Source organism: Globicephala melas, chromosome 2, assembly GCF_963455315.2.
Source record: "Globicephala melas chromosome 2, mGloMel1.2, whole genome shotgun sequence".
NCBI lineage: Eukaryota > Metazoa > Chordata > Mammalia > Artiodactyla > Delphinidae > Globicephala > Globicephala melas.
In genome coordinates, this window is record NC_083315.2 from 80486606 (window position 1) to 80712622 (window position 226017).

Sequence of the window (226017 nt, forward strand, 5' to 3'; positions counted from 1 at the left end):
AACTTTCTGAATTGCAGTCATAGATTGTGGCCTGGATGGAAATGGTTAAGATTCGCTTTATGGCCTAATATTTAGTCAGTTTTTCCATTTGTCCTTGAGAAGAATATGTATTTCCTAATTGTTGGATGCAGAATTAAAATCAAGTATGTTGACTACTTTGTCTTTTTCACATACCAATATGAGGAAGGTCTGTTGAACTCTCCTATGCTGATAGACCTATCAGTTGCTCCCTATAATTTTGTTGATTTATTTATTTTGAGGCTTTCTTACTAGAGGCATAAACATTAGATCTTCTGCATTCCTAATAAAGCTTTTTGGCCTTTTTTTTTTCCATTTCTTGTCCTCCTCCCCCCTCCCCCCCCCCTTGTTTTTTTCAATTGACTGATTTTCTTCTTCCATTTTACCCCCACTATTAGTTTGGAAGTTATATACTTTATTTTGTTATTAAATTGATTCCCCCTGAAATTTTATCAAGCCTCTTCAACTAAGCAAAGTGTAAAATTAATATCATAAATCTTTTTGTAAATGAGACAGAAACATAGAACACTTAAACTTTAAAAAACTGTTGTATATTTTTGTTCTGTCCTTTTTTAACCTCACATATTAAGACATTAAAATTAGGAAAGTGTGTCAATTATATTTCAATAAAGCTGGGGAAAAAATTAGAAAAGTGACTTGTTCAGTATACATACATACATACCAATTTCTTGTTTGCTTTTTCCTTCTTTATCTCAGACCTTTTGAGGGATGTATTTTCATTCTAGCTGGAATAAATGTTCAGAAATTCCTTTGAAGGATGTTCAGAAACATGCAATCACACCAAATTTTGTGTGCTTCTTTGCATTTTTTAACGTGACTGTAGGGATAAATTGCCTTTTTAAAAAAAAATTTCTATTGCAGCTTTTTATTTTAAATCACTGTGAAATGAAATTCTCACAACATAAGACCTCTTCAAACTCCAAAGTCAGGCATCTGGAGTAGACTCTCAGGTCACTTCTCCCTCTTAGCCCTGTGTACACCCCAGTCACCCCAAATCCTGCCAGGACCATCCTGGTGATCTCTTTTTATTTGTAATAGTTCTAGCAAAAGTTATACAACAGTTTATTCCTTTAATTTTAATTGGCAGTTTACATATATACATACTGCTATACATATTATCTCCTTTCTTTTAAATTACACAAATACTTTCTAGGAACTATTTCAGTAAATTGCTTATTTTACCTGATTTTGTCAGTTAATGTCCTGCTCTGGAGAATAGAAATCAATTTGGGTATTTCAGACAGAAAGGGATATGATTTAGGGGGTTAGGTTACAAATTATTTGAAAGGATAGAGTAGCAGAAAGGGGAAGATGATGTTTCCAGAGGTGAGGGATTACAAAAAAACCTTTGACACTGCAAGAGTGAGCACTATTCTGAGCCCAGCATCCTCTGCCCTATCTCATGTAGCTGCTACAATAGACCCTAATCATGAGCTTGATGCCCTTCTGCAGGAACACACAGGAGCTACTGCTGTCTGCACATTGTGTGGCATCACCAGGAATAAAATGGATTCTTTTTCCCATGCCTTTTAATTTGTTGTAGGTACCATTGGCAGAACCTTATAGGAATTCAGTCTGAGAAATGTGCTTTCAGGCTTATTCTAACTGTGGTGATTCAGAGGAGTGTTTAGAGAAGGGTGAGTGTGGGCTGAATGCCCATGGACACAGTCCACCACCTGACATGTTATTAATACTCCACAAGCAAACTGTACCTGCGTCAGATCATTGGTGAACATCCAGGCATTTGAACTTGCTTATCAATAAGCCCTAGAACTGTATACATTTGCAGAAGGTTTAAGAATGTTTCTGTATGATCCATTAAAAGTATTGTATGTGTCTTGATGGTACTGACTACATTTAAAAAATGTAGCTTAGGTCATATTTTCCACCCTTTTGGTGTTAAATGTAGCTGAAATCCTGAATCCAACTGCCAAGTTACACCTAGCAGGGACTTGCCATTGTGCTATGTATTTGGCCAGGAAGTCCAAGAATTGGTTTGTTTTTCTAGGACATATTACAGATTTATTGTAAATCTAAATAATATTTTCAGCTGTAGGTGCTGTTTTGCCCAAAATATTTTTTGATAGTAAACTGTTTCAATTTAATTAAACTGTTTCATTTAATTCAATATTATATGTAAATATATACATAAATGTGTTCCTTATTAAGAAAATAGGGGAGTACCAGATAAGATGGCATATTGTGCACAACTTTTTTCCCCTCGTATATAAAATGGAGAAATCTCCAGAAACGCTGGAAATTAGGGAAAGTTGCTACCCCATACTAGAAATTTTAAGGAATCTTTCTTAGATACAGAGAACTGATAATTCAAAGCAAAGAAGTAGAGTGCTCTCATTTCCCAAGCCTAAGAAAGCTGTATGGTTTTAGTGGAAATGTAGGACTCTGTTAACATCCTTTAATTTTAAGGTGCTGGGACTGAAAGGCTATAATTGGGTTGGAGTCCTTTTCAACCAGTGTCCAAATTTAACGTCAGCCAATTTAAAAAACAATTGTATAGTGGAACCCAAGAGGAGGTCCCTCCCAAGTCCACTTATAAATTAACCACTATGGATACCCTGGGGCTGTAGTAGCGAAGTGAAGCCTCTGTGGTGACCCAGCGCACTGTCTTATACTAAACTGGGAACCTTAAATTTATATTATTTCTCCAGCTTATCTGATTAATACAATGTAGTCATATCTTGTATAGGGGTTAGGTTCTAAAGTTAGTAAGGCAAAAAATCACATATAACTGAAATCACCCTTGAAAAACCCAGTGAAGTCATGATCACATTAGAGACTGCCCCGTCAATTCTCAGTAGGTCAAGTGGTAGTCACTTTTTTGTCTAGCGTTTGAACAGATGGCCGAGCTGGTTCTTCAGTTGATTGCCAGCTGAGGTAGTTGACTCCTGTTACAGGGGCCGAGTTTTTAAACACTGGAATGATAAACAGCATGTTGATACACTTACACTCTGAAAGAGACATACTCTGGGATTGAGACTCTCCTGGGAATGCAGGGTTGCGTCATAAACCTCACACTTAAGCTACCCTTTTTGAATGGAATGACTGGCAGAATCACCGATACTATTTAGAGTCTCTATCTCTGGCTGGGCACACATAGTTGAGTTTTTTGTACATCGAGTGAATGATGCAGCCACTGTAAAAAGAATGAAAATCAAAATATGTAGACGCATGAAACTGCAGCATAAGAAGAGAGTAGAACACTTGAAGCAGAAGGAAGCATACACATAAAAGAAGCCCCATAGAAAGGGTATATTTGACAGCAGCAGCAGCTTTTTTCTCAAAATCCTCTAAGACTAAAAATGAGAAAAGGTAACAACACATGAGGAAGCTTTTGAAGATGGAAAAAAATATTGACAATCTATAGGGTGAATAAAGTTGATTATAAAACATGTATGAAAATACTTTTGAGGAAGATATATGCAAAAATTATATGAAGTTTCTTGAGTTCCTAGATTAATAAATGATTACTTGCTGCTGTGTAAGAACAGTAGGCTTGACATTTATGGATAACATTTCTGCTTTTTGACTATTCATAAATAACCTGGAAGAATCAAGATATGCAGAGGTGTGTAATTTTGCTGAGCTGGTGTGCAGAAGTGAGTCCATTAGCTAAAAAGTATGCCTTGCCATTGCCCAGCCTCCCCTATCAAGGCAGCTCTATTTTTCTTGATTCATTCTTTCTTCTGCACTACTTGCCATGAAGTGGTAAACACTGCTTCCCTATAAAATATTACTCTTGGGGACTTCCCCGCAGTCCAGTGGTTAAGACTCCCCGCTTCCACTGCAGGGGGCACAGGTTCCATCCCTGGTTGGGGAACTAAGATCCCACGTGCCGTGTGGCACAGCCTATATATATATATATATAATATAAATATATTTTATATATATATTATATATATATATATGGAAGAAAGTAAGCTATATCAAGACTGTGTTCAAAGTGAATAGGCTTAAGATATTGATAGTCCTTGGTCAGAAAACATATTTTTGATGCATTAAAGATGGGATCTTTGGCATGAAAACTGTTTTCCATTAAATATGGGTAGAAATTAGGCAATAAAATATACAGATGTAAAGATTGGCAGAGATGATGTTTCTCTCCTTTAAAAATAACAAGGTCTTCTGCATTATTCAAGGAAAATATGATGGTAAGTAAGCTGCTGTTAATTTCTATTAAAGATTCTCAGAGCTTTCAATTAAATATGATTTTGAATAAACAGGAGGTCAAAAAGCTCTTTTTTATTTTAACAGTATTAAGATGGTTCTCTAAATATGGGCAAAGAGCTGATGAGTTCCATAGAAGGTGACTAACTATAAATGTATTATACATGACTGGAAAGTAATGGCAAGCAAGACTTCAGAGCTGAGCTATCTTGATATTTTTATCCAGTGTGTGGGGTGTTATACATGCATCACAGCTATAATAGAGCTGTCACATGGATCATTTGAAAAACAAGACAGAGATGTTTTAAAAGCCTCTGTGCTTGATTTCTTAGTCTGTTGCTGCATTATTTGGTATTTGACAACTAAAACCAGAATCCAGATATTTAAAAGGTGGAATTATCTAAAATAACTGAATTGTGATAGACAAGTAATTTATTTAAAATTATTTCAGGAAATGGAAGACAAAGTGACTAGTCCAGAGAAAGCTGAAGAAGCAAAATTAAAAGCAAGGTATCCTCATCTGGGACAAAAGCCTGGAGGTTCAGATTTTTTAAGGAAACGATTGCAGAAAGGGGTAAGTTCTCATGTGTAAATCTTCATATGTTTTAAGTCCTGTGAACTCATTGTGCCGAAAGAGATTGTGAAATGGGTGTCTGTGTATATAGCTCTTTACCACCAGATGTGTGTGCATTGATAAGTATATATGTTGGCTATAGTTATATGTGGATTATTTTCTCAAATAAACCAAATTGCAAGGGAATTTTTTTTCAGCTTTATTGAGTTATAACTGATGTAAAATATTATGTAACTTTAAGGTGTACAGTGTGATGATTTGATACATGTACATATTGCTAAATGCTTACCATAATAAGGTTAGCTAACACATCTTTTACCTCACATAATTACCATTTTCTTCTTGTTATGGTGAGAACGTTAAAGCCTGACTCTCATAGCAACTTCCAAATATACAGTCCAATATTGTTAACTGCAGTTAACACCATGTTGTCCATTTATTAGATCCCTGGAACTTACTTATCTTAGAATTGAAAGTTTGTACCCATTCACCAGCATCTCCCCATTTCCCCCACCACTCAGCCCCTGGCAACCACTGTTCTACTCTGTTTTCTATGAGTTTGATGATTTTAGATTCCACATATAAGTGATGTCATACACTAATTGTCTTTCTACCAAAAGAATATTTTAACATTAATTTTAGTTTAACAGATTACTTTTAAAAGTGACAAAATATAGAATGGTGTTTTTATACAGCATGAAAGAATGACATTCACAGCTTTGAAATAATAGAATGACAAAGAAGGATTATACCAAAACATAAAAATAAAATCCTTGATCCATGAAAAGTAATATGGTGGGGAAATTATTATAAAAATGTTAGTTAATATTTGTAATACATAAAATGGTTTTTCAAATACACAAGGAAAACATTAAGGTGCCCTAGATAAAGGATTTTAGCAGAGGAAATATTGTTATGAAACACAAAAAAATGTTTATCCAGGATAGAAATCAATGGAGTATGAATTAGAACAATTATTTCTTTGTAGCTTTAACTATAATAAAAAGCAGCATCATTATTCAACAGCAGAGATATAGTAAATAAATTGTGATAAGTCAACAAAGTAGAACATTATGTGGTCATTTGAAAAGCAAAGACCATAATATACAGGATAAATAGAAAAAAGCAGCATTGAGAAACATGTTATGCATTCTGTGTAAAATGTATCTGTACCAAGTCTCATTTTGAAATCATTCTATCAGATGTGGTTTTAGTATGGAATTATGTAATTTTCTTTGATTATTATTATTTGGATTTGGGATTTGACTGTTAGTGTTTAGGAAACTTTTTTTCCTTTGCTAATCTTCAGTATAACTTATGCTAACAGCCTTTCCTCCAACATTTGGGCTGTTGACTTCGTCATTTTTCTAGCTTCAACGATTTATGACTTTAAGTATCTTCAAGTTAGAATTTATATACATTGTATCTTGGCGTTGGTGTTATAGATGTAAATAGTTGTCAATAAGAAAATGCCACTTGAATCAAGAAATTTATATAGAATTTGAGATGGGAGCTCTTGAATGATTCTGTATTTTACCAAAATGTCAGTGAATAAGCACTTTTATATTAGGGAAATGAAATGTTATATTCAACTATATAATTTCTTACTATGTTAAAAGAGTTTTTTTTAAAAAAAATGTCTGGATCACAGGGTTTTAGTTTTCCTCTGTCGTAATAGCAAACTGACAAGTTATCTTAGTATCTTTAAACAGTTTCTTGTTCATTTGAGAGGGTTGGTTAGATATCATGTATTTTAGGTCCCTTTCTGTTTTATTGTACTTGTTAATGTTATTTATTCGGATACCTATTTTTAGGCTTTTAACAATATGACGTGTGAGGGATATCAAGCAGCAGTCTGGCCCATGTTTTTTCGTATTTGTGGAGTTTGTGAAGTCCCAAGAAAACTGAGGGTCCAGTTTTAAGAAACATGACCTTAAAATTAAGTATTGTCACTTTGGTGATCCATTAGTGTCAATGCAATTATAAATATGGATGTAAGTGTGGCCCTTAAATTGAAGTGGGAAAAGGCTCTTATAAGAGTGTCATCTAGATGGTACAGAATATGTTAATTTTTAAAATTTTCACTTATACAAAATTTAAAAATTGTTAAAGACAAGTAATATTGCCTTCTTGAACTGTATCTTTTCCAATATGAGAAACATTGATCTAGTTCATTCCTCTACCTAGAGCAGTTATAATTATTAAGCATTGAGTTTAGTTTTTCTCTCACCACACTAAATAAATTTAATTCCTTTTCCTCAAGCAAAGTAGCCTAATCTACAGATAAGTGTGATCCCCTTGTGATGAACCTTTGTTTACTATAAAATAGGTAACATTAGAAACAGACTTTATTACGTTGGGGAAACTCTGCCTAAAATTTGCACTATGTGTTAAAGTTCTCATTTTGTGCTTTTGACTCTAAGAAATTTGGCAGTCTACTTTCTCTTTTAGAGGCTACTAAACTTCAGAAGTAGCTCTCTAATATAATATAGTACATCAGAAGTTCTGAGGTTTTTTTTTTCACTACACTTATTTTAAAACATGCAGAAATGAAGCTGCAGCAAGTCTTAGAAAGGCCTGGTCCAAGTTTCCTACTCTATGTGTAGTGACACATGAAAAGCAATTTCTAACTTTAGACTCTGGCCTAAGGCCAGATGCTTATAAAAGAATAGTCACTGGAGGGAGGCAGCCAGTGAGACCTTTTTTTTCAGGCCATTCAGCAATCTTAAACTAAGCTGTGAGTTCCTAGCTCCTTGATTTACCACTTGAGTTACCCCTGAAGTCTCAAAGAGAATATTTATATTTCCTCCCCTTCATCGTTTGTCCAAGCCCTCATCTCGTATCTGGATTCTTGTCTATGCTATAGGCAAAGGTTAGGTTCCCCTCCTTTGAGTAACCATAGCACCTCATGTATTTAAAACTGTAACAGTGGATTTACTTGACTGTTGTCCATCTTTATATCTCTCTTCATGATTCACACAGTGCCTCATGTAGTATTGCAGGCACTCACTAAAGGTAGGCTAAACATGATAGGTGAAAGTCGTAACCCAGGCAAATTCATCTGTTTTTACCTCGGAACAGACTAACTCATTAGGTTATCTATATTAAGGTTGATCTTTAGCTCCACAATTTATATTTCAGTGATAAATGGTGGGGTTGTTACCGCATCCATCTCCAACTAATAAGAGCAATTGTTGTACTTAGTGTCTTAGGTGAAAAATGGTGGTATAGGATAGGGTTGTGTATTTTAAGTGATAATTAATTTCTAATGAGTTCATTTCTTTTATTACCCTAAGCATTTATATTTTAACCTTAATTTTTATGTTAGTGAACTGCTGTAATTCAAATAAATGGTTTAAATCCTTACAGAACAGTTCATCTTAGATGACAGAGTACCAGCAACTATAAATAATAGTTTTAATAATTGTAAGCTTGATTGGAGGTGGGTGACATCCCAAATGCAAGTTGGTGGATTGTGTGTTTTTATTTTCAAAATCATTTAAACAAGAAATTCATGCTGGTTTTTCCATTAGTAAGTGAAAGGCTTGTGTCCCACTCTTTAAGTCCAGGGCTATTAGCTCCCAGATAGATTGATATGGAAGTTGATGTCAATATTGAGGGTTCCATACTGGCACTAGAATGATATATGTAAGCCTGAAGAAAGGGTTCTTGCCTGACTTCTCAGCTGTTGACTTGTGATAGAACTCACTGTAGAGTCATAGCTATTTCGTGTAGTTGATGTTTTTGTTTAAAAACTTTTAGGTTTATTTTATTTTGACAGTACAGGGTCACATCTATATCTTAAACCAGTGTAATTGCATATGAAAGCTTTTTAAACTCTAGTCTGAATTTTTTTTTTCTTGTAGCAAAAATATTTTGATTCTGGGGATTACAACATGGCTAAAGCAAAAATGAAGAACAAGCAACTTCCTACTGCAGCTCCGGATAAGACAGACGTCACTGGTGACCACATTCCCACTCCACAGGACCTTCCTCAACGGAAACCATCTCTTGTTGCTAGCAAGCTGGCTGGCTGATTAAAAGAGCTGAACTGCATGAATCTTCTAATTCCCATTATTTCTCCTTAATATGTTACTTCTCCACTTTTTATTTCCTTTCACTCACTAAGTCGTTTGAGAGTTATGGCTTTGCAGGTAGTGGTAGTGTGTGTGTAAGGGAATATACATGTGTAGAGTTTTGATTAGTTTAACAGTGCACTGATGAAAAGAACATGTTAGAGCAATGTAAAGTAATCTACTTGAAAATAATTGTATATATTACCTAACTCCTAGTGTAGGACTGGTTCCAACAAGTAACAAGCAAGTTTTACAATTTTAATGTTTTGGCTTTCTTTAATTCATCTTAATTATAGCTTTGTATGTTACTCTTATTTAATGTAACCTTTATTGTATTGATTTCTTCTGTATTTTCCTTTTGAATTTTGTAAAACAGAAGTTTAAGACCACAAGTTAGAAGAAAGGTCACATATTTCAAACATAAATAGATGGGGCTTCAAAAGATTTGTATCCTGTGCTTGAACTTGAATGGCCTTAAATCTGTTTCAGCTTTAACAATAGAATTTTACTTGGGCAATATTTGCCCATTCTGGTGTAACTTATGTGACTCTAGTGCTTAACAGCTGCTGTTGAAGAGTATTCTTATTCAGTTCTGTAGTGTTAGAATACCTTTTGTTGTTGAAGATGTGAATGAAGTGTGCATGTGCATCGACTGTTGAATTCACTTTTGTGCCATTTTTGTAAATACAGTAGTTTTGCACAACCTCTCACAACTGTCTGTATTAATTTCACATATTAAAGAGTAGATGATGTGCCAACCAGAAGCACAAGAGTTCCTACACAAAACCCTGTGTGTCATTAGAGCTTTTGCATAGTAAGAGTAGTTTACAGTCTTGGGGTTATAGAATACCAAACTGAAATCTTTGCTCAGTCTGCCATAGACTTAAGCTTTTTCATTTGTTCCTCATATCCATGACATTCAGTGGCCTTGTGCAAATATGATATGTTGCTTAGGCATATCTTTTGTCCTATGCAGAACATTTCATTTTGACTTTTATGAAAATTACAATTCATGTAATTTATATAAACTTTTTTAATGTAGAAACTTTTTACTTCCATAGTCAATTTTGGGGACACTAGAATAAAATACTTTGCCTCCTGTGGCCCCTCCCTTCTTTTTTTCTTGCTTCTTTGACTCAAATTGTGTTGGGCTGTGCCGTTCAGTCTCTTCAGAAACATAGGTGTCTATATCTTTACTCTTGAAATTTGCTCTATTGAATGCTGTATATTCTAACACAATAATGATATTTTCCTTATAATATTTCTCAGTTGTTAATTAACCACTCTTAATCCTGTATTGTTAAGAATTGACAATTGTTTAAATAAAAGGAAATTTATAATGAAACAAATATTTGAGAAGATTGGCCCAGGAACCTAGTCAGGATGAGCTGAACTTTAAGTAATATAATGAGCTAGGTGAATTAGGCTTGTGACAATTAGAGGAATTTACATGATAGGTGGAACATATTCATAATAAATACTTAGATATTTTGTTTCTATAGATGTCACTTTAATAAAATACAATACTTATGGTTTATCTAGTTAGTAAGAACTTTAATTAACAGACTTAACTGGGACAAATTTGCTGGTCTTTTAGGAGCTCTTCCCATGATGCTGAGGATATGTAGCCTGAGATGACAGTATGTTTTTCTTCATCTTTGACTTGTGCAGGGCCTTCCCCTCTTTTGGATCCAGGCATCTTTTCTGGATCTTGGCTCCATTTGTATACCTGCTTTCCTATGACCGCAAATCACCATAGATGGTGCCTTGAGCATAGTACCTGCACTTAAAGGCTGCCTAGCTCTCTGAGGAAAACTTGCTGATTATCTTCGTGCTTCACCCACCCCAAAAGGCAGAAAACAACAAAATCGATAATGTGTTAATTTGTTATTATAAGGATTAGTTATATATAAATAGATTTCTAACAGGAGTATGTAGGTTATTCCAAAGTATGTATAATCATTGTAGGATTATTTAAGAATTACAAAATAGCCCAAAGTAGAATATCTAGTGGTTTTGTTTTGTTTTTATGACTATTTGCAAGCTATCACCATTAAATTCACACACACACATCAGAGATTAATCTCAAAGATCAGACCATGTTACTGATTATGGTAGGACTCCTGCTATGGTTTGTGACAAGTGATGTAATCTCTGCCTGAGTTTTCATTTGTAAAATACAATGCTAATATTAACCTACCTCAAAACTTGTTGAGGATCTGTGAAATACTGAGTAAGTGCCCAAAATAAAACATTGTTGATTGTCTTTTTATTAAAAGTAAATTTCCTCATTAAACCAACCTGCCTTCTGTAAAGTCACAGTAATAGAAATCTCAGGATTTTCCATCAGAAAAGACCTGTCATTTAGGACTTGTAGGTATAATTGCTTAGCCTCCATTATTGGTGCTTGGGATAGAGGTTTTACATTTTTCTGTTTTTGTTCTGCTTCAAAGCTCAGTTAATTGAAGACATATTTGCAGGCTGTTTCACCATTGCTTGAATGAAGATTTTTGACCAAGGTGGGCTTAATCAAACATTTCTGTGATTTCAGAATTGTGGTTTGAGAAATGGCCAGTTTTAATCATTGTCCTTATTATAAATGAATGTTGGAGTAAACAAGTTGGAGATAAATACTTCATGAAAACTAGCTAATGTCTGAACTCAGTTATCTGTTTTATGTCCAGTAGCTCCTATTTGATAATACAGTTCTGAGAAACATTTCATTTTTAAAGGCTACATCTGACTAAAACAATTATTGGCATGTTGGGATAGTAAGGACTGTTGGATTGTTTTGAGGAACTGAAAGGAGCATTTTTGCAGTCTATTTACAAGTTATTCAATATTCCTTTGCTGCTCACCTAAAAATAAGTCTTAACTATTCATCAAGCCCTCTACTTGTTGTTACTTCACTTGGAATTTGTTGCTGTTTTTACTTAATGTAACAAAACTATACCTCTGAATGTTTATTGATACTTTTTACTAAATCAGACATATATTCTTTCTCAATCCAAATTAGTGAAGTTTTATCAGTGCTGAAATATGATCTCTACTTGAATTGTGCTCTAAACTTGGTGTTTGGTGATCCAGGGGCAAGTATTCAATAGGAAGAGCATGTCTGAATGGCAACTTAAGCAGTTTCTGTGGTGGCCTTTTTACATTCCCCAACATTCAGACACATTTCTTCCATTTTTCATTTGCCTTTTTCACCTCATTTTACTTCACTTCTCCCCCCTCCCATCCCTGCTTATTTCTTAAGCCGCCTGATGGCATCTGTTAAATGGTATTTAGGACTGATGAATGATCAATCCTTTAATACCCTTCTCAATATAACACAATTAAGGACCCATTTAAAATTTTCTAAAACACTGTCCTCATCTGGATAATGACAAGTTTGAGCCACCGTCCCAACTCTGCAATTCAGCATGCACTGCCAGTCTTCCCCCATATCCCTTCTCCCCCTGACATCACACCACACCTTGTAAAATTGGGATCAAAGAAGTCTCATTCTGGGATTGTTAATCTAAGGATAAAAACACTGATTTTAATACTGTTTTACTAGTTTCTGCCTTTTAAAGCAGGTAGGCCTATAGGTTTTATTCTGGAAATCACTGATGGTCACGACAGCCATTAATTATGTTTGTATTTTGTTATTTATCAACTAAACAGCATTTGAAAGAAAAATCTAATTTCTTTAATATACCCTCAGATCTGTTACTGCATCTTTTATTTGTGATGCAGTAGGACACTTGCCTGTATTAAAAGGGCCAAGAGTAAATGCCTTTTTTGTTGAACATGTCTATAGAGTTGGCAGTTAATGCTGAAATTTGTTAAATAGCCCTTCCAAAATTATACTTGTGAAATACACAAAAATAAATTGATCTACTTAATTTCTATTGATTCGATTTGCAGTTTTTGTCTCATTTAAGTGTTATATTGTTTTTCGGTGTATTTTCTGAAGTTGATCCCTTTAGATTTCAGCTACTACAATATGCAGAAAGAATTTGACTATTGTAGTCTTAAATTTTGTTTTAATTTACAGTGTTTGTTTATGAGGTCTTAGCAGCCTAACTTACATTTGTAAAGGCTTTGTAATTTAGGTAACATGAAATGCTTGCAGATTGTGAGTCTTTTCCATCTCAGGTATAAAACACTCTAGTACAATACTGTCAGAAATAGAAAGATTGGATGAGACATTCTGAGAAATTTTATATACATACAGTTGACCCTTGAACAATATGGGGGGTTAGGGGTGCCAACCCTGGGCGCAGTTGAAATTTTGTGTATAACTTACAGTCTGCCCCCCTTATCCGTGGTTCTGCATCCACGGATTCGGCCAGTCACAGATCGTGTAATATTGTAGTGTGTATTTAGTGAAAAATTCCACCTCTAAGTGGTCCCGCACAATTCAAACCCGTGTTGTTTAAGGGTCAACTGTATGTGTGTGTGTGCATTTAGATAGATGGATAGATAAAACTTAATGCAAGGTGGAAGTATTACATTCCTTAAGAGAAATAGGAATAATAAAGTTCCAGGAAGTCTAGAGGAATGCATTATTAAATTTAGGGGATAAATGGGATGAGTGGTAAATTAGGGAAATTTTAGAGGTAGTTTTGAGAGATGGGTTGCTGTAGGCATTGGTGGAGGGAAAGGGAGAAAGAAGCATTTTAGGTGGAGGGCTGTTATTTTCAAATAGGCAAGGAGTTGGGAAAATGTGGCTCTGTATAAGGAAGTTTGGTTGCAGATCAGGGCATGCGAAGGAACTTGATTTTGCTGCATAACACTGTCCTTTCCTCCAGCCTTCAACTCAGTAAATACACCTCTGTACACTTGCCCACTTGAGTACTTGAGCCAACGTTAGAAGTTATCCTTTATTCCTCAGAGGCTGTGACCAACACCCACCAAAATACACTGAATTTGTCCATTTCTCTTCCCTGCTGGCACCATACCCAAAGCCACTATTTCTTAACCTGGACAACTGCTATAGTTCTAACACGTAACTTTCTTTCTTTTTCGTTTTTTTGCGGTACGCGGGCCTCTCACTGTTGCGGCCTCTCCCGTTGTGGAGCACAGGCTCCGGACGCACAGGCTCAGCGGCCATGGCTCACGGGCCCAGCCGCTCCGCGGCATGTGGGATCTTCCCGGACCGGGGCATGAACCCGTGTCCCCTGCATCGGCAGGCGGACTCTCGACCACTGCACCACCAGGGAAGCCCTAACACATAACTTTCTACTCCTGCTCCCTTGTGCGTGCTGCAGTCCCACCCATTCCCACTGCCCCATCCCATTTCCATTCTGAAATCATACATCCAAGATCCTTTTGCCCCTGTTGAACATGTTTCTTTTCCATTAAACACTTCCCCTGTTTCATAGTTCGGCTAGCTCTTTTTCATTCTGAAGTCGGATCAAATTTAACTTCCTTAGATGAAGTCTGATTCGTTATTGCATCCCTAGCACCTAGAAACAGCTTATACATACTACATGCTTGTTGAATGAATAAAGTGAAATGGAATATTGGGTTGGAAATTAAGTGAGAAACCAGATTAAGGTTATGGATGCAGAGAGATGATGATTCTCCATTCAGTCACGTCTAACCTTTCCTTCGTTGCAGTAGGCCTTTATACTCTGTTTCTCTGCATGAGGAGAAATGTCAAGGAGCTTTGCTCTCATAAACCTCACATCACTGAAATTGGTGCGCCTGATTTTCCATGGCAAGGATGTATTAAATGCTCACTGCTTCTCTACTCTTGCTTGTGATCACAACCTTGCAAACATTCTGCATCTGGTTTCTGAGGCTCTTTATTGCCCCATTACCAATAACTTGGGCTGGTTAGTGTCTTGTAGACTCTCACTTTCCTGCAACTATACAAGCTAACATTCCTAATGACTTTGTCTATAGATGTAAGGTGCCAGTTGCTTGAGTTACTGCAAAAATGATCACTATAGGGCAGCCATATTTTTAGGATAAAGATCAGAAGCAGACACACCAGTGCGCAGCTTTCTGTCACACCACACTTAACAAGTTACAGAACACAAACCTTTCACTTCTTCAGTAGAATATCCTGGGTATATTCTGTTACAGTATTGCCAGCTGTTTGCAGTATATTCACATTCCTATGGGAGATTGGTTCTACAGAAGCAAAGGGAGGAAAAACTTCAATAAGAGGATGGTCGTCTACAGAGTAGAGTGCAGCAGAATGAAGAGTGGCACCTGAGAAAAGGCCACTGGAAGTTGGTATCACTGATCATTTGGAGAGAGCAGTTTCAGTAGAGGTGTGCATGGGCCTGGGACAGAGGGACAGAAAAAGAACAATAAGTGATTAAAGGTGAGTTAGTGGAGAGGATGTGATTTTTTGAGAATTTCTGGGGTACATAAAAGAAGATACAGTCTTTGGCTTTGCTTTTAAATGTAGGAAAGATTTGATTTTGGTTACAGATAGGCAAAACAAAAGCATGGGAGAAAAACCAAAGATATAGAAGAGGCAAGAGGGCAAGAGCTGGGGTTGAGAGCATGCGTGAGGAGATTAGCCTTGGCATGTCTTCTAAACAGAGGATGGATGACTAGAGTGCAGGTGGGGGAAAGAGATACTAGAGGAGAGTGGTCACTGAATGACCTTAGTCTTACTTGTAAGAGGGGGGTTGAGGTCATTTTCCTGGAGGGTATGAAGAGAAGAGGGTAGAGCTTTGAAACCCAGGGACTCTTTATAGCTTTGTAAAAGCATGTATGTACTTAACAGATCCAGAAAGGATCTAGAAATTTAAAAGTGGTTTCGTTGGGATCATTGTTTGAATTCACAACGTTTTTTAAAATTTAAATTTTTTTAAGGAGAACTGAATGGAGCAAATGCCTTCTGTGGGGCATCAGTCGTTGGGGTAAAAATGTGGAAAAGAATGGTAGAACCAAAACCTGGTTCTAAATTAAATTATTAGATTTCTTTTCCTGCTCCTCTTCACTTTTTTAAAAGGTAGAAGTATACTTGTAATGATTCTAAAGTCAAGTAGTACAGAAGGACATGGTGAAAAGCTAAGAATCACAAAATATGCCTCTACCAGCAAGTTTAGCTCCTCTACCACTGGAGACATTCAAGCTGTTTTGTGTTTCTTCTGGTAGTTGCCTCCATGCCTCTCAATAGTATGTTTATACCACTGTTGCTTAATTTCTTAATTTTAAACATAAATTAATAGTTTTCAAGACTGATAAATGAGGATTAAGCTTATATTTCCCACCTCCCTTCCCTCCCACCCTCTTTCTAGGATCATATCACTACTTTTGATTCCTCTATAGGCTTCCTTTACAATGTCTAATATATTTTCACCATTATTTCTTATCCCATTGGCTGTCAACAGTATTTCTTGTCTCTCTAGTGTGTAATATGACAATATGAACACCACTGTCCTTCCTTTTGACTCTCCTCCCTTCTCTTGGCCTTTGTCATCTGTGTTCTTACCTTATTAAGGTTGATAACACTTGCATTCTATTTTATAATCATTATCAATAGTCCTCTTAGCTTTATAGGTTGATATAGTTCACTGCAGATCACAGTGTATACTATGATTTCATTTTTTAAATCGCTTTTTGTTTTTCTTGGTGTTTCTGATTATTTTTTCCCTTCATCCTTTTGGCCTCTATCATAACCACAATTATTTTAATGTCTCCCATCACATGAAGTATTCTATAGAGTCATCCTTTTACTCCAGAAAACTCCCCTGTAGGCAGGTCTCCTTGCTTCAGTCCGACCTTGTTGATTTCTTATCCTAATGCATAGTCGTCACCTTGGGACTCAGCTGCTCCTCCTGAACTGAATCCATTATTTTCTAGATTGCATATGGCAACCATTGCCTTTTGCCAGTGTCTTATGTCATATTCCCCAGAAGTGGGAACTTCCCTAGAAGTGGAAGTTCTTTATTTTTTAAAAATTTCATGGATAGTTTTATGTGTCATGAACATCTTTCTCCAGTCTGTGGCTTGCTTTGTCTTAGTTCGTGATATCTATTGATACATTCCTAGTTATATTTTAGAACTTAATTCAAACATACCTTTGTGAAAACTGAATATTAATTGTTAATATTATTAATTAACAATTAATAATTGTTAATTATTCCATTTTCTGAGACACAATAACCATTTCCATATAACACTGTTTTAGCACTTAATCACAATACATTCTAATTGAGTTCATTTATCCTTTCTTACAGGAAAATTATCTTATTTTGCTCCAGCACTTAGCCTAGTGCCTGGCCGTTTTAAGTGCCCAATAAATATTTTCTGAAAGAAACTATACCCTTGAGATATAGCCATTCCCATTCACCACATTCATCCCATATACCACTCTATAATGGTCAGGGTTCTTAATCACAAATTCATAACTGGCTCATTTAGGCGAAAATGGATTCACTGAAAGATATCAGGTCACTTACAAAATTGTTAGAAAGGCTGGAGAAACAGTCTTGATGTAAATCTAGGAACAACCCCAGAAACGTGCTACAGCAATGGCCTGATGTGGATGCTGCTGCTGCTACCGCTGCTGCTGCTACCACTCCTGCCACCAACCACTGAAAGCCAGGAGCCCGACTTTGATGTGACCACTGTTGTCCTACAAACTTGGCTACCTCTGCTACTACCTTCATTGGCAAATGGAAGTTCTGGGCAGAGCCTGTTTCTCCATGTTTCTCACTTCTGTAACCTAAGTCTTGTGCAGATGAATCTGATCTTTGTGGCTTAGGTCATATGACTGCATCCAAGCTGCAAAAGAGGAGGGAATTTGCAACTATCAGGAGGCAGGACTAGTGTAGAAAATTCCCCCAAATAGAGAAAAGATGACAGACAGGCACAAATATGATAGAAACCATTATACCTTCCCGTGTGCTTCTGCAATACAGCATTGCAATGTTGTCTACTTGAGGGTGCAAGAACTTCATGGAGCTTATGATTTCCTTACTCATTTTGATTTGACATGCCTGGAAGCATTAAAAGAGGATCTTAAACTATACAGCGGTATTATACCCAAGTAAGTCAATAAATTGACACAGTGCTAATCTTTGAACTATTCATCATTTCTGGCTGACCCATCAAAATGCTCTTTTAGAAGTCACTCAGTTTTTATTCAGCTTCCATTGGATCCTGCAACATGGCACAACCAGGCAGTCAAAGGCAGGGAGTGAATATGTGAGGAGAGATAGGACTGAGAATTTGATTAATAATATCTTAAAATTGTAGAGCACTGTCGAGTTTCCAGTACACTTTCTCATTTATCTGATTTGAACCCCTCAACAATACACATATAAGTTGTCTGGTTTTTGCTTGTTTTAAAAAAAAAAAAAGGCTCAGGTTTCTCACACTGGTAGAGTTTACAGGTGAGCTAGGGGACAAGGCAAGAAATCTATGTGGTAATAGATACAGAGTTGGAGACATCAGTATGAACTCTTGTTTGATTTAATATAGAGAGCTACATCAGAAATATTTTTAGATATGTGTACATACACAGGTTAGTGTACACATAATTGCTTGCTCTGTGGCGGAGAGGGCCTAGAAGCAATGATACCCCAGTAGCAACAAGGCCCAGATCATAGCTTCTAATATTGTTCTCCAATGAAATGAACCAGGACTCCCTGGAGAAATGGCTGATTCTAGGACTGTGGCAAGGAATAGACAAGATAGAATCTTGTAGTGCTAAAAAGAAAGTGCTTAAAAAATAAAAAAACAAAACACACAAAATGATGGGGCAGTATGTCAAACGGACACAGGTATCAACTGAAATCTCCCAATGGCCAAAGCTTGAACAATTTGAGCAGCAAAATAAAGCAGTATTAGATTATAATGCAGGGACTTCCCTAGTGGTCCAGTGGTTAAGAATCGCCTTCCAATGCAGGGGACATGAGTTCGATCCCCAGTTGGGAAACTAGGATCCCACATGCTGCATGGTGCAGCCCCCCCAAAAAAGTCAATTATAATGCAAAGTGTAAAATAAATATCCATGAGTCTATACTGATATAAATGAATGAATGAATAAGTGGGGGAGATGAGACAAATTGCCCACATAGAAGAATTCCTGGTTTATGGAGGTACTCTCCTCAAGGAGTTGGAGAACAACTCTCCACTCCTTAAGTGTGGGCTGCATATGGTGACTGTGTTCAAGTGTATGGAAAGGGGCCCGAATTAGTTTGCTAGGGCTGCCGTGACAAAATACCATAGACTGGGTGGCTTAAACAACAGAAATTTATTTTCTCACAATTCTGGAGGCTAGAAGTCCAAAACCAAGGTGTCATCTATTTTGGTTTCTTCTGAGGTCTCTCTCCTTGGCTGACAGTTGGCTAACTTCTCCCTGTGTCCTCACACAGTCTTCCCCTTGTATACATGTCTGTATCCTAATCTGTTTTCCTAAGGAAACCAGTCATATTGAATTAAGGTCCAATTGACCTCATTTTAACTTAACTACCTCTTTAAAGACACTATCTTAAAATACAGTTATGTTCTGAGTTATTGGGGGTTAGAACTTCAACATACGAATTTTGAGGGGACACAATTTAGCCTACGACAGGGGAAAAGAATTGCTTTACAGTGAAAAAAACTTGACACTTCCTGAGCCAGATGATCAAGGTCGATATCAATCATGATGTTACGTCAACGGTGTTGTCATGTTGATACTATGACCCTTGATATAATGTGGTGAAAATAGCATTTTACCTCTGTGGTCTTCCTCACAAAAACCTATAACCCCAGTCTAATCAAGACAAATCCCAACTGAGGGACATTCTACAAAATACATGACTGGTACTACTCAAAATTCATGAAAAATATCCTTGTCATCAAAAACTAGGAAAGGGAGAAACTGTCAGCCAAGAAGATCTGAATGAGACATAATGACTAAATGTAATGTGGCATCCTGGAGGGATCCTGGAACAAAAAAGGACATGAGGTAAAAACTAAAGAAAACTAAGGAAACCTGAATAAACATAGGTTTTAGTTAATGATACTCTATCAACATCAGTTCAGTAATTGTAACAAACCTACCATACGAATGTAAGAAGCCAATAAGGCAAACTGATTTCTGGGTGTTTTAATCTGTTCAGGCTGCTGTAAAAAAATACCATAAACTACCGGGTGGCTTATAAACAATAGAAATGTATTTCTTACAGTTGTGGAGGCTAGGAAGCCCAAGATTAAGGTGCCAACACATTCAGTGTCTGGTGAGAGCTGACTTCCTCATACATGACTGTTTTCTCATTGTATCGTTACATGGCAGAGGGGTGTGAGATCTTTGGGGGGTCTCTTTTATAAAAGGCACTAATCTCATTCATGAGGGCTCCACCCTCATGACTTAATCACCTCCCAAAGGCCCCACCTCCTACTATCATTCCCTTAGGGTTAGGGTTTCAACGTATGAATTTGGGGGTGGCGGCATAAACATTCAGGCCATTGCACAGGGTATATGGAAACTCTGTAATATCTTTGCAGTTTTTCTATAAATCTAAAACTGTCTAAAACAAAATTTATTAAAAGACAAAACAGGGAGTTCCCTGGTGGCCTAAGTTAGGATTCCAGGTTTTCACTGCTGTGGCCCAGATTCAATCCCTGGTCGGGGAACTGAGATCCAACAAGCCCTGTGGTGTGGCCAAAAGAAAAAAAAAACAAAAAGCAAGGCTCATATTGGCTAAGAGGCTTGCCCCAGGTTAGCACTGGGACTAGCATCTAGGTCATTTGATACTAAGTCATTTTCACTACCGAGGGGCTTCCACCACTACCTCACGGAAGGGAGCTGTGTGTCAGTGGTTGCGGGAGGTACGGGATGAGAGTAGCTAATAAGTACTTACAATCCAGTAATTCTGGAAGATCGAGGCAGTATAAAGCACATGAGTGCTATGGATTCGAGCAGAAAGTATTTCACGATCTAGAACAAACAATCAACTGATAGAAGGAGCTAGGTGCAGAGGCTGCTCCAATAGCAGGTGGTCAGCACACAAGCTAGAAAACTGGGAACAAAGGGCCAGAGATGAGAGATATTTTAGGAAACCCAAGATTAGAATCTAGAATTAGAGTAATAGGTACTGGGAATAAAAATAATTACACCGTTTGAATTAAGTACTGTCCTTTTTATCCTCCTTGCCTGGGGAGACATAAAGTGTGGCTAGGCCTAAGCTCCCAAGTGAGAGGGAGTGAGGATAACTGGCTGGAGCTAGGGAATTGAAGGGGTGGGGATCCGGGAGTACCTGTCTGCCTTCCAAATTTCAAGTATTTTAGGTCAGTCTTCCTCTCTTCTTCACTCTGCTTTTTCTGCTTCAGAGCCTAGGTCCCTCTGGCTGTTCCTTTATATATCTTGCAATGATAAATGACCCCTCCTCAACTCCATATCATCATTTGGATCTCCTGATGAGCTATTTGGGGTTCCCACCCAAATGTCGCCTATGCCCATGGCTAGTCCTCCGAAACGTTAAATATTGGGATACGCAAATGCCAATGAATGTACTATAACCAGTAACACAGTACTTTGCCTCTGGCCTCTAGAATTACGCCAGTCTTACAGAATTAGAATTACTACTTTATATGACCATGCAGCATGGACTGCCCCTTCTCCTACCCTTGCAGCCCCTCCTTGCAGTGAGCTCCCCCAGGCCAAGGACCATATTTCATTCATCTCCATCTTTACTCTCTTCAGTGCTACCACGTGATAGACCCTCAATAGATTTTTTCTTCAATTTGAATAAAGCAATGACCACCCTACTAAAAATTGCTTTTTAGTTTTTCTCTCTCTTCCCTATTTAGTTTTTCTCCATTGTACATTGTTATGTGTTGAATTGTGTCCCCCTAAAACATGTTGAAGTCCTAACCTCCACTACCTGTGAATGAGACTTTATTTGGAAATAGGGTCTGTGTAGATGATCAAGTTAAGATCAAGGCACTAGGGTGGACCCTAATCCAATATGACTGTGTCCTTAGAAAAAGGGGAAATTTGGACACAGAAGCACACATGCACACAGGGAGAACACCACGTGAAGATGAAGACAGAGATTGGGGTGATGCAGCCGAAGCCAAGGAACGCCAAAGATTGCTAGCAAACCTTTAGGATGTAGGAGAGAGGCATGGAGCAGATTCCCCCTTCCAGCTCCCAAAAGGAACTAACCCTCCCAACACCTTGTTCTGGGACTTCTAGCCTCCAGATCACCTAGTACATTACTGTCTAAAACACCCAGGTCATGGTACTTTATTGTGGCCCTAGCAAATTAATACACTTATCACCTTCACCTTCTAACTTTATAATTGTCTATCTTCCAGACTAAAATGTAAGCTTCGTGGGGTCAGGGATTTTATCTGTTTTGTTTACTCTCGAATCCTCAACATGTAGAAGAGTTTCTGGTACAATGTAGCTCTCAATATTTGTTGGAAAAAGTAATATCCATGAACACTTTAGAGGAAAGGGATTGTTCACAATAACTTGGACACTGTTTTTATTTGGAAAACAACCTACATGAAAATATTCCCACTTATAAAGCAATAATTGAAAACATTATCAATTTAAAATAATATACAATATACTCTGGCTACTTTTTCAGAGGGGGAAATCTTAAACCCTCAGAAGTTGGTCCTATTGCTGGTTTCCCCAGTTTACCAATGACAGAGTGCTTGGGACTGTGAATATACATGGTTAAGGTAGGGAGGTCAGCCATCAGGGCTTCCTAGTTGTTTCTTCCAGCTTTTTTTTTTTTGCTGTACGCGGGCCTCTCACTGCTGTGGCCTCTCCTGTTGCACAGCACAGGCTCCGGACGCGCAGGCACAGCGGCCATGGCTCACGGGCCCAGCCGCTCTGCGGCATGTGGGATCCTCCCCGACCAGGGCACGAACCCACGTCCCCTGCATCGGCAAGCGGACTCCCAACCACTGCGCCACCAGGGAAGCCCTCTTCCAGCTTTTAAGTCTGCTCTTCTGAAGGAGATAACGTAAGGTCCAGGGCAGAAAACCCTTCTCCCTTTCCTCATCCTTATTACCTTCCTCCTACCATGGGCCAAATATTTGAGTGGTTGAATGCATGTGTTCAGGTATTAGAAGAGAATAATTCTAGTGTCTTTTCTTCCCTCTGTCACTAGGGAAAACAAAACAAAACAAACCAAAAAACTTCGCTGACACCTGTAACACAACACCGTTTTAATTTTTTAGTTTTTTCTCAGTTTAGGGGAAGAAAATGTTTTCCTCCACCCTCCTAGGGTCCCTGGTTGGGCCTAAAAATTAAACTGACAAAAATAGATTAATGCAAGAAAAGCATACTAATTCATATTGTTTTACATGATACAGGAGCCTTCATAAGGAAATGAAGACCCAAATAAATGGCAAAACTTATTAGCTTTTATATTGGGTTGAACAAAGAGAAGCAATTGTGGACAAGTGACTTAACAATGTGGGGAGGCTAAAGGAAGATAAGAACTATTTTAACAAGGTCTGTTTGTTTAGAATTCTCTTGGTCTTAACTTCTCCCCTTGATGATAAGAACAGTACTTTCCTTCTGATATTAGGGAGGACATCTTTCATATAGGAATTTCATCTTCTGCTTTTAAGAAAAAGAAGGAAGGTCATTATTTTTCTTGTATTTGATGTTTTGCAAGTGCCCCCAACTCAAGATAGTCAATATACCAAAGCAGCGTCCCCTGGGGTGATACACCCTGCACCGCTTCATCGGCATACTCAGCATTTCTCAACAGTCCTAGGAGGTAGGTACTAGCTGGAGGGTGAGAAAACAGAGTGGTTACCACCTTACACAAGGCACAAAGAAACTCTTAAATCTCAATCCAGTGCCTTTTCTGGTGTACTGCTGATAGCTGCACAGGTTTTCTCTTTTAAAGAAAGGGTGGTATCCAAAAAGATGAAAGAGATTTACTTTCAGAATTGGAAGGTACAGAGCATTATGCAGGACTCTGTAGCTATTACCTCTGGCATGTCTGAGGAGACTGTGGGCAGTGAGCAAGGGGAGGAGAGGCCTGAGTTCCAGGGAGTGAGGACTGGCCTCAAATGTCCCCCTCATCAATGATCTTCCTTCAAATATACACGCAGGATACACACACTACCAAGGGGGCCAGCCTTGAGAGATAGTTTTGATAAAAACCATCCCAGAGTCCCATGACTGGCACTGGGCACCACTTAGAGTTCAAAGAAATAAGGAAAGATGAGCACACTAAAGAGGCTGGGATGAAAAAATGGAGATTAGCTAAACTGGAATGAAAGCGTGGGTGGGGAAGAGGTAGAGGGTGAAGACGGCATCAGGGTGGGGTGGAAAGATCACATTCTTGGGCTTGAAGTGCAAGGATAACAGCGATTAGATAGAGAAAGAGGGCTGGGGCAGAAGGTGAGTGGCACCGTTACGAAGGCGCAGGCCTAGGATAGAAGGAGGCTCTAGGGCCGCCCCCTGGGGGCATCTTGTTACCAGGTGCACTTAAATTTCTGTAGCTTAAAACAGGCCCCTACGCTCTGGCTTCACGAAACGACCCTACGGCAGATGCCGAGGTGTTCAGGGTGACCTTGGTGATTCTTTCAGATTATCCGTCCTCGCTCACTCCCAGACGTGTACTGCTAATAAGGCTCTTCTGGAATTCTAGGTTATTCCATGGCCTTCCAAGAAGCTTCTCCCCCTATCCTTTCCCTACCAATGTTTGGAAGCACAGGAAAAGCAGCCTGCAGACTCCCATTTACCTGGACACCCTGAGTGACACCGCTATCGCTGCCCCTCTCGGAGGCTGGGCTATTCTGCACGGTCCAGGGCTCGCTTGGGGCCTGGGGCATCCCGGGGGCGGTGTGCGGCCAGTGGGTGTCCTGGGGCGGGCTTCTGGGTCTCGGCAGCGCGGGAGGAGGCAGCGGCGACGCTGGCTGACAGGCTGATGATGCCCGGTGCCCGCAGCCGATGGGAGGCAGCGTGAGCCCAAGAGAACCCGGAGCAGCCGCGGTGGCAGCGCTGGAGCACAGCCTCCTCCCGCTCCCACAATGCACAGGGCGAGGGCGGCGGCGGCGGCGGCGGCGGCGGCGGCGGCGGCGGCAGCAGCAGCATCACCGGCTGTAGGGTTGGCAGCGGCGGCGACCCCGAGGACCCCGGGCACGCCGAGCGCGCGACACAGCTCGCGGCGAGCCCGGGAGTGATGGCGAGGCCCCCACTGGCCGCCCGCGGCTGAGACGCCCCACCCAACCCCACCCCGCCCCGCCCGGAGCGGCCCGCCCTGCCTGGCCCTGCCCTGCTCCCTGCCGGCTGCAGCCCCGGCGTTTCCTAGTCGGCGCGGGCAGCCGCCCAGAAGAGGTGCGGCCTCCGCACAGGCGGGGGGCGTCGGCGCCGCGGGGCCCGCCATGGCCGCGTCGGAGCTCTACACAAAGGTAAGGCGCCCCATGAGCCGCGCCTTGGGGAGGGGGCCGCGCGGCCCGGCGCCGCCAGCTGTCAGGCCGGGGAGGGGCCGGGGCGTGGGGACCCAGTCCGGCCCCTCCGGCACCACCCCCTTTCCGAGCATTTTGAAATCCTCTGCCTTGCCCGCCGGTCGCCCGCAGAGGCACCTTCCTTGTTCGGGCGTTGATGGTTAAGGCGGCGGAGGGAGGCCTGCCTCGGGGTGCCTCTGTGGCCCCTGCCACCCTTCTTGGCCTGGGAGCAGTGCGGGTTTCTAAGTGGAAAGCGGGTCTGTGTGGCTTTAGTAGGGCGAGCCTGGGGAAGGATTGCTCAGCCCTCCGTCTTGCTTTAGGAAAAATCCTGGCTGGTGGGAGATCCTAGATCTGACAGATTAGATGGTCGGTCCCTCCCCTGGGGACACGCGCTTAAAATAACGTCTGGTGTTGGTATGCGGTGCCACTTCTACCGCCACCCAACCTTTCTGTGAGGTATGGAATCTTGCAAAAGGTCGCCAGTCGATTTTCACCTTTAGGTGCCCGGTTTCAGATTGCTACCCTGGGGTGGAGAGCCCCTGGGGAAGATGCAGACGAATAAATGCGAGCTGATTCACTGGGGTGGTCGGCACTCATTTGTCGCTGGGAGTTTGCAATCTGCATGTAATCCCTTAGAGCCTTGTTAGGCTCCATGTCTTCACCATCCTCTGGGGTGAGCCTTTTCCTTCTGGGTTTTGTTTAAGGGAAGTGGCAGCCTTTCCTTCTTATACTGACAGCAGTATTCTCTGGGGCTGGTAATCTCTGAATGGCATATTTTGGAGAACTGTCCCTTCAAGACAGTGTGTGGTGCCCTTTGTGACTGTGTGTAGTCATGGCATTTTATACTATCACTCCTGTGTAGGTAGATGTTTTGCTAGCTATTAATTACCTCTAATTCCAGTTAACAGAATTAACCTTAACTTTTTGAGTTTGCATCTGAGGCCAAGTCTACATTTATGGTCTCAGAATCACTGCTTCCAAATATGACCCAAGTAAGCCCAGGGCTCAAGTTGCAGCATGTTATAGAAGGAAGAGGTCTGGACCCGCCATCAAGAGAACTGGATTCTAGCCCTTGATTCTAGCCGGGGCCTTTTCACTTACTGTGTGACCTTGGGCAAATCACTTAACCTCTCTGTGCTTTAGTTTCCTCATCTGTAAATGGAGTTAATTATACCTGCCCTACATCTCTTACAAGGTTGTTGTTGTGAGGATCAAACAATAATACATGGGAATGCTTTTCGTAACCTGTGAATTTCTCTACAAATATGAGGTATATTTCTTCAACCATGAAATGAGTTTGCATGAAACATTTCCTGGGACCTCTCTCTTTCCAGCTTCAGATTTGAGGACTGCACAATGAAACTTCTCTCTAAACCTGGTAATTCTTTAGGCATTGTAGATACCTAATGTATGATTGAATGCAATTGGAAATTGATCCAAAGTTACTTTATAAACAAACATTTATATAAAGCTAACTATGTGCCAGGTACAGTTTTAAGTGCTTTACAAATATTAACTCATTTAATCCTCATAATAAACATATGAGGTGGGTACTAAGAAATATCAGAGTCATTTTCACAAGAAGAGATATGGTCTGTAAATATTCCTTAGTTACTTTGTATAGACCCCATTCTTCACTGCCTGAGGAGTCCATCCTTCAGCTGCCTGACTAATTGTAGGCTGCTTAACTAGACACTGGTTGGATAATACGTTGCTCTTGGGTTTTGGGTCTGCTTTTTTCTCCCAAAATAATTGGCAAGAAAAAATTTAAAAGATCCTGTGATTTTTAAAATTGTAAGGTTTGGGGTGGGCTTTGGTCATAATCACAATCTGTTTTAAAATTCACCTTCTAGTCATTGTAAAGACAAACTGGTTTAGACATCAGTAGGGAAGTTGAGCTTAAGTTGCCTTCTCCTAAATGCATTTATACCTAAGGATAATCTGGTTACTTGGTTTGTTTGTTGGCTCATTCTTTTTGTGAATGGACCTTAGCTTAATGGCGGACAAAAATATTTATTGAGCACCTCCTGGGTGCCAGGTACTCTGCTTAATGTTGAGAGGTTCTAATATAAACAAGACACAGTCCTTTCCCTCGAAGGGTTTACAGCCTGCTTCTTATATTCTTGGCCCACTTTGAATCTTCAAGGGCATAAATAACCTGCTGTTACCTCAGCAGCAGGCAGACAGCTGGTATGGTATTTATTTGTAGAAGTTAGGGAAGAGGTTGGGACATGAGAAGGTTGGAATGATTCTAGAGATAAAAGCTTGGGTAGTGATTTTTAGAGGACGAGGGAAATCATTAGAGGTAATATAAATGGATATTAAACACAAGGATTAGACTTTCCTGGTGGTGCAGTGGTTAAGAATCCGCCTACCAATGTAAGGGACACAGGTTTGAGCCCTGGTCTAGGAAGATCCCACATGGTGGAGCAACTAAGCCCGTGTGCCACAACTACTGAGCCCACGTGCCACAACTACTGAGCCCACGTGCCACAACTACTGAGCCCACGTGCCACAACTACTGAACCCGTGTGCCACAACTACTGAAGCCCGTGCACCTAGAGCCCGTGTTCCGCAACAAGAGAAGCCACCGCAATGAGAAGCCCACGCACTGCAATGAAGAGTAGTCCCCGCTCACCACAACTAGAGAAAGCCCGCATGCAGCAACGAAGACTCAGCGCAGCCAAAAATAAAATAAATAAATAAAATTAAAAAAAATTGTATATAAACACAAGGATTTTCCCCTTGCAGAGGATTATAGGGAAGGAAGTTCTGGGGGTAGACTACAAGGAAAGATATAATAGTGACATGCCATGATTATGGTATTCAACATAGTGGTTAAATTTGAAAAGTGCCCTTTTCAAAATGTCATTCAGAGCTTAAAGGCAGATTTTGATGTGTGATAGAAATCAGCTCCTATTACAGTGAAAGACAAAAGACCATTCAGTTTATTCTTTTTAGCTAAAATGATAATGGTTTTGTCACAGCAGTTTAGCAGGGCTTCTCTTTTGTAAATTTTTCAAGCAGTATAAACATTTTAAAGGCAATAGCTGGGTTACTAGGATATAACATTTCTGGAAACTAACATTTTGGTTAAAACATGTTTGTTGATTGTTAAAATAACAGCTTTATTGAGGTATAATTCACATAATGTACAATTCACCAATTTAAAATGTACAATTCAAAGGTTTTTAGTATAATCACAGAGTTGTGTGTTGATTTATTTTTAGATCCACCTGACTCGTTCCTGAAAGAATTGAAGGTGGTTGTGACATCTTATTGTTTCTGGTTTTGAAAATATTTGCTGGTCTTGACTTTCCGGTGGGTGTCTGAATGATGATATCACTTGTAGCTACTTTCAGCACCTTCAAAGGATTCAGCATTTGTGGAGCAGGGTTTATTAATTAGACCTGGATGGATCACCAATAGCAATAAAATGGCATCCTAGTCATCCTCACATGAAGTTCCCAGACACCATGGGTACCACATAAATGCTGTAGAATGGCCAAGATTACCTGAAGTTTAATTAGGAGTCCCATAGTATGTCAGGATGCTGAATTTTCTAACAGTACAGAAACAGTCTAAAACCCTCACTCCAGAAGCCAAGTACACTTTCCTTAGATGAAACAACTATTAGGCCAGTAGATTGTATATCTGTAATCTTCCTTTCCCACCATATTTCCTCATACCTACTGAAGCTGCATGGACTAGATTTTTTCTGAGATAGTCCCAATTTTATATTCTATGCCATTGTCCCTTTAAATCATCAATCCTGGAAATTCTAATATTTTGGTGTTGAAATTGCATTTCTTAGACTGCTTCCAGCCTCTTAAAGCAGAACAGAAATCTCTGATCATGTTCCCTGATTTGGGCTTTGGCAAGTACATTCACTTTTCTTAAATCTCCTGTCATGCTCCTTCTATCTGTATTTCTTCCTGATGTCCTTTGGCCTGTTAATGGCTCTGCTATTTTCCTAGTCCCTCATGCTGGAAACCTCTGTAGCTTTTTCTTTGTCTCATATTCTACTTCTTCTTTACCAATTCTGATTTTACTTGACATCCAGCTGACAGTTCTCTGTCTTAATGACCTGTACACATTTCTATCTTATTATAGTTATCTGTATATATGTAAGCCACTCCCACAATACTGTAAGCCCCCTGAGATGCTGGTCAGGGTTTGTTTACCTCCTGTAGAGCCTATCACAATGTCTTCCACATAGTAGGTGTTCATTAAATATTTGTTGGATGGATTAAAAAATATTTAAACAGGAGAGAAACAGAAAATAATGGTTTGGGATGATTAGTCCACTTGTAGGAATGAAGCAGGGTGTAATGGAGTGGTTAAACAAGTAAGCACATTTTCAGGCATGATGAACAGGGTGAGTAATAGAGAAGAGAGCTGGGAGCCAGGGAGACCAAGGAAAATGTTGTAGGAAACAAAATGGAAAGTGATGGAAGTCTGGTAGATTGAAGTGCAGGCAGAAAGTGTGAGAGACAGGTCTCTGTGATGGAGTAGATACAGGAAGAGAAGGAGAGGGAATAGTGTAAGTTAACACCAGTGGCTCTAGCTTTGGAAACTGGAAGTTAATTCTCATTATATCATGAATTTTTGCTGACTCTGGAATTTGTAAGTGGCTCAGAAATACTTCTTTAGACTGTTTGAGCAAAGCAGAATGGTTGTGATCTCCTCTTGAAATTTGTTACTGTTTCTTGAAGTGTGACAGTTCGGTGTATTGCCCAGTGGCTAAAAGATTACAAAAAAGTTATAATTTTAATGAGAGTTGCTACTGCCACATAAACAGGTTAATTCTTCCTGGTGCTTTTAGCTTTTTGAAGTAAGGGGATACTGGAGGAAGGTCTGAATGGGGTTCCGGGGATTTAACTTAAACCTCCAAAAGGTTGAGGTGGAGTGGGGGGGATAACTTTCCTATAGGAGACTGTGGGAGAGGAGGGTAATTTAGCTTTTGTGTTCTTCACTTTATCATGACTTTTGCCTCCATCAGGAGAATCTAGGGGCACATGGCCCACTAGAGGATGGATTGGATTTATCTGTCTCCACTTTAGGTAATTCCTAATGAACTATGAGGTATTATCAGAAGTATAAACTCCTGGCTGATCTATGGAATGAGGTCTGGCCCTAGGTGAAATATTGTGTGGGCGACACCACTCCACCCCACCAGGCGTGTCCTGTCCTACAGTAGTTTTCGCAGACTTTCTCCATTTGTCTACCTGGGGAGGTTGTCCTCTCCCTTCCCTCTGGCTCCTGCCTCTGTATCTCTCTAATCAACTTTATTGAGGTATAATTTACATTTAATAAAATTCACTCATTTTGGGACTTCCCTGGTGGTCCAGTGGTTAAGACTCCATGCTCCCAATGCAGGGGGCCTGGGTTCGATCCCTGGTCAGGGAACTAGATCCCGTGTACCACAACCAAAATCCCATATGCCACAACTAAGACCTGGCGCAGCCAAATAAATAAATATTTTTAAAAATCACTAATTTTAAGTGCACAGTTTAATGAATTTTGATAAATATATTCTGTCATGTAATCACCATCACAAACAAGATATAGAACATTTCTATCACCCTCAAAAGTTCGTTGGTGCTTAGCTCCTTCTCTTCCCCAGCTTATTCAGAGAGTTTACTGGAGTTGGCTTGCCCGCTGGGGCAGAGGAAAGAGTTGTTTGTTTTCAAAAGTGTATGTTATGATTCCACCTTAGCTCAACGAATATTGATAACTGAATATAGAGACTTGACCTTGGGTGTGACTCCCATGGAGTTTCACTGACAGTGGGAAGTGAGAATAGTTGGAAAGGAGTTTAAGTGATTTATTTAATCTTTTCTTCACATACTTACCACCTTACCTTTACTAATGGTGTCTGCTTTTGATGCCTTGTTTCCTTAGGTCCTTAGTGTGCTAAAATGCCCTTTAGTCAATTCTGCCCTTTAACAGTTCTCCTGCCTCATCTACCTTGGTAGTAATGTCCATCTGGGTTCGTGCTGATAGAGATTTTAAAACTTTGCAGAAACTTATCCCCGGCTTCTTCATGCCTCAGACAGTCTCCACTTCGCTTCAAAGCCCTTCTCAGTTGAAAGTCTCCTTAACCAGCTGCCATTTGCCTTAAACATCTCCATGTACCACAGAGGCTTTTTGCCAATTATAGAACTTAAGGATGATATAATTATGCTTTAGTTTCAAAATAATGGCTGCAAACTTGGTTGAAATCAAGGAAAAAGTGCGTTATCCACTCCTAAGTGTTCATGGAAATCGTCTATCTACCTCCTTTGGCCCGATGTCATGCCGTGTTCAAAAATGTGAGCACAGGGACTTCCCTGGCGGTCCAGTGATTATGATTAAGACTCTGCCCTTCCACTGCAGGGAGCGGGGGTTCGATCCCTGGTCGGGGAACTAAGATCCCACATGCCACACGGCATGGCCAAAAAGTTAAAAAAAAAAAAAGTGAGCACAGTGCTGGACTGGAGGGAGATGGGACATAAAAAAAAGACAAGTTTTGTCTCTCTTTAGTCACTCACACAAAAACATGCATTGTCCTGGCCAGGAATCCTGTGTATGTGGTTGGAGTTTCCTCTTTTTTTTTTTTTGTATATTTATTTTTGTCTGCTTTGGGTCTTCGTTGCGGCACGTGGGCTTTCTCTAGTTGCGACTAGTGGGGGCTACTCTTCGTTGTGGTGCGTGGGCTTCTCACTCTGGTGGCTTTTCTTGTTGTGGAGCACGGGCTCTAGCCACACGGGTAGTAGTTGTGGCACATGAGCTCAGTAGTTGTGGCACATGGGCTCAGTAGTTGTGGCTCGCGGGCTCTAGAGTGCAGGCTCAGTAGTTGTGGCGCATGGGCTTAGTTGCTCCACGGCATGTGGGATCTTCCCGGACCAGGGCTTGAACCCGTGTCCCCTGCATTGGCAGGCAGATTCTTAACCACTGCGCCACCAGAGAAGTCCTGGGTTTCCTCTTGATAAATACATTCTGAAGGAATTTCAGAATGGGAGAAATAAAATGATCAGGGCAGTGAAGAGGCTAGACAGATTAAAAGGACAGACCCTTCAGAAAGATGAAGGTGAAGTGGGAACATGGCGAAGTATTTATTTAACACCAAGATTAGAAGTTTATAACATCAAATCCCAGTTTAGTAAGGATACTTGTTAGTTCTTTAAATAAATAAATATGTCATTTAAAATGAATTTCTACTCTAGCCGTTGTTTTACACATATGAAACTCATTATCTCAAGTTATGATATCAGCTAAGATGTGGTAGATAAACAGAAAGGGTCTGGCTAACTCATGGATCATAGTTCTGATACACCGACTTTCCGAACCTCTCTTTGACAGTGTTAAACAATTTACCAGCCAGAGCTGTTTTAGTTGGAAGTGATGGAAACCCAACTCAAAGCCAAAAAGCATTTTATTTGCTTAGATGCCCTGAAAGTCCAGGCATGGCTAGATTCAAGACTCTGACATGGTACCTCTGGGGCTCTCTGTCACTGGCTTTCGTGTCAGACTGCTATTTAATATTGCTTTCATCCTCAGGACAGCTCTTTTCAGGGTCAGTGGCACCTGCAGACCACATGGTCTAGCTCTGGGCCTGGAGGAAGAGAGCCTGGTAGAGGAATTCTGGTTGTCCTTGCTTGTGGTTGTGTGCCGAGTAGGTGGTGGGAGGGAGACCGTGAGCAGTCCAGTCTTGCTCATCTCAGAGGCCAGAGGGAGGATGGGGCATCCTGACTGATAGTCCTACTCAGACCTGGTAGGGTGGCTGAAAGCTGTTCCCCATCAGAAGGAATAGTGCTAGAGAGACAGAACAAAACAGCTACCCTCAAACAATGTCCACTATGAATCAGTCACCAAAAGTGACAAAGTGACTGAGTTCTGCCTCTCCTTTGCTGATTTTTGAGAAGATGAATAGGAGGGTTTTGACTAGGAGGACATTGGATATCTTTCCCCTAGAGAATCAATTTTAATTAAAAAAAAAAAAGGCCATGGAGAATCAAGTGCAAATGTTGATAAAAGCATATGAGGGGCAGATAAATTAGGAGTATGGGATTAACAGATACACACTACTATATATAAAATAGATAAGCAGCAAGGATTTATTGCATAGCATGGGAATTATATTTATAACAACCTATAATGGAAAATAATCTGGAAAAAAAATAGAACTGAATCACTTTGCTGTACACCTGAAACTAGCACAATATTGTAAATCAACTGTACTTCAACTAAAACAAAAAAAGCATATCAGAGATAGATGATTTAAAAAGTATTTTTTATTCAGTCTTATTTAGGGGGCTCTGAACCCTATGTAACCTTTCCTTCTGATCTCTTTCTGCCATATTTCCTCAGCATTTTATTTTCCTTTATTTTCTTCACATCCTTGTATGCAAACATTATTCTCTTACCCCATTTTCACCCAAGGATAAGTTGCAAAATTTCTTATTTCCCCCTTTTGACTGTTCAGATCATCCATTATTCATCTACAGTGTTCTAATCTTTTTTTTTGCTCTCTTCCTTTCCACCATGTCATCTACTTCTTGATCCTGTACTACTGACTGTAGTTCATGTACCCACTCCTAATGCTCTCTTGTGCTTTGTTATAACCAAATTTCTTATGGAGTGAATTATTTAGTAATTTAGACTGAGGAGGGTACTTCATTTCCTCAAAGCTTTGTATTCTTGCTTTGTTACCATTCCCTGAATCTGACATCACCAAATAGAAGTAATTTTGTGTGAGTTTACATAAATCATTTTCTGTGTATGTGAGTGTGTATGTGTTTCAAACAAACACTTTTGTGTTAGACTGGTTTTGACTAGTTAGACTAGACTAGTTAGAACTTAGTTTTTCATCTTATCATACTGGAGTGATTACAATAGATAATCAGCTATTCCCTTAAGGATATGAGCTCACTTTAAAACATTTTTATAGCAGTACTTAAAAAACGTTTAAACAGATTTGGTCTCTCTATGCTCAAGCTGAAAAAAATCTTCTAGTTCGATAAGCATCATGCTCAGTTTGGGAGCAGAACTGCTAGAGATATTTTCCATAAAATTAGGAAAAGTATATCTTAATAATAAGAAATTTGGGTCAAAACCTGGACTAAACTTTCATCAATTCAGAATGTGTATTTGTTAAATCTTATTTTAGAAATGGAAAGTTAAACCCACTAGAGTTAATATTGTATTTTAACCCAATCTTCCTGCTTATGCTCATTTTCTTCATTCTAACCAAGATTTCTCAACCTCTGCACTATTCTTTTTTTCTGGGGGCTTGTCCTGCATGTTGTAGGATATTTAGCCTCATCTCTAACCTTTATCTGCTAGATCCAGTAGCATCCCCCACCCCGAGTTGTGACAGCCAATCTGTATTGTCTACAGACTGCCAAATGTTCCCTGGGGAGCAGTCCCCCTTCCCCCTGCCCCTGCTTGAGAACCACTGCCCTAGACCTTAAGACTTAGATTAGGGTAAGAAAAAGTGGGAAAGAGTTAAAAATAAAAATGGAGATTAATTGGAAAAACTTTTTAAAAATTGCCTTTTCAGGGAACTTCCCTGGTGGCGCAGTGGTTAAGGGTCAACCTGACAATGCAGGGGAGAGGGGTTCGATCCCTGGTCCAGGAAGTTCCCACATGCTGCGGAGCGACTGGGCCCGTTTGCCACAACTACTGAGCCCGCGCTGTAGAGCCCATGCTCCACAACAAGAGAGGCCACCACAGTGAGAAGCCCGTGCACCGCAACGAAGGGTAGCCCTGCTCGCCCCAACTAGAGAAAGCCCACGCACAGCAACGAAGACCCAACGCAGCCAAAAAATTTAAAAAAAAATTTTTTTTTAAATTGCCTTTTCAGTAATATCTCTTCTGCTTATAGGAATGATATATTGTAGACAATTTGGAGAATACAGAAACATAAAAAGGGGGCTTCCCTTGTGGCACAGTGGTTAAGAATCGGCCTGCCAATGCAGGGGACACAGGTTTGAGCCCTGGTCCGGGAAGATCCCACATGCCGCAGGGCAACTAAGCCTGTGTGCCACAACTACTGAGCCTGCGCTCTAGAGCCCGTGAGCCACAACTACTGAGCCCACATGCTGCAACTACTAAGCCCACGCACCTAGAGCCTGTGCTCCACAAGAGAAGCCACCGCAATGAGAAGCCTGCATACCACAACAAAGAGTAGCCCCCACTCGCCACAACTAGAGAAAGCCTGCATGCAACAACAAAGACCCAACACAGCTGAAAATAAATAAATAAAATTAAAAAAATAAAAAAGAAACATGTAAAGGAAGAAAATTAAAAAAAACCTGCCATCCAGAGATGATTATTTTCAACAATTAATTTACTTCAAGTCTTTTATCTATATTCATAATGTTAATTTTTATGATTTTTAAGCTTAATATGTATTGTGATAATTTTTATGTTATAGAATATTCTTTTTTTTTAAATGAAAAAAATTTTTTTAGGCTGCGCCATGAAGCATGTGGGATTGTAGTTCCCTACCAAGGATTGAACCTGCGCCCCCTGCATTAGGAGTGCGGAGTCTTAACCACTGACCACCAAGGAAGTCCTATAAAATATTCACTGAAAATGTTTTTAGTGGCTGCATAATATTCCATCATCTGGGTGTACCATAATTTATTTACTGTTGGGCATTTTCACTGTAATAAGAAATGTACTATGATGAGCATTTATTGTACATAAATCTTTGCTTGGATTAGTCAGCTTTAGTCAATTATAGAGTCCACATTTCCCTGGCAAGGGTTCGCATTTACAATTATGCAAGGTAGGGTATTCACATTTATTTCATTTTAAAAATAGCACTTTTTATGTACATTGCTTCAGGGCTAGGATGACCAGATGTCCCACTTCTGTGAGATGCTTCCTGCCATCCAGTACCTTTATTCTGCTTTGAAAAATCCTCTAAGAGTAGAACTATATACGTTTATTTCAAAAACTTAACCTTTTGGAAATCTAAACTATTTCCTTTTTCTGACAGTTTTCCTTATTGTTGCTCTTATTCACTGTTTCTCCTTGATCTTGGGTGAATCTGGGCCAGAAAGTATAATTGAATTAGAAAGATTTTAATTTTATTTTTTTAATCATCATCATTATTTGGTTATGTTTATTTTTTAAATTTATTTATTTACTTTTACAGATCTTTATTGGAGTATAATTGCTTCACAATACTGTGTTAGTTTCTGTTGTACAGCAAAGTGAATCAGCCATATGCATACATATATCCCCATATCACCTCCCTCTTGAACCTCCCTCCTGCCCTTCCTATCCCACCCCTCTAGGTCATCGCAAAGCACCAAGCTGATCTCCCTGTGCTATGCTGCTGCTTCCCACTAGCTAACTGTTTTACATTTGGTAGTGTATGTATGTCGCTGCTACTCTCACTTTACCCCAGCTTCCCCTTGCCCACCCCATGTCCTCAAGTCCATTCTCTATGTCTACGTCTTTATTCCTGTGCTGCCACTAGGTTCATCAGTACCATTTTTTTTTTTTTTTAGATTCCATATATATGCGTTAGCATACGGTATTTGTGTTTCTGACTTACTTCACTCTGTATGACAGACTCTAGGTCCATCCATCTCACTACAGATAATTCAGTTTTGTTTCCTTTTATGACTGAGTAATATTCCATTGTATATATGTGCCACATCTTCTTTATCCATTCATCTGTTGATGGACACTTAGGTTGCTTCCATGTCCTGGCAATTGTGAATAGAGCTGCAATGAACATTGTGGTACATGTCTCTCTCTTTTTTTTTTTGCGGTGCGCGGGCCTCTCACTGTTGTGGCCTTTCCCGTTGCGGAGCACAGGCTCCAGATGCTCAGGCTCAGCGGCCATGGCTTACGGGCCTAGCTGCTCCGCAGCATGTGGGATCTTCCCGGACTGGGACACGAACCCGTGTCCCCTGCATCGGCAGGCGGACTCTCAACCACTGCGCGACCAGGGAAACCCCCATGTCTGTTTTTGAATTATGGTTTTCTCAGGGTATATGCCCAGTAGTGGGATTGCTGGGTCATATGGTAGTTCTATTTTTAGATTTTTAAGGAACCTCAATAGTGTTCTCCCTAGTGGTTATATCAATTTACATTCCCACCAACAGTGCAGGAGGGTTCCCTTTCACCACACCCTTTCCAGCATTTATTGTTTCTAGATATTTTGCTAATGGCCATTCTGACCAGTGTGAGGTAATACCTCATTGTAGTTTTGATTTGCATTTCTGTAGTAATTAGTGATGTTAAGCATCTTTTCATGTGCATCTTGGCCATCTGTATGTCTTCCTTGGTGAAATGTCTATTTAGGTCTTCCATGCATTTTTTTTTTTTTTTTTTTTTTTTGCGGTACGCGGGCCTCTCACTGTTGTGGCCTCTCTTATTGCAGAGCACAGGCTCTGGACGTCCAGGCTCAGCGGCCATGGCTCACGGGCCTAGCCGCTCCGTGGCATGTGGCATCTTCCCGGACCGGGGCACGAACCCGTGTCCCCTGCATCGGCAGGCGGACTCTCAACCACTGCGCCACCAGGGAAGCCCTTCCACGCATTTTTAAATTGGATTGTTTGTTTTTTTGATATTGAGCTTCATGAGCTGTTTGTATATTTTGGAGATTAATCTTCTGTCCGTTGTTTCATTTGCAAATATTTTTCCCATTCTGAGGGTTGTCTTTTCATCTATTTATGGTTTCCTTTGCTGTGCAAAAGCTCTTAAGTTTCATTAGGTCCCATTTATTTATTTTATTTTTAAATTTTCATTACTTTAGGAGGTGGGTCAAAAAAGATCTTGCTGTGGTTTATGTCATAGAATGCTTTTCCTATGTTTTCCTCTAAGAGTTTCATAATGTCTGGTCTTACATTTAGGTCTTTAATCCATTTGGAGTTTATTTTTGTGTATGGTGTTAGGTAGTGTTCAAATTTCATTCTTTTATTTGTAGCTGTCCAGTTTTCCTAGCACCACTTATTGAAGAGGCTGTCTTTTCTCCTTTGTATGTTCTTGCTTCCTTTGTTGTAAATTAGGTGCCCATACGTGCGTGGGTTTATCTCTGGGCTTTCTATCCTGTACCATTGATCTATATTTCTGTTTTTGTGCCAGTACCTTACTGTCTTGATTACTGTAGCTTTGTAGTATAGTTTGAAGTCAGGGAGCCTGATTCTTTCAGCTTCATTTTTCTTTCTCAAGATTGCTTTGGCTATTCGGGGTCTTCTGTGTTTCCATATGAATTGTAAAATTTTTTGTCCTAATTCTGTGAAATATGCCATTGATAGTTTGATAGGGATTGCATTGAATCTGTAGATTGCTTTGGGTAGTATAGTCATTTTGACAATATTGATTCTTCCAATCCAAGAAATGATATATCTTTCCATCTCTTTATGTCATCTTTGATTTCTTTCATCAGTGTTTTATAGTTTTCTGAGTACAAGTCTTTTGCCTCCTTAGGTAGGTTTATTCCTAGGTATTTTATTCTTTTTGTTGCAATGATAAATGAGATTGTTTCCTTAATTTCTCTTTCTGATTTTTCGTTGTTAGTGTATAGGAATGCCAGAGGTTTTTGTGCATTAATTTTGTATCCTGCAACCTTACCAAATTCATTGATTAGTTCTAGTAGTTTTCTGGTGGATTTTCTATGTATAGTTTCATGGCATCTGCAAACAGTGACAGTTTTACTTCTTCTTTTCCAATTTGGATTCCTTTTATTTCTTTTTCTTCTCTGATTGATGTGGTTAGGACTTCCAAAACTATGTTGAATAGGAGTGGCGAGAGTGGACATCCTTGTCTTGTTCCTGATCTTAGTGGAAATGCTTTCAGTTTTTCACCATTGAGTATGATGTTTGCTGTGGGTTTGTCATATATGACCTTTATTATATTGAGGTAGGTTCTCTCTATGTCCATTTTCTGGAGAGTTTTTATCATAAATGGGTGTTGAATTTTGTCAGGAACTTTTTCTGCATCTATTGAGATGATCATATGGTTTTTATTCCTTACTTTGTTAACGTGGTTTATCACATTGATTGATTTGCATATATTGAGGAATCCTTGCATCCCTGGGATAAATCCCACTTGATCATGGTGTATGATCCTTTTAATGTGCCATTGGATTCTGTTTGCTAGTATTTTGTTCAGGATTTTTGCACCTATGTTCATCAGTGATATTGGTCTATAATTTTCTTTTTTTGTGATATCTTTTTGTGGTTTTGATATCAGGGTGATGGTGGCTGCGTAGAATGAATTTGGGAGTGTTCCTCCCTCTGCAATTTTTTGGAAGAGTTTGAGAAGGATCGGAGTTAGCTCTTCTCTAAATGTTTGGTAGAATTCATCTGTGAAGCCATCTGGTCCTGGACTTTTGTTTGTTGGAAGATTTCTAATTACAGTTTCAATTTCATTACTGTGATAGGTCTGTTTATATTTTCTAATTCTTCCTGGTTCGGTCTTGGAAAATTGTACCTTTCCAAGAATTTATCCATTTCATCGTGGTTGTCTGTTTTATCGGCATATAGTTGTTTGTAGTAGTCTCTTATAATCCTTTGTATTTCTGCAGTGTCAGTTGTGATTTCACCTTTTACATATCTAATTTTATTGATTTGCATCCTCTCCCTTTTTTTCTTGATGAGTCTGGCTAAGGGTTTGTCAAATTTGTTTATCTTCTCAAAGATCCAGCTTTTAGTTTTATTATCTGTGCTATTGTTTTCTTCATTTCTAGTTCATTTATTTCTGCTCTGATTTTTATGATTTCTTTCCTTCTACTGACTTAGGGTTTTCTTTGTTCTTATTTCTCAAGTTTGCTTTAGGAGTAGGGTTAGATTGTTTATTTGAGATTTTTCTTGTTTCTTGAGGTGAGATTGAATTGCTATAAACTTCCCTCTTAGAACTGCTTTTGCTGTCTGTCATCGGTTTTGGGTTGTCATGTTTTCATTGTCATTTGTTTCTATGAATATTTTAAATTTCTTCTTTGATTTCTTCAGTGATCTCTTGGTTTTTTAGTAGTGCACTGTTTAGCCTCCATGTATTTGTGTGTTTTTCAGGTTTTTTTGCCTGTAATTTATATCCAGTCTCATAGCATTGTGGTCAGAAAAGACTCTTGATACAATTTCAATTTTCTTAAATTTTCCAAAGCTTGATTTGTGACCCAAGGTATGATCTATCCTGGAGAATTTTCAATGTGCACTTGAGAAGAAAGTGTATTCTGCCACTTTCAGGTGGAATGTTCTATAAATATCAATTAAATGTGTCTGGTTTATTGTGTCATTTAAAGCTTGTGTTTCCATATTTATTTTCTGTTTGGATGATCTGTCCAATGGATAAAAGTCTATTTTATCTGATACAAGTATTGCTACTCCAGCTTTTGATTTCCATTTGCCTGGAATATCTTTTTCCATCCCTTCACTTTCAGTCTGTATGTGTCCCTAGGTTTGAAGTGGGTCTCTTGTAGACAGCATATATATGGGTCTTATTTTTGTATCCATTCAGCCAGTTTGTGTCTTTTGGTTGGGACATTTAATCCATTTACATTCAAGGTTATTATTGATATGTATGTTCCTATTAACATTTTCTTAATTGTTTTGGGATTGTTTTTGTGGGTCTTTTTCTTCTCTTGTGTTTCCCTCCTAGAGGAGTTTGTTTAGCGTTTGTTGTAAAGCTGATTTTGTAGTGGCTGAATTCTCTTAGCTTTTGCTTGTCTGAAAAGCTTTTGATTTCTCCATCAAATCTGTATGAGAGGGCTTCCCTGGTGGCGTAGTGGTTGAGAGTCCGCCTGCCGATGCAGGGGACACGGGTTCATGCCCCAGTCCGGGAAGATCCCACATGCCACGGAGCGGCTGGGCCCGTGAGCCATGGCCACTGAGCCTGCGCATCCGGAGCCTGTGCTCCGCAGTGGAAGAGGCCACAACAGTGCGAGGCCTGTGTACCGCAAAAAAAAAAAAAAAAAAAAAAAAAATCTGTATGCGATTCTTGCTCGGTAGAGTAATCTAGATTCTTGCTCGGTAGAGAAATCTTGGTTGTAGATTTTTCTCTTTCATCACTTCAAGTGTATCCTGCTACTCCCTTGTGGCCTGCAGAGTTTCTGCAAAAATCAACTGATAACCTTACTGGGATTCCTTTGTATGTTATTTTTTGTTTTTCCCTTTCTGCTTTTAATATTTTTTCTTTGAATTTAATTTTTGTTAATTTGATTAATATGTGTCTCAGTGTGTTTCTCCTAGGGTATATCCTGTGTCTCAGTGTGTTTCTCCTAGGGTATATCCTGTATAGGGACTCTCTGCTTCCTGCACTTGGGTGACTTTCCTTTCCCATGTTAGGGAAGTTTTCCACTATAATCTATTCAAATATTTTCTCAGACTCTTTCTTTTTCTCTTCTGCTTCTGGAACACTAAAGTGCGTTTAGTGTTGTCCCAGAGGTCTCTGATATTGTCTTCATTCTTTTCATTCTTTTTTCTTTACTCTGCTCCTTGGCAGTTATTTCCACCATTTTGTCTTCCAGCTCACTTTGTTCTTCTGCCTCAGTTATTCTGTTACTCAGTTATTCTGTTATTTGTTTGTTCTTTAGTTCTTCTAGATCTTTGTTAAACATTTCTTGTATTTTCTTAATCCGTGCCTCCATTCTACTTCTGAGATTCTGGATCATCTTTACTATCATTACTCTGAATTCTTTTTCAGGTAGCTTGCCTATTTCCTCTTCATTTATTTGGCCTTGTAGGAAGGATTTTACCTTGCTTCTTCATCTGTGACATATTTTTTTACTGTCTCTTTTTTTTTTTTTTTTTTTAATGCGTGGGATTGTGTTCCTGTCTTACTGGTTCTTTGGCCTGAGGCTACCAGCACTGGAGTTTGTAGGCTGTTGAGTAGAGCTGGGTCTTGGTGCTGAGATGCTGACCTCTGGGAGACCTCAGTCCAATAAATATTCCCTGCAGTCTGAGGTTCTCTGTTAGTCCAGTGGTTTGGACTTGGAGCTCCCACCACAGAAGCTTCAGCCCAACCCTCAGCTCATGAACCAAGATCCCACAAGTTGCACAGGGTGGCAAAAAAAAAAAGAATGACAACAAAGTAAAAAATAAAATTAGACTAGGAAACTAACAGATATGTTAGAAAGAATATAAAAGTAAAAATACAGATGAAACAACAACTGGAAGGTAAAACAGAACCACAATAGTAAAAAAGAGGAGGAGAGGAAAAAAAAAAGGTGGAAAAGGCCTTGTCTGTGGAGGTTGGGGCCTAAGCAGGGGTGGGGTTTGTGCAGTGGGCGGGGCATATGCTTAGGACCCACAGGGCTGGAAAAGGCCCTGGGAGGGGTGGGGGGTGGGGCTTAGGCTCAAGGAACAGAAGGGGCCCAGGTGTGCCTCTGCCTCTGGTCTCAGAGGCCAAGGGACCCCACCTGGGAGTACAGCCCTCTCCTGCTCCTCCCGTCCTGGAGGCCCCCTCCTTTCTGCCTCTCCTTTTCTCCCCTGGCCTCCCTCCTACGCCCCCAGGACCAACGCGGCCTGGAGGGGCCTCTGAGTGCATAGGACCTGGCCTGAGAGCTTGGCAGACTTACCCGGCTAATTGCGCAGGGGAAATGCTCCCTGATCTGAGCCCCTGAGGGACCCTCCAGGCGTGGGAACCCCTCCCCACTCTCAGCCACCCTCAGGGGTGCTGGTCCTGTCCAGCCTCCACTTCTCCTCCCTCCTCAGTCCCCCCACGTCCTACCAGTTTGCTTGGGGGTTCCTCTTGTCTCCTTGGGTGTTGAGGTCCCCCACCAGCGTCCGGCAGGCACCCTAGTTGTGGGGAGACACATACTCTGTGTCTTCCCACACCGCCATCTTGACTGCCCTAAAAAGATTTTTAAAAAGAGAAAAAAATCTGTGAAGCTAGTCTTTTTTTTTTTTTTAAAGCATTAGTATTTTTATTTTATTTTATTTTATTTTGGCTGTCTGCGTTGGGTCTTCGTTGTAGTGCGTGGGCTTCCCCTTGCAGTGGCTTCTCTTTGTTGCGGAGCACCGGCTCTAGATGCACGGGCTTCAGTAGTTGTGGCACATGAGCTCAGTGGTTGTGGCTTGCGGGCTCTAGAGCGCAGGCTCAGTAGTTGTGGTGCATGGGCTTAGTTGCTGTGCAGCATGTGGGATCTTTCTGGACCAGGAGGGTCAAACCCAGTGAAACCAGGGATCGAACCCATGATCCCTGGGTTCGACCCCATTGGCAGGTGGATTCTTAACCATAGCACCTCCAGGGAAGTCCCTAAAACTACTGGCTTAAGCATATAAACAATATAATTTTAACTTGAAAATTACCTGAAAATATGTTATTTCATTATAGACAACATACCCTTCTAATTAGAACAAACTACCATTTGTCTGGAGTGGTCAGAGGATGAGTTTTCCTTCAGTGGGCAGTCAAGAAGCTGAGGGACCTTCAGTATCAACTACCTGCTTTAAAGCAATTAAGATGGAACAAAACACACCGGTGCTAAAGACAGTGGCATAGAATGGAATGTTCATAGCTCCCAGAAGGTGTTTTGAGGTTTGTGAGGCCTGCAGGCATTGCTGTGCACAGCAGCCCTCCTTAAGGCCTGGTAGCCAGAAATGTGGTTAAATGTTGACTGTGTGGAAGTTTAGGTATTGAAGACGTAGGAAACTGAGTCGAAGCCTTAGCATCCTTGGTAGTTCTTTGCTTTTCTTCCTCCACTAAAACCTAAGATTTTTTACCTTATTTAGTTTTCATTTGCTTTCTTCTAAAAGCTGTGACTAGCATAAATGCATGATTCCATGGCAGTATAATTAACAAATAATAATGGCTAATATTTACTGAGGCCTTACTGTAGACCAGATACTGTTCAGAGGACTTTGTTACAATTGTTCCTTCCGGAACAGAGAGGCTTCCACCTCTCACAGTACCCGAAAATCAGGCAGTGCATTATAGCTGTCAAGGCATGAACTCTACACTTGAATTCTGGTTCGAATCCTGGCTTCGCTATTCACTTTCTCTGTGACCTTAACAAAGCCATTTACTCTCTCTATGCCTCAATTTCCTCATTTTTATAATGGGGATAATAATATCTACCTCATGTGGTTTTAATAATGACTGAATTGTTTAATATATAAAATATACATGATACTACACACTTATAAACATTAGCTGTTAGTATTGTTGCTGTTCAGTTATGGCTATCATTCTCCATTCTGTCCGGCTGCTATAAACTTAGCTACCTCTTATTGCCTCTTAGAGATTGGTGCTCCTAGGCTGTGTCCTTGACCTACACTTTCTCCCACTGTGGCCTGATCTGCTCCTGATGAGTCAGGACCAACCCTGTGCTGATGATTTCCAAATCTGTTTCTGACCTACTTGCTCTCCTTACAAACTGAGATCCTTACAGACAACTGCCTATGGACACCTTTACAAGCACCTCAAACCTAGTGTAATTAAAATTGAAATTGTCATTTACTCCCTCTTCATGCTACTTAATTTCTCTGTGCTACTTAATTTCTCTGTCTTAGTTTTCTCATCTATATGATGGGATAACAGTAATACCTACTTCATAGGGTTGTTTTGAGGATTAAATGAGATAGTTCATGCAAAGCACTTATAAGAATGCCTGGTACAGGGACTTCCCTAGTGGTCCATGGTTAAGATTCTGAGCTCCCAATGCAGAGGGCCCAGGTTTGATCCCTGGTCAGGGAATTAGATCCCACATGCCACAACTAAAAGATCCCACACGCGGCAATGAAGATTCTGTCTGCTGCAGCTAAGACCTGGTCTAGCCAAATAAATAAATAAACAAATAAATAAATAAATATTTTTTTTAAAAAAAGAATGCCTGGTACATATTTAAGAAATGTTCACCATTCTGATTGTTGTTTTTATTTGCTTTCCTTGTCTGGTGAATAGCATCAACATCTAAAGCATTAACCCAAACCAAAACTTAGAAATTTTCTTGATTTACTTCCCCTCCCGCATTCCCACCCCTGTACCCTAACTGATCAGTTTCCATTTCCTGGTATTATTTTCACTCTATTTGGACCCTTATTAATTCTTTCCTGGCTCCCCAAACAGCTTTCTAAGCAATTTTTGGTCTTACCTCCTGTGATCTGTTTTTCGTTCTGCTACCAGAGTGATCTTTATGTAATGCACATATTTGATCATGTCACCCTCTGGCTTGAAATTCCTCAGTGATTCCCCATTGAATTTTGTCTTGAGAATAAATTTATTAATGTAGTGCTTCCTAAACTTTGGTGTCCATCTGAATCACCTGGGAATCTTGTTAAAGTGGAGATTCTGATGGGGATCTGTGATGGAGCCCCAAGACTGTATTTCTAGCAACTTCCCGGTGATGCCAGTGCTGCTGGATTGGGGGCCATGCCTCGAGCAGTGGGGCTGCAATGCATAGGGCTCTTCCTGACCTACCTTCACCTTGGACCTGCCTCATCTCTTGTGTTTCCCTCCAGGCATTCAGGTCTTCACTTTAAGTCAAGAGCTCTCCAGGGTGCCTTTTTGCCACATTGCAGCATTCCCCTTGCCTGGTTTTCTCGACTCCTGTTCGTGAATTAGTTCCCCCAGACCCATTCTGCCTAAGATACCCCTGTGTCCTGACACTTACTACACTGCATTGCAGTTGTTTATCTCCTTGTGCTTCTCTGAGCCCCTTAAGGACAGGGGAAATATCTTGTTTGTTTTGTTTTAATAACTTTATTTTAGATGTATATTTAACATACAATACAATTCATGCATTTAAAGCATGTAATTTAATGGTTCTCATCTGTTTTTTTTTAAGAAGATGTTGGGGGTAGGAGTTTATTAATTAATTTATTTATTTTTGCTGTGTTGGGTTTTCGTTTCTGTGTGAGGGCTTTCTCTATTTGTGACAAGCTGGGGGCCACTCTTCATCGCAGTGCGCGGGCCTCTCACTATCACGGCCTCTCTTGTTGTGGAGCACAGGCTCCAGACGTGCAGGCTCAGTAGTTGTGGCTCACAGGCCTAGTTGCTCCGCGGCATGTGGGATCCTCCCAGACCAGGGCTCGAACCCGTGTCCCCTGCATTGGCAGGCAGATTCTCAACCACTGCGCCACTAGGGAAGCCCCTCTCATCTGTTTTTTGAACCAACATCTAGACCAGGGTTTGGTCTAGTAACAAGTCCATGATTGAATGAATGCATTAATTAAAAGACATAAAGTACCATTGGTAAGTTTTCTCTAAATTTTCCTCTCCATATCTATATTTTTGGGATTTAACGTTTCGGCATTCACATCATCTTATTTATTCATCAATAACTCTTCATGAGCTTCCTCCTCCCACCCCTCTTTTTGGCACCAGAGATGGGAACCACTTCATTCTTCCCTTGGTCAGTTTTGAGGCATTATTATAGATCACTGTCCTGGGTTCTCCAGTGCTTCCAGTTCTCTTTTTCAGCTCATGCTGTAACAAGCAGTACTGACTGAAAGCACAGATCTTTTTTTTTTATTTTAAACATCTTTATTGCAGTATAATTGCTTTACAATGTTGCGTTAGTTTCTGCTCTATGACAAAGTGAATCAGCTATATGTGTACATATATCCGCCATCCCTTCCCTCTTGCGTCTCCCTCCCACCCTCCCTATCCCACCCCTCTAGGTGGTCACAAAGCACCGAGCTGATCTCCCTGTGCTATGCGGCTGCTTCCCACTAGCTAGCTATTTTACATTTGGTGGTGTATGTATGTCAGTGCCACTCTATCACTTCGTCCCAGCTTACCCTTCTCCCTTCCCAGGTCCTCAAGTCCATTCTCTACGTCTGTGTCTTTTTTTTTTGGCAGTACGCGGGCCTCTCACTGTTGTGGCCTCTCCCGTTGTGGAGCACAGGCTCCGGACACACAGGCTCAGTGGCCATGGCTCACGGGCCCAGCTGCTCCGCAGCATGTGGGATCTTCCCAGACCGGGACACGAACCATGTCCCCTGCATTGGCAGGCAGACTCTCAACCACTGCGCCACCAGGGAAGCCCATGACTCTCTGAATTACGGTTTTCTCAGGGTATATGCCCAGTAGTGGGATTGCTGGGTCATATGGTAGTTCTAGTTTTAGGTTTTTAAGGAACCTCCATACTGTTCTCCACAGTGGCTGTATCAATTTACATTTCCACCAACAGTGCAAGAGGGTTCCCTTTTCTCCACACCCTCTCCAGCATTTATTGTTGTAGATTTTTTGATGATGGCCATTCTGACTGGTGTGAGGTGATACCTCATTGTAGTTTTGATTTGCATTTCTCTAATGATTAGTGATGTTGATCATCCTTTCATGTGTTTGTTGGCAATCTGTATGTCTTCTTTGGAGAAATGTCTATTTAGATCTTCTGCCTATTTTTGGATTTGGTTTTTTTGTTTGTTTTTGATATTGAGCTGCATGAGCTGTTTGTATATTTTGGAGGTTAATCCTTTGTCAGTTGCTTCGTTTGCAAATATTTTCTCCCATTCTGAGGGTTGTCTTTTCAACTTGTTTATGGTTTCCTTTGCTGTGCAAAAGCTTTTAAGTTTCATTAGGTCCCATTTGTTTATTATTGTTTTTATTTCCATTTGTCTAGGAGGTGGGTCAAAAAGGATCTTGCTGTGATTTATGTCATAGAGTGTTTTTCCTATGTTTTCCTCTAAGAGTTTTATAGTGTGTAGCCTTACATTTAGGTCTTTAATCCATTGTGAGTTTATTTTTGTGTATGGTGTTAGGGAGTGTTCTAATTTCATTCTTTTACATGTAGCTGTCCAGTTTTCCCAGCACCACTTATTGAAGAGACTGTCTTTTCTCCATTGTATATCTTTGCCTCCTTTGTCATGGATTAGTTGACCATAGGTTCGTGGGTTTATCTCTGGGCAAAGCACAGATCTTAACATGCTGCTCTCCAGCTCAAAACCCCTGGCTAGTCTCCACCCCCCCTCCCCCGCCACCTCCAAGCGTCTACTATAGAATTAATTTATTCCTTAGCCTGACATTCAAGACTTGTGATCTCTCTAACTGTAATCTCTTGACTTGATCTTTTGCAGCACTGGGAGTTCTCAGACTTTACTATATGTAGCAATCAACTGGAATACTTTTTAAAATGTAAATTCCTGGGTCTTTCCTCCAGAAATTTAGCCAGTGGTTTTGAGAGTCCCACGAATCTGTTTTTAACCAGTGCGCCATAAGGGATTCTGATACAGGTGGTCTGTGGAAGCCCACTCTCAGACGCTGAAGCAGCCTTGCTGCTGTAGACTGTGTTCCAGTGTTGCTTGACTCTGGACTTTGTTCACCATGCTTCCCTCTTGCCACCTAGGAAACGCTCAATAAGAGTTAATGGAATTGAACTATTTGTTGAGTGGTGGTGGTGAGTCTTTTTAAAATTGTAAGATGACATTACTGTAGACATATTTTCAGCCACTTTTTTTTTCCTGGCTGTCCTTAATGTGTTACTTTTAATAGAATATGTGAGAAGACCTGGCACATGGTAGTGACCCAGTAAATCTTTTTGCTATTTTTAAAGGCAACTGGAAAAACTGCCTCTCTTATATTAAAACTTAATTGAGAGTCTTCTATGGTGAAAGATATTCCATTACCTTTACTAATAATAGGTGTGAAATAGTATAAGAAATGACTTGCAAAATTACTTTGGGAGCTTTTTTTTTTTTTAAATAAAGTTTTTAAAAAGCGGTAAAAATAGGGACTTCCCTGGTGGTTCAGTGGTTAAGACTCTGTGCTTCCATGCGGGGGGCCCTGGTTCAATCACGGGCCGGGGAAATAAGATACCACAGGCCACACCGTGCTGCAAAAAAAAAAAAAAAAGTAAAAATAATGTTCAGTGCAGAACCTTTGGAAATTCAGAAATACAAAAGGAAAAAATTGCATGTACTACCTCTATCCTTAGCTACTTTTAATATTTGATGTAAGTCTGCTCATTTTCCTGTGTATATTTTCTTTAGCAAAATGATTTATTTTGTGCATAGTAGTTTGTAGCAAGATTTTTTCTCTAAGGAGTATATGTGAACATTTTCCTGTACCAATACATACTCTTCTACACTGTGTTTTTAATGCTTCAGAGTATTATATTGCATGAATTAGTCATATGTTATTCATCCAATCCCCTATGATAAGTACGTCCAACTTTTTGACAATTTAACTGAAGACAACCAAAAGCCTTTGTGTGTTCCTTTGAAAAGAAACGAATTGTAGTTGTTAATGAATCTGACTATAATTACAAAACATCGCATTTTTCTATGATAACAATATTGGTACAGAAACTTGGTGATTATCATATCAATATTAAGAAGATTAATCTAGTTAGAGCTTAGAAGGACTAAAAAGAATACAGGGCTATCAAAGCACTCAGGAATAAGTCCTTAAATGTAACTTCATATTTGGTCTCAGAGTGTGTCAGCCACAACAGCTGTCTAGAAGGAAATTCTCCAGACTAGAGTTAGATAGATCAAGATTATTAATCAGAGTGCCAAGGCAATCAAGCTGTAGGTTAGCTCCAACCTGAGAGGACCCTGGATCCCTTCCTTCTCTAGTATTTTGGAAACCATACAGTAGGATAAGTTGTATTATAATGAACACATTTACATACCTGCCTATTCTTGTTAGTCGAGGAGACTATCTCTGACTGGTAAAAGCTATTTGGGATTTGTCAAGCTTCTGCATCCATATTTAATGGCAGGATAGCCTGGTTGCTCAGAAACTGCTGGCTTTAGAAATGAAAAAGTTGACTTAGGCTAGAGGGGAAAGAAATATAGCAGAGGCAGTTATTTAAAAAAAAAAACACATTTACTAAGTAACTTGGGAAATAATCCATGAGACCTGAGATCTTGAAAACCCTGAAAAGGAGTCTTTTTGTTAATGTATTTCAAATAGGCCCCCCTGGTTTACAAATACTGTAAATACATGTTTCTTACAATGAGCTTCCAACTGAAATATGTCTGGGAAACTGGCCAGGGGTTCTTAGGGTCTGGTTCTTCAAAAGATGTTCGGTCCCCTGGGGGCAGAGGTGGCACCTCTTTGGGTCCAAGAGTTTTCTGAGTCTGTGTCAGGAACAGCGCCTTATACTCAGGAAAATTGGAATAATTTGCGGACCGTGCAAAGTTGCCTCCTCGGTCATTGCCTGCTGGAGTCCTCAAGGTCCAGTTTGTCTCTTGGAGCCACGGCTCCCACTACGGTGTGTTTAACAAGGATCCGGACAAAATGTGTAGCGTGCAGTTTAACTGTTTAGAGTAAGGATTGGGCTGTCTCATTTGAGTTTGTGAAAATCTACGTGGTGGGGTCATTTAAAAGAACGCTAGTACCAATTTAACAAATCTGTAAGAGTCAGTTGTAATCTATGCCATTTTGTACATTAAACCTAGATTCTTAACATAATGTTTTTCTTAAGGTTAAACATCTCCTATATTCTTATTTGGGTTGCGTATCTGTTGGTTATTTTTCAGGATTTTCTAAGGTAACTATCATAGACTGGTGAAATTTAATAAGTCTGAATGAGTAGAGGCCAAATTAATTATTGTAACATATATATGGGTAAAATAGTGTCACTACACATGATTCCAGCTTACAAACTGCTCCTCTTGGGCAGCAGTTAAGGTTTTATAAGAAAGTATATAGGTTGAGTTTATTCAGAATGTGGTCAATACATAGACACAGAGTCTCAGCCAGAGCGCCAGAACTACCTCTGTGCATGCTTTCCACTTTAATTCCATAAGTAGCCAGTTGTCCTTTGGTTTTCATTCTTCACTGTCATAGCATAGTAACATCAGATGCAGCTGGAGCTTAAAGAAGAGGGGTCATGTTAATTAATTCCAGTGAAACAAAAACTGCCTCAAATAATTAATGGAATACAGTCTCATTAAAAGACCTTAGAGCTTTTTTTTATCTGCTCTTCCCCCCCTCCACTCCCCAAGGACTAGAGAAGGAGAATGGCACAGATTGTTCACCTGAGACCATTTTAAGCTATTGATGCATCATCTTACAGTCCTCATTTGGTGGTTCTGATTTCAACATGAATCATTCAGGCCATGTAGTAATTTTCTCTTATTTTCTGTTGAGGCTCTCTTTTTGCCTTCAGTGACAGTTTTCAAGAGAGCAGTTCATGAACTTAGGCTTTGTCAGAATCTAAAAATGGCCTCTATTTTATTGTCTTATTTATATCTGTCATATTTTAGTTTAAATACAGCTGACCTAGCAAGCAAACATTTGTGTGTACAAGTAGGGTGGCAAATACCAGGTCAGGTTGCCTGCTGGGTTATTGGAGGGAAGAAGAGGCTATGTGTGTTCCCATCATTGTTTCTATCAGCTGATCTTGCTATTATAAGGTTCTTTCTTTTTTTTTCTTCCAAATAGTTAAGGAAAGAGGGATTATTGGTCTGAGAAAGCCAGAGTTAGGGAAAACCAGGTTGAGAGATAAGTAGGACGATCTTTTCCCATGCGATTGATTATCTTGGTTTTCCAACCCAACATCTTATAATCAGTAGAAGCTTCCATCCTGTGACCTATCCTTTGAGGACACTGCCTTTGAGCAAACTAGAAAGTTTAATCCACTTCTAATTTTAATAGTAGGTAAAAAGAGAATAAGAGGAAATTAACATATAACATGTGGTTTGCAGGGTTTTTTTAACAGATAAAAAGATCTAGATTTTGTTGTGTTGTTGAAAACATGTTCAAGATTTTATGTGTGTTCCAGAGCTTCATTTTTGGTAGTGTAATAACAAAGATGTAAAGAAAAATACATACATACATACATACCATAGAAATGTAAAAAAAAGCTGAGGAAAGGATGGTTTGAGACTGAGAGATTTGGGTATGCTTGCCCAAATATGTGTTACCATGTATGTGCGGGGCAAGCATTATTATGTCTGGGAAGGGAAACAGCCCAATAACTCAGGGAACCAATGACTCATCTACAAGTAATATTGGCCATTGTGCTATAGAGGTAGCACACTCAAGAGTAGATGAAACGGAGGAGGGGTCAGACAAACAGGGCTAATAGAGATATATAGTTATGTTTCTACTTTTGTTTGTACGTTGTGTTGTGATATCTTTTCTTTTTGGTTGGTGGTTTTGTCAGGTTAGTTGTAGTTTTTATCTAAGCTTTCTCAAACTAGCTACAAAAGGTTTGGATTATTTGACTCTACGTTTTGGAAAGATGTGATGTGATTGAAACAGCTTTGCCACTTTAGGATTTGTGTGAATCAGATACATTATGAAAAGGAAGTAGAGAAAAGGCTATTTAAATATATAAACAAGAGTTAAGCTTTATGAATCTGAATGAATTAAATAACAAATACATAAAGTGAACGGGAAATACTGAGAACAAATAGTATTTGTTCAGTAACGTGACATGGTTAAAAGTATGGTGTCCAGTGTTATGTTGAGCTTCTTCCTGTGTGACTCTAGGCAAATAGTAAATGTACCCACTTACAGGGCAGCTTGGAGGTTTTATATATAAGTATATATGTAAAGCACTTAGCTCAGTACTTGGCACATCATAATGGAGCCCGTTAATATTAATTCTTCAGCTGGTATTATTGGCTTGTGTATTTCAAGTGATTTGTTAGAATTCATTTTGTTAAAAGAGAAATCATAGCCCTAGGTAGTTCTCTACTTATCGTACTTTTAAAGCTTCTAGAAGGTTTCAGGACCTAAGTTATATACATGAATACAATTCTCCCTTCATTCTAGATAGGACTTGGCTAGAAATACTCTTTCAGTTATAATCCATCTACAATTCAGCATTGTCAGCACCATCTGACATAGCTGTAGCTTTCATACCAGGCCCTTCTTAATGTCTCCTTCATCAGCATTCTCAACCTTTTTTTCCTGCTAGAAAGAGGAACTTATTCTAAACCAGGGCTCTTAAAGGTCCAGTTGTAATTAGCCAGCATAACCAGCACTTTATGAATCATATAGACATGTGTCATAAACTACTGGTTAAATCTCAAGAGCTAGTCCCAACCCTGTTTCTCTTGCCAGTATAAAGGTTTGAAAGACAGATACTCCTTTTTCTAACTCTCGTTGTAGTTAGAGCTAGCTGTGTGATTCAGCTTTGGTTAATGTGATATAATCAGAAATCTTCTGGAGGGCCTCTACGGGGGTGGGGAGGTGGGGATTGCTTTTCAGATAAAAGGAACAGAAGCAAGAGAACAGTTTGGTTGCATATCTTCTTTCTTCCATTCATAAGTGTGGAATATGATGTATGGACTTGTGGCAGCAAAATTGCAATCATGAGATAACAAGCCTGAGAATGGAAAGTTAACAAGCGGAGGTGGCAACAGCAGAAATATGGAGTCTGGGTTCTTAGAGATATTACTGAGCTGTCAGAACAACCCTGAGGTAACCTTCTCTGGACTCTTCATACATTATTAAAGTCTATTTAGTCAGACTTTTCTGTTCCTTGTAGTTGAAAGCATTCCTAACTTAAACAAGATGTAGCAGCTTTAATGTGAATAAATTAATATAAATTTGGGAGATTTTTTCAATTTGTACAAATACAAATTTGTACAAACTTATGCATAAATAACATGGGAATATGACAGAATCCAAGAGGCGAAATGTGAATTCTCATCAAGCTTTTGACATTGCACAATATCAGCAGTAATGTCATATAAACTAGTCTTAGTCATAATTTATAGGTTCTCTGGCTACCTTGTGAGTCCTTTCCCACATTACCTATGGCTTTTTAAAGTCTTGCTTTCTTCAGGCTTAGCCACCTGAACATGACAGGGGCAAGGACTGAAGTTTCAATAATAAGGGAAAAGCTGGATATGAGAGAAAATGAGTGGGTGGAAGACATCAGTTAAAAGATGAATGTGTAAAGACCATACCAGTCTTCCAGCCAGGGTTGTCTCTAGGCTGTCCTGTAGTTCCATGTTCTTGAATTCCAGTGGGGGAAGAGGAGAACAAGATATTAAAAAGGCAAAGAAGGGCTTCCCTGGTGGCGCGGTGGTTGAGTCCGCCTGCCGATGCAGGGGACATGGGTTCGTGCCCCGGTCCGGGAAGATCCCACATGCCGCGGAGCGGCTGGGCCCATGAGCCATGGCCGCTGAGCCTGCGCATCCGGAGCCTGTGCTCCACAAGGGGAGAGGCCACAACAGTGAGAGGCCCAAGTACCAAAAAAAAAAAAAAAAAAAAAAATCAAAAACAAAAAGGCAAAGAAGCAGCAGCAGCCGCAGCAGCCGGTGAAGGCCTAGAAGAATTCCTGGCAAGCATTAAAAGCTCCTTCAACTCTGGGGTTCATTTCACTTGGTCTCTCAACTCTTATATGAAGTTTATGGTGAAGCCATACCAAACATACGCTTAGCTCAATGCTTGAAATTTTAGATTATCCGGTGGTGTTAAGATGTTTGGTAAGTCTGTCCGTTTGGTATGAAAATTTAAAGTAGAGGTAGGCAAGGAAGGGAATACAGGTGAGAAAATAAAGAGAACTCTTGTGGAGAAAAGTAGTTAGAAAATTAAGAAAATTTGACCATATCATAGATGAACATGGTAGTAACATTTTCCACTGAGGAATTGCTCTTACTTAAATTTTGTCATTTGCTGAGACTTCCAAGGGAATGCCTCTTATGAGCATCTTTTTAAAAGTTAATCATAAAGGAAGACTAATTTTTTGTGTAACTAAAGAAATAAACCAAAATATTTTTTTACCAATGGCACAAAGAATCATACTTTATTTTTTTTAATTTAAAAATAAAAATAATTAATTAATTGATTTTTGGCTGCGTTGGGTCTTCGTTGCTGTGTGCGGGCTTTCTCTAGTTGGGGTGAGTGGGGGCTACTCTTCATTGTGGTGTGCGGGCTTCTCATTGCCGTGGCTTCTCTTGTTGTGGAGCTCAGGCTCTAGGTGCGTGGGCTTCAGTAGTTGTGGCATGTGGGCTCAGTGGTTGTGGCTCACGGGCTCTAGAGCGCAGGCTCAGTGGTTGTGGCGCTTAGTTGCTCCGCTGCATGTGGGATCTTCCCAGACCAGGGCTCGAACCCACATCCCCCGCATTGGCAGGCGGATTCTTAACCACTGCACCATGAGGGAAGTCCGAGAATTATAATTTAAATGGAGGCTGGCACATGCAAACTCCTATTCATGTTCATTTGTTGATCATCAAGCTTGACAGTCTCTCTTTTCTCTCACTATACGTTTGGCATGACTGGCCTTACTGATCACACATTTCTGTAGATGCAGCCTTGTTGCTGGTACAGAGTGAGAAGGCATTTGTAAAAGCACTGTAGGCAGATATGGAGGGGCTGCAACAGCAGTAGTATTAGATTTAGATCTTATGTATAAGTGATATAGTGTAATCACAGGCTCCACTTTCCATTTCCTCCTCACTCTGTTGTTAATAGACTCTGAAGTGCTTTTCATCTTATTAGAGTCTGTTTATCTTGTGAATTTTTTAAAATTCAATTTTAGCTTATGTATATAGATATTTTCATGACTGCTATTAAAAAAGATAATTAACGTTTTGTATTGATATGGATAGGTGTCCAGGATATATTGTTAAGTCAAAAAAAAGTGTAGAAGTATATATGTGTGCACATATGTGTGCGTGTGTATGCCTACGTTCTGGAAGAATTTATACTAGACTGTTGAGATTATTGAAAGCAGTTATTTCTAGAGGTGTGATTATGGGAGACCTTCACTTTCTAATTTATCTATATCTATAATATTTGGATTTTTGTAATCAGCATACTTTCTTGTAATCAGAAAAAAACAAGTCTTTTCTTTCTTTAAGTAGTATAAACAAAGATGTTTCAGGGCTTCCTTGGTGGCGCAGTGGTTGAGAGTCCGCCTGCCGATGCAGGGGACGTGGGTTTGTGACCCGGTCCGGGAAGATCCCACATGCCGCGGAGCGGCTAGGCCCGTTAGCCATGGCCGCTGAGCCTGCGCATCCGGAGCCTGTGCTCCGCAATGGGAGAGGCCACAACAGTGAGAGGCCCGCGTACCGCCAAAAACAAAAGAAAATGCTTTTTGTTTGGAAACCAAGAATGGTACTGCTCAGTGATGATCACATGTTTTCTTCATATAAGACAGGAAAAATGTATGAGCCTTTATTCCTGGTTTGGGCTGGTCCTCCCTGCCTCATTTGTCTCCATCTATTACAGGTTGAGCTATCATATCGTGGGGTGTTAGAGCAAGGGGCCAGGCAGCGAAGCTTGTTATGCTGGTAGTTCATCCTTTGGCTTTTAGTTGTTCTTTCCAACCTTATATAAGACAAGCAAAAACATGGTTTTGTTATATTTTTGTTACAAATAATTTATTATTAAAATCAGATTATTTTAAGCTTCAGAGGAAAAAGTATATACTTTTACTCATATTTCTCCCTACCTCCTGTATGCCCAGCTAAGTAAACCAAAATTTAATGGGGTCTATGGAGGCTGTATAGCAGTGAGTCAGAATGCTCAGTGTGTCTAGTGTTTGGAACTTCTTGCCAAGGTTGTAGATGCTCTGAGTCTAATGTTTTCCTGAGTACAGTATTGTGTAAGTTGCATGTTTCAGTGCTAAAGAACACATTTTTAAAATGGAAGCATTCTCCAGTCTTTGTTAATGGGCTTTGGAGAAGAGTGGCTACATATTTATTTTACGGTTCAGCAATTAATGACGCAAAGTATAATAAATCTGATTTGCAAAACACTATAAATTGTTTAAGATCATTTGTCGGTCACTTAATCTGTGGGAACAGTCAAATCACTCTCAAACTGTTGGCTTTGAGATATAGTTTGCCTTGGACAAGAGGCTGCTCTTTCTGTCCCTTTCTTCCAGAGCATGTTAAATGACTCTCGAGTGCCAAGGTTCACAGCCTATTCACACATGGCCTGGGACAACCTCTCTCCCTTCGAACCGTGGTAGCAGCCCAAGGGTTCTACAAGCATCAGTTCTTATCCCCACATGCCCATAGCCCTGTTGATGGTTCTGAGTTTTCTCCTATGATTAAAAACAAACAAAATAGCTTTCCATTGATGGAAAAATCTAAAACATGTACTAAAGTAGAAAAAACAGTACAATAAGTTCCCATGTACCCATCCTCCATCTTTAACAATATCAACTCATGGCCAGTCTTCTACCCCCACCCACTTCTGCTCTTCCATATTACTATTATTATTTTTGGGGGGGTACACGGGCCTCTCACTGTTGTGGCCTCTCCCTTTGCGGAGCATAGGCTCCGGACGCGCAGGCTCAGCGGCCATGGCTCACGGGCCTTTCCCAGACCGGGGCACGAACCTGTGTCCCCTGCATCGGCAGGTGGACTTTCAACCACTGCGCCATCAGGGAAGCCCTCTTCCATATTATTTTGAAGCAAATCCCAGATGTACTGTCATTTTATTCCAAATATTTCAGTATGTGCAGAAAAGAATTACCATATTAGGCCTGACTGTTGTTCTTTGAAAGGCTTGCTTACAGGTTTGGCCCTTGGCTAGCAACTGGGAACTTGGATTTTGGGAGGGTTCTCACTGTCTTAACTGATAGTGGTGCACTGTGCTTAAGCTTTGTGTACAAATAATATCGTTTATGCTGAACACCTGCTTTCCTTCTGGGAAACTGGAATCTTGGAACGTGCTAGACAGAGTGGGCCTCTGTAACCAGCCCCCAATAAAACCTTGGGTACCAAGTCTCTAATGAGCTTCTCTTGTAGACCCTATTGTCACAACTTGTTCCTGGGAGAAATACAGCGCATCCTGTGTGACTCCACTGGGAGAAAACTCTTGGAAGCTCTCACCTGGTTTCCTGTAGACATCACCCCATGTACCTTTTCCTTTTGCTGATTTTGCTTGGTATCCTTTTGTTGTAATAAATCTTAGCTATGAGTATGGTATAGACTGAGTCCTGTGAACCGTCCTAGGATATCACTGAACCTGGGAGCGGTCTTGGGGATCCCTGACACAGCATCTCTAACACAAGCACTTAAAAAAAAATATATATATATACACACACACACACACACACATACACACACACACACAAACATACATACAATCTCCATAATATCATTATTATTCAAAAAAATTAATAAAATTTTTTTAATGTCATCAAATGTGAAATCGGTATTTGCCTTTCCAGTTGTATCATAAATTGAATCAAGGTTCTGGTACTACAACTGGTTGATATTTCTTTAAGTCTCTCTTAATCTATATGTTCCCTCTCCTTCTCTTTTCTTTTCTTTTTCTTTCTTTCTTTTTTTTTTATTTCCTTGAAATTTATTTGTTGAAGAAACTGGGTCATTTGTCCTATAGAATATCCTACAGTCTGGTTTTTGCTGATTATATTGCCATAGTGTAGTTTAACATGTTCCTCTGTAAATTGCTAGTTGAACCTAGAGGCTTTTTGTATGAGTTTTTGAAAGCCCAGTGCCTTCATATGTCTTGAGGCTATGCATTAATTTCTATCTGATTAATGTTTGCCAAACACTTTGAGGTACTTGGATAAAAGGGGTTCTAACAGTAAATAGCTTTGTTTTCATTAGCATGAGACTACATCTTCTGACACTTGGAGCCTGAGTCATTGCACTTTAGAGAATCCAATAGAAAGTACATGGCTTAGTGTTCACTATCTGTCTTAAGGTACTACCCCTGGCAGAGTTCCCTGAGCTAAAGCTGGCTTTAGTGATTTAGGGTTGGTACAGTGCCATGGGGACCAGATATTATGATGTAAGTGGAAATGTAGTTTTTCCTTAAAATCTATCTTACTGGTTTTGAAGACCCTAAAACTTAAGATAGAAAACATCAGAAACCTACTAAAATCTGTAAACCCATTAAATTAATTTGCTATGCAACAGATCCCTTCAGTATCTCAGTAACTAAGTTCTAATTAATGTTACTAAGTTCCTCTTATTTCAACTCTATAGGAATAGTCTGACAACAAAGATCCAATGTAGGTATCACAGGTCATCTTTGGTGATGTGCTTTTTTGAAATGACTATGTATTTGGGCATTTAATAAACATTTAAAATACAGGTGTACACTTTAATTTTTAAAATTTTTAATAAAATAAAGATTTCCATCTTAACCATTTGTAGGTATACAGTTCAACAGTATTATGTACATTCATATTGTGTAACTAATCTTTGGAACACTTTTCATCTTGCAAAACTAGAACTCTGTACATATTAAACAACAGCTCCCCATTCCCTCCTCCTTCCAGCCCCATGGCAGCCACTCTTCTACTTTCTGTCTATGAATTTGGCTACTCTGGGTATCTCATATAAGGGGAATTACAGTATTTGTCTTTTTTGTGACTGGCTTATTTCATTTAGTATAATGTCCTCAAGGTTCATCCTTGTTGTAGCGTGTGTCAGGATTTCCTTCCCTTCCAGAGCTGAATAATATTTCGCTAAATGTATATATAGTAGTCCCCCCTTATCTGTAATTTCATTTTCAGCTTCAGTTGCCTGTGGTCAACCACAGTGCAAAAATATTAAATGGAAAATTCCTGATATTAGATTTGGCAGAGATTTCTTGGATATGAAAAGTCTTCATAAGTTTTAAATTGTGCACTGTTCTGAATAATGTGATAAAATCTTGCACCATCCTCCTCCTTCCTGCCCAGGACATGAATCATATTTGATGTCCTTTGTCCAGCATATCCCGCCTGTTAGTTACTTAGTAGCCCTCTTGGTTCAGATCAACTGTCCTGGTATCACAGTGCTTGTGTTTAAGTCACCCTTATTTTACTTGATAATGGCCCAAAGCACAAGAATAGTGATGCTGGCAATTCAGATATTCCCTTACTGTGCCTAAATTATAAGTTACTTTATCATAAGTATGTATGTATAGGAAAAAAATAGTGTGTATAAGAGTTTGGTACTATTCAGAGTTTCAGGCATCCTCTGGGGGTCTTGGAATGTATCCCCCACAGATAAGGGGGAACTACTCTACTACATTTTGTTTACCCATTCATCTGTTGATGGATACTTGGATTGGTTTTACGTTTTGGATGTTATGTATAATGCTGCTGTGAGTATGGGTGTACATATATCTCTAAACCTGCTTTCAATTCTTTTTGGGTATATACCAAGAGGTGGAATTGCTGGATTGGATGTCAATTCTCTATTGTTTTTTTTAAGAACTGCCATCTTGTTTTCCACAGCAGCTGTACCATTTTACATTCCCAACATCAATTTCTTCACATCCTCTTTAACAGTTGTTATTTTCTGGGTTTTGTTGAGAGGTTAGGCAAGTATCTCATTGTGGTTTTCATTTGCATCTCCCTAATGATTAATGTTGCTGGCCATTTGTATACCTTTTTTGGAGAAAAATCCTTTGCCCATTTTTAATCAGATTGGTTGTTTTTGTTGTTGTTGAATTGTAGGAGTTCCTTATATATTCTGGATATTAGCCCCTTATCAGATACATGATTTGCAAATATTTTCTCCCATTCTCTGGGTTGCCTTTCACTCTTGGCCACACCTCACAGCATGCGGGATCTTAGTTCCCAGACTAGGGATCAAACCCATGCCCCCTGCAATGGAAGCGTGGAGTCTTAACCACTGGACCACCAGGGAAGTCCCTGCCTTTTCACTCTTGATTGTGTACTTTGATGCACAGATCTTTAATTTTAATGTAGTCCGATTTATCTGTTCTTTTTCTTTTGCTGCCTGTGATTTTGGTGTCAGAGCCAAGAAATCATTGACAAATCTAGTGTCAGGAAGATTTTCCCCTATGCTTTCTTCCAAAAGTTTTATAGTTGTAGCTTTTACATTTAGTTCTTTGATCCATTTTGAGTTAATTTTTATACGTGGTGTAAGGTTAAAGTCTAACTTCATTCTCTGCAGTTACGCTTTTACACTTTGGTTTAATAATGCATGAGCACACCATCTCAAAGGTTGGGGGAGGGCTCTCAAGTCAGTTGCACTGTTGACAACTGCTTGCTGTGGGAAACTTGGGTCAGTGCCTCTCCCCAGGGGCAGTTGTTACCGATCTATCTCATTTTTCCCCAAAGAAAATTTTTTCTAAGTTTTAATAAGGTAAGAGAAATTGTTAAATAAATATTACTAATTATAAGTAGTAATTAATTTATGACTTTTAGCTTAGATTCTTAAACTTTTTGTTATGAAAAGTTTTTGAACATACACAATGTAAAGAGAATAGTAAAACAAACCCCTAAGCACACAGCATCCTCAGATCTTAGCATTTTGCACATATTGCTTCTTCTCTTCCCTCTCCAAACATTTTTTCTTTCTGGAGGAGTATTTTAAGGCAAACCCTAGTCATTTTATCATTTCGCTCATATTTATATGTTTAATGTAAACATACAGATTTCAAATCAAATATGTATTATGTCAGAGTATGCTTTTTCTATGTGCTTTATAGTAGAATATTTGTATAATCAATTTGTATTGTTTTAAAACCTAGGACTCGGACCAGCAGCATAATTTTAATATTTGAAATTGCTTCACAGTTTTATAATTTTGCATATTGCTTTTTGGCATTTCTTGGATCATATCTACGACTAGTATGCTACCTAAGCCTCGGGGACCCAAACCTCAGTTGTAACATTGCTCTTTTAGGAAAATATGAACTGCTTTACAGCTCTCCATGGTAGAATGTGGTTTCCGAGAACTCATTATTTACAGTTATCAGCTACGTATATTTATAAACTGCTATATGAGAGTGCACAGGAAAGATTACAAAAATATGCTTCTCTTTTTTTACTTTCTCCCTTGATGTTTTGAGTCCTAGTAGATATCATGTAACAAGTCCAGTCACCTGATCCATTATTCTTTCAACCCCTTACTTTTTTTTAAACTGGAGAATTTAGTAAAGTGGGGGATTTTTTGCTCTAGAAGAAGGGCTACTTGGAAGTTAAGAATTCAGAAACACATGACCATTGAATTGAGAGATATTCAAAGGCCTCATCCAAGGTTAAGAAGTTTTCTTCTTAGTTTTCTTATTGCCTGATTATCCAGTGCTACTGGAACCCAAAGATGGACTCCAGATAGGTCATCTCATCAGGCTGTTTGGTAATTGGGAGGTTGGGAGCGAAGTGGATCAGAGGTGTTGAGAGCTCTTGCTGTACAAGTTAATTTCTTTAATCAGAGAGGAATAAACACCTTATACAGGGTCTGGAAACCCAAGAATGATGGTGAAGAGTAATGCAAAATTGAAACCAAGAAAAGCCATAGTGTAAAACCCATTTTAGCACACTGGCCCATACATGGCTCAGATAGATAGTTTTGTGTCGTATAATCTATTTCTCCTCTCTGAGAGCCCCTGCATTTTTAATATCGAGGTAAAAACTATCACAGAGTCTTCTGAATAGATATTTAAGAAGTATTCATACTAACACAAATACTAATTCATTACTTTCTTAAGAAAGCCCACATTCCCCATGCTGACATTTCAAACTCTGAATATCTGCTTCACCCACGTGCCTAAAGGGCTATTTGTGGGGAATCTTCCACAGAGCCTTGATTGTAAGCATCTGATGACTCCAGGGAGCATGATGGTGGTTAGGTGTGCACACTTGGCTTTTGGAATCGGCCCCCACTCCTCTTAGCCTTTCAGTGAATGACAAGGAGAAAGTATAATTCTGTTTCATTTCTTTTTTTTTTTCTCCTGTTTTAGAAGAATTTCACCTAAGTTGCTCTTTGAAAAAATAGCAAAAACCTTTTTTTTTTTCCAGCTGGAAAAGCCTCTCATAATTTATTAATGGAGCCAATCTCTTTAAAAAAATGAAGAAAATAATAAAACTGCTAATATAAAAGGATGACCTCTCTGAGATGGTGACATTTGAGCTGAGGTTTGAATAAGAAAGCTCCTAACAGCACAGTGTAATACAGAGAGAGGTAAAGTTGGGACTAGACAATCTTGGGTCAAATCCTGGCTCCACCATTTAACTAGACATGCCATCTTAGTTACCTTACCTCACCCAACTTCAGTTCAGCGTAAAAGATTTGCTGTAATGTTTTCACAAGGACAACATGCAGAGCAGACAAATAGGTTTTATTGTTGTTATAGGAATGACTTAAGAAATTTGATGATTTAGCATTACCATAATGGTAAAAAAAAAAGCAGGGGGGTAGTTTAAAAATCTTTATTCTTCTCCATTAAAGTTGTGGGGCTTTTTCTACCAAAAGTGTTTTTTTGTTGTTGTTTTAAAAATAGTCCATCCACTTCACTTCCTAGCTGTAGTGTGTAAAATTGTTTGTATAGTAGAAATATGTACAGTTAGTATCCATGGAGGATGTTACTTAATAAATCTAAAAAAAAAGTGTAAAGATTATGCTAATTTATGTTTTTATTTCATTTCAGTAACATTGATCAGTACAACCCAGGGTAAGAATTTCCAAAAATAGACCTTGTTTTGTGAGAATTCAGTATCTCATGATCTAATCAGAGGTTTCATGGAGAGATCAACTGACTTCTTTTAAACAGGCTACTTAACTCATGTGATGGATAACTTGACGTCTCCAGGAGTCCCCTTTATTCCAGGAGTATTTGTGAATGTGCTCTACTTTGTTCAAATCTAATATCCAAAACATTTTTTGACAATGAAATGATTCATCATCTGACAATCGTTTTTCACATGACAAACTCTTATATTTTATTCTCTTTTAAAGATTAGTGCACTATCATGTACAGATCATTAGTAGAGGCAGAGTAATTTAAAGTATTAGGAACTTCTGTGTCCACTGAAGACCTATTAGAAACGAGGATAATTTTTAGTGACAGGTACTTAGGTATGAAAGATCTGTAATTATTCAACTCAGTCTCTTTGCTTATTATGATCACTCAAAAGAATAGTTTATTCAATTTAAAAAAGACAATATTAAATCAGAAAATATTGGGGAGAATAAGAAAATACCTGCAATTTTTGATTCTGTCTACAAAATTGTTTTATTAATTTAGGAACATAAAAATGCACTCTGTATTCTATGTCATCTCATATAATGATCACTTTGAAATATTTACATCTGCAAAAGCCTGTGAAAACTGAAACAATGGTTAGGGTTAAAGTTCATCTCCTGCCCCTTTTTTTTCTGGTAACAAAAAGAATTAGAAGGGTACAGTGTTTTACCCCTAAATATCTACCTCCTTCCTCCCTGGCTGTTGGAACAGGTTTACATTATTATTTTTTTAAAAGGGGCGTGTGTGTTTGTGCACATGTGTTCTTTTGTAGCTACCCAAATACCCAGGGCCTCTTGTGTTACACTTCTTTGCATCTAACTCAGCTATACTTTTGAGAAAAATGTAATGTGTGAAAGCAAGGCACAGGTATAAAATATAAAATGTTCAACTTTCTACAGTTGTCACAGAATAGTTTTGATTCTGCTTGTATAGTTATTTGTTCGTTTAGTGAATGAATCTAATCAATTTATTTTTCCTTAAAATGGAGCTTCAAAGACTAGCTACCTTCTACCTGACACACTTATTCGTGTGTCAGAGCTCAAAATTCCTGTGTATACTAACAAATCTTTGAGGAGGAATAAAGAAAGTGTCTCTCTAGTGCCGACTGATTTCTTAGGGAGACTTCCGGAGCTCTGGTTCCTCTGGATGCTTCCCGATTGGGAGAGGGCTGCTTGTAATTACTTTAGGAAGGAATTAGTACCACCAGAAGCAAGGCTTTTGGTCAGAACTACTCACTTCTATAGTGTGACATTAGCCATACAGACCTGACTGTTTTTCCAAATTACTATAACGATAAAAGTTGAAGAACCACAGTTAGGGCTATGATAAGGGTGTGGACACTGCCATAAACTAAGGAAAAGTTCATCTGGTTTAGGAATGGAACTTCACATCCTTGCCATTGCGTCTTTTAAGGTCATTTGCTCGATTAAAATGCCTTCAGAACCTAGGATACTGGAGAGTGGGGGCAGATGTTTTTCTAAATTATGGGATTGGAATGGGTGGGGAAGGAGTGCTGAGTGCTAGGAATGGATTTTTCAGAAATGTCTAGGTGTGTCTTGACTGCTAAAGGCCTCACACACAAACTTTTTTATTGCTAAGTCTCTACTACCACCCAGGTGTCACTTTTTCCATCTTCTATGCCTGAGACTTCTGCCAGAGCATTGCCATCATCAGTGTATCATAAATGAATTCACAGTGCTTGCCATACCCACAGTTCCTTCTAAGGGCAACTGTCCTCACCCTCTAGGACTCCTGCTGAGGAAACACATGACCCAGCCTCTCCGGCCAAGCTGACTAAACCAGGGGAGGACCTGACCCAAGGATAGCTCATTCATAGGCCAACTAGGGTCATATGATGTTGCCTAGTCTCAAAAGTTCAGTCTAAATAGAGGCAGTAGGATTTAACTGAGCCCTTCAGATGCTCTGTTTTGGAAATCGCAACTGAAGAGGAGAATAAAAAAGATAAACTAGACAAGAGTGATGTAGACACATGGGCAATAATGACCCCATTAACAGTGGTACATCAGAAAGGCCAACAAATCCCTACCACTGAGCTTCCTGAGTCTGCCTTGGAATCAACACTATGTGTCAGTTTTGGCCTCTGTGAGACTCAGCCCTTCTTTAGTTCCTTATCCTTTTGTTTCCCCTGTATTCTTAATACTGTATGCTCTTCCTGTTCTTCACTTGAATGAGCTTAAGTGAGTCTCAGATTCTCGTAATCATCTGACCCCAATTATAGGCCCTTAGATACCCGGAGGAATAAAAACAGGTAGGTGGTCCAAGCGTGTCAGGGGTCAGAGTCACAATTCAGGGCCAGGGATTAGGAGCCTGGGCCTTATGCTCCCAGCCTTGAGCTGCTTCAACTTCTATACTAATGGACTGTGTCATGTTTTTGTTTTTTGTTTTTTTAAATTTTAAATTTATTTAATTTTGGCTGCATTGGGTCTTCGTTCATGCGCGCGGGCTTTCTCTAGTTGTGGAGAGCCGGGTCTGCTCTTCATTGCAGTGTGTGGGCTTCTCATTGCGGTGGCTTCTTTTGTTGTGCAGTACAGGCACTAGGCGCGTGGGCTTCAGTAGTTGTGGCTCGCGGTCTCTAGAGCACAGCCTCAGTAGTTGTGGTGCACAGGCTTAGTTGCCCCGTGGCATGTGGGATCTTCCTGGACCAGGGCTTGAACCCATGTCCCCAGCATTGGCAGGCGGATTCTTAACCACTCAGCCACCAGGGAAGTCCTGTCATGTTTTTTTAAAAAACAGATTTTACATTTTAGAGCAGTTTTAGATTCACAGCAAAATTGAGCAGAAAGTAGAGAGCTCTCATATACCCCTCCCCACACACATGCACAGCCCCCTTTTTAAGTAAAAAACAAAAATAAAAAAAGATATACTGTGAACAGAAAGTCAGTGTTAGAGATATCAAAAGGTTAAATTTCACCTTGTTGAGTTGTTTTTTTCCTCTATTTTATTTTTATTTTTTATTTTATTTTTTGGCCACGCCATGCAGCATGTGGGATCTTAGTTCCCTGACCAGGGATCAAACCTGCATCACCTGCATTGGGAGCACGGAGTCTTAACCACTGGACCACCAGGGAAGTCCTGTTGAGTTGTATTTGATGTAAGTGTGATGAAAGAGTTTTAGAACTTATGACCAGTAGTTATGGTGTCTTCTGCCCCTTAACCTCATTGCTTCTGTTTTCTTATACTTATAGAAAATCTGTTCTGGCCCAGAGTTCCTATTGTTTTCGATATGGAATTGTTAGAGTATAGGTTGTGTTAACTTCCTTTTCTCCCAGCTCTGGGTATTCTCTTGCCTCTTCAACAGCAGCAAAGGCCTGAAGCCCACTCAAAAAACCACCAGCAGGGCTTCCCTGGTGGCACAGTGGTTGAGAGTCCACCTGCCGATGCGGGGGACACGGGTTCGTGCCCCGGTCCGGGAAGATCCCACATGCCGCGGAGCGGCTGGTCCTGTGAGCCATGGCTGCTGGGCCTGCGCATCCGGATCCTGTGCTCCGCAACGGGAAAGGCCACAGCAGTGAGAGGCCCGCGTACCGCAAAAACGAAAACAAAAACAAAAAAAAACAACCATCAGGAATAATATGAGTTCTGTTCCTTCCTAGTTCAGGGTTTCCTCCATGTGATGCCATGAGGAAGGACGGGTAGAGTTACAGACACTTGATTTATTTATGTGGGCTGTGTCTAGGCCAGTGGGAGAAAAAAGACATGGTTGCCATATCCAAGAAGGTTTCAAGCTCACAGATCCTGAGCATCCCCCTCTTATCCTTCTCCATATGATCTCAGCCCATATCTTCTGTACAGACACCACCCCAGCTCTTCCCTCTCTTGTGGTCATAAGAATATCACAACTATGCAGCCACTTTCTCTTTATTATGCCTGCAGCTCCAAGTATCATGCTGAGTGAGCCATATTCTTGCTGACTGCCTCATTTTCTTATAATTCTACTGATGCATTATATTCTGTTTCTACTAACAAAATGAATATACAGAATTTGCCCAACATGCATAACTATATAATCATACCTTTTTTTGTTGTTTGTGTTTGTTTTTGTTTTTGTTTTTTTTGCGGTACGCGGGCCTCTCACTGTTGTGGCCTCTCCCGTTGCGGAGCACAGGCTGCGGACGCGCAGGCTCAGTGGCCATGGCTCACGGGCCCAGCTGCTCCGCGGCATGTGGGATCTTCCCGGACCGGGGCACGAACCCGTGTCCCCTGCATCGGCAGGCAGACTTTCAACCACTGCGCCACCAGGGAAGCCCCCCTCCCCTTTTTTTTTTTTTTTTTTTGATGAAAGCTCTAGCCAATTCTTTCATCAACAGGTATTTATTGAACACCTATTATGTGCCAGGCGTGAGCTCTGGGTATCTCTCCGGTGTCCTCTCATTTCTTGTTATAATGATTCTAAACTGCTCATTATTCCTCACACGTATTTCATTCTGCTTCACATCTTCATGCCTTTACTCATGTTGTCTCTGTCTGGAACACGCTTCCCCCATTTGCCTAGATAATTCCTTTTTGTCCTACTACCCCCTATTCAGGTGTCCCCTCCTTCAGGAAGCCTCTGTGTGCTCCATTCCTTTGCCCAAGATGAGTGAGGTTTGCCTCCACTGGGCTCCTGTGTTGTCACCTTGTGCATACCTCCACCACCACCCTTACCACATCAGTGTGACCATGTCTGTGTCCATCTCATCAGCAGACACTTGAGGGGAAGGCCAATATCTTACTCATCTTTGTTTCCACAGTTCTTGGAACAGTGCATGGAATAGAATATACACATAATAAACATTTGTGGAACCAAACAGAAAATCTTGTAGAATCGCCAGGTAATCCGTGGTTGCATTCAACATTATTTTTTATTGCTAGAGACCATTTCCCCAAATCTCCAGCAAGGATAACCCTAGCATCCATTGCAACAATATGCGATCATGAATTGTAGGCACACCAGCTTTTTTTTTTTGTTACAGGTGAATTTATTTATTTATTTACTTACTTTTCAATTGGGGTATAGTTGTTTTACAATGTTTTGTGAGTTTCTACTGTACAGCGAAGTGAAGTAGAGTTCCCTGTGCTATACAGCAGGTTCTCATTAGTTATCTATTTTATACATATTAGTGTATATATGTTAATCCCAATCTCCCAATTCATCCCACCCCCCCTTTCCCCCCTTGGTGTCCATACATTTGTTCTCTACATCTATGTCTCTATTTCTGCCTTGCAAACTGGTTCATCTGTACCATTTTTCAAGATAAATGTTCTTAAATCTAGTGCTGGTCTCGACCTCTGAAGCCAGTCAGTGGGCATGATTATGAAGATTCTTAATTCAATGAGTGTGTACAGTGTGGTCCATAGCACAAATGCCATGGCTCTTGCAGACCCTCCAGTACTCCCAAGTGGATAGGTATAAGGCAACCCAAGCATAAGCCTAGCTACCAGTGCAGATGCTATATCCCAGGACCTAGATCTGTGCCTCGTACAAAGTCGGTACTCAGTAAATACTTGTTGAGTAAACAAATACTGTTGGATAAATGGATTTAGTTATATGTGAAGGAAGCTATGATTTGTCACTTTGTAGCTGTGTAGATTTTCATTGTGCTGGAGGGTTGAAGTTAAGGGGAGATGATATGAAGGAAAAAGTTTTCTTGTGGGACTTCTTATACAACAGTCTCCAATAACTGTTTACTAGGGAAAAAGTGTAGGAAACCAGTTGTGCAATAATGAAAGAATTTTAGTTGAGTCTTGATTTTGCTTTCCTCTTGCCATCTGTGCTGCTGTACAATTTCTTACAGATCTGTTAACTCTGACTCAGAGAGGAAGTTGATGGGAGAGAGGCAGAGGGAGCCAGAAAGAGCCTTAGGACTTGGGCTCAAGGCTTCCTGGGTCTGGTGCTGGGCCTGGGTTGAGCCAGCTTTGCGGTCTAGGTATATTGCCCTTGGAACTTTACATTTCCTTGTGAATGAGATGTTTGGGCCAAAGGAGCTTTAACCTCTCTTCTGGTTCTGAAATTTCACACTCTCTATGGGGTTTGAAAGAGGGGATTTCCTAAATTCTGCAGGTGTTTCCTGGGTAGGTTAAAAGCTGAATATAAATAGATCAAATTATAGATGATATAGTGGAGGTTCCTTGAGTTTTAGGTAAAGACTCTGTAGTTGTTTAACAATTAAATTTCCATGGTGATTAGTATTTAGTTCTTATTTCTTCTCACAGGAAAAGTAAAATAAACATGCTGTAGAAAATTAAAGGAACCAATTTCTTTTCCTGTCATAATCCCAATTAATTATTAGAGCCAACACTGTGATTGATATGAAAAGATAGACCTCGTTTATGTAAATGACAAATTTGAACAAAGTGGGTAACCTTTTTTTAAAGACATTTTTTTTTTTTAGAGCAGGTTAGGGTTCATAGCAAAATTGAGTGGGAGGTACAGAAATTTCTCATATACCCCCTACCCTCACACATGCACAGCCTCCCCCATTATCAGCGTCTCCCACTAAGGTGGTACATTTGTTATAGTTGAAGAACCTACACTGATACTTTATAATAACCCAAAGTTCACAGTTTACACTGTGGTTCGTTCTCAGTGTTGTACATACTTTGGATTTAGATAAGTAAATAATGACATATAGCTATCATTATGGTATCATTACAGAGTTTGGGTTTTTTTGGTTGGTTGGTTGGTTGTTTTTTTCTTAAACTGCCCTAAATATCTTCTATGCTCTGCCTGTTCATCTCTCCCCACCCCCATCCCTGGCAACCACAGATCTTTTTATCGTGTGTACCTGGAGTTTTGCCTTTTCCAGAATGTCATCTAGTTGGAATCATACAGTATGTAGTCTTTTCAGATTCCTCATGCCTTTTCATGGTTTGATAGCTCATTTCTTTTTAGTGCTGAATAATATTCCATTATCTAGAGATATACCAGTTTATTTACCCATTCACCTACTGAAGGACATCTTGGTTGCTTTCAAGTTTTGGCAATTATGAATAAAGCTGCTATAAACATCTTTGTGTAGGTTTTTATGTGGACATAAGTTTTCAGCTCCTTTGGGTAAATACCACAGAGTGCAATTGCTGGATCATATGGTAAGAGTATATTTAGTTTTGTAAGAAACCACTAGGCTTTCTTCTAAAGTTGCACTACCATTTTGATTCCCATCAGCAGTGAATGAGAGTTCCTGTTGCTCCATATCCTTGCTAACATTTGGTGTTGTCAGTGTTCCAAATTTTGGACATTCTAATAGGTGTGTAGTGATAGCTCATTGATATCTTTTTTTTTTTTTTTTTTTGCGGTTTGCGGGCCTCTCACTGTTGTGGTCTCTCCCATTGTGGAGCACAGGCTCCAGACGCGCAGGCTCAGCGGCCATGGCTCACGGGCCCAGCCACTCTGCGGCATGTGGGATCTTCCCGGACCGGGGCACAAACCCGTGTCCCCTGCATCGGCAGGCGGACTCTCAACCACTGCACCACCAGGGAAGCCCAGGGGCTACTCTTCGTTGCAGTTCCCAGGTTTCTCATTGTGGTGGCTTTTCTTGTTGTGGAGCACCAGCTCTGGACGTGTGGGCTCAGTAGTTGTGGCTCGCAGGCTCTAGAGCACAGGCTCAGTAGTTGTGGCACACGGACTTAGTTGCTCCACGGCATGTGGGATCTTCCTGGACCAGGGCTCAAACCCATGTCCCCTACATTGGCAGGCGGATTCTTAACCACTGCACCACCAGGGAAGTCCCCAGTGCCATTTATTGACAAGACTATTTTTGCTCCATTATACTGTCTTTGTTCCTTTGTCAAAGGTCAGTTGACTACATTTATGTGGATCTATTTCTGGCCTCTCTATTCTGTTCCATTGATCCATTTGTCTTTTCTTTCACCAATACCCCACTCTTTTTTATTACTATAGCTTTATAGTAATTCTTAAGTCAGATAATGTCAGTCCTCCAACTTTGTTCTTCTTCAGTATTGTGTTGGCTCTTCTGGGTCTTTTGCCTCTCCCTGTAAACTTTAGAATCACTTTGTAGATATCCATAAAATAACTTGCTGGGCTTTTGATTGGGATTTCACTGAATCTATAAGTCAAGTTGGGAAGAGCTGACATCTTGACAATATTGAGTCTTCCTAATCATGAACATGGAATATCTTTCTACTTATTTAGTTCTTCTTTGATTTCATTAATCAGAGTTTTGTGGTTTTCCTCATGTAAGTCTTGTGCATATATTGTTAGGCTTATACATAAGTATTTCATTTTTGGAGGATTCCAGTGTAAATGGTACTTCCAGTGTAAGTGAATTTCAAATTCTACTTGTTCATAGCTGGCGGTAACTTTTTATATGGTGTGTTTAATATATTATCCATAATCATACATTCATACACACATACTGTTCATTCATGTGCCAGGCACTGTTTTGGGTGGTAGACGTGCAACAGTGAGTAAAAATAGACAGGATGGAGCTTAGTGGGAGGAGAGAGACAAATAACTGTGCTAAGCACCCAAAAGGGGAGGTTTCACATTGCTGTGAAGACACACAGAGCAACAGGAGGTAATCAGTCAGGGGAGCTTCTCAGAAAGAGTGTAGGCCAAGCTGAGGTTTGAAAGAAGCCAAGCTGTTAATGAGGGGAGGGGAGGAGAGTTCCAAGCAGAGGGCATAGATTGTGAGAAGTCTCATGGTAGGGAGAGTCTGGCACTTTTGAGAAACTGAAAAAGACCAGTGGAGTTGGAGCACAAAAAAGTGAGGGGAGGTGTGGTCAGAGAGAAAGCTTGAGAGGAGGGCAGGGACCTGTGACTTTGTGGAACAAAGCTGGGCAGGGGTGTGGGGATTGGGATAGAGGAGATAGCATATGGTTAGAACAGTCACTTTCAGAGACCTCTTTACGTAAGCTTCACTTCTATCACACGTGCAAACAGGTGGCTTTTTTTTCACAGCTCTCTCCTACAAAGAAACATTTTCTTAAATCTCTTTAGGAGGACACACATAGACTAATGGAGAGGAACAAAGCCACACTGAGATGGAGTCCAAGGCACGGCCAGCCCCACTGCCCAGCTGTGGTCTCCCTTCCCCAGAGAGGTCTCACAGAGGGTGTCACTCATTCATGATTGGGCAGAAGGATGAATGTTCTAATGACAGACTTTAAGCATTGTTCACAAGAGTGTAAACCATAAATGAAAACCTGTTGACTGTCAAGCTACCATATTATATGGATATATGAATATATATAAAACAAAAATAGAATCATAAAATTATGCTGTTTTGCATCTTACCGTTTCCAATCAACAGTAGCTTTCCATGTCAGTACATATAGACCTACCTTATTATTATTGTTTTTTTTAATATTCCATTATATAGATATACCATAAATTTTTAACTATATATTACTATAGTTATATTAACCTTTATATTAATGTAGATATATATTAACCATTTTGATTTCTAAGTTTTCACTTTTGCAAACAATGCTACAGAACATTTTTGGAAATAATTATTTGTATTTTCTAGTATTTCGTGGGAAAATCTCCTAAAGATGTTATGAGTCAAGGATGTGCATATTTTTAAAACTTTTGGTTTTATTATAAAACTAATACTTATCAAGAAATGTACAATATAGAAATACATAAAATACAAAGTCAGAAGTCTGCCTGCATCCCAGTTTGGTATGCATCCCTGAAGTATACATTTTACATTGTAAAAGAAATTACCAAATTGCTGTCTAAAAAGGTTGTGCCTGCTTATCCTATCACCAATATGTGAAAATGCTTAATTGTCCACTTTCTTCCCCACACGTTATTATCAACTCTTTAAATCTTTTCAAATCCAGTACCCATTATTTTAAATTGTGCATTTGCATTTCTTTAACTATTAGTGAATTGGACATCTTATGTTTAATTTTTTTTAATGATGCTTCTGAGAGTTGCCTGTTTTCTTTTGCCTATTTTGCTACAGGGTTATTTGTCTTTTTCTTATTAATTTGTAAGAGCTCTTTATATGATAAGGGAATTAGTTTGCTACAAAATTTTTGGGGAGCCAATTTGTATTTTGACTTTGTTTATGATGTATTTTGCCACCCACAAGTTTTAAATTTTTCTTAAACATCTTTTGAGCCAGCCTTTTTTTTCCAAATATAAAGCCTAGGGCAACTTTTTCCACTGCTTTCTCCAGCTAAAATTCAGCTAAAAGGACATTTCTTTTAAAAAAGAGGGGCGGATGGGATAGGGAAATGGCCTGGAGCCCAGGGTTAGTGCTTTCATTCAGAAGCAGGCTAGCAGGGTTCTTTTCCTTAGGTGATTCAACCAGCCTGCAAGGTGTCTTGCTCATTTGCTCTCTCAGAGCTATAGCTCATTTAAGTGTCCCTCCCCTTGCCCCTGCCACTGAACTTACTCCCAAGGCTCTTGCTTCCAGGGTAAGAATTTTTCCTCTAGCTCCCAGCATTCATGAAATAATACAAACTGGACCACCCTCCCAGCCCCTGCTTTTAGGCAAAGATGACTCCCAATCCCTCCATTGCAGACCCCATTTGCCTAATATGAATGACATTTTGGAAGCATTGTGTATATTAGATAAACTTCGTTTACATTTAAAATGTGAGTGACAGTAGTATACACACAACTTGGGGGAAGAACAACTAATAACAAGCAGAAGTGGTACAAGATATGCTTTTGACTGTGATTAAGGAACTGCTGATTAGAACTAGGCTATTAGAAACATCTGGTCACTCATTACCCTGCTTACAGGCCTTTGATGAATCCCTATCTTCTGCAGTATAAAGGCCAAACTGCTTAACATGTGATGTGAGGTCTTTCACATCCTGGTCCTGACCTATTTTTTCAGCCATATAGACAGTATGCTAACCACTTTTATCCACACATATTTATTGATTACTTGCCAGGCATTGTTCTAGGTTCTAGAATTAGTGGTGGTCCCTGCTTTTACAGGGCTTTCAGACTAGTTGGGGAGACAGATAATCAAGTAAACAAATCAATTTATAGGGTGGCCAGGGAGGACCTTTCTGCAAAGGAGACATCTAAAGTGAGACCTGAAGAGTAAGGAGCCAGCTGTAAGAAGAGTTGGGGGTTGAGTGGAGGATGCTCTCAGCAGAGGGCACAGTAACAGCCTTGAAGTCAGAAAGAGTTGGGGTGTTCTAGGAACAAGAGAAGGCTGGCACAGTCAGCTCAGAGGAAGGGAGAAGACCCCAATGAGGTGATGTTAAACCCAAGGGCAGGGACCAGACTGCACAGTACATTGTAGACTCTAGTGAAGGAATTTAGGTTAAGCCAAATGAGGTGCTTAAATCTGGGGTTGGGGTGGAATAGGGATGGTGACGATATAATGTAAAGGTCTTTAAATTTTAGCTCATTTTTCTGCTGACAACTTTTGATGTGAGTATTATTAGTAACTAGTTTTATATGGTGAGGTCACTGAGGAAGGAAGTTGGGTAATTTGCTCCAAGTCTTCCAACCCAGTTGAAGTATTGAGCCACTGGATCTGTCTGACTCCAAAGCCGGTGTGCTTAACCTTGACTCTAAATTCTCTATTGTCTAATTGCTTTATTTTGTAAGTGAGAAAATTGAAATTCAGAGAGATTAAAAATAAGCAAGAATAAGGCACTGTTCAAAAAAATTGGACTCTTCAATCTGAAAGGATAAAGAATGAACTTTTTATCTGGTGAAATCTCAGAAAGCTGTGAAACACAAGAAGAGGGCAACGTGGACTTATTCACTGTATACATAAGAACTCGGGGGCATCCTCTGAAGCCTCAAAGAAGTAATTAGGTCAAATAAAAGGAAGTACTTTTTATACTGTGGGTAGTAAATAGAGGAAGCTGATTATCCCAGATACAGATTGAAAATGAAATAAATTTAGAGTAGCTTTTATGAAGGCTGTAGAGTGAGATAGCAAAGCAGAATCTGTTTTGTATGAAGCATGCTAAAATAACTTATGAAATTGTCCGTAATAGAAGTTTAAATAACTAAGAAAATTAGGAAAAATGAGTGAGGGAAAACTAATTCTATGTATAATAATAAAAAAGGAAAGCAATTTTAGGTGTGATAATTTTGCAATATTTAAAAATTTTAGTTTTTTATGTATTAAGAAGAAGTACATAGACTCATAAAATTTTTGTAAGAGTGAGAAGCCACCATAAAGGGATAGAAAGAAGTAATGTCTTCCTCAGTCATCACAGACAGAATAAAATTTTTATTTCCAGAGAAATCCATTTTGATCAGCTAGAAGGGTGTGGTCACATCAGTGCCAGGACCCCAGCTTGACGTCTGAGGAAAAAGCTGAGGCCTCAGTTCTTTTACAGCCTCTGCTTCTTGTGCTGCATTTGTCTTTTAAAATATTCTCTCAGCATATGCAGTTGGAGTAACTCTTGCTTAAGAACCAATGTCCTTTATTTCATAAACTAGGAGATTTTTACATCCTAAAATAGAGCAGCAGTTGAATTTGAGCTTTCTCATATCCCCATTGTCCAGTCAATTTCTGTCAGTCCTGTTGAGAACCCCCAGCCCTTGTGAGTTCAGTGCTACTGATGCTGATTCGGATGCTCTTGTCAGTTCAGTACTGCTCTTTAGCGCCTTAAGGCTGTCACAGTTGAGGGAAGAAGAGTGTACTCTTGGTCTCTAGAAGTTTGGGAATTGCTGAGTTAGAGTTTCATAACCTCAATATCTAATGATTTCTGCTTCTTGGTTTTCTAGTAATTGTCTCACCATGATCAAGGTGCAAGCATGGCCAGCAGCTGGCCTGAGTCCAGCAGCACTTCTTCTGTGGTTCTCTTCCCTTAGGGTATCTCTGCGGGCACCTGCCTCCTTGGTGCTCATCACACACCTAGTTGAACTTTCAATATATCAAACGAACACCGCAACCTTGTATTATTAGCCTAGCCTGTTGTATATGCAATTAAAAATATTAATGCTACAAAGTAGAAACTGTGAGTTTTGTTCAAACAGTCTTTAAGGGAATTCTGTTGATCAAAAGTCTACCCAAGCTAAGGACAGAGAGATAGTTAGCACATAAGATATAAATATGAATATCTTTTACTAACACAGAGGCTCTTCATGTTCTGTTCCTTATCTTTAAAGTAACTTCCTGTTGGGAAATGGTATTTCATTTGGGCAAGCCAGCCTTTTGTATTTTTAAGTGTGAGTGACTCATGCTTGCACTGGTAGCTAATGAAATTATTTTCAGTTCTATGGCTTCTGCCATGACTGGCTTTGTGTTTTAGTGTACCATTTCTCACATTTCAAATCTGTGGAAGTTCTGTGACTCCTAAAGACTCGTCTATTCAGTTATTCATTCATTCAACTGACATCTCCTGGCATCTACTTTGCTAAGCATTGGGCCAGGTATGAGTATGATGCCAATGGGTATATCATAGATCCTGTCCTCAAGGAGGTCACAATCTAGTTAAAAAGACAGGCCTGTGGGAAGATAATTACAGTGGAATGTGAAAAGTGCATAGAGATAAAACCCAGAAATTATGGAAGGTCCAAGCAGGAGCCCCTACCTTAACTTAATGGTCAAGGAAGGCTTTCTAGAGGTCAGAACACTTAAACTGGGTTTTGTTAAGTGGGTTGTTTTATTTTTAAAATTCTGCCTTGGGACTTCCCTGGTGACGCAGTGGTTAAGAATCTGCCTACGAATGCAGGGGACACGGGTTCCATCCCTGGTTCGGGAAGATCTCACATGACGTGGAGCAGATAAGCCTATGCTCCACAACTACTGAGCCTGCACTCTAGAGCCCGCGAGTCACAACTACTGAGCCCGTGTGTCACAACTTCTGAAGCCCGCGTTCTTAGAGCCCATGCTTCACAACAAGAGAAGCCACTGCATTGAGAAGCCCGCGCACCACAGCTAAGAGTAGCCCCCGCTTGCCGCAACTAGAGAAAGCCCGCATGCAGCAACAAGACCCAACGCAGCCAAAAATAAATAAATTAAAAATTTTTTAAAAATTAAATAAAATTCTGCCTCATTCAAGAAAGGGTATAAATTTTTTTTAGACAAATTTGAAAAAGTGGCAGAAAAAGGGGAAAAATGCAGAGATATAGAGTCAGAGATGTGGGTAAGAACAATGTGTACAATAATAACCTGTCATATTTATTGAATTCTAACATTTACAATGGTTTTCACATTAGGAATGTATCATTATTGATGGTGTCTTAGATGTGATGAAACAGGCAATTCATTTATTCAGTACGTACTTATCAGACACCTGTTATAGATAAGACAATATGTTTAGCTCTGGGCATCAGTTTTGAGCAAAATAGACCCAGTCCCTGTCTTCGTGGTCTTTATAGTGAAGAAAAAGTACAGGATTATGTGAGAAAGCATTAGCAACAGGGCTTAATTTAGATGGAGAGGTCAGGGAGGGTCTTTTCAAATAACAGATACTTAAGCTGAGAATGTGAAAGATTAAGTAGGAATCAGTCACATAACCAGTGAAGCTAAGGGTTCCAGGCCAAGAGAAAGCATGAGAGAAGGTCTTGAGGCTTGAGGTAGCATGAATTGTTTAAGCAGTTGAAGGAAAACCAGTGCAGATGGCCCTTGGTGGGGTGAAGAAAGGGGATAGAGTAGGGACTGTCATGAGATGAGGCTGGTTCTCCAAAACCTTCTGGAGGAGGTGCCAAATAATACAAGGCTCTAGAGGTTATGTGAATGTTTTATCTCAAGTCATTAAGGATTTTAATAGTTATGTGAATGTTTTATCCCAATTTATTTAAAATGATTTTTCAAAGTAATTTAATATTTTATTTATTTGTTTTTGGCTGTGTTGGGTCTTTGTTACTGCGTGTGGGCTTTCTCTTGTTGCTGTGAACGGGGGCTGCTCTTCGTTGTGGTGCGCAGGCTTCTCAATGCAGTGGCTTCTCTTGTTGCAGAGCACAAGCTCTAGGCATGTGGGCTTCAGTAGTAGTTGCAGCACGCAGGCTCAGTAGTTGTGGCTTGCAGGCTCTAGAGCGCAGGCTCAGTAGTTGTGGCGCATGGGCTTAGTTGCTCCATGGCATGTGGGATCTTCCCGGACCAGGTCCCCTGCATTGGCAGGCAGAATTTTAGCCACTGTGCCACCAGGGAAGTCCCAAGATGAGACAGTCTTAAGTCTTACCTGATGACATGGACCAGTGTAATAGCAGTTTGCATTACAACACAAAGGGGAACAATTTTGGAGTGGGAGAGGGCAGTTTCTTCTTTCTGAGATCTACTGTTTTTACTAGGGAGAAGGGAGGTGGAAGGGAAAGAATGTTTGGCTTCTAGTGTAGACATAGATTTGGATCCCAGCTCTACTACCTTTTTTGTGTGTGTGTGTGGTACGTGGGCCTCTCACTGTTGTGGCCTCTCCCGTTGCGGAGCACAGGCTCTGGACGCGCAGGCTCAGCGGCCATGGCTCACGGGCCCAGCCGCTCCGCGGCATGTGGGATCTTCCCGGACCGGGGCACGAACCCGTGTCCCCTGCATCGGCAGGCGGACTGTCAACCACTGCGCCACCAGGGAAGCCCACCAGTTCTAGTACTTTTAAGGTCTAAGCCTTGGCACAGGCATACCTTGGAGATATTGTGGGTTCAGTTCTGGACCACCACAATAAAGTGAATATCGCAATAAAGTGAGTCACAATAATTTTTTGGTTTCCCAGTGCATAATAAAAGTTATGTTTACACTATACTGTAGTCTATTAAGTATGCAATAGCATTATGTCTAAAAAAACAATGTACAATACCTAATTAAAAATTACTTTATTGCTAAAAAATGCTAACCATCATCTAAACCTTCAGTGGGTCATAATCTTTTTGCTGGTTGAGGGTCTTGCCTCGATGTTGATGGCTGCTTGCTGATCAGGGTAATGGTTATTGAAGGTTGGAATGGCTGTGGCAATTTCATAAGACAACAGTGAAATCTGCCACATCGATTGACTCTTCCTTTCGTGAACTATATCTCTGTATCATGCAGTACTGGTTTATAGTGCTTTACCCACAGAACTTCTTTCAAAATTGGAGTCAATCCTCTCAAACCCTGCTGCTTTATCAACTAAGTTTAAATCTTTTGTTGTAATTTCAGCCATCTTCACCAGGAGTAGATTTCTCTCTCAAAAAAAATACTTTCTTTGCTTCTCCACAGGAAGCAAGTCCTCATCCATTAAAGTTATATCATGAGGTTGCCCTAATTCAGTCACAACTTCAGGCTCCACTTCTAATGCTAGTTCTCTTGCCATTTCTACCACATCTGTAATTACTTCCTCCACTGAAGTCTTGAACTCCTCAAAGACATCCATGAGGGCTGGAATCAACTTCTTTTAAACTCCTGTTAATGTTGGTATTTGACCTATTCTCATGAATCACAAATGTCCTTAATGGCATCTAGAATGGTGACTCCTTTCCCTAATGGTTCAATTACTTTGCCCAGTTCCATTAGAGGAATCACTGTCTATGGCAATGAAAAAGTATTTCTTAAAGAATAAAAAAAGTATTTCTTGGGACTTTCCTGGTGACTCAGTGGTTAAGAATCTGCCTGCCAATGCAGGGGACATGGGTTCGAGCCCCGGTCCAGGAAGATCCCACATGCCATGGAGCAACTAAGCCCGTGTGCCACAAATACTGAGCCTGCGCGCTAGAGCCCGCAAGCCACAACTGCTGAGCCCACGTGCCACAACTACTGAAGCCTGTGCACCTAGAGCCCATGCCCCACAATAAGAGAAGCCACCACAATGAGGTACCCGTGCACCACAACAAAGAGTGGCCCCTGCTTGACACAAGTAGACAAAGCCTGCATGCAGCAACAAAGACCCAACACAGCCAAAAATAAATAAATAAATAAATTTCTTTTTTTAAAAAAAGTATTTCTTGGGCTTCCCTGGTGGCGCAGTGGTTGAGAGTCCGCCTGCCGATGCAGGGGCCATGGGTTCGTGCCCCGGTCCGGGAGGATCCCACATGCCGCGGAGCGGCTGGGCCCGTGAGCCATGGCCGCTGAGCCTGTGCTTCCGGAGCCTGTGCTCCGCAACGGGAGAGGCCACAACAGTGAGAGGCCCGCATACCGCAAAAAAAAAAAAAAAAAAAGTATTTCTTAAAGAATAAGACTTGAAAGTCAAAATGACTCCTCATCTGTGAGCTGCAGAATGAATGTTGTGTTAATAGTTATGAAAACAATATTAATCTTGTTTTACATCCCCATCAGAGGTCTTGGATAGGCAGGTGCCTTGTCAATGAGCAGTAATATTTTGAAAGGAATCTTTTTTTTTCCTGAGCAATTGGTCTCAAGAGTCAGCTTAAAATATTCAGTAAACCATGTTGTCAACAGGTGTGCTGTCATCCAAGCTTTGTTCCATTTATAGAGCATAGGCAGAGTAGTTCTAGCATAATTCTTAAGGACCCTAGGTTTTGGGGAATGGTAAGTGAGCACTGGCTTCAGATTCAAATCACCATCTCCACTGGCCTCTAACAAGAGAGTCAGCCTGTCCTTTGAAGCTTTGAAGCCAAGCGTTGACTTTTCTTTAGCTATGAAAGTCCTAGATGGCATCTTCTTCCAAAATAAGGCTGTTTTGTCTACACTGAAAATCTGTTGTTTAGTGTAGCCACCTTCATTATCTTAGCTAGATCTTCAGGATAACTTGCTGCAGCTTCTACATCAGCCCTTGCTGCTTCACCTTGCACTCATGTGATGGAGACGGCTTCTTTCCTTCAACCTCATGAACCAACCTCTGCTAGCTTCACATTTTTCTTCAGCTTCCTCACCTCTCTCAGGCTTCATGTAATTGAAGAGAGTTAGAGCCTTGCTCTGGATTTGGCTTTGGCTTAAGGGAATGTGTCTGGTTTGATCTGCCTTCCAGACACTAAAACTTTCTCCATATCAGCAGTAAGGCTGTTCCTCTTTCTTATCATTTGCGTGTTCATTGGAGTAGCACTTTTAATTTCCTTCAAGAACTTTTTCTTTGCATTCACAACTTGGCCAACTATTTGGTGTAAGTGCTTTCAGCCTATCTCAGCTTTTGATGCACCATCCTCACTAAGCTTAATCATTTCTAGCTTTTGACTTAAAGTGAGAGGCCTGCAACTCTTCCTTTCACTTGAATGCTTAGAGGCCATTATAAGGTTATTAATTGGCCTAATACCAATATTGTTGTGTCTGAGAGAATAGGGAGGCCCAAGGAGAGGAAGAGACAGGCAAAGAGCCAGTAGTTGGTGGAGCAGTCAGAACACACACAACGTTATCATTTAGGTTCGTCATCTTATGTGGGTGCGGTTCACGGCACCACAAAACAATTACAATAGTAACATCAAAGATCACAGATCACCATAACAAATATAACAATAATGAAAAAGTTTCAAATATTGTGAGAATTATCAAAATGTGACACAGAGATGAAGTCAGCAAATCCTGTTGGAAAATGGCACCAGTAGACTTGCCTGAAACAGGGTTGCCACAAACCTTCAATTTGTAAAAAAGCCATATCTGCAAAGTACAATAAAGCAGAGCACAATAAAATGAGGTATGCTTGTATCTGTTAAAAAGCCGCAGTAGGGGCACAGGACACTTTTGCTCTTTACTTCCAGCCCTACTCAGAATGCACCTTGTGTTCACTGCAGCCAATCTTTTCTCCTTCCGCCATTTTAGTGTGACCCTCTTTCCCTGCTCTAACCCCTTGGCCTACCTTTCTTCCCATCTGTTCTCCCCTTTGCTGCTCCAGGAGATGGCTGGTAGAAGTGGTGGTCACAACACCTCTTTGCCTTCTAAGTAAAGAATTTGTAGTGGGATTGGAAGTGGGGCTCTCTGTTCTGGAAGTGAGGTATAGCTTCCACTCTAAATACATGAATTATGAAGGGATGGAGGTTTGCGGTGGCGGGGAGGAAAGGGTGTTTCATTACTTCTGTACTCCTCTCATGTCTGGCTCTTTTTCCTTCTGTCACACCAAGATTTCCTGTATAACTCAACTCTCCAATGTCACTTTCATCTTTCTCTACTTCTGGAAATTATAGACCCTTTTAGAAGATTCTGGGAGCCTCTAGCCAATACTTCTTTTAATCTACCCTCTTCGAGTATAATGTCTAAGGCCAGGAACATTCATATAACAAAAGTTTATTAAGAAATTATTAGGCAGGCCCTGTGTTAAGTGCTGAAGAGACAGAGATGAATAAGATGCACCCCTCCTCTCAAGGAACCTACAGTCTACCGAGTGAGATAGGCAAGCAAAGTCATCATTTAGTGGGATAAGGATTCTAGAGGAAGATTGTATGAGGTAATGAGGACATTGAGAACAGAGTGCCAAATGATGATGATAAGTCAGGAAAGTCTTCTTAGAGAAGGAGGTACTTTAACACAGATGTGAAGAATGAATAGGAGTCTGCTATCTGAAAGGGGGAGGGGTTGTGTTTCAGAAGGAGGAAATAGGCAAAGCAAATGTAAGGCAGCAGGGCTTATTCAGGATACTGCAAACACATAGATTGGCATGACTGGACAATGGCAGTAGTGATTGAAAATGGAGAGAAAATGAAATGTTTAAGAATATATCCCCCTGAGGAGTAATGTTCTATTTCTGAACCTAAGTGGTGGGTATATGGGAGTTCATTATATCACTCTTTCATTCAACAGATATTTTTGTGTGTGTGTGTGTGTGTGTGTGTGTGTGTAATTTCTGAAAGCCCATTATGTGCTTTAGCATAGTAGGAATAGAAAATTCCATAGAATTTTCTACCTCAAAAACATGCCTTAAAGGTTATGTGAATTACTTAGTAACCATATGGAGTGTCAGTGTTAATGTCAGTGTTCAGAGGAAGGGGTGTTGATGATTTGGGATTTTTCTTCTGCTTCAGTTCATAGCCTAGAGGGACACATAGTTTTTATTATAGGCTTGTTTGAATTGTCACATAAAGCATTCATTTTTTGTGAACATTCACAATGGGGTATCAAAAATGAACCAAGCAGATTCCATGTTGCCAAGCTGCTTATGATTTAATAGGGGAGCTAGGAAAGATGTGCACATGTGCTGTATGAAAAGCAAATTATGTGTGTGGGAGTTTGGGGAAGGAGAGAGAATCACATGGGTCAGAGTTTTGGGGATTCAGGGACTGGTCATTTACTGTTAGTGCTGTCAGTCTTGTTCCCAAAGTGTCTGAGGCATCAGAAACAATTACTCTTGGTGCCCACACTTTAGGGTTCCTTGACTGACAAAATGCAAGTTAGCAAAACTTCCAGTGAATCATCTGCATTAATCAAGGACCTCTTGAGTGTTGTCCTTGTGGTAGGATACAGTAAGAAAAATGCCTGCTACCTCCTTACGCACACAGGATGGGTGTAACCCCTGAGAAGCCATGTTAGGCTGAACCAGTGTTGTTTGGTTCCCCTCTCTGCACATACCAGCGCAGGCATGTCCCCTGAACCCACCTTTCCAGTGCTTTCCCATTAGACTCGGTCAGAATTACCTCATCATAAATTGTATTGTAGAAGAACAGATGGTTTTTATTTTCCTTGAAAGCTACTATGCAACTTAAATCTGTGCTGGCATTCTTTTCTCAGATTTTGACTGTTTCCATAAGATTTAGCCCATCTCCATTTTTGCCCTTACTCTCCTTTCTAATTAGGGGTACCTTTGAATTGTCATAAATCTTTGATGTGTGTTTATATTTTAGTGTATCTAGTTTAAGGCTTTTTCTCTCTTCTTCATCTCCTACAGTTTTTGTAGCTTTAGTCACAGTACTTCAGATCCCAAATCCTTGTTTATCCTTCTCCTACAGTTCCTACATCAGTGTTTACCCTTTCTTTGCCTACTACTCCATGAATCTCTTCCCTGAGTCTCTGACTCCTACCCCATCTCAGCTGTGCTTTGTGGCTTCAGGAAAAATCCTGAGGTGGGTCTGTGATGTTTGCCTTTGCTACCTCTCATCCCCATTCTCCTGACTTTGTTTCCTTCCCTTGTCCTACCTCTGTCTTACATAAAATCAAGACAAATGCCCCACGAACTGTGGGCAAGGAGCTGAGCCAACCTCTAGGGGGCTCAAAGATGGCTTAAGGAGCATGCAGCCTAGTGTAGGAGGTGGACAGATCCATAAATAACTAAAATAAGGTCTGAGGAATCATAAGTGAGATATTTGAGGGACTCACAAGGTAACGAGGGGTAAAACTAGAGCAGCATGAGTAAAAAAGGGAATGGGGAACATTGCAGGAAAGTCACACCCTCTATTAGCTAGTGGAGACAGCTGGTGACAGAGCTGTTATGTGACACTGGACCCTCCCTTGTCTTGCTGGGAGCTCTGTCGCGGCTGGTTCACTTTGGCTTGGGTTATCTGTCGCTAACTGCTTCTGTTTCACCAGGTACCTGAGCAGACTCAGTGGGTAGGTGTGTCCAGCCCTATTTCTAATTCCTCCTTGACTCTTGCTGCCACATCCCATTTCTAGATTTCTCATGGGATCTTGGGACCTTGCCTTCTTGTCTTCCTTCCCAGTCTTCACACTGGATGTGGCTGAACAAGCTTAGTCCTCTTCCTCAGGGCTGCCGTGTGTATTTTCACTGGGGGTCTAAGGGGAGAGTGGAAAGTAGGGTTGGAGGTGATAGAGGCAATAGGAAGGGGCATTGTCAAGTTGAGCTTGCTCTCTATCTCAACATCTAAGTTATATATACCTTCCAGACTGACCCAGTTCTGGTATAGTTGTTTCTGCAGAGCTACCGATCTCATTGGCTAAGATGGAAAAGAATCATAAAAAGACAGTGGTAATAATAGACTGACTTCTGACCTGTTTCTCTTTGGATACCTTCCCCAGAGATAGAGATAGGATAAAGGGGAAGTTGGTTGTCAGAGTGATGTTTGCTATTTAAATATCTTGTCTCTGGTGAGTGTAAGGGCCTTAGCCTCTGTCTACTATCTGTAAGTGTTGTTAACACCTAGCTCTTGGAAATCTAACCTTTGGCAAAGTACCTACTCATTACTGTTTCCAAAATACTTGTGGAAATCTGAGCTGGAGCTTGCTGTTGACAAAACACAAAGGTGCTTCTTTCCAGATTTAGTTGAAAATCTCCTCATGTTTAGCGCAGGTCAAGAATGCTTGATTTGCTGGTTTAAAATTTTTTTTTCTTTTTGTCTTCTAGTTTGCCAGGGTTTGGATACCTGATCCCGAGGAAGTTTGGAAGTCAGCAGAGTTGCTCAAAGATTATAAGCCAGGAGATAAAGTCCTCCTGCTTCACCTTGAGGATGGAAAGGTAAAAATTTTGCTTTTATTTGTTGTTATTGGCATAAAGTGAAGGAAATTCAAAAGTGTAAATTTGCTGTGACATACTTAACTTCACTTGGAAGTTAAATTTTGAATCAATACAATATTTTCACTTACTTAATTGATAAAAATAGCAAAATGGCAAACTCAATTTTCTATCCCAATGGCTTAGTGAAAATAGCAGGTACTTTTAAAAATCCATTATTTTGATTTATGAATTTATTATGACCTGGCTTAGATTCACATCTAATCCTCCCAAAGATATTCCTGTTTATCTGTATTTTGTTTAGGATACTATTAAAATTATTCACATTAACTAAGAAAGCAACATTTAAGGAGCCAGTTTGAGATATGATATTTGCTGGAACTAGGTATTAGAAAAATATTTACTTAGAAGCTGTTATATAAAATACTTTGCTAGTGGCCAGAAAAACTTAAAACCAGTTGTATCTCTTTCCCATCTGCATTCACTGCATGAGTGGAGTCTTAGTTCTACCCTTTTTAATCTCTCCACTGCATTTAACAGGGCATGTCACACTTTTTTCTTAAAAACCTTTGTGACGTTAATTTCCTCTAAACAAGTTATAATCTAGCCAGGAAAATACAGGATATAAAAAGTAGTTCAACACAGCAATATTAAGATGTCAAAAGATAAGCTTATGATTAACTGCCAAGTGAATAATGCTGTCCTGACTGTTAATATATATTGAGCACTTACTATGTACAGGCATAGTTCTAAGTGCTCTTTATATGCTGTAACTCACTTAATCCTCATAACAGTCCTGTGAGGTTGGGCTATTATCTTTACCACTTTATGGATGAAGAACCTGAGGCTCAGAGAGTTTGGGACTTGCTCTGGGTTATACACGCATTAAGGGATGAAGCTGGGACTTAAAGCCAGGAGATTGCCTTTCTGGTCTGTGCTCATTACCACTCTGCTGTACTGTAAAGACAGTGAGGATTTTAGGATCCCAACAGAGGGAAGCATCACTGTGGGCTGCTTCAAGGAAGGCTTCAAAGAGAAGGAAGAATTTTGACTAGATAGAATTTGGATTAACAAAGAGAAGGGAGTAGACTTTGTGAGGATTGGAATATATTTTGGAGATAGTGAATATCACAAGTTGACTGGAGCCGAGATTTAGAAAGGTGTGTGTACTAATTCAAGGCTTGTGTGTTAAGGTACCTGCTATAGACCATGTTAAGAGGTGGCAAAAGATATGCTCTCTGACATTAATGTCAGGTAGGAAAAGTACATATACTTATGAATAGTGTGACACATGATATAATAAATATAAACAAGAAACAAAAATAGAACAGAGTGGGTCGTGGCCAGAGGGACTGGTGAAGGTTAAGGGTCAGAGAGGCATTGTCTAAAGAATGAGTAGACAAGGAGGAGTGCATTTCAGGGATCTAGAAAAGCATGGACAAAGGCAGGGAGGCTTGTACAGTGATGTGTGTTTGGGGAACTGCGCAAGTTCCATGTTGTTAGGATGTGAAGTGAGGGTACAGGACTGGCAAGAGGATGGAGGTGGGAACCAGATCACAGAGGGCCTGGTGTTCATGCTGAAACTCTTGGACTTCAACTGGTGTGCTATAGGGAGTGATTGTAGTGTTTTTAAACAGAAGAAGGGTGCCAGGTTTGTGTTTTAGAAAGGACTCACTGTTGGCAGCATGGAGGATGAATTTTAGGAGAGCAAAACAGAGACAAGGAGTTTATTCAGAAAGAAGGCAGGGAAGAATTGAGGGCCTTGACTGCTAACTAAGGAATTAATTTACTCAACATTCATTGATCATCCACTCTGTGAGGCACGACGTTAGGTACCTTAGGCTATATTTTCTTCTTCTTTTTTGGCTGTGCATGTGGGATCTTAGTTCCCCAACCAGGGATTGAACCCGTGCCCCCTGCAGTGGAAGGGCAGAGTCTTAACCACTGGACCACCAGGGGAGTCCCTGTATTTTCTTATGTTAATTGTCACAGCAATCCTGTGGGTTCACAGGTGGTATTATAACCATTTTCCAAATAAGGAAGCCAAGACATTAAGCAGTCTACCTGAGATCACACAGCCAGAAGTGGCTTTTTTGTATGGCAGGAGCCAATGCAAGGACCAGTCTGCTTTGGAAAAGTTTTATTATTATACCCTAATAAACAGGCAGAGAGAGGTCGAGGGGCAGATTGTAAAAATTTCCTCCCCATTTTGCAGTCATTCCAACCTGATTTGAACATTTGACCTCTATATATCTCTTTAGTATTAACAAAAGTATTAACAAAAGTCTTTTTACAAAATCAGCTTGTCCCTCTCTGCAGTTATATTGCCATTTTTTTTCCTTTTCATGTGTCGTGTGTTGTTTGTCCTTAATACGTAGTTGAGTAACAATCTCCATGCTTGGCTTTGCCATAAAGCCATATTCCCTTGGCTTTAAAGTGAGTAGTACTTCTTAATTTGGGGGCCCAAGCACCTCATTAAAAGTTGAATAAAAACCATGGACTGTGTTTTTTAAAAAATACACATATATGTGTATATTTACACATATGTTCATACACACAAAGTGTTAACACCTAATTTTAGGGGATTCTTGGACCTCTCAGGGTTCAGGAGTTCCCAAGTACTTAGCACATACCAGGCACTGTCTCACTTAATTTTTACCACACGCCTATGAGCTATTTCCATTATGCCCATTTTACAAATGAAAGATTTAGGTTAAATAATATACCCAAGACCACAAAAGGAGTAAGTACCAGTTTTAGGATTTGAACCTGGGTTGATCTGGCTCTAGAGCCAAGCTCTTACCACTCTCTTATGCTGTCTGTCATTTATAATAGGTGAAGAGGATAAATAAAAAGCTTATTTAACTAAAGATTAAAAACTCTGGTCTAGTAACTAGGTAAAAAAAATTCTAGGCTTTGATTTTTCAAAGTGTATTATCAAAAATTGTTAATATGAGTTAATACATCTAGTGAAAACAAAGACTCTCCTTATTTTTTTTGCCATTTCCACCAGTTTCTGTGGTTTTGGAAGGTGCCAGGAAAAGAATGCATTTAATAGCTGAGAAGCAAATCAGGAATAGGAAATAAGCAAAATGTATGTGCCTGTTTTGGGTTTATTGTCATTATTTATCCAGATGCTATACTTGTGCATTTTCAGGATTTGGAATATCGTCTAGATCCAAAGACGAAGGAGCTGCCTCACTTAAGAAACCCTGACATACTTGTGGGTGAAAATGACCTCACAGCCCTCAGCTATCTTCACGAGCCTGCTGTACTCCACAATCTCAGAGTCCGCTTTATTGATTCCAAACTTATTTATACATATTGTGGTGAGTGTGCGTTGCTGTCTGAGTGAACTGTGAATTCTTTTCTCTAATGGATAGGGCCATGGAAATATTGTGCATGGGGACAATTCTTATTTTCTCCCATGTCCCCAGCTCTTCTTTCTCTACTGACTTCTTATCCTTCTTTCACTAATCATTCTCTGCTGAGACCCAGGTCTGGGATTTCCATTCATTTCCTTCTAAGTCTCTGCTTGGTGTACCCAACTCAGCACTCAGCATTTCTTCATTACGCTCCTGTTTTGGAAAAGAACAGGTATATTTTCTTCTTAAAAGAATTTATACCTTTTATATCCTTGATATTTGCTCTTTTTCTTCCCTACCTATTAACTGAATATTTCTTTTTCTCAATTTTCATTTTTCTTCAACTTATTTTTTTCTTGCACATTTGCTACCTTCTCAGTGAAGCCTTTCCTGTCCGCCCTATCTTTTCTTCTCCTAGTTATCTATCTTCCTTCTCTGTTTAATTTTCCCCCCTTTTCCTTACTACTGTCTAACCTATGATATGTATTTTTCTTACTTATTTTATTGTCTGAATTTCCCTCTAGAATATAAGGTTCATAAGGGCAAAATTTTTTCCTTTTGTTAAAAAATTTTTTATTGAAATATAATTGATGTACAATGTTATATAACTTACAGGTGTACAGTACAGTGATACACTTTTTGTTTTGTTTTGCTTTTTTTTGGCTGCGTTGGGTCTTTGTTGCTGACATGGGCTTTCTCCAGTTGTGGCGAACAGGGGCTACTCTTTGTTGTGGTGTGCGGGCTTCTCATTGTGGTGGCTTCTCTTCTTGCAGAACACAGACTCGAGGCACAAGGGCTTCAGTAGTTGTGGCCCATGGGCTCAGTTGTTGTGGCTTATAGGCTGTAGAGCACAGGCTCAGTAGTTGTGGCCCATAGGCTTAGTTGCTCCACGGCATGTGGGATCTTTCCGGACCAGGGATGGAACCCGTGTCCCCGGCATTTGCAGGTGGATTCTTAACCACTGCGCCACCAGGGAAGTCCCCACAATTTTTAAAGGTTATACTCCATTTAGATTTGTCTTTTTGTTTGTTTACTGTTATAAATATAGCACTTAGTAATGACTTGAAAGCTAGCTGTAGTCAAATATTTGTTGAATGAATGACTTTAAGTTAATATATACTTGTTGTAAAATTTAAGGAAATACCAAAAAAAGTATAAAAAATGAAAAAGAATTACATGTAATTACCACTGAAAAATAACCAGTATTATGTTGTCTTATATCCTGTGTGTATATGTGAGAGAGTATAAATAGATATAAAATTGGAATCAGTCTATATATAGTTTTGTGTCATGTTTTCCTATGACACAATATTTTTTATAAACATGATTTGTGGTGGTAGCTCAATAGTCTGTTACATGGATATAATAATACGTATTAAACCACTCTCCCTTTTTAAAAAAACTTTTATTGAAGTATAGTTGATTCACAATATTGTGTTTAGTTTTTGCTATACAGTGAAGTGACTCAGTTGTACATATATATATATTTTTTTCATCCTTTTGCATTAAGGTTTATCACAGGATATTAAATATAGTTCCCTGTGCCGTACATAAACCACTCTCCCTTTATTATATACTTTGTTTCCACTTTTCACTGTTATGAATAACATTATGATAAACATCTTTATTTCAAAAAAAAAACCTTTATGTGAATCTATGATTATTTCATTTGGATAAATTTCTAGAAGTGGAATTTTTGGTTTAAATATTACAAAAATATTTAAAGTCCTTTCAACATTGCCACCGTTTTTATTATTTTAAATCACCTAGTCTAGTTCATAAATGGTGTTTTAGTTAGGACTAGGTATAATGGGTTCAGAGGCAAAGGCTATGATATATTTTGACCCTTAACAATTTGTTAGTTCAGTATTAACTGAAATTGAGTTAGTATTAACTATGATTCTCACTTTACCAAGTTTGATATGCCCCTGAGGATATTACTGACTTCTTCTTTTGCTTTTTTTTTACCTTTCTCCCAGGTATAGTCCTAGTAGCTATAAATCCTTATGAGCAGCTGCCTATTTATGGAGAAGATATTATCAATGCATACAGCGGTCAGAACATGGGCGATATGGATCCACATATCTTTGCAGTAGCTGAAGAAGCTTACAAGCAAATGGCCAGGTTGGTGGAAGCGCTATTTATTATTTCATGACTTTTATTAGATGTGATAATTTCTTCTTTGCTGAGTCACAGATATTTTAAAATACAGTGAATAACGACTAGTAAATTATTCATTAAACAGCGTTGATTGATTTGTCTCAGATGGCCTGCATTTTTTTTTTTTGGCCGTGCCGTGCGGCATGTGGGATCTTAGTTCCCTGACCAGGGATCTAACCCACACCCCTTGCAGTGGAGGTGCGGAGTCTTAACCACTGGACTGCCAGGGAAGTCCCTGGCCTGCATTATTATTAAAGTAACCTAACATTTGTAAAAGGACATATAGTTTATAAAAACTGCCTTTGGAATCTCATTGTAATTCTGTGACCATGCAAGGATAGATGTTATGTTTTACAGATGAGTGGATCAAGGTTTGTAGGTATTCAGTGACTTGCCCAATGTCATTCAGCTAGTGAGTGGCAGACCAGAACTAAAAGGCCTAAGTGCTGAAAGAAATCTGTCTGTATCTGGTAGAATTAAATCTCAAGGAAAGTGTGAATTTTAAGGTTAGCAGATGCTGGGGCGTCAGGGATCCTGAACAGCATCAGGGAAATGTCTTTGATGTTAATCGGGGAACCCTACTATTTTGAGAGTGGAGAATGGGAGAAAAAAAGCTATTTTCAAGACTAGATTATACTCTTGATGATATAATGCAATGCAAAACTGTGCATGCATAGAAATATAGTCTGACAAGTGAGAAATGGTATCCTAGTGTTGTTTTTTTTTCTTTTGCGGTACGCGGGCCTCTCACTGTTGTGGCCTCTCCCGTTGTGGAGCACAGGCTCCGGACACGCAGGCTCAGCGGCCATGGCTCACGGGCCCAGCCGCTCCGTGGCATGTGGGATCTTCCCGGACCGGGGCACGAACCCGTGTCCCCTGCATCAGCAGGTGGACTCTCAACCACTGCGCCACCAGAGAAGCCCCTAGTGTTGTTTTAATTTACCTTTCTCTAAGTAGGAAAGACTTTGCACTTTTTTACACACATACGCACATACCTATTTGTATATTTAATATATATTTTAAAAGCCATGAGTTCACACTGATACCTCCAAATCTAGTTCAACACCACAATTTTTATTCTTGATTTCTTTTTCCTTCTTTTAACTTTTTTTTTGACCTTGAAAACCCTGGCTCTCATTATCCGTAGTTTATTTACTTGTTTGCTCAATCCTGGAATACTCTTTGTATCAGAAATGCTAACCCATATCCCTGTGAAAAGCAAATTTACCACTCAAGTACATTTGTGTCTAATTCATTTTGTCTTTAGCCTTGTGTAATATAAAGTGCCAGTTTCCAAAGTTACTTAGGTTGGTTCCTTTCTTCCCCACCACTTTATGAATTTATTCAGCCACTCTCCCATATATGATCACTTAGATTGTTTTCAACATTTTGCAATTGCAAACAGTGCTACAATAAATAACCTTGTGCATATACATTTTTGTATTTGTATTTATTTATTGCTCTTCCGAATTGATTTTAATGAAGCTATGGCAGCAAAATATACAATGTGACCTAGATACACAGTGGAGCAAAGGCCTAGATAATGAGATGGTTTTGTCCACATCTTGGGGAAAAAGGTGATATGTATGTCTTTATGAATAAAGTATCTAGGAATAAACTTGCCTCACATTCTTGCCAGTCTTTTCTCATGCTGAAACTCACTGCTCTCTGATAACTAAATCACAATATTATATTCCTTAAAACATCAGGGTTTTTTTTTTTCTTTTTGTTTCCTTAAAACCAAGTAATATTGATTGCTTTGATTTGGTATTTTTTTCCTCCCTTGTTAATGGTAGAGCAAATAAATTTGATCGATTAAGTTTCATTTATGAGTTTTCTTGAAATAAATTAGAGAGTTATAGTCATAACCTTAGTGTAATGGAAAAGATATCTATACTAGTCACAGCTCCATCAGTAAATAACAATATAAGCTTAAATCTTCTGGTCTCCCAGGGCCTCAGTTTTATCACCTATAAAATAGAACACTTGCACTAGATGGTCTAGCTTTACATTTAAGGCATTCTGTTGTACACACTTGTTACCTTTCAGTTTCATGGGCACTGATGCATAAGTCTTTTACTCTTTCTAGTGGAGGGCAGGCTATGATAAGGAGCTTGTAGTAAAGCAGAAGGAGGATAGTATAGACTTTTCCTCTGGAAACTAAGAGATGTGGAGTATAACAACCCAACTCTACTCTAAACTTGGATAAGCCATCTGACCTCTCTGTGTTATTGTTTCCCCCAATGAAGAAAAGATAATATTTATCATGCTTACTTCAGAGGTGAAAATTACATTAGATGATAAACATAAAAAGCACTTTGAGAAACACTGTTTAAATATAAGCTGTTACTGTCATCACGGTCTTCATCATCATGGAGTCTCATGGCTGCATTCTCTTTCTGTTCATTTTAGCCTCTCATCGGGTTTTATTCTTCCTGACTCTCTTGCTAGGCTTTTCCTTAGAGTGGCCCCTCCTTGCATTTGTTTAGGTAGACTCTGAATGCTTCACACTTCTAAGGTCCATTGGCCAAGTGGATGCTGGCTGTTATAGATTATAAAATCTCTCCTGTTGCCAATTGTGACTCACCTGCCATGTGGTACCAAGTATTCCTACTTAGGCAAGTAGACATGCTACCTGATAAGGAATTTTATGTATGATATATAAAGGTGAATTAACTTCTATTAGTTAGCAGCTACCATGTTTAGAGGTATACTGTGTGCCAAGCATGATGTCAGGCATGTTACCTCTAATCTTCATTACATCCCTGGGAGCAGACATCATCACCTCTGCTTTACAAATGAGGAGACTGAGGAAAGTAACTTTCAGACTATCATGCTAATAAATAGTATCTGGGAGCTGAGATATGAATCAAGCTCTGAGGCTACAGAGCCTTTCTTCTTTGTTGTTTAATTTTCTTACTTCCAACCGTATGACCCTATTCTAACACAGTATTATCACAATATTAATCTATTCCCTCAGATTAACTAACGTTGCATACTTTTATTTCTGTACCTTTTATTCAGCCTAGAATATCCTTCTCCATGCTCTGTTATCTGCCTGGTTTCTATTTATTCTTCATGATCCCACTCAATTTTTACTTTGAGACCACCTCAGTTCCTGATAAATGATTCCTCTTCAGAATTCTTTACTATATGAATTTGGGACTTACTGAGAACTATCTACCCAGTAAGTTTGTAGTAGGAATAAAGTACAGTAAGTATATGAGTCTATAAAAGTTACAAACAAATAAAATTGGCTATTTCTGAGAGAAAGACAAATACCATATGATGTCACTTATATGTGGAATCTAAAATACGACACAAATGAACTTACCTATGAAACAGGAACAGAATCATAGAGAACAGACTGGTGGTTGCCAAGGGGGAGGGGGCTGGGGGAGGGAGTGAGTGGGAGGTTGAGGTTAGCAGCTGTAAGCTTTTACATATCGGATAGATAAAAAACAGGGTCCTACTGTATAGCACAGGGCACTATATTCAATACCCTATGATAAACCATAATGGAAAAGAATATTAAAAAATATGTATAACTAGAAACAATTGGCTATTTTTGTTATGGAATCTTTATATTAATTTCATAGGCTCTATACTGATGGAACAGAAAATCAGATTGACATGAGAAGATCTGATAGTCATGTGACAGACTTCTCAGCAGGAATTTGGTGTATCTCCAATGCTTATTTTCATTTCCTGAATAATCTCTCTACCTCTCTAGCACAGCTTTCATCAGTGTGCCAGCACAGTCTTATGGTAAATATTTATACTTAAAAACTGATACTGCACATTGTCTTGTGAACTCATTGTCTAGTATCCACTTTAGAGTGTAAATCTTTTCTTCTTGGGATTTTGATCAAGAGCAGAAATCTTGGAAAAACAGAGCTGAGCAGCTTGAGGTTTGACAAGTGATAAAAATGTAGAAAAACTTAGCACCTCTCTAACAAGAGAAATAAGGATTAGAGTCTCAAGTGAAAGCCACATCACAGTAAATACACAATGTTGGAAGAAAGCATTATATTACACTAACTTAATAATTTTCCTTTTTAACAAGGGATCAGATAAAGGAGAAGCAATTAGATTGAGTGCCTGCAAGAAAATAAAACTCTAGATTTTGTTTCATGAGAACATGTTCACTTATAAGCTAAAAATTAGACCTAGGTGCTTGTACACTTAACCAAGGTACATGGCAACACCCAGTGGATGGTTATGAGAGAGTCAACATTGAGGTGTGTGGATATAGTAAAGTGGGTCCTGCACGAGTCAGGTCTGAGGCTGGCATTACTTAGTTTCCTCATTAACAACCTGGATGTGAATGGAAAGTATGCTCATTAAGTTTGCAGAGGACAAGATGATGGTCTTGGAAAATATGAGCACCATAACCTAGAGAGATTACATTTTTAAAGGGTAAAGTTCAGAAGGAAAATGTATAAAATAATATAACTGATATGAAATGAATCTTACTAGATATAATCTAAGGAAAGGCTGGACAAACCAAATACATATATAGATAGAAGGAATATAGACTCAAGTGTAACATCTCTCTCTTTCATCAACCCAGAGTGGATAGTCTATCCTTGAATAATTTATTTCCTGGGGTTTCAGGTACCTCTCCATAGTTTAATTCCTATTGCCTTTTCCCCATACAACCTAGTTTTCTCCTAATTATTGTATAAGAGTCAATTCAGGCATCACCTTCTCTAGAAAGCATTTCCTGACAGCTCTTCCTCACATCTTCCACTAGTTCTATACCCCTTCTCCATGCTTTCATAATATCCTGGATAGACCTCTTTTCTTGTAATTACTCCACTGTATTTAAACTGTACTTTTCAGTCTCTCTCAATAAGCTATGACCCTAGAGTCTTTTATCTTCATAAAGTGTTTGGCACATTGTGGCTACTCATTACATATTTGTTGCATAAATGAATGAAGCAGTATATTTACATAGTGGCTTTTTGTTCGCATTATAGCCTCTGGAAGCAACATTGACTGAAACAGGCCACAAGAGTTCACCTCTGCTTTGGGGCACCCAGTACGCAGGCTATTTAGGATCATTGCGGGGGCCCTTGAGAGGACTGGCCAAGCCAGAAATCATAAATTTTCAGTTCCTGCATCCTTAGGATGCTCCAGATTGATCTGTCCTTGAGGAAGAGTGGTGAATCTCTGTTCCTTAACTTGGTTTTATCAGGTCCTTGAAGTGATATCTACATCCCAAAAGTAAAAGAAGGTTCTTATAAGGACAAGAAACCTGAAGAATTGTGAATAGTGGCTGACCAGCTAATCAAACTTTCGAAGAATAATGAATTATTATTTACATAGATGTAACAATCTAAAGCTTACAGCTCAAATAAATAGAGTAGGGTAGACTCTGATATTCACGTTAAAACCAAAAAATTTTTTATCCCTGGTGTTTTTGTCTATTTTCTCCGCATCTCTATTATACTTTTCTTGTTTTTCCCTTTGCACGTCTTTATTATGTATTACCCTTCTCCCTTCTGTGTCTCTAGTCGGCTCCCCACTTCTACCTGTCTCTGCTCTTGTCTCTTTTTGGCATTTCTTCCTGTGGCCACATATAACTGAAAAACGTTTTAAAGACTACTGTACTTACTTTATAAAGATTTCTGTTTCCTGTTCTTAATTTAAAAGCAGGGGGATGGAATTTACATTTTTTCTCTTTGTAGCCCTTTATTGATTTTGGCCATCTCAGATTCAGGGGTCCTATGGAGAAGAAATGTTTGCCCATTTCAAGTCCAGCCCTTCAAGCCCATCTGAGCATCTGTAAGCGTGTCCTATTCCAATTGTACTTGAGTTTACCTGGCTTAGACTGCAGACTATGGCCCATCCAACATCTGAAAAATCAACGCCGGAGTTAGTTTAACTTTTAAGTTATAGTACTTTAGAATTGAGAAAGACTTTAGATGCTATTTAATCTTAAAAATGAGGGAAACTGTGACCCAGAGAGGGCATGCAATTGCTCAGAGTCATGAAATTGGGAAATGACAGATTGAAGACCAGAGCCCAACTCAGAGAAATTTATGTAATGGAAAAGTTGTACTTATTTATATATTGGAATGCTCTACTAGGCTTCAAGAAGAAGGGAAGCCTCTGCCAAAGTCAGGGAAATGTAATAAATAATTAAGTCCCTTAAAAATTGTTGGTCATATGGATCCAGGATCGTAAATCCTGGAAGAGAAAATGTATCTGGTATGTGCTTGACATCAATGTGTATATGTGTGTATTTGTACAAATCTGTGTGATTCATTTGAATAATCCTCAACCTTATCTCCTTTAACAGTTCTCTTCTTCCCCATGGTATAGGAAAGGGCTACTACATAATGAATGCTTCAGTTTTTTTGACGTAACATTTTGTCATAAAGACTTGAAATGGTATTTCAAAGGCAGTATAGTTTAGGATAGCAGTTCCCACTAATAATTCCTTTTTGTCAGACTAGCGGAAGCCTCTTCACCTTGTTTATTATTGGAAGAAATGCTGGGAGAATTTTGTCAAGGTAGCTATCACACAGGGTGTAGTGACAGAACTGATCATGCAGGAATTAGGAAGAGATCATTTTTCTAGTTATATTTTGGAAGGGAATCCAAAGAATGATGATACTGTCCTTGATTAATGTATCAAAGACATCAATTCTGAGAACATTAAAATATTCTAAATGATGGAAAAAAAAGGGACATTGGCCCCACAATGAGAACTGTTTGGGTTTTTTTGTTTTTGTTTTTGAGTGATTTATCTTGAAATCAGGCATGTATGAACAGAGGCAGTGGGAATATCCAGTTGAGTCTAGAAGTTCAAATAAAAAGGGAATGAGATAGTATGAGGTTCAAGGATGTTTTATAAAAATGAGGGTTACATGCAAGCCTTTACTATGAGTATTAAACATTCCTTGTGTCACCTAGGTCCTCCTGATTTTCCCCACAGTATGGGAGTCAGAGTATCTGAACAGGCTGCTTACAGGTGCTGGTAGTGTGATGTGAATGTACTTAATCAGGCCTGAGTTGGGTACTCCTATTGTATTTTTCAGTTTGTAAAATAATACAGTGACCACACTTTCTCAACGAAAAAACAACCTTTACCGTAGAAAAATCTTTCTACTTTGGAAACTTATTGCAGGTACTTTTGATTCTATCACTTTGATGTCTCTTAAACCCATCTGCCTCTCTCGGTCATGGCCACCACAGTCTTTGTTCAGACTTTCATATCTTTTCATCTGGACCTCTGCCACCCATATCCACATTGCTGCCAGAGCGTTTTTACTAATTAGATTGTTTATTTTCTGTTTAAAACCCTGCAGTAACACTCGGTGACCTTTAGGTAAACTTCAGATTCCTTAACATCTCATTTAAGATCTTTATGATCCATTTCTCGTTAACCTCTGCAACCTTATCTGTCATTACTTCATGTTCTAGTCAAATTAAATTATCTGATGTTTCCTAATTTCTCATGCATCTGAGCCTTCATTTATGTTATCTCCTTTCCCTGGAATGTTTCCTTCCTAACTTACTTTTCCCTTGCTTGCTTTCTCTTACTCATCTTTCTAGACTTTGCTGAGGTGTCATCTCCAGGATGCCTTCCCTGATCACCTCTTCCTTCTCTCAGTACCCCATCCCATGTATTATAATCTTTAATTATTAGTTTGTCTTTCCTCTTAGACCCTCAACCACTTGAGGATGCAGATCATGGCTTTTTAAACTTGTATCCCTAGTATTTAGCACAATGTTTGCCACGTAGTAGGTGTTTGCTAAATGTTTGTTGGATAAATAAATTTCTTTTAAAAGATAAAAAGATCGTCTTCTATAGTGAAATAACCTCATAATCTTGTGGCCTAAAAACCTTTGAACTCATCTTGTCTCTCCATAAATTAAGGGCAAAAATGTTACTACCGGGCTTCCCTGGTGGCGCAGTAGTTGAGAGTCTGCCTGCCGATGCAGGGGACACGGGTTCGTGCCCCGGTCTGGGAGGATCCCACATGCCGCGGAGCGGCTGGGCCCGTGAGCCATGGCCGCTGAGCCTGTGCGAACGGAGCGTGTGCAACGCGAGAGGCCACAACAGTGAAAGGGGCCCGCATACCACAAAAAAAAAAAAAAAAAGTTACTACCTTTATGTACTTGTTCAGTTAATTTGATGGATTGAAGCTGACTGCTGGTTTCATCTCAGGAAGTGGAAGTTTCCTGCTTCTTTCGCAGTTGAAATCGTAGCCAAAGCAGATTTATTCCTAGGCTAGGTTGGTTATTAAAGTTTTATTTACTTATAATCAATACACATTTACTGAGCGCTTGTGATGTGTCAGACTCTGGACTAGTTGCTGGATATTAACGATACGGTAACATAGGTCCTTATCCTCAAGGAAATGATAGTCTTATGAGCAAGTTCTTCACCTAGAGTTTTGAGTCATTGTATGAATGAATTAAAGATGTAATAGTAGATAGTCTTTGTTTTTTTAATTAATTAATTAATTTGTTTAGCTGCATTGGGTCTTCATTGCTGCATGCAGGCTTTCTCTAGTTGCAGCGAGCGGGGCTACTCTTTGATGCGCGGGCTTCTCATTGCAGTGGCTTCTTTTGTTGCAAAGCACGGGCTCTAGGCACTTGGGCTTCAGTAGTTGTGGTGCATGGGCTTCGCTGCTCCGTGGCATGTGGGATCTTCCCGGACCAGGGCTTGAACCCGTGCTCCCTGCATTGGCAGGTGGATTCTTAACCACTGCGCCACCAGGGAAGTCCAGTTGGTAGTCTTTGAGTTCTAACATATTTGAATGAATCAGCCAACAAATGAACCATTTCTTCTCTGGTAATGAGGGTACTTTAGTAAGAGCTGGAGTTTGTGGGAGACACTACGGACAGTTAGCTAGTAGATAATTTTTTTTCCAATTAAGTAGTATTTTCTTCTAAATTTGTTTGCTGTAACTCCTGTCTCTTCTAAAGGTGGTTGACAACAGTACTCTAATAGACGAAAATAATTCTCTAGGAATAAAGTGTGTTTCAGATATGTACACACAAAAAATTCAGAGACTATTACAGATTCATCCTTAGATGTGATGCTCGCTAATTTAATGCCTGATATTTCTTCTCCCTCTCTGTTCATTGTTAATTTATAAGTAGTTGTTTTTATTAGGAAATGTCATTCTTAGGTTCCTTCCCACATTTTTGCATGTGTGAACGAGCAGGAACTCTCCATGGCTCATTGATGAGAATACAGAGAAAATCATGTTAATCACATTCAAAAGTGAGCAGCACTGTCAGTTACTCTTCTTTGTTTTACAGAGATGAACGAAATCAGTCCATCATCGTAAGTGGAGAGTCTGGGGCAGGAAAAACAGTTTCAGCTAAGTATGCCATGCGATACTTTGCAACTGTAAGTGGTTCCGCCAGTGAAGCCAATGTTGAGGAAAAGGTGTTGGCATCCAACCCCATCATGGAGGTAAGGCCATGGCGTTCTTACTATATTCTCTCATTAAGAAACAGGCTCAAAAAATTGATTGATACAGCACATGTCAGAAAGTCTAGGATCTCTCAACCGGTAATAGTAGGAAAATACTTTTCTGGATGTTAGTGAGAGATCTAGGAAAAGTAAAAATTCAGTAAGGTAGACATTTTGAGTAAAGTCTACTATAGAGGAAGCTACTTTATTCCATAAACCTGCATTTTGAACCTACCATTGGATCGTTGCCTCCAAGTAGCTGGCAATGGCACTTCATTTCCTAAAGTTTCTTTTCTCTCAGTTAATTGACTTGTATCTATTGCTCCTTATCCTGGAAGTATAAATTACTCCTTTTCCCACAATCCTGAGCTTATTTAAGCTCTTTCTAAAATACAGGATTCACTATGCTCAAGCATGAATGAGTTTCATTATTCCTCTGCCCGCATTTCATTTTCTGTACTTAGTCCAACCTGTTTAGCTATAAGTTTTTACATTTTTCCAGATATGAACTATAAACTTAAATCATAGTCTTGAAAGCATTTTCTGCTTGTTTCTGTCAAGCATATCACACAGCTTTAGTTTAGAAAAAGAAATTCAATAATATAAATTCTTGGAAAAGGAAGATCTATGAAAGGATATCCTTTCAAAAGTGGACTATGTATACAAAGTAGACATGCTCATGCCAAAGAAAACAGACCTTTTGTGTGAGAATTTGAGTATTTTAGGATTTGTAATTAGAGAATTATTTGTGTATTAGTATGATTTTAGGCAAGTTACATTTTTGTAAGTATTGCCATTAAATGGAGAAAATAAGTCTCAATAAATGGAGAGAAATTACTTTGGACATGCAGAAACAAACCTTTCTTAATAAAAACCCAAGTCAGCATTCTTTATTCCTGTTTTTTTCCTTTGTCAAGCCTTACATGTCACCCAAACACAGATGGCGTTTAGGACTGGCTTGGTGCACCTGTTGTGCAAGTGGTTTTCGCACTGATCAGTCCAGAGGTAATTGTGCCTGGTGTGCAGTGCTGTGTGTGACACTTCAGAATAGTATGCTGTGACCCCTTGCCCACAGGGCTGCCCTCTAGTGCAGCATGACTTCTGTTCTTGGGATTAAGAAAATAAGAGATGCTGGGGTAGTTAAGAGCCTCCTGGGCTGGGTGACCTATGGAAAGAGAACTGGAAATGTTTTCTGAAATAACACAGACAGGAGAAAACAGATGCTTATGCCAAAAGAGAGTAGTAAAGATTTTAAGCAAATATTAAGATTTTGAAAGAATTTAAGCTACAGATATAGAGGTGAATCCCACTTGTGTTAATATTGCGAAAATATAATCTGTATAGCCAGTTTCTGATTTCGGTTCAGAAAACAACAGGGCTTGGCTTTCTACGATTATTTTGACTGTTTTTGATCATAGCAACAAATTCTTGGTATTTGGCAGTAGTTTAGGCCATTCTTAGTCCCTAATGTTAGAAGATCCCAGAGTCTTGATTATGAACGCATCAGGAAATCCCATTTCTCCTAGGCCTAGACCATATAATAACATAACTCTGGAATACGTCAAGTTGAATGAACTATTTTATGACCTTGCTATAGTCTCGTTCAAAAACTAGCTATACTGTTTTTTCTACAACGCAGATTTGAGTTGTGTTAGTAGGAGTGATATTAAAAATTTGGAATGACTACAGATACTACTTTTTAATATGCAGTTATAAGGAATTTACCCTGTTTGCTAGGATGAACAAAAAAAGATAAAGACAGCAGTTATACTTTTTAAAAAAATTTAAGAAAAAAAAATTTTTTAAAGACAGTAGTTATACTTAGCTACTTCACGCTATATTACTTAGTTTCTCTGCAGGAATTTGGATTTAGAAAGTTTGTTAAAGAGAGAACTAATTTTCAACAGCTACAAATGAGGGCATCCCAACTTGAAAGATTAAAATGGAATGTAGGGCTGAAGAATGGTGAAAAAGGGTTTCCAGTTACAGGAAGAAAATATAGGTAAAATATTGAATATGTGGCCTAGAAAATTTGTAGCTTTTAAACCTGCCTCAAGATTATGTCTCTGGAGGCATGGACATACATACACTACCAAACGTAAGGTAGATAGCTAGTGGGAAGCAGCCGCATAGCACAGGGAGATCAGCTCGGTGCTTTGTGACCACCTAGAGGGGTGGGATAGGGAGGGTGGGAGGGAGGGAGACGCAAGAGGGAAGAGATATGGGAACATATGTATATGTATAACAGATTCACTTTGATATAAAGCAGAAACTAGCACACCATTGTAAAGCAATTATACTCCAATAAAGATGTAAAAAAAAAAAGATTATATCTCTATATCAGAGCCCTTTACTGTGATGTCAAGAAAGGAATGTCTGGGTCTCCAGTGATCATGAGCATCCCACACCTTGAACATCACAGCCCAGTGGCTTATGGGATTTGCACATTATCCTTTAGAAAGCAAGCTCCTCATCCTCGTCATAGGCTCCTTTTGCAAAATACGAATAATGTACAGTGAAATAAATGATTCTCTTTTACTCAATTTTATGACATTTTCCTTTTCATCCTTTTTTCCTAGAAATTTTCATCCTAAGATGGGGACAGGGAAGATGTTGGGGGCACACTGGGTCTTTTTTTTTTTTTAATTTTAATTAATTAATTTATTTTTGGCTGCGTTGGGTCTTTGTTGCTGTGCGCGGGCTTTCTCTAGTTGCAGTGAGTGGGGGCTACTCTTCGTTGCGGTGCACGGGCTTCTCATTGCGTTGGCTTCTCTCGTTGCAGGGCACGGGTTCTAGGCACACGGGCTTCAGTAGTTGTGGCTCGTGGGCTCAGTAGTTTTGGCTCGCGGGCTCTAGAGCGCAGGCTTAGTAGTTGTGGCGCACGGGCTTAGTTGCTCCGCGGCACGTGGGATCTTCCCAGACCAGGGATCAAACCCATGTCCCCTGCATTGGCAGGCGGATTCTTAACCTCTGCACCACCAGGGAAGGCCCCACACTGGGTCTTAATAGTTCTACTTCCTCTTGTATAACTGTAGTTGAAGATTTTCATCTCCATTTAGTAAAGAAGAATAATTCACTCACCATTTCTCTGAAATCAGTAGTAAAATCAAGACCACAAAACTTCTTTCCTTTAACAGTTTCTTGCTGATTGAAATGCAAATAGCATTAGGGAGGCTGTTATAAATATAGTACTTATAAGGCAGAGGGCGCAATTGGGGGAATGAACAAAATAAATGAATAAACATCATTTATATACAGAACCTTCTTTCCATATTGGGTTAAAGGCTTAGAATCATAGAGTTTTATTTTTGAAAGGGACCCTAGAGCTCATCTATTCCAGTCAGTTTACGCCTGGGTTCACTAATGCTCCTTAGAGGATTAAATGATGGCAAGTTAGTGGTAGGCCCTGGTGTGATACCCAGATCTTCAGACTTCTATTTCATTTACTCCTTCTACCATTCTTTGCTATATGTTTATATACCTTGTACTCAAAGACAAAAGGGTCTGTTTCAACTCTGGCCTACTCACTTCTTCTTCTCACAGAGTCTAGTATTATCTTGGCAGGTTGGCCACTCTGATCCCCACTGTAAGTAGATTGGGGCAGGGGGATGACATATGGAGGTTGGGATAAGAGTCTGGGAGGGAGGAGAAGCTGTGGACCACCCTCCCCTAACTTGCTTAGTTGCTGGGGGAAAGTGCTTAGGACAGTGCCTGGTAAACACTCAGTAATTATTACTGCTGCTGCCACTGCTACTACATGTAACCCTTCATCTGCTCTTTGACAGAGTATGTTGTGCTGAAAGAAAATTTCACGTTTATTTTCTAAACAAAATAAAAATAATGGGAATATATGGAGACTTTTTGTTGTGCTTTTTGTAATATCAAGTTTTGCTGGGAAAATAGCTTCCAACTATTCTTTCAATCTATAATGTTAATCTGAAAGTTAGCAGTGTTCTGATTGCCAAAACAGAATAGGGTAATACATGTCTTATATTTCAGAGAGTGAAAATACGTTTTCTTTGATTGATCAGAGAATCTAATGTGTTGACTTTTATGGCTCTGTTACTACTGTTTTCATCACTTGTGTTTGTATTGCTTTTTTTTTTTTTTTGTATTGCTTTCTTAATGCTCCAGAGCATTTTCATATCTTTCTCTCTGCTGTGGTTTCAATATACTGATCCTAATAGTCACAGGCTTTGCGCAGTGAAAGATACTAATTGTATGAAATTATCTTATTAAGCATTTAATTTATGCAGTATGTTAACACTTGCTTTTCTAACTACAGCATGTTTTTTGCTTTGCTTTGAAAGAAAAATTTATAGATGCATGTTACCTAAATCAGAAAGCAGTGCATATTCAATTTATATTTTTAGGATTATATGAAAAATTTAGCAGAAAGTTACATTCTCTGCATTCTTTAGCAGATGTCTTGCAAGTTAGATACAACTATCAAAATCCAAAGCCAAATTTTACTGTCTCTGGTTTCTGAAAATGGCTTTGAATTAAGTGGGTAATTACTAACACTCCACTAATAAGCAGTCCAGCTGGGCCTACTGGCTAAAGAGACCCTGAACACCGAAGCAATATTTCCAGGAAAATATTAATTTGTCTTAACCAGCTTATTTACATAAAACAGACTAAGTTTTTCAAGAAACCAAACCCTGTTATTTAACTAAGAGGGCATGTGCCTAGGCACATGGTCCCATCCATTCTTTTCCTTTGTTGACATGAATGAGTATGTTCCATACCACAAATGGTGGATGAAGACCTCCCAGGCACTGGGCTCGAGTCTGCTATTTCTGAAAATAATTTGTGCGAGAATAACAAGGCCGATACGGACTATTAGTGTATACCTGTGTGGTTGTGCAGTGAGCAAAGCATACAGTTGTGCCTGCAGGGGCAAAACTGGTTCTGTTTTTAAAAGAATCAATTTTAAAGGGTTGTGTTCTTTCTCTCCCTGAACAAATCTGTAAATGTCAGGGCATGAATTGCACTTCTAAAACCTTATTGTTTTCCCTTTGTCTCTTAGTCAATCGGAAATGCTAAGACAACCAGGAATGATAATAGCAGCCGTTTTGGGAAGTACATTGAGATTGGTTTTGATAAGAGACATCGAATCATTGGTGCCAATATGAGAACTTACCTTTTAGAGAAATCCAGAGTGGTGTTCCAGGTAAGCCGGGCAGGTATACATATAGATTGCCATAAAATTCCAGAGCTCGTGTTTGTTGGTGTGCATTTTATTCCCAGATGTTCTTGAGCATGTTATGACAATATTACTGCAATATTACTGCAAACCACACTTGGACTGGAACATGTAAAACAGTGCCTATCAGAGGGTACCCCTTAGACTAATAGTCTTTGGGACTGGGCACTGATTTAGGTTTAATGGTTTTGACTGTTTCCTCCAAATGCTTGTAGGAAAAGCTTAGTTAAGAAGAGGCGCTATCAGTTTAGTCTCGTCTGTCACATTTCCCAGTTGATAGGGAAGACATTGGTCTATGCTTCAGTGAGTTACAGTTTAAACTCAGTTCAAGAAAAAAATAATTATCCTTGTCTTTCTTCCTTCCTTCTTCTCTCAGAATGTGATACTGTTTAGATAGAATAATGAGGGTTAAAAGAGCTTCACAACTCAGTTGTGAACTACTGTCAGAGAACACACTCAAGTGTATGGATCAGTGCCAGACTTGCATTTGCACATATGCACTTACTCCTTTTTGGGGGGCGGGGATCTCAGTTCCCCAACGAGGACTAAACCCAGGCCACGGCAGTGAAAGCCCAGAATCCTCACCAGGGAACTTACTCCTTTTTTATTTGTAAATGGGAAGTACTACACATTACAGCACTGGCAGGTGTGCATTTACATGTTTATAGGTATACTCGGAATGTGGACTTATCATTGGAAAACTCCCCATATAGGACTCCTGGTGACCCACTGCATGCTGAGATGGGGTTCCTGTAGTCCCTTAACTAGATGCTCACCATATTGAGGTTCAAATAGCCCTGGCACCGCCATGTAGCAGAGTCTACAATTTCCATTGCACAAGTGTCTTAAGGCTTTGAAACTGTCTGGGACATACTGAGAGTCATGAGTTTGGGCAGCCTAGAGCTACCCTGGCTTTGACTTTGGGGGTGTGGCTGATTTGTGGCTACCTAAATGTAATACCTGATTTGTATAGCGAAGGAATAGTCACCCTCCTCCATTGTTCTAATATCTAGATACATGCAGAGCTGTGTTACTGTGCTCACATGTATACTTGAATAGGTCCAAAAAAAAAATGTTTAGTAGCCAGAGGAAACAGTGGGGGAAATATATGTAGATCTAAGAGAAGATTGAGTCTAAATAGTACAGATTTGATTGATAGGTAGACGATTAAAGGGAAAATGAGTATGGTGACCAGAGGCTAGTAGTGCTTAAGATAGAATGTTAAGGCCTAATCCTTATTGTCTTGCCTAGAAACATTGAAGCAATTCTAGCTGTTCCCCAACCCACAGGGCTATATAATATTGTGGGTGTTTGGTTATATCAAAGTGAGTCAAACAGTCAGAAAGCGCATACTTGATATTGTCCTTCGTGTACAAAGATGACCAAAGCACTTCTGCAGATCCCCCTGATTTTCTAGTTGTCTGTGTACTGAAACCCCTGACCTCTTGCCTATTCATGCTTGTGGTCATTGGTATATTGTTAATTTGTTTAGTGTATTCTGTGCACTAAACACAGAAAACTAAGTTTTCTTTACCAGACACCAGCCCCTGTTGGGCATCAAACCTGACCTTGGCCTTACTTGCTCTATTCTTCAGTTAACTGAATACACTGCAGAATTCAAGGATATGACAATAGAGTATAATAATATTGTATAAACAATATGATTACAAACTGTATTTTTAAAGTATATATGTGGAAAAAGACTGTCAGAAAATAGTAAGAAATGATCTTAGCATTGTACATGATTTATTTTCTATTTAAAAAATTTTTAATTTATTTTTAAATATATAAACTGAAATGATATGGATGATGTAGTGCATTTGTGGATTTCTTACAAACAGCTACAGTAGATATGGCAAAAATAGGATTTTTTTTTTTCTAGTCAAAAGTCTTAGGAAGACCATGAATCTAAGAAAATACTGTGAGAAAATATTGAGTGTTGCAGGGAAAAAAATAAAAAGGTTTTAGCTTCCCCCAGAGGCACTGATCTCTTATGACAGTGCCATAGAGCAGCAAGCTGTTCACTAGTTCAAAAAGCATTACTATCAGGTATATTATTTTGAATGTGACCAACAGATACACACTCACACAGATGCACATAGCTAATAAATCACAAGGTTTAATAATCATAGATATGTATTAGGAAATTTGGGAGAGGACAGTTTATTTCATCAAATGAGATAATTAAATTTTTATTTTTATGATTGAATTTTCTGGGTTTTAGATTAAAATGCTGTAATTGAAAACTCTTCTTTTTTCAAAGGCAGAAGAGGAGAGAAACTATCATATCTTCTATCAGCTTTGTGCCTCAGCAAAGTTACCTGAATTTAAAATGCTGCGATTAGGTATGAATATGGCACTAGATTTATTGTCCTGGTATTGTCTTATGTTAATTTCTGGGTTCACAAATTTACTTCTTAAAAAGGAAATTATCTCATACTGAAATATTTATGGATGAAATGATAAGAGGCCTACAGTTGGCTTCAAGATAACTCATGGGATGAGGAAGTGGTGAGTGGCTGTATAAATGGAACAAGATTGGCCTTGAGTTGATACTTGTTTAAGATGAGTGATGAGTACACAAGGGCTCATTATACTAGTTTCTGTACTTTTGTATATGTTTGAATTTTGCCTTGATTAAAAGGAAAAAAAATGTAAAGGAGTTTACGTGGTGGAAATCTATGAGGTTCCATAGGTGGAACTCTATGAAGAAGGGAGTAAAGTGTTTGAAGAAATTATCCTAGCCTGTAGATTGGAATAAAACCTTTAGGAAAGGACTATTCATTTCACAAATTCTACAAACATTTCACTCCATTATTTAATTTTGAGTCTTGTATTAAAATATAACTAAAAACACAGGAAGTCGAATTTCAGACTCTATACACTTAATTGTGCTATCACTGCCTCTAATTCAGAGTGGACATAAGGGTAGAAGTCAAGGCCTTTTCATAGACTGCACATCTTTCAAAAAATTTTCCTTAATTGCAGGAGACGCAAATAACTTTCATTACACGAAGCAAGGTGGCAGTCCTGTGATTGAAGGAGTAGATGATGCCAAGGAGATGGCACAAACCAGGCAGGCCTGCACTTTGCTAGGTATGTAATTTTATTCTTGAATTTTTAGAAGCAATAGCTTTTTGACTCGAGCAACCTTTGATTGGAATATTGGCTTAGCTTCATATTAAGTAGTGAGAATTGTTGAGAAATTTAACGTTCATTTTTGGTGTTTTGTTTTTAATTTATTTTTAGATTCTTTATAAAACACAGTTGGACAGCAAATAAGTAAAGTGTTCTTTTGGAGGTGATGGGGACTGTACTGAAATTAGGTTATGGTGATGGTTGCACAACTCTGTAAATTTACTAAAAACCATTGAATTGCATATTTAAAATGGATAAATTTTATGGTATGCAAATTATTCCTCAGTAAAGCTATTTAAAACATACATTCGGGGGCTTCCCTGGTGGCGCAGTGGTTAAGAATCCGCCTGTCAATGCTGGGGACACAGGTTCGAGCCTTGGGCTGGAAAGATCCCACATGCCACGGAGCAACTAAGCCCATGCGCCACAACTACTGAGCCCGCGTGCTGCAACTACTGAAGCCCACACACCTAGAGCCCGTGCTCCGCAACAAGAGAAGCCACCACAATGAGAAGCCCGCACACCGCAACGAAGAGTAGCCCCCGCTCGCCACAACTAGAGAAAGCCCATGCGCAGCAACAAAGACCCAGTGCAGCCAAAAATAAAATAAATAAAATAAATTTATTAAAAAAACATACATTGAGGGCATCAGGGGATGTGAGACTGTTTACTTAAATTTTTACAAAATCTGAAAGCTAGAGCCAAATGAAGTGGGTTTCTATACAGAAATTCATGTTTTATAGGATTTTTTTGTGTTTGTTTTTTCGATTTGGGTGTCTTTTGTGGCCTGGAAATGTGGTTGAGCTGGCTTGGTGACAAAATACTGTATTACATGTAGTTTATTCTGTTTCTGAAATAGCTCATGTCACTGTCTTGTTTCTGGATTAAAAAAAATATTGGATCTATATATAAATAAATTGACCTTTAGAAATGTACTTATATAACTTTTAGTGTTGAATTATTTATTTAAAAGCTTCAGAATATGAATAATTCTAAAGTCATATATTGGTACTTTGAGGAGTAACCTGAGGTGAGTTAATTTAATTTAAAAGCATTGCTAATCAGAGTATGGTCCAGGACCACTATGGAGCTTGCAGAAATTTAGAATCTCAGACCCTGTCTCAGACCTACTAAACCAGACTCTGCATTTTAACCAGATCCATTGGTGATTCATATGCGTATTATAGTTTGAGAAACACTGCTTTACTTCCGGGGCTAACTCTGTTTGTAAATAGAAAATTGCAAATTTGAAAAAGCCATAATTCAGGAGATGGCAGAAACATTCCTTGTAAGATGAACTGTCAGTTACTCTGTATATAGTTACATATTTGGAAATCATTTTACTATTTTTACTCGAATATAATTTATATGTAATATTCTGGAAAAACCTTACCTTACTGAAAAATGAAGCCCAAGCTGGTAAAATACCAAGGGCTGTCCGGCTTTCTCATCCTGCCTGATCCTTCAGGTCCTGCTCTAATGCTGTGTTTAGATACTCGCTCATCAGGCTGGGGTGCAACACCAGCCTGAGCACTTCTAATCTTGGGGTCTCCTTGACTTACAGTTGGTCTGTAGTTAGAAGAAGTAATTAAATAATCTGACTTAAAACAGCCTTATTGGGCTACAACTTGCATTTGGAGTAAAGATAAATAGAAAAGGTAATAATGTTAATGAGATACTTAAATTCAGTGTGTGACAATGATGGTGATAGTTTATTTAGCACCTACCATGTGTCACATAGTGTGTTAAGTTTACTATGTGCATTTTCTTATTTAATGTTTACACACTCCCTTTGAGATAGTCCCTATTGTCCCTGTATCTCAAATGAGAAAACAGAAGGATAGAAGGGTGAAGTTACCTGCCAATGTGAGATGGCAGGTCAGGAGCAGAGCCAGGCCTCAAGCTGAGGTCTGTCTCATTCCACAGCCCATGCTCTCAACCATAATGCTAAAGCGCATTATGTGTTAATGTCAACAAAGATGAAAGTGTTGTTAACTATGACACATTATAATGTGTACAACATCTGGCATTATTCAAGGGTTAAAGATGGGCTTAAAATTGTGTGCTATAATTGTTTAGTTCCTGTTCTGAAATTGATCACTTGTTCATTTACTCTGCTGTTTCAGGAATTAGTGAATCTTATCAGATGGGAATTTTCCGAATACTTGCTGGCATCCTTCACTTAGGCAATGTTGGATTTATGTCTCGAGATTCAGACAGCTGCACAATCCCTGTAAGTTCAGAGCAAGCTTCCTGTGATGACAGTTGATTTATATTTTAGTTTTGTTGATTCTTTATGGAAACAATGTGTTTGAAGTCTCTCTATTAACTAACATTAGTAACTATCAGAGAGGTAATTATTAGACAGATACACTATGCAAAGTAGAATCTTGAATTGTAAACAAAGAAAAGTGGATTCAGATCCCTGGTGCGCAGTGATTGGGGTGGGGGGCGCGGAGGGAGGGGAGGAGAGAACTTGGATATATGTCTGAGCCATATAAACAGCAGTGGGAAATATTAGATGTAAAAGTTGGATTGGTGAGACTAGAGAGAAGGGCTCATTTGGCCCATGGCTCACATAGCAGAATTGGTAAGTTCATTTGTCTCCTCAGCTGTGGAAATGTAATATGGTTTAAAAGTTACTGAAGAAACTGTTAAAAGTGGTTACTCCTGGGAAGAAGAATTAGATGGCTGGGGAGATAGGGCGTCTTCACTATGATTTATATATTCTTCCGCACATAGTGATAACTACACACTGAGAATTAAAATTCAGTTCATTTGTTTAAACTGTAACAAAACCTGACAGTCTCAGATTGTTCTCATTGGGCATTTGTGATTTGTGGTATTTTCTGATCACCACCATCAAAGATCACACACATACAGACACTCACATTTACACACACGTACATATACAGTATATATTTATTAGGTATTTTTACCTTTATTAAAATGGAGGCAGTTTTAATATAATTCTTTTTCCATCCTGCTTCCTCAAGGAGTATAATAGGAAACAATTTTGAGATTTATGTTTCACTCCTAGGACACCCAAGTTGATATTTGCAAATCTACATGTAGATTAATTCATGTGACTTAAATTTGCGTAAATTAGACTTTAGTTTTGAAATACGTGTTTCAGTGTCTCTGCCTGGGTTCAATCTGAACTTTACTATTTACTCTCTATGTTTTGGGATGCTTAGCTTTTCTGAACCTCAGTTTGCTCATCTGTAAAATGAAAGAGACTTTCTTTTCTAGCAGTTTTGGACTGGTTGCTCTGATTGAGCTTCATGCTGGATAAATTATATTTTAAAATATTTTTAATAAATACATAAGAACTTCTCAGAGGCCATAAGCTGAGTGAAAACAGGAACTCGGGGAATGAAGCAGAACTCTGAAACTAAGACTCACTTGGAGGGCGTTTGCTGAACCCAGTGACGTTGAGCTTCGGTTTTCATAACCAAATGGGGTGCAGAAGACAAAAAAAACAAAGCCTAGGACTTGTATAAACAGGGGAACAGGAAGGAAAACTTCTGGCTAAAGCTGAGACCCTAAATGAGGAATTTGCTCACCACACTCTCCGAGAGTACAAAGAAAAAGCAAGTCTCAAAGCTAAGTGGAGGGGGAAAACATAGTTCCCTAAAAATTTATAACAATAAACTGACCCTCACACATACTTCCCAGTCTGATTTCATAGTTCCTGGATGGTCCTCAAAAGCCACATACACAAAACTTAGTTTAAATTGGGCCTGGATTGGTAGTGCCCTGGATGCCTGACAGAAGCAAATGCAAATCCACCTTCAATCCAGGACTCAACAGAGTCCCAGAAGAAAAGTTACAAGAAATATTGGCTCACAGTCAAAAATCTCAAATCCCATGATAAAACAAAATAGAGCTAGGTGAAACAACAGAGAGCAGCGTCAAACCTACTAATAATGCTGAAAGAAATTAACAGCATATTTGACACAACTGAGTAGGGAAGTGATGAGCTGGAAGACAGAAGTAAAGAAATGGTGCAAAATGCAACATGGGCCCCAAGCTGGAACCCTTAACAATAGTTAAAAGAGATGAAGGATGGAGTAATAAAATCTAATTTTAATATAATGAGAATTCCTAAGGGAGAGAAAGAAGAGAATGAGGCAGACATAATGTTTGAAGAGGTAGTTACTAACAAATTTCAGAACTTGTGAAAATGACACTACACCACAGATTTGGAAAGGCCAAAAAATCCCAGTTAGGATAAATAAAAAGAAATCCACACCTAGGCACACTGTAATGCTACCACAGGCGAAGAGAAAAATCTTAAAACAGGAGAGAAATAAGACATACTGCTCTTGAAGTAGCAATTAAACTGATAGCTCACTTCCCAACTGTAGTAATAGGAGCCAGAAAACAGTATCATCAGTGTTCTAGAGTAAATAACTACTAACTTAGAACTGTATATCCAGTAAAGATACCTTTCTACAATGAGGAAAAAAACAGAGGTGTTTTCAGACAAATAGAAACTTGTGAGAATTTGTCACCAATAGGCCCTCACTAAAGGAAATATTAAAAGACATAGTTTAGGCAGAAGGAAAGGGATCCAGATACAAGATCTAAAATTCCAGAAGAAATGGTGAATCAGTAAACTAGTAAAGGGCTTCCCTGGTGGCGCAGTGGTTGGGAATCTGCCTGCCAATGCAGGGGACACAGGTTTGAGCCCTGGTCCGGGAAGATCCCACATGCCACGGAGCAGCTAGGCCCATGAGCCACAACTACTGAAGCCCGTGCACCTAGAGCCCATGCTTTGCAACAGGAGAGGCCACCACAATGAGAGGCCCACGCACTGTGGCAGGGAGTGGCCTCGGCTCGCCACAACTGGAAAGGGCCCACACATAGCAGCGAAGACCCAATGCAGCCATAAATAAATAAAATGTTTTTAAAAATAAATAAACTAGTAAAGTATGGGCAAATGTAGATAAAATTTGATTAATTAAAAGAATAATAATAATGACTAGTGTATTGGGCCACAAAATACTTATTCATTACAGAGGGAAAGGTAGTGGAGAAACCTGGCAGATACTCCCTTAACCAAGCAACCAGTCAGCATCACATGAGTTCTGATGCAGCACCCTGAGGAGGGTGCCACATCACTTCTCTAGCATTCCGGCCAAAAAGGCATGGCCCAAATCCGAGGCAACATAATACAGACCCAAACTGAGAGACATACTATTCTTCTAAAATGTCAAGTTCTCAAAAGACAAAGAAAAAGAGTGAAGAGCTATTCAAATTAAAGGTGATTAATGAAACAAGATGACTAAATTCAATGTATAAACCTAGATTGGATCCTGGACCACAGAAATGTGGCCCCCCCCCCAAGCCCGCCCTCACAGGACATTATTAGGTCAATCAGCAAAATTTGAATTAGATCTGCAGGCTAGGTAATAGGGTTGTATCATTGCTAATTTCCTGATTTTACTCACTATACTATAGTTTTATAAGATAATGTCTTTGGATTTTAGGAAATGAACAGTGAAATATTTAGAACCAAAAGGGCATCATGTTTGTAACATGCTCTCAAAAGGTTCTGAAAAAATAACATGTATGTATATGTACGTGAAAGAGTGAGAAAGAGAATGATGCAAGCAAACTCGGTAAAATATTAATATTTAGGGAATCTGGGTGAAGGGAATTCTTAGTACTCTTCTTGCAACTTTTCTGTTAGTCTGAAATTAGTTCAAAATAAAAAGTTTAAAAAAAATAAAGTGAATCACCAGCCCCTCCTTCCCCCCAAAAAGATGGAACTAAAGTATTGGATAACAAAGCTTATAGATTAGGATGGAGTGTTTGGAGTTTGTGTTAGTTAAGTACACTAAGTTAACTAATGTAACTTAATGCTTCTATCATAAAAATAGAAACAGAAGGTAAACCTTTCGAACTAGTAGAGAGAAAAATTAACTGAAAAAAATAATCCAAACATAGCAAGAGAGGTAGAGAAAAGTTTAGAAAAGGTGGGACAAGTAAAGGCACAAAAGAAGGTAGAAATAATTACAAATGAACCAATGTTTCAGCTAATATGGATTGTCAGACTGGTTTTAGAATTCAGGTATGTACTTTTGAAAGACGCATTCCTAAAACATAAAGGTACAGATAGTTCGAAAGTAAAAGGTTTAGAAAACACACACCATAATAGCTAGAAAAAAACTGGCAGACCTGTATTGATACTGGACAAAAAAGACTTTGAGGCCAAAAGCAATACTGGAGATAGAGTCACTATGTATTTTTATTTTGAATTTTATTTATTTATTTATACAGCAGGTTCTTATTAGTCATCCATTTTATACATATCAGTGTATACATGTCAATCCCAATCTCCCAATTCATCACACACACACACACACACACACACACACACACACACACACCTGCCACTTTGCCCCCTTGGTGTCCATACATTTGTTCTCTGCATCTGTGTCTCAATTTCTGCCTTGCATACTGGTTCATCTGTACCATTTATCTAGGTTCCACATATATACGTTAATATATGACATTTGTTTTTCTCTTTCTGACTTACTTCACTCTGTATGACAGTCTCTAGATCCATCCACGTCTCTACAAATGACCCAATTTCGTTCTTTTTTATGGCTGAGTAATATTCCATTGTATATATGTACCACATCTTCTTTATCCATTCATCTGTCGATGGGCATTTAGGTTGCTTCCATGTCCTGGCTATTGTAAATAGTGCTGCAATGAACATTGGGGTACATGTGCCTTTTTGAATTATGGTTTTCTCAGGGTGTATGCCCAGTAGTGGGATTGCTGGGTCATATGGTAATTCTATTTTTAGTTTTTTAAGGAACCTCCATACTGTTCTCCATTGTAGCTGTATCAATTTACATTCCCACCAACAGTACAAGAGGGTTCCCTTTTCTCAACACCCTCTCCAGCATTTGTTTTTTGTAGATTTTCTGATGATGCCCATTCTAACTGGTGTGAGGTGATACCTCATTGTAGATTTGATTTGCATTTGTCTAATAATTAGTGATGTTGAGCAGCTTTTCATGTGCTTCTTGGCCATCTGTTTGTCTTCTTTGGAGAAATGTCTATTTAGGTCTTCTGCCCACTTTTGAATTGGGTTGTTTATTTTTTTAATATTGAGCTGTGTGAGCTCTTTATATATTTTGGAGATTAATCCTTTCTCCGTTGATTTGTTTGCAAATATTTTCTTCCATTCTGAGGGTTGTCTTTTGGTCTTGTTTGTAGTTTCCTTTGCTGTGCAAAAACTTTTAAGTTTCATTAGGTCCCATTTGTTTATTTTTGTTTTTATTTCCATTACTCTAGGAAGTGGACCAGAAAAGATCTTGCTGTGATTTATGTCAAAGAGTGTTCTTCCTATGTTTTCCTCTAAGAGTTTATAGTGTCAGGTCTTACATTTAGGTCTCTAATCCATTTTGAGTTTATTTTTGTGTATGGGATCAGGGAGTGTTCTACATGTAGCTGTCCAGTTCTCCCAGCACCACTTATTGAAGAGGCTGTCTTTTCTCCATTGTATATCCTTGCCTCCTTTGTCATAGATTAGTTGACCATAGATGCGTGGGTTTGTCTCTGGGCTTTCTATCCTGTTCCATTGATCTATATTTCTGTTTTTGTGCCAGTACTATATTATCTTGATTACTGTAGCTTTGTAGTATAGTCTGAAGTCTGGGAGCCTTATTCCTCCAGCTCTGTTTTTTTCCCTCAAGACTGCTTTGGCTATTCGGGGTCTTTTGTGTCTCCATACAAATTTTAAGATTTTTTGTTCTAGTTCTGTAAAAAATGCCATTGGTAATTTGATGGGGATTACACTGAATCTGTAGATCGCTTTGGGTAGTATAGTCATTTTCACAGTGTTGATTCTTCCAATCCAAGAACACGGTATATCTCTCCATCTGTTGGTATCATCTTCAATTTCTTTCATCAGTGTCGTATAATTTTCTGCATACAGGTCTTTTGCCTCCCTGGGTAGGTTTATTCCTAGGTATTCTATTCTTTTTGTTAAAAATGGGAGTGTTTCCTTAATTTCTCTTTCAGATTTTTCATCATTAGTATATAGGAATGCAAGAGATTTCTGTGCATTAATTTTGTATCCTGCAACTTTACCAAATTCATTGATTAGCTCTAGTAGTTTTCTGGTGGCATCTTTTTCTCTACCTATAGTATCATGTCATCTGCAATCAGTGACAGTGTTACTTCTTCTTTTCCAATTTGTATTCCTTTTATTCATTTCTCTTCTCTGATTGCTGTGGCTAGGACTTCCAAAGCTATGTTGAATAATAGTGGTGAGAGTGGACATCCTTGTCTTGTTCCTGATCTGAGAGGAAATGCTGTCAGTTTTTCACCATAGAGAATGATGTTTGCTGTGTGTTTGTTCTATATGGCCTTTATTATGTTGAGGTAGGTTCCCTCTATACCTACTTTCTGGAGAGTTTTTATCATAAATGGGTGTTGAATTTTGTCAAAAGCTTTTTCTGCATCTGTTGAGATGATCATGTTTTTAGTTTTCAATTTGTTAATATGGTGTATCACATTGATTGATTTCTGTACATTGAAAAATCCTTGCATCCCTGGGATAAATCCCACTTGATCATGGTGTATGATCCTTTTAATGTGTTGTTGGGTTCTGTTTGCTAGTATTTTGTTGAGGATTTTTGCATCTATATTCATCAGTGATATTGGTCTGTAATTTCCTTTTTTTTATAGTATCTTTGTCTGCTTTTGGTGTCAGGGTGATGGTGGTCTCATAGAATGAGTTTGGGAGTGTTCCTTCCTCTGCAATTTTTTGGAAGAGTTTGAAAAGGATGAGTTTTAGCTCTTCTCTAAATGTTTGATAGAATACACCTGTGAAGCCATCTGGTCCTGGACTTTGTTGGAAGATTTTTAATCATAGTTTCCATTTCATTACTTGTGATTGGTCTGTTCATATTTTCTGTTTCTTCCTGGTTCAGTCTTGGGAAGTTATACCTTTCTAAGAATTTTTCCATTTCTTCCAGGTTGTCCATTTTATTGGCATAGAGTTGCTTGTAGTAGTCTCTTAGGATGCTTTGTATCTCTGTGGTGTCTGTTGTAACTTCTCCTTTTTCATTTCTAATTTTAATGATTTGAGTCCTCTCCCTCTTTTTCTTGATGAGTCTGGCTAATGGTTTATCAATTTGGTTTATCTTCTCAAAGAACCAGCTTTTAGTTTTACTGATCTTTGCTATTGTTTTCTTTGTTTCTATTTCATTTATTTCTGCTCTGATATTTATGATTTCTTTCCTTCTAATAACTTTGGGTTTTGTTTGTTCTTCTTGCTCCAGTTCCTTTAGGTGTAAGGTTAGATTGTTTATTTGAGATGTTCGTTGTTTCTTGAGGTAGGATTGTATTGCTATAAACTTCCCTCTTAGAACTGCTTTTGCTGCATCCCATAGGTTTTGGATCGTCATGTTTTCATTGTTGCTTGTCTCTAGGTAGTTTTTGATTTCCTCTTTGATTTCTTCAGTGATCTCTTAGTTATTTAGTAAAGTATTGTTTAGCCTCCACGTGTTTGTGTTTTTGATGTTTTTTTCCCGGTAATTGATTTCTAATCTCATAGCGTTGTGGCCAGAAAAGATGCTTGATATGATTTCAGTTTTCTTAAATTTACTTAGGCTTGACTTGTGACCCAAGATGTGATCAATCCTGGAGAATATTCTGTGCACACTTGAGAAGAAAGTGTAATCTGCTGGTTTTGGATGGAATGTCCTATAAATAACAATTAAATCTATCTGGTCTATTGTGTCATTTAAAGCTTCTGTTTCCTTATTAATTTTTGGTCGGGATGATCTGTCCATTGGTGTAAGTGAGGTGTTAAAGTCCCCCACTATTATTGTGTTACTGTCAGTTTCCTCTTTTATAGCTGTTAGCAGTTGCCTTATGTATTGAGGTGCTCCTACGTTGGGTGCATATATATTTATAATTGTTATATCTTCTTCTCGGATTGATCCCTTGATCATTATGTAGTGTCCTTCCTTGTCTCTTGTAACATTCTTTATTTTAAAGTCTGTTTTATCTGATATGAGTGTTGCTACTCCAGCTTTCTTTTGATTTCTGTTTGCATGGAATATCTTTTTCCATCCCCTAACTTTCAGTCTGTATGTGTCCCTAGGTCTGAAGTGGGTCTCTTGTAGACAGCATATATATGGGTCTTGTTTTTGTATTCATTCAGCAAGCCTCTGTCGTTTGGTTGGAGCATTTAATCCATTCACTTTTAAGGTAATTATCGATATGTATGTTCCTATTACCATTTTCTTAATTGTTTTGGGTTTGTTTTTGTAGGTCCTTTTCTTCTCTTGTGTTTCCCACTTAGAGAAGTTCCTTTAGCATTTGTTGTAGAGGTGGTTTTGTGGTTGCTGAATTCTCTTACCTTTTGTTTGTCTGTAAAGCTTTTGATTTCTCCATCGAATCTGAATGAGATCCTTGCCAGGTAGAGTCATCTTGGTTGTAGTTTCTTCCGTTTCATCACTTTAAATATGTCATGCCACTCCCTTCTGGCTTGTAGAGTTTCTGCTGAGTTTCTGAACTCCTTATGGGAGTTCCCTTGTATGTTATTTGTCGTTTTTCCCTTGCTGCTTTCAATAATTTTTCTTTGTCTTTAATTTTTGCCAATTTGATTACTATGTGTCTAGGCGTGTTTCTCCTTGGGTTTATCCTGTATGGGACTCTCTGTGCTTCCTGGACTTGGGTGGCTATTTCCTTTCCCATGTTAGGGAAGTTTTCGACTATAATCTCTTCAGATATTTTCTCGGGTTCTTGCTCTCTCTCTTCCCCTTTTGGGACCCCTATAATGCGAATGTTGTTGCATTTAATGTTGTCCCAGAGGTCTCTTAGGCTGTCTTTATTTCTTTTCATTCTTTTTTCTTGATTCTGTTCTGCAACAGTGAATTCCACCATTCTGTCTTCCAGGTCACTTATCTGTTCTTCTGCCTCAGTTATTCTGCTATTGATTCCTTCTAATGTAGTTTTCAATTCAGTTATTGTATTGTTCATCTCTGTTTGTTTGTTCTTTAATTCTTCTAGGTCTTTGTTAAACATTTCTTGCATCTTCTCGATCTTTGCCTCCAATTCTTTTTCCGAGGTCCTGGATCATCTTCACTATCATTATTTTTTTATATATTTTTTAACGTCTTTGTTAGAGTATAATTGCTTTACAATGGTGTGTCAGTTTCTGCTTTATAACAAAGCGAATCAGTTATACATATACATATGTCCCCATATATCTTCCCTCTTGCATCTGCCTCCCTCCCACCCTCGCTATCCCACACTTCTAGGTGGTCACAGAGCACCGAGCTGATCTCCCTATGCTATGCGGCTGCTTCCCACTAGCTATCTATTTTACATTTGGTAGTGTATATATGTCCATGGCACTCTCTCACTTTGTCACAGCTTACCCTTCCCCCTCCCCGTATCCTCAAGTCCATTCTCTAGTAGCTCTGCATCTTTATTCCCGTCTTGCTCCTAGGTTCTTCTGACCATTTTCTTATTTTTTTTTTTTAGATTCCATGTGTATGTGTTGGCATACGATATTTGTTTTTCTCTTTCTGACTTACTTCACTCTGTATGACAGTCTCTAGGTCCATCCCCCTCACTACAAATAACTCAGTTTCGTTCCTTTTTATGGCTGAGTAATATTCCATTTTGTATATATGCCACATCCCCACATAGCCTAGGGAGATCAGCTCGATGCTTTGTGACCACCTAGAGGGGTGGAATAGGGAGAGTGGGAGGGAGGGAGACGCAAGAGGGAAGAGATTTGGGCACATATGTATATGTATAATTGATTCACTTTGTTATAAAGCAGAAACTGACACACCATTGTAAAGCAATTATACTCCAATAAAGATGTTAAAAAAAGAAAGACAAATCCATCATAGTGGGATATTACTGACCTCTCTAAATTATTGATAGGTAAAGAAGTCCAAAAATTAGTTAAGTTATAGAAAATTTGAACAAAACAGTTAACAACGTTGATCTAATAGAATGTTTAGAGAGTGCTGATCCGCTTCTAAATGGTGTCACACCATTCATGTATATAAATGAATGAAATAAGCTGCTTATTTAAGGGAGTTGATCCATGTTGTTGGTAATGGTGGTGATTTGTATCTGAAGTGATTACTTGGGAGGAGGGGAGATGAAAGAAGGAAGGGACTGCTTCAGTGGGAAGGGTCAGGGGATGAGGCTGTCAGGAGACCCAGGTTCTAATGGCAATTCTGACATAAACTTGTTGTGTGATATTTTTTTAAAAAATATTTATTTATTTATTTGGCTGTGCCGGATCTTAGTTGTGGCATGCGGGATCTGTACTTGCGGCATGCGAACTCTTAGTTGCCGCATGTGGGGTCTAGTTCCCTGACAAGGGATCAAACCTGAGCCTCCTGCATTGGGAGCATGGAGCCTTAGCCACTGGACCAGCAGGGAAATCCGTGGTTGTGTGATTTTCAACAAACTATTCTCTTGGATGTTATTTCCTCATTTGTAAATTAGAGATAAGAGTGTTCACCCTACCTATTCCCCAGGAATGTTATCAGATGCAGTTGAAACGTGTGAGTGAAGATGTTGAAAAATATAATGCACTAACATGGGTTAAATTAAACAAGTATTTATTGAATGCCTACTCATGCAAAGCCTGTGGAAGACAGCTGTAGGGGATACAGGGATCCCTGTAGGTGATACAGGGGATGCTTAGATTAGAGATTCTAGTCTAAGAAGTCACACAAATAACCATCAGGTTAACTGTTTATAACCCTTCAGTACCCCCCCATGGGCCCCCATTGCTCTTAGTGGAAAGACCAGCCATAGTATAGCCTCTGGCTTCATCTCATATATTTTCTCCCTCACTCAGCTTCAATTCCTCACATCTCTGGTTTCCCTCCCACCACACGACTTCTATACCAGATGTCCCCTCAGCTTGGAGGACCCTTTCACCGAGTTAACACCTTCTCATCCTTCAGATCTCAACTCCGTTTCTCAAGGCCCTGTCTCCTGCCTCCCTCAATAGGGCATTCTCCTTTCACATGGCATCTTAGTATAGTGGCCTCCTTTGTAGTAATTTTAATTTTAGGGAGCAATCATTTAGTTAACACCTATTTCCCCTGGTGACTCTAAGTTCTAGGAGGACAGGGTACATGTCTGTTTTTGTTTGCTGGCATATAATAGATGCTCAGTAAACATTTGTAGACAAGCTGACTCATTTTCTGACTGACTGACTGACTGACTGACTGAATGTGCCTGAAGAGAGATCCAAACAAGTACTCCCAGGAAACAAAGGAAGAGGTAATTTTTAAAATGAGCCCTAGAAGAGATTACAAAATGCTGCCTAGATGCTGGTTTGATGGATGATTGTGATTATCATTGATCAGCTTCAGGTGATCTTGGTGTTTGTTATAACAAAGAAATTGTGGGGTTTTAATTGTTCCCTCTTTGTTAGTATTTTTTAGTAAATTTTTGCTTAATTGATCTGGTCCTAGGAAATAACCCATTCTCTTTTGGCAGCCCAGGCATGAACCTCTCAGCATCTTCTGTGACCTCATGGCTGTGGACTTTGAGGAGATGTGTCACTGGCTCTGCCATCGGAAGCTGGCTACTGCCGCGGAGACATACATCAAGCCCATCTCCAAGCTGCAGGCCACGAATGCCCGCGATGCGCTGGCCAAGCACATCTATGCCAAGCTCTTTAACTGGATTGTAGATCACGTCAATCAGGTTCTCCATTCTGCTGTCAAACAGCACTCTTTTATCGGCGTGCTGGACATTTATGGGTAAGTGTGTTTGGCTTAGTGGTCTGAGCGTTTCTTTCTAGAGACTGTCTAGTAACTCTAAGTGGGTATTTGATTATGTTTCCTACTGGTGAGGAGAAGGGAAAATTAGAAGAGAATTTTTAAAAGTCTAATTTCATTTGCTAGTTTGCCTTCTCTGGGTACCTTTCTTTAATGTTAAAACCCTTCCTGTACATTTGCGCTGTACGATGCCTTTTTCATTATCTGGTTCAGTTTTTCAAAAGAGTGTATGAAATTTCTATTCCCCGTTCCTTTCTATGTGTATATAGACACTGTGCATCTGTGACCTGACAAGAGCAATGGCTTTATCGTAATTCTGATCGTTCCCTACTTGAGGATGAATATGCCGTCCAAAGCATATACTGTTAGACACGTCCATAGGCTGCAGCCTTTAAAAAATCTCTCTGCCACCTGGCTGATGCTTATCTGCTGGGTACATATTTCATGTTACTGAGTTAAAAACCCTTATTTATCTTCACTGATGTGGAAAGAAAGTTTCACAATGTTGAGGAATTTCCTATTTCTTTCTTTCTGATTTGCACATTTTGAATATTTTTTAAAGTTATTTCTTCCTTTTTCTCCTCTTCCCATATTATTTTTGGTTTTACAGATTTGAAACATTTGAGATAAATAGTTTTGAACAGTTCTGCATAAATTATGCAAATGAAAAACTACAGCAGCAATTCAATATGGTAAGAATTTTCTTGCTTGAATAATATTCTACCAAAAATTATTCTCTCGAATTCCTAGTATGTGTTTAAAGTTTGGTTCCAGAAATGAAGTTGTGAATTACAATTATTATCTATGGTTTAAAACAGCTAAACTGCTGAGGAATTTAGGATTAGTAAATGCTGCAACCTTGGAAAGATGTTTATGGTCCAGATTGGATTCAAGGTCATCCTTGGATTGCTGTCTGAGAATAGTGAAAACTTGGTCCAAATAAATTGAGAGAGGGAAGCCGAAAGTGTGTTAAGTAGCAATATAGGGGGTGTAAAACTTTGATCCCAGGGATATCCTTCAGTTGGTCGTTCCTGAGGCTAACTATATGTGGAGTTATGACTGTCTTAACTCTTACTTGCTGTATTAGCAAGAGGTCAGAACAAGAAAGCCAGGACATATTCTCTTTTCTATATATATATATATATCAATAAATCAATAGATAATGTTTCAAATGAATAAATAAAAAAATAGCTGGTAAGCATATTCTTTAGAGGTAAATATCAGAAGAAATAGCTGAGGGAGTTAAAAATGGTCACTTCCAGGGAGTGAGACTGGGGTGGGGGAGGGATAGGACAAAGGATTGTTGCTCATCATCATAAAACCTTTAAACTATTTCATTTTCAAAAAATATTGCATGTACTTTGAAAAAAACTTGGACCACCTTTATTTAGCAAATTGAGCTACTTAGTACAGTGAAATAATGTACAGGTGATCTTAAAATCTTAGGCTTATGACTGTTTCTACAAGAATATGACTGGTGTATTTTGCATCTCTGCATAAGGAACATTAATAAAAACCTATCAGAGACTAAATTGAGCTTTATTTTTTCTCAAGGTTTTCCTGAGTTTCTTAATATTTTAATCAGTGGCACAACCTTCTGTTCTTTCCCAGTATATTTTGGCACAAGGTGACTAGAAGAAAAGGAACCAGTGCCAGCCTTATTAAGGACTGGCTAATTTGTTTATTTCTCAAGGACCTCATATCTCTGCATGTGTGTTTCTGACTCTCTCCTTTCTCTTTCCCTCTTTCTGTCTCTATCCATGTGTTTCTCCTCTCTTTCTCTCTCTCTCACACACACACACACACTTACACACACACACACACACACACACACACACACACACACACTGCATCCTAGCCTCTCTCTGCACAACTGCTCCACTCCCTCTTATCAGATGGCATATATTTTTCTTCTGTTCTGTATATATTTTGTCAAGGTTTCTGCTTCCTCACTCACCTCACACTTCCTGTGAACCAAGCAGTGGTTGGAATGCTCCCATCCTCTTAACTTGTTTAACTCTCATTCATCTTGACTTCTTTCAGCATCAGCTTCCACTGTTAATTGCCTGTTTCCTAGTTTTTATACCCGAGAAACAGAATTTGATTAACCCAGTTCATTCGTTCATCAGAGATCTCTGGCACTTGACTAGCTGTGACTAGGAGCATGGGGTCTCACAGGAAAGAATTTGGTGCTTAGGGCTGCTCCCTCAGCAGGGGCTGTGGGTAGGGCAGTGGGCAGGAGAAACGTGGTGATTGGCAGGTTTAGTGCTTGGAGGCATTACCTTATCCACCAAGGAGCTCTTGCCATATTGAACCTCATGCCCACCTGTCATTTTGGCAATTGAGAATCGAAAATTTTTGAGGCGCCAGGGATTTTGCCAAACTAAACGTAGAGACTTGTATGAGAAACAGGCTCTAAAGTTTGGAGCAGTGTTTTTGTTGTCAATGTGGAAACTGCACTGCATGTAAATTAATGAATTTAAAAAAAGATAGGGCTCATTGTTTTGGAAATTATTGGTACCATCAGACAGGGCATCTTGCTGACACATGGTGCCCTATTTGCCTTCTCATTAATCAACAGAAGAAATTTGCTTTCTAATTAACATGACATAAATATTCATATGGATGACAGGTTTGGTTGTCGTTGTTTTTTTTAACTAAAGCTTTTGCAGCTGGTTAGACTATAAATGCTGTAAATGAGCCAAGAGCAGTATTATAATAAGTGTAGAATAAAGTGGAAAAGTTCCAGATGCGTGAGGAGAGTAAAGCATCAGAAATCTTGGTAACCCCTAAGTTTCATGGGGTTTGGAGTTCTAGGAAATATATGTTGTCTGGTAATAGCCACAGAGGGCTTATCTTCCTAGAAAAGTTGCAAGATGTGTGAGATGAACCAAGGTGACAAAGGAGACAAGAAAGAAACCAGAACCCTCCAAGAACAAATGAGTAGAGGTCATTAGCATCTGTGGAGACTAGAATTTATGGGTTGTCTTCATTGGCTGTGCAGCTTGAAGCAGGAGCTGCAGCAGTGGTTGGTTTGCCCTTCCCTCCTGGACCAACTTAACTACCTTTCACTGAAGAACCCAGATCACACAGCCCTTCCTCAAGGAAGCCTTCCCTCGCCACCCTGTATCCAAACTGGATAAGGACTCCTGCTCTCATAGCTCGCCATTATTTTCCTCTGGAACATTATTACAGTTTGTAATTATATTTCTTGTGAATACTTGATTTCTGTTTCTCCCACTAGTCTTCAAAGTCCATGAGGGCAGAGCCCATGTCTATTTTGCTAATGGTATGCAGTGACTGGCCTAGGATAGGCAGTCAATACATATTTCTGCTAAATGCTTCAGCCATTGCTTCTCAATGGAGATGAGAAGCATTTAGCAGAAATAGCAATGGATTCATAGTGGTTGCAGCTGCTTGCAGATTTGGGTGTAGAAGCCAGAAAAGTGAGCCGTAGATTCCCTGACTGTGGAGGATAATCAAGGCAGACAGAAAAGACCAACTGTTAATCTAATTCTGAGACACATGAACTTCAACACCACAGTCCCTTAAGAGAATTACTTTGTTATGCTGTAAGCATCACCCAGAATGCTTCAGTAGTCTGGAGGGCATCCTCTCTGCATAGTTGTTCAAGGCCAGCTAAGGCATTTCTGTGCCCATGTGGTCAGCAACACTGTGTAATAATTTAAGGGACCAAAAAGTATATAGTGCAGTTTGGAATGTATATCAAAAAATCAAAAAGACTGCCATATTTATCAGCTATTTAAGTATTCACATACTTAGATTTTCTTGTTTGCCGAAAATCCTATATTGCGGAGGCTTTGCTGTCTGTGGTTTATATTTGCTTTCTCATTTTGTTCTCTGCATGTAAATCATGCTTCTCCAAGATGGTTGCTAGAAGCCATTGACTATCTCAAATTATGTTGGTGTCCTTTTATAAATGTTTCTTGACTAACATTATTTATGACAATGATGCAGTAATGCCAGCTTTTTCTTTTTCATTTCAGCATGTCTTCAAATTAGAACAAGAGGAATATATGAAAGAACAAATTCCATGGACACTCATAGATTTTTATGATAATCAGCCTTGCATTAATCTTATAGAATCTAAACTGGGCATTCTAGATTTGCTGGATGAGGAATGCAGGGTAAGTATGATCTTCTGATGTACTTAGTATATGAAAATTGATACATCAAGGTCAACTGGTAAATGGGTTTAAGCAGAGATTCACTAGTACACCATGAGGTGCCATGGTGGCAACAAGTGGAGGTCACCCTAACTTGCATTCTGAAGGGTCACTAGACCCAAAGAGTTCAAAATACGTTTGAAACCAGGAGAATCTCCCTTCTCATTGGCATTAGATATAACTACTACCAATTTTAGCCACTTTTGTTATTGATATGCTTATATTTGGTACTTTCTGTTCAGTGGTATGGTATAGTTAAAGAAATGCAAGAAATTGTACAAAAGGCATTTTGAATAACAGTTCTAAATATCCATAATTTTAAAATTGACTAGTTGTTCTTTAGTACTGATATATATGGTGGAGAGGGAGTTTTAGCTTTAATATTTGAAGATGCAGCATGTGGAAAGTATATCAGATCCCCAGCTTTACTGCTAACTGAGTTATCCTAGACAAATAACCTATCCTCTCTCTTAGTTGCTCTTTAATTTATATGCCATAAATTACCACTTAACGTAGGTTGATCCTCCTAAGCATCCAGATTTCCTGCAACATTAAGAACGCACAGACAAATACTGTATCTTTTCATGTATATGTAGAATCTAAAAAATAAAACAAACAAGTGAATGTAACAAAACAAAAAGAGCCTCACAGATACTAGAGAACAAACTAGTGGTTACCATTGTGAAGATGGTTAGGGGGAAGGGCAAGATAGGTGAAGGCGGGATTAAGAGGAACAAACTACTAGCTATAAGATAAATAAGATATACAAGGATGTTATGTACAGCACAGGGAATATAGCCAATATTTTATAATAACTTCACATGGAGTATAATCTATAAAAATATTGAATCACTATATTGTACTGAAACTAATATAATATTATATGTCAACTGTACTTCAGTAAACAAAAAGAATGCATGTAAAGGTGCTCAACCTTGCTTGAAATTAAATAAAGTGTAAATCAAAACAAAAATGGGATACTGCTTTTTACCTATCAAATGAGTTTAAATTTGATAATACCAAGTTGATATTTTTTTAACGACTTTTTTTTTTTTGCGGTATGCGGGCCTCTCACTGTTGTGGCCTCTCCCGTTGCGGAGCACAGGCTCCGGAAGCGCAGGCTCAGCGGCCATGGCTCATGGGCCCAGCTGCTCCGTGGCATGTGGGATCCTCCCGGACCGGGGCACAAACCCGTGTTCCCTGCATCGGCAGGTGGACTCTCAAGCACTGTGCCACCAGGGAAGCCCCTTAATGATGTTTTTGATGTGGACCATTTTTAAAGTCTTTATTGAATTTGTTACAGTATTGCTTCTGTTTTATGTTTTGATTTTTTGGCCACAAGGCATGTGGGATCTTAGCTCCCCAGCCAGGGATCAAACCCGCACCCCCTACGTTAGAAGGCAAAGTCTCAACCACTGGACCCCCAGGGAAGTCCACCAGATTGACATTTATTGCATATATACTCTTGATGAAGGGCATGAGTTAGTACAGCATATTTTTGAGGAAATTTGACAATATTTGTGAAGATTTTAAATACACATACCTTTTGACCCAGCCGTGGAACTGCTGAGAATTTACCGTATGAATATGCTTACAAAAGTATTCAAGCTTTTTGTGTAAAAGGAGCCATTGTGGCAGTTTTCATAATAACAAAAAATCAGTATCAACCTAGTGGCCATAAATACAAGAATGCTATTGTTAAGAAGAAAAAAAATGCAAGGAGTTTATAGAATAATCCTATTTGTGTCCATGCCTTTAAAGACAGAAAGATAAAGAAATTGGTGGAAATGGTGAGAGGAGACTATTCTCTATTTTATACCTTTCTGAATTATATAAATGGCCCACTGTGTGCAAATGTTATTTTTATTTAACAAATTTTTAAAAATACATGATAGTCATGATATTTCATCTTTCATCTGTGAGGCTTTTGTTGCTTTAAAAGCATATCGAATATTTATTTGATGACCTCTGGTATAGGCAGGTTGAGTTGCTGAAGGTCTGAGTCATAGCTTTTCATTAGTCATTGGTTTGGGGCCTCTAAGAGAGAAATGTGGAAGGAATGAGTTCCTAAACTGGATGTAAAAGTTGTTAGGAAAGCCAAAACATGGTCTCTTGGTTGATGCATCAGAAGCGTCTCATAACAATTTTCACCTTGTTTTCTCTCTTTTTTTTCCCCTGAATGTAGATGCCTAAAGGCACAGATGACACTTGGGCCCAAAAATTGTACAACACACATTTGAACAAATGTGCGCTCTTTGAGAAGCCCCGTCTATCAAACAAAGCTTTCATCATCCAGCATTTTGCTGACAAAGTAAGGAAGTTTTATTATCTTTTCTTTTTGAATACTTAAGCTCAAAGAGGAAAAAAAATCAATAGTCAATAGATAGCATTTTTTTCTTTGCTGAGCTTGCATTCGTTAGCTCCGTTTAGGAAAAGTAAGCTTAAGTGTTGGCTTATTGGTTTTCTCTTTCTTTAACCTAAATGGGATTATATTAAGAAATAAATACATGTTTACAGTCCTCTATCTATAATTCTGAAATCCAAGAAACTCTGAAATCCATGTCTTTTCATAATTCATTTAGTGGCTAAGCCTGATTTTTGACCTGAACTAACATGAGGTTATTTATAGTCTTTATTTATCCCAGTTAGGCTGGATATTTATATATTTCAATGTAGAAATGTTAATATGTTTGATTACAGATTGCTGCCTCAGATTCTGCTAAAAGATTCTGGGTTCTGAAACCCAACGGTTTCAGAATAGAAACTGTGGGCGTGTGTCACCCTCTGTGATTGATTCAGTGGGTCCCTACTAATGAGGCATGCAGACTTGCTGCTTCACAGGTTCTGTAGTCTACTCAGAAAATCTGGAGCTATGACACTAGTTTATATTTCCAGGAGGTTGTGGGGTGGCCTTCTGGTAAGCTCCCCATGGTCCCCTTTAGGAACCCTTTAGGAGGGTTTTCCGAGTCTGTCCTGCTCCTAGCTGGAGACCTTGGAATGGCTTCAGGGCCGCCTAACGGTTTTGTGGTACAGGCTGGGGACTCTGAGTGGTAGATGGCTGATGTCTTCTAGAAGCAGGGAGAGTCCATTCTCATGTAGTTCTACTTACCGGATCATATAGCGTTTACCCAGCCTCCATCTACATCCATCGTCGCCACTTCAACTTTCTGCCAGACAGCCATTTGTTCCTTCTGACCCTCTCTCCAGCTTTTATCTCTTCCCTCCCAGAGGAGACTTACCCCTGCGGGACGGTGAGCTAGGTTTGAAGGAAATACAGTGGGTCAGCCTTGGAGGAGCTCTCTTTGGCCTGCATGAGAGAAGAGAACAGCTTCTTATGAGTCTGCTTACCCATGAACTGGGATGATCTTAGATCACAGTTAATCAGCACTGCCACTCTTCCCTAGGAAAAACAATATTTGGGGAGTTTTACTCTAGAGTTAACATGCTTCTTACTAAGAATGGTACTAGTTTCTTAGAATAAAACTAATGATAACACTTCACTGAGAGCCCATCACATAGCCTGAGCCTAATAAATATTTTTGTTGTTGATGACAATCATATCTATTCAAAAGTTTATTAGCTAAGGAGATTTTCCCATGTGTTTTCAGGTGGAATACCAGTGTGAAGGCTTTCTGGAAAAGAATAAAGACACTGTTTTTGAAGAACAAATTAAAGTTCTTAAATCAAGCAAGGTAACCATGTATAGGCTTTCTCCAATCAGGATATATTCATTAAAATGTTTCTTATTTAAGCATTAGCTTTTTAACAGTAATAATAATTGTTCTAACAAAATCAGCTTTACTGTTAGTTTTCTATTTATCAATACATGTGTCAGGTCCTGTTTTTTAAATGCCTTACAAGTGTTAACCCACCTAATCCTATGATGAGGTGATATTATCATTACTCCCATTTTACAGATGAGGGAACTGAGGCAGGGAAACTTCATAGCTAGTAAGTTTTCAAGCCAAATTATTGATAAAACCCAGGCTATTGAGCTCAGAGTCTGCACTCTTAACCACTATGCGGTGGTGTTTTATGTGAAATTTTTGCCTCCACGGCAGTTATAGGCTCTCTTGTGCCTTTGTGAGAGACCATGAGAGAAAACATTTTGTTGTTGTTGTTGTTTTTGGCTGTGTCATTTTGAAGGGATACGCTAGAGACATGGCCTTAAGCATTCCATCCAAATAAAGATTGACCTCTGGATCATTGAGTGCAATTTTCAGGTATGGTCCAAAACACTTTGAAATTATTCTTCTTAGGTATAGATACCAGAAACACTGCTTTCTAGTGGGAGCAGAATATTCCAGATTGCAAAGAACTATGATGGCTCTCTGAGGTTGATCCCAACCTCCACCCTTTGACTCTCTTCAGGAAAGTATGGGGAGGGGAGCACGGCTCACTTTCATCCTGTAGGGAGCAAACCAGAAAGCTGGTTACTTACATTTAATAAAGTAAATATTCAAATATTCAGTGAAAGACTAACAATATTCATGTGAATTCTTCTGGATTTCTGACCAGCACTTTTTGTTTTTCTGGTTTATTCTAACAAAATCGTTTTAACTTCAATGGAATGTTATATGAACCTTTTTTTTTTTTTTTTGCAGTACGCGGGCCTCTCACTGTCGTGGCCTCTCCGTTGCGGAGCACAGGCTCCGGACGCACAGGCTCAGCGGCCATGGCTCACGGGCCCAGCCGCTCCACGGCAAGTGGGATCTTCCCGGATCGGGGCACGAACCCGCGTCCCCTGCATTGGCAGGCAGGCTCTCAACCACTGTGCCACCAGGGAAGCCCCTATATGAACATTTTGACTCTTGTTTTTGGAATAAAAACTTTTACTTTCAATTATTTTGATAATAGAAAGTTGATGTAAGGACCAAATTCCAGTTTTAACCCTCAGAAAAGAATGAGTCTATAGTCTTAAATGTCTGTAGAAAAAATCATTTTTTCATTTATCCTCTTAAGCCCTGGACATTAACGCTTTATACCTTATAAGAATGATGTATAAGAGAAAATTCTCTCACAGTGCCAATCCCTGATTCAGTTAAAGATTATAAATCATTTTAGTTTATGAATACTGATGAAAACCCTGGAATTCTAGTGTTACTACTCTAAATAATTTAGCTGACACAGAACATTCACAGGTTCTCATTCCCCAGGCACCCATAACCTTTTGTGTCTTTTTTCTGACCTAACTTCTGACTGGCTCGTGGCTCCTTAATTTCCACAAAGTAGCTATGCATTCTGAGGAATCATTTGGAGTGACTGCCAGTCTATATAGCACTGTTGCAGTTGGGTGGAGGTGGTGTGAGGTTTACATAGCTTAAAGGCCTACACTGCTCCCAGTCAGCAGAAACCCAACCCAAGGGTATGAACTTTATGTTTTAATTTTTCTGCACCTGATAGGAAGCAAGTGTAACCTAGTGTTGATTTGTCCTCTTGGAAGTACTAATTTTAGAAGATCAGTATTTGTGTTATGTGTTTTCAACAGAATTATTTTTGTGGTAATACAGTGTGGGGTTCTGTTTGTGTGTATGTGTTTTGTCTTTTTTTTTTCTTTCTTTCATTTTGCAGCTTCTAGCCACTTTAAAAGGAATTAAGGTATAAAAAAACTTAACAGAAGGTGTCTTAATTTATGTTTTCCCACCATAAAGAAATCTGTTGCTACATCAAATAACAAGAAGCACATAAGTAAATTGCAGCTTGATGAAATACTACTAAATTGCAGCTCTACTAAATGTCATTAAAAAGAGTTATATCCCCTACTTTCCATGTTGCTAATTGATGAAGGGAAGCACAGTTCATCTACTGAGTTTATGCCTCAAATCTCTCATCTGTAAAATAGAATCATGATAGTATCAACTTTCAGAGGTTGTTATGAAGATTAAATAGGTTGTATTAAGCTCTTAGAGCAGTGCTTCATGTGTAAAAAGCTCTTAGTGAATAATGTTGTTGTTGTTGTTACTGAGATGATTTCCCACATCTTTATGAAGCAGTTACTTGGATTCTTCTGTCTTCTTTAACACTCTTTCCTAGACATATAAGTTCAGTCTGAAGCAATTCAGAGCCCTGTCTTAAGCATAGACAGATCAAAGAAACAAGATGGAATGTCCAGGCATATCTACCTACTTACATATTTGACTTTCTGTTTATCTGCCTTTCTCTCTTCAAATGAAGTTGGCCTCCTCAGTCAGTGGGGAATGGCTAAATTTTTCAATGAATGATTTAAGAAAATTGGGGATTTAGCAAGGTAAACAGGTAAATGAGATAGGCAGAGGAGTTAGGTAATAACCCCTTAACCAAATATTTAGATGATATCATATCATAAAGTGGTAAGTGCTATAAAGAAAGTAAAACAGGGCTTCCCTGGTGCCGCAGTGGTTGAGAGTCCGCCTGCCGATGCAGGGGACACGGGTTCGTGCCCCGGTCTGGGAAGATCCCACATGCCGCGGAGCGGCTGGGCCCGTGAGCCATGGCCGCTGGGCCTGCGCGTCCGGAACCTATGCACTGCAACGGGAGAGGCCACAGTGGTGAGAGGCCTGTGTGCCGCAAAAAAAAGAAAGTAAAACAGGGTACCAAGCTAGAGAGTGACTAAGCTTGGGCAGAGGTGAGGTGCTCCACTAGCCACAGTGGTCAGGAAAGGCCTCTCTGAGGATGTGACATTTGGGCTGTACCCTGAATAATAGGAGACAACTGTGTCAGTGGAAGAGCAAGTGCTGAGAGGAGTGCTGAGACTGTATAAGATGGTTGTGTTTGAGGTCCATAAAGAAGGCCAGTATGACTGGAGCATGGTAGCTGAGTAGGATGGGTAGACAGGGGCCACTTTCTGGAGGGAAGTGTGGTAAAGAGTATAGATTTTATTCCTGTTCCTGTGGAAAGTCTGAACAGTTTTCATATGGGGAATGATATGCTACTGTGTGGAGATATGGTGGGAGGGCTGGGGATAGGGGCGTAGTAATCTAGGGGACAGATAGTGGACTGAGATACTGAAATTATAGCAGTGGAAATGGCTTATGATTTGTGGGTAGAGTTGACTGGTCTTGTTGATGGTTTGAGTATGGAGAGTGAGAGAAGGAGAGAAATTGAAGATGACTTCTATGTTTTGGGCCTGAGTTGCTGGATGGATAATGGTGCCACTTACTGAGGTGAAGACTTGTAAAAGATCAGGCTTCAAGAGAAAGAATCAAGAGTTCTGTCTTGGACTCATGGATATGGAGAACAGACTTATGGCTGCCAAGGGGGAGGGGGTTGGGGGAAGGATGGAGTGGGAGGTTGGGGTTAGCAGCTGTAAGCTACTATACATAGAATGGATAGACAGTGGGGTCTCGCTCTGTATAGCACAGGGAACTATATTCAGTATCCTTTGATAAACCATAATGGAAAAGAATATGAAAAAAAAGAATGTATATATATGTATAACTGAGTTGCTTTGCCGTTCAGTGGAAATTAGCATGACATTGTGGGTCAGCTATGCTTCAATTAAAAAAAAAAAGAGTTTTATCTTGGACATGTTTTGCCTGAGATGGCAATTAGATAGTCAAGTGGACATGTCATATAGGAAGTTGTAAATGAAAGTCAGCAGGTCAAAGGCAAAGTCAGAGTCAGTGATATAAATTTGGTAGTCTTTAGAACTAGATGGCATTTAAAGCAATAGGACTGGATAAGATTGCTTAGGGAGAACAAGTAGGTGAAAAATAGTAGAGAGTAAGGCATTCCAACTCCTAGAGACTGGCCTGAGGAAGAACCAGGAAAGAAGTCTGAGAAAAATGGCCCACAAGGAAGCAGAAATACTGCCTAAAGAAGAAATTGTAGAGTAGTTTCTAATATGACAATGTGAAATGTTCTCTTTTTTTTTTTTAATGAAAACTCAATGTAGAGAATTTTAAATTTATAACTTGTATGAAGAGGAAGACATATATATGCATCTATATGTGTGTATGTGTTCTGAACTCTCAACACTGAGTAGTTTTCTGGTAGATATTGTAGAACTTCAGTTAAATTCTAACACTAGTGGTGAATATGATATTTCAACCCAGCTCTATTAACTATTTCACACAGAAGAGAGAAAAACAAAGTTTAGGTAGGCAGCGCTAATGTAGAGCTAGCAATTTACTTGGAAATGACAGAAGTGTGTCAGATAGATCCTAGAGTCCTTGGCCTATTATCGAATAGCCTTACATCTTAACTCTGTGCTGAGTTTTCAAATCAAATCTATTAGGAACTCTTATTTTTCCCCTTTGTGATACAAGATAATGGTAAAACGTTCCCCTACCCCCACCCCCTGCCCTGCTTTGTAGCTAACCAAGCTATATGTTTCCGTAAAGCAAGGGATACATTCATTTGTGCAGCAAGCAACCATTATTGGTATGTCATGTATAACAATTTGTTATATACATCATGAATTATATCCTAAATTACCCTTATAATTGATAGATACATTATACCAAATGAAATTAATTTTGTTTTTAAATGAAAGAACTCTCTTAAGAAAATTATTGCTTCTGGAGATATTCTGAGTTTATTAGATAAATAATTGGCTATTGCAGTTACACTGACTTATAAGAAGGATTTATTTTATTTATGTGGACTGTTTCACTATTGTAAAGATATGTACATATATCAAAATGTTACTGTCGATTAGTTTGAAGTCTCTTTTGTTCCTTAAAATGTATTCCAACCACATTAAATTATACTATCCACCCATTTATTAACGACCAGAGCTTTTAATAGACTTTCATTTCCTTAACCTGGTAGAACACAAAATTGATTGCAGGAATTATGCAGTCATGCAAAGCTTACAGGATACGGGCAGGGTTTCCTTTTACTTTTTTTCCCAATAATGCACATTACTTTCTAAAAATTACTGTTAATTCATGATTTTTTAAAATCTTATTAAATTGTAGAACTAGTTCGTGACACCCTTCCTGATGAGACTTTCAGTGATAGTTTTTAGTTGGTACCCACCATTTGAGTTATTGGGTAGACAGATGAAGCATGATGATAAAACATTTGGTGGAACTGATGTAATAAGACTTTCAATTAGTAGGTTGCTCATAAAATAATTATCGTTTAAAACCAGTAAAATGGTTAGAGCGGCCATTTCCTGTGGATTAAGATTTTAAGTCTCAGTGGAGTAGTTTTGATTTTGTTTTCCCCCAAATAAGGTTGTAGAATTACTGCATTTTTTCCATCTATATTTTTGTAGCATTGATGTCACCTCCCTCTCACATTTTTGGCTCCTAACACAGATACTGATTATTTCTGGAATGTGACTCTGAAAGGGGTTACTTAAGGAAGGGAATCACTATGGATTGCAAATCATCATAGTGTTTCTGTGAAGATTTCCAATTGAGTTTGGGTTTAGATTTCCTTTCACCTAAAAGGTGATTTCCTTTTACTGTTTTTGACTCAGTTTAAGATGCTACCAGAATTATTTCAAGATGACGAGAAGGCCATCAGTCCAAGTTCAGCCACCTCTTCAGGGCGCACGCTCCTTACCCGCACTCCTGCAAAGCCCACCAAAGGCAGACCAGGCCAGGCGGCCAAAGAGCACAAGAAAACGGTGGGGCACCAGGTGAGTTCAGGGAGCCGCTGCTGCAGTGCTACTTCCCCTCTGGCTCAGCTGGAGCCTCAGGTCTTCCTTTGTCAGCCTCCCAGGTGGGGTCCTCAGGTGAGGAGAGGCTGGAGCTTTCACTGTGAGAACACAGAACACTGTCCACTCATACTTCTCCCCTCCTAACATAGACCCGTAACTCTGCTTAAGCGTTTCCCAAAATAATTTTCTCTACATTTTAATTCTTCCAGTACATATCCTCCCTCACAAACCACTGCTGCCTCTGTTTTGTTCTCTGGCTGTTTCCTCTCTGGATTTGTACAGCTCCTTCAGCCCAGGAACCGTGCCCTCTGCTTTCTTTGATGTTTTATGCACCAGGGGACTGGGAAACATGACACACGTGCTTAGTGCCTGAACTAGGGCTGGGGGCTTTGGGCAGGAGGCTGAGTGCTAGTCAGCTTGTTTTCCTGAGCAGATAGGAAGCAGGGCCTGGCACAGGTCCACAGCCCCCAGGTCCCATGTCCCTAAAGGTAACCCCACCCTGGCTGTACTCTTCCATCCTCTGCCCCTCCCCATTTCCTATACTCTTTTAAGTCATCTGCTACTTTTTTCAGTATCATACAGCAAAATTCCTACTGTACATGATTAAATGACCTTAATATCTTTAAAGCAAGCATATTTTTAGTCAAAGTTTTAAGTGTACAACAGAAAGCTACAGAAATCTATATTAAAAGGGTGGGTGGAAGAATGAACTCTAATGTAATGATGATAATGATGTGTGATAATGATGTGTCTAAGTAGGTTCATCAACTGTAACACATGTACCGCTGTGGTGGAGAATGTAGATAATGGAGGAGGCCATGCCTCTGCCAGGGTAGGGGGTATGGGGGACATCTCTGTACCTTCTGTATGATTTTGCTGTGAACCTCAAACTGCTCTAAGAAAATAAAGTCTGTTTTAAAGAGGCGGGGGCAGTGGTGGTGGTGGGAGGAGCGAGAATATCTGTTTAGCAGAGTGATCATGTAAATGGTAGGGTTTAAGCAAATTTGAACCAAAAGCCCTAGCAGCTCCACTGTTGAGGGCTGGTCAGGTTCACAGGTGGCAAAGTCATCTCCACTAGTGTCATTTGAAGAAAATTTTCAGTTGTTTTATGTCATCTTTGACAAAACCTTGATGCCCCTTTCTGCTCTTTTTCATGCAGTTCCGAAACTCCCTTCACCTGCTTATGGAGACCCTGAATGCCACTACCCCTCACTACGTGCGCTGTATTAAGCCTAACGACTTCAAGTTCCCATTCACGTAAGTATTTCTCAACTGCTGAATTTAAAGTATCCATATCTCATAAGGATTGCCAACCCAGCAGCAGAGAAAAAATACTTAGGTAAACCTTCATGTCTTGTAGAGGGAAACAACGAGTTAATAGAACTTTTTCCGTTTTTGTTCCCTTTTAAGAACGTGAAAACAGGGAATTCCCTGGTGGTCCAGTGGTTAGGACTCCACGCTTCCACTGCCAGGGACCCGGGTTCCATCCTTGGTCAGATCAGGGAACTAAGAGCCCACAAAGCCTCACGACGTGGCCAAAAAAAAAAAATGTGAGAACAAATTAGTAGTTGGCCTTCTGATGATTTTAAAAGTTGAGATCAACCACACATTTCTAGTACTATTTTCTATTTGTAATTTACTTCATTTCAAGATCTTTTTGGTTAACTTGGACTTTAGTTAAAACCAGAGCTGGGTGAGATAAGGTTGCTTTGGCAAAGGCTCACAATCATCCCTGCTACTTTTCAACTGTTGAAACTATCAGAGAATGTCTACTTTTACCAAACATCTTGTCCTGTGTCAAGTACCATTTGCGAGAGGAAGTTTTTTCCAAAACGGAAATATTTCTCTAATTTTGAAAGTAATGCATGCACATTATAAAAACAATTTTCAGGAAATATAAAGTGGTGTAAAAATAAATGAAAGAGCATTTCATTATACCCAGAGAGATAAAAAGTATTAACTGGCATAGATCCTTCTTGATATTCCTTCCCTGCTGTGTGTGTGTGTGTGTGTGTGTGTGTGTGTGTGTGTGTGTGTGTGTGAGAGAGAGAGAGAGAGAGAGAGAGAGATTAATAAAATGGAAGGGATCATGCTGTAATTGTTGTTTTGTATCTGCTTTCAACTTATGGGTGTTTTCTGTGTTAGTAAATACAAATCCACATCATCATTTTAATGGCTACATCATATCCCATTATATACACATAACACCATTCTTTTAAATTATTCCCTATTGATGGCCGTTTGGGTTATTCCTATGGCTATGATAAACATCTTTTGCCAAACATTTTTATATATTTGCCTGATTATCTCCTTAGAATAATGTATTTCTAGAAGTGGAATTTGTGGGTCAGAGATTAGGCACACTTACCAAAGGCTGTAATAACTCCCACTCCGCAGTGTGTGCATGCTCCTTTACCTACACCCATGCCAGTCTTGCCCTTGGAGAGTCGGCCTTAGACTGCAGGGCACTTCTCAAAGACTGTTGTATTCTTCTCATTGCCAAGAAGCCCTTTCTGGAGGAAGTGAGAAGCTGGAAGAAGCTGCCACGCCCTGGGTGACTTTCCTGGACAGCCCTAGGGGCCATTGCCTTCTGTCAGCCAACCGCATCTCCCATCACCAATAAAACACTTGAGAAGATAGTGCAGCAGAAGCCTCGGATAGGTTACTCAGGGCTTAACTGGGGAGTAAGAGGAATCATCATTCCGTAAGAAGCAGGCCTTGCTACTTCTTCTTTTAGTGTCAGTTTAACATTAAGGTGCCGTTAATCTAGAGTGAAATACACATAAGATATAATATAAAATATTTTTCACTGACATGGACACTATTAATGCTTAGTATGTACACACTGAGTTGAATAGCTTTTAGAACACCAATAATTTTTTAAAAATACCTGAATGGGGCATATTTAATTTGTTCTTCTTGTTAGAGAAATCTCCAGGGCTGGCCAGTCTTTATTCCAGGGGAGCTCTGCATGGTGAACTAAAGAGTTATGAGAACAGCTAGTCAGGCCAAGGCATGTAATGAGCATGGCACAGTGCAGAGGAGCTTGGGCTTTTAAAATATGTTTAATGGAATTTCTTATAAGTTTGTGGTATGTATTTTTACTGCTAATGGTCTCTTCCCCTCTCTTACATGGAGTTTTCCATTCTGATCACTGTTCCAACTTTTGAATTTTTTTTCTAATTTATCCATTTGGCTCTTTACAAAAGAATTCAGTCTCTGGACTGAGGAAAGTAGTTTGTGGCTAGAGCCACGCTTCTTTGTGTATTAATGATTTCCATTTTTACACATAGGTTTGATGAGAAGAGGGCAGTACAGCAGCTGAGAGCGTGCGGTGTCCTGGAAACCATCCGAATCAGCGCAGCAGGTTTCCCCTCTCGGTGGGCTTGACATTTTTCAAATATAAGGGATCCTAAAGGGGGAGGTTCCTGCTTCTTTAAATAAGCTGACATGAGTTTCTTTTTATAGGTGGACTTACCAAGAATTTTTCAGCCGCTACCGTGTCCTAATGAAGCAAAAAGATGTGCTAAGTGAGAGAAAACAAACATGCAAGAATGTTTTAGAGAAACTGATAAAGGTAAGAAAGATTTTTCACTTACCTTTATCGGAACAGATGTTTGCCAAAGGCCTTGTGATTGTAACCTGTGAATGTCCTAGGAATATCCATATACTACTAATCCGGGTTATTCAGGGGTGGAAAGGTGGAGAGGCACACTGTCTTGGAGGTCAAGGCTCCCTATCTTTACGATGGAAGGACTAGTAAAGATGATGGTCCAGTATCAAGATACAGGATGGTGAGGCCTGGACCCAGACTTGAGACACATTCTTTTTATTTATTTATTTATTTTGCGGTACGCGGGCCTCTCACTGTTGGGGCCTCTCCCGTTGCGGAGCACAGGCTCTGGACGCGCAGGCTCAGTGACCATGGCTCACGGGCCCAGCCGCTCCACGGCATGTGGGGTCTTCCCGGACCGGAACACAAACCTGTGTCCCCTGCATCGGCAGGCGGACTCTCAACCACTGCGCCACCAGGGAAGCCCCCAAGTACTAAATTTTTATTGAAAATTACTTATGACAGACACCAGGCCAGATGCTGTGTGATTAAGAAAAATAAGTCTTGTCCTCAGGTGACATAGTGTGTCTTGGAAATTAATGCATTTTAAAGATAAGTATAATATACCTTAGTGTCTGTCAAATGCTGAGTGAGTGAGACAAGAAATCAACGGAAGACAAAGCCACATCTGCTGTGGGAAGGAGGAACTATTTCATGGAAGACATGTATTTTGAGTCAGGCCCTGAAGAGTGGGTAAGATTGTATAAAGTGGAAGGAGACTATCCTAATAGGAAGCAAGGAGCAGAAAAGCATAGTTTTCTCAAAAAGCAGTTAGAGTCGGATTTTTGTTTTTGCTTTTGCAGTAAAAAAAAATGGTGCATGGGACAGTAGGGAATTGGTTAGGAAATGTGGGTTGGTGTTTGAAGAGACTTGCATACCAAGCTAAGGCGTTCACAGACTTTAGAATGCACCAGAGTCACCTTCAGGGCTTGTTAAACTTCAGAGTGCTGGGCCCCACCCCTAGAACATCTGATTTGGTAGGTCTGGGACGTGTCCAATAATGTGCATTTCTAACAAGTTCCCAGGTGATGCCGATGCTGGTTTGAGGACTACATTTTGATAACCACTGATGTAGGTTGTAGAGAATTTAAGACTCATGAGATGCTGTTTAAAGAATATTTTCACTTATTTGACACTAGGTTGGATGGATTACCTCACTTTGAAGTAATTAGTCATAATTATTAGCTATTAACTAGATGTAATATCTCTTCTTTGGTGATAATAACTTTATTTTTCTTGAAAGCACTTAGGCCACTTTCCTGGTAATGTGTAAAAGAATTTGATACATTTTGAATCTGGCCTAAGTCCTTTCTAGGGAATGGAGAGCAGAAAGTAGGGAAAGTCTCCTCCCCCAGACTGCTCCCCCCTGCGCTTGGGGCCACAAGGTAAAGGAGTGTAGGCTTGGGGGCGAGGGAGAGAGAGCTGAGATGAAATGGGGCAGGGAGAAGGAGACAGGGAGAGGGAACCACTTTCTAGCTCTTCCAGCTAGCCTCCTTTGCAAACTTTATTGATTTAAACTGAAACAGTTTTAGATATATGTGGAGATTTCTGATTTTCTGTTTTCATGTACAAGATAGGAAATATTTGCTTACAGTGAAAAGTGATTTTTCTCTGTTTTCACTTAGAATTTCAGATCACAGTATTGATTATTATAAATAAATTCTACTCTTCTTTTGATATAAGATGGTTAATAACTTGCATGCTTCTAGATAAGCTGGATCGGAATATAATAGACCAAAAATAGCATGCATATATATCTGTGTTTACTGCTCAGCTTTGTTTATACTCAGAAGTCAATGAGCATTATAAATGATTACATGTTTGTAAGAGGAGTTTTGAAATCTGTAGGAAGATTTACTGTTGATAAAACCAAGAGATAACTGTTGAGAAACTTAACTCTTAACATGAATATGCAAGATTTTTTATCTTTTAGTTTTTATTTTGTGTGCATTACTTCCTGCCTTTTTCTTCATATTGGTGTTTTTGTCCCTTCAGCTTTCTCATGGAACACACAGCCCGATGTAATTCTTACAGCCTGGGTCAGTCAGAGGGAGTGTCAGCATCTCCATTTCCTTGAGATATTTAAAATACAGACAAGCAAATAGTAGCTGCCTATAACCCACAACCAAGTTTTGGGCCTCAGATAATAATTCCAGGTAGAATAATTCTGGAAAATAACTCTTAACCTGCAGTTTTCCTTAAAGTCCCTTCTATTTGCTCCACTTGCATAGGATCAAAAAGCTGGCTCCATTAGTTAATTGTGATGTAGCCCAAGTTTTAGCTAATAGTTTTATCCCTTTACTGATTCTGCTTTTAGACATATATTTTCTCTTTAAAATTCATTTATCTAGTCATCATTTCTACTTCTGAGTATACAGTTTCTTCCAAAAATAGGACAAGGACAAATACCAGTTTGGGAAGACAAAGATCTTTTTCCGTGCCGGTCAAGTGGCCTATCTGGAAAAATTGAGGGCAGACAAATTGAGGGCTGCCTGCATCCGGATCCAGAAGACGATCCGAGGGTGGCTGCTGCGGAAGAAGTTCCTGCGCATGCGCAAGGCTGCCATCACTGTGCAGAGATACGTGCGAGGCCACCAGGCCCGATGGTAGGTCTCTTGGCAGCATGTCCACTCTGGCTCATGGGCAGCGAAGATTGGTGGGCTCATCTGATTGATTGTCCAAACTAGGACAGTTTTGAGTGGTCACCCTACCTGAGAAGACAGCACCTTACCTCTTCTTAGGTCCAAGGAATTAACTCATAAGACAGTTAGATAGAATACAATTTCACTCACCTTTGTGAATGATTCAGATTGAACCTCAAAAAAATAATTACAAATTACTGCCTACTCATGTCCTCAGTATTTATTTTTTATACATTTATATGGGCTTGAAGAAATCATCTGTAAATTAGAACAGTCACGAATATAACTAGTTAATAATGACTCTGTTTAGGAGTTTGGGGGAGCAGTTAGCTGAGAAGGTGTAGAAGAGAGTTAGTTACACTTACGTGTGATTACATATTAGGATAATTTTAATTTAGAGATATCAAAAGACATGAATTAATGGTTAAGAACTTGTGCCCAAATGGATAGATTAAGGAAAAACATCGTGCATTAGCAATGGATAGAGCTAAGAAGGCTGGGTGATAAGTAAGCACAGGATTACTGTGTAAGCTCTTCTGCTATGTAAAGGGGACATAGCCTGGGGTAATGAGCACAGTCCTAGAAGGAATAAGCCTTTATGACCTTCGCTTTCTGTATTGTAAAATCAAGTAATATGGGACATCCCACTTTTCAGGGTTAGGTAAGTCTCAAATGAGATAATGGATGCACAGATATTTGGGGGATCATCAAATAACTATACAAATATAAGAAATATAAATGTTGATTTAACGTGTATGTTATTAGAATAATACAATGGAGGTGCTACTTATTCTGCCAAAGGTACTGGTGCTTTCAGCCTCTACAAAATGTATTCATGGGTTTTTCTGATTACTGACTACGCACCACTCTTTCTCTGGCCAGTTATGCTAAGTTCCTGCGCAGAACCAAGGCAGCAACCATCATTCAGAAGTACTGGCGCATGTATGTAATCCGCCGGAGGTACAAGATCTGGCGGACTGCCACGATCGTCCTTCAGTCTTACCTTCGAGGCTACTTGGCCAGAAATAGGTATCGCAAGGTGAGGCCTTGTTTTCAACTTTGTTCATTCCATTAATGTTAATCAAATTCCACGTCTGTACAAAGTGCCACAGGGGCTCCTATGGATGTAGGAGTCATATGGAGACAACCAACAATTGAAATACATTTTTAAATATTAAATAAGCCACATATATTTATTAACATGATGTTGAAAAAGAAAATTTACTTTTTTCTTCCCCTGTCTGTAATTTGAAAAAAAAGTGAGTATATTAGTTTCCTGTGGCTGCTGTCATAAATTACCACCAACTTGGTAGCTTAAAACAACAGAAGTTTATTTTCTCACAGTTCTGGAGGCAAAAACTGTGAAATTAAGGTGTCAGCAGGGCTGCTCTCCCTCCAGAAGCTATGGGGGAGAACCCATTCCCTGCCTCTTCTAGTGCTGGTGGCCACCAGTATTCCTAATAATTGTGGCCATATCACTCCAGTCTCTGATTCCATCTTCACATCATCTTCTCTCTGTGTCTAACTTCACTTCTTTTGTCTGTCTCTTATGAGAACACTTGTGATGGATTTAGGGCCCACCCAGATAATCCAGGATAATCTCTCCATCTAGAGATCCTTATCTTAATCATATCTGCAAAGGCCCTTTTCCCAAATAAGGTAATATTTACAGATTCTTAGTATTGGGGGCCTTTATTCAGCTGACTATGGTGAGCTTTGAATAGGTAAAAATATTGGATAGACCAAAAAGTTCGTTCGGGTTTTTCTGTAACATCTTACAGAAAACCCAAACGAATTTTTTTTTTTTTTTTTTTTTTTTTTTGCGGTATGTGGACCTCTCACTGCTGTGGCCTCTCCCGTTGTGGAGCGCAGGCTCCGGATGCGCAGGCTCAGCGGCCATGGCCCACGGGCCCAGCTGCTCCACGGCATGTGGGATCCTCCCGGACCGGGGCACGAACCCGCGTCCCCCGCATCGGCAGGCGGACTCCCAAGTACTGCGCCACCAGGGAAGCCCCGAACGAACTTTTTGGCTGACCCAATATATGGCAGATGAACAGATTAAGAATGAAACAACCTTGGAACAATTTACCATGGTTAAAATGAAATCAAATATAACATCGATGTGGTCAAAGTTGTATTGACTGGAGTATTATGCTCTAGAAATTTTTGACAAATAATCTTTATGTCTAGCAATAATCATCATGGCTATAGATAGTGGATCACCAGATTAGTCTTAGTCCTCACCTCTAACAATATATGATCTAGTCGATGAAAGTTTTTCCTCTTTCATTTTGGCAAGGTTTTGAGTCTGTTCTTTAGAATATAGCCCTAATAAGCCAAAAGTACAGTCTGGATCTTGGAGCTCTCTGGGCATCACTGTTAGTAGAGTGATTGAAGGACATTTCTCTAATCACAGGCAGTGATTATGTGGGCGTGCCCTAGGCCCTATTCATGTATTTATTTTATTTTCTTATTTTGAATTAATTTTATATAACAAAGAAAAATGGAACGCTAATGAGGTTTGAATGAGCATATTTAATAGCTGTGTTTTGAAGAAAATTTGAAGACTTAGCTACTCCAGGTCTTTCTGCCCACGCCTGGTTTATAGTCAGATGTTCTTTCTCTTCAAGCATGAGCTTTCAAGGGAGGGAAAAGCCTTATTAAACTTGACCTTTTAGATATACCAAACCAGTTACCCTCCTGTTTTCCTCACTACTCTCCTCAGGAACATCTGAACTGGCGTGTGAGGCCTTTGGTTTAGCAGTAGCAGTCTCTAGCTAGCTTAGCTCCCAGTGTGACTGGACATAGTAGGGGAGGCAGGTTAGAGACAGGCTCGTGTGTAGGCCAGTAGTACCCCCTTAGTGATCCTTCTAGCTGTGATTCCAATCCAAGCTTCCCCCAAGCTTTGGGGGTCTTAAAGTGAGAGCAAGTGTTATTTAATGTCTCTGACTCACCGATGGAAATGAGATTGAGAATGGAAGCTCTAATTATATACTGTTTCCATTTGACTGAAATTAGAGAAATGGACCAGTATCTGAAGTTACATGGGGAGAAGGAAATGGAACAGGAATATTGGCATTAATACCTTTGCCACTGTGTGCTGCTTGAGTTTTAAAGTCTGAAAGCCTTCATTTTGCCATCACTGAGTCTTATCCAGTTTGTCACTAGTCATCCAGATAAGATAGGTGGCTCCCTTGGGATTGTGTTGTTGAGTGAGAGCTCAGGATGCCCTGCCTCACTGCGGCATGATGCACGGTGACTGCACTTAGTGGGAACTGAAGGCTGCCTTAGCATTAGGAAGACATCCCAAAGGGACAGCCTTGAGTTGGCTGAAGATACTATGAAGGTCTCCTAAACACCTATGTTTATTTTGTATTTGTTGGCTTTAAACACAACGACTTATTTCTTAATTGTATCCTCTAGCATGGCATATGTTTTTCATGGTTTTTCTCAGCTACATAACCTAAAAATAGGAACTGTTCTTTTAATGATCTTACTAAACTGCTACCTATCTGAATAGATTGTTTCAGAGATTTTTTACATTTAAAAAGTTTCATAAAAGATACATTGTTTCCATTTATAATAATCACTAATAAGTACTTAATCAAGTGCATACATTTAAACATTTATATCACACAAGACTTATTTTGTAATATCGTAGACTTGAAAGGACATCAAAGTTTTGCTAGTTTGCTAGTTCAACCGTTCTTAAAATTTAAGAACTTCTTCCCCATCATTCCTGGAAACTGTTTACACAATCTCTGCTTGATGGTCATTAGTGACAAGAAATTCATCTCATAAGGCAATCTTATTTTTTAAATTTTATTTTTATTATTATTATTTTTTTTGGCTACATTGGGTCTTCATTGCTGCCTGAGGGCTTTCTCTAGTTGCAGCGAGCGGGAGCTACTCTTCGTTGTGGTGCACGGGCTCTAGGCAAGTGGGCTGCAGTAGTTGTGGGACGTGGGCTCAGTACTTGCAGCGCGTGGGCTTCAGGGCACACAGGCTTCAGTAGTTGTGGCCTGAGGGCTCTAGAGCACAGGCTCAGTAGTTGTGGCACACAGGCTTAGATGCTCCGTGGCGTGTGGGATCTTCCCAGAGCAGAAATCAAACCCGTGTCCCCCTCATTGGCAGGCGGATTCTTAGCCACTGTGCCACCAGGGAAATGCAAGGCAATCTTATTGTTATAAGTTGTTTATAAGTTTAGGGCAATATCTTTTTTTTTTAAGAAAATACAATATAAAATTAAGATTTGTTTACTTCACTTTATCTTCTTTTTAGCTTTCCTTTTAAAGTTCTCTCCCTACTACCTTTGAATCCCATAAATGGATTTGTGCTGCATTTATAATAGCAATGGGAAATCCTCACTAGAATGGTATTCCTCAAATATGGCAAACAAGAGTGTCATTTTTTTGTTGCTGGGGAAAAAAAAATCAATAAATCAGTAATAAACTTTGCAGTACCCCAAGTGTCGTCTTCTACAGCCTGCTTACTGGCCATACCCCATGTCCTCAAGCAGAGACCTAATGCACAGTGACATGGTATCAGCAGTAAGGGTAGTGGGTAAATCTCTTATTTTACTAGCACGTAGTTCACAGGGTACCAAGTTCTGCTTATTTTCTAAAGGATCACCTGTTGCTTATAGAAATCATATAGCAATAAGAAACCTAATTCATTTTTTCTTTCTTTGTAGACTAGTTTTCTATTTAGTAATCTGGTACCTTTTATTTAGACAGCTTCTATCTGTATACTCCATTTATCATCATACATATACATGTAATCATACATATGACATGTGGATATAATACATATTTTTATATATGTCTCTCAAATTTCCTCTTTTTTTATAAAATGAGTTGAGTTTTTTAAAAATTTACCTTTATTTTATTTATTTATTTTTGGCTGTGTTGGGTCTTCGTTGCTGCATGCAGGCTTTCTCTAGTTGCGGCGAGTGGGGGCTACTCTTTGTTGCGGTCCGCAGACTTCTCATTGCAGTGGCTTCTCTCGTTGCAGAGCACGGGCTCTAGGCGCGCGTGCTTCAGTATTTGTGGCTCACAGGCTTAGTTGCTCTGCAGCATGTGGTATCTTCCCAGACCAGGGATCAAACCTGTGTCCCCCACATTGGCAGGCAGATTCTTATCCACTGCGCCACCAGGGAAGCCCTCAAATTGCCTTTTAAAGACTACATTTCAATCACCTTTTAAAATAATTTTGTGCTTCCATATATTTGTGATAAATACAATCCACATAATACATTGTTGCTTCAACTTTTATGTCTTTCCCTTTAGGTAATGTGTGGGTTCTCAGCCTGACATCCATAGGTTGATAGAGTTGAGTATTGAGTCTAGTCCAGGGTCTGACGTTACTTGCACTTACCCTCTTCTGCAGATACTCCGTGAGCACAAAGCAGTCATCATTCAGAAGTGGGTCCGGGGCTGGCTGGCTCGCACCTACTACAAGAGGAGTACGCACGCCATCATCTACCTTCAGTGCTGCTTCCGGCGGATGATGGCCAAGCGCGAGCTGAAGAAGCTCAAGATCGAGGCCCGCTCCGTGGAGCGCTATAAGAAGCTCCACATTGGCATGGAGAACAAGATCATGCAGCTGCAGCGCAAAGTTGACGAACAGGTGTGTTTTAAACAGGAGTCCTGAAAGTGCAGCATGCCTAACAAAATCCACTGGGGTCATCTTCAGCATTGTCCCCTCTTGACTTTACCTTTCAGTCTTCGCAAAAAAAGTAAAATAATAATGGCATTAATGAATGTGGAAATAGTGACAAGCTCATAGGTAAGATTATAATTGTAAGGACCAAGGCAGGAAATTATTTTCGAGAACACAGACAGGTTTACTAGCACTCCAAACAGTTAGGACCGAGAGTCATATTGTACTTTATATTTTACAAAGCTCTTTCATCATTATCATTCATTTGTGTATAGTGTATTGTTCCTTTTACAGATGAGTTGTTTAGCATTGAGGTGGCAAAAGAAGCAGGAAAATGTCCATGCTTCTGAGAAATCTGCAGTCTGTTTGCAGAGATAAAAGTTTGATTTCTTAGAGATAGTTACCAAGTAATATTTTAGCACATGCAAATGATATAAAGGTAGTTAGTAATACATAAATACTAAGGATGACAAAGACAAACAGAAAAGAGAATGAAATAGGATTCATCAGAAAGGTTTTCTGAGTGGGAAGAGGAGTTTCCAGATGGTAAACAAAGGGATTTGTAAGAAACTTGTGATTTTTGAGGCCATTTTATCATTCTTATGCATCACTAGCTGGCACGTGGCTTTCAGTAGCACACTGATTTGTTTTCAAAAGCAAGTATAGATTTTCCTATTCCTGGATTAAGAATCAAGAAAGAGAATTTACTGTGGGAACTCACCTTGTGACTATGAGAAAATCACATCTATGTTGCTCATCATGTAAAACAGAAATAATTGTGCCCATTCTCTCTTTGTATCACTAAGAGGGTGCTGATGGTGTTATTTTAAATATTGTCATTAGTAATTTTGGTTAGATACTATATCAGCACTATGATGATATAGCATGAATACGATGAATAGGCATGGTTTTCTCACTAAATGCATTTGTGGTGTGTATATTTACTTTTTGTCACTTACGTGTGTGTTTAAAGAACAAAGACTACAAATGCCTCATGGAGAAACTGACCAATCTGGAAGGAATATACAACTCTGAGACCGAGAAACTACGAAGTGACTTAGAACGTCTTCAACTAAGTGAGGAAGAAGCTAAGATTGCTACTGGACGTGTCCTCAGTCTGCAGGAAGAAATTGCCAAGCTCCGGAAAGACCTGGAACAAACTCAGTGTGAGAAAAAATCCATTGAAGAGTGTGCTGATAGATACAAACAGGAAACTGAGCAGGTAGGAGCTAATGTTCATATCCCCGTCTACTCCTTCCACAAAGGAGTTGTGCTGTCATCTTGACCCAGCCCTTGTGGCTCAATATTGGTTTCAATCGAAGGTAAACAGACATTTCAGTTGGTTTACTGTTCATTATTAGTGTTTCCCCCAAGCAGCTGTTCCATATGCTGGATGAGTACCTATAGGTCTTTTAGTAAAACCTTTTACTCTCCTAAGAACAGAGGCAAAGCAGTGTTATAAGAAGAGAAGTGATGGCCAAGAACCTACTATACACCCTTTTTCTTTGAATGAATAGACCTGTGTGGAGTGTAGACTCTTTTTTCTTCAGCAGGTTAAAGGTGATTAAGAAGTAAATCACAATGAACTGTCAGTAGCTGATAGTAGGGATCTTTATGGAAACCTGCATTAAGACTGTTTTGAGAAGTCCAACAGGAAAAAATCCAGATGTCTGCACACTGATCGTAGCCAAGAGCTGCTATGCAGATAGAACAACAATGAAAATGCTTACAGATTGACCAGTGCTTCCACACTACAAATTTGTATTAACTTATATCAAAACTTTATTAAATACAGAAAACACTAAGGTTCTCAAGCAGTAATGAGATGTATTGGTTAAACAAAGTAAAGATACCTCAACATAAGGCTTACTGGAAAAAAGTAATAGGTTTTCAGAGATTCCACTAGTATTACCATCTTTAAATGAAAACAGAGTTGACTGATGGCTGTAACTATGGCAAGAATCCCAATATGCTTTTTCCTTACTGACTTCTGAACCTTAACAGCAGCTTATACAGTAAGAACCTCGAAGGAGCTTAGACACAATTCAGGTAGGATAGTGTAGCTAATAAAGTTGCAATCCTTCCATGGTATTCAGGGTCCTGATAAAATAATCCCTTCTATATCTATAGCAGATCTGGGCTCTGATCTGGAAACAGCAGTGCTATTAATATGTTACTTTGACATAGCAAGCTTGTTCTCTCAGAATTCAAATATGTATCCAATGGGATACTGTTGAGGTTTAAGATCTCTCTTTCTTGTGCTCTCTCTCTCTTTTTTCCCCCATTTCCTGAGTCCCTGGAAGCTTTCCAAATTCCTCCGAAACTACAGAGAATTAAGCTTGGTAGGAGTATTCTCGTTTCCTTTTCAAAGTCAAGTTCATACCTTTCTCGTCTGATAGAATAGTATACCTGAACATATTCAGATTTCTCCTTTCGTTTTATTATCTGCTGCCTTCACAAGGATAGCTGTAGGCACTACCATTAATTCTTTTAGATGGAGTGTGATAATGAGGAAGAATGAAAAAATTTCCCTGTGAGAGCTAGCTTTGTGGTCTGGAAAGCTACATTGCCAGTTAGCCTGACCAAGGAGCCTAGAAGGTCCAGCAGAACTGTGGTTCTTAACCAGGAGTGTATTTCAGAATATGCTGGAGAGTTTTTAAAAAGATACCTGCCCAAGCTCTGGGAGTGTGGACCAGGCACATGTATTTTGAAAAAGCACCACAGGTGATTGGTTGCATACTCTGACAAAGAGCAGCCTCTCTCAAGAGCACATAGAGAACTCAACCTTTCTACTGAGAGCAGACGTTAAGACCTTATCAGCACAGAGGGAAGACACTGGACCATCAGAAGGAACACCTTCTGGCCTGACTTGTGCAGTGGCACAGTGCTGTAATCTCAGTTCCCTGTTCTTCAGGGATCCTTAGTCAGAGAGCCCGCTTTCTCTGTCTCTGAACTCCTAAACTTTCTCTTTATTAGTAAAGCTGTTGCTTTAAGAGTGCCTTGAACTTATGCTTAGAGAAAGGAATTCAAATTTCACTTATAACAAGCACACATTCTATTCCAAAGGTGAACTGTATAAATTATGAACTTAGCAAAGTTTCCTTTGGTTTTGATTTTTGCTTCCTGAGAATCCTTATCCAACCAGGAAATAGAAAGTTAAAGGTCAATATTTTTTTATTGTGATAAAATATGCTTATATGTAACATAAAATTTACCATTTTAATCGTTTTAAGTGTACAGTTCTGTGGCATTAAGTGTATTCACAGTGTTGTAAGGTCAATGCTTAAATGTGGAATAAAAGTTTACAGCCTTGCAAAACTCTTGAAAGGAGATGAAAATGAAATTCTCTTTCTCAAGACAGAGAGCAGGGAGCTTTGGAAGGTCTTCAGTGAATTTCCAAAACCAAAATGACTTTCATATTTTTCTTAACCTCTGTAATCTCTCTGCTTGAATCATGGGTACACATAAACGTTGCATTAGTTTGTTGGTGTGAAAAGGCATTATCATTGCTTCAAGCGCAAATGCTTACTAGGTGCCAGGCAATTGCTAAATGCTCAAGGTACAAAGTAAAACAATAACAGCAAGTCATTTTTGTCCTCCAAGAATTTCTAGTCAATCAGGGAAGTAAAAGTAAATCATTTATAAGGGCTATAAAGAGGCATATTCAGGGTCCTGTAGTACCCCAAAGGAGAGACATATAATTGGAGGGAGTTTCTGGGAAAGCTTTCTGGAGGGTAATGCTAGAAACAAGTTTGAAGGATGACCAGATATAACTCGGCAAAGAAGTGAGGCAGTGAGATGTGGAAGTAAGGAGTGCCTGCCGGTGACTGCTGTATGTATGGTCTTTGTATTCAGTATCCGGCTGCCTCTGTCTGTGGCAGCCATCTCAGTTTATTGTTTCATTTTATAGTTGGTATCAAATCTGAAGGAAGAAAATACTCTGCTGAAGCAGGAAAAAGAGGCCCTCAATCACCTTATCGTGGAGCAGGCTAAGGAGATGACAGGTAAGCCTCATGTGGGCCCAGCCTACTGCACTCCAACCAACCTCAGACCAAAGGTTTATAAGTTACAACTTTGCTTAGACTGTCATCAGTAAATTTGCAGAGTTCTGGAGGCAGGCACTCTAAATATTTGGTTGAATTAGTTGGTGAACCTGTAAATCTGGTCTCCCTATGTACAAATATCAATTAGTATTAGTCAGTATCATGTGACTTTTAAAAAAATTGTTCTATATGTATGATTTATGGCTTATAGGAGTCCTGTTGTTTTAGGACCAATTCTTGAGCTAATATGTATATGTATATGAGTATATGCATCTGTATATATTATTTATTTTGCTAAACCAATGGGTATTATTTTCCTAAGATCAACCACTTTTTGCCACCTTAAGAAAAAAAGACACTAGATATGGACATTTATTTCATTTGCTGTTTGTAAGATAAATTAAAATGGTGATAATTTACAAGGAATCCACATGTACATAAACATGAGCTAAGAAAATATATATCTAAACTACAATAATTGGTGATAGAAATAGAAAGGAAGAGATTTGATTAGAGTGAAAATATATTATATGAAAAGAATCGTATATCATATATCATCATTTTTGATGTGGTGTTCAAAAAAGGAGTAAAAATTTTCTAAAGTTTCTGAAAATTTTCTAAAGTTTTGAGATGAGTTATCAAAACAATAATGTGTTATTAGTAATGAGGAAATTGAGGGGAACAATCTCTGTTTATGAAGCAAATTAACGAGGTCAGTTGTTTGAGTATTAAAATTTGGATGTCAGCTGGGGCCTCCAGATAGAGATGATGTGAAAGCAAATTGAGATGAAAGAGAGAGCCTTCTGTGGTTTTCCCCATACTGCCCCATTCCTCCCCATTAAAGGGAATACTATATAGAAAAGAGAAGAAAATCTGGAATTAAGCCTTATAGGATAACCATAAATAAGGGATAAGGTGAAGAAAAGGAGCCAGAAAAGAAAATTAAGAGGGAAGGAGAAAAGTCATTGAAAACATGGAAAAAAGGAGGCTAGGATGCAGAATGCAGTGGAAAAATCCAGAATGATGAGAATTCTTGAAGGAAAATAGAAAATGTTATTTGATACTGAAAGATAAGAACAAAGACAATAACAGTGGATTTGCCTAAGGAAAATTTGTTGATAGCCTTGGGCAGCTTCCACAAACTTGTGAGAATAAAAAGCAATTTACAGAACGTTATAGAGAGAAGAAGTTCTTTCATTCATTTATTTACAAATTATTAAAGCCCTAGGGTAGGGAAACACTGTATTGGACACCAGGGAGGCAGTTGTAACAAGACATTTGGCAGCCCTTGCCCTCATGGAGCTGACAGAGAAAGAAATGGTGATGCAATAGAAGCAGGCAGGGCAGATTAAGATATAGCCACAAAATATGAGGGTAAAGTGGGCCATAATGGTAGGAAGCTTAATGTTTATAAATGTGACTGGGTCAGCTCATTGAGATAAAACATGCAGCTGAGATTTAAGGCTTTTTTACTGCGCTTGATTTGCAATCAAGGGCTAATCTCCGACCTCCAGATGATGTCCTATCTAAGTGCCAGCCCCTGGCAACAGAGAGAGTAGAGTGAGATGAGTAAATGGAAAGGTCAGGTCCCCCAGCAGCACATAGGAGTGGTAACAACAGAGGACCAGGTGTGGGGATCTTACCTGATTAGAGTCGAGAGAGTAATAGGACAACAAGGGAGCTCACAGCGTTGGGAAATTGTAAGACAGAACCTGGGGACTGAGATGAATGGAGACACTCTGTAGAGCAGTACAGCTGGGTTCGCTGAGAAGTCGCCGTTCCCCCAGAGGCTTGAGGAATGTCTCTGACTTTTGGGACAAAAGAATTTTATGAATAGCCTGAAACAGAATAATAAAAAAATGTATACTCTAGTTACTAGATGATGGCTAGTGGAAGTTTATGAAGGATGTGCTGTAACCAATGAATGAACTAGTTCTGTTCATGGAACAATGCAATAGATGACGGTTGTTGTTATTAATAAATTATTCTTTGGTCATGGTATTTTCTCTTTCCCTACCTCCACTAAGATACTCTTCATAGATCATAGTGGTGCTAAAAGTAGAACCCCTCCCAAAGAAACTGGAAGTCAGTGTCCATCTTTGTATTCTTGCATTCTGTGGAGCCATCTTTGGTATGCTTTTCCCTCTCCTTTCTTTCAGAGACGATGGAAAAGAAGTTAATAGAAGAAACAAAACAACTGGAACTCGATCTTAATGATGAAAGGCTGAGATATCAGAACCTTCTGAATGAGTTCAGTCGCTTGGAAGAACGATATGATGACCTCAAGGAAGAGATGACTTTGATGATTGTGAGTCAAATACTTTTGATTTTTTTTATATATAAAAATTTGAGGGCTTCCCTGGTGGTGCAGTGGTTGAGAGTCCGCCTGCCGATGCAGGGGACACAGGTTCGTGCCCCGGTCCGGGAAGATCCCACATACTGCGGAGCGGCTAAGCCCGTGAGCCATGGCCGCTGAGCCTGTGCTCCACAACGGGAGAGGCCACAACAGTGAGAGGCCCATGTACCGCAAAAAAAAAAAAAAAAAAAAAAAAATTGAAACATATGCAAAACTAGATAGAAAAGTAGAATGAACCCCCCTGTACTCCATGTACCCATCACTCAATCCAAAATGGTCAACACGTTTCTATCCCCCATTCTACCCTCCATCCCACTCCATCCAGTGGATTGGATTGTTTTAAAGCACATCCCAGAAATCATATCACTTTTTTCATAAATATTTTGTAAAGTCAAACACTTTGAAGACTGGATTATAAGATAGTATAAAGTCAGTGTAGGTGGACTTTGTTTTATGTGTTGAATGACTTAAAATAAAATTTGCTTATAAAGCAAATATTTATATAATCAAGTATTATATAGTTTTTGTAGTTTCAAAGATATAGTCCTAGAAAAAGAAAATTCAGCCTCTATTTGTAATAAATTGTCTTATCTATTTCAAGGACTCTTCTGCATCTGCCAAAGTACATTTTGAACTTTTAATAGTTCTGCGCACCCTCCCTGTTCTACTTATCCTGCTATCAGGAAACAAAGAGTTCCCTAGCAATCTTGTTCCTACAGCTATCGGCCTTAAATGTAACCTAATGGCACAGATGGCCAGAAATGCTCTGAAATATCTGTTATAAAACACAAGGTAATTTGGAGGGGAGTGGCCAAGACGGCAGAGTAGGAAGACCCTGAGCTCACCTCCTCCCACAGGCACGCCAAGATTATAACTATTTACAGAGCAGCTGTATATATGAATGACCTGAAGACTAGCAGAAACTATTTTATGAAACTAAAGATATAAAAGGGAACCTCAACAAGATGGGTAGGAGGTGTGGAGACACGTATAGTCAAGACCCACACCCCATATAAATGACCCACAAACAGGAAGATAAACACAATTGCAGAGGTTCTCCCCAAGGCACAAGGGGTCTGAGCCCCACATCGGGCTCCCCAGCCTGGGGTTCCTGTACCAGGAAGACAAGTCCCCAGGCATCTGGACTTGAAGGCAGTGGGGCTTGTGTACAAGAGAGCCACAGGGCTGTGGGAAACAGAGACTCCACTCTTAAAGGGCATATACAGAATCTCACATGTCCAAGACCCAGTGCAGAAGCAATAATTTGAAAGGAGCCTGGTTCAGACCCACTTGCTAACCTTGGAGAACCTTCCAGAGGGCATGAGGCCACTGGAGCTCACCCTGGGGACATAGATATTGGCTGCAGGCATTTTGGGGAGCTCCAACCATGAGGACACTGCTGCAGACAAGTTTCATTTTGGAGTCCTCCCTCTAGCCTCTTAGGGCCAGAGGTTTACCTGCTCACAAGTGAGCTGGCACCAGCCCCATGAGCCCCCCATCCAGCCACCCTGGTCACTGACCCATCCATCAGTAACCTGGGACCAGCCTTGAGACACCCCCCAGGCTATGCAGCCTCTGCCACACCAGCACCCAAAGCCACCACCAGCCGGCTGGCAGTTTTTGCACTAGGTAGGACCTGGAAGCCAAGCAGGCCGAGGGCCATCCCAATGTACCAGTGCATCCAAGCAGTGATCCCCACCACAGCAGAAGGGCCCATGCAGCCCACATAGGGGCACCCACAGAGCATATAGATCTTGTGACTAAAAGGATGGGCTGCTGGGTCCCATAGGATGTCTCCTTCATAAGGCCACTTCTCCAAGACTGGGAATCCTAAACAACCTACCTAATGCACAGAAATAAACACAAACAGTAAGCAACACGAGTAGATAGAGGAATATATTCCAAACAAAGGAACAAGACAAAACCCCAGAAGAAGACCTAAACAAAGTGGCGATAAGCAATCTACCCAATAAAGAGTTCAAGGTAGTGATCATAAAGGTGTTCAGTGCACTCGGGAAAAGAACGAATGAACATGGTGATAAGTTTAACAAAGAGAAAATATAAAGAAGAACCAAACAGAATTAAGGAATACAATAACTGAAATTTAAAAATACACTAGAAGGAATCAACAGTAGGTTAGATGATACAGAGGAATGGATTGGTGAACGGCAAGACAGAGTAGTAGAAATCAACAATTCAGAACAGCTAAGAGAAAAAAGAATTTTAAAAAAATGAGGATAGTTTGAGAGGGGCCTCTGGGACAACATCAAGCATAATAACATTCTCATAGGGGTCCCAGAAGGGGAAGAGAGAGAAAGGGGCAGAGAAGTTATCTGAAGAAATAATAGCTGAAAACTTCGCTAACCTGGGAAAGAAAACAGACATCCAGGTTCAGGAAGCACAGAGAGTCCCAAACAAGGTCAACCCAAAGAGGTCAACACCAAGACACATTATAATTTAAATGGTAAAAATTAAAGATAAAGAGAGAATCTTAAAAGCAGCAAGAGAAAAGCAACTAATTACATAGAAAGAATTTCCATGAGACCGTAAGCTGACTTTTCAGCAGAAACTTTGCAGAACAGAAGGGAGTGGCATGATATATTCAAAGTGATAAAAGGAAAAAACCTATAACCAAGAATACGCTACCCAGCAAAGCTATCATTCCAATTTGAAGGGAAGATAAAAAGATAAAACAAGCAAAAGCTAAAGAATTCAGGACCACTAAACCTTTTAACAAGAAATGTTAAAAGGACTTCTCTAGGCAGGAGAGAAAAGGCCACAACTAGAAAGGGAAACTCTCACTGATACAGGTAAACATACAGTTTTGGTAGTAGATCAATCACATATAAATCTAGTAGGAGGGCTGAAAGACAAAAAAGTAGTAAAATAACCTATATCCACAGTATGTAGTTAAGGGATACACAAAACAAAAAGATGTAAAATATGATGACAGAAACACTAGTCGTGGGGAGGGGACTGAGAATGCATGGTTGTTAAAATGCATTTGAACTTGAGATCATCATATTTAAATAATTAAATATATTTGTATATGTATATATGTGTGATTGAACCTCATTTATTGTTGTTTTTATGAACTTCATTGTAACCACAAACATATTATAGATACACACACACACACACACACACAAAAAGAAAGTAATCCAAATATAACACTAAAGAAAGTCATCAAATCACAAGGGAAGAAAGCAAAAGAAGAAAGGAACAAAAAAGAACTACAACAACCAGAAAACAACTAACAAAATGGCAGTAAGTACATACCTATCAATACTTTCAATGTAAATGGACTAAGTGCTCTAATCAAAAGACATAGAGTGGCAGAATGGATAATAGAAACAAGACAAATACACACACACACACACACACACACACACACCTGTGAGAGACTTCAGTTCTAAAGACACACAGACTGAGAGTGAGGGGATGGAAAAATGTATTCCATGGAAATGGAAACACAGCTGGGGTAGCAATAGTCAGACAAAATAGACTTTAAGACAAACACTATAACAAGAGACAAAAAAGGACATTACATAATGACAAAGGGATCAATCCAACAAGAAAATATAACAGTTGTAAACATATGTTCACCCAACATAGGAGCACCTGAATACATACAGCAAATATTAACAAACATAAAGGAAGAGATTGACAGTGACACAATAATAGTAGGGGACTTTAACACCCCACTTATATCAAAGGACAGATCATCCAGAAGATTGAAATCATATCAAGCATCTTTTTCCACCACAATGCCGTGAGACTAGAAATCAACTACAAGAAAAAAAACTGAAAAAGCAAACACATGGAGGCTAAGCAAACCACTACTAAACAGCAAATAGGTCACTGAAGAAACCAAAGAAGAAATTTTTAAAATAGCCGGAGACAAATGAAAGTGGAAACAAAATGATTAAAATCTATGGACTGCAGCAAAAACAGTTCTAAGAGGGAAGTTTAATGGCGATACATGCTACCTCAGGTAACAAGAAAAATCTCAAATAAACAATCTAACCTTACACCTAAAGGAACTAGAAAAAGTACAAACAAAGCTCAACATTAGTAGAAGGAGGAAAAAAAAGATCAGAGTGGAAATGAAAGAGACTAAAAATCAGTTTAAAAGATGAACAAAACTAAGAGCTGGTCTTTTGAAAAAAATAAGAAAAATTGATAAACTTTTAGCCACACTCATCAAGACAAAAAGAGAGAACCCAAATAAATAAAATCAGAAATGAAAGAGGAGCGGTTACAGGCAACACCACAGAAATACACAGTATCATAAGAGATTACTACAAACAATTACATGGCAATAAAATGAACAACCTCGAAGAAATGGACAAATTCCTGGAAACATACAATATCCCAATACTGAATCAGGAAGAAATAGAAAATATGAACAGATCAAATATCGGAAATGAAATTGAATCAGCAGTCAAAAACTCCCAACAAAAAACATTTAAAGAAGAGTTAACACCTATGCTTCTCAAACTATTCCAAAAAATTGAAGAGGGGGCAGTTTCCCAACTCATTCTGTGAGGCCAACATCACACTGATACCAAAACCAGACAAAGATATCACACACACAAAAGAAGAAAATTACACTAATGAACATAGAACATACAGGTTGGGCGGGGCTGAGGGGCTTTCAACTGCCCCTGGGGGCTGGCTTCCTTGTGGTTGCACAGATGGGTCTGCTCTCTATACGCCTGAATGTTGGAAGGAAAGAGGCAAAAAGCCCTTTGTGGCTTCTGGCTCTTTTCCTGCACCTGGGAAGGAGTAAAGGAAATTGGACAGATCCCAAAGCTCTTGGAGGCCTTTCTGAAGCTCTCAGGATTTGTAACCCTAGAAAATCCAGGCCACTGAACATTTCCATGTCTTCTGCTGGGGGCACCCTAGGAGTGAGGGGCCCAAACCCAGCCTTTTTATCTCTTCTTCCTTCAAGTCATTCTCTAACCCCTTTTCCTACAGAAAGGAAGGGACTACAATTGCTTTTCTGTTCCCCACAAGCTTTCTGAACACTAGTTCATAGGTACCACATGCCATAGAAGTGTCACCTGGACTCCCTGAATTAATAACCCAAGGATCTTCCCAGGATTCTTCGAGCAGCTTCCTTGCCTCTTCTGCACATTCATCCTTCCCACTGCTGACTCCAGAGATTCAGCTTCAGGCATAAAACTAACAGAAATTGTAGTCGCCTAAGTGGAAACCCCCCTCCCCTGACTTTTTTTTTTTCTTTTTACCATTTATGCCCAAATACGGTGCAGTAAAATGATTATGCTATCATTAAATATATCCTATGAACTTTTTGGTAGGTTTTATTTGATTGCAACATGGAAGTCAGTTACAGTCCTTAGATGCTGAGGCATCATACCTATGCTTCACCCAGTGCGACTAGCCACTCACAACTTTAAAAAGCGGACTCTGCCAGTAATCACAGATGATTCTTGTTCGAGTATTTGGTTTTGTGACTGTGCTTGTCATGCCCTCCTGGTGCATCTTTCTCATTCTTTGAGGAGCTCCGAAGGTGACCCTTTTGTAAGAGTTTGTTAATACAACATGGAACAGATCGTTTGGGCATGAGAACATTAAGTCAGCGAGTGAGGATTAGAACTGAGTTAAGGTGGATGCTGTCTTAACTATGCCTAGTTCAATTATTTAATTATGTTGTGTTAACTATAACTGCTTATTTGTCTTGCAGAATGTGCCTAAGCCTGGACACAAGAGAACAGACTCCACCCACAGCAGCAATGAGTCTGAATACACCTTTAGCTCTGAAATTGCAGAAACTGAAGACATTCCATCAAGGACAGAGGTACATTTTAGACACCTATCAGTAAAAGTAAGATGTGCCCATGCTGTTACTAACAGAGAACATTTTCTTTGCAGGGAGGACCCCATTTGTCCATAAACGTAACATTTGTTTTATGCTGTTTATTCTTCATAAGTGACTTTAAAGGTGCTTAATTAGCTGTGTACATACATACTTATTGCATATATTTTTTGGTCAATAAACATTTTAATTTTCATTTTTAATGTAATTTTGAGGATCAGATTTTTCCCTTCTGTAATTCCCTTTTACACCTTAACATGTTCTATGTGCAAAAAACATAGCCTAAAAAAAAAAAATAGCCTATCATGAATTTATTTCAGACTGAGGTAAATTATTTGAAAGGTAAGCCCTCTGTCCTAGAATATTATAAATACCAATGCCCAAGAGTTTAGCAAAATTGCTGCCTGTTGGATGATAGTTTGTACCAATGTAATTCTCTCCCACAAAAATGCATGAAAAACAGCTTATAAATCTGCCTTAGTGTTTTGTGTTACATGGTTTGAAATCAAAATGACATGTTACTGTAATTCCAAGAGTACAGTGACTTTAAGTTAGATCGTTCCCAAACCAATTCTCAGATCTTCTTCAAATATGACATTAGTTTCTGTAATGGGTAATTCAGGCACAACTCTTCTATTTTTGTATCATATTCTGCGAGAATGGCCAAGTCAGAAATAGACTGCTTCTGGCAGAACAGCTGAAAAAAATTGAATAATTCTTTCCTTTCTTGTCTTAGTTCCACTTGGGATGAAAAGTTTCTCCATCTCATTCTGTTCCTTTTAAAGAAAAGTGTCATATAATTGGACTCATACATAGGAGAGGGCTAAGTTGCTGGCCCAAGGTCACAGCTTGTAAGTGGCAGAGCCAGTATTCTAACTGAGGCCTGTCTATTCAGAGCTCCACACTCTACCTCCTTGCACTCAGGGGTTCTACACTGCGGTTCTCCAGTCCCATTTCTGTCTACAGATAACGTTAGGCTGGGGACATTGATACAGCAGTATGGCCTGTATATAGCAGGACAGAGGTTGTTCAAGTTATCTGTTGTTGTGCAACAAACCATCCCTGACTTTAGTGGTTTCAAACTACAGCAATTCATTATTGCTCACAGTTCTTTGGGGGGTTTTTTGTTTTGTTTTGTTTTTTCTTGAATTTTATTTATTTTTTATACAGCAGGTTCTTATTAGTTATCCATTTTATACATATTAGTGTATATATGTCAATCCCAATCTCCCAATTCATCCCCCGCTCCCCCGCACCGCGCTTTCCCCCCTTGGTCTTCGTGTCCATATGTTTGTTCTCTACATCTGTGTCTCTATTTCTGCCTTGCAAACTGGTTCATCAGTACCATTTTTCTAGATTCCACGTATATACATTAATATACAGTATTTGTTTTTCTCTTTCTGACTTACTTCACTCTGTATGACAGTCTCTAGGTCCATCCACATCTCTATAAATGACCCGATTGCATTCCTTTTTATGGCTGAGTAATATTCCATTGTGTATATGTACCATTCGTCTTCTTTATCCGTTTGTCTGTAGATGGGCATTTAGGTTGATTCCATGACCTGGCTATTGTAAATAGTGCTGCAATGAACATTGGGGTGCATGTGTCTTTTTGAATTATGGTTTTCTCTGGGTATATACCCAGTAGTGGGCATTACATTTTTAAACTCAAAACTCTTATATGCTTTACCTAATTTTTACTAATAACAGTTTTTGTCAGGGTCTCTATTCTTTTCAGGTTTTCTCCAGATTCTTACAGATTTGAGGGGAGGGGTAACCTTTTCATTTCTATTCTCACTTGTTTTCTGTCAAGTCTTTTCTCAAGTTAAGAGATAGATTAGAGTGGGATTTGGTACGTTTTTCATCTTTTTTGAAAAATGAAGTGTGAATTGTGCTCTAGAAATCACCTACAGATCTTGGATTATTGTAGTGTCTGTCATGTGCACTGACCACCAACAGTAGGTCATACACTGGAAGTCTTCTCTCAATAATGAGGAAGGCTGTTGACAAGTAGTCATGCTTGTTTCTTGTGACTAAGTGCATGCATCTGAGATGTGGCTGGCTTTGGTTAGGGCTGTCTTTACCATGGGACAGACTACAGTAACTCTCCTCCTTGGGACTGAGTCCATAACCTTAGCCTCAATCTCTCTGTGTTTCAGTTTCCTCATCTGTGAAGTGACAATGCTATTATTATCTTACTTTATAGTGATATTTTGAAGATTAAATGAGTTAATTTTTATAAAACACTTGTAGCAGTGTTGATACATAGTAAGTGTTCAATAAACAGAGGTTTTTGCTCTAATAAACAGGCTTCCAGTGACCACCCTACAATTCTGACTGTGTGTGGCCAGGATCAGAAAGATGGAAATCTACACTAGTAATAGAAAAAGAGAGATTGATTATCAGAAGGGAAATTGTGCAGGACATAACTTTGTACTTCGAATTACTTATGACTTGCAGGTTTGCATTTCTTCCTGCAACTACCTCTGTAATGGCCAGGTTTACAAATTGCCCCTTTCAAACTAAAGGAAAACTTTCAACTCCTATGTGTAATATTCCCAAGTAGCTCTTTTAGAATCCAGTGCAAGGAAAATAATGGGATCACTCTTGTTTATGAATTGATTTTTTAAAAATTAAAACAAATAAATTGTTTTGAAACAGAATTCTGACCTTAGTCATGTAATAATAGCAAAATTTAATGTAAAAATAGAAGATTAATGTCTCTCTAGTCACAAATCAGAAACTTGTGATTGTTTGTTCACAAGACACAATGACACCTCCATTGCTGTTTCTCTCTGAAGAACTCACCTGCCAGCTCCACTTGCCTTGCAGCCCTCCCACACTTCCAGCATCTTCGTGGTTTGGGGTTATTTTTTTGGAACCATTGCTTCTCCACGCTCTGTAATGCCCCTTTCTTAGTAGCCATTAACTAATTATCTCAGTTCTGCTATTGCTGTCGAGCTTTCTCATACCTGTCAAATCCAGGGAAAGCGTCACCATAACTTTCTCAGCTATTGTCAGCAGTAATTCCAGAATGACTGCCAGGCCTGTCGTGGTAATTTTGTGAACAAATTCTGTTATCTTCCTGATTTTCCTCTAATGAGAGACTGTTGCTATTTTTTAGATTAGTTTTAAAGCTTCACTTTCTTGGAAAAGCCCTAGATGACAAAGTCCTAACAAAGGAAAGAAAGCAAAACAAAACCCCAGACACTTCCCTGAGCCAGATGGCCCAAACTTCCTTCTTGCTTACGTGGTATATCTCTTTGATTATACGTGTCATTAGGGATAAGAATGGGCACCATTTGGAGCTCTCTTAATTACTTATCATTATGCCTCAGTTTTTGCAGTTGTCAAATGTTCCTATCTATAGGTACAATGATGAAATATTATATTCATTCATAGAATGAAGGTTTCTATCATAGTGTGAAAAAAGGCTTAAATAGTTAAAAGTTTTCAGGGATACACCATTAATAGAGGAACAAACATTAAAATACATAAGATAGAATGTTTACATTATAAATAAGCTAAAATATAAGTATTTGTGGGATGTATAGAAATGAATTTTTTTGTTGTTGTTGTTTGTTTTTTGTGGGGTTTTTTTTGTGGTACGCGGGCCTCTCACTATTGCGGCCTCTCCTGTTGCGGAGCACAGACTCCGGACGCGCAGGCTCAGCGGCCATGGCTCACGGGCCCAGCCGCTCCGCGGCATGTGGGATCCTCCCAGACCGGGGCATGAACCCACGTCCCCTGCATCGGCAGGTGGACTCTCAACCACTGCGCCACCAGGGAAGCCCCAGAAATGAATTTTTGTATGAATGAAATTCTGTAGTAATTTCATGCTCAGGGAAGATGCTACCTCTGTTCTACTAAGTTGGGACAGACTTTATGGTGAAGGTCATATACCTAAACTTTTTGTTACGCTGAGCAGTGCAAAAGTGGATAGATGGACTTCCCTGGTGGCGCAGTGATTAAGAATACGCCTGCCGATGCAGGGGACACAGGTTTGAGCCCTGGTCTGGGAAGATCCCACATGCCACTGAGCCCGTACGCCACAACTACTGAGCCTGCGCTCTAGAGCCCGAGAGCCACAACTGCTGAGCCCGTGTGCCACAACTACTGAAGCCTGTGCACCTAGAGCCTGTGCTCCACAAGAAGAGAAGCCAGCACAATGAGAAGCCCGTGCACCACAACAAAGAGTAGCCCCTGCTTGCTGCAACTAGAGAAAGCCCTCACGCAGCAACGAAGACCCAACACAGTCAAAAATAAATAAATATATAAATTTATTTTTTTTTTAAAGTGGACAGAAAGAAAAAGACCAGGTCTAACTAGTTTGTAGATAAATGACCCTGACAGCCTATAAATGCCCCACTTCTTAGTTTAGTTGATTCTTCTTAGGTGTCTTTTTAGAACTGGAATAATACTGAACTTAGCACTACCAAGAATTCACAAAAAATCAAAGATTGCTCATGAATATAAAAATTATTCAACCTCATCAAAAAACAAAGAAATATAAATTAAAACAATAATGAAAAACCACTGTTGGTCTACCAGCTGAGCCAATTTTTTTTAATAACAGTCATTGCTGTTCCAGGCAAGTTGGTGGCTGCTGATGGAAGTATAAACAGGCTCAACCAATTTAATAGACTTAAAAACATTAATGTTTAGATATTTATGTACTAGGTTGTTTATTTTAGTATATTTCAATAGCAAACAATTAGAAATAACCCCAGTGGTCACCAGTAAGGTAATAGCTAAGCAAATGATGGTACACATGTCAATACAGCCATTAAAAATTGTGCTTTCAAGTATCATATTATAAATTTGGAAAACGATTATAGTACAATGCTAAGTTTTAAAGACAGTACAAAATTATAATGAAAGTATTATTCCAGTTCTTTAAATTTATTTAAAAAAAAAGACTGGACAAAAATTGTGCGTTTTCTCTGGATACGAGATTATGCTTACAGTTCTCTTCTTTGTACTTTTCTTATTTCCTAAACTTATTTTGCTTTTATATGAGGAAAAAACATTTTTTTAAAAATTGACAATTGGAAATACAAGATTTGCTGATCAGTTAAGAATTATACTTCCATCATTTAATTAAATAAGTTGTTGTTACCATTCTCTTTCTCTCCAACAAAAAGAGGATCTTTATCCTCTCAAAATCTAATGATACAATTGTTTCTCTTCTTACCTCATTAAAAATTCAAACCCAAAGTAAAGAAAGTAAAACAATTATGGAGCCTCCAGAATTTCTATGATGGTGGATAGGGGTTAATTATTTCCTTTTGCTTAGCTTTAGTTAGTGTATCTTTATTTATCCTACTAGTTCTCCCTGTGACTCTGTTTTAGAACCAATTGACATGATTTTAAATGCTACTAGGTTATCTTTCAGTTTATTAGGGGCTGTATATATTTTGGTTTTTTAGTTTTCTCTCTGACCTCAATATATTTATGCTAGCATCTCACCTTTTCAAAAATCATTTTTCCTAATTACAAAAGTAGTACATGCTCATTGTAAACAATTCAAATATAGAAATGTGTGAAGTAGAAAATGAAACTTTCCCACAGTACCTCCCATTCTCTAAGATAACCTCGATGGCCTTCTAGTTATTTATATGCCATGTGCTAGGTATACTTAAAAGTCACATGTATTGGGTTTTGGGTTTTTTTAAGAAAAATGAGATACTATCCTGCAACTTGTTCATTTCACTTAATACTTTTATCTAGAACATATTTATTTACTCATGTAGATCTACTTCATTATTTTTAACAGCTATAAAATACTTCATAGTTTGTCTATACCATAATTTATTTAAGCAACTCTCCTGTTGACCAACATTTGAGTTCTTTTTAGTTTTTTGCAGTTACAAAAAATATTACAGTGAACATCTTTCCCCATATATTTTTGTGTACTTGTGTATTTGTGCAGGATTAATTCTTAAACATATATTGCTATGTTTGTCCTATGTTAAAGAATATACAGACTTAAATTTTAATAAATACAGCTAACTTGCCCTTCCAAAGGGCCTACTTATAACTTCCACCAATATCTTATAAGACACTGTTACTAACACATGGCCTTATTAATCTTATTACTCTTTGCCAATATGATAGGGGGAAAGTGGTACCGTGCTGTTGTTTAATTCACATTTCTCCATTTATTAGCTGGTTGGATGTGTTAGTTGTATATTCTTTGGCCATTTATATTTCTCCTATAAGTTTGCCTGTTTCTCTGTTGAGCTGTTCATCATTTTCTCATTGGCTTGTACATCTTCCGAACCATCTTGACCATCTTCTGATTTCTGGGGTTTAGGAGCCAAGCGAGAAGAAGGTGCCTCTGGACATGTCATTGTTTCTCAAGCTCCAGAAGCGGGTCACAGAGCTGGAGCAGGAGAAGCAGGTGATGCAGGATGAGCTGGACCGCAAGGAGGAGCAGGTGCTCCGAAGTAAGGCAAAGGTGCGCAGTGCTCTCCCACCCTAGGTCCATGGCAAACTGAGTTCTGCAGTCTCTTCTTTAATGGCAACTCAGCCCAGAAGTACTTTAACTTTAACCAAGTAGGTTTTGGTTCAAGTAGTGAGGGCTTAACTCTCCTCACTCTTTTCTGCTGAGCTAGGAAATATTCTAAGAGTAAAAATGTGACAATCAAAATATAACTACTTACTTATAAAGTTTTTAACTTTGTGTGTTTCCCTAGGAAGAAGAAAGACCACAAATTAGAGGTGCAGAACTGGAATATGAGTCACTCAAGGTAATGGGAAGTTTCAGCCCAAGACTTTGAATATCTTGTGGCGAGAGACCTGCTCGGAGCTTCTGTCTCTCAGAGAACATCCTTAAGGGTACCTGAGGCCCTAGCTTAAGGCTTATTCAGGCATTAGTTGTAGCCCTGTGTCATTCCCTTTTTAAAATTCTCTTTCATATAAGCTAGAGTTCAGTCTAAGCAGAAGCAGGAGCAGTAGCTGCCATTTGAGGCTGTAGAAGGTAGGAAAGGACATGGACCCAGGTGACAGACTGCCTGGGTTCAAATGCTAGATCTGCCACTGTATGACTGTGTGCAAATTCTCCTTTCTGTGCCTTGGTTTTCTCATCTATAAAGCGGGAATAATGATAATATGTATCTTATAGGACTGTCATGAGGATTATATGAGGTAATTCATGTAAACTGCTTAGAATAGTACCTGGCACATCATAAGGACCCAACAAATGTTGGCTGCTGTCATTATCTTCATCATTTTAAAATACAAGCACTTTACACATCAGCCTTAATTTTTAACAACCATCCTGCAAGTAAGCATTTTAATTCCCATTTTATAGATGAAGCAACTGACACTAAGAAGTATAAGTAACTTCCCTAAGATGACCCCACTAGAAACCGACAGGAATGGAATTTGAACATTGGTATCTCTAGCTCCAAACCCCATGCTCTAACCATCAGACCCCACTGAAACTATGTGTTTGTAGAGAAGGACAGTTCCCAAGTATTAGCTCAGTGTTTCTCGAAATGTGGTCCCTGGGCCATCTGCATCAACATGACCTGGTAATTTGATGGAAATGCAAATTTATGGGCCTCACACCAAACCTATTGAATCAGAAACCGTGGGGGTGGCACCAAGCCATCCATCCTCCGGGTGATTCTGATGCACATTAAAGTTTGGGAAACATGGCATCAGAGCTTAGGTGTCGAAGTAAAGACATTCATACGTTTTCAGAAATAGCAGTACGAATCTGATTACCAGTTGGTAGGAGACTGGGGATAGGAAGGAGCATTCATTTTCACGTTTGAATGGACTAATTCATGAAAGAAGGTGTTATACATTCTTAAACTAGGGGAAAAAAAGGACTTTAATTAGTCTTACTATAACATGTTGAAAGGTCTAATATGGTGCTATAAACCTAAGATTGCTTCTCTGGAAGAAATGGTAAAATATTTTATCTTTGTGTGGAAGTGTCTCACTTCCACTATCATAAAGCCTTAATGTCATGTGCTAAATAAATCAGCATGGTGCTTTTAAATGCCCGTCTGCTTCACTATTTCCCAACCAGTATCCTGTGACATTTGTATTTTAGGGTCAATAAATAGAGTTTAGCGGCAGATCTCTATTCTGGGTTCCACTGCCGTTGGTTGAGCAGAGCCTACAAAGGGCAGCACTAACTGGTGATGGGAGGATGGCTGGTAGTATGTGAAAGTATGGAGATGGTAAAGGATGTGTATGTCCATCTAGATGACTGAAGGAAGAGGTCGCCCATCCTCTCCTCCTGCTTCTCAAGGCTTCCGCCAGCAGCTTCACAAGCATGTCACACAGGAAAGAAGTTTCAAAAATATATTGTTTGTTGTTATTGAAACACTATAGAGAATTTTATTAGTTTAAATACTATGTAATTTTTAAATTAGAAGTTAAAAGCCTAAAATTTCAGTGGTCTTTCCCCTCTCCTTTACAAAAGAAATAAGAGGGTATTACTCAACACTTCAGGGATCTGCTCTCTGAACAATTCATTGGAAATAACCTGACCATTTGGACCTTCATATTTGTGCTTGTATTTACCCATAAAGAAAACCTGTGCTTCTTAGTACTGAGATAAACTCACCCCTTAGGACTCAGCCTTCTCTTCAGGCCTGTGACCACACCCTGGGCGGCCTGGAATAAATTTGATTCTGGAATTTAGGTTGATGAAGCAAACTACCATTTACCTTGCTCAATTCCACTTGACGCTGACTTTCTTAATTTTAAGAGCTGAGTTCCCAGTAGAACCAGGGGAGCCATTCACTATGGAGCTCTGGCGATCTTTTCCAGCAGAATTCTTCTACTATCTTAGAGAAGGATGAGTATTGCAATGTAAAGTTGAGGATGACAGTGATGAACTTCTTTGTCTATTCATACAGCGTCAAGAACTAGAATCAGAAAACAAAAAACTGAAAAATGAGCTGAATGAGTTACGCAAGGCCCTTAGTGAGAAAAGTGCCCCCGAGGTGACCGCTCCAGGTGCACCAGCCTACCGTGTCCTCATGGAGCAGCTGACCTCTGTGAGTGAGGAGCTCGATGTCCGCAAGGAGGAAGTCCTCATCTTGAGGTCTCAACTGGTGAGCCAGAAAGAGGCCATCCAACCCAAGGTAAGCATGAGCAAGTGGCTCAGGTGGGTGTTTGGGGACTGGCCTCTTTCTTCATACCCTTTCCCTCCAACTTATTTATTTATTTATTTATCTTTGCGGTACGCGGGCCTCTGACTGCTGTGGCCTCTCCCGTTGCGGATCACAGGCTCCGGATGCACGGGCTCAGCGGCCATGGCCCACAGGCCCAGCTGCCCCACGGCATGCGGGATCCTCCCGGACCGGGGCACAAACCCGTGTCCCCTGCATCAGCAGGCAGACTCTCAACCACTGTGCCACCAGGGAAGCCCTCTCTCCAATTTATAACAAAGCAAACATTTAAGAGCATTTTTAGTCTAATTGAGGATATCATCATTTTGGGGGGAAAATCTCAATGTTGTTTTAAAACTGTTGCAAATACCAGTTGGAGTGAACAAGAAGCAAATGATATCTCAAATGCTCTTCAAAGTTTCACCGCTCACTCATGAGCAAAGGGCTTTTAAAATTAATCGTTTTTTAGTAATCTGGTCATGATAAATTTTGATCAAAAATACAATTCTATTAAATACAAAAATCCATAAGTTGTCTTGCTGTGGGAAGGCATTAAGTACAATTTTAAATTATTTGTTGAAAATAGCCTGTTTAAAGATAGGAAAGATAACACATGAAAAGGTTAGAAATGAGATCAGTGAGTAGAAGTGACATGGAGATGATTTCTGCTCACTTCAAGAAGTTCTGTTTAATGGTGGGAGTTGTCCCAGCTAGGAGGGGCTGTGTTTAGTGATTCCACAGAAGGGACCCAGGCTGAAGCATATAGATGGCCCTTTGAACGCCTTCCCTGACCTCGGATAACTTGAGATCCAACTGCCATGTGTTGGTGAGAAATGGACCTTTTAGTCGTTTGACATCGGGGGGAATCTGAATAATCATCTTAAAACCTGGTTTTTGTCCCTGCCCATGTTCATGAAGCAAAGTGTTACCAAGAATTAGGCAATCAAGTATCCCAGCTGCATGACCTGCCACATAAAAAATGACTATAAGACAGAGAATGAAAAAAAAAAAAAGAGAATGACACATACCATATGATTTCACTTAGTATGTGTGAAATCTAAAAAACAAAACAGAAGCAGACTCATAGCTAGAAGAAACTAGTGTTTGCCAGAAGGGAGGGGGTTAGAGGGTTGGGTGACATAGATAAAGGGGATTCAGAGTTACAAACTTCCAGTTATAAAATAAATAAGTCACAGGGATGTAATGTACATCATAGGGAATATAGTCAATGATATTGTAATAACTCGTATGGTGACAGATGGTAACTAGACTTATCCTGGTGATCATTTCATAATGTATAAAAATATCAAATCACTATGTTGTACAAATGAAACTGATATTGTATGTCAATATAATTCAATTTTTAAAAGACTATAACATATAGTGAATGGGATGCCTGAAAGATCTGAGAGCACTTCTCTTAGAAATGGTAGTTCTGGGGCTTCCCTGGTGGTGCAGTGGTTAAGAATCCTCCTGCCAATGCAGGGGACATGGGTTCGAGCCCTGGTCCAGGAAGACCCCTCATGCCGCAGAGCAACTAATCCCGTGTGCCACAACTACTGAGCCTGCGTACCTAGAGCTCGAGCTCCACAACAAGAGAAGCCACTGTAATGAGAAGCCCGTGCACTGCAACGAACAGTAGCCCCTGCTCGCGGCAATTAGAGAAAGCCCGCGTGCAGCAACGAAGACCCAACACAGCCAAAAATAAATAAATAAAAATAAAAGAATATTGAAAGCCTCCAAATTCTAAAAAAAAAAGAAAAGAAAAGAATAAAAGAAATGGTAGTTCTGCATGTGGTTAAGATACCATACCTGGCACATAACATTTGTATTTGATAACGACAACTCACACCTGGGACTGGGCCTCAAGAAACAAGCCTCCCTCTGCATGCTAGCTGGAACAGAGTCCAAAATTAGAATTCCTTTCTCTGGTTCCCTGTGATGAACTAATATTCTAACAAGAAACTTTAGTAAAAGTCAATAGAAAGAAAAAGAAAAATGAACCAAGGGGTATAAAAACAATCCAGCTCACAAGAGCACATAGCTCTGGTACCTCACACTGTCACCTACCCAGCTCACATACTCCATGTGACAACTTATCTCCAGCGCCTAATGGGCTGGCCCTGTCTAACCAAGGTCCCTGCTCTCCAGGCTCCAAGCCTACACATAGCATCAGCTTGTTTTCTCTTAGGAGAAATGCCCAGGACACTGACTAAGCCCTTTCAAACCCAGGACTGTTTATCCCACTCCGTTTCTAGTCAAGGGACACATCATTTCACAACTCCTTTGCAAGCAAGTGGTAAGTGATATCCCGTGGGCCAGGTGATGATCCAGCCCAGCCAGCCACATCTAGTTTACGTGCTCCACCTCCACAAGTGTTCCGGGAGGCTTCACTTGGACAAATGACCTCCTACCAAGGCGTTACTGTTAACTCTCACAGACCTGGGATAAGAATTTTACCATAATACATTAACAGGAGGTTCATTTTCCTCATACCCTCACAAATACTTTATAATTAGAAAAATCAAACCAACTCAAAAGAATTTCAAGAGTCTGTTCCTGAGAATTAAGAGTTGCCATTACATAAATATATATTAATGTCCACTTCATGCCAGTTCCATGGATAGTAATTTACATACAGAGTTAGTTTTAGGAGAAACAAACTTGGTTGTTTTCACAGTTAGCTTTTATCTGTTTTGATGAGGACTCAAGATGGAATTTATTTATGGAACTAAGGGTTTGTTGTTTTCTCCATTTGTTTTTTGTGCTTGCTGACTTGTGATTTTCAGGATGACAAGGTAATTATATATTTTTTTAAATTTTTAGTAAACACTTCTATTTAATCCTGATTTTTACAAGTATCCCGCAGTTTTGCAGTTGATATTTTCTGGCCAACAAGTCTATTTTGATATTTACAAATTAATTTCCTATTTGACCCCCTGCTATTTGAGAAGTCAGTGGGAAAATAATGGATGTCATAGGCTCCAGTCTGGATCGCAGAGAGGCCTCCATGACTTTTGAATTCGTAGTCAGGTCTGTGACTCATAGTGGTAGTTATGGCAGGCCATCCACAAGCGGGGGAGGGAAGCCCTTAACTCGGAGCACACTCCAAAGTGCAAGCGTTCCCATACTCTCATTTCTACCAGCTGTGGGTTTGTTGGCCAAGGGTGAGGAGGGGCCTGAGGAGCTGAGCATGCCCTTGGGAAGAGTGGGATTTTCCTACATGGCGCAACCCTTTCAGAACTTCTGGTCCTGTCTTGGCAGGGACTCTTTGAGCAGTGAGTCAGGAACTTCCTAGCGCTGGCAGTACAAGTCTGACCCCATGCCCAGCCCCTGCTTCTTAGCTATGATAGGCCGGATAAGGGAAGGACTGGCTACTTTCTACTATCTTTCCTTTGGATGAGTTCATTAGATCTACTTACCTAATTTACTAAAAGTTAAAAACCAGATCATGTAGGTCCTCAGATGTCAAAGAATACATGTAGCGTTATTTAACATAGAAACTGGTTCTTTGAGTTACAGTCTAAAACTTAAAAATCTGAGTATGGCCCTTTATAGAGTAGAAAGATTTTCTGCCTTTCAATAAAAGAGAAAAAGAAATTTTCTATGAAATATGTAGTAAAATATTTATAAAACATACCTAGAATATTTATAAAAATGCTATATGTGGTGCTTATGGGAAAGATTTTTAAAATCAGTAAAGCGTAAGCTCTTGTTATAGCTCTTATCAGGTTATATTTGGTCTTCTCTAAGTGTGCATTTATAGACTCACAAAAGGACAGCATTAGGATAAAAGTGGGATTTTTTTTAAAAAAAGGATTTTTTTTATTATAAACACTGGAATTCAAAAGCGAGTATTTGTAGGCCTCTAGTTGACATTAAAGTTATCTTGGTCTCTAAGATCATGATATTTGAAGTGTATTCTGTAATCTCTACTTCACTGTGAGATCTGGCTTTAGAGCAAATGTTGACTAAACCATCAGACATATACTATTTAGACAAATAGAATGGGCTCTTGGGTTCTAAAGAGTATTATTCTTTAGAGGCTATAGAGCAGTTGTTCTTATTGTCTGTTCTTGCCCTGGTTTAGGAGAGAGAGAGAGTGGCTGAGTAGAAGCAAGATTTTGAAATTACATTGGTTGTCAGACAGATTACACCAAAAAAGAAAAATAAAAAAGGAAGTAAAAATGTTAGCAGAAAAGTCCTTTCTATGCAAAATCGTTAGTAATTCTGACCTGCCAGATGTTTATTTCAAAAGCTTATGAACCATGCTATACTGTAACAGAGGAAAAAAGAATTGAATAACAGCAGATGGTAGATACTTCCAAGGAGCTAAATCCTTCCCATTTATATATATCTAAAGATGTGAGGAAAAAAACATTTAATTTTGCTGAAACACATGATCTGAACACCACTTGTTTTGTACTGAGTTGTTAATGGGAAAATGAGCTTTATGTCAAACTTTTCGTGTTTATTAGGGTATTTGTTTTGTTATAACTGGTCCAGAAGTAGAAGAAAGAACAGCTTTGTACATTGCATTGAATACTTGGTGTTCTTGCCTGGTTATTGTTTTAATGCTGTATATAGTTTATATCTATATGTATATTTTTTAAAGTATATATACAACATTAGAATAATAACCAGGCAAGGGCACTGAATATATATATATATATTTATACTGTGTGTGTGTGTGTGTGTGTATACACACACACACACACAGTGTAAAACACACGTGGCCCATCAGTGATTTTATTTACTCTAGAATCACACCACCTTTGTAGTAGAGTGTTAGGGATTCTCAAGAGAGGGACTGGAGGTGCCTCTTCCTCTTAACTGCCTGTGCCCCACTCTCTGTAGTTGTACCGGGGCTAGGGCAGACGCTCTGGTGGGGCAGAGGTGTTGTAGAACACCCCCTATTCTGGAGGAAAGAAAATGTTGTATGAGGTCCAAAGCTTTAGAGTTAACACTTAATGTGGAAATGTGTCTTTTCCCCCTTCAGAATACAATGACAGATTCCACAATACTTTTAGAAGATGTACAAAAAATGAAAGATAAAGGTGAAATAGCACAAGCATATATCGGTTTGAAAGAAACAAACAGGTAAGTTGATGTTTCTTTTATTCATTTTGGTTTAATCATATTGATCTTTAATCTTCAAGCCAGCCTCTTATACAGTAAGTCCAAGTATTTATGCATTGTTTTGTTAGACATCAGCTGACCTTCAAAGGGGATCCAAGGTTTCCAATATATTCCCAGTTAAAATCTCATTTATAATAATATAAGGTAGCATTACCTTATATTATTATAAGAGGTGAGAGATGGAAAGGAAAATATTCTTTACATTAAGGGAATATATTTCTGTATATTTAGGGTCTTAGCCTTGAGAAGAAAACCAGTTGCTTACTATACAGCTTGGACTATCTTGGGTAGTCACTTCCATTTGTTATTCAGGATGGTTATTGTGAAAGTTTGTAGGGACAGCTGCAGCTTTCAATAATTGAAATTTAGCGTGAAGAGAAGTGATGAAGTAGCGGAATCACATCTGTGTTGGCCATGTAATTCTAGAAGGGTACCATGACTTCTAGGATGGGACCCTGATATATGAGACCAAGTTTTTGTCACATTTCCTAAGGTGTTCTGAGAAAATTCTAACCTTGGTTTCATCTCATTTACTCGTGAGTGAAGTTGTAGATGGCATTTAGCTCAGTCTTAAGAGCCTTGGGTGGGCTGAGAGTATAGATTTGCAGTCACTAAATGACCAAACTTTCCCAAAAGTTTTCCCTATAGCTTAGAGTATCACAGCTCATTTCTGGAATTTGTCAGCCTTCCTACGATTCCTGCTTCCCAAAGAGCCTTCATGCTATTGAACTCTGAACTTAAAAGACTACATGCTTAAAAGAACACAGCCAGTGATGATAACAGAGATTTATCAGTGTACATCTAGGTCTCCTGATGCGTAATGTTAGGATTGGTATACAGAAATACTTCACAAATTAAGAATATTACCATGCAAAATGTAAGGTACTTATTACCTTCTTTTATGGGCAAGAGTGGAGAATGCTTATAAAAGTATTTGGTTAAACTTAAATTTTAATTTATGTATGTAGGTTGTAAGCATATCTTATAGCTAAGGATGTGTTAGTATAAAAAGAGCTATATTACATTGTTCATCCATCCACTCAGCTATTCAGTCACCAGATATGTATTGCATGCCTGCTTCATCCCAGGCCCTGTGCCACACACTGGGAATATAGCAGTAAGCAAGATAAATACAGTCCTTCCTTTCACAGAGTTTATAGGCTGTTGGGGAGACAGCCAAGATAATTTGGACTTCCCTCCAGTGACAGGAAGGAAGTCATTTTTTTAAAAAAATAAATTTATTTATTTTTATTTTTGTCTGCGTTGGGTCTTTGTTGCTGCCCGCTGGCTTTTCTCTAGTTATGGCGAGCAGGGGCTACTCTTCGTTGCCGTGCATGGGCTTCTCATTGCGGTGGCTTCTCTTGTTGCGGAGCACGGGCTCTAGGCGCGCAGGCTTCAGTAGTTGTGGCTCGCGGGCTTAGTTGCTCTGTGGCATGTGGGATCTTCCTGGACCAGGGCTCGAACCCGTGTCCCCTGCATTGGCAGGCGGATTCTTAACCACTGCACCACCAGGGAAGCTGCTGAAAGATTTTAAGTAGGAGAATGATATGATGAGATTGGAATTTTAGAAAGCTAGCCCTGGCTTTTATGTTAGAGAATAGATTGTAGTGGAACAAGATTGAGAGCATAAAGACCAGTTAAGAGGTTATCACCATCATTGAATGACTGATTATAGTGACTTTGACTTAGTTGGTAACAGTTGGGATTGAAGAAAATGGGACACTTTGAAAGATACATAAGAAGATGGGGTGTGTAGCCTTGCAGTTTGTTGGCTGTGTGGGATGGGGACCGTGAAGGGTAACTTTGCAGTGTCTGCTATGGATACTTGGTTGGATATAGTGATGCCAGTTTGTGATCCTGGGTCTGGGATGTGGGGAAGTACAGGAAATGATCAGTAGATTTACAAATATTTAAGGAGGTAGGAAGACATCCAAGGAGAGAAATTCATTAGGCAGTTGAAAATATAGATCTGGAACAGGAGAGATATGTAGGCTGAGATGTAAATATTGAAGTCATCAGCATGTAATAATACAGTTGAGACCATGCAAATAAATCAACTCTCTAGGGATAGATGGTAGATGGAAAATAGAAGAGCAATGTCTGAAATTTGTTTTATGTAAACATCGTATCAACAAGAGAAGTCTAGGGACTTCCCTGGTGGCACAGTGGTTAAGAATCCGCCTGCCAATGGAGGGGACATGGGTTCCAGCCCTGGTCTGGGAAGACCCCACATGCCGCGCAGCAACTAACCCCGTGTGCCACAACTACGGAGCCTGTGCTCTAGAGCCTGTGAGCCACAACAGCTGAAGCCCACGCGCCTAGAGCCCGTGCTCTGAAATGGGAGAGGCCACCACAATGAGAAGCCCGCGCACCGCAACGAAGGGTAGCCCCTGCTCGCCGCAACTAGGGAAAGCCCGCGCACAGCAACAAAGACCCAACACAGCGATAAATAAACAAACAAACAAACAAAACAGAAGTCTAGTAGGAGAAGTAAGAACCTGGGCTCTGGAGTCACATAGCCCTGGCCTTCACCACTTGCCAACTGTGCAACCCCTGCAGGTATCTTACATCTAAGCCTCAGTGTCTTCTTCTGCAGTGTGGCAAATGATATATATTGGGTTACTGGGAGAACTAAATGAAATGATACATGTGGAAGGTTGTAGAATGGTGTCTGACACTTGACAAACAGTCAAAAATATTATTTTTATACCCTCAGTAGAAAAAAAACTATAACCAACTCTGTCAGTTTTGTTAATTCTACATACTTTTAATAAAATGTGTCACACTTCTAGTAAAAAAGAAGTTTCCCCAGGTCTTAAAATTAATTTTTGATACAACAAACCTTTTAAAAGTTGTGTCATAAAAGCTGGGAACTTTGGACATATACTGGCTTATAAGTTACTCCTATAAGAATTTTAAAAAATAATTTTAAAAATACAAAATCAGATTTTATTACGCTAAAACAAATTCCTACCCAGAAGACTTAAAACTTCATTTTGAAATGAATTATGAAAATTGCCACATGAAGACAGTAGCTGAAATTTTCATTCTATATGTATATGACTATTTTGGTTAGTCTCTAACATAATATGTGACATATAAGATCACTCCGCTAGCTGAAGTGGGAAGCAGCCACATAGCACAGGGAGATCAGCTCGGTGCTTTGTGACCACCTAGAGAGGTGAGATGGGGGAGGGTGGGAGGGAGCCGCAAGAGGGAGGAGATAATGGGGATATATGTATATGTATAGCTGATTCACTTTGTTATAAAGCAGAAAATAACACACTATTGTAAAGCAATTATACCCCAATAAAGATGTTAAAAAAAAAAAAGATCACTCTGTTAGCTGAATAAAATGTTAAAAATAGAACCTCCTTCTTACCTCTTCAGTCATTTATTATTTTGCAGGAAAAGTAGCTCTAGATGTTGATTATTTTGTTTTAATTTCTACACATTTACGTGTGATGTTACACGTTACCCATTTTTTTAAAAAAATTAACCAAAAATGATTTTTGTGGTAACATCTTAAAGTCATCTGTAATTAATAAAAACAGTCCTGTTGACTTAACAAAATATTGAAATATCACATGCTGCTCTTGACTATCATCATCTCATTACCATCGCTTTGTGTTTTGCATTATTGTTCCTTTTGCATGGAAGATCATCTGCTATGGATGGCCATGAGTTGAATGAGGATGGAGAGCTGCTGCTGGTTTATGAAGGGTTGAAACAAGCCAACAGGTTATATTTGTCTCCTCAAAATGGAACGTTATTAATTTGTTGTTTTTCTTACTAACAGTGGCCTCCGGACTTTAACTTCTGTATTTCTTATATTAAGTGTCTTCCTGGGTAAATTTCAGACACTAAAATTTGTGAATATCTCACTAAAAGTGGAAGAAATTCCAAACCTCTCAACTGGAGCCCAAGCTACTACTGCAGGAGAGATTAATACCTATTACTTAGTGGTTTCTTGTTTGGAATAATGATCAATTTAAAGGATATATGTGCCTGGGCAATGTGTCTACATTCTCATATATTATGATCATGCTGCCTAACAGCAGTGTTAAGCAGTGTTAAGTGCACGATTTGGCATTCTGTGTGGTTATTGTGAAATTCCGATTTGTGAAACCGCAAACAAAGAGGGTTTCCTGCATTGCTACAGTTCAAAGTAATCACCCTAACTCAACATGTTAAATATGTTTAGGGGAAAGCAAATGAAATTGAAACAGCAGCACCTTTCTGACACAGACACTCATCTCCTCTAGTGAGATTTGTGTCTTAAAATCTCTTAAAAATGCCATTTTAGTGATGAATTTTTTAAAATATTTAGAAATATTTAATTTTTAATATTTATATTAATATATAAATATTTAATTTTAAAATATTTAGACTCTTTGTTCGAGGGGCTTCTACTTATTCTGCTTTGTTCTAATCACAAACGATTGTCATTAACTTTGTGGTGTTATTGGTTCAAATCCTTTTGAAATTTTATAATCATTAAAATATTTTTAGTCTGCTGCTAACCGTTTGCTTGCAATGGCATCAGTGTTTCCCAGCATTTGATAACTAAGGGGTTTGAATAAAAGAACATCTTTTCTTTCTTCATGTTAGTTAATTCCTATCCATAACTTTGTCTTGGCTTTGGAAAAGGGGGTGAATGTAGAAATGGGGGTGCCTGGTGAAGGGAGGATGCCAGTTCGCTCTAGTATCCTCCTGCCCTAGACTACTCACGGTGCAGCTGACTTGTATGTTTGCTCAGAGAAGCAGTAGCTGCTTTGTTGGTCCCACTAATATTGATGTTCTAAAACCATATCTTGTTAGGATTCTGTTACTGATAAGGAAGTGTATGGGGAAAGAGAAAATGACAAATTTTATATATATATATATATATATATATATGAAATTTCAGAGCTATCTGTCTGGATTTGGGTAAATCTGTATGTATTTCAGAGTAGCGCTCCAGCCTTTCTGCCCTTCAGAGATAAAAGTAGAAAGTAAAAATGGGACCCTGGTCACACCCTCTGCCTGGAATTAGTAATGCTGAAAGTCTTCAAGGCATATTTAATTAGACGGGGCATTTGTAATCTTGCCCTCCATAGTGCGGTGATTTTGTGACGAAGGTACGAGCTTTGCCAACTTTAATACTAGTTTGTGAATGTAGTAAGCCAGGTTCTTTAACCTATGTCTTTTAATTGATTGATCAATTTTTAATTGATTGATCATCATTTCCCATGAACCTTTTAAAAGAGCTAAAATTTTCCTGTTTCTAGGGGCCTTTGAGAACTTTGTAGCAGGGTCCACAGTTCAGAAAGACACAAATGTGAGCACATTTGTTTCCATTTCTGGCCCTTGGTTGAGTTCCTAGACTCTAATCAAGTCAGAAGCTACACAGTCACTACAGAATCCCTGCTTTTCTGCCCTTGCAAGTGAGCATGGAGTCTTGTACCCTTCAAGCAGGGACTCTGGTGTCACCTCCCTTTCCTACTCGTGTGGCTTCTCCGCAGGCTCCTGGAATCCCAGCTGCAGTCGCAGAAGAGGAGCCATGAGAATGAGGCCGAAGCCCTCCGCGGGGAGATCCAGAGCCTGAAGGAGGAGAACAACCGGCAGCAGCAGCTGCTGGCCCAGAACCTGCAGCTGCCCCCAGAGGCCCGCATCGAGGCCAGCCTGCAGCACGAGATCACCCGGCTCACCAACGAGAACCTGGTAAGGGAGGTGCCAGGCCACACTCCTCAGCACGCAGGCCCTAGCCCTGCAGGGCAGCCTTCCTTGCTTTTTGAGCAAAACGTCTTTCCTGACTGGGAAGCACTCACTTCCCCACACTTGTTACCCTCTTTCCCTATCAGGGACAGAGTAAGGAAAATAGGACTGTGTTGGTAGAAGTGAAAAAGGCGTGTACTCGGATTGTTTCTCACAGAAGGCTCTGGTGCATCTCAGCGTCCTCAGCCCTCACTTGGAGGGTCTGGAAGATATAGGCCGACTGTGTGCTGGGCTTTTGATATCCTCAGGAACTCAGCTTCCTCCACGTCAGCTGCAGCTTCTCTGCCATCGAGGAGGTTATATAGTTGTCACAACCTTTGGTCCCCAAGCACCACTGTGGCCATCCCAGCCCCTGTCTCTAGCAGACAGCGGGGTTAGAGTTAGGGTCAGGGAAGGCAGTTGGCAGAACCAACGTGGGGCTGTAGGTTGACCTTGGTTGGAGCTCCAAGGTCAGGGAGGAGGAACGTCAGGATTCAAGTTTATACATTCGTGGTTCTTTTGTAGCAGAACTTGGGCAGTGAATGAGGAGATTTTTTTCCCCTTGCCAGATTCTGAGTGCTGGCACAGAGTCCAAGTTTGTTCTTTTTCTCTTTTTTTCTTTCTGTCTGTCTTTCTTTTATAGAAAATATTTTCTAGAATGTTTCTCAGTCACAAAATAACTTTTATTACAGATTTATACTTAAGTTTGATAAACATATTTATTAAAGTAAAAGTCATTGAAAAAGTATAATTCCACTTTTTTTTTTTTTATTTTTGGCTGTACCACATGGTTTGTGGGATCTCAGTTCCTCAGTTACCCGACCAGGGAACTCCCAATGCCATACTTCTATATAAAATCTATATTGTAGTGTCAGTCTGGTTTTGAGAAAAGCTGTTTAGGGCTAGTGGTAATTTGTTTCTGTTTTGGGTTATTTTTAATTAATTAATTTGTTTGTTTATTTATTTATTTATTTTTGGCTGTGTTGGGTCTTCGTTGCGGTGTGCAGGCTTCTCGTTGTGGTGGTGGCTTCTCCCGTTATGGAGCATGGGCTCTAGGCGTGAGGGTTTCAGTAGTTATGGCACATGGGCTCAGTAGTTGTGGTTCACGGGCTCTAGAGCACAGGCTTAGTAGTTGTGGCGCATGGGCTTAGTTGCTTTGTGGCATGTGGGATCTTCCCGGACCAGGGCTCGAACCTGTGCCCCCTGCATTGGCAGGCAGATTCCCAACCACTTCGCCACCAGGGAAGCGCTGTTTCTGTTTCTTCAATTCAGGGTTTTAATGAGCTGTACTAAAATAGTTTGGATTTTCTCTGAAGATTTAACAATCTGAATTATCCCTCCATTATTTCATTAGTGATCATTTACATTACAAATAGTTTTCTGGTGTCATCTATTCAACCATCTTTTATATTATTTGAAGCAAAACTTAAAGGTATGGGACTTCCCTGGTGGCGCAGTGGTTAAGAATCCACCTGCCAATGCAGGGGACACGGGCTCAAGCCCTGGTCCGGGAAAATCCCACATGTCGCAGAGCAACTAAGCCCGTGTGCCACAACTACTGAGCCTGTGCTCTAGAACCCAAGAGCCACAACTCCTGAGCCTGCGTGCCACAGGTACTGAAGCCCGCGCACCTAGAGCCTGTGCTTCGCAACAAGAGAAGCCACCACAATGAGAAGCCAGCACACCGCAGTGAAGAGTAGCCCCCCTCACTGCAACTAGAGAAAGCCCGCGCACAGCAAGGAAGACCCAATGCAGCCTAATTAATTAATCTAAAAAAAAAAAAAAAAGCTCAAAGGTATTCTTTTTCCAGTCTGTCCTTCCCTCTGAGGACAGCTTGCTGGTGAGGCTACATTGTAGGAATGGGAAAGGTGGGTGAGGGCAGAGTTTGGACTCTTTTCAAAGGGCCTGAAATATCACTAATTTGTGGGGGAAGTTCTTCTGAATCATGGAATATTTCTGAGATGTCATTTTATTACTCACAAGTATATTGTTGCTTAAATTAAACTAACAATGCTTTATTGTCTAAGAATTGATATACTAAATAATATAATAATAATTGATCAGCATATAAATTCTGTGCTTTTTAAATGATTATCTTAAAATACAAGGTGAAACCATGAAATAAAGATGATTCTGGGTGGTAGATTCTCAGAGTTTTTTCACTAAGCTGGTTAAGCATTTCCCTTTCAACCTTATGCACAGTATTACTTTTCTTCTCAATTTTTAATAGCTAATACAAACATAAACTAAGCCCCCAAATTCTCAACTGGTAGAATCTAGTTAACGAGTTTGAATTTTAGGAAAACCCTTCGTAGGTCAGCTGCTTCTGCCTCGCTGACTACTTACTCAGGAGAGTGGATTCAAACTTACAGATAGGGGATGATGTACTTTTTCACAATCATTATAGTGTCTCAATCTTAATTGTGCATTTCTTTAGGAAACACTTGGGCAGATATTAAAGCAGCAGTGGGCCTAGGCTTAGTGTTCTGAGAAACTACCCTGCAAATCCTTCCCACCCACCTACCTCCCAACACAATCACAGAAATGGTTTTTCTCCCTCCTCTAGTGGACAAGCGTCACAGGCCACCCGCAAGCTGCCTTTCAGGGAAGGAAGGCACACAGCTTCTCATCAGTCTTTCCAACTTCAAACAAGAGCTCCAACTTTGCCATTATTCTCACTTTTGTTTTAAGGGAATTCCCCACTCTTGCCACTGCTACTGGCAGCAAAGAAAGTGCAGCAACTTGTGAGCAGGTCTGAGAATTGAAATAACAGCCTTATCTGGGGAATATGGACCACAGCTCTGTTTACCTGCTAACATAGCCTGTTTCCTCTGAGCATGTGAAAATATATTTGTGTATATATAATCAGAATCATCTGTATTAGAAAAATTAGAGGGCAATGGCAGGTGACAAATCAGAGCCTTTTGAGTATACGTGGTTTCATTATTTGTGTTTTAAAATATTTTAAAATTGATTTTGCTGAGAGGTAGCATTCCCCTCACAGAGAAAAACAAATGTCCATTGTGCCTGTTTTTTCAGTATTTTGAGGAATTATATGCAGATGATCCTAAGAAGTATCAATCATATCGGATTTCACTTTACAAACGGATGATTGTATGTAAACTCAGAGTGCTTCTCTGTCGTCTTCCCTGCTAATTCTAGCCCTCTGTAACTGAAGAGCACACCGCTGCCTGCCCCGCCCCAGGAAGTCTCTTCAAAAACTGTCACAAAACCTTTCTCCCCACAGCTGTCTTTTAGCCAGTGATGTCGCCTCTATCAATGTCCTGCGTCCATTGTCACCTTCAGTTTGTTATTAACACTAGGCTTACAGTGTGATGGAAGCAAAATTTGAAAGATAAAGTAAAATCCAAGAAACAACTGAACCCTTTGAAATGTTAGCAACTGTTCCTTTTGAAACATTGGTCTAGTATCTAAATCAGCCTTGTCTAAACTAAACTGGAAAATGAATGAATATTTGTATTTATAAAAGCTTTTCTAATCCATAACCTGAATAACAACCACAGACTTATTAAATCACTGATTTATTTCCCTTCCAAGCTCCTAGTCTGCTGTTATCCACTTTTCTTCTTAATTATCGATTTTTTAATTATGCCGGTCATTTGAAAGAATTCTTGATTAGAGAGCCAATTATCACAGTTTTTTTAACCCCCCACCTTTGAACGAACTGCTTTTGTTTTCTCTTTTTGCATAAACCATGTGGAATTATCCCTTTTTCTCTATAAACAAACTTATATCACCTGGGAGATTTTTATGGGAATGTTATCCAACCTGCCACTTGGTCTGCAGACCACTCTATCCTGTTTTCTGTCGTTATTTATTTTTTTTAAACACCTTTATTGGAGTATAATTGCTTCACAATGGTGTGTTAGTTTGTGCTTTATAGCAAAGTGAATCAGCTATACATATACATACATCCCCATATCTCCTCCCTCTTGCATCTCCCTCCCACCCTCCCTATCCCACCCCACTGTCGTTATTTTTTAACTTACCTTTTAATTCCCAAAACTTCTTAACTTTTCTTAAGTTACAGGACTAGTTTTAGCCTCTCCAAAGGGTGGGACTCAGAGAGACAGTGCTTCACACACATAGGTGTTAATCAAAAGCCCCTAAGTTCAACCATCCTTAAAACTTCCCAAAAAACTGTGTGCATTCATCAGAATTTACTTTGCCTGTTCCCCCTTTAAAAGAAAAACTTGCTACTGGAATAGCAGTACATTTTACGAGCATTTTAATTGTTGTGGAGTCTACTGGAAAAGACTCCACAGTGAGCCTGCTGTCCATCACGCTGTAAAGGAGTTTACTGCCTTGTATATTTTAACATTTGGCTTTTATTATAGCTGCATTTCCCATTGCCTGCCAGTTTTAGCCAGGTGGGGCTCCACCCATGAGCTTTCATGGAGCTTTTATGTAAAACTAACAAGTGCTGTTTCTGTAATTTTGTGTCTGCTCTCCTTCTGTGCATTTTAGAAGGTTTATTTTGGTCTTTCTGTTATATTTCTCATTTTGATCTTTAGGATTTGATGGAACAACTCGAAAAACAAGATAAGACTGTCCGGAAACTGAAAAAACAACTGAAAGTATTTGCCAAAAAAATTGGTGAACTAGAAGGTATTTAAACATGTTTCTATGACAGTTGCTGAACCTTGGTTTTATATGCAATACTAGTGGCTTAAAAGGTTTTTGTGTGAATATTAGGGACAATAACAAAAATGACGTTCAGCAAACCTGGCCTCCGTGGAGTGGAAATTTTCATTACTAGGTGGGGGAAAATGTTCTTTTCGTGGTAGTAATAATTTACAAAGAGAGAATTCATTCAGCAAACATCTAATGACCGTCTTCTATAAACCAGGCACTATGCTAGGCAGTATTGCATAGTGGTTAAAAGCATGGATTCTGTAGCTAAGCTTCTCGGGTTTAAATACTGCCTCTTCCACTATTAGTCATCTGATATTGGGCAAGTTACTGAACCTCTCTATGCCTCAGTGTTCCCACCTGTTAAATGGGAATGATAATGATGGTGTCTACCTGACACGGTTTGTAAGGGTTAAATTAATTAATATGTGGAATGCATTTGGCATATTTCCTGACACACAGTAAATCCTATATACAACTTATTTTTATTACTGTTAGTATTAGGGATACTAAGATGAGTAAGACAGAGTCTGTGTCCTCAAAGAACTTACATCTAATGGAGAACAAAAAGAGAAGTAAATAAGAAAAAAATGAATTATGATTATAAAGAAATAAGATTTTAGAAAACATCTCATGATTTATATATGATGATGGGAAAACACCTTGAGAAGTGATCAAATATCGGTTATTATTATATACAAATGATTCTTGTCTTGTGGGTTAGTGTTTGTTCCTTCAGTAAGTAGGTGCCAGGGATATAGCAGTGAACAGGGCTAAAGCCACATTCTCAGCTTAGTCCAGCAATGATCTCATTGTTCAAGAGATTCTGAGACCCTCTTTGGAATTGCCTTCAGACCTATGCAGGCTATTACCATTTTGACCAAAAATGATACTGTGCAGCCTGCCCGTCTATTTGTCATTGTCACTCTGAATAATTTTTGCTCTGCTCAAAGGGTGAAGATTCCCCATCACTGGGAATGTTCGAAAGAATCTACCATGATTAACTGTGTGGCTCTCATTCCTCCAACGTGCCAGGCCTGTCGTAACTGTTCCATCTGTTTGATCTTTTTGCTTCTCTTAGTCAAGTCCTGCTTATCCTTTGAGACCAGAGTTATATGTCACATGCTCAAGAGCAGCCTTTCCTGATCACACAGATAGACCCTACAGCTCTACCCTCTGTGTACTGCAATTTGCCTCCCATCTTTTGTGGTTTTCACTGTCATATTTTTAGCAGTTTTTCTGTTTGAATTACTGCCTTCCTCAATGGACTATGAACTTCCTGAGCATGGTGACCACCTCTTATTTCCTCTTGTTTTCACAGCACCTAGTATATTGTCTGACCTGTCATAATCATTCCATTTATTAAAATTTTGAACCTCTGAATCACAGACCCAGACTATATGTCTGTTGGTGGAACTTTAAAAATCTTTATTCAGGGCTTCCCTGGTGGCTCAGTGGTTGAGAGTCCACCTGCTGATGCAGGGGACGCGGGTTCGTGCCCCGGTCCGGGAAGATCCCACATGCCACGGAGCGGCTGGGCCCGTGAGCCATGGCCGCTGTGCCTGCACGTCCGGAGCCTGTGCTCCGCAACGGGAGAGGCCACAGCAGTGAGAGGCCCGCGTACTGCAAAAAAAAAAAAAACTTTATTCAGAGAACCTTTCTGCACTTAACTCTGCATTAATTATATCATGAGATGATAATTAGACAGCAGAGTATCCGCTTGAACGAAACTGATTTTAAGGGTATTAACTTGTAAGATTATTTTTTAAGCTCCTAATCGTTTCTTTACCATATGTTAGTAACTTTTGATAAATAGAAAAGCCATTTATTATTTTACATTTTTACTTAGCTTTCTTTGATATGTATATTTTACTCAAAGAGAAAGCTTAGAGCAATTTTAAGCCATTATCAATCAAAATTCAACCTCATCAGTTAAACTATCCTGCCAGCTATATTCTTAAATCTATAAGTACATTTGAGAAGGCAATTCATAGATTAAACAAAAAAGTCATTATGATATTCTTAAGAAAAGTTGAGTTACATAATACATATCTACAGAATAAGATGAAATAGATTTATGTGACTTGAACGTTTGCTGAGTGCAGTGTACCTCCCCTCCCCAAGGCAGAGAAGAAAGACAACACGCTTTTCCAACACCTTTCTCTCCTGTCCCCTTATCCCCACAGTGTACAGAAAACACTGATAACCTTGTACAGCAAAGCACCTTCTAATATCTAAAAGTTTTCTTATATTTTTCTAAATATAATATACGTAAATGCTTCTGGTTTAAAATAGCAAGACTCTTACCTCCTCCTATGGGCTACACTTAATTAAGGAGACATTTTTAGAAGCCAGTGAAGGCTTTTTAAATGTCAACATACATAATTTTTAGCAGAAATTATATGGCTAAATGGAGAGTGTTTCAAAATTTGATATGCTTTATGCTGTATTTTAATCCAGGAGTGGGTGTTCCATCTCAATTTTCATAGAGTCGGGGAATTTAGACCTGAAAGAATTCTAGAAATCAGTTAATTATTTCATAGGAGAACAGAGCTGAGGCCCAGAAACCATAAGGGACTTCCAAAGTCTCAGCCACTTAGTGGCCAAAATGGGACTAGAACCCAAGCCTTCTGAAGAGCACTGACTTCTTTGTGTCGTATTTTCCGACAGACCCTCTCTACTTATAATAATTCATTTGACTCTCAATTAAACCTGAGATCAAGATCTTCCCTGTACCAAAGTGAGGGGAGGAAAAAAAATTTTCCAATTTCCTTTCTATTTCTAGGACAAAAAGGTTCAGGAATGTTTTTCTCTCAAGCATAAAGAATCTATTATACTTGAAAATGGAAATAGATGTTGCTTCAGATCTTCCTAGAAGATTGCTGTATTAGATGGAGCATTCGACTAAATGACCCCCAAGGTCCCCTGAGTCTCTTAAAAACTGGGTGGTATTCTGACTTCTCTCTTTCAGGCTTTATATTTTCCTGATACTATGTAAGGGTTGACATTTTAATTATATGATTATTTTAATTATATGATTTGTTAAATAAATCAAGGTCATGTTGAGCTGACATCTATATTTTACCGGTGAGTTTTTGTGAAGACTCTAATCTCTGGGAAGCATTCAAAGACAGAGTAAAATTTTAATGAAAGTATGGCAAATTTTATCTCTGACATTTTTGTACAGAACCAAAAATATCTTCGTTAGAGATTTTGCAAAAGGAAAGTGAAGCTTTCTTTTAAAACGTAATATCTCTTAGTTAAAATATTCACCATATTTCATAAATTCTGTGGTGCACAATTTTTCATATTTTAACATCTCTGAAATTAGGATGTATCTTACAGAAGTTGATGGGTTTTAGTTTAACTGGCAATATTTTTCCTTCTTTAGTGTTATATAAAATAATACTATATGTCATAATCAGTGGCACCTTAGATATGATAAGATCAGTAGGTTTAAAACATTCTTTTTGAGTTATACAGAGTCCAAATGTGTGCATTTGTTGATAAACTTAGTATGTTGAATCTGTTTTCTCCCAGTTTCCCCTCGTTGAATTGTTTCTGTAGCTTAAAGCAACCAGTAACATAGATGGCAGGGATCTTATTATTTTGTTTTACATGCAGAATATATACAGGAGCTGTGAAGGTCACAGCTGTGTACTGATCCTGAGATCCTCATGCTGTCGTGTTTAAACTAACTCCAGAAATAACTTATGTAAAACTAAATAGTTTGAATCTCCTGTCTCTTGTAGAGAGGCATACAAGGCATTCAGTTAGTCCTGCGGTTCCGGACTGCATCATGCATATGAAATGCTAGGTTATGGGAGGTGGCCACAGCCCTGATTTGTCCAATCACAGTGTGATCGCTCTTTAGATACCATAACGTTGGTGGATGGTGGTGATTTTCAGCGCTGATAGTCCCGGTGTGTGATGCTGCGGCATAAGGTGGACGAGGTGTCACCAGGCTCTGTGCCACATGAGCAAGAGCACTGGCAGGTATTGGTGTTCTCTGTGATAACCTCATGCTGTGGAACTGGCTTCCCAGAACTAACACCGGAAGTTGCCCAGAGTGACAGGAGAAGCATGGCTGATACCTTGTGGAGTCAGCAAGATTAAACTTTCTAATGCATCTGATCTGCGTTTTGTTTGTTTGCCAGCAGTCTCTGAACTCAAACTTAAACTACACCCAAATAGATTTCTTTTTTTGTTTTAACATCCTTATTGGAGTATAATTGCTTTACAATGTTGTGTTGGTTTCTGCTGTATAACACTAAATAGATTCCTTAACTGCCCCCCTTCCTGTAGATAAGAGACTAGCATATAGCTCCACAAACACCATCATTACTCAAGTTTCCCTTTACCTTCCCTTGAATTTCCCACTCAATTCTCAATTTTGAGATGGAATTGGAGACTTTTTCTTAACCCTCAGTTCTTCTCTGGCAGCTGCCATCAACAGTGGTGATCATTTTTAACATCTGAAAGGGTTGTTAGCCAGCAGTTGTACTTTACTGGTTGCAGCTTTGTGGTGGGACTTTTAGCACTTTACTAAAAACAGACAAACAAAAAACTGAATAATATTTAGGAAATCATATTAAATACAGGTTGTTTTATCTGCTCATGATTTCTTTGGGAGTGAGGGGTGACAGGAGAACATTAAGCCTTTTCCTTATGAAGGCTTTGTGAGAAATAATACATTTCACATCAACTAGTGTGAAGAAACTCGGTTCTACCAGCTATCTTGATGTGGTTTGAACTGATTGCAATGATACATTTAAAGTAAATGTTCTTTCTCTTTAATGACCAGATTCATAGAGCTAAAGGTAAAGGGGAATCTTTTATAGTCTGGCTGCCTCTTTGTAGAATATTGTTTTTTCCTTCTGTAAATTAAAGTCGAAATATATTTAGACATTTATGATTGATACTGATTAGTTAACTAAGAAGTTAAACCACTTACTTTGGAGACATTTAATCTTATTACAAAGTTAACCTTATTACAAAAAAAAATGCTTTTGAATCTAGTAAGATTCTTTGGTGTTCATAGTAGCCAAGCACTAGTGGTTGTTAGAGTGACATTACCGTATAATTTTATCATCTATCCACCCAGTTTTACCAGAAAAAATACTGAAAGAAGGGACAATTAAGTGGTAAATATGGCAAGCTTCTGTTGTTATAGAGTTTACTTAAAATTATAGGAACATGGAAACCTCTCATCTTTTCTACCTGGAAGACATTTTTCTTCTTTTTGTTTCTGATGAAGTGGGCCAAATGGAGAACATATCCCCAGGACAGATCATTGATGAGCCCATTCGTCCAGTCAACATTCCCAGAAAAGAAAAGGATTTCCAAGGAATGCTGGAATACAAGAAGGAGGATGAGCAAAAACTTGTTAAGAACTTGATTCTGGGCAAGTATTTCCTGCGTAAGATAAAAGGTCTTTCTGGTACACGTGTCGGTGGTGGGAAAGGCTAGTCACTCATTTATTAAATATTCACACTGGTTTCTTTAGTCATCCTTGACTGCTGTGCGTATAGTGCTGTAGCAGCATCCTGACCACATCATGGATGTCAGTCACACTGCAGGGACACTTGCTAGGACCCACCTAACTCCTGGAAGAGCAGGTTCCATAGGGAATGAAGAGTTTAGTTTGGGATGGGCTTAGTTTGACATGCCTGAGCAGAGATGTCAAAAGCCACTTGATACATGAGCCTAGAATTCAAAGGAAAAGTCAGGGCAGGAGATAGACATTTGGGAGTTGTTGTATAAGCAGCTAAGATTCACATGTTCCTACCCTCAAGAATTTCTCCCCTTAGTCAGCCTTTAAAATATGCTTTTTTAAAAACACGACCTATTTACCCTGAATGATTGAACTCTTACATGAGAGCTGTGCTTTTGTATCTCAAAAAGCATTCCTCGTGAAGACTTTCAAAGTTATATAAGATTATTTTTCCTCTTTTCTTTTTTAGAACTGAAGCCACGTGGTGTAGCAGTCAATTTGATTCCAGGGTTACCAGCGTATATCCTGTTTATGTGTGTTCGACACGCTGACTACCTGAATGATGATCAGAAAGTAAGGTCGTTGCTAACATCAACAATAAACAGCATCAAAAAAGTATTAAAGGTCAGTTCATGTGCAACAAAATTCTCATAATGAATATTAATGATGACAGAGTCTGCACAGAGGTATTTTTCCTTCCTTAGACTTGAGCTAAGTTTCCAGTTATGACCACTTTCTAGTCTCAATCTATACTTTCCATTGTAGGAAACATTCATTCTGTAAAGTGTCTATGTGCCTTCTTTCAAAACAGGGCTCAGGTTGAACAGTAATCAAAATTAAGTCAATATACTTGCATTTGATTGTGAAGCAAATTCAGTTTTGTCATAGAAGTTTTCTGCTTTGAGGTCTTAGAACTAAATTAAAAATACCTAGTGAAGTTCATATATACAGGGAATATGATGCTATAGTTAAAATAGGTATTAAGTAAGTTTAGTAATACCTAGCCCATTCATATAAAAAGATGTTTGATAAAACATTTAAAATTCTCTTCTGACTTTTCTTCCCATTATTCTCCAGCTCATCTCATAATTTTCCTTGTTACCTTAAATGCCTGGTTCCATGTGAGAAGCAACACACAGATACTAATCAGAGAGGAAAGACTTGGAAAAGGCAGCAAAGTTACATAATAGAACAGAAAGCCCTGCATAACTCAGTAATCACTGAGTCACTTGCATGATCATCCTCTTGACAATCTAGAAAAACAGTGAACATTATTCTTAGTTTTCACCATTTTTCAGTTCTTTGGCATTAAGTACATTCATACTGTTGCATAACCATCACCACCATCATCTCCAGAACTTTTTCATCTTCCCCAGAACTTTTTCATCTTCCCCATCTGAAACTCTGTACCCATTAAACACACCCTCCCCCAGCCCCTGGTCATAACTTTTAATGCCGGTTCTCAGTCCCTCCTGCACAGATAGTCTATGTGGTTACTTTCTACAGTGCTTACTAAAGTGTGGAGTTTCTGAATATTTAACATTCAAAAACTGATGAATGTCTTCTGAATGTAACTCATTTAATTTTTGGTGTATTGATGCTGTATTACATTTAGATAGACTACGAGTTTTACTACTTCTTAAGTCAACTCCTACAAAGACAACAAAGCCAAATCGTAAAGTTTTCTCCCTCTCATCTTACTTGCAAGATGAGAAAATTTGGATAAATTCTTCCAAATTTATCTAATTTGACTAATTATTGTACCAAATTGTTTAAAGATTAAAAAGGAATAGATACTTGAACACAGCACCCTTTTGATACCATTTTAAATGGATGTGCATTTGTTTCACATCCCTTTTTAAACTGAAGTGTATTTGTCATGTGTCCCTGGTTTGATTTCGCAGAGGTGGTTTGACATGTGGCGCAGACCTGATGAAGAGCCAAACTCTCCACTGCTCTGCACAGGGCTTCCTCCATTCCATTTCTCATTAGCTCGCCAGAAATTTTATCTTATCATTGACAAGATTTTTAACCTAATCTGGGTTTCAGTGCTTCACAATATTTGTAATTCCCTTTTGTGCCTTTAGTCCTTTCTGATTCCCTTCAGTAACCCTCAGGGAAGTGAGTTCGGGTAAGCTGTGGCTTGGTGAATTGTTTTCTGCTTAAAGGGACTGCTAAGCGAATATCAATTGCATGACCAGGCATCATTTTCTAATGGCATTTTCTAATTGCCAAGCAAAGTAACAAACAACCAGTGAACTCAGTGGTTGAAATTCTCTAGCAACGATATGAGGCTTTACAACTGCAATGTGATTTATTTTTATAACTGTTGTTAATGGTAAGTGAAGGAAATGGGCCTTCTGGTATCTGTTTGGTTTTTTCAGGCTATTATTTCCCTAAGGAAAAAGCTAATTTAGGCTTATTCTCTCTTTCAGAAAAGAGGTGATGATTTTGAAACTGTCTCCTTCTGGCTTTCTAACACATGCCGATTTTTGCACTGTTTGAAGCAGTACAGTGGAGAAGAGGTGAGAAAGCCTTGATCACAAAACCAGCATGCTATACTTTCTCTGACCTTTTTAAGGAAAAAAATTTAAAGCACAAACTATTTAGCCATTTGTTAATTTAGAAACCTGAATTCAGAGGAGGCTTGGAAGTTCATAGCTTTGTTTGATGTTCATTATTTACAAAACTGACTTGGGAAGTGACATAGTTTCTTCCCTCTGAGAGTTTGTATTATGAGAAAGCACAGCAGAAATAAAATGAGCATTGGTCATTGAATGGTTATCGCACTGAAACTTTTTGTTAAGATGTGAAAATGGGCTTTTCAAGGACTGATGTATGAATATTGAGCTATTTAAAGAAATTAATCAGTTTTGGCTTGTGTAATACATTAAAGGTGATCAAGGTAAAACATGTCTCTTTAGATTCGTCCACAGGTATTTTTGCTTTTGCTTATAGTGATGTGGTCATCAGTTGGTTGATAGACTTCATATTTCAAAACTATGTAATATATTAATAATTATCATTTATTAAGGGCTGCTTAGTATGTATCAGACAGCATTTATTGTACATTATGTTGTTTAATTCTTGTTTAACATCTCAGTGAGGTAGGAATTATAACCCAGTTTTACAGATGAGGAAACTAAAGCTCAAAGAAGTTCATCACTTTGCCCAGGTGCTCTCAGTCATAAGGAGCTTAGCTAGGATTCTGGGTCTGCCCACCTCCAAGAGCCTCTGTCCATAACCACTGCCCTTCGTACCTCCGCATCCTTTGCCGGGAGGGCAGGCAGAGAAGCTGAGCAGTAGTACTTTCTGAGCACCCACAGGCTAGGGGCAGAGGACTGTCCTGGCAGATGATGGGAAATGCAATATGAGCAAGACATGGTCCTTGAGCAGATGGGACTAGCAGAACAGAATCCTCCAGAAGGCCTATTAACTGTCCTTCCAGTCCCCAGTTCTAGACCATGTTGTTAAGTAGGTTGCAGGGAGGCAGATGCTTGAGTGTGGGCAGAATCCATCAAGTAGGCAATTGTCTTTGTCAGGCAGTGCCTGACGAAGTACCTGCCTGTACAGTTGGCTTTCCATTTTAACAAATACCACCAAAAGATTCCATTCTAAGCTCAGACTGAGAATCATGTGTGGATACAGTAAAATATAGTAAAGAGAATTTTTTTATTTATTCACCAGTCTCTGTAGAAATTGATCAATTTTAAGAAGATTACTTACGTCCTTCCAGTGTAGTATTTATAAACAGGGCTGTATTTAATGAACTGAAGTTAAGAGATTACTACTTTAGATAATTAAGTGCTTGGCAGTGAACCAGCTGTTTCATAAGTGAAAACACTCATTAGTTTTTTTTTCAAATCAAGTTCCCCCATCTTGTTTCATTGACATTGCTGGTGGAAAAGCTTAAATGCTAGGTTGCCAAGTTTAGATTATTCAAACGCTAGTAAGAAGTGGAAGGGGAGACGTGATGGAAACAAACACACAGAATTTGAGAAAGAGTGTCCTGGCATTTATGTGTAGGTTGGAATGGGAACTCTTTGGAGAAAGGAAAAAAGAGCATGAGGATGCCGATCAAATGAGAGAGTTAAACAGGAGACATTTTACTTCATCTGTATCATTAACTCTCCGTTATGGCTCTAGGGCTTTATGAAACACAACACATCTCGCCAGAATGAACACTGCCTCACCAATTTTGACCTGGCCGAATACCGACAGGTGCTAAGTGACTTGGCCATTCAGATCTACCAGCAGCTCGTGCGGGTGTTAGAGAACATCCTTCAGCCAATGATCGGTAAGGCCAGGGCATATTGATGACATCCAGGTCTGTCTACCTCATGTGCCCGCCAACAGATGACCACCAGTGGCACATGTGTTGGAGCATGTATTCATATGGAGAACAGAAAGTAGTAAGACTCAGTCCCAAAATTAGCTGAGGAATCTCAGAACCCCAGCCATGATGAACTGGGGTACCTCAAAATCACTGCTTCCACATGATGGAAATGGCAGTATATAGTTTACTTCCCTAATGTGTAATGCCTCTCTCTTATGATTGGGTCATGCTTTATACCCAGCAGTAGACCTCAGACCTCATCCAGTTTTCAAAAACACTTTAAACTTTGGTCTAGCGTACTACTACACTGAGCTTCCTAGGGACCCATCTAAAATGAAGGAGGCTTGGGAGGGTATGTACTTTGCCTATTAGGCTACAGTAAGAGGGCTGGGAAGGTACCATGGCAACAAGAACAGGTCTCAGACACTCCATGCTGAGTGGAACATCTCATGACCCCTATGGAATTGTTAAAGGCAATTTGGTTTAAAGTAGCAGTTTCTCATTGGATGAGAAACTGGTGTGTGTGTGTGTGTGTGTGTGTGTGTGTGTGTGTGTGTGTGTGTTTCTACGTATGTGTGATTTCATGTACCTATCTTTATATATGTATACTCACTCTGGGTGTGTATTTATGTATCATTCTACCTGTATTCCTTTGGAATGTGTAGCAGGTGTGTAAAGGAATTAGAAGGCATGTACAAATTGCAGGCTGCTAATTTTGAATGCATTGAACTTTTTTTTTTAATTTTTTAAGTTACCAAACTGTATTATCGTCAAGCAAATTATCAACAGCCTCTTAAGGCTACTACCAGTTACCCTTTCTTTCCCCATCTATGTGTTTTCCACATTTCTACAACTTCATCTCACCTCTGTGGGCTCCTAGTGTCCCATGTTTTATTGCAGGCCCCCCTTTAACCAACTAGAAACATAGAAGGCTGAGGAAGCCATGGGGGATGGCAGTGGTTTCTTCAGCTGACGTCTAAAAGGTCATGAATTTAAAGCAACCTAGGTCAGCAAAAATGCTTGAGGTAACACAGATGCAGAGGTCAGCTTCAGTCCATTCTCTTCTACTTTTGCCTGGTTTCATTGGCTAAATAAGAAATTTTACCTTTAGATGTGCCGCTAGCTGCATCTCCCAATGATTTTACAACAACAAATGTTTTGAGTCAGTATGAGGTTCTTTGGAAGCTGCATTTAGCTCTAGGACATATAACAATGAATCAGGAATGGCCCCTGCTCTCAAGGGGGCTTCCAGTCCAGGGAGTGGGCATCCCAAAACCATCCTAGAGGAGGCATAAGCCAAACGCTGCAAGAGCGTAATAGAGGGAGCAGCAGTGCCCCAGATGAGAAGACTGAGTCCTGGGAGGCTAAGGCCAGCCCGAGGTCTCCCTACTGTCGTGGGCAGCTCAGGGCAAGGAAGGGCCCAGCTCTCTAGCCCCACACAACTGCCCTCTCCCAAGTCTTCTCCAAGCCCACTGCCTGGTCTCCTGCCTTTCTTGCTACTTGATTTGTTTGCCTCTGGGGCTCGATATTACTGGAGAATTTTTTTTTTCTTTTTTTTTTTTTTGTGATATGCGGGCCTCTCACTGTTGTGGCCTCTCCCATTGTGGAGCACGGGCTCCGGACGCACAGGCTCAGCGGCCATGGCTCACGGGCCCAGCCGCTCCGCGGCATGTGGGATCTTCCCGGACCGGGGCACGAACCCGCGTCCCCTGCATCAGCAGGCAGACTCTCAACCACTGCGCCACCAGGGAAGCCCTATTGGAGAATTTTTATCTTCTCCCTAACTGCTCCGTACATCTCTCTCAAAAACCCTCCCAAGATACCTCACACGTGCTATTACAAGCCTTCATATTTCAGAAAATGGGCCATTAAGAGTTCTTAATTTCATGGTAAATTTTTGAATTTAAGAATTATTACTATTTTTTTGAATTTAAGAATTATTCCTTCATTAAAGTTTAAAATCCAGAAGCCCTTTTATTGAGTTCTTTTTCCCTCTATATTGATACTCAAATCATTTTCATAAACTGAATGTGTGTATGTCTGTGTCTTTGTGTGTGTGTGCACATGTTTACTTCCAGATCTTCTTTTCTGACACTTGAACTTCTCTTGCAGTCTCCGGAATGCTAGAGCATGAAACCATTCAGGGTGTGTCTGGGGTGAAGCCCACAGGGCTAAGAAAGCGAACCTCCAGCATTGCTGATGAGGGTACCTACACACTGGACTCCATCCTGCGGCAGCTCAACTCCTTCCACTCAGTCATGTGTCAGCACGGCATGGACCCCGAACTGATCAAGCAGGTGGTCAAGCAGATGTTCTACATCGTGGGGGCCGTCACACTGAACAACCTCCTCCTCCGGAAGGACATGTGCTCCTGGAGTAAAGGCATGCAGATCAGGTGAGCGAACGCCAACAGCTGCCATGGCCTTTTCATGCTGCCCAACCGCTTGCCGGGGCTCGTGTGAGGCTAGTGTACCTGATGTCCACTGCCCCCACCCCCACTCCCCGCCAGGCGAGCAGCAAGGGCAGACTGGGCACAGAGCTGCTTCCTCTTTTCTGGCTGGACCCTCCACTCTCATTCGTGATTGCTCCTGGCTGTGCCTTGCAACCCACTGCTTGTTAGGAACCCTGCTCCATGTGAAGATAACTCGTTTTTTTAAAGGGAACTTTATTTATTTTTATTTATTTATTTTTGGCTGTGTTGGGTCTTCGTTGCTGTGGGGGCTGTTCTTCATTGTGGTGCGTGGGCTTCTCATTGTGGTGGATTCTCTTGTGGAGCACGAGCTCTAGGCATGCGGGCTTCAGTAGTTGTGGCACGTGGGCTCAGTAGTTATGGCTCGCGGGCTCTAGAGCACAGGCTCAGTAGTTGTGGCACGTGGGCTCAGTAGTTGTGGCTCGTGGTCTCTAGAGCGCAGGCTCAGTGTTGTGACGCACAGGCTTAGTTGCCCCGCGGCATGTGGGATCTTCCCGGACCAGGGCTCAAACTCGTGTCCCCTGCATTGGCAGGCGGATTCTTAACCACTACGCCACCAGGAAAGCCCTGATAACTCATCTGAGGGAGTGGGGAGATGATGAAAACTACGTAAAGATGAGATAGCTGCTTCCTCTCCTTTTGTGTGTGCTTTAATTGTACAATAACAAAATATCAAACTATAATGAAGATTGCTAATGTTTGATTGCTCTTATAAATTTATTTTGACAAAATACTGTTTTGTACCTATGGCAACAAGAACATGTCTAATAGATCTTTTACTGATGTTTGAAATACGCCCCTCTCTATTTTAAGGAAAGCTGTGCTCAATTTTGTCCAGCTGCTCCTCAGCATAACCTTATTAGCATAATGGAATTTTTTTTCAAATAATTTATTTTAAAACAGCTAGAAAATTCACCAAGAGGGGGAAAAAGGATTTCTCCTATGAAAGCCTGTAGTTAATCTCAGGAAGCATTGGCTTTCTTTTCAAATTTTCCATTACTCACATCCACTGTAGGTAGTGGTAAGAAGATAATGCTTTCTACTCAGGTCGTAGAATTTATTTTTCTGCAAGTTCTGTTCATACCTATGAAGCCCCTCTTTGCCTGATTACTAAGTCCTGACTGTGGGTCCATTTATCTCATTTGCGAACCACTATCACTTGGTTGGCCACCTCTTAAAACCTCGCATCTGTGTAGTTTCTATGTCTCTCTTCATATTTTGGGTCTTTGTCTCTTCCCATGGCCCCCACTTGCCCTTCTCGCCTTCATCCCTGAGCTTCCTCAGGCCACTACCTCCATCACCCAGACTCTTCCCTAAAGAGGGCCGGAGCACAGGGTCTATGTGGGGGTCTTGTTATTATGTCTACTAGCTTGGAGTCTGACTTAAGGAAGAGAGAGTACTTAAAGGATTATCAATTCTCACCTCTCAAGTTGTAAGAAGCTATAAAATGTTTTCTGCTTGGCTCTTTAATAAGGACACAGCCATATTATGTGTTCTATTTTGGTTTTTAGCACATCTTATTTCATAACTTGCTGTAATGGCTACATTTCTATCTCCCATTAAAGAGAATTATAGTCTCTAGAATTATACCTACTCTTATATAATTATGATTATAAACCTCCTGATTATGTATAGTAATAAATTTTTAAGCACAGCTAATGATTTAAAAAAATAGAATTTCACTGAAATTCCTGACAAAGCCATGCACAGAAAAATTAAGACATTTATGGTAACATTCAGTAAATTTGCATCACCTCCCTTTTTCTGGCATAGGTACAATGTCAGTCAACTAGAAGAATGGCTGCGTGACAAGAATCTGATGAACAGTGGGGCTAAGGAAACCCTGGAACCTCTCATTCAGGCTGCTCAGCTTTTGCAAGTGAAAAAGAAAACAGATGATGATGCAGAAGCCATTTGTTCCATGTGCAATGCTTTAACTACTGCCCAGGTAAGGCGATTTTCCCTATTATAAAACAAGTTAACATTCATCAACGGTGACATTTAGGGAAGTAAAGAAGGCTTCTAGCTATTGCTTTTGTCTCTGAGCTGACTTCATCTGTGTCAGAGATGATATATATCAACATTGTAGATCTTGAAGAAGGGAGATTTTACCACAAAGTATATTTCAGTACTAGTCACAGTCCTGCACATTCAACATTCAGTACTTATTTATCCACTCTCTACACTGTTCTGTATAATGTTCTAGCCACTAAGATAAAACCATGAACAAAACAAAGTCCCTGTTTTCGTGGGGGTGTACATTCTACACATTCTATGGAGTTTGTACTCCATAAAAGAATTTTCTATATTATTTAATAATTGAATGATTCTTTAGACTTCTCTATTTTAAGACAAATAATTGTGTTTTTTTAATTGAAATATAGCTGATGTATAATATGATGTTAGTTTCAGGTATACTACACAGTGATTTGACATTTCCATACATTATAAAATGATAACCAAGATAAGTCTAGCAATCATATGTCCCCATACAAAGTTATTACAATATTATTAACCATATTCCTTATATTGTAGATTATATCCACATGCTTTATTTATTTATTTTATAACTGGAGGTTTGTACCTCTTAACCCCCTTCACTTATTTTAATACCCCATGCCCCTCCCCTCTGGCAACCACCCATTTGTTCTCTGTATCTGTGAGTATATTTTCATTTTTTTGGTTTCTTTGTTTTGTTTTTTGGATTCCACATATAAGTGAGCTCTTATAGTATTTGTCATTGTCTGACTTATTTCACTTAGCATAATGTCTGCAAAGTCCATTCATAATGTTGCAAATGGCAATATTTCATTCTTTTTTATGACTAAGTGGTATTCTTTGTGTGTGTGTGTGTGTGTGTGTGTGTACACCAGTCTTCTTTATCCATTTGTCTGTCTACAGACACTTAGATTGCTTCCATATCTTGGCTATTGTAAATAATGCTGCAGTGAACAGAGGGGTGCATATATCTTTTCAAACTAGTGTTTTTGTTGTCTTTGGAAAAATACCCAGAAGTGGAATTGCTGGGTTGTATCATAGTTGTATTTTTAATTTTTTGAGCAACCTCCATACTGCTTTCCATAGTGGCTGCACCAATTTACATTCCCACCAGCAGTGCATGAGGATTCCCTTTTCTCCACCTCCTCACCGACACTTACTATTTGTTGTCTTTTAGATAATAGCCATTCTGACTAGTATGAGGTAGTACTTCATTGTGGTTTTGATTCGTATTTCTCTGGTGATTAGTGATGTTGAGCATTTTTTCATTTGCCTGTTGCCCATCAGTATGTCTTCTTTGGAAAAATGTCTGTTGAGGTCCTCTGCCCATTTTTTAATCAGGCCATTTGTTTTTTTGATTTGAGTTATATGAATTCTTTGTATATTTTGGATATTAACCCCTTATTAGATATATTGTTTGCAAATATGTTCTTCCATTCAGTAGGCTGCTTTTTCATTTTGTGGATAATTTCTTTCACTGTGCAAAAGTTTTTTAGTTTGATGTGGTCCCATTTGTTTATTTTTGCTTTTGTTTCTCTTGCCTGAGGAGACAGATCAAAAAAATATTGCTAAGACCAGTGTCAAAAATGTACTGCTTGTATTTTCTTCTAAGAGTTTAAGGTCTTAAATTTAAGTCCTTAATCCATTTTGAGTTTATTTTTCTAAGTGGTATGAAAAAATGGTCTAGTTTGATTCTTTTGCATATAGCTGTCCAGTTTTCACAACACCGTTTACTGAAGAAACTGTCTTTTCCACATTGTATATTCTTGCCTCCCTTACTGTAGATTAATTGACCGTAAAAGAATAGGTTTATTTCTGGGTTCTCTTTCCTTTTCCATCAATCTATGTGTCAGTTTTTGTGCCAGTGCCATACTATTTTGATTACTGTAGCTTTTTAGTATGGTTTGAAATCAGGGAGCATGATACCTCTAGCTTTGTATTAGTACTTCTTTCTCAAGATTGCTTTGGCTACTCAGTTTTTTGTGTTTCCATACAAATTTTAGAATTATTTGTTCTTTGAAAAATGCTTTTGGTATTTTGATAGAGATTACATTGAATATGTAGTTGCCTTGGGTAATATGGTCATTTTAACCATATTAATTCTTCCACTTTATGAGCCCGGTATATCTTTCTATTGGTTTGTGTCACCTGTACTTTCTTTTATCAATGTCTTATAGTTTTCCAAGTTCAGGTCTTTCACTTCCTTGTTTAGATTTATTCCTAGGTATTTTATTCTTTTTGGTACAATTATAAATGGGATTGTGTTCTGATAATTTATTATTAGTGTATAGAAATGCAAAAGTTGTCTGTATATTAATTTTGTATCCTGCAACTTTACTGAATTCATTTGTTGGTTCTAATAGTTTCTTGGTGGCATCTTTAGGATTTTCTATATACAGTTTCCTGTCATCTGCAAACAGTGACAGTTTTACTTCTTCCATTTCAATTTGGATTCCTTTTACTTTTTTTTTCCTGTCTAATTTCTGTGGCTAGGATTTTCAATACCACTTTGAATAAAAGTGGTGAGAATGGGCATCCTTGTTTTGTTAGAGGAAATGCTTTCACCATTTTACCATGAGTATGATGTTGACTGTGGGTTTGTCATATATGTGTTTTATTATGTTGAGGTATGTTCCCTCTATACCCACTTTGTTGAGAGTTTTTATCATAAATGGATGTTGAGTTTTGTCAGAAGCTTTTTCTGCATCTGTTGAGATGATCATATGATTTTCATTCTTCAATTTGCTAATGGGGTGTATCACATTGATTGTTTTGTAGTTATTGTGAAATCCTTGCATCCCTGAGATAATTCCCACTTGATCATGATGTATGATTCTTTTAATGTTCTGTTAAATTCAATTGGCAGATATTTTGTTGAGGATTTCTACAACTATGTTCATCAGTGATACTGACCTATAATTTCCTTTTTTGTGGTATTTTTGTCTGGTTTTGGTATCAGGGTGATGTGGACTCGCAGAATGAGTTCAGAAGTTTTCCTTTCTCTTCTGTTCTTTTGGAATAGATTGAGATGGGTAGATTCAGGTGTTAACTCTTATATTTGGCAGAATTCCCCTGTGAAGCCATCTAGTCCTAGACATTTGTTTGTTGGGAGTTTTTTGATTACTGATTTGATTTAATTACTTGTAATTTGTCCATATTTTCTATTTCTTCCTGATTCAGTCTTGGGAGACTGTACATTTCTAGGAACTTATCCATTTCTTCTAGGTTGTCCATTTTATTGGCATATAATTATTCATAATAATGTCTTACGATCGTTTGTATTTCTGTGATGTCAGTTGTAACTTCTCTCTTTCATTTCTGATTTTATGTATTTGGGCCCTCTCTCTTTTTGTCTTGATAAATGTGGCTAATAGTTTATCAATTTTGTTTATCTTTTCAAAGGACCAGCTCTTAGTTTCATTGATTTTTATTCTGTTGTTTTTGTAGTCTCTATTTCATTCATGTCCATTCTGATTTTTTTTCCTTCTACTAACTTTGGATTTTGTTTGTTCTTCTTTTTCTAGTTCCTTTAGGTATAAGGTTAAATTGTTTATTTGAGATTTTTCTTGTTTCTTGACGTAGGCTTTTATCTCTTAAACTTTCCTCTTCCCTCCCTTTTCATATTTCTAGTTGTGGCCTTTTCTTTTCCACTTAGAGAAGTCCCATTAAAAAAATAAAAATATAAACATAAAGCTAGTTTGATGGTGCTGAACTCCTTTAGCTTTTGCTTGTCTGTAAAACTCTTTATCTCTCCTTCAAATATGAATGATAACCTTGCCAGGTAGAATATTCTTGGTTATAGGTTTTTTCCTTTCATTACTTTGAATATATCACCCCACACCCTTCTGGCCTGCAAAATTTCTGCTGATGTTGTTATGGGAGTTCCTTTTTATGTAACTAGTTGCTTTTCTCTTGATGCTTTTAAGATTTTCTCTTTATCTTAAATTTTTGCCATTTTAATTATAATCTGTCTTGGTGTGGACCTCTTTGGGTTGACCTTGTTTGAGACTCTGTGCTTACTGGATCTGGATGTCTGTTTCCTTTCCCAGCTATTATTTCTTCAAATAAGTTCTCTGTCCCTTTCTCTCTGTCTTCTCCTTCTGGAACCCCTACAATGTGAGTATTAGTGCACTTAAGTTGTCCCAGAGGTCTCTTAAACCATCCTCATTTTTTTTTCATTCTTTTTTTGTTGTTGTTCAGTTTCAGTGATTTCCACTATTGTCTTCCAGCTCACTGATCCATTCCTCTGTATAATTTAGTCTACTGTTGTATTCTTCAGCTCTTTTGGTTCTTCTTTATATTTTCTAACTCTTTGTTGAAGTTCTCACTATGTTCATCCCTTCTTCTCCTGAGTTCACTGAGCATCTTTATAATCATAACCTTGTAGATTGCTCAACTCCACTTCTATTAGTACTTTTTCTGAGGTATGTCTCGTTCCTTTGTTTGGAACATATTGCTCTGTCTTCTCATTTTTCCAGTTTGCTGTCTTTTTTCTGTGTATTAAGTAGGTCATATACATTTCCCGATCTTAAAGAAGTGGCCTTATGCAGGAAACATCCTATGGGGCTCAGAAGCATGCTGCCCTCTGGTCACCAGAGCTGTATGTCTAGGGGTACCCCCTATGTGGGCTGTGTAGGCCCTTCTGTTGTGGCAGGGCTGAACTACTGTTGGCTTAGTGGTGGGTGGGGCTGGCCCCTGGCGTGGTTGGCTGCCCCACCCTGTTTCCTTTGGTTTCTGCTGCCCATTTTTTGGCAGGGCCAGCTTATGGCACGGCTCGCCACAGGGCTCAGGGGAGGCCAGGGCTGGTGCTGGCCCATTGGGAGATAGTTAAGCCCTCAGCACTAATTAGCTAGAGGGAGGATTCCAAAATGGTGCTGAGGGGCAATAACTGATCATTCAGGGAAAGTCTTATTTAGCTGTGCATTGAATTTAAGGAAATTAAAAGATGGGAGGGGCATTTGAGAACAATGGCCACAGCATGAGGCAAGGCATAGGCATAAACATACCCACTTTTCTTTTGCCTAGTTATTTCTGTGCTGACTCTTGGATTTTTTAATGTTCATCACTTATCTCAAAACATAGAAATCTTACATAGATTACACATAGAATACATATAGAAAGTAACTAGCTGAATACACAGGACACTGTTAACTATTGTTACTTTGAGAGATTGAGAGCATGCAGGTGGGAGCACTTTTATTTTTCATGTTTTTTCAAATTTATGTTGCTTCTTAAAGTGTAAAATATTACATTAATACATTCTTATTTTAAAAATTCAGCTAATAAAGGTAAATGTGCCTTCAGAACCACTCCCTCTCCCCTCTTGCCCTAACCAAGCCCTGAGTAGAACTGAAAACTGTATGCAGAGATCCTTTTAGTTTTCCAGATAACAGGTACCCAGCATGTATGTATTTGATAATATGCTAAAGACTTTGATCATTTTATTTCTCCCAGATTGTCAAAGTGTTGAATTTGTATACTCCAGTTAACGAGTTTGAAGAAAGAGTCTCTGTGTCATTTATTCGTACTATACAGGTAAGATCTCCCAGGCTTTCTTTTGCTGTGATTCACCAACACAGTCGTTTGAATGGAAATTTTATAATTTATTGAAGGGTAATGCAGTTTTTATTATAATTATTTTATCTCATTTTTATAGTGCATTAACTTTCTTGATAACACCTTATTGGAAAAATGAAGTGATTTTAAAACAAATATAAATATTCTTCATTAGTTGAGGATTTTGGGTAGAATTTTGTCAAAAAAAATCTTTATAGATTCAAAGAATTGATGCTCTGTTTTTTTGTTTTTCTTTTTTTAATCTTCTCAGATGCGTTTACGAGACAGGAAAGACTCTCCTCAGCTGCTCATGGATGCTAAACACATCTTTCCTGTCACCTTTCCTTTTAACCCATCTTCCCTTGCACTAGAAACCATCCAGATTCCAGCCAGCCTGGGCCTGGGATTCATATCACGGGTCTGAAAGTGATATCAAGGAAAATATTGACAATACAATACTTGCCTGAAATAACCCATTATTTCAAGTGAGGTACTGAAAACACATTTTAAAAGAGATAGTACTTATTATCTCCCAAACAAGGGGTTATTGACTGGAACTCCCCCTAGAAAACTTTTCATCATCTTGGAAAGAAAGATAGGCTCCTTTGTGCTGTGTTACCTTTTAACAACACTCATCCTTGATCAGTTAGGTATCTGCAGTTGATGTGCAGGTGAATGATGGAAGGAAGGAAAAAAATGTGTCTTCAGCTGCCAGCGTTTATTTTAAATCCTTATCACTGCATCTAAATGATATCAAAAACCTAAATTCCAGATATGAATATGAGCTGTTGTTAGAAAGGTACCAATAAGGAACCTCCTGTGTGCTAACCAGAAGAATTGAAAGAAAAATCATCACTGAGTACATATCATACCAGTTTAGGAATCAATTATGTTGCTACTGTCCAACTGGAACAAAGAAATAAACTGGCAATATGTAAAGTAACTGGCCAAGTAGCTCCCTTCTATGTGTCACTATGATGTAGAGATACTAAGAGAATGTTGGTTTGCTATAGAGCATGGAAGTCCGTTTGTACCATAGTTTACTGAGCATTTTAAATTGCTGCTACATACTATGTTCTTTAAAATGTAAGCGATATTCATATTAGGCACTACAATAATAAGCTTCTCTTTTATCAACTCTGTTTACAGTTCAATCAGATCAGTTTTAACTGGATTATGTGCACATAGCTACAGATTCACCTGCACAAGTAGCAGACACTGGGAAGTCATGTAGTAATATGACACAATGTTTGACATTTAGGGATAGGATTAGGCAAAGTGGCTATTGATGTTGATGTCCTTTATTCAGGATGTGTTACATTGATGTGCTCATTGATTTTCCCTGGGCGCATATCACATCAGGGTACAGTGTTCTGTGAAGTGACCTATTTTTAGTTATCAGATCTGCTTCCTGCAGTGCATATTTTCAACCTTGACAGGTTTTCTTTCTTCTTAATTTATTAAGAATTAATGTCAGTCAATATCTAGAGAGGATTGTCAGAATATTCATGATTTAGGTCTTGAAATCTTAATTATTTTATAAATTATGCAAAAGAAAGTATATAATAAATAATTATGATTCCATTTTTTAGGCTTTGCAACTTCTATAAATGTTCTCAATGCCACTAGATACTTTAAAGAGCATCATATTAGAAATACATTGACCTATATAAAAGTATAAGGAGATTGCTGAATTTTACAGAGGATTTGGTTTAATAAGACCCAGATTCTATATGTTTTCATTCTGAAATTCTAATTAAACGTAGTCTCCATTTTTCCTACAAATCTTATACAATAAATGTTTCAGGTTGTGCAAAAACAAATTCTTAGCTTTCTTTAGAAACTTTGGTTCTGAATTACAATCATAGATTTATATAAATTAACTATTAGATCTATAAAAAAGACATCTTATTAAAATATGTGCAATATTATAAATGCAAGTAAAACATTTTCAAATCAGTGATAAATATTGCTATTAAAAGATAAATTCTGTCTGTTAACTTATTTGGGCCTCAAATTCCTCATTTATTCAGTGAGAGTGTTAGACAGCTGGTTCTTAAGGTCCCTTCCACATCTGAAGTTCTCTCCTCGCCGTACCTGAACCACAGAGAAATGAGATGCAGGTACTCAGTAAGGTTACCCTCTAATGGAAAGACTAGTGTTTGGTGCCTGTTAATTTTGAGGGATTAATAAAATGTAAAATCCCAGGTTTGTGTAGCTGTAATCTTTCTTAAATGTACATGATTTATGTACATACTTTTTCAAAGTTAATGAGTTTAGGTAGTTTTTATTGAATTGTGCACTGCTGTATTCAGTTTGGATACATTTATTCATTTGCAAAACCAAGAAAAATACTAACTCAATCCGATTTTCTCTATTTTCCCTGGTTGTCAGTGTGGTTTTCAATGAACTGTTGAAACCACGTGGTTAGTACTGAATCTGTCAGAGTCTTAAGAACATAGATGGGACTTGGGTGGGAGAGATGCTCCAAAAAATGCCACCATGATTGTAGGCTCTCCCCGTCAGACCTAGAAATCCTCCCAGGCCCTTTCCCAGCTCAGTCCTGTGTAGCATGTCCCGTACACACCCTGAGTCTTGTCAGGTCTTCAGGATCACGCTCTAGCTTCCACTGCCACTGCAGCCTTTTATCTTTCCTGCAGACAGCTCATATCCCGAAGCATGTCTTGTCTGGGCCTTTCTCTCTCTCCTGTCTTCCATCTTTCTGCTGCAAAGTGCTGGAGCCTCTGTTCCACACCTGGGCCAGAGTCTTTCCTGTTCAGGGATGGCCACACAAAGATTATGATATTTCAGGGCTCCAACTTCCTCCAAGGCCTATCTAGAACCCCAGAAGCGGATCTGAATTAATTTCTCTTAGTGGTCTGAAGATCTTTAGTCATAACACAAATACCTTACAACCAGGGAACCCCAAGTCCTGGTAAGTCATTCTGTGTCCTACTTTCTTGAGGATGCAGAAATATTCTGCTGACTGTGGGTATCCTTGGCCTCTGAGGACTGCTCACCTTTCCCTTTGTCCATCCACACTTTCTCACCCAGCTTCAAACACACCTGCACCAGCCCTCCAGTCCGTCCACCCACTCATTTATCTGCTCACTCTGTCCCTTCCTTCAGCCACATCCTGTGTCCCATCGCCTGTCCACTCACCTGCTCTGACTCTTTTGAAGGCTGTGGGTGAAGGCAGTCCTCAGTTGCCCCACTGGCCTGCCTGGGGGCTTCCCTTCAGGCCACTCTTTGCATGAGTTCTTGCTGTTCTCACTTCTCTGCAGTACGATCTTTAGCATTATCACTAATTTGCTTTTTCATAATTCCTCTATGACATACAATAGGAATTCAAAGAAAGAATTATTTGAGAAAGCAACAGTTCATTGTTTTAATAGCCCCTTCTCAATAGTCTCCTCCCCACTCACTGTACAGAGAAACTCAGCTCACACCTTGGAAAGCAAAGCTGAAAACTTAGAAGTAGTTTTCCTTCTTGTAGCTTTTCTTAGGTTACGGCTTTGCTCTGCCTGAGAGTAACTATAATGAAGGGGAAAGATGAGTATGGGGTAAACTCCATGAAGTGTAGCTTCATTATTCCTTTGGAAGCTGTGAAAATGCACCTGACACTTCTTTCATCAATTGCAAAAGTACAACAATATATATTCCAAAGCCAACTGATAGGAGATTTGGGGATTCGGGCCAGTTTGTGTCATTTACTTTATTATTTCCTTCATTTTAATGGATAATTGAGAGTTGTCTCTTTCTGAGTAAGTGATTATGTATAATATAGATCAAATCTTTTAATAACAGTGGCGGAGGCCATGAAAATATTTTATTAGAATTTCAGTATAGTGATTGTTGTGAGAAATGACTTCCCTGGTAACCCTAGGTAAAAGGGCATCTGGCACCATCCTGAGATGTCCTCATATTCTCTCTCTCTCTCTCTCTCTCTCTCTCTTACACACACACACAGAGTCTTCAGTATCTTCAACTATTTAGAATAAAACAGAAAGCAAAATGTCATGTGTGGCCCTTCAGTTCTCCTGGTGAAAGGTAATGTAGAGACAGTACCTCGTGTCTGGCTATGCTTCACTTCAGCCTTTCTCTGTTACCTCATTGTGTCCTCACAGCAGCCCTAGAAGGTAGAAGGGCAGCTAGTACAGTCCTTAGCTGATGATAATTTGAGAGAGAGATAAGGGCAGTGACTTGCCTGAGGTCACTCAGCCCTCCAGCTGTGCTGTCTTCCCATATGCAGCAGTGGCACTGAGGGCACATGCGGGGCAGGAGACTTTAGAAAGTCCTGAGGTTCCATTCTGTTCCTCCTGGTACCTGTGGGGTGCCCCAGTCCAGCAAGAGGTGCTCCTTTTCCTTATCAGAGTTGGCAACTGGCATATGGGAGGTGAGGAAATGATGGGTACCAAGTTCTTGGTGCTAATCAGTTGGGGTGCCTTGTGGTTTCCTCTTTGTCGTAGTTACCTGCTATAACTAGGTTTGGCTTTTGTAATGAATCAGTGCCCCCCTGGAGGGTACAGTACTCTGTTTTGGTCATTAATTAGTAGCAAGCTCTCCCAGCCTGACCAGAAGCGGTGAGAGCCTCCCAAAAGGAAAGAGGAAGTCGCTCTCAACACACAGACCTCAGAGTCACTGTCAGAGCCACCAGGTGAGCTGTGCAGCCTGCAGAGAACCTGCAGCTGCAGGCCAAGCCCCTGGGTCCCTTCTGAGGGCTGTCTCCCAGGCAGGCCATACATAAGTCAGTGTGTAGTTGAACATGACGGTGTGTGCATGCTTCCAGTGTTGGCTTTGGAGCCAAGAGGTGTGCTGTGTGCATGTGTGTTAGAGAAGCTCAGTGTATGGGTAAGTGCATTGTGATTTCTTCTCAGGCTGTGCTGTGAGGGCCGCCTTAACCCCTGCTCCCTTCCCTCCTAGAGCTGCCTTAAGTTCTCTGGAACTTCTCCTCTGTAAGGGGATGTCTTGCCTGGAAAGGATATCTTGCCCTGTTTCTCAAGGTGTTGTGAGGGTTTGGGTGGGTGTGGCCTCCTTTCTTCCTTCGTTCCCTTTCTGCATGACCCTCCCCTCCTGTTACTTCTCCTTCCTTTCTTTTCTCTCATTTCCAAACAGGTATTAGAACTGTGAGGCAGCAGCAATCTCAGAGCCAATGAAATGTGGTCTGAGAGAGTGTTTCCTGAGGTTAGGGGGCTCTGTGTTACACTTAAGCAAATGAATATATGGAAGAAATATAGAGATAAGTTAGATTCTTGGTAATATTTAAATGGCTTGTTTTCCACTGAACTGACCTGTGCTTAGTAAAGCTAAAAGGTATAACTGTAAAATCTTTCATGGACATTCATTAAAAAAAATTTTGAGAACTCTTTACCCTTATCAAAGATGGAGTGAAAACAGGAAAAAGTGCTATAAATTCTAATTCATCGTATTCAGTATTACCCTAAATTAAGTGAACCTGAGGTTACAGTAGATTTCTCAATAGATCAGGAACTGAAAAGCACTATGTAAAATATCTGCCAAAATGCATTTTATACATTTTTTTTAATTTTATAATTTGGTTTAGCTAAAATGTTCATTAGCTCAATTTAATGGGTGTTATTAGATTCATTAAGATGTCTGAAAATGACTAACATTTCCTTAGTATTGTAATGTTTCTTGAAATATTTGAAAGAAAAAATGTTTTTTGAGTTGAATCTGGTATGTGCAATTCAGTGCTTGGTAGGTCAGTACATTTTCATGGCATTTTTCAGAGTCAGTAGTTTTAAATATTGTCATATGTTATAAAAACTTGGTCGACATTTCAGGCTCTCTACATGAGCCATTTAATTTTATCCAACATATGCTGAATTTTTCCTTTAAATGTGGGTATGTGTGTTATAATTTATGATTCCTAGTTATGTATTTTTGTGGAACACTGGAGTTAGGTTGATTTTCATGTGTCCTTGGAAAATTTAAATTGCTCTAACAGTGTTGCACAGAAATGAGCTTATGACATTTAATATATTGTATTTTGATTACTAACTTTAATTGTTAACTTACTGTGAAATGGATATGCCTTTTAACTACAATGACATTGAACATTGCCCATTGCAGTTTTTCAAATGTTTTCCCTTGTTGGATCTGGAAAAGAAATTCTACTCTGATCTACATAGAAAAACATGATATAGTTAATGTTTGAAAAGTTCTTAGGTAAAATAGTCATCCATTAAAAATCAAAAGTAGGGCTTCCCTGGTGGTGCAGTGGTTGAGAGTCCACCTGCCAATGCAGGGGACGCGGGTTTGTGCCCCGGTCCGGGAAGATCCCAGATGCCGCGGAGCGGCTGGGCCCGTGAGCCATGGCCGCTGAGCCTGCGCGTCCGGAGCCTGTGCTCCACAACGGAAGAGGCCACAACAGTGAGAGGCCCGCGTACCGCCAAAAAAAAAAAACAAAAACAAAGCAAAAGTACTGAGAAGTGAAACGCATTATCAACCAATACTACTTTTAAACTAAACCTACCCCAGCATATCTCACATGGAATTTTAAAGAATAAGTTAATAATACACCTCATATCAACAAAAGCCTTTGAAACATGGGTTTTCACCAGATATCACCTAGTGCTAAGACGAAAACCAAAACAATATCAGATTGACATTTATGCTCTAAATTTGTAGTTGTCTAATGTTGTACTTAGTAAATGTGCATCACTAATGCTGTATTCTCCTAGATATTATAGAAAATTGTTCAAATAAAGATATGGATATAAAGGATTTTTGTTAGTGTCTTATAAATAAACCCACAGCACATACACCAACGTAGATCACATTTGGGACTATAAAACACACCTTTAAAATTTAAAAGAATAGAATTAAACTAGAAATCAGTGACACAAAAATAGCTGGAAAATCCCAGAATACTTGGAGATTAAACAACACACTTCTAAATAACACATGTATCAAAGAAGAAATTGCTAGAGAAATTTTAAAATATTTTGAAGTAAATATAAATGAATATACAGCTTAAAATTTCTGGGATGCAGGGAAAGCGGTACTTAAAGAGAAATTTATAGCATTGAATGCATGTATTAGAAAACAAGAAAGACCTAAAATCAATCTTCTAAGTTTCCACTTTAGGAAACTAAGAAAAGAAGAGAAAATTAAATACAAAGTAAGCAGAAGAAAAGAAATAATAAAAATTAGAGCATAAATCAATGAAATTGAGGACAGGAAATCAATAGAGAAAATCAGTGAAACCAAAAGCTGGTTCTTTTTAAAGATCAATAAAATTGATAAGCCTCTAACCAGGCTTACTAAGAAAAGGAAAGAGATGACATGTAGTAGATTGGTGGTTGCTCAGGGCTGGGAGGAAGAGAGGAAGTGAGGGGATAGGGAGCAATAACTAAAGAGCAAGGAGTTTCTTTTTGAGATGATGAAAATGTTTTAAAATTGACTGTGGTGATAGTTTAACATATCTGTGAATATATTAAAAAACACTGAGTTATATACTTTAAATGGGTGAAGTGTATGCTATGAGAATTGTATCTCAATAAAACTATTTTTGAGTAAACTTGTGACCTCTAATATGGCAGACTGAAGAGCTCAGCAAATTCTCCCCTCAAAAAAGCAAGGACAGGGGCTTCCCTGGTGGTGCAGTGGTTAAGAATCCACCTGCCAGTGCATGGGACATGGGTTCAAGCCCTGGTCCAGGAAGATCCCACATGCTGCAGAGCAGCTAAGCCCGTGTGCCACAACTACTGATCCTGTGCTCTAGAGCCCGTGAGCCACAACTACTGAGCCCAAGTGCTACAACTACGGAAGCCCGCACACTCTAGGGCCCATGCTCTGCAGCAAAGAGGAGCCACTGCAGTGAGAAGACCATGCACTTCAACAAAGAGTAGCCCCTACTCGCCATAACTAGAGAAAGCCCGTGCACAGAAACGAAGACCCAATGCAGCCAAAAATAAGTAAATAAATAAATTTATTTAAAAAAAAAAAACCAAGGAGATGAAAGACCCATATGCTGAAAACTATAAAACATTGATAAAGGAAATTGAAGATGATTCAAAGAAATGGAAAGATATCTCATGCTCTTGGGTTGGAAGAATTAATATTGTTAAAATGGCCATACTATCCAGAGCAATCTACAGACTTAGATAACAATCCCTATCAAAATACTCATGACATTTTTCAAAGAACTAGGACAAATAATCCTAAAGTTTATATGGAACCACGAAGACCCACAACTGCCAAAGCAATCCTGAGGAAAAAGAACAAAGCTGGAAGCATAACCCTCCCAGACTTCAGACAATACTGCAAAGCTTCAGTAATCAAAACAGTGTGGCACTGGCACAAAAACAGATATATAGTTCAGTGGAACAGACTAGAAGGCCCAGAAATAAACCCACACACCTACCTACAAAAAAGGGGGCAAGAACATACAATGGAGAAAAGAGCCTCTTCAACAAGTGGTATTGGGAAAGCTGGACAGCTACATGTAAATCAATGAAATTAGAACACTCTCTCACACCATATGCAAAAATAAACTCCAAATGGTTTAAAGACCTAAATATAAGACATGACACCATAAAACTCCCAGAAGAGAACATAGGCAAAACATCCTTGGACATAAATCATAGCAAAATTTTCTTAGCTCAGTTTCCCAAGGCAAAAGAAATAAAAGCAAAAATAAACAAATGGGGCCTAATCAGACTTGAAAGCTTTTTCACAGCAAAGGAAACCATCATCAAAACAAAAAGACACCTATGGAATGGGACAAAATATTTGCAAATGCTATAACCAACAAGGGGTTAATATCTAAAATATACAAGCAGCTCACATAACTCAATATCGAAAAAACAATCCACTTAAAAATGGACAGAAGGGGGGAGCTTCAAGATGGCGGAAGAGTAAGACACAGAGATCACCTTCCTCCTGATAGATACATCAGAAATACATCTACATGTGGAACAATTCCTACAGAACACCTCCTGAATGCTGGCAGAAGACCTCAGACCTCCCAAAAGGCAAGAAACTCCCTCACGTACCTGGGTAGGGCAAAAGAAAAAAGAAAAAACAGAGACAAAGAATAGGGATGGGACCTGCACCAGTGGGAGGGAGCTGTGAAGAAGGAAAGGTATCCACACATTGGGAAGGCCCTTCGCGGGCGGAGACTACAGGTGGCAGAGGGGGGAAGCTTTGGAGCCACGGAGGAGAGCGCAGCAACAGGGCTGCACAGGGCAAGGCAGAGAGATTCCCGCACAGAGGATCAGTGCCGACCACCACTCACCAGCTCGAGAGGCTTGTCTGCTCACCCGTTGGGACGGGTGGGGGCTGGGAGCTGAGGCTCGGGCTTTGGAGATCGGATCCCAGGGAGAGGACTGGGGTTGGCTGCATGAACACAGACTGAAGGGGGCTAGTGCACCACGGCTGGCCGGGAGGTAGTCCGGGAAAAAGTCTGAAGCTGCTGAAGAGGCAAGAGACTTTTTCTTGCCTCTTTGTTTCCTGGTGCACGAGGAGAGCGGGTTAAGAGCGCTGCTTAAAGGAACTCCAGAGATGGGTGCAAGCCGCGGCTATCAGCGCAGACCCCAGAGACGGGCATGGGACACTAAGGCTGCTGCTGCAGCCAGCAAGAAGCCTGTGTGCAAGCACAGGTCACTATCCACACCTCCCGTCCCGGGAGCCTGTGCAGCCAGCCGCTGCCAGGGTCCCGTGATCCAGGGACAACTTCCCCAGGAGAACACACAGTGCGCCTCAGGCTGGTGCAACGTGACACTGGCCTCTGCCACCGCAGGCTCGCCCTGCACTCCATACCCCTCCCTCCCCCCGGCCCGAGTGAGCCAGAGCCCCCGAATCAGCTGCTCCTTTAACCCCGTCCTGTCTGAGGAAAGGACAGACACCCTCAGGCGACCTACACGCAGAGGTGGGGCCAATCCAAAGCTGAACCCCAGGAGCTGTGCGAACAAAGAGAAAGGGAAATCTCTCCCAGCAGCCTCAGGAGCAGCAGGTTAAATCTCCACAGTCAACATGATGTACGCTGCATCTGTGGAATACCTGAATAGACAACAAATCATCCCAAATTGTGGAGGTGGACTTTGGGAGCAACGATATATTTTTTTTCCCCCTTTTTCTCTTTTTTGAGTGTGTATGTGTATGCTTCCGTGTGTGATTTTGTCTATATAGCTTTGCTTTTGCCATTTGTCCTAGGGTTCTGTCTGTCCGTTCTTTTGTTTTTTGGGTTTTTCTAGTATAGTTTTTAGCACTTGTTATCATTGGTGGATTTGTTTTTCGGTTTGGTTGCTCTCTTTCTTTTTTTTTTTATTACTTAAAAAAAATTTTTAATAATTATTTTTTAATAACTTTATTTTATTTTATCTTCTTGTTTCTTTCTTTCTTTTTCTCCCTTTTATCCTGAGCCGTGTGGATGACAGGCTCTTGGTGCTCCAGCCAGGCGTCAGGGCTGTGCCTCTGAGGTGAGAGAGCCAAGTTCAGGAAGTTGGTCCACAAGAGACCTCCCAGCTCCATGTAATATCAAACGGTGAAAATCTCCCAGAGATCTCCATCTCAACACCAAGACCCAGCTCCACTCAAAGACCAGCAAGCTACAGTGCTGGACATCCTATGCCAAACAACTAGCAAGACAGGAACACAACCCCATCCATTAGCAGAGAAGCTGCCTAAAATCATAATAAGGTCACAGACACCCCAAAACACACCACCAGACGTGGACCTGCCCACCAGAAAGACAAGATCCAGCCTCATCCACCAGAACACAGGCACTGGTCCCCTCCACCAGGAAGCCAAACACCCACTGAACCAACCTTAGCCACTGGGGACAGACACCAAAAACAACGGAAACTGTGAACCTGCAGCCTGCGAAAAGGAGACCCCAAACACAGTAAGATAAGCAAAATGAGAAGACAGAGAAACACACAGCAGATGAAGGAGCAAGGCAAAAGCCCACCAGACCTAACAAATGAAGAAATAGGCAGTCTACCTGAAAAAGAATTCAGAATAATGATAGTAAAGATGATCCAAAATCTTGGAAATAGAATGGAGAAAATAAAAGAAACGTTTAACAAGGACCTAGAAGAACTAAAGAGCAAACAAACAGCGATGAACAACACAATAAATGAAATTAAAAATTCTCTAGAAGGGATCAATAGCAGAGTAACTGAGGCAGAAGAACGGATAAGTGACCTGGAAGATAAAAGAGTGGAAATAACTACTGCAGAGCAGAATAAAGAAAAAAGAGTAAAAATAATTGAGGACAGTCTCAGAGACCTCTGGGGAAACATTGAACACACCAACATTCGAATTATAAGGGTCCCAGAAGAAGAAGAGAAAAAGAAAGGGACTGAGAAAATATTTGAAGAGATTATAGTTGAAAACTTCCCTAATACGGGAAAGGAAATAGTTAATCAAGACCAGGAAGCACAGAGAGTCCCATACAGGATAAATCCAAGGAGAAACACGCCAAGACACATATTAATCAAGCTATCAAAAATTAAATACACAGAAAAAATATTAAAAGCAGCAAGGAAAAATAACACACAAGGGGATCCCCATAAGGTTAACAGCTGATCTTTCAGCAGAAACTCTGCATGCCAAAAGGGACTGGCAGGACATATTTAAAGTGATGAAGGGGAAAACCCTACAACCAAGATTACTCTACAAGGATCTATGAGCAAGGATCTCATTCAGATTTGATGGAGAAATTAAAACCTTTACAGACAAACAAAAGCTAAGAGAATTCAGCACCACCAAACCAGCTTTACAACAAATGCTAAAGGAACTCCTCTGGGCAGGAAACACAAGAGAAGGAAGAGACCTACAATAACAAACCCAAAACAATTAAGAAAATGGTAATATAAACATACATATGAATAATTACCTTTAATGTAAATAGATTAAATGCTCCAACCAAAAGACATGGACTCGCTGAATGGATACAAAAACAAGACCCATATATATACCATCTACAAGAGACCCACTTCAGACCTAGGGACACATACAGACTGAAAGTGAGGGGATGGAAAAGATATTCCATGCAAATGGAAATCAAAGGAAAGCTGGAGTAGCAATTCTCATATCAGACAAAATAGACTTTAAAACAAAGAGTATTACAAGAGACAAAGAAGGACACAACATAATGATCAAGGGATCAATCCAAGAAGAAGATGTAACAATTGTAAACATTTATGCACCCAACATAGGAGCACCTCAATATGTAAGGCAAATACTAACAGCCGTAAAAGGGGAAATTGACAGTAACACAATCATAGTAAGGGACTTTAACACATAGTAGGGGACTTTAACACCCCATTTTTACCAATGGACGGATCATCCAAAATGAAAATAAATAAGGAAACACAAGCTTTAAATGATGCATTAAACAAGATGGACTTAATTTATATTTATAGGACATTCCATCCAAAAACAACAGAATACACATTTTTCTCAAGTGCTCATGGAACATTCTCCAGGATAGATCATATCTTGGGTCACAAATCAAACCCTGGTAAATTTAAGAAAATTGAAATCGTATCAAGTATCTTTTCCAACCACAACGCTATGAGACTACATGTCAATTACAGGAAAAAATCTGTAAAAAGTAAAAGCACATGGAGGTTAAACAAGACACTACTTAATAACCAAGAGATTACTGAAGAAATCAAAGAGGAAATAAAAAAATACCTAGAAACAAATGACAATGGAAACAGGACAACCCAAAACCTATGGGATGCAGCAAAAGCAGTTCTAAGAGGGTGGTTTATAGCAATACAATCCTACCTTCAGAAATAAGAAACATCTCAAATAAACAACCTAACCTTATACCTAAAGCAATTAGAAAAAGAAGAACAAAAAAACCCCAAAGTTAGCAGAAGGAAAGAAATCATAAAGATCAGATCAGAAATAAATGAAAAAGAAATGAAGGAAATGATGGCAAAGATCAATAAAACTAAAAGCTGGTTCTTTGAGAAGACAAACAGAATTGATAAACCATTAGCCAGACTCATCCAGAAAAAAAGAGAGAAGACTCAAATCAATAGAATTAGAAATGAAAAAGGAGAACTAACAATTAACACTGGAGAAATACAAAGGATCGTGAAGAGATTACTACAAGCAACTCTATGCCAATAAAATGGACAACCTGGAAGAAATGGACAAATTCTTAGAAATGCACAATCTTCTGAGACTGAATCAGGAAGAAATAGAAAATGTGAACAGACCAATCACAAGCACTGAAATTGAAACTGTGATTAAAAATCTTCCAATAACCAAAAGCCCAAGACCAGATGGCTTCACAGGTGAATTCTACCAAACATTTAGAGAAGAGCTAACATCTATCCTTCTCAAACGCTTCCAAAATATAGCAGAGGGAGGAACACTCCCAAACTCATTCTACGAGGCCACCATCATCCTGATACCAAAACTAGACAAAGATGTCAAAAAGAAAGAAAACTACAGGCCAATATGACTGATGAACATAGATGCAAAAATCCTCAACAAAATACTAGCAAGTGGAATTCAACAGCACATTAAAAGGATCACATACCGTTATCAAGTGGGGTTTATCCCAGGAATGCAAGGATTCTTCAATATATGCAAATCCATCAGTGTGATACACCATATTAACAAACTGAAGGAGAAAAACCATATGATCATCTCAATAGATGCAGAGAAAGCTTTCAACAAAATTCAACACACATTTATGATAAACACCCTGCAGAAAGTAGGCATAGAGGGAACTTACCTCAACATAATAAAGGCCATATATGACAAGCCCACAGCAAACATCATCCTCAATGGTGAAAAACTGAAACCATTTCCACTAAGATCAGGAACAAGACAAGGTTGCCCACTCTCACCACTCTTATTCAACATAGTTTTGGAAGTTTTAGCCACAGCAATCAGAGAAGAAAAAGAAATAAAAGGAATCCAAATCGGAAAAGAAGAAGTAAAGCTGTCACTGTTTGCAGATGACATGATACTATACATAGAGAATCCTAAAGATGCTACTAGAAAACTTCTAGAGCTAATCAATGAATTTGTTACAGTAGTAGGGTACAAAATTAATGCACAGAAATCTCTTGCATTCCTATACACTAATGATGAAAAATCTGAAAGTGAAATTAAAAAAACACTCCCATTTACCATTGCAACAAGAAGAATAAAATATCTAGGAATAAACCTACCTAAGGAAGCAAAAGACCTGTATGCAGAAAATTATAAGACACTGATGAAAGAAATTAAAGATGATACAAACAGATGGAGAGATATACCATGTTCTTGGATTGGAAGACTCAACATTGTGAAAATGACTCTACTACCCAAAGTAATCTACAGATTCAATGCAATCTCTGTCAAACTACCACTGACATTTTTCACAGAACTAGAAAAAACAATTTCACAATTTGTATGGAAACACAAAAGACCCCGAATAGCCAAAGCAATCTTGAGAAAGAAAAACGGAGCTGGAGGAATCAGGCTCCCTGACTTCAAACTATACTACAAAATAGACTCAGACAAAAAAATACAAAATTCTAGAGGAAAAAAGGACATTTCATAATGATAAAAGTCAATTCATCACAAAGATATAGCAGTTATAAATGTACCCTGGGTAAATTAAGAGAAGCAGGCAGTTTGTGGTGGGAAGAGATAAAAAGGCACATAAGAAGCAGAAATGAAGGACAGTGGCTGAGCCCAGTCATGCCACGTGCAGATCTAGAGACTCACCGCTCAGTGCATGGGGAACCTGGCCCAGATCTTGGTGAGTTATCTTTCACCAGATCCAGATCTTAGTGAATGCTATTTTTCTGTTCCCATTCCACTATGATTCCCTTGCAGTGTCTGTCCACTCCCCAACTTGCCCAGAGTTTCGCAAAGAAGGGCAGTCAGAGATTAATATCCATTCTCCCTTCTTTCAGTCATAACCTACATTTCCTAGGCTCCTTTGCTACTAGGTGTGGTCATGCGACCAAGTGGCCTGAGAAAGAGCAGATCTTCCCAGGCCCGTTTCACTTAAATGCAACATGTGGGGAACAATCTTGGACCATTTGTTTGAAGGATAGCGGAAGCACAAAACAGAAGTTTCTTTGTCCCTGGCACTGAGATTACCACCCCAACTCAGACTCCTGTGTCCACCTTCTATATGAGAAAGAAATAAGCCTTGCCTGAGCCCTTCTTTTAAAAAAAGAAAAAACTGTAGACACCTAACAGAATCCCGATATACATGAAGTAAATGTGACAAAATTGAAAGGAGAAATTGACAGCTCAGCAATAATAGTTGGAGCCATCAATATCCTATTCTCAAAAATTAGCAGAACTAGACAGGAAATTAGCAAGAATATGGAAGACTTGAAAATAATATCAAGCACTTTGATCTAACTGACATTTATAGAACATTTTACCCATATTCTTTTCAAGCACACACAGATCATTCTTCAGGATAAATTATATGCAAGACAATGAAACAAATCTTAGTACATTTAACAATATTGAAATCACATAAAGTGTGTTCTCTGACTACCATGGAGAATGGAATCAAATTAGAAATCAACAGAATCAAATTAGAAAACAACTGAAGGAAATTTGAAAAATATGCAAGCATTTGGAAATTAACTAAGACACTTCTAAATAACAAAGAAGAAATCACAAAGGAAGTTAGTAAATATTCTGAGTTGAAAAAAACAAAAATGCAACAAACCAAAGTTTATGGGATGTAGCCAAAGCAGGTTATAGAAGGAAATTGATTGCCTTTATTAGAAAAGAAGACATGTCTGAAATCAATAATTTAAGCTTATATCCTAAGAACCTAGGAAAAAGAAAAGAACAAACTAAACCCAATGCAAGCAGAAGGAAATACCAAAGGTTATAGTGGAGATCAATGAAATGGAAAACAAAAGAGAAAAATTTATGAAATTAATGAAACTGATGAAAAGATTAATAAAATGAAAAAGTTTTATCCAGATTAACCACACAAAAAGAGAAAAGATAAAAATTACCAAAATCAGGAATGAAAGAGGGAACAACATTTCTGAGCATCATTTCTAGGGTGCAAAATTTAGAGAGGCAGGGTCAGGCAAATACAAGCTCAGTACCTGAGAATGAGTAACCTCCCCCTAGGCACCTCACTTTAGTCCCAGCCCTCCTACAGAGACCCTAACAAAATGTAAAGAATTATAGTAGAATACCATGAATGACTTCACACCAACAAATTAAACAACTTAAATGAAATGGAAAAATTCCTAGAAAGATACAAATTATGAAAACTGACTCAAAAAGATATAAAACTCTGAATATATGTATAAGTAAAAAATTAAATGAGTAATTAATAATCTTATAAAGAAAAGACCAGGCCCAGATGGCTTTATTGGCAACTCTTATCAAATATTTAGAGATGAAATAACACCAACTAACTTTGACAGCAAAGGCAAACAAAATACACCACAAGAGAAGAAAACTACAGACCAATACTCCTCATGAAAATAGAGCAAAAAACATTGAGAAAACCAAAACATTGGGCTTCCCTGGTGGCGCAGTGGTTGAGAGTCCGCCTGCCGATGCAGGGTACACGGGTTCGTGCCCTGGTCCGGGAAGATCCCACATGCCGCGGAGCGGCTGGGCCCGTGAGCCATGGCCGCTGAGCCTGCGCTGTCAGGAGCCATGGCCGCTGAGCCTGTGCGTCAGGAGCCTGCACGTCCGGAGCCTGTGCTTCACAACGGGAGAGGCCACAACACTGAGAGGCCTGCATACCGCAAAAAAAAAAAAAAAAAACCAAAACATTACACACTAAATCCAGCAATACATAAACAGGATTACATACCATGATCAAGTGGGGTCTATCCCAGGAATGCAAAGTTGATTTCACATTCAAAAATCAATTAATATAATACACCATATTAATAGAATAGGGGACAAACCCCACATGATCATCTCAATAGATGCAGAAAAAGCATTTAACAAAATCCCATTCAATGTTTTTTAAAAAATCTTATAAACTAGGAATAAGAGGAATTCCATGAATTAGAATACTCGGTGCTACTAAGATGGCAGTTCTCCCCAAATTGAAATACAGATTCAACACAGTCCCTAACGAAATCCCAAGCTGAAATTAAAATTTATATGAAAATGCAAAGGACTCAGAATAGTCAAAACAATTTTGAAAAAGGAAAACAAATTTGGAGGAATTACACCTTCCAATTTCAAAGCTTTGACACTACAGTCATCAAGACAGGCACGGATGGTACTGGCACATGTGTTGACATAAAATCTATGGAACAGAAATGAACATCCTGAAATTATGGTCAACGGATTTTTGACAAGGCTGTCAAGGCAATTCAATACAATTCTTTACAATAAGTGATGCCAGAACAATTCAATATCCAAATGTAGAAAGAGATTAATTTAGACCCTTACCTCAATAGCACACACAAAAATTAACCCAAAATGGATCATAGTCTTAAATGTTAGAGCTGAAAGTATGAAACTTGTAGAAGAAAATTTTTGTGACTTTAAGCTAGGCAAAGATTGCTTAGATACAATACCCAAAGCATGATCCATAAAAGAAAAAGAATAGATAAATCGGCTTCATCAAAATTTGAAAGTTTGTACTGCAAAAGACACCATGAAGAAAATAGAAAGATAATCTACACAGTGGGGCAAAATATTTGCAAATTATATATCGGATAAAGGATTTGTGACCAAAATATATACAGAAAGATGGTCAATTCAATGCTTTTATTGACCTTCCTTTCCTCCTGAAATGCCCATAAATGATGATAAACACAATATGAGAAAGAGAACGGAAGAGAAGTGACAACAAATTTTGGAGGATGAAAAACAGACAATTGTTGCTTATTTTCATAAATGACAGGAAGGCTGAACCTAAAGGTGCAAAGGTGGAGAGTCCAGAAGTAGTAGCCTAGTTCACAGAGCAGAAGTCTGAAACACTCGGGAACAGAACTCAGAGACAGCAACACAAAGTGATGTGGGGCTGAAAATAGAAGTTCTGTTTAAATAGCAATCGAAGTGGCCTAAAGACTCGAACAGATATTTCACAAAAGAGAATACCAATATGGTCAACAAAGTGTCATCGTGGAAATGCAAAGTGAAACCACAATGAGATATCACAACACACTCATCAGAAAGGCAAACATTTAAAAAGCTGACATGTCAAGGTTGCTGAGGATATTAAGCAAATGAAAATTTCATATACTGCTGATAGAGGTAGAAATTGATACGAGTTTTGGAAACTCTTTCAATATCTACTAAAGTTGAGCATTGCATACCTTATGATCCAGCAATCCCATTCCTTTTATGTACCCAACAGAAATGCATAGATCTGTGCATATAAAAAGTTCATAGGCCCATATAAAAAAACCCATATAAAAAAGGTTCATACCAGCATTATTCATAATAGCCACTTTGGGGAGAGGGCTTTTCTTCTTTTAGTTCTTTGGGCTGGCAATTAAAATGAAATAACGCTGATAAACAGGAAAAAATCAAACTTATTACATGCACATGGGGAAGCCACCTATGCATGAAGAATTCCAAAGACAGCAAGGCAAGATGAGGTGTGTATATATTCTGGACTAAGAAGAAGGAGGTGAGAGGATCTGAGACTTCAAAAGGAAGTAAGTAATTTCAGGAAGATAAAAATAGTTGATGTTTGGTAAATAAATATTTGCTGGCCCATCCAAAGGCAACTGGGCAGTGAGAGGACTTTGAGTAAACAGACCTTGCTAGGTTCCTCCCTGCCTACCACACCTAATTCATACTTTACTATAGTTGTCTATGGTGATAGCTTCTTCCTGGGACAGGCCTCTATCTTAAATTCTTTCAGGCAGCAAGGGTGGGAGTTCAAAGGTTCTTCCGTAGTCTTTTGTGCCCTGCTTCTTTTCAGCTCAAAATAATCCACACGCCAGAGCAGCACATACTGGGGCAGCTTGCCCAGAGCCTCATCACCACAAACCAAAAGAACCCAAATATTTATCAATAAGAGAATGAATAAATAAATTGTAAACTATTTATACAGTGGAATACTGTACGTGACAAAAGATAGCAAACTACAGCTACATGCAACAGCGTGGACAAATGTCATGTAAAAAAACCAAATGCAAAAAATTACAAACATGATTCCATTTATAAAAACATCCAAAATAGGTAAAACTAACTTGTGGTGATAGAAGTCATAACTTCGGTTATCTTTGAGGGGTAATGGCTAGAAGGGACATTGAAGGTTTGAGGGTGTTGAAAATGTTCTGTCTGGGTTGGGTGGTGGTTACTTGAGTGTGTTGCTGTGTTCCATGTATAAGAATACATTGAGCTATACATTTATTATTTGTGCCCTTTCTGTATATAATTTTATTCTTCAGTAAAATTTCTATTTAAAGAAAAAAGTAGGGAAATCCTTGGTGGTCCAGTGGTTAGGACTTGGCGCTTTCACCGCCATGGCCCAGGTTCAGTCCCTGGTCAGGGAACTAAAATTCTGCAAGCCATGCAGCATGGCCAAAAAAAATATATTTAAAAAATTTAAAAATAAAGAAAAAAATAGTTAGACATTTGGATTCCTTTCTTAACTCTGAGGAACCACGCAGCTGTCCCTACCCACTTTATGCCTTTTCCTTTTTTTATGTTATTTTGAAAAATAAGTGTACAAAATTGAATTGACCATAATTCTCTTTTTCTGGCACCTATCGTGGTTGGTCCATGTCAAGCCCTTTTTCATATTTTTGGTTTCCCTTTTTTCTTTATACCCAGTCTCACTTCCTTCAACCTCATGAATATCCACTTTTATATATTTAATGGATGACTTTGCAAGTTATCATCCAACTTTTATTTACACATGCTGATATGCATGGACAACATATAGTATTGCAGTTTTTGTGAGTTTTAAAATATATATGTTCATTGCAGCACTATTTACAATAGCCAGGACATGGAAGCAACCTAAATGTCCACAGACAGATGAATGGATAAAGAAGATATGGCACATATATACAATGGAATATTACTCAGCCATAAAAAGAAATGAAATTGAGTTATTTGTAGTGAGGTGGATGGACCTAGAGTCTGTCATACAGAGTGAAGTAAGTCAGGAAGAGAAAAACAAATACCATATGCTAATGCATATATATGGAATCTAAAAAAATGGCACTGATGAACCTAGTGACAGGGCAGGAATAAAGATGCAGATGTAGAGAATGGACTTGAGGACATGGGGACAGGGGAGGAAGGGGAAGCTGGGGCGAAGTGAGAGTAGCATTGACATATATACACTACCAAATGTCAAATAGCTAGTGGGAAGCAACAGCATAGCACAGGGAGATCACCTCAGTGATTTGAGATGACTTAGAAAGGTGGGATGAGGGGGTGGGAGGCAGGCTCAAGAGGGAGGAGATATGGGGACACATGTATGCATACGGCTGATTCACTTTGTTGTACAACAGAAACTAGCACAGCATCGTGAAGCAATTATACTCCAGTAAAGATGTGTAAAAAATAAAAAATAACAAAAAATACAGATATATATGACTTGTGCTAGACATCTATTCAGCATTGTTTTTTATATCTCTCAGAGTGGTATAGGTAGATCATGTCCATTCCTACCAGCAGCTGTACAGTTTTACGTTGTATGTATACACTATTTTACTTATTCATACCCCTTCTGATGGATATTTAAGTGTTTCCAACTCTTTGATATAGAACTGTGTTGTGATGAACATCTACATAATTATCTCTTTGGGTGACTATGTGAGAATTTTTCTGCCTGAGTTTATTTTCAGTAAA

General features: G+C 39.3%; 2 protein-coding genes across 3 annotated transcripts in view; both read left to right on the forward strand.

Annotated features, from left to right (window-relative positions):
* The window catches only part of ARPP19 (cAMP regulated phosphoprotein 19), a 14755-nt gene extending 5176 nt beyond the window's left edge, over positions 1-9579 (forward strand). The window contains exons 3-4 of the mRNA XM_030878720.3: positions 4676-4798; positions 8665-9579. Of these exons, the coding sequence (XP_030734580.1) occupies positions 4676-4798; positions 8665-8835 (294 nt within the window). The 3' untranslated portion in view covers positions 8836-9579. The remainder of the gene's footprint in view (positions 1-4675; positions 4799-8664) is intronic.
* A 15333-nt stretch (positions 9580-24912) lies between these two features.
* On the forward strand, positions 24913-211693 carry MYO5A (myosin VA). Of its 2 annotated transcripts, XM_070044918.1 has the most exons (40): positions 24913-25212; positions 85570-85680; positions 88835-89006; positions 91022-91166; positions 100488-100644; positions 105674-105817; positions 108114-108195; positions 108839-108946; positions 111115-111221; positions 122510-122775; positions 123404-123485; positions 126801-126941; positions 129166-129291; positions 130589-130672; positions 136390-136551; positions 137732-137829; positions 139866-139952; positions 140041-140149; positions 142580-142791; positions 143710-143866; positions 148216-148455; positions 149462-149710; positions 152399-152492; positions 154691-154839; positions 160598-160711; positions 167049-167192; positions 167431-167484; positions 169615-169842; positions 174869-174969; positions 180513-180711; positions 183784-183858; positions 185280-185373; positions 190655-190801; positions 191361-191515; positions 193327-193416; positions 195038-195188; positions 197340-197622; positions 199471-199645; positions 205150-205230; positions 205523-211693. In XM_070044918.1, exons 1-40 carry the CDS (start codon positions 25186-25188, stop codon positions 205673-205675), a joined length of 5553 nt encoding a protein of 1850 aa, XP_069901019.1. In that variant the 5' UTR covers positions 24913-25185; the 3' UTR covers positions 205676-211693. The 2 variants fall into 2 exon arrangements, with proteins under 2 accessions (XP_069901019.1, XP_030734578.1); XM_030878718.2 differs by lacking the exon at positions 183784-183858 and having other exon boundaries at positions 24914-25212.
* The last annotated feature ends 14324 nt before the right edge of the window (positions 211694-226017 follow it).

Bases quoted from the DNA above. Each gene is read 5' to 3' on its own strand.
- MYO5A (XM_070044918.1), top strand. From the start codon at position 25,186: ATGGCCGCGTCGGAGCTCTACACAAAG. The intron at 139,953-140,040 runs GTGGGCTTGACA...TTCTTTTTATAG, and splicing joins GCAGCAGGTTTCCCCTCTCG to GTGGACTTACCAAGAATTTT. The intron at 169,843-174,868 runs GTAAGCATGAGC...TTCCCCCTTCAG, and splicing joins AAGAGGCCATCCAACCCAAG to AATACAATGACAGATTCCAC.